This window comes from Trachurus trachurus (genome assembly GCF_905171665.1).
Source record: "Trachurus trachurus genome assembly, chromosome: 9".
NCBI lineage: Eukaryota > Metazoa > Chordata > Actinopteri > Carangiformes > Carangidae > Trachurus > Trachurus trachurus.
The window spans coordinates 23,608,283-23,849,577 of NC_139895.1; the positions used below are offsets into that span (position 1 = coordinate 23,608,283).

General features: G+C 41.8%; 14 protein-coding genes and 1 long non-coding RNA gene across 20 annotated transcripts; 8 read left to right on the forward strand and 7 right to left on the reverse strand.

Moving 5' to 3' along the window:
* Positions 1-323: 323 nt before the first annotated feature.
* On the forward strand, positions 324-21,553 carry pip5k1bb (phosphatidylinositol-4-phosphate 5-kinase, type I, beta b; the record flags this gene model as incomplete). Its single annotated transcript, XM_083979516.1, has 13 exons — positions 324-392; positions 1,009-1,139; positions 3,785-3,902; positions 6,533-6,685; positions 7,690-7,989; positions 14,957-15,159; positions 15,648-15,731; positions 16,550-16,598; positions 16,745-16,829; positions 17,830-17,988; positions 19,220-19,346; positions 21,173-21,296; positions 21,391-21,553. 13 exons carry the CDS (start codon positions 324-326, stop codon positions 21,391-21,393), a joined length of 1,605 nt encoding a protein of 534 aa, XP_083835642.1. The 3' UTR covers positions 21,394-21,553.
* Positions 21,554-22,829: 1,276 nt separating this feature from the next.
* LOC310990909 (ceramide transfer protein-like) lies at positions 22,830-43,433 on the reverse strand. Of its 5 annotated transcripts, none has more exons than XM_083978462.1 (18): positions 42,718-43,433; positions 42,359-42,493; positions 39,711-39,827; positions 33,418-33,525; positions 33,039-33,177; positions 32,023-32,109; positions 31,720-31,877; positions 29,767-29,859; positions 29,497-29,583; positions 29,259-29,351; positions 28,856-28,933; positions 27,999-28,094; positions 27,224-27,356; positions 27,050-27,120; positions 26,828-26,956; positions 26,457-26,586; positions 24,736-24,873; positions 22,830-24,540 (listed from the first exon to the last, which is right to left on the reverse strand). In XM_083978462.1, exons 1-17 carry the CDS (start codon positions 42,805-42,807, stop codon positions 24,746-24,748), a joined length of 1,872 nt encoding a protein of 623 aa, XP_083834588.1. In that variant the 5' UTR covers positions 42,808-43,433; the 3' UTR covers positions 22,830-24,540; positions 24,736-24,745. The 5 variants fall into 5 exon arrangements, with proteins under 5 accessions (XP_083834588.1, XP_083834590.1, XP_083834587.1 ...); XM_083978464.1 differs by having other exon boundaries at positions 29,337-29,351; positions 32,023-32,112; XM_083978461.1 differs by having other exon boundaries at positions 32,023-32,112.
* Positions 43,434-44,476: 1,043 nt separating this feature from the next.
* On the forward strand, positions 44,477-50,751 carry polk (polymerase (DNA directed) kappa). Its single transcript, XM_083979325.1, has 14 exons — positions 44,477-44,823; positions 45,185-45,304; positions 45,414-45,566; positions 45,869-46,000; positions 46,091-46,250; positions 46,387-46,599; positions 46,921-47,045; positions 47,267-47,433; positions 47,518-47,550; positions 47,670-47,766; positions 48,516-48,687; positions 48,840-49,859; positions 50,433-50,481; positions 50,615-50,751. The coding sequence occupies exons 1-14, from the start codon at positions 44,695-44,697 to the stop codon at positions 50,694-50,696; spliced, it is 2,652 nt and encodes an 883-aa protein (XP_083835451.1). The 5' UTR covers positions 44,477-44,694; the 3' UTR covers positions 50,697-50,751.
* Positions 50,752-51,948: 1,197 nt separating this feature from the next.
* Positions 51,949-56,484, forward strand: ankdd1b (ankyrin repeat and death domain containing 1B). Its single transcript, XM_083979324.1, has 15 exons — positions 51,949-52,121; positions 52,289-52,389; positions 52,496-52,594; positions 52,704-52,802; positions 53,124-53,228; positions 53,345-53,446; positions 53,615-53,713; positions 54,194-54,292; positions 54,432-54,530; positions 54,730-54,828; positions 54,937-55,035; positions 55,262-55,357; positions 55,748-55,949; positions 56,145-56,276; positions 56,400-56,484. Exons 1-15 carry the CDS (start codon positions 51,950-51,952, stop codon positions 56,453-56,455), a joined length of 1,659 nt encoding a protein of 552 aa, XP_083835450.1. The 5' UTR covers position 51,949; the 3' UTR covers positions 56,456-56,484.
* A 459-nt stretch (positions 56,485-56,943) lies between these two features.
* Positions 56,944-65,922, reverse strand: poc5 (POC5 centriolar protein homolog (Chlamydomonas); the record flags this gene model as incomplete). Its single annotated transcript, XM_083979323.1, has 12 exons — positions 56,944-57,117; positions 57,220-57,390; positions 57,537-57,638; positions 57,982-58,118; positions 60,516-60,699; positions 61,197-61,376; positions 62,046-62,150; positions 62,422-62,598; positions 63,976-64,175; positions 64,336-64,443; positions 65,130-65,283; positions 65,839-65,922. 12 exons carry the CDS (start codon positions 65,920-65,922, stop codon positions 56,983-56,985), a joined length of 1,737 nt encoding a protein of 578 aa, XP_083835449.1. The 3' UTR covers positions 56,944-56,982.
* Positions 65,923-78,648: 12,726 nt separating this feature from the next.
* sv2ca (synaptic vesicle glycoprotein 2Ca) lies at positions 78,649-98,800 on the forward strand (the record flags this gene model as incomplete). Its single annotated transcript, XM_083978806.1, has 12 exons — positions 78,649-79,246; positions 88,574-88,754; positions 89,915-90,066; positions 95,347-95,480; positions 95,939-96,028; positions 96,451-96,561; positions 96,652-96,740; positions 97,177-97,341; positions 97,670-97,803; positions 97,913-98,119; positions 98,352-98,511; positions 98,617-98,800. 12 exons carry the CDS (start codon positions 78,649-78,651, stop codon positions 98,798-98,800), a joined length of 2,205 nt encoding a protein of 734 aa, XP_083834932.1.
* Positions 98,801-102,701: 3,901 nt separating this feature from the next.
* Positions 102,702-138,913, forward strand: iqgap2 (IQ motif containing GTPase activating protein 2). Of its 2 annotated transcripts, XM_083978715.1 has the most exons (39): positions 102,702-103,040; positions 107,015-107,114; positions 111,838-111,994; positions 112,541-112,618; positions 113,738-113,814; positions 116,576-116,643; positions 117,006-117,119; positions 117,269-117,447; positions 118,232-118,319; positions 118,504-118,667; positions 119,229-119,316; positions 119,584-119,747; positions 119,904-120,064; positions 120,539-120,663; positions 120,850-121,013; positions 123,934-123,960; positions 124,294-124,384; positions 129,249-129,416; positions 129,505-129,647; positions 129,833-130,003; positions 130,153-130,236; positions 130,449-130,520; positions 130,615-130,684; positions 131,013-131,221; positions 131,382-131,534; positions 131,675-131,838; positions 132,067-132,291; positions 132,478-132,618; positions 133,460-133,544; positions 133,695-133,927; positions 134,487-134,619; positions 135,434-135,536; positions 135,624-135,765; positions 136,397-136,484; positions 136,622-136,834; positions 136,921-137,081; positions 137,215-137,358; positions 137,788-137,896; positions 138,200-138,913. In XM_083978715.1, exons 1-39 carry the CDS (start codon positions 102,995-102,997, stop codon positions 138,311-138,313), a joined length of 5,016 nt encoding a protein of 1,671 aa, XP_083834841.1. In that variant the 5' UTR covers positions 102,702-102,994; the 3' UTR covers positions 138,314-138,913. The 2 variants fall into 2 exon arrangements, with proteins under 2 accessions (XP_083834841.1, XP_083834842.1); XM_083978716.1 differs by lacking the exon at positions 123,934-123,960.
* f2rl2 (coagulation factor II (thrombin) receptor-like 2) lies at positions 121,036-124,287 on the reverse strand. Its single transcript, XM_083978717.1, has 2 exons — positions 122,931-124,287; positions 121,036-122,612 (listed from the first exon to the last, which is right to left on the reverse strand). The coding sequence occupies exons 1-2, from the start codon at positions 122,992-122,994 to the stop codon at positions 121,546-121,548; spliced, it is 1,131 nt and encodes a 376-aa protein (XP_083834843.1). The 5' UTR covers positions 122,995-124,287; the 3' UTR covers positions 121,036-121,545.
* Positions 138,914-139,135: 222 nt separating the features above from the next.
* f2r (coagulation factor II (thrombin) receptor) lies at positions 139,136-142,313 on the forward strand. Its single transcript, XM_083978867.1, has 2 exons — positions 139,136-139,236; positions 140,075-142,313. Exons 1-2 carry the CDS (start codon positions 139,167-139,169, stop codon positions 141,301-141,303), a joined length of 1,299 nt encoding a protein of 432 aa, XP_083834993.1. The 5' UTR covers positions 139,136-139,166; the 3' UTR covers positions 141,304-142,313.
* Positions 141,806-142,527, reverse strand: LOC310991234. Its single transcript, XR_014595609.1, has 4 exons — positions 142,473-142,527; positions 142,250-142,360; positions 142,073-142,174; positions 141,806-141,895 (listed from the first exon to the last, which is right to left on the reverse strand). It is a non-coding gene; the product is annotated as an uncharacterized lncRNA (long non-coding RNA).
* Positions 142,528-143,688: 1,161 nt separating this feature from the next.
* On the reverse strand, positions 143,689-145,670 carry LOC310991550 (uncharacterized protein). The gene is made up of 6 exons (XM_083979296.1): positions 145,481-145,670; positions 145,003-145,145; positions 144,773-144,840; positions 144,413-144,541; positions 144,149-144,244; positions 143,689-144,057 (listed from the first exon to the last, which is right to left on the reverse strand). Exons 1-6 carry the CDS (start codon positions 145,589-145,591, stop codon positions 143,966-143,968), a joined length of 639 nt encoding a protein of 212 aa, XP_083835422.1. The 5' UTR covers positions 145,592-145,670; the 3' UTR covers positions 143,689-143,965.
* Positions 145,671-147,277: 1,607 nt separating this feature from the next.
* Positions 147,278-148,792, reverse strand: LOC310992046 (uncharacterized protein). The gene is made up of 6 exons (XM_083980012.1): positions 148,631-148,792; positions 148,139-148,281; positions 147,964-148,028; positions 147,756-147,893; positions 147,561-147,659; positions 147,278-147,480 (listed from the first exon to the last, which is right to left on the reverse strand). The coding sequence occupies exons 1-6, from the start codon at positions 148,733-148,735 to the stop codon at positions 147,425-147,427; spliced, it is 606 nt and encodes a 201-aa protein (XP_083836138.1). The 5' UTR covers positions 148,736-148,792; the 3' UTR covers positions 147,278-147,424.
* A 2,859-nt stretch (positions 148,793-151,651) lies between these two features.
* On the reverse strand, positions 151,652-157,072 carry LOC310991733 (single-stranded DNA-binding protein 2). The gene is made up of 13 exons (XM_083979619.1): positions 157,000-157,072; positions 155,513-155,572; positions 155,325-155,391; positions 154,989-155,059; positions 154,825-154,892; positions 154,087-154,135; positions 153,970-154,005; positions 153,809-153,863; positions 153,652-153,722; positions 153,453-153,531; positions 153,283-153,311; positions 153,090-153,188; positions 151,652-151,921 (listed from the first exon to the last, which is right to left on the reverse strand). Exons 1-13 carry the CDS (start codon positions 157,033-157,035, stop codon positions 151,892-151,894), a joined length of 750 nt encoding a protein of 249 aa, XP_083835745.1. The 5' UTR covers positions 157,036-157,072; the 3' UTR covers positions 151,652-151,891.
* A 71,998-nt stretch (positions 157,073-229,070) lies between these two features.
* LOC310992041 (arrestin domain-containing protein 3-like) lies at positions 229,071-232,121 on the forward strand. Its single transcript, XM_083980005.1, has 6 exons — positions 229,071-229,232; positions 229,316-229,385; positions 229,615-229,762; positions 230,265-230,367; positions 230,463-230,758; positions 230,896-232,121. Exons 1-6 carry the CDS (start codon positions 229,109-229,111, stop codon positions 230,974-230,976), a joined length of 822 nt encoding a protein of 273 aa, XP_083836131.1. The 5' UTR covers positions 229,071-229,108; the 3' UTR covers positions 230,977-232,121.
* Positions 232,122-233,244: 1,123 nt separating this feature from the next.
* On the forward strand, positions 233,245-236,588 carry LOC310991850 (arrestin domain-containing protein 3-like; the record flags this gene model as incomplete). The annotated part of the gene is made up of 6 exons (XM_083979781.1): positions 233,245-233,356; positions 233,444-233,507; positions 234,740-234,887; positions 235,529-235,631; positions 235,744-236,009; positions 236,176-236,588. The coding sequence occupies 6 exons, from the start codon at positions 233,245-233,247 to the stop codon at positions 236,272-236,274; spliced, it is 792 nt and encodes a 263-aa protein (XP_083835907.1). The 3' UTR covers positions 236,275-236,588.
* Between the last annotated feature and the right edge of the window lie 4,707 nt (positions 236,589-241,295).

Below are 241,295 nucleotides of genomic sequence, written 5' to 3' on the forward strand. Positions count from 1 at the left end.
GCAGCAGCAAAGCCTATATGCGTGTGTTTATGTCCTGAATTTCTGTTCCTATTGTATAACACTAACTCTTTGTGTGCCTGTTCTCTTGCACAGGGTCCCCTGACAGATCCATACCCCCCTGATGATTGCACAACCTGACGATCAAGAGATGTCGCCCTGATTGCTGTTTGTCAGGCACGGCTTTTAGTCAAGCAAGGCAGGTTTATGGTCCTGACTTCTCAGCATATTTGGTTTTATTGTAGGCTATGAAAGAAGTTACAACAATCTTTAAACGTTCTTACTGTCAGTTTGTTCTTTATGGCTTTACTTTGTGTGTCTTTCAGATGTCAACCACAACAGAAAATGGGATGGGAGGGCTTCGGAACACAAGCAGAGAGAAAACATATAAGAAGGTAAAAAAAAAGACTCATACAAAACTGCTCATACAAGAGCCTCACTGTGTGTGGTTTTATTTCACTTTTATGACGATTGTGAACATGTTTCCATTAACATTTATTTTGGAAAGCCTCTATTTAGAGCCAACAAATCCAAAAGGCCTTCTCCTGTGAGTCACATGAGTCCTTGTAAATGTCCTTCTACAGCACATAATGTCCTGCCCTCTGCAAGGGCCCGCTGCCAGAGATCAGTCAAGTGCTGGTCATACTTGTTTTTTTTTAATACACTTTAGACGTCACTGCACATGGCAGCATTTCTTAACATGCTACCATTACAAGACTCTCCACAGAAGCTACAGGTTGGGACTAAAAATTGGACAAAGGTGTTTTTGTGGTGGCAGTGAGAGTATGTTTGTGTCTGAGCTTTTAATAGTTAGGCTATGTGCATTTGGAAATTATACTATAAAATTGTACCGTACAGGAAATGCTTTATTGATTTTGAAGAGATGGAACTTCATGGTAGCCATTCTCAGGACTTTTTACAAGTTAAATACTGAATTAATTAAGGACAGCAAGTGACAGTGCTGCAAGAACAACCAGACTGATGTGATGTTTTTTTTATTTTCCCATCTAGACCACGTCATCGGCCCTGAAGGGGTCCATTCAGCTTGGCATAGGCTACACAGTGGGCAACCTCACCTCCAAGCCTGACAGAGATGTGCTTATGCAAGACTTCTATGTGGTGGAGAGCGTCTTTCTTCCCAGGTCAGTGCTGCAAATAGTCAACAGACACAAACTCATACTAACGCAGACAGCTTCCATACACAGTGAGACGGCGTCCATGATGTATACGTCTTGGGAAGCACTCATTCAATGTGTTAGTTTGCACATAATAACAGCCAAGACTTTCATATAAACTCAGTGTTAGTAGTCTCCAAGAGCCAGTGAATCACAGAGCTGCTTCATGTGTAGGTGGTGGCGGGCTAACACTTTACTTACAACAATTTCCTGACTCTGCAAAGTCAGTGAATGGAAAGCGGCTTAAGACTTTGCTCGTCTGCCCGTTCAAATATTATATGTCTGGGTCTTGTATTAAAAATGTTAAAATCTATTATTACTCGTGCTGAATGGAAACTGCAGTCCGGGGACATCCAGTCCAAACTAATTATGCCGCTATAACAAACTGCCGCCGTCATCATTTGTCCGTAAAGTGAATTCTGCTTGTCTCAGTCATGATGCAGGGATAAAACTATTCTGGTGGATTATCCAGCCAAGAACTGTGAAATCAGCTTACTGTGTGTCTCTTACTGCCACAGTGCAAAACATACGTCAGTGTGCGGCCCCACCATCATCTCGGGCTGTCTTCGCAATTACATCACCAGCTTAAAGAAACGCTTTATATAATCCAGAGCAAGCCCAGGAATTCTTTGAAAGTGTGACTCATGTGTTCACACATACCTTATAGCACGCAGATGTCGCTCAGACACGTCACATACCATACCTATAATAAGCCAATGTATGTAAATGTCACACTGTGTTTCTGGCAAGATAGTGTATTAGTTTTAAGGACTAGTTCAGTTGGGATTTTCTGTTTTAATAAATTTATGTTATTCATTGTTTCATTTTCTGATAAATATTATATTACTGTAACTAGTTGATCCTGCCTGTGGCCAAATACACAGATAAGGCAGAGAACAAATAAGAGATCAGGAAGAGAATTAGAGTTCCTACCAGGAAATGCTTTGTGGTTTACCTTTCAGATGCTGCAGCAGGATATGTAAACTCAGTGTGGTTTATGCAAACCTGGGCTTGGCGCACACATTGACCCTTTACCGTCTTGCTCCTCAGCAACAGCCCAAACATTCAGCTGCTATTATTGTTGGTTTTAGCCCTAGTGACGAGTTAAAAAAAGGAAAACCCTGCTGTACTTTTGCTGAGTCAGTGAGGATTGTTGCATCATCCTCAATATACACAAAATGTCAAACACTTTTCACATAATGGTGAAATAAAATGAAAGTTATTGTCATCTGTGCGGGTGGCTTTTCACTGTGAGAGGCGACTAGCAAAAAAAAAGAAAAGAAAATGCTACAAATTGCACAAGACACAACAAACAAAACATGGAGAGAAAATGGGTGTTTTATGTCTGTATCTATCATAAGCATTCCCTTTTTATTATTTTCTTTCTCCAAGTGTTCTGTTCTGTAACAGCACACAAACACAAGCCACTCTTTTTCTTTTCACTGACAGAGTATCCTTAGAGAGTGGCTGAGTGATGGAGACAGCTCTCAGATGCTCTTATTGCCTCCCTCCATCTCACCACTCTTCCCCCTCTTCTTTCTCTAGATGTTGCTTCTCTCTGGGGTTCCCACTGTTGTTTGTCCTGTCAGTCTAGTTTTGGATGGCTGGAGATGTCGCAGATGCCTTCGACTCCCACACAAACACAGTTTCTTAAGGCAGACGCACACACAGGTTCCCTGTTTAGAAACATTTCCAGGTGCTGCAAGTTGTTAATTATCATGTTTCCATGCGAGGCGTAACTTACCTTTACACAACTGTCAGTCACTGATAACAGATAATTGTAATTGTTGTTGCCCTCACAGAGCAGTCAGATTTCATTGTAGAGTAATCACAGGTGTAGTGTTACACATCAGCGGCGACTAACTGCCCTGACACAAAACAACAACACAGTAGCCTTGTTACCCAGAAAACCATCCAAGTTCTCATACTATTAACAGATTTAGAGGTGTCCTGGAAAACAAAAACCTTTATTAACCTACTTCTTGTAGCTTTAGGGTCAGTGGGATTGATTGCATCGAGAGTTTATTTGATGAAAAGATTCGATAGCTGACTCACTCTAACCTCGTCAGGCGTGCTTACTCCAGTGTCATAATTTTTCAGTGGGGCATGTATTAGGCTGGCTGCAGAACAGGGCTGGTCTTTGTTGAAGCCTATTAATGTGTCACAGTTCAGTCAGGACAACAAAAAAATTAGGTTATTTTGTGTTTTCACCTTTTTGCAATGCCCTTTCTCCAGGGCTCATGTGTTGTTTGGTATTGTTTAGCCTCAGTAATCAGAGACATCTTAAGTCTCCAGGGGAGGAACTCACTATGCAGGCCAGTGTTTTTGTGACAATGCTGGTGACTCTGAGGCTCCCATTGATGACTTCACTGAGGCAATGGGTGGAGCACATTTTAGGACCTACCGATACTCTAAACAGGACTCAACTGTCAATAGATACCAAAACAAGGATGTGGTGTTAGGGTACACTTTCCCCCTGCTGTCGATGACAACAACACAGTTATGTTTTACTTATAAGGAAGGTTTATCCTTCCTTATATTTGTGTGATTACTTCATCTAATGTACCAATGTATGTTTTTGTTTCCTGGTGGTTATTCATCACACAAACCAGCGAGGGAAGCAACCTGACTCCAGCTCATCACTATCCCGACTTCCGCTTCAAGACCTATGCCCCGCTGGCCTTCCGCTACTTCAGGGATTTGTTTGGCATCAAACCAGATGACTACCTGGTAAGGCCAATTTGTAGATTTTGGGTCTTGACCTTCAAAGAAATATTTGGCATTTTACTTTAATTTTACAGCGACTTCCAGATTGTCCCTGGCCAAAAAACGGGCCGTACATACAGTAACCCCTCACCTCCTTGGACTTTAGAGGTGCTGGTAACTTGATTTTGTTGGCATCAGACTGCCCATTCTCACCTGTCCTTTAAGCTAAAAGGCCAGTATTTATAGCTTCATGCTGCATTGAGGAAAGGACTCTTTGGCATCAATCTAAATGCAAGAAAGTGAAGAAACACATTTTCCAAAATGTGATGCTATTGCTTTAAGCAGTTTTATTCATCGGTGCCACTCAAACAACACATGAAACGTCATTTTAAACCTCTTTGGTGTAAGTGTAAATATTACATGGTGAACCTCACACTACTTCTGCTCAGTATTTGTCATTATGAACACCCAAGCGTTATTTTCCCACTGTCCAGAAATAGAAATATGATCATTGGTGTCATTAAGAAGATGCAGAGGCCTGTGGGTTGTCTTTCTCTTGAATTTCCTCCCATCGACTGAATGCTATAGTTTTCCACCTTAGTAGATACTTAATCAAGACGGGATCTTACGTGTGGTTTTTTTTGAGTAGTGGGCGGGTAATGCCACGCACCATCTGTGCAGCAGAAAGATGGGATGGGAGTGTGAAGCCAAGGCACAACATCGGGGCCGTGGCGATATCGGAAGTAATGACTGAGCTAACGGAGCGTGGCCTCATTACGACGGCTTTAACCAGCTCCCAGTGGTGAAGGAAATCAGCAGTTGATTCTGTGATTTCCCAGAGGAGTCAAAGACGCAAACGCTCACAGTGACAGAGAGAGAAACTCTGAGGCAGCAACATGTTAGAGGAGATTCTAACAGGGCCATTTTAATAACTAATTTATTTTGTTTTTATTTCTGTGAAAATACTCTGACTGCACCCTTGGATGTAATAATACTCACAATGCCTTTTAAAACCCCTTTCAAAAGCCTTTATTTACATGCCACATGCTGTCCTGTTTGCTAATTTGATTTGCCGCTCACCAGAGTATACCATGTTGCCATATTCATCCATGTCCTACACTTATGCTTCTTGCTTGGAACAGAAATTAGATTTTGCGTAATCTTGCCCTTGAAAAACCCCACCAGCTGCATTCTTGTTCTTGAATGCCGAATTTGTTTTCTGTTTAAGTGAAAGACAAAGGGCTCTGGAGGAGATGGAGACTAAATGTAACTTCAAAGCAAAAAGAGGGAGGATGGCAGAAGGCACAGAAGCTTAGAGTGTGCTCATGATTGATGTCCTTGAGGTGATGATGAATTCATTCAGACAGAGTGCACACAGCAATCTAATTAAAAGGGAGTTAACACACACACACACATGCACGCGCACACACACACGCACAATTTCCCAAATGCAGATGCAAGAAACTGCTGAAAGTATCACTGCTGGTAAGTCGATGCAACTGCAGATGGTCATCAGTGGAAGAGTCTCTGGAGATGAAGAGTGGATGCCTCCAGTGTTCCTCCTCTCCTCTGAACATGTTGCTCTCATAACACTCTGATTAACATCTAACGCTGTAGCCTGCTGCTCTCTCTCTCGCACGTTGATTGCCATGTTGTGATGAAGGCACAAGCTGTAATCGCTCCTATTACCCTTAGCCGCTGTGAAGCAGAACTGGCACTTCTACAATTAATGGACATGTGTTTGTCTAACAATAAACCAGATGCCGACAGAGACCTGATTTCTTTCACTGACGTGCCAGTAAAACGTGTATGGCAGCATGCGAACAGCCATGTACGTCTTTGCAACTAAAGAAAACCACGGCCTTCCAGTTTTAGGGAAAGCCTTACTCTGTTACAACATCACAAAGCCAGGCCTATAAAGAACTGTTTTTCCCATTTTGTTGTGTTAGAGCTTTACTGGCCTGCAGAAAAAACACGGCCTCCCTCCCTCGCCCCAGGATGAATTGGGACACTGAATGTGAGCCAGGTCGTATTGCCAGACATCAGTGTCTGACCTCACTACTCCTGTTCTGGTTGAATGGAGGCAAATCCCTGCAGCCAGGTTACAAGATCTTGAACAAAGTCTTTGCCAGGAACGCATTAACGTATTTGGGTCAGAAACTAGGTGTTGGTGTCCGTCTGACCCCGATGTTTCACTAATTGACTGTGCAAATTAGCAGTGGGTTTGTGGTCAATTGATTGAGCACATTCATTTAAGAATACAGTGTGTTCACCTGTATAGAACTACACACAGCAGATCCCATTGTCTCCCAAAGTGTGGAGGCTATCATAGCAAACAAATGGCTGTAATGTTATGATGTACATATTTTAGCCACATGGTGTATGAAACCCTTAAAACTGAAAACAAGTAGTGGTATCGAAACCTGGTACATCACAGGACTTACTGTAAATAGCAAAAGGCAGTTTTTCTTCTTTCAGCACTAAACAAACAAAACATGTCTCTGGTGGAGCATCTTTGTTTCATCATAGTTTCCATGAAAACGTCAACTGGTCTTTTCTTTTTTTTCTGTTATGCTGTTTATTTGTTTAGAGCTGTTTTCAATTAGTTTAATGTGAAATGTTAAGCTGGTTTGTTTGTGTTTTTCCTTCCTCAGTACTCCCTTGTAAATGAGCCTTTGATTGAGCTGGCCAACCCGGGCGCCAGCGGCTCTCTCTTCTACCTAACCAGCGATGACGAGTTCATCATTAAAACCGTCCAGCACAAAGAGGCCAAGTTTCTCCAGAGATTGCTACCTGGATACTATATGGTGAGATAACTGAATATGGCTTCATGAGGTCTGAAATCCTTTTAGTGTTATAACTCAACGGATCAACTATCAGATGCTTAAGTGACATTCATGAAGTGCAGTGAACATTTTCATTAGCTTCAGCTGTAAGGCACGATGGCATTGATGTGCCTCAGTCAAGTAAATGCTGCTAACACATTTATCCTCAAAAAGATATTACATTCATCAGGTAATGACTATATAGGGACTAAAGTCCCAATGATATTACGAATAGGTCTCTGAAGAGCGATTTGGGATCTCACTGGGCTACCCCACCACTCACTGCCTGACTCCACTTTACTTCTTGGTAATCCAAAAATAGGCAAAGAGGTTGGTGGAGCCTAGACTTCAGTGCATTGTATAATAACTGTAGCAAGCATTTCAAGCATTTGTCCTCATTAGCATAATAAGCACAGCTGGGCATCTGGGCATTATGCTTGAAGGCCAACAAAAGGCGAAAGTTTTCACTGGCTAATTAGCTACTTGAAAAGCTAAGAGAGCAGTCCTGCTATGGTGATCGCAATAGCTATAGCCTACCATTAACCTGCTAATTAGTGCTAAAATATGAATAAAATCATACTAGATTTTTATTTAGCACAAAAACAGGAGCACAGACGGCACCAACACAACTGTGAGTGAGGTCACGTTCAGTAACTCAAATTAACTGAGGTGTCAGACAGCTAGTGGCTACACACTGAGCAGCTAGCCGTGCTGTCAGTTATAAATACCTTCATAACATTTAAATGATGATTCATATTTAAAAAATCTGCATGAAAAGGGGACACATGATGGTCTATGGGGACAGATTCACTTTTCGAGCCAGGCAAGTCATTGCTCCAAGAATTTTTGGCACTTCCATGTCATTTCTAAATTTAGCCATCAACAAATTAGGAGCCAAACATTTTTCTCACATCTCCCTATTTTAAGTATTAAGAAGTGAAACAATTATCCTGCTGTGTGACACTATATTCTCTTTATATTCGCAGAACTTAAACCAGAATCCACGCACGCTGCTTCCTAAGTTTTACGGCTTATACTGCATCCAGTCTGGAGGCATCAACATTCGACTGGTGGTGATGAACAATGTCTTGCCTCGCTCTGTCAAGATGCACTACAAATATGACCTGAAGGGATCCACCTACAAGAGACGGGCATCCAGGAAAGAGAGAGAAAAAAACTGTCCCACCTACAAAGATCTGGACTTTCAGGACATGCACGAGGAAGGGCTTTACTTTGACGCGGAGACGTACAACAACCTAATGAAGACTCTACAGAGGGACTGTCGGGTAGGTGGCCTCGGCTGTGTGTGTGTGTGTGTGCATGACGGGTGTGGTGATCCTGTGTATGTGTGCTTAGTGTCGTCCCTGTCTGTCATAGAAATTGCAAAGTCATACCAGAGCAGGAAGATCACTATCATTCCTTAAAGACAGGCTGTGAGACAAATGAGGAAGTCTTGGGTCTTTTTTTTTTTCCATCATCAAAATACTTTCCTTAAAAAGGCTATGCATGTTGAATTTGCATGCCTTCATTCCTTTTCTAAAACATTTTGACCTGTGTGCAGCCAAGCCCCTGATGGACAGTAACGTTGTGTACCATAGGCTACGAAAGCAGAGAGCAGATTGTGCTCAACCTGGGAATTGAGCTGCTGACGGGACGTCTTTGACCTCTAATTTTTGTAACCAATTATGGAAGCTTGAACATCAGCTCTACATTGAGTTCTAGTTCAGGACAAAATATTTGAAGGGCACAAATTGTTTTAATCGGATAAAATATTTTGAAAAGACTGTAAAGTTTGAAAAGTGTTTGTGTCTCCACTGTGTGTCCAGTCGAAGCTCTCAGTTTGCCCCAGGCTCTGTTCTCCCTTCTCGTTGCTGCTATGTCTCACGACATGACAGCTCTCCAAATATGATTAAGACATGATCCTGGTAGTGAGAGACCTTGATCCAAAGATAGTCTTCCAGTTTAAAGGCTTTCATTCTTCTCTATTTTCATACTGAGGCTGAGAGACAGACAACAGTACTCAGTTAGATTAGGGAATAAAGCATTTATTATCCTATTGTCTATCTGCATTGCATTAGTGTTTGAACAAATGTTTTTGAAAACAGCTTGGACATTTAAGGACCATGTGCAAGAAATTTTCATATTATGCCAACATGTTTGCAAACCACAGTTGTAAAGAAGGAACAAGCCTCCTCCAGGCTATAGAAGAAACAGAAGAGCTGAATCGCTGATTTCCTTGTTCTCTGCCTCTAAAAAAAAAAAAAAAATCAGCAGCCCAGATACTGTGTCTAGACTTTCATTATCATGTTTTAGTTCCTGTATCATATAGGCCCATGCTCTCCCTAGATGGTTCACTGTAGAACCATTGATAATGGATACCAGATAAAAAAAAAATGAAAATATTATTCTAGTTGGAAGAAAAATGTCCTTTTGTTTTAAACATAAAATGATAGTAAATGTTAATATGCAATCTTGGAAGGATATGAGAAGACCCATAGGATCCAGTTCTGGCTTACGCATATCAGCCTACTGTCCTGAAATAGAATAGCCTACCGGTATCTTAAAAGTGTAGCCATGCTGTACTTCACACTTATGATACATACGTCTCTTCATGTAGCCTACTGCTTAGTAACCAAACTGTTTTTTATCACGGTGCACATTTGATTTTAGTTAACCTTAACTGATATGTCCAGTTGAGAAACGTTCAAAGCATTGAAATACTGAAGAGAGACAGGTGATTAACTGAATTTTCACAGTGTGCAGTGACCTACCCTGTTCTCTCAAGACAACTTGACTACTGGGCTTTTGGGTGATGACAATACGGCTTTCAGACACTGGTTTGAAGTGTTTTATCCTCACAGTGGCTGACTAATGATGGGAGCTTTAAACCCGGTGTGTTGTAATCCCATTTGTTCTGCTTGACATACAGTAGCTGCGCACACACACATGCAGTACACACACCTACACACAATACCTCCAAGGCGTAGGCTATGCCCTGATATTCAACCTGGAATCAGACCTGGATGTTACTGTAATGTGGATTAGACAATTCCTACCCAGGTTTCTGTCGGGCCGGGCCTGGCCAACCTCCCCGGCCCGGAAAACCTGGCATCATTCAACCAATAATTTAACGACTTCCATTATTACACGAGCCTCATCTTAAGTGTTTCAGTTTTTAGTGTGTGGGAATAGAAAAAGCTTGACCATATGGTGATTGATGGCGTATGGAGCACAGTTAGCGGTAATGAAGAGTGTGATGCTCTGCGTATATTTAGTTCTCTTCTCTTCTCTTCTCTTCTCTTCTCTTCTCTTCTCTTCTCTTCTCTTCTCTTCTCTTCTCTTCTCTTCTCTTCTCTTCTCTTCTCTTCTCTTCTCTTCTCTTCTCTTCTCTTCTCCTGTGCAAACAGGTGTGAACAACTGTTGCTAAGTCAAACAGTATCTTGATACCCAACTCTTGAACAAACATGGGTCTTTGTTAAAAAACAAACATACTTCAAGTGATCCCCTCGGGTTATGTCCCTTCCCATCATCATTAACCAATCTGCTGACATTCCCAGTGTCCTCTTGTTTTCTTTTTAATGTTTTCCTAAGAAGATTGCAGCCAGAATGACATCCTCCTGTCTTGCTAAGTCAGTGCTTCCTTAATGTTTAACCTGGCAGGACACACACATATTTACAACCCTACCTTAAACAGAATACACTGACTACATATTATGTGTGCATGTACAGCCCTCTGTGTGTGCTCACTGGATGTATAAAGTATACTATGGTGTGTATGTACAGTACTGTATAGTGTTAAACAGCTAACAGCATCTGTCAGGGACTCTGTGCTGCTGTGTAGTTTGTTATTGTTGTGGCTTCCTGCATTCACCTCCTGAGCGGGAAGCAAAGTGCTCCTCTAAGCAGAATCTCCATCCATTTCCATGAGTAAGCAGCTAACCCCGTCACCCCAGGAGAGGCTGCAGACCAAAACACAGAGGAGGGGTCGGCAGAAGCCAAGCAACAGGGGGTGAGGGATGCAAAGGGAGCAAGGAAGTGGAGGGGAATAGTTGTCCTGTGAAAGTACATGTCCCAAGGCCTCTGAAAAATACATTTCTGCTATTTTTCCAGAGAACCGTGCAACGTGATTTCCATTTCACAGTAATGCGGGAGGGAGGTCAGGGTTGATTTGAGAGGATTAGGAGTATGTACTGTATGTGAGAGGATCAGATCTTTCCATGTTGGACACTTGTAGAGAAATACAGGGGTATGGTCTCCATTTTAAGTCTCCTCTCTCCATTACTCTGCGGCTCCACTGATACTCCCCAAATGCCAAAACAACACAAGGCATTAATAATTCATATTGAACTCTACTGAGTGAGACAGAGAGGGTTTATTGTGGACTGAGTGAGTTGCCGGTTTGGTGCTGGCTGTTTGTGATCCGAGCAGCGTCATGGCCATGTTGAATGAGTGTGACAGCAGCCGTCTGTAAGACAAACACAATGAGGATAGTGATGCTGATGATGTCAAGCTGTTGAGGCAGTTTTGTTCACAGCACATGTTTTTTTTTTTTTTTTTACTTTTTATTGTGAAATACAAGACAAACAACATGGTGGACATACATCGATGTACATACAAAGTGCGAACAAGGTGTGTGTGTATGTGTGTGTGTTTAATTCAGGTATAATATATAATATAAATGGTGGTCATAACAGTAGTGATAGCAGTAATAAAGAAATAAATAGTAATATCAGTCATAATAATAATAATAAAATTAATTTTAACAGTTGTTACAGCACATGTTTGACAGCAGAATCTTCTTCATGTCAGGGACGACGACCCAGAGAAAGTGACATGAAGACACTCTCGGAGCGCAGTTAAGGTGGAAATCCTTTCAGATATGGACAAGAGCAGAAATGATAAGACTCTGACAATGCATGCGCACTGCTTGGCAGGAGGACAATAATGTGCTTGCGTAGCAACTGGTGTAGCCAATCATAAACAACCATTTACTGTATAGTTCGCCCTCTTCACCGCCACGTGATCCCGTGATAACAATGGCTTCTCTCACTCTCAGCTTGCAGAAGACCAAGGCTGTGACCTTGTTGAAGTTGAAAGTCAGCAAAGCTTGAACAGTATCCTCAAGCACATTCACACTACCCTACACTGTATTTACCGCAAGCCAGTCTTATTTTCTTTAGGATAAATCTACTGATTATTTGATGCACAAAATAGCAGCTTGTACTGAAAAATGTCCATCATAATTTTCCATGGCCCTTGGTGATGTAGTGTCTTGTTCTGTCCCATCAATTGGTAAAGAGATATTCAATTTACTGTCAGAGAAGTGTAACATAAATGTGAATGTGCACATCTTAGATCACAATATGCAAATTAAATGTGTTATCCTTGGGTTTCAATTTTATTAGGCGCCTGTGTACAATCTAATGTAATATAACACATTAGCCTACTGCTTTGTGAAGCTTAATGATTATGTTACTGTGTCACGGAGAGAGAAATCAGGAAAGCGGGTTTTGAATTGTTTTTAAATGACATTATTATAGCTATTACAAGACAGGGGTTTTATTTGGAACTGATTTTACCAGGAAAATGGCAAAATCTAGAAATGCAGCGGAACCATTTGTCATCAATCAAAGTCTATTTGCGTTAACAAGTCTGAACAAATGACAAAATTAGAAGCCACATGTCTGTAATCTAATTTGTTGTGTCATGGGTAACAGGTTGTACTCGTGAATTATAGAGGCGTACTTTAGAAACATCCCCGTGATGGTGACAGGACTCAGAGTCAGTGGACGAGTATCAAAGCTTCAGCTGCTCCAGAGTTTAAGAGGCTCCGTTTGTGTATTTCCAGCGCACAGACTCATACTTAAGAAAGCTTGCAGTGTATTAGTGTCACACCAGCAAGCACTATGGGGAAATCGACAGCCCTGCTGGCACAGAGATAGACAGGAGGAGTGGAGTGTTACAGGGAGGAATATATAAACTAAAAAAACAGGAATCAGAGATTTGTTGAAGATCAGAGGCTGCTGTGACAAAGCTTTCTTCCTACAGGAGTGTTAGGATTAGTCTTTCCCATTCACTGGAAGAAAATGAGCTGTTTTTGAAATGGGAACAGAGGGCAGGTTGCCCACGGGAGAGACCCAAACATTTGGCTGTTACACCTTTAAGGATCAGTTATATTTTTTTCACTGCACTGATATTTTTCTGTACTTGTACATATAAACAGCATTTTTTTTCAGAATCCAGAGAAAACCTTTAGCACACAAAGAAACAACCATAGCTGTTTTCTTTCTGTTGTGACGGTTTGATTGTTTGCTCGGGGAAAGCCGGGGCCAGGACACACAGTAATGGCCTTCTGTAGGCAGCCTGGTTTGCGTGGCTCTGTTCAAAATGGCTGCTGTTTGAATAGGCTGGGGGAGTTCGAGCGAAGGGATGCAAATCGTTGATATGGAACTGGCAAAGCTCAGACAAAAGCCCCACTGTTTGTTTGAGTCAGTCATTAAGTCTGTTTTGTGTTTGTGTGTTTGCATGCGCACATGTGAATGAACATTTGACTTTATGCATCAGTGGTGTCTCTAACAAGGAGGAATGTCTTTTTGATTATGCGTTGAAAATGAGTTATCTAGAGATAGATGAGGGAGAGTTTTAGATCATCTTCAAAACACCATTGGTCTCACAGTCTTTAGAGAGACAGGCCGGTTTTCTCTGGATACTGGGTCACGGCTCGCTGTGATTATATCACAGGCTTGTTCCCGGGCAGTCTATGAATGTGTTATTTATGAATTGTAAATTGAAAAATCTTAGACTATGAGGATAGAATTTGTTTTAAAAAAATTTTTAGTTATAAGATAAGCCTGGCTACCTGAGCCTGACCCTGGTCCTGTTCCCGCCTCTCTCTCTCCGCCCTTGTCTCGTCACAACACTGCTCTGCTTGAGGAGACCAGGAGACATGAAGTCGCAGCGTCTGTGGGAAAGTGGGCGAAAGGCTCCTCAGTCGGGTCAATGTGTAACACTTGGCTCACTGTGGAGAAACACCTTGTTTATTTAGCTCAAACCTGGTTTAAACAGAGATTTCCTTTTGCTTGCTTTCTGGGTTTTGAGTCTCTGAACCGTTCTGGGTCATGAAGGTGTTTTGGGTGGGGGAAAAAAAACATGTCTTTGAAAACACTTGATAGTGGCATTACGTTAACCATCGGGGAGTTGAAAGTGAAGGATCCACTCCAGGAAATGACCCTCTCCGATGTTCAAACAGCTCACAGAAAATGTGAAATGTCCTGTTTGGGCTCAGTGGAATCACCAAACTTTTCTCGTAAAATCTGCCTTTGAATGAATGAATGAATGTTTATTTTCGAACATGTATAAAAAAAAAAGTATGTAACTATTTGTACATACAATAGAAAGAAAAAAAAATAGAGCCAAGACATAACAAAACACCGCACATTGTTCAAAAAAGGAGTGGGAAGAAGTACAAAACTTTTTTAATTTCCCACCCCTTATTAAAGCAGAAGTAAGTGGTCCGGTCGTTTTCGCTAATGCTGTGTTCCAGGCAGGCTTTTGAAATCGTAAATTACAGCTTCAAGTCACAACTTACGACTTTGTAGCGTTTCAGGCAACCCACTCGTGTTTTTCCGACCTGTTTTACCGGTGAAAGTCACTATAACGGCCACTCGTAACTTCCGACCGGTGAACTCGTACCAGATCGAACTGGTACCACTTCACGGTCGGAAAAATACGAGTTTCCTTGAACGCACCATAACAGTCCTCGTCCCTACGTCGCCACATTCACGGCGTCCCTTGGCTGCACACACAGCCCTGCATGCCGTTCTCTCTCCTCATTGGATAAAAACTGTAGGATACGATAAATGTTTTCTCTTCGGCTCAGAGCAGAGCAGAGGGACTGAGAGACCCGTGTTTCAGTCCAAACACTCTATGTAAGTGATTGCTGTCGGAAGATATAACTATTTAAGACTTATATTAACACAAATATATCACTTACTTCTGCTTTAACTATTCTTCAGTTTGTAACTACACAGATATCCTTATAACTACATAATATACCTATATAAATATATAGGCTACCATATATACACTTCATAAATATCTATATATAAGTACAAAAATAAAAATATACTGCATACATATCCTTATAAATATATATAAAAACTATCTCCATAAATAAATATATACCATATATACCATACTAAGTTAGTTACAATATAACAATCAACACTATTCTTCCTTTCTTTGGACTTGTAGGTGTTGGAGAGTTTTAAGATCATGGACTACAGTCTTCTGCTGGGGGTGCACGTCCTGGACCAGAGCCAGAGGGAGGGGGGCGAGTCGGGCCAGGCGGGGGGCGACGGCAGGAGGCCGGTGGCTCAGAGGGTCCTCTACTCCACGGCCATGGAGTCCATCCAGGGAGACGGCAAGGCAGCTGAAGCCCTCACCACAGACGACACGTGAGTCAGCTCAGCGGGCAGAAAGCACACACACACACACACACACACACACACACACACACACACACACACACACACACACACACACACACACACACACACACACACACACACACACACACACACACACACACACAGACACATTATGTACACGTATTTGGGCAGGCACACTCTGCCTTTGTCCGTCTCTTAATCTCCACCTTTTCTCTCACAGTTACACAACTGTGCTCATACCTCGCACAGGACACTCACACACTGGCTCACACTCACTCAGGCTCTCGTATAACCATAGCTACACAAATACAAACACAGCCACTGTTCTGCATATTTAAGGCGATACGGACAAATGTAAATACTGTAAGTGCCTCTTTTACAAACACTTGTGAAAGTGCAGAGGCATATTGCCTTTATTTGAGCAGCGTTTCAAGCACCGCAGAAGAAGAACAGAACGACTGTCTGACTGCTGCTGTGTTTTATCTCCGCTGTAGGATGGGTGGCATCCCTGCCAAAACACACAAAGAAGAAAAGCTGCTCATCTTCCTGGGCATCATAGATATTCTACAGTCTTACAGGTACTGGTCTTTAGATTATACAAACCTGCTGACAGACCTTCTGCCATCTTATTTCTCATACTGGGATCTTCTTAAAACTTAAAATGACCTGTGTGGACGAAACACATGTCTATCTGTCTGTATGAGATGTAATGTCTCATCAATAATCAGTGAGGATGAGAATGAGGCGGTGAACGCCGTAGTACCATATGACAGAATAGTGCATTTCTCCCTGAGTAACTACCCACACTATGACAAGACCTTTTAATGTTGAATTATCACCCTGCACTGATGGAGAGTGCTACAAGCCTCTTTACCACAGACCTCAAAGGACTCGAGACGTTTTTTCGCTGTCCAACAGGATTTAAAGGGACACGGCAGTCAGTCTTCTTTATTTATCACATTGATTTTCTTTGTCCTGGCAGCGAGCAGTGAGGCGGGAGGAGGAGGCCTTTTGGCTGAACGGCTTTTCAAACTTGTGGAAATTTAAAAGTGTCACATAAATCTTGACCTGTTTTGTGCCGGGTATCAAATGCACATAGTGTGTGAGGTGGAATCAGGCCAGAGAGGAAGGATGAATGGGCTCAATTTGTCTCCATTGATCTTGCCTTATTTCTCTTAGCTTGCCTCAGTCAGAGGTACAGTAGACCTTAAAGGGTAAAAACCTTACGTAACTTCAAGCTATTTTGTATTTTCTGCTAAAATTCTAGACAGTAACCATAACCTTGCACCAAGAGGGAACGAGGAAGCGTCTCAGGTTTGATCACATATGAAGGGGAAGTTGTTGTGTAAGCGGATATTTGTGTGACAAGGCTTCCTCTTATTTTGTTTCTCCCCAGATTCATTAAAAAGTTGGAACACTCTTGGAAAGCCCTGGTGTACGATGGTGTAAGTTGATAGTTTGCTCAAATCTGACACTGCTACTTTTATGAATGAGCCTCTTGTTCGGACAAACACACACACACACACACACACTGTCTCTCTCTTTCTACCGACTAATAAAGGTTTGTTTTTGTTTTTCTGCACGTCTCCAGGACTCTGTCTCGGTGCACCGGCCTGGATTTTACGCCAGCCGCTTCCTCAAGTTCATGAGCACACGGGTCTTCAGGAAGACTCAGCGTAAGTCTGCAGGTTGATGATGGTCACATGATACAGGTCAATGGGAAGTGGAATGCAGGAAATTCTGACATGATAGGGAGAGTGAGTTTGTGGGCTGTTTTTAGTGTCTGTTACTGGGCATTTAGTGTCTTGAATAGGTGGCTGTATCAGGCACATGATCCATTGTGTGCACATATCTTAGCTCTGATTCAATTTTAGGTTCAAATATCAGACTTTTAATCCTTTTAAATGAAGGACTTTGTGTTGGTTATGTGTGGACAATAATGTGGTTATGTCATACAAAACAGTCTGTTATGTGGCAATAAAAAAAAGAAACCTCAACAAAGAAAAGCACAAAATGTCCACTTATACACCACTGAGCTGCTTAAACAAGTTAAGGTCAATAAACCACTTTAGTCCAATAAAGATATTGATTGATGACATCGATTCCCCATTTTAATGTCTGTGTAAACTGATTTCAGCCATCACAGCCTGATTCATCCTCACAATATCTTTAAACCATTTGTTTCTCTCTGTGGCTGTAGGTAAAGGCAGGAAGCTGTAAGAACTTAGCATGAATGTCAAATATAGTAACAAATGTTATGTAACCACGCAGGAACCCCCCCTCTCTTGTGGAAATTAGGATGGCCGTGGCAATTATTTGTGGATTTAGCCATGCTATTTGCCATCGCCAAGTCCCATCGGAGGAAGATGACAGGAAAGGATTTCATTTCATGCCCTGCTTGGGAGGCAGAACAGAGAGGAGGGGGGGTGGGACTTGTGTAGCCGTCATTGTGCATTTTGCACAGTTTAATAACTTTACTGCTAATTTTGGAGGCAAAGCGTCGCAGTTTTATTGTGTGTGAACATCGCTTCAGTTGGGAATCCTCCATCTACTCCAATTATCTCCTCCTCTTACGTATTCTGCCGCCGCTTCCCTGAACCTTGAATCTCTCTCTCTCTCTCTCTCTCTCTCTTTCCTTTTCTCTCCCTGACTCATGTCCTCCGTTTGGCTCTGCAGCACTTCGATTCTCCCCTTCAAAGAGGACTCGCACTTCCATCCCAGCTCTGAAGTCGTCCTCTCAGGAGATCCTTTCATCGCAGGCAGATGAGAGGAATGAGGAGGACAGGAGGGACAGGCTGGGAGGAGCCCGCAGCCTCGCCAGTCTGGACGGACAAGGTACATGAAACAACATTTTCTAGGAGGAAAACCTTCCTTGAGAAGCATTTTAGTTGCACAGTGAACCAATTTTCCCATACTGTTTGTAAGACAAAAGACAACTTTCAAGGTTGTTCACGGAAGCGTTTGAATAATTTATAAGATTGTTTGACACCTAAAACCTAAACGATTTTACTGTAACACCATCTCTAATCGAGCATTCCCCTCCCATTCATCTCATGGTTTTTGCTGCGTTTTAAAGCTTTTCAGAAACACTCGAGGCCCATAAACAGCCACTTGCCTTCGGCCATAAAAATGTTGTCCTCTCAGCACTGCACCAAGGGAAGAAGCTGTCACTGACTGATACAGTGCTCGGCCTTAATGGAAAGAAAACAGAAGCTACCTTGTTATTAGCATCAGTGTGTATCCATGGGGCATATGTAATAACAGAGATGTGGGTTTACGGTGTGCGTTATCCTCACCTCCTCTCTCACTCTCTCTCGTGATCACAATCTGACTCCGATGCAAGAAGTGTGCCTGAATGTGGAGTTTGTGTCGGCGAGTTCAGCACAGCAGAGTCTGGCCTTTGTGTTTGACATGATGAAGGAGTATGAGAGTATGAGCCAACGCTGCTCCGGAGGAAAGGAGGATGTGTGCGTGGGTGTGGAGCACAAAGACTGAGTCATGTGTCCACTCTCTCTTTATGACCAGCATCTGTGTTGCTACAGACCAATTAGGATTGTTGCACTTCCTAAATTAGTCTCCGAAAGGTCAGAGGAAATTTGCTTTACTCCAGGGTGTGAAGTGGAAACTGGAAAATGTACTATATATCACTTTTATTTGAGCCTTTTAAAATGAACTCTCATGTTCTGTCCTGTCTCAGCCATGAGGATTTTTTAAAAACCACAATAGAATATCAACGATGACTTCATCATCATCATTTGATCCAATAATCAATACTAGCTAGCCTATATGAAGCCGAAGTGATCACATTGATTGACTAATGGGGCATTTAGGGTCCTCTAAGGAATCATGACTGTGGGTGTTGGTTTACTCAGACTGCATAAAAAGACTTGGTCTCATCTTTGCTTGGCCTTGGAGACTATGAATTTATAAGAAAGAATAAAAAAGAAATTAAAAAAGGGGAAAGCTGTGTCACAATCTGGAAGCATGGATTTTGAAAGATGTTGAAATTCACCAGGCAGATGGAAAGATCATTCACACGTGTCTTGTACATATGTTTTCTCCGCAGCTGTGTTTGGTTCATACCTGCGTCCAGACCTGGTCCCCGCCAACCCGTTGTTCTACGAGGGCTCCTCCATGGGAACCATCTCCACCTCCTCCATCTTTGTCAATGTGGACAACCAGACAGAGGAGAGGTACGGCATCTTTGCTACTGGTTTCCTCCTGTATCCCGACACTGAGGTTGTTTAGCAGCGTTATGTACACAGTGTGGCCTTGAAGGACGGGAAGGAAGGAAGGCATGCAAATTGGCCACGCCCCGACACATTCACTCACACACACACACCCACACCCACGCTGTTGTTTCCCATCTGCTGACGTCACATGGTCTTTTATTGGTGACGTGGGCCGTGGAGCAGGTGACTCAACTCGCTTGACAACATGTCAACAACATCCTCCATGTGTAGTCTACAGTACAGTGACGTGTCGGTGGCTACAGTTTTATCACGGTTATTTATAAAACGCGGAAGAAGGACTGCTCTAGAAGTTACACAAATCTTTCCAGAGTTGATCATCTTTCGCCTGTCCTCCTGTCCGGCAGTGTCAGGTTCTGCTTGCTTTCTTCGGCTCCGTTGTGCGACCTGTCCGGTCTTGTCCCCTCACCAGTCACCTGCTGCTGCCCTGACATTGTTCTGTCAACTGCTATCATCAATATTTAAGCAGTGGCTTTGACACAATCTTGTGCTCTGTGCCGTTACGCTGTAGAAAGACTGCAAGAGGTGAGGGCTAGTGGGGCAGTGGGGACTGTATAACCATCAAGAGTAATTCCTGTCCTGACAGCTGCTCTGTCATTTTCACCAATAACACCTCGTGTTGTGATGTTTGAGGGAAGGATTGCTCTAAAATAAAACAATTCTCCCACTCTCCACCTGTCTTTCACTTGACTTTGAACAGTGAAAGTGCTCAGTCACAAGGGTCAAGGGAGTAAACACACATTCCTGAATTTATCAGGGAGTCACCTGATGTATATATATACACAGACAACAGCTCTCAGCGCCCCCTGGTGGCTCAACCTCAGCTGTGAACCAAACAGAGTAGCACCATGTCTTATTATGTCTCCTTAAAGCTACATTTAAAGCCATACATTTACCAGCCATGGCAGCATGCGTGTGTATGGACAGATATCATTACTGCAATTTCTTACTATCCTTAGTATTGTTATTATTATGTTGTCCATGATTAACTATCTTGTATTTTTTTTATAACTGTACAGCACTTTGGTCGACTGAGGTTGTTTTTTAAAATGTGCTTTATAAATAAACTATGACTTGACTTGACAATAAGGACAAAACTGTAAGGTATGCCGGCATGAAACATTACAGGTCTGTTGAGATTAAAGTAGGACAATGAGAGGCTTGGTACTAATTATCCATACAGTAACTTAGTAATGACTTCTGAGTGCTCATGTAATAAGGAAGTAATGTAAGTAATGACTGACTACTCGTGCGTCAGGTGACAGTTTCTATTGGCTGCATAGTTGCATGTTGTGTCTTGGTGGATGATAGCCATTCATCCATTTGATAGTTCAGTTAACCTTTTCTTCGTTTCCCAGAAACAGAACTACGAGCTTGTTAAGCAATTCTTCCCCTGAACCGAAAATGAAATTGTAATATCAGTTTTGTAATTTCCTAGAGTGTGTAAAGCTTTGACTACTAGATGTTGTGTGATTTTTTTTGTTGTTCTGACTTGGCAAGTCTTGAAGAAGATTCTGTTTGGTGTGGTACTGTGATCAGTCTCAGCTGAGAAACTGGCAGGTTTCACATCCTGTTCACAGTCACTTCATCTCTTTAGCCTCTTTGATTTCACAGTTTCTATAAAACCCGATGTTGTATTTCTGGACAGCATGGGTTTCATCACTTTCTCCAGAAGTGTTTATACAGCTGCGTTACGTTCACCCGGATAGTAAACTCTCTCGCACTGTCTACTGCGCAGCTTCATCTGAAAATATCTCTTTCTGTTCCAGAGATGACGTTGCATCCAGCTCCACGTTTACCCTGGAGGACAGCGCTATATGTCTCACTTCTGAGCAGAGCACCATGGATGTGGACATAGACCGCGATGACGGATCTGTACTTGATGTCTATTTGGTGAGGCTTTGGTTATCTGCGTTTATGCATGTGAAGTTCACTTTAGGATAACCGGCTTGAGCTGAATGAATATTCTTGTCTCTCCTCTCTGCAGTGAAAAGAGCAGCTTTACAACCTTCATTTCCTCCTGCCAATCATAAGACAATCGTCGCACTCCATTGGACAGGCCCCCGTCAGGCCTTTAACTCCACTTCCAGTGCCGCTAGATCCATGTTGCCACTTGTATTGCCAAGACATAAAAAGACTTGAGACTCTCCACTGGTTGAAGGACTAAAAGAAGACACAAACAAAAGTCACAGTGATGGATGGTCATCTGCAAGGAGCCATGTGACATCATGTAATGTGATGAGCATCGGGCTGAACTGACTGTCGCTTTTTTAGAGCATGCGTCCATGCAGTGCCATTAAGTTTTATATATGTATCCTGTTTTCATGACCTACACAAGGATCCAAACATTTACTACAAAAACACACAAGGACAGGCTAGATAAGTCCTACATTTCTTTAAATGTTGTTTTTTTCTTCTTCTGAAGACCACAAAGAAATGAAACACACTTTCAAAGCTTGCAACTGCAGTAGTTGCTGATCAGATGAGAAATGTTTACAGTGAAGTAAAGATGGCATCCATGTCCCCGATGAAGGGGGACGGGCCAGTGTCACACAGAGGACACAAGCCAGCTTGTAGCCACAGCCAACACAGACAAGGAAAGACTCACATGAGTTGATGCTAAAACTACCAAGGCCAAACACAGACTGCGACATGGTTAATGTGGCCAGCCCCTTTCCTAACCCGTTTCCTGACACGGACCTGAAGCCCCGGCCGAGGGCGGCTGGAAGAAGATGAGAGAAAAGACAGTTACTAGCTCTTGGATGAAGCGGAACAGAGTGGAGTGACAGTGCACTCCCTCTTGAAAAGGCACTTTTGACATTCGTTATAACTGCAAGAAATATTTTTCTCTGAGGACGTCGCTTATGTGGGTGGGCTACCTGACATGAGCACAGATTTCGATGTGTGAATATGCACTTTTATTTTTTTCCTCCTCTTTCTACTCTACAAATGCACACCTCTGTAAGTCATTGATACTACATGTACAGAGACATTGAAGGAACTTTGTAGATCATTTTTGATGTGGAGCTACTAGTTTTGTGAGGTTTGCGTCACGACTGAAGATGCTTTTACTCAGGATATCCTTTGATACTGAATAAGTGTGTCCTCTTCAAGAAGTTATGAGACACGCATCCTACACTTAGAAGCCGTCTGATACCTCTTCTTCAAGACCATATCCAACTATAAATGTTGAATTCCACGATCACACGTCAGTTGAGACTTAATTTATGTAAATCTCAATATTTTACCATTTGCTGAAAAAAAAACTTTAATCGCTGAATGTAAAGACAATGCATATTTATATATAGAAGAGACTCATATAAATAAACTGCTAAAAACTCAAGTGTCTACCTGTGTTTACCACCCGAAGCTGTATGACATCACTGCTGTGTACCTATGCATCATTAATCACAAAACACACCTGACTCTGTTGTGTAACAATTTTAATTTACAGAACATTGTCAAATTGCATTACATTTAGTGCAAATAATAACACTTCTGATGTACAACTTAGAAATATACAAAGTGTGTAGATTACTGACAAAATATCAAAATTAAAAACACTAAATGCATTCTTCAGCTGACATTGCTCATAGATCTAGCTCTTGTAATCATCAGCAAAAACAATTATCCCGATCCTTCCTGACCTCTGACCTCTTAGACTGAAGGTCTGATGGTTACATTTTTAAGCATGCAGATCCACTGATTGCAAAACTCCCAACTTTTGATGGCATTTAACACAATCTAGAGTAAATATAAATCTTGAGGTAAGATGATGTGAAATGCTGAACCCCCCCTCCCCTCCCTTCTCCCTCCCTCCCTCCCCCAGCTTCATTTCTGTGTTGATAAATGCACATCTGGTGGCTGTACAGTAGAGAAAGCCAGGATGGGTTATTTTTAGGGTTCACCCTGGTGTCTAAGGCATTCTGGGGGTAGTTGATCAGTCAAAGGGCGGGAGGCCACTGCACTGTAGTGTGGCGTGTTGAAATGTAATGTTACGAGGATGACTGAGAATGTAGGGAGTGAATGACGTCCAGCTCAGCATTTGACAACTTTATCTTATCCTGCTGAGTGGCAGCAGAACTTATTTACAATTCAATCTCGTGGCCGGACAGATGTTCTTCTCATCAGGGACTGAAAATAGTGAGGGAAACGAGAGGGTGTGCGAAATGTATCCATCTCTCAGCGAGAGAAAGGATCGATTATCAGTCACTACAGCTGGTCATTAGGAAACATGTCACTAACTGTGCATGACGTGAAGATTCAAGACGGACACGCACTGACATTAGACATTAGACCATACAGACCACAGTCAACTGCATCCCTAATCCAATTATTATCAGTTTGACTATGAGAAAAAATATTGTTGAACATGAGTTAATTCGACTCTTCATCTCCCACTTTGGGTTTCCTTGGCCCATTACAGTCATCAAATTCAAGCGTTTTAACAGTCAATTCACATTTCTCACATTGGTAAACTAACTGAAAACTTAGTCTGTTTTCTCTGTACAATACATTGTGTCCATGGTGCTCTCCAAAAGCTACTTTATAACAATCTAGAAATATAAAGATTTCAAAGCTTTAGGCTCTGACCCTCCATCAAACTGCAGAGAAGTCATCACTAGAGGGACAGGAGAAGGCAAGAAAGAGGAGACACTGTACCACACCTCATCAATGCTTTTCCTGTCAATTATCTACTGTCCTCACTCATGGTAGTTACTTTAGCAGCAGCGAAACAAGTAGCTGTAATACTAGTGATTAAAGCAAACCCCCCAAAAAAGTCAAGAAGTATGTAATCATAAGAAATGTACAAAACAATTTACAAAAAAAGCAAATAATCGTTAACAACAATTCAAAAACCACTTAGGAAACTCTTGAATTTACATACAAATGTACCCATGACCAACAGATGGTGTTAAGCCATTATAATGTGGCTGGGATGAGAACTACTGATGGATTAAAGCTGTAAAACCCGTCTCCTCTACAAGCAGGTGCACTGTGGATGATATGGTCTCCTGCCTGTTGTAGTCTCAAAACACCTTCGAATTGTCAAGTGAATGGGTCGTGTAGTCATCGACAGCCTGTTCAACAATGAACTATGTAGTCTCTCCAGTGGGCGACTAGGCCCTACGCACACCTGAAACAACAAAGTCACAAGATTTAAAGTCAATGCATCAGAGATGAACATAACAGCTATCACTCCAGGCTCAGAGTGACAGATCAGCAGCAGCTCAGCGATATCTCCATCCACAGTGTAAGCAGCAGCGCTCAAATCCAGTGCTTCGGTTGCTTTCTCACTTCTTAAACAAGATGTGTTTGAGTTCCTGCTTACCTCTTTGTGTTCAGAAGAGGATGGGCTTCCCAGCAGTTTTCTCCTGGACGTAGGAGGTGAAGCGTTTGAGGAACTTGGGATATTCTCTCTTGGCCACAGCTCTGAGGACTGAGGCTGGAGCCCAACCTCCTGGGTTTACTGCAGCCACACAGAGGAAACATTATCAGCAGACTGTACATTGTGTGTTAACTCATGATAAAACTATTAAGTCATAGCCCCAGATTCAGTGCACAGACTGTGGCCTAGGGGGCCCTCTAGTGGGAAAAAGAGGGGTAAACTTCTCTAACAATAGACCGGTTTGGGATTCCTCCTGCAATGCAAAGTCACAATCTCCTTAAAGGCACACACACACACACACACACACACACACACACACACACACACACACACACACACACACACACACACACACACACACACACACACACACACACACACACACACACACACACACACACACACACACACACACACACACACACACACACACACACACACACACACACACACACACACACACAGACTGCATCCGCTGTCTGCTAGCAGCTGTACAGAACAATTAGCAGAACCACTGGCTGATGAAAGGATGTTATGAATTAACAAGGGAAATCTGTAAATTGTTCGTGTTTAGGTGGATGTGACAGTTGAACTGCTTTATTTGGCTAAAATGAACAAAATATATACGTATATTCTCTTTAATAGCTTGCCAGTGCATTAGCCTGAATCCAATAGTTTAAAATTATATAATCAATGATTTCATTCATTTCTCCTCAGTAATCTTTCAGTGTTTTTTTATACCGGTATTCATATGGACTGTCTATAGCAGGGGTGGGGAACGTCCGGCCCATTTCAACTGGCCCGCAATGCAATACTTATATTTTCATACATGCATATATGAATAAATAAAAAAATCAGGAAAAAATATATCGCCAGCCATTAGTTTTCTGAGAGAAACAGACGGCTATGTCCTATGTCCGAGTCAAGGTCAGGGTCAGTGAATACAGCATGTGATGTACGTGTCATTGCATTGGGCCGGAGTGATTGACACATGACAAGTGATGCATCATGGCGACTGTCAAGAAAAGGAAGGTGGTCTGGGTGGACGCAGAATGCCGCGTATTCCAGGAAAAATGGACAAATGACTTTTTCTTTGTTGAAGTGAAAGGCAAGCCAGTGTGCCTAGTTTGTGGCGAGGCGCTGGCGGTGATGAAAAAGGCAAATGTCGAGCGCCATTACAGCTCGAAACATGCTGAACTCGACGATTTGAGAGGACAAATGTGTTCGGATAAAATGAACGCTCTTCGTCGGAGTTTGGGTGCTCAACAAGCAGCTTTCACACGACCACAGACTGACAGAGAGAATATTACGCGAGCAAGTTTTGTGGTGAGTGAATTAATAGCCACGAAGCTGAAACCTCATGCTGAAGGAGAGTTCGTGAAGGAGTACCTTGTAGCCGCTGCAGAGCTGCTCGCGCCCGACAAAGTGAAATTATTTCAAAGCGACAGCAGCTATAGACTTTTTTTTGTCTTTTTTTTTCATCCCTAGTTATGTGTTCATAATAGGACTTTATAAAAATTGAAATGGCCCTTGATATGAACCCCTGGTCTAATGACTACAATCCCTATGGCACTTTTAGGTAGATTACAGTTAGATTGATGATGATAGGATTACTTTGTTTTGCTGGCTCCCACCCTCGCCTGGGGTATTAAACACTGACTTACCATTGGCAACGTAGGTTATCTTACAAAGGATGTTGTCTCTGCTGATCTCTTTGTCACCCTCTGGCGGGCTGACCAGCGTTTGGCAGATCATGGCAACATTGATTTTGGCACGAACACACCGGTTTGTGGGCTGAAAGTAAAACAAAAACATAAAATATAAATAATCCCCAAGCTGCCACAAATCTCCCTGTAGCAGATTTGACAGGGGCGAACTATCCTTTCATCCTTTTACCCTCAGAATGGGAGCTATACACAAAGTGTTGTTTGACTGAAGGGTATGTGTAGCAACATGGTGTAATGAATCCTAATCTAATCACAGTGTGTAAATAAAGGACCGAGCAGGACGACCAAGTGTAATGTTGTCATCTTACAAGGGCATTGTTGTGGTCCACAGAAAAGTTGCAGACCAGCCACGTGTCAGGATCATTTTCATTTGTTGCCATGATCTTCCTGATGGCCGACAAATAGAGGACATCTCTCTGAGAGGCGGGCCACACTCTCTGAAACACAACCAGAGGCATTCGTCAAACTGGCAGGTCAACCTACTGGTCAAATGTGAAAAGATGTTTAAAACCAGCATGAGGTCAATTTACCTTGTGTGTCTGGTAAACAATGACGGCGTTATCGGAGAGCTTTTCCACCACGTTGAAATTTTCAATGGTGGCTGAGGGAGGACGAGTTCAGTCAGTTCATGACAGTAACAACAGAGACAATTAAACAGCACTGGTTTGACATTGCCTTCAGAACTTCAGAAATAGTGGACTCACTCTCCCAGTCCATTCGGACGTCTGTGTCCCAGAAGTAGTGGCAGACCTCGTGTCCCGTCACCCCCTTCACAGAATGTGTAGCTTTGAGAGGATCCAGGACGATACCGTTCTCCTCCACCTCCCTCCTGTACACCTGTTCCACACAGTGCAGACAGTGAGAAACACAGGTACTTAAAATACCCCAAGCATCAAACATCACCGCTCTCTTTTCATCCGCTCAAAACAGCCCTATTCAGAACGGCTGGTTTCAGAGACTGTCACTTTAAATGCAAATGAACCGCTGCTTGCCCCACCCCACCCACTCTACTGGCACCAGGTAGGAGCGGGGTTATGCAAATTCGAAAGCTAGTTCACTGGAAGACATCTGAGGGAACAGCTCATAAATCCACATGGATTTTAACCTAGGGAGCCTGCACATTACAGATTTTTTTTGTCAATTCTCGCAGTTTGGGGGCTGACAGGCAAGACAAACACCCAAACATATGTTAAAGAGCCTTCAAAAAGTGATATTTCCATAATATGTCCCCTTTAATGCTACCAATGACTGACAGCTGTTCAAACAGTAAACAGAGGCTTAATGGTTTATTCAAGTACTGATAACTCATTTTTAAGATAATTTTTTCATTGTCACATGATTACTTTAAGCTAATACATTTTCCCTTTCTTTGTTTTTTAAAAAAGCAACTGTGTATTGATACATCAAAGAGTATTTAAATATTCACAGCTTTCAAACAGGGAAAATGATTCATAAGCAGCCGCTCTCCTCTAGACTCACCTTCATCTCTCCTTCTTCTATTACCAGCTGCCAGTTGGCATCTCCACCCACATCCTGAAGAGAGTAGGTCATATGATTCTGCACCATCTCCTCCACCTGAGAGAAAGACAGACATTGATTAAATTCATGTTTGTCAGTGTCTTTCTGTTATTTACCTAAGTCAAGGAGTCTCTCATGCTTTGAAACTGGATGAAACTGGATGCAGCTCAGGGAGAAGTGGACCACATCGCATCCGGCGTGATCCGCTCAAGTTTAATGATTTACAGTCTAGAGAAGTCTGCACATCTGTGTACCTGCAGATATTTCATTACAGAGGTTTGATACCATCATCCGAGGCAAACAAAGAAAAAAATATTTCTCTTTCAGAATCTTAGGAATTCCTTAAGCAAATTTATTAGCCACTGAGCAGCAAGTAAGTAAATATTTAACACATGATCCTGCTTGCAGGTGTTATTCAACATCCCAATAATGCCTAAAGAAAACAGTGTGTAGACGGTCTTGATTCATGCCTGTGCATGCTGTGGAGGACTGTGTGAAGTGAGGACTAGATTGTAACCATGCAGCATGGGACTTTTAAGTGGAAAAAGGGCAGCTGTTGTGCGATGAAGACAAACTGTTTGTCACTCCAGGAATCTCAATTTGTCTTGTTGAATTTCTTTGTCCTAGTGCATCATGTAATATTATAATAACAATGAGTTTGATGTAGAAATCTATTGAAACACATGGAAAATGTATGTGAAATCCTAAAGACAGTGGTTAGTAGACATTGTCCATCTATCTGCTCATAGTGTCTGACTGTGGTGAAAAGCAGTAGGCGTTTGCAGATAAAGTTGCCCTCTGTCAACCTCATACAGTACCTGAGCGCTGAATCTGTGCACATCATCCAAAGCACTGAGGAGCTCAGTGGAAGACAGGGAAGAAGAATGGCTACGGAGCTGTACCGCAGACAGAGCATTCAGAAAAGGGAGAGAGGTAAGGAACAAAACTGAAAAAGGTGCCACCCAAGCAGACCAAAGCACACAATCAACCTGCCCAAGTAGCATTTCATTTCAGGATATTATTTAAGCTCTGGAAATATGGCAAGAAGCACAAACTGATTTGCTGAAAGTTTTGAGAAAAAAAAAACCAAAAAGCTTTACAGACAGGTCACACAGGTTGTAAGAAAGAGTTTTAGAAAAGAGGAGCAACTTGCACCCTTAAATTAAGTAAGATAGAAACACAGTTGTACAAGAAAGGGATTATGGGGAATGTGTTGAGCACCTTGTTGGCCAATCTGTGTGTGCCGATGGTGGAGTAGGCGTCTCCAGATGTGACTGAGGAAGACTGAGATATCCTAACCTTCTCTGACTGGCACTGAGGGACACAGAGAAGAAGACAGAGTAGATGGTAAATAGAGAACAAAAAGGCAGTGAGGAATAAGAAACTTTCAATATTCCTTCAACATTAAATGTATGGTTGAACTGTGCAGGACAGTTTTATTGTGCAGTTTTCATCCCACCTGCTCTTCTATCTTGTCTTGTCTGTCCAGTGCTGCCTCCACCGCATCAAAGAACTCATCCTCATTGATCAGACTGTTTGGCCCCTCCTGTTGAGATGAAACAACGCATAACAACACTGTAAGAATTATGACAATACTGAGGGAACAGCCCGAGTGATTAAACTGATTAAAATGCACATGTAAGGAGTCATTGGATGAATTCAAGAAAATATCCTCCTGTGGTTTATCAAGCAGGTTCTGCTCCATTAGGGTTTGTCTAGTTCATCTTGCCTCATAGTCCGGGCCTCCGTAGTGTGACTTTTTCTTCAGTTCATGCATCGCAGACTTGTAGGCATCTTCTACCCTCCTCCTCTTCTCCAACTCCTGCACACACACACACGGAAAAGTGTAGTACAGTTATGATAAGAGTTTACAAAAAAAAGTAAAAAATAAAAAGAAATAAAGGAGAGAAGAGAGGTCTGCATGTCACAAACAGTTTGGCAAACCCACTACATCAACACTGTGTACGCACTCAAACAGGTTTTACCTAATGTCTCATTCCCTGCCAGAGGCAAAACAACACACCTCCCACAAATGAACCACAAGTACAATAGAGAACTTCAGTTCAGTTCAAAACCTACTGTATTCATTATCTATGACTGAAAAGCAAAGGAAACCCAACAAACCAGCCTGAGCATTTTGTCTCTTCATGTGAGCAAATGAATCAAGAAAAATTTGCAGAGAAGACTTCACTTTGTTCACATTTCAGACGGAGTTTATCCACACTGGTGTAAGAGAAAGCAAGTGAACTTAAGTAAATATGAGTAAAAGTATACAGTAATACAAATCAATTGTGCTCTCCATAGAACACTGAAAGGAAAGAGGTGTGGACATACAATACTTCCCAGATTAAATAAATAGGAAGTGATCTTGCCGTCAGCTGTGTGTAACAGACAGTGACCTACTGTAAAGAAACGGCTGCCCGTCTGTAATGGTATCCACTTCTGTGTCTGGCATGTGAGCAGCTCCGTCCTCCTTTGTAGCGAGGGTTTCCATAAATTACGCCATGAAGTCCGAGTAGTCATTTTCTAACTAACTTTCTGTCCAGGTCCGGTTGTGTCTCGGTCCTTTTAAGTGTGTGCTCTGAAACTATCTCTATTCCCCTATACCACATTGGCAACTTAACTTAACACACATAACCACACACAGATAAGAGTGAGGTAGTTTCACTTCAAGCTGACTGAGAGAGCTAGCCGGCTTTTGTAAGTTTTAGGGTTGGGCAGCCCGCCTTTGCACACAAAGAAAAAAATGGTAAGAAACTGGTTTGACAACATCAGCTGACCAGGGTGCATGTGCAACTCTACAGAGCTGAGATCTACAGAGTGCTCTCTAGATACAATAAAAAGCTATGGATGGTAAAAAAAAAGGTGTTGTGGGAATTCCAATAACTCAAAGTGGTTGAAGCCCATTATTACCAACAGGTGCATTTATGCCTCTGGCAGGAAAGTCTGCCAGCTGGTTCTATACCGGTTAATATGAGATTCGATGAAGCTGTTTTATATGATCACCTCTGAAACAGCTGAACCCAGTAATAAACTTGTTTTCAGTCATCTGAAAAAGTGCGGACTGAACACTGATTTTTGACCAGCTTTTGAGTTGAACAAGGAACTACTGTGAAATACCTTGCTACAGAAACATTTCATGAAGTCTAGATAACATTTCCCACAAAAAATATACCGAGACTACAACAACAACAAATCTGCTACTGTTGAGTTACCAAATAAATATGCCCATATAAATGTGGAATAAATAAAGACTGACAACTGTTACGTGTTCCACAACCTAACCTGAGAGTTTAAGAATAGGGACTAGAAGCAGATTTAAATACATCCCAAGGAATGCCTAATCTTGTCATTAATAGAGATGTATATTTTGTAAAGCATAAACAGTATATTCCCCATCAACATGACTGTTCTCGTAGACTACAAAGATGACTTGACGACGTGGCTAGCAGAATATTGCACCACATGCTCGTCACCTGAGGGACAGAGGCCAAAACATCAACTCTTGGTCACAAGGACAAACTCCTCAAAACAACGCAGGGTGACAATTAGTTTCTTAGCCTGTGTCGCTTAACATGCAGCTAGCACGCCCACTCAGGAAGACGACTATTATTCACGTGACACTTCACGCTCTGAGGGCGCTATTTATTTTGTTCACTGTGCGCAGAGTGCAGGAGCAGACCTTGTCCAGTCTTTTCTGCCAGCTGTCCTCACGTTTGACCATCAGCTCGATGCAGTGGGACAAGGTAGAGAGGATCCCTGCTGTCGTGGCCTTGAAGGTGATGGCCTCCCCCTTGAAGTCGATCCCGTTGATCCCTTTGGGGCTGGCAGGGGGAAACACTGGTGCAGGCACAAACATGAAAAGACTGTTCAGAGCTGCCTCGTGACTTTCTTCTAACTTTTCACATTTTAAATGAATCAGTAATTATGTGTTTTTTCACACATATCTGCAAATGAAGTGAAGAATGTGACAGTATAAACTCACATTTCTCTTTGCTGCCATTGTTGTTGTGATTATATTCACCGGCGTCAGGTCTTGTAGTGGTAGGAAAGTCATCTTCGTCCTCCTCGACTTCTGGTAAGAAAACAGCAGAAGCTTTAGATCTGTCTACTATCCTATAACCACAATACAAAATGGCATTAATTAAACCTGTACATACAGCTAAGACTATAACATTTAACATTTCAAAACATACATACTGTACATTTTAGATTTAGAAAGGACCATATCATTTATTTACTCATCAATTGAGTCATATCCTCCCTTAGTGCTGTGGTAAGATTTATGCAATTTAAGGCCACAATTTTGCAATTCACTTTCTAGATCCTGGAACCCGAAGAAGTGTATTACTCACTGCAGACTAGGATCTTAAGTTGTCAGTGAAACAGGCTGAAAAAATTCTGGCGGCAGAAATGTTCTCTGTCTGCCAAACAATTCCTGAGAAATGCAGATTTTTAATGTGAAACTGTCGAAATTTTTACTGGATTTAATCACAGGGTCTGTTGGTTTTGGAGAGGAGGAGACCTCTGCAGATAATTTGGCTCCCAGTAAAAAGCTCCTGATCAACACAGAGGAAATCCTAACTGCAGTGATGGTGAAGAAAATGACACATGACACATGTCAGACTATTTTTGAGGTGGTGACTTTTGTGATTATTTTAACTGAGAGACTCCTTGCAGCATAAAATTATATTGTGTGCTTAGATCAAAGCTACTGCCTCAAGACTAAACAACTCACAGAGTGCCTTGATTCTCAAAGTGTATTTCTAACCACTCGCCATCAATTCTCATACGACATGAACCAAGTGAAAAAAACATTCCCATCTCTTTCCATAGCCAGTAAATATCAAGACTAATTTATCCTCAAACATGTCAACACTACTCTATATCAGATTTGTTTGCATCAAGCAGGGCCCATTTAAAACAAATCTAGATCCATTTAAACTAAATATTTGACAATGATATGAGAAGCATTAAAAGTGTATTTATACTACATGTTACCTCGGTCTCTCTGAAATTCATCTTTGGAGACAACATCAGCACAGGAGTCAAAGTATTTCTGCAGGGTGTCTACTTGTCTGCACAGAATGTCTCGAAAGGTTTCCATTTCTGCAAGCTTCTCACGCAACCTGTGCCCCTTCTGTGCAGAGAGGAAGAGAAGTGCAGAGATGCAAACAGCAGGAAAAGAAAATTGGTCAATTGGTCTCTTGTCAGAGAAAAGAGTCATTTCTGTTTTGTTATTTCAACCATAAGCAAAGGTGATTATATATTATATATAAAAACAACAACACCGACACAACACAGATACTATATAGCCGGCATGATTTATAATATCATCTTTCAACTCAATCAATAAACTGTGACCATGCTTTGTGTTTACCTTGAAGGAGGACGTGGACGTGGCAGACAAGGCACTGGCTGCGGAGGTGAGGGACAACATGGAACCATGACGCCTCAGGCTGGTTTCTGAACCATAACCAGACTCGGCCTGTAATCCAGACAAGAGACAAAGGGACAGAATGGAGGAATGAGTGGGTATGATGAAGATGGGAAGAGACAGAGGAAAACAGAGAGTGTGTGGAGGAAGAACAGTGGAGCAGAGTTCTGTGAGTGCATAAAAGAAACATTAAACAACCACCATTAAAAAATGTCTGTTGCTCATCAAACTAGACAATGAGACGGAGAAAAGTGGGGATCGATTCTAGCAGTCAGCTGCACTGAGTAACGCTGAGCTGCACCAGAGCAAGGGCCTACACCTACACAAACAGTCTGTCGACACACTTTCAATTCAACAGACCTGATACTAGGTGGTTGAGGAACAGTGGAAATAAATTACACTGTATCCCAGAGTGAACCAGTCTGAGCTGGACTGAGACTTTCTGGGGTTACACAGCCATAAAATGTCCTGTCTCACACATATAACGTAGATAAATGAATGGGCATTGAGGAGTGGCAGTGTGGCAGCATTTGCCAACTTATATTAAGTCGGACCTCCCGCCGCCCAAAAATAAAATTTTGTCCCACATGCAGCTGTTACATGTTATCATCTACGTTAAAGGGAGAGCGCCAGTCCCACTCATAATTCTGGTGTTATGTTTTATGAGTCTGGATTTATTTGCCTGGGTGTCATGTTTAATTTTCCTGCTGATTATTTAATTGCCTTTCATCTGTTGTTACTCATGACTCAGACGGTTTGCTAATCTTGTTGTTAGTTTGCAATGCAGAAGTACGGTGAGCAAACGGAAGAGGGAGGTGATCAGTGTGGGAGGGAGCATGGTGCATACTGTTTAAGGGAGGTCATCTTAAAGACGACTCCATGTTTCCTCTTCCAGAGTATGTTTACATTCATACAAAACTGTGATATTAAGATTTAAAGAACACATTTAAGCATTAACATAGATTAAAAAAACACTGCCAATCACACAGTACTTCAGTGGGTTTAGTTGAAAATCTGAAATAAAGGCAATCTGTGAAATAAATGCAATCAGTAGAGATTCAGTTCCAAAACCAAAGTCAAGTCATATTTCACTATAATCAGCTACTATCCTTATCAGATAAAAGATAGGAAGTGGAAGCGAATGGCAATGAATACCCCATACAAGAGATTTATATTCAACAATACGACAACTCCAGCCTCAAAATGGACCCAACTCATTCTAAACAATAATTAAACATTTACAATATTAACAAAGTTAGAATCACAGGCATCACTAAAGGGACACTACAGCTAATAGTCTGTTGCGTTTTCTCATACAAAGATTGATTATTGAAGTAGATATTTGCCACTGGAAGCCAAAAGTCAAGTCAGTTGAAAAACAAGGTACTAGTTTTTATCCGGCTGGGCTGTAACTGGCCCGTCACAATCCTGCAAAAAGGAAAGCAAGTGGCAGAGCTGAGTGCCAAGAGTGTTCATTTAAAATATTGGAAGTCAGTGACATTTGACACTATGACTTGTGGTCGGGAAAATACTTAGCTCAACAAATATTGTTTTGATTACCCACGCTGCCACAGGAATTTACTTCTTAACTGCTTATTTGTTTTTTGGCTTGTATTTGTACAACACTCAGGTTTCAACTAAATTGGTGTGACACAGACATGTGTCCCTATAATAAGACATTTAACAAACATCGACTTGTTGACCTTTTGACACGATTAACAATTCGGAGACATGACAATGACAGCTGTAGTTACAGTAAATAAAAAATGTTGGCCCAAAAGTGGTGTTGCTGACTATCTTGCAACTCCGTCAGGATTGGATTGGCTTTAGTTTATTTCATGTAGTGCAGACTGCTGAAAACAGAATGACTGTATTGATAGTTTAGATAGACCAAGAGGCAAAGCAAAGCAGCGCAAAGAATCGATGAAGCTCAATCTGAGAGAGTCGCCTATATGCACCTGGTCAGCTGCATGATACAACCATGCAAACTGAACAACACCCACTCATACAAAACATGTGAAATGGCATCTTGTGCCCACAGCTTTGTGATGAGTGTAGAATAACTGACCATAGCAACCACCAATGAGTAGCTCTACACATCCAAACACACTGCTGTTTAGGGAATTACTTCTCATTAAAAATGCTGCTAGTCCAGCACACACCCATGCAGCCTAAGCTAAGCTTCATTTATAAAACATAGTGGCATGCAGTAGAATACAATGCTAAAGATAGCATACCAGCAATATTAATGTGGAAAAACTGCATGCACGTGCACAGAGAATAAGTATTTTATTCACTGTAAGGAATAATTATTCATGTCACTACACTGGCATACTGATGAAATACAAGTACTTCAGTGTGAGTGACAGTGAGAAAGCAGCATGCCAACATGCTATAAGCCCACCATTTGGCCATTCCGGCAGCCAAAGCAGAGCAGGACGCTGCTGCAGTCCCGGCAGCTTGCTGCCCCCAACATGGCCCAGACGCTCCCCCAACACTCCCAATGTTTAAGGCTTAAATCCAGTGTCCCAGTTCCCCTGGACACACCTCACTAACAAACAAAAGGGAAGAGGAGGTGGTGGAGAGGAGAAGAGACGCTACACTGGCCCAGCTTAGCTAATCACTTATAGAAAGAAGTGATGAGAGAAAGAAGGAAAGAAGGAAGAGAAAAAGTAGTTAATGGCTCCGTAGAGGACAGAGGAGAGGCAGATGCTAGACGCTCCATGATGAAGAAGAAGAAGAGATGGACTGAGCCAAGAGGAAGGGTCTTGTAATTCCTCGGGCAGATCGAAGTGGGTCTGCTCTCAGTCGTTTCCTCTGCAGACACACATGTGCGCTCAGAGACACTCATCTACATGCACTCCTGCTGTTCTGCAATATGTGTCAACAGACCACACACCCTGATATGTGAAACCTTTTCATCTTGTTGTTCCCTTTGTCCGGAACCCATTACTGAGCGAGCAACCGCGCCTGAGCGTGTCTGCATGGAGGAAAGAGATCGAGAGACGGGTAGAAATGAAGGATGCATGTCTGTATGCATTAGAGAGAGAGAGAGAAAGAAAGAGACTATGGCTGTCTGGAGCTGTTTGTGTGATAAACCACTGAAGTACAAAAGGGTGGGCGAGTGAAGCAGCCTACTGTATATTATGACAGAGAGAAGGAACAGAGAGATAGAGATAGAGAGAGAGAGAGAGTGGGAGGAAGGGAACAACATTTGTCTGGGGCTTTTGCTTGACTTCCATCTACCTCACTGTCCCTTCTCCTTTCATTCCTTCTTATTACAATATGCTGACATGCCCTTGTGAAATCTGATCTGGTCCAGCAGGGTTCAGGCTGCAGCAACATCCAGCCTGACCAAGCGGTGTCAAAACTACAGATAGGTGCAGGGGGTTTTCCCCACTCCCCTCTGATATCACCCCCTCTGAATCTGACTGAATGGAACAGTCCTCTCTGTTGTGAGCAATGTGTACCTCTTGATTTTTTGTTGCTGTGAGAACAAGCGATTAAAAAAAAAAATCATTATTCATCAGGAGCTGCACTTAATGTCCCAGAATTTAGCACGATGTCCCTCCACCAACACAAACACACCAACGCGTTATAAACACAATGGGCTTGCACAACAACTGCTTACCTTTCCTCAACAATAACTGCCTAGTTTTGTAAAATGGGCAAATGATGGTGGTTTGTATTTACAAAGTGTAACATAAGAAACACTTAAATGCTGCAATGGTGACTTGTTTAACCCACGTTTAACCACATTTTTATCGTTTTGAAACCAAGACAAACCCTCAAATAGTTTCTTGCAACATTTCAAAAAATGTTTAGTTGGTTCATTCTAAAAGGTTATACGTTGTCCCAGTTTCTACTTGAGTCAACTGTCCAGGGCTTTAAAAGAGACAGAAAGTTAAACTATAAGCGTCACTTAATGCTTTAGGGAGAAAGCTTAAGATTTAATTACTTGTAACAATTCAAAATATATTATTTTTCATGACAGTTATGTTGGGAAGCTGCTGTATGTATCAGGGCTCCAGACTCACAGTGACCCCTGACTTAAAATTTTAGGAGTGCAAGCAAAAAATTTAGGGGCACACATTGTAAATCGTAAATTCCTTTTCATTCATGATCCTCACACACATTGGCCTGACAACTGTTAATAGATAGACAGATATACTTTATTGATCTCAAGCTGGAAAATGACAGATTTCAGATATTTTGAGTCGCCACTTCCACATTTCACCAGTGATAAAATAAATAAATAAAATAAATACTGGTTGCACATGTGCAAGTAGATGAAAAATGTACTTGCACTGTCTCAATTTTAATTTTAATTTTAAAATGCCCCCATTTAGCGGCAGTCTGGAGCCCTGTGTATGAATGTGTATTACACCTATTCTTTTGTAATCAGATTTCCAGCACTGGAAATGGACGTGAAAACGATATTGTACATCTTATTTATCAATATCTGTAGAATAACTAAAAATAGACACAGTCCTGAGGTGGGCTACACTGGTTCATTCATTTTGGAGCGTCCAACCTCTGACGCAACGTCTACTATCTGCATACAAGTACTGTAGTGAACACTGGATGGTGCAAGTCCCTGTGTGTCCAGCTGGGAGCAGTGCTGACACACTCACCTACAGCAATGCTGCAGGTGGTGCAGCAATTTAGTCCAGTGAGGTTACTGAAGGCCACAGTCCAGACATAACCCTGAAATACTCTCACACTGTTGTTAATGGGCGAGAGACCTGCAGTCACTCACACAAAGTCGACATGCCAACACCCAGTGGCTCTGCGGAAACCATCCATGGCACCGTTTTTGCAGAGAAGTGGGGCTAATGAGAGTTCACAGGACAGTGATTATTTTCTCAAGCATGGTGTGTTTTCTGTGGTCTCCCAGCTACAATTTTAATGTGGCAAACAAGTGAGAAGACAAATTATTAATTTACATAACTAAAATCACTTGTGCAGCGACAACACAGACCTTTTTCTTTTTTCTCTCTCTCACATTTCATACAACACTACAATGATTGGTATTACTCAGGTTTATTGCCTGTACTGTAGAAATACATTTGTAACACTGTGTAACCAAGTCAATAAAAACTAAGAAAGAAAGATAAGAAAAGAGAGAAAAATAAGACTGAACTGATGGTTAACTATCTTATAGTACAAACTACATATACACATATACAAATACAAACCAAACAACTAATTTAGTTGACTACGTCTAGATGCATCATCTAGTAATGGATGCAATAATGGTTTTACAGAATTATCGTATGACAGAACACAGTTTTTCTTTGAAAGAATTAACTACAGTAAAACAGAGTGTTCTGTTTTATATGCACATTGTGGTGTTGTGGAAAAACACCACAACTTTGTTTGTTATAAAGTTACAAAACCCATCTGGCCTGCCTTATCTCAACATGTTTAAGACATGTGATCTTTGTGTAATAATGTTTGCAGCAACCAAAGAGCATTACAGACCTCAGCCTAATGAACTCCTGACTGAATGGCTCGCTTAAGCAGTGACTAATAGTCACCAACACACTGCACACATAAACCACCTAAATACAACCTTTCACACACTAACAATATGAACCACAACCATGACAACATACTCAGTCTACTTCACAACTCTTAAATTAACTAGATGTCCTGGCAGAATGAGCAGCTGCCTGGTATCTGATGACAGGGGATACCCCCACCTCAACACCTCACTCCTCAGATTCCTCACATTCCCAGGGTAAATGGCCCTGTGTGCGTTCGTGAATGTGTGTCCGAATCTCTGTCCAGCCACACCCAGCTCACCGAACAAAACAGATAACACCCAGTCTGTTCCATAAATCGTGCCGACCCAAAACTGAACCCAAATACCTGAAATAGGTGAATAATGCAGCAAAACAACACTTACAGCAGGCGATTAGCCAAGCAAGCCAAAAAAGGAATACAATATTTATCACAGCCTATGGGACTGACACCATATGACAAAGGAAGATGTTTTTAAATTCTTGACAAACACCAAGCAAATGATAAAAATTTAAAAATAAAAAACAGTGGAAACTACAGGGACTGGTTTCAAGCATCCAGGCTGTAATGCAGCTGACTTTCTTGCAGTTTGGGCAAAATTCCTCTGAATCACAACAAAGTCTGTCTGAGAAGCAAGCCAACATGTTAAAAGGAGCCAGGAGGATCCACAAAATCTCTGTTGAAGAAAAAGAGAAAGATGTGCTACTCACCTTGTGCAGCTCTATCGACTCAATCCACTGGAGTCTGTGCTCAGGATCTTCAGCCCTGAGGTACCAAACACTGTCATTCACGCTGATGTCAAAACGACACTCGTCAAACTCATGAGGCTGCACAGAAAGAAGAGAGGGCTCATGAATAATCATCAGGCAGAGAGTGCATGAGTCATGTCAGGAAATACCATCACCAAATCCAAATGTCTTTATTTGAATAGCAAAATGCAAACATTCTCTGAAACAATTTTCCCTTAATCAATAAATATCACTCAGGAAAAGGGGAGAAAAATTCTGTTATGACACTTCTACATGTCATCTGTCTGTTTCTGACACTGGCTGACTATTTGTGTGACACATTCTGGACACACATGGATTCAATCAAGTCACAGAACGCCTCAGCCACACACAATAAACAGGAATTTTAATTAGAAACTGATGCATTTTGTCTCGAGCCACAATCCTACACAGCCGCAACAGAGCTGTGCAAAAACACAGATATTCTTCCAACGTGCCTCTGTCTGATCCTGGGTCACCGTGACCTTTCCTTCCACTATTGGGCCAAATCTTTCAGCTATTTCACTCCCCCGTTCTACAGTGCACCCCACCCAGCTCCACCTACTGACCTGCACCCAAAACACGTGCACCCAAGAATTTCCCCCGTTTCCTCCGTGACTGGAATTTAAACCCCTGCACTCAGCTGTGGCGAGATCTGCTTTGCAAAGGTTTCTATTGAGAAATAAGACACAGGTGACTTGAATATCCCCCGAGTCTTTCTCCTCGGTAGCGACGAGACTACAGCTGCTCTGTCAGCTGACATAACCTCATGTTGCCTAAGTTCAATTAGATTTGCAGAATGACACTCATGTGCTGCCACTGACAACGGCAACATACACTCCAGCTCTGAAAACAAACTGTCAGCCTGAATAACTTTATGCAACATTGTCTCAACAGTTTAACACTGGTATCAAATTCTACAAGTTGTTTATCTGGAATGCTGAAAGGGGTGAGTGCTTTTCTCTTGTCCTGACTTTTCCATTGCAGTGAGATAACCTTACTGCAGTCTCTCCTCCCTCCCTCCCATACAGGTGTAACATCAAAAATGCCCAACAGTTTCAAAATTTCACTATAAGGAAGGTATGCAGTGGTAACCTCAAGTGTACCCAGCCATGATGCCATTACTGGTTAGAGGAAACCAGTCTATCTTACTGTGCTGTATCAGACACGGCCCATAAACCTCCGCTTTACAATCCAATTTATACCTCCTTCATTCTGCCTGGAACATTTTCTTTCCCCTTGCGTAAGCACTACTGTCCATGCTGTCCTGGCTCTTTCCCTTGTATAGAACTGTGGCATTTTCAGTATAAGGATGAGGGCTAATCAGTAAAACACTGACAGTCCGAGTTTATAAAAAGAGACATTTAACACTTAGTTTTTTTCTTCTGTGAGCAGTCTTTACCCTGGTAGGTCTGCAGTGCTTACCGATTTGCATTTGAAAGAAAACACTACCTCACACAATAAATAGAAATACCTACTATTATTATTCACTCAAGGGTGCTCTGTATAAAGTAACAGGAAACACTAGTGCTGAGATGCAATAAGAGTCTGAGATAGCGGATCTTCGGAACGATAGGAATTACAACAGGAATTTTCAGACAGTAACATTTCCTGCAGATTTTGCCTCTGTGCAAGGAGGACAGTCTGGTGTCTGCAACTCCACAATATGCAACAGACTGATGTTAGGCAAGAAGAGAAGCAGAGGCATGTTTCTGCATTCCTGACTCCCCAGACCAGGCTCCTTAGACAGCACTGGCTTTTGATTTTTAGAAAGAAGACAGAGGCAGTAACAAGTGGCTGTGTGGGTCATATTAGTCTAATCATGAGTGAGCTTGAGTAATTAAACTGTGTACACTCCAAGTTAGGCACCTATAACAAAATTACACAACACTATGAATGGCGTGTGGAGTCCCATTCAGATCTGCACAAACACAGTAATGCTTGCTCAAATGACTACTTTGACTAAGTTTTCCTGTTACTGTTTTTTAATCCAGGGTTAAGTCATATAATCCCTATTGCACAAATCACAGTGAGACCATTTGTTTGGCCTCTGTACTTGGTGGCGGTATGCTCAGAGAGACCAGTGAATATTTAACCAGGGTGTGGGATTTCAGCTTATCTCACCAACAAAACGGGAGGCCTGCATAGGGAGGAACAGGCCCAATCTCTACAGTATATGGTTATTAGCTTACATTTTAACTGTAGGAATGCCTAAATTCAGGTAGTCTGTGCAGTAGGTGCCACGAAGCAGGAGGAGCCATGATGGGAGTGTGCTCCAATGACTGCTGGGAGCCTTTGTCTGCTAAAATACAAGTCTGAATCTGAACCTGCTATCTTAGTAATGGCCTCATTACTTGTTAATCTTTACTGTTTTATCTATGAACAACACGGATTGAAGGAATACAAGTCCAAGTAGATGCTGGTTACATGAAGACAAAATCAAAACATTGCCACTTCCTCAACAGTTAGTTTCACTCAGAGATCCTCATTCAGTAAAAATGTGACCAGGTCCTGCGCTCACGGTGCCATCTACCTGTGCATTAGACTGCAGGGGAGAAATGTCCCTTCCTGCTGTCAGAGTAAATACGTACCGTGATGACAGCCTTGCTGAGGCACAGAGACCCCCTGCAGCCGTACTCCCGTTCATCCTGGGACTTGTAGTAGCTCAGAGTGTTGTTTTTCAACACGACCCATCGGTCCTGCCATCCGTGTATGTAATTTGTCCACTGTTAACACACACAAGAGACACAAGACAGGTTAGTTGCACTCTGCGGTAAACAGATCCTGAGGCAAAGTAAGTGATGATGTACCTGCAGGAATGAACCCAGCTGTCCTAACACATTATAAATGTCCGCCTGGGTTTCAGACTAATGCTATGTTACTAAAACACCCGAGCTAGAAGTTGTTTCTGCATCATAAACCACTGTGACATTCACGGTAATTCACTTACTTTGCTCAAAACGCCTCCGTGCTCCACCAGCTGCCCAGATTCCGGGTCCACATCCTCATCCGAGCCGGACGATGAACTTTTCTCGGACATTTAAATCCAAGGTTGGAAGAAAGATAAACTTGACTCTGATTTTTATGGACAGAGCCACGTAGTTATCAGTTCAAAACGCGTCGCTGTCCAACCTGCTGACAGCTTCTTCAACTTAGCCTAACCCCCCACCCCCCACCCCCCAACGAAATAACGTTAATTGGGCATTAACTGAGCAAGCAAAAAACATCGGCTGGATAGCGTTAACGTAATTTATCTAAAGTCGTTTCCCGAGATAGCTTGTTTTTTCTAGAGCTAGTTTAGAGGTGACAGCTGAGTCTGAACTTCTCGGGTTTTTGCGGGCTTTGTTTTGAAACTGACGTCGAATACCAATGAGACTAAGCTAGTTAGCGTTAGCTGTCAAACGACGCAACCAGCTAGCGTTAACTTAACCAGCAAACTTGTGACCGCTCTCGTTGTAGCTCTCGTAGCCGCAGTCGGTAAGAGTGAGCGACAAAAGGAGGCCTTAATGTTAACGCTGTGCCTGAACTCCAGTCTGCAAAACGACGAGAGACGAGCTGCACCACCGCTGCTGCTGCTGCTGCTGCTGCTGTTGTAGTTCCGCAGTTAAGTTAGCCCGTAGCTGAGGACTGACTAGCTTGTCTTCATTCAGGTCCGGTGGGCTTGGAGCGGGGAGGAGGGGAGGGGAGGGGGGAGCTGTGGCCACGCTTTACTGTGTACGTACAGAGACTGACGTCAAGCTGCACACAGGTACAACCAAACCGGAAGTTAGATACATGTACCTTCAAATTAAAAGCTTCACTTTGTCATGTCGGGACTGCAGTGCAACCATAAACCGTGACAAAAATTTAATTATATAGAAGAGCAATATGTTTTCTTACTGCGGAGATATGAATATGCATGTTATAGTCATTTTTCTATGTAATATATGCCACGTAACATTTACTTTGAAAGAACACATGCCGGAACATCTCATTTCAGTTTTGGTAACTTAACTTAAATTTTCAAAGCGGATGAAATACTATGAATGCTTTGCTGCAGAAACAAAATTTTATTAAATATATCTATGAGTGAAGTGATCAGTTGGCCTAGTTTTACTCCGTAGACAAGCTGGCTGTGTGGCTGCTATAGAGTCCAAGCTCGACATGTTTCAGACTGTGCCACAGTAATTTGTGCTTGGTTATCTTTCAGAAGATCTCTTTGAGTGTCCTGTGTACTTTGGACATAATGAAATGATGACGCCTCAGTCCTGAGTTCACTGAGATAAGTTATGCTTCATATCAAAAGGAAACCTTGTAAGGGTCACGAGGGTAAAATGACATAATATAGTATAGGTGATTTTTTTTGTAACATTTATTTTTCTGAACTGATGATGATGAAGAACTGCAAAAATATTTTAATAATTTTTGTTTTACATTGTTTTCTGGAACTACACAACTGTGATGCCCCTCCACTATGATCTGGAGACATTTTTTGGTTTATGTTTGAAAGGGATTTTTTTTTTTTAAGTGATCTAGTAAAAGTTTCCATTAATGGTGCTTTGTGCCAATTCAGTCGCACAAAACGTCCTTTAATGTTATATTAAAAAGTGTATTTCAGGAGGTAAACAAACAATGGTAAATCAACAGAACCCGCCTCTTCCGGTGATGACGAGGCTACGCGGAAGTGCCGCTAAAGTCGTCACCGGTTTCAAAACATGTAGGGGCAATGATCATATATCTATGAACATGATCGTTAGACAGCTGAGAGATTCAATGTGGTCGTTCTCGCTTTCGTGTTATTTTTCTCGATTTTGCTCGAAGAGGCGCACATATGATGGGAAACGAATCTGTGATATCTTACAGCTTCATCAGATAACTTTGGAAAGCTGAGGTCGTTGGATATCACTGCCATAAAACGACTGTTCTCTCATCATCAAGGGTCTTCAGGATGGAGGATGGGGTTGCGGACACGAAAGGAGAGGGCTTCCTCTCCAGAATGGCTCTCAATGACAACAAAGCCGGCATGGAGGGTCTTGACAGGGACAAGATTAACAAGATCATCATGGAGTCATCCAAGGTGCACTCAAACTACTCACTGGCACTTTACTTATGGCCTACTAGTTCCTACAAGGAATTCATAATTTACATAATCCTAGTCATACAAACAAGTGGTCTCTTCTGTGTCTGGATGATGTGGATGGGTCACCTTTGTAACCAGAAAGGCTCTTATCAAAGAGATGTGTAGAAAAGTGCAAATTTGGCTTCAGAGTGCTGTATGTGGACAGTATGAAATGTGTCCATTTCAACAGACTGTGTCCAGCCTTGTGTGAAAGACCCATGTCCCCGGTGTAATAAAAAAAATCGTGCTATTGTAGCTTTTCATTATATCTGTGCTACAGAATCTGTAACTCTCAGTTGTCCTTGTCTTCGCCCTGCAGGGATCAAGGTTTTATGAGAATGAGCTGAAGAGAGAGCAGCAGGTGAACCAGCGCATTGAGAAAATGATGCTACAAAAGGCTCAGATCACAGAGCAGCAGTTGAAAAAAGCACAAGCTCAGGTAATAGAGATTATGGGCTTTGCTGTGTAAAGTTGGTGTCACATATGCTGTGCTGTCTAATGAAAAGCTGGATTTCAGCCTATTATGCTGACCAAATCTCTCTGTTTAGGTGGAGAAGATGGCCTCAGCACTGGAGGGTAGTCGCAATCTAAGCCGTGTAATTGTGCATGTGGACATGGACGCTTTCTACGCTGCTGTGGAGATGAGAGACTGTCCTGAGCTGAAGGACAAACCCATGGCTGTAGGATCTATGAGCATGTTGGTGAGTTATAGAATATAGGAAAAAAATATGTACATAATAAGTACTAATAATTGTAATAGGAAACGATTTGATACAAAGTACAACAGTGTGTTTTCAGCAATACCACATTTTATCATGTAATAAGTAGAATTCAGTCATATTTTAAGTAATATTTGCTTTTAATATTTACTTTTTACTTTTAAATTGGAGATTATGGATATTTAAACCAGTGGCAACATTATATCGATGTCAAATGTGCATTTTGTATGTGATATTCAGATTGCCTGAGTTATGTACAAGTGTTCTCACTCTTACTTTTTCAGTCAACTTCTAACTACCATGCCAGGAAGTATGGGGTTCGAGCCGCCATGCCTGGCTTCATTGCAAAGAAACTCTGCCCCAACTTAGTCATTGTTCCAACTAACTTTGACAAATACAGAGCTGTGAGCGAAGAGGTAATAGCAATGCCAAAACACAAAAGACATGCAGCTTTGAAGCGGCTTCTCACTTCAACTGGTGGTCATCAATTTTTATCTCTTCATTAGATCCGGGAAATCTTTGCAGACTATGACCCTCATTTCCAGCCAATGAGCCTGGATGAAGCATTTCTGGATTTTACAGACCACCTGGTTCACAGGCAGAGTTGGCCGGAGTCTGCTCGTACACATCACTTTCGCGCCAGCAGCAGCAGCAGCACTGCTACAGGCAGGACTTAATCATATGGGAATATAGAATACGTTTATGGTGGATTCTGTGTGGTTTTTATAACTTTGACAACATACCATAAAATACACCAGTAATTCGTCTGATTATTGTGTGAAATCTTTTCTTTTCTGTAAAGGTGAAGAGCAGACTGAGCTCTCCCAAGAGGCGCTGCCAGAGGTGAAAGACCTCTCTCCGGTCCTGTTTGAGGACAGCCCAAGCTCCTCACCCTGCCTGTCGGGCTCTGGTGGTGGCGGTGGCGCTTTTGAGGCGTTTGGGACGACGGTTGAGGAGGCTGTGAGAGAGATGCGCTTCCGCATTGAGCAGAAGACCATGCTGACTGCCAGTGCAGGTGAGGGGAAAACTACTGTGAATAATGATGTAATAATGATATTGTTTGTTGTTTTGCTTTTTCATTTGTTCCACATGGGATTATAACATCTACTCAAATTAGGGTTTCTTTGCCCTCCCTCACAATGTCTGTACTGTACTGAATAAAAGGTACATTTAGGCAACTCTACTTTACTCACTGTCATTTACAATTTACAATGCAGTAACATGAAATCTCTGCAATACCATATCTAGTTGTTAAACATTATGCATTTGTGTATTTACCAGCTGTTTATTAACATACATAATTTTCATTCATTTCAATTATTACTCACACTTCTAGGAATTGCCCCGAACATGATGCTTGCCAAGGTGTGCAGTGACAAGAACAAGCCCAACGGCCAGTACAGACTCCCCTCCACCAGAGAGGCAGTCATGGACTTCGTCCAGAATCTTCCAGTTCGCAAAGTAGAGTACACATTGCTCAGACTAAAACATAAACAGAGCCTTTTGCCATTGCTGTTGAATAATTACGGAAAGCTGTTAAGAGTGTAATCATGAGTTGTTGTTTTATTAAAGGCTGGTAGGTGTGGTGTGAAGTGACAAATGATGTGCTGCAGACACATGGTTGAAGGAAAATCTATCCAAATATTTAAGACCAGTGAAAAGGTTTTTGTGTATCCCTCCAGGTTTCTGGCATAGGGAAGGTGAGTGAGAAGATGCTAAACGCCCTGGGCATCAGCAGCTGTTCTCATCTTGGTCAGAAGATGGCACTGCTGGCATTGTTGTTCTCTGAGGCATCCTGGCATCATTTCATGCAGGTCTCCCTGGGTCTGGGCGCCACACATATACCAAGGTGAAGTCTGCTTAGTAAAACTCAGCACAAACTCAGTTGATTGAAAAAGAAGAGACACCACTCACAGGCTTTGCTTTCATACAGGCATGAAGACCGAAAAAGCATGAGCACAGAAAGGTTGGTTTTCACGGGGCATAAATAGACATTGACATTGATTTTTCACTTCTGACTGAATTGATTCTTTTTGGGTCCCTCCTCTTCACTCTAACTCATTTTGTGCCATTTTATATCTATAGGACATTTAAAGAACTGAGTAAAGCTGAGGAACAGTTTTCCTTATGCAGGGAGCTGTGTGAAGACTTAGCGGAGGACATGAAGAAAGAAGATCTGAAGGTACTTGTATGTCAGAGTTGGTTTATTTTATGCATGAAATGCATATTTTCTGCACAAGTGGGTTAGAATGAGACAATTTTTTGGCCCAAAAAATACGACAATTCGATGTGAGACAGTCATGGTTACATCAGCCATGCATGTGGTTTTATTCTGTTGCTGCAGCAGACTGTGCTCAGCTGGATCTTGCCTTAGAGGTCTAAAAGACTGTTGCAGAGAAATAACAAAAGCAAACAAGCCCAGGGAACCTTTGAAAAGAAATGGACACAAAATGGGCTTGGAGTCCTCGGTAAGAAAAAGAAAAAAGGAATGTCATCTTATTCTAGTCCACCCTAGAATCACAATGACTCCAAACCAAATCTTGTACAATTACCTCAACCTGTTCATTCCTTTTCCAATCGATAGCGAAAGCACGACCATCACCCCCCTGCTTGGGTCCCGATGTGGCCTTGATAGCAGGAGGAAATGGAAGGCCATTAAGGAGACAGCAGGGGCTACTATCAGCCTTGGAAATGTCTCCCTGGGAGATGATCACATTACTGTGAAGGCGCTTTGTGGCATGTTACAAAATGCATTCTGACAAATCAATTAGTGATATGACAGATTATACAGGTTTACACTGCTTCTATTTATATGTCTCTTCCATACAAACTATCAGTTATGTTAGTAATTAAGAGGTTGTTGTGGGAGAAAAAAACAGCAGAAATGATCTTAACTGTTTTTCCAAATGTATTTTCTTCCTTTTCATGAAGGGTAAAACGGTAACACTGAAGCTTAAGAACGTGAACTTTGAGGTGAAAACCAGGGCTCTGACGCTGCCGTGTGCTGTTGCTACAGTGGATGAGATCTTTGCTGTTGCTAAGGACCTGCTGAAAACGGAAATAGAAAATGAAAGCCCCCAGCCACTCAGACTGAGGCTCATGGGTAATTAGATTGAGCAATGTAACTGACATATCAATTAATATAACTAGCTTGAAATAAATCTAAATGATCTGTGTCACACTGCATGTGGATAATAACACAGTTGGCATTAATTTTTGCAGTTTTCTCCGGATAATTTGTTTTTGTGCTCGTAGGTGTTCGAATTTCTGCTTTTGTCAGCTCGGATGATAAAAAGCCCCTGCAGAGGAGCATCGTTGGCTTTCTTCAGCCAGGCAAGACAGATTCCAGTGCCTCTGTCCAAGGAATGCATCCAAAACCTGCAAAAGAGCATCTGTCCAACCACTCTGTCCAGAGTCTTCCCCCAGTGCAGAAGTGCCAGAAACAGGTGGAATTTCCCTGGCGGAGCAAGCAGAGGGGGTTAGAGGGAGGACAGATGGGTGAGGGACCCCAACAGTCTTTCTTCCAAATGGCCCATGCTAAAAGATTGCAACTCCAGGCAGCAAGTTCAAGCGCACAAGAGGAAGGACAAATTGAGACTGTTTTTGAGATTACTTCGACAGATTCTGATACTGAAAAAGGAGTGGAGTCCCCGACAAAAGTGCACATGCCTCAAACAGCCTCAGACTGGGCAGAAAACGACTTTGTTGAGGCCCATGCATCCACATCAGGCTGTGATGGCGCGGTGTCAGAGAGCCTCACCTGTCCCGTGTGTTTCAGGCGGGTGGAGACGACCGATCTGAACGTCTTCAATAGACATATAGACCAGTGTCTTAGTGAGTGTCCAACAAAGCCAAATCAAAGCACAGATTCTGAATCCGAGTCAGATTTAGACTCAGAGAATGATCATAAAGATCGTAAAGTGCTGGAAAAATGGAGAGAGGAGTGTGAGGCTGAGGAGGAGGAGGAGGCAAAGAACAGTGAAGAGCTGGAGCCGAACAGAGTCGATCCTCAATGCGTGAAAAACGACTCTGCTCACATGGTCTTGTTGATCAGTAGTGACAACGAAACCGTGACCTCTCAACAGCCCCAGCCCTGCGATGATAAAGGCCCTGTCCTCATCTGCCCAGTGTGTCAGCTGACCCAGGACACCGATGACCTCACTGTCTTTAACCACCACGTCGACCTCTGCCTGAACCAGGAGGTCCTGCATGAGCTGGGGGGACAGACATCATCTCACATAAATCCACCTCCAGTTACAAATAGCAAGGCCACAGGTGAGAGTGTGGATCAACTGAGACTTCCTCACCCAACACATTCTGTGCTCTTTTCTTTTTTTCTTTATGCTACATCATCAATTCAGCATTTAGTTTAGCTGTATATCAGTGTTTTCAGCATGGGTCTTAAGTCTCTTAATGTACAGTACTGTATACGTTTCTGCTGGCCACAGATACAGTCCTTGTTCAAACGTCTATGAGATGTGAGCTTACAGGAGGAATGTCTGATTGGGAGACATGCGTCTGTGACCTATGACCTTGTTATTTACTGACAGTGACATTGTGTGAGAAGTCTGTATCAATTCCTACAGAGAAAAGAAATCTCATTTCACCCCATGGGGCTCTCTTTGCCCTGGTCTTGGAAATGGCTAAATCACTTTCTCACCTATTCATTTCCTACAATGAACTGCACCCTGGTTTCCTCTTAAACAATCCTGCCACAGAAATTGCACTCTTTATATCCCAGGAGAGGTGCCGCAATTGCGTACCTCCACAGTAGATGCCTTTTTTTTTTGTCGGAGAAGAGATAAAAATTGAGTTGTTTTTTTCCCGTCCATTTGTCCCTGTTCACAGATAGAGACCATCTCCTGCCAAGGCAAACAAGCAAAGGCAAAAGCAAAAGGTGAGGATGCTCTAACACATATTGTTCCAGTACAAAACAGTGACTTGGTCTCTATATATACCGTGTGTTGTAGGTTAAGTGGAATGACAAAACTGTTTTTTTTTTTTTTTTGTGTTGATTTCACAAATTTTAGAAAGGACTCGCCTTCCTCTCCTCCTCCGAAGAGAGCTAAAGGCTTGGGCCCTCGCAACACCATCGACAGGTTCTTCAGGTGACAGTCATGCACACGTCCTTGTCTGGAGCACCAACTGTAGGACCGTTCTCGACAGGAAATTAACCACAGATAACTTGAGTATCTTGGTTTTTCTGAGCAGGGTTTGGTCAAGCTGTAGATTCTACATACGTTCAGTGTCTTCACAATCATTGCATATCAAAGCCATATTTAGTATTCCTCAAAAAGCTGTAATTATAAAAAAAAGATTGCTGATATTAGGTAAGCAATAAGCACTATAAGCAGTTGCACTGTTATGCCTTTATATATACGTTTTTTTTTATTTGTCACATGCACAAGGAAAGATGATGAATACCAATTCAGATTAAAAATGACCTTTTGTCTGTCAGTGCCAGTTTCAGGCAGTTTTCTTATTTTTGTTGAAGATAAGCCTCTGCTTTCTGTTATAATGTATGATAAACTGAACATTAGAATATTTATTAAAATCTGCCTTCTAGTGTGATTTCTAATTTATCTTCACAATATTCAATTCAGATATTTAATTTCCAGGTCTATTTATTTAATCTCTCTGTGATAATTACAGATGTTGAATAATGAAGATAAGAGAATCCTTCTATCAATAAATCAAAGTTGCAATAAATTACAATTTTACTGTTGTATTATTTTGCATTCATAGAGATACCGTCTGTTTTCGATTAACCTAATTTATCTTAGCCAAAACTTTACTTCAGAAGCAGCCGAGCACAGTGGTGCATCAGGTTTTGTGAACTGCTGAGAAGAAGAAGAAGAAGAGTGTAACGAGTCAGACCTCCCTGAACAAACAAGTTAAACTACTTTTAGAGTCTTATGTTAATCTTTTGTAAATATTCCACTGTGTTCATAGAAAATACAGTAAAAAAAAAAACACTTGGTGTAACATCTTCATGTCACTGTGAAGTGAATAGAAATGAAGCTGCACTGTTGCCACCTGCCACTCACGTAACACAGGTTGCAGTGTGGCATGTTGAGTGTTCTCTGGTAGGTTATCAGCAGTCTCTCAAGGGTGTGAGCAAGTAAAGCAAACATGGGTCGGCCCTCCAGCAATTAGGAAACCAGTAGGAGTGTGTCTCCATTTCAAGTTTTGCTGTTGGCTGTGTGAAGACAGGAACTCTAGGTGAAACAGCCTTTTCAGCTTTTGTGCGATCTGTTTATTTTCAGTTGTACAGGCATTTTGTTTGGTTTGTGTTCTGTGTATACACTCTCTACTGCTTGTTACATGTTAACCGAGCCCACCTCAGTTCCACTAAGAGCTTCACAATGGCGAGAAGAGCTTTGGCTTTGAGAGAGATGATCAAGAAGCATCGTCCGAAGAAGGAGAATCTGGACCCTCGAAAGTGGCTGACAGAGGAGACCGCGAGGGGCTTTGCTGACTTTATAACCAACAAGCACTCGGAAGACACGGACAACAGCTTTGACAACAAAGAGATGTGTGAGTACACAAGGAAAAGAAAATGAGAAAGCCTGAAAAATAAAACGACTGTGGCCGCAAGACAAAATGTTCTGCTATTATTAAACTTGGTCCATGCTATTATGTATAGTATAGTAATATATATTGATAGTGACATGTAAAAGTTTCCTGCCTGTTGTGTTATGTAGTGCTTGATGCAGAGAAGCAGTTTATAGAGGCAGCTAAGAGGAATGACGTGGAAACCATGAAGACACTTGGAAAAGGGCTGAATGCCAATGCAAAGAATGTGGTGGGTCTAAAAACACAAGCTCTCACATTACACAGCATTGTACTGAATAAAGTCACACAGACTCATCTCTAAGATTCCAGAGAAACCTACTGATTGTTTGTTTTAGCATAACAGGACTGCCCTCCACTATGCAGTTGCTGGCAAAAACCAAGAGGCCGTCCAGCTTCTTCTACAGCGCAGGGTCAAAGTGGACCAGAGAGACAACGTGAGAGTGTTTGATACAGCTACATCTGAAGACTTGAGCCCCAGACAATAGCTTACACAATAGTTTTCAAGTAATCACAACTTTCCATTTTGTGTTCTGTGGCTGACAGTATGGTGTGACACCCATTCATTTGGCTGCCTGGTTTGGCAGTTTGGAGATCCTGAAATTATTAGTGCAGGCCGGGGCTGAACACAAGGTTGAGAACGAGGTAAAGACGCAAAGAGCATTGTTCTGCTGTTTCTCTTTTACTGACAGAGAGAAACACATAGACATTAGTGTCATTTTGTCTTCAACAAACACAAAAAAATTCTCCTCCTCAGGCACTTGTTGATTCATTTTCATTATCCTGGATTATCCTGGGTTTTAAATCTACCATTGCATGCTCATCCTGTTACAAACCTCTGGGCAGACACACTTTTTCTTGTTACATAATACTTTTAATTTGTCCAGTGCAAACCAAGTTAAACTCATAGTGCTTGATTCAACAGAAAATGTTTTCTAAATTATAACTTGTTTTTCTCTTCATCAGGAAGGACTGAACATTATGCACTGCACTGCTATCAACAACCACACTGAAATTTTCGAGTATATTATTAATGACCTACAGATGAAAGAACTAGACAAAGATGACCAGGTATAAACTCACACTTTTTTTTTTTTTAGAAAGTTAATGTATTATTCTCTTATTTAGAAAAGCTCAAGTGAATATAATGTGCTTGTTCCAAATAAGTGGTTGTTATTATTTTTCAGTCAGGGCACCGTGCTTTTGCATTGGCAGCCAAGCATGGGTGTGTGGAAATGTTAGAGATGCTGATGGAGCCGTACAAAATGGCAACTATGAAACCCAACCAGGTGTGTAATATGGACTTATTTGTGTGTTTCTGGTGCACCTTTTTTGCAGTATATGGCTGATTATGCTCACATGCGCCCGAGTGTGTCGTCTCTGTGTCACACCTGCAAGCGAGCTCAAAGTCAAACACTTCTTTGATGCCAGTTGTTTCCCTCCCTCCCTTCTGTCAGAGAGGAGACACGCCCCTGCACTTAGCTGCCAGGAACGGCCACTTGGATGCCGTCCAACTGCTGCTGCAGAGCTTTGATACTCGGGATGAAGTCAATATGGTAGACAATCAGTGGAAACATCCTCTCTATATCACGCTTTGCTTTGTAACTGTGTGTGCTCAGTGGCTAATCCACTGCTGGACGGTGGCCCCATTTGGGATTAATTAAGACGTATCAAACATGTACTGGTTACAAAGGTAAACAATGTTCTAGCTTGAACTGATACTTCCGGCCACAGATTGTGCTGACTAGGACAGGTGATTCATGACATGATGAATGTAATCTATGTTAAGATGGCAATCGTTACCTGTTTTTAAATAATAATCATAAAAAAGTAACTTTTTAGAGAGTGGTATAAAATCATATAGCTTATCCAGATTTCTTGTGTAAAAATGGTTCCTTGATTTATGAATTCTTGTTAATTTTGTGAGCACCATAAACCTTTTTAAAATGTGGTATGTCTGTGAAGAATATTCTTCTTCTTCTTGTGGTTATCCAGCACCACTACTATATTTTACTGAGAGGTGCTCTGGGTTGCAGGATGGTGAGACGGCGGTGTACCAGGCTGCAGACAACGGACAGGAAGAATGTGTTCTGGCCCTGCTGGAGGCTGGCTGTGACCCCAACATCCTCACAGTGGTACAATAACAATACAACACTAGGCTGACTCACAAATGAATCTCTGGTAGTGTCATGCTGTTAATGATACTACTGTATAGGATCAAATGTATTAGGGCTGTTAATCTTAGTTTATAATGCTGAACTCCCTCTCTTGTAGGCCAAATGCAGCGCTCTCCATCCAGTTTCAGAAAGAGGAGACACATTTCTTGTCCAGATCCTTTTAGAGTTCAAAGCCTGCCCTGACTTTCAGAATCAGGTAAGCACACAAGCTAGGTGGCAGTAGCACACTCTGTCAGTAAAGTTTTCTTGCAACACAGCTCACAGACACTGTGCTGTGCTGCTGATGTGCTATCTAGACACAAATCATTATAATTTTACATATTTTCTAAATTATGAGTTCACTTTTTGGAGCTCATGTTTTTTTTTTCTGTCATTCATGCCGTTTTTTCATGCAGCACCTAGAGGCTCCTCTCCATCTGGCAGTGAAGAACAGTCACATCCCTGTCATCCATTCTCTACTGGACGCTGGCTGCAACATTAATGTCACTGATAAGGTATAACCTCCCTACAAACACAGTAAAACAAGGTGTCTGCCCATATGCATGAACATTAAAGTAGTGAGTGTAAGCTTTACTGAGCTGTCCTGTGCTATGAACTGTCAGAGATCCCAGACTGCTATGCATCTTGCTGCAGAGCTGGCCAGGATAGAAGTTGTGGAGATGCTTCTTAAAGCTGGGCTGGATCTGACACTCCGGGACAGGGTAAGAATTCGAAAAACCCAAATTTCTGGAGTAAAGTAGAAGTGCAAGGTAAAATTTTGCTCTTGTATGTGTACACTGGCTATCTCATAGTCACTTTGCATGATGAATCCACGACATAACAGCAGCATGGTACACTGAATCTGTATGAGGAAAATAAAAAAATATATCTGATACCTTAGATTTCTAATTATAGTGGATTTTGTTGTACATGTTAAATTTGGAGTAGCAGGGGAAGACAGCTCTTGGTACGGCTGCCAGAGCGGACGAGGTGATTATTGTGGACATGATCATCAAAGCAGAGAGATACTACGCCTGGAGGAGGGTGAGAAATTGTGAAATAATACTTGTAACTTTTAGCCTTTTCATGTGTGGCATAATCCATTCTTGAAGCCTTGAAATCAAAAGCATTCATCACAGACCACTAATTTCCTAACATCACATTCTAGATGAGCCCAGCCACCTCTAATAGCATTGAGGCATCCATGCTAAAAAAAAAAAAAAAAACCTCACAACTAGGAATATTTGACAGCCAATTTACCACCAATTTAATTAAGGATACATCAGATTCCCTTCTTGATTTTCAAAACGTTTAACTGTGGCATTCATATTGCTAATCATGCATGTGAGTGTCTTTCCAATAATCCCTTCCCCTGTGCTCTCCGAGGCTAGTGGCCTTTATCAATCTGCTAACATGATTTAATTGCCCTTTCAGGCCAACCCTGAGTGTAATGAGAGTGTCCACAGCGAATATCCGCTCACGTTTAAACTCGACCACCGCTTTGAGACCAGGCAGCTCCGCTCCATGGCCTGGCACCTGGCGTACAAGCTCCTGAAACCAGGAGACTGGAAGAGACTGGCAGAACACTGGAACTTCGCTAAGGACCAGATGTCGGCCATCGAGGAGCAGTGGACAGGTGCAACACCTCACAGTGACCACACAGGCATTTGACTGCAACTCTTGGAAATAGTATAGCATAAGCCTCTTGGAGCCAAAATGTTAGAGATTAAAATCCTTGATTTTTTTTATCTTCCTGTGCACAGGTGCGCTTTAAGTTATTTATACTAGGGGAAATGTTTTCCCTGCTCTACAGTGCTGTGTTTGTCCACAGGTCAGCACAGCTACCAAGAGCATGGGAACAGGATGCTGCTGATCTGGCTCCATGGGGAGGAGTTGGCTCAGAGGAGCCCTGCAAAAGAAATCTACCAGGGCCTAATCGTCACAGGGAACAGGAAAGCTGCAGGTACTGTACACTCAGCAAAACTTTTTTCTACTGCAAAATAAACACAATGAGGGATCTTGGAACATTTAGCTGTGGGATGTTTGCCAAAGTTTTATTAGAAAAAATTCTTCATTTGTCTTACAGATAAGATTCGGATGGAGGCGGAGAGTGCCAGCAGCAAGAGCTGCAGCATTTCATGAAGATAAACACTGCAACACATGGACTGACACGGTTAACTCCATGTTTACATTATTAACTACTGATATGTACAGAAAGTTAGCAGTAAAACAATTCATTTTTGAAAACAAATTTGTGCATCAAATCATTAACATATGGCTTTGGTTCACTAAAGTAAACAACTTGGTGCTGTTGGATGGTTGGTCTCAATATAAATCATCAGGAGCACAAATTATTTAAAATATGTGGTTTTACACATTCACAGATTTTTTTTCGTAGAAATAAATATCCATTTCATTCTTAACTGTCCGACTGATAGTTAAATAATAAATAAAAGCATTTACATGTGCAGGTCTAAACACCTGTGTCTACTTTCCTGAGAGAGAAATCTTATTGCTCAGGAGACTGTGCATTCCACATTCATGACAGGAAGCTGAAGATGGCGATAAAATGAAACTAAGACCAGGGTAATTACTCATAGGATTGTTGCATAGGCTTTGTTGAATCTAGACTACGTGAGCAAGATTTTCTGAAAGGTGTGTGTGTGTGGTCAGTCAACTACTTTAATGGAGTGTACGTGGCACGTGCTGGTGTGTGTTTTGGAAGAGCCTCTGCCCCCGGTGGAGCTCTGTGCTTGTTGGGAGGAACGAGGATATTTAGCAGCCGTGGCCTGACCGATGGTGAGCTGAGAGAATGAGAGAGAAACAAAGGGAAATGTTTATGTTCTTTGTCAGCCTCACAGGATTTAGGGCGTACACATAATAAAACATAGACAGCAGTTCCATACCTGTGTAACAGGATGATGGCGCTCAACTATCACAGAGCTCATGGGAGGAGCCACACCCAACACCTGGAGGTTGCTGCGGGTAGCCTTCCCCACGTCAGAGCGAGCTGTGACACGAGCCGTTACAGTCTTTGAGGGTTTTTGTTGACTGGCTGTGACGGCGCGACCACCGACCTGAAACAATTAGCACTCATGTATAATTGTGATGTAGCAGAGACTTTCTTATCTGATGATATAACAGCTCTCATAGTTACACATAGCTGTTCTGGAGGTGGACAGAGGCCCTTGAACCAAAGCATATCTACATGTGTTATGCTAACCTGTTTGTTGGAACTCGCAATGCCTCCAAGTGGGAGTGAGCTGTGCACCATTGTAGTGGGAGGAAGTACTTCTGCCCTAGACATGGAGGCACCAGAGCCCACCTGAGGAAAAAGGAGTCAGTGCAAACAGGAACAGGAGTGTATTTAGAGGAAGTGAGAGCAGAGTTCACAGTGCAGCAAATAAAAACAGATTTACTCAAGAATACTACTATACACACTTATCTTCAGTTGCATGAATTTAAAGATACATGTTAAGCTCATAGAAGGAAACATCATGGATAAAATGCCAGCACATTCTACATTTAAATTCAGGGACTTTTTGTATGACAAAATAGATCATGATTAGATATTTGACAAGCAACCGGACTATGGCATGGGAGAACTCCAACTCAACTCTTGAAATGCATGTGTTGCCTGTTTCCATTAAACATTGTCAGGGTCTCACCACATCCTCTGCTTCACTGTGGGAGGGAGGGTCTTGGTGGTCAAAGGGGAGTGGGCTGAACCGTGAGGAGGAGATGGGATATGGTTGAAGTTGACCCATTGTAGCAGAGCCAGACTCCTCCTGGGGAGCCAGAGGATCTATCGGGAAAAAAAGGAAAAAGAAGAGTCATACTCTTGCACAATTCTTTCTTGATACATAGGGCCCTAATTTCTTGGCGCAACTCACGGGGGCGCAGCGAAGCGAGCCCTGACGCAGCTGGCGCAGTGGCATTTTCCTCCAGTGCAACAAGGTGCGCAGCGGATTCGGTAAATTGGCAGACTGCTGTGCGCTGAGATGGGAGTGGTGGCGCAGCAGGGGGAGGTGTCGACAGATTCGCCGTGGCGCAGTGACAATTTGTTGCCGATAGACCGCGCGGAGAGTGCGCCGAAAGCTCGCCAGCTCCAACCTGGTCTAATGTCAGCGCAAGGCGAAGCGCAGCCAGCGCAGTGGCAATTTGACTGCCCAGCGCGCAGTGCAGACACGTCACCAAGACCTCACAGGCAGATTTCCACAGTTCCAGGCACATTTAAATGCAATTAATAATAATAATAATAATAATCATCATCACAATAACCCCTATTTATTGTATCTGAATCAGCACATACACCTATATCTATATAGATTGTCCCGTCACACTGATGACCATCAAAGGCTTGCGTAATGGAAACTCAGCCTGACTGAATTAACACAGATGAAACCAGGGAGGGACTGAGACAGCCGTGGATGTCCCAAGAGCAGGTGTTGACACTACACACTGTGCCGTTGCAGATGATCAGCTATTTATTTATTTATTTACTTATTGATTTATTAGGGGCCAGCGCCCCATCGTCACGCGACCATAACAAATACAACTGAAAACAAATAAACTATCATCTCTCACAGCAAACCACAATCAGCCTCGGCACCATAGTGAGCAGATATTCACATCTCCCATCTCAGGTAAATTCTAAAGAAAAAAGAAAAAGAGAGACGCTCCGCGATGCCTCGTTACGCACAGCTGTGTTTATGTTGTGATCTGTGCACACGTGTTTAAATATAGGTTACTAAATATGAGTGTCTTTATTAATGGAAAAGGGGTGTGTGTGTTTTGTTTTTTGTTTTTTTTTACTGGGCAACAGCTCTCAATCTGTCAGAGCAAACATCATAACCTCCTCCCTCCCAGACTACTTTTGCACCATCAGCCCGTGAGGTCTGTTCGCGTGACCGGACACTGCCAGCTTGGACTCACACCCCTTTTCCATTAATAAAGACATATTTAGTAACCTATATTTAAACACGTGTGCACAAACAGCTGTGCGTAATGGATGCATCGCGGAGCGTCTCTCTTTTTCTTTTTTCTTTAGAATTTACCTGAGATGGATATGTTAATATCTGCTCACTATGAGCACTATGCCAGGCTGATTGTGGTTTGCTGTGAGATATGATAGTTTATTTGTTTTCAGTTTTATTTGTTATGGTCGCGTGACGATGCGGCTCAATAAATCAATAAGTAAATACATAAATATAGCAGATAATCGTGTAGTGTCAACACAGCAGTAATCCATCCTCATCTTTCATCTGTGCAGCCTTTGATGTGTCATAAGTGTGACGGGACAATCGATAATAGATGTACTGTCTATGCTGTAATCTGTAGGTGCTGATTCAAATCTTCTCTTCCACGGTGAAATCAAACGTCCGCCTTGCGCGCGCGGCGGATTTAAAGGCGAGGAGAGGAGCTCATTTGATTGGTGAAGATCTGACTCGGCTGTGTCAAACCCACTCCACGCCTTCTCTCCTCCCTCTATGCCATTTGCGCCGGTGGGAGGGAAGTAGGCGGGATGCGCTCCGCTGCGTCTCGAAGCAAAATCGCAATCTGCTCCTGGCCACTCCCCGTTGGCGAAGCGAAGGCGAGGCGCAGGCCTGATCCGCTCCGCCTGCACCTAGTTCACGAAATTAGAGCCCAAAATATTAATAGTATTTTTTTTTAATGAATGTATAACAGAAACAAGCCACTCTGCTTTGGTAAATTAAAAAAGGTTTCTAATCATTAATAATTCTTAACTATAAAAATAGGCTAGATATCACCTGATATCAATCTATTTTTAAAGCAATCCAGTAAATCCTTTGACGCCACATCAAGGTTATAACCTGTGAGAAGTGCCCCTTGCCAGCTCATCCTCTGACTCACCACTCCATTAGATGAGTCAGTGAATGACTTCAAGAAAAGAACACAGACCCACATCCACTCCACTCATTCATAAATCTACACACCTGTCAATAGCACAAGGCTGCACTCTATTGGAGAAATGGTGTGACTGTGCTTTTTTTTGTCTGTTAGCTTCTGTCTTGATAGCTGCGTTGAATCAATACGGCACAGTGACAAGGTTGACAATACCTTTATGGTTTGCTGTACAAAGTCTTTTCGTGTAGTGATGGGGCTTGGGGTGTCGAGCTCTTGTGTTCAAAAAGATGGATATTCTCTAACAATAGATTTGTGTAGTCTTTGTGTTACTGACCGAGCTGTTCATGAACCGGAGCTTCCTCTGACCGTCCCTCCGTAGTGTTAAACATGCTGAGAGCCTCCATGTTGAGAGCACATACACCCCTCATGAAGGCTTTCTTCATAGATTCCTCATAGCGTTCCCGCTCCAGTCGTAGTCTCTGAATCTCTGCCTGAGCCTTCTCTATAGCCTCGCAGTGCTGTGGAGACAGAAAGAAAGCATCAGTCATTTATCAGTTTATATAATACTGACAACACCTCCTGGTGGAGCTTAGTTTCTGGCTTTGAATCTTCAGCCTTTGTGTTGCATCCTTGATATACACAGATAACACCACAAGTAACACCCTTATCCATAATTAAACTTTTTCTCTATATTTTTCAATAGATTTTACAGTATAAACTATTAAACAAGTATAATGTGGCAGTTCAAATTGCATGTATTCATTACAAGGCATCGAGTAAACCTGCAAATAAATACATGTAGCTATATAAGAAACTAATATTATCATTGTGACTAGTCGTGCTTTTCACTGGTTCTGACTCAGCTCTGCTGTAAATGTACAACAGAGTGCTTTGATACCTGTGGTAAAACACATTGACTGAAGCAGTTTTAAAGAGGTATCTCCTGCAGTTAATGCGCTGACTTCAGTATAAATTAAGCAATGCAGCAACATACACACACTATGCATTTATTTACCTCTGCCAGCTTGGCCTCATACTCCGTAGACAGGTTTGCACAGACTTCTTCAGCCCTTGCACGGCAAGCCCGCTCCACCTTGATCTTCCAGTGTTTCTGGACCAGAGAGTGCCAGCCTAACCACACCTTCTTCTTCAGCGTCAGATTGTAGTGTTGCCGCGCTAACTGAGCAGAATGAGCCTGGCAGGGAACCACAAGAGAATGAAAACAATCACCAGGAAATAATTACACCCACGATTCATTCTTGTGCAGATGTGGATACATTTCCTCAACTTGTACTTCCTGTGTCATGGTTTAGAAAAAAAAAATGTTATTCACTTGAAAGAAATGGCATTTATAGCTATGTTTAAAAGTGTACGTATATATAAAAAACCTCTTAATGGCATTTTCTGCTCTTTTTGGTTTGATATGCAGTTAGGTATGAAATGGGACACATCATCAGGCCAGATGTGTGATGTTTTTGTCCAACAAGCATGTCGTCTGTACAAAAAAGAAAAGAAAAAGATTGTCATCTTTCTATAACTATATGCAGTACCTGCTTTTTGACACCTCTCAAAAATGGAGTTAATAAAAAAATATATATATATTTTTTTCATTTCAATTTCATGTTGCATGACAGTTGTTTTTCCTTCTGAGTCAGATGACTAAACTAGGAAGCACCTGTACATTTTCTTGGTGTAGGAGGAGAAAAAGCAGATAAGTTTGGGTTATGCAAGATGCAAAGCTTTAAAGCTTTAAATCATACCGAAGACAAACAATAAACACCCATGAAGACGCTCGCCCCCACTGTAAATATCACCACAAATACTTCTAAGACCTGTGGGAGACACCACAACATCATCAGTGTACCTCTTCTTTGGCCTCAGTATGTTGGAGTCTCCAGTGGGTGAAGGCCTTCATCTTTTCAAGCTTTTCTTTTTGTCTATCCAACACCTGGCTCAGGTTCACTATCACCTGAGGGAGGACACCGCACACAACAAGCTTGAGAGTCCAACAGCAGACATGGTGTCCCGCATCTTTTTCTTTCAAATGCTAAATGTGCATAAGCAAGTGAGCGAAAGATGAAAGGTATTTGTCTAACACACAGATCGAGCCCAACCGGTCCTGCATTAAAACTTCACAACAATGGAAATGACTGGAAATAAAGCACAAGTATATTTGAATTAATCAAACCTCCCACATTATGTACTGCAAAAAAAAAGCAAAGAAATATATATGTAGTTACCTCATCTTTTCTGTGGTTGGACGTCTCATAGGTGTGTAGGAGCCCCTTTAGGCTGTCTAGCTCTGACTTCAGGCCAGCTGTCTGGGCGTCATACCTCTCTTTCTCTTTCTTCATCTCCAGCTTGTGCTGCTCCACAAAGGCCACTTTCCACTTCCGCAGCTCCACCAGCACATTGGACTAATTAGGGAATAGAAGATGGGACTTATGTTGTGGGCTTTTTTGCCGCAGTTTGGTAAACATGGACAAATGTACACACGCTGGAAGCTGCTGTTAAATTGGATAAACAGATGTGCCAGAGCGTTTGTCACTGACAGCAGGAGCAAACTCTGACCCTGGCAAATTGAATCTCTTATTTTACTGGAATTATTTTTTGCACATTATCCAACAATGGCTTTGCTTGGATTTTATTTACAGGTCTGATGTGCATTTATATTTTTTTTTAGGAAGCAAACCTCTGGTAGATTCAGTGGTCTAAGACAATCTTCCACACGTGGGCACCGCAAGAACCGCAAAATCTCTACGGGTTAAAAATAACCATCATCGACGAATGTAAACATGTTTGTCTTGTACAGAAGATAAAACACCAAATTATCTTCCTGCAACCAGTTTGCAGGAAGATCGACATACTCGACTACTCAATGGTCTTCTCTACTGCCTTTACCAGGTCAAAACTCCACTCTTTTATCTGCACTGCTTAGCAGGTGATTGGCTGTCATCTGCCCTCCATGAATGAGCTGTACAACATCAGGAGAAAAGGGCAGGAAGGACAAACCCATGAAGCCACTCACCTCCTCCAAAATCACTCCTCTGGGAGACACAATTAAAAGGTCACTAGTTTCACGAAGAGTAGAGCTGTCATCCAATTCAGAGAGACTCAAATAGTTTCATTCCCTTTAAAAGTTTTGATCCCTTTTCTCACCACCATCTACCTATGTGCTATTGAATCCATCTCAATCTAACTTTCTAATTAAATGAATTTGGAAAGTGTCAATATAAACCCAATATGCTGATTTAATTGGCTCATACATTTACCCATTTCTATAATTACAAATAATCTGAGATATGGAGAGTCAGTTAGAAAAACATTGAGTGAACCTTTTACACACGTTTCTTCTTTTTAGGTTTCTATAAATGAAACTCTATAAGAGTAAATTATATATGCCAGAAAAAGCATAATTTCATATTTTGCTTTCTAGACTGCTCTACAAAATGTCATTAATGCTCTGTTGACATTATAAAGATTTAAAAACTTGTGAAAAACTCTGAATAAGATCACAATAAATATTTTCACAGTAAATGAGCATCATTGAAATTTAACAATAACAAACCTGCCAGTTCTGCCTTCTTTCACTGTGAACTCATCAAACTCAAACCACATCACTACTGTTATGCACTTCATGTACAGCATGTTATAGAAGTAACTATCCAGCTATGACCCTTATATATAGCCACACACACAAACAAACAATTATTTATGATCAGCTCTCAAGCAGAGAGCAAATAAGAGCCAATCACACTGATCAATTAACATACAGACTAAGGAACCAGGCCAACCTTTAGATTGTTGCTCCATGTGTCCAGGATATTCTCCATCTTGCTTATCTTCCTCTCTGAAATAAACATTTCTGTCACAGCAGACTCGAGGGGGTCTGGACTGTTTGGCCTGGACCTTGCAAACGCTGTCTGCAACCTGTCTGAGGGAGCGTCTGAGAGCGCTGACATCCTGCCAGATGACCGACCTGCCACCTCTTCAGCTGGTAGGCAAAAGAAAAAAACAAGACAGAACGTCACTTGAAAATGAAGCAGCACTGCAACTGGGTTGTCTTTTGTCTTGCAATTTCTAAGCTTGCTTGAAATCAAAAGAAATTAATATATAATTAGATTTTGTTTCTTTCTCATTTTAACTAATTTTACCATGAGAGGGTCTTAGGTGTATGCTGGGCTCAACAATCAAGGGGGAAGGCTGTGGTGATCTTGCAGTCCTGCTAGAATGCCTCCCATCTTTAGTTTCAGTGGCTGTATCTGACAGAAGACAGGAGAAATGAAGGAGGGAAGTCAGCAAGAGAGCACAGTGTTAAATACTGAAGATAAAAAGACATGGAATTTGTAAATAAGTAAACTTAAAAGTGTTTTGGGAAACAAAGGACACAAGAACAGAAAAGGTGAGGGTGAGAATGCTGAATAAGCCAACCATGGTCCTCATCCAGGAATGCATTTATGTCAATATCTTAATTAAATACTGCAGGGGGAAGAGAAGGAGAAGAGCCTGCACTCTAAAGAGCAGTACGGGCAGAGTGCCAGGAGATCATTACCAATCAGCCCGTCTGCTTTCTACATCCCTGTGCACTACTCCATGACAGTTAAAGCACTAAACCTCCGATGAGAGCTGCAGCTGGAGCTAGACCTAGGGGGGGAAACTGATAGACTGCTTAAGATGTGGGCATCGTAGGGAAAATAGATAGGGGCTACAATCTGACAGACTGATATCATATGCATCTTGACTAGGCTGGTTTACAAGCAGAATATATGAGGCTGATAAACAGACACTGCGGTGTTTTTTTCATGTTGTGATGCCAAATCCTTTTTGACAGCTGATCATTTGATGGGGGCAGTGTCTGGAAGGGCTCAAGTTGTGTTTCTGTCAGAAAGGCTTAGTGAAATGTGTGGGTATGAATGTTGCCTGCATATGAGAGAGGAACCCCTGATACCTGCTGGGCGCTGTGATTTTGTGTCATCTTTTCCCTGGGAACGCCGACCCTCTGCACACAGATGTGAGGTGCTCAGCCGATGCAAGTAAGCACTGGTGAGCGTGTCGAGCTTAGGAGTGACCACAGCATAGCGGAGAAGCTCCTCATACTCATCCTGTTGATCCACAGACAGTAGAAAAATACAGATATCTACAATATATAGGTTTGTTTTACATTTTCACTGTTTATTGTTGTAGCCGTCGTTCCTAATTGGTTACAATACCCATCATCACCATCTTTAATTCTGACAAGCAAAGATGTTAAATACATCTTTACAGTGGGATCTATCATAGTGAGCCACACATGCAACTCAACAGGGATTTTAACAAGGTCCAAGTGTAGACATTATCTAAATCACCTATTATGAAGTGAAAACTATAGTGAATGTTAAAATTATTATCCAAACCACCTGATGAAAGCATTAACTTGTCAAACCATTATCTGCCCTAAACTTCAATTCATTTGTCATATGTGAAATAATCAGGCATTTAGTTTTATAGCGCAATGGGCAATTCTGATAGACAGTTCAGGGGTGTTTACCTTGTTCGTCATCCAGACGAGAACAGATATGTTTGTTTGATTGCATGTGTTACTCACCCTGAATGACCGTGTTCCCATACATGAGGGATGGAAAATTGAACATATGGCCGGTGAGTTTCTTTTTAATTACCTGAAGGTCAGAGGACACAGAGCTGCCTTGATCTGAGTCCTTCGGCAGAACAGGGCTGGTTGGCTCTTCTTCTTCTGAGGACATCTAGGTGGATGGAAAGGTGATAGTTAAATTAAACTAAGTTATCAACAGCATGAGCTAAACATGTCAGGTCACAGATAGTGACACATATGACACGTGCTGTCCAGTGTTGTATTTATTGTATGCTTTTTATATTAACACTGAATATTTGTGTCTTCTTTGGATGATTAGCCTAACACATAGTAACTTTCATCAAGAGCATACAATACAACAGATAGAATATTTTGGACAAGGTAACAGTTAGTTTGGAAGCATTTTTAGGTAATGAGTAGAATATAAAAGAGAGACCAAACTACAAACTACTACGGGATAAAATGAAGGTTATAAATCAGAGGGTAAGTTAACTCCCAAGTGTTCATTTTATAACATAACGTTACAGTTTCTGTCTCTTATATCTTCAGAATGACACATCACACAGCAGAAAGACCATCCAGTAGTAACTTGTTAACGACTGTCATTTCTCATTCAGTTCATTGTGGCGACAAGTGATAACTGTTTTACAGCTAACATCAAATCTCTGCGGAAAAATAAAAAGCAAAACACAAGTTTCCTTCGTGGACGCCGGGTCCGGAAACCGGACAAACTGGTGCGAATATTTAGCGCAGTTTCGCAGCATCTGCTAAGATACAACGAAGCTGCATTCAGTAGTTTTTACCTGTTCTGTGTATATAAATCTGTAAACACAGGCTGCCACACTTCTCCGTTTCACCAAGTACTCGTCAGTTGGAAAACGCTTGCCTTGCCGTTTCAAACCAGTCGACCTGCCTACAAGAAGCTCTCTGGTTGGCTGCTTTTTCTAATCTTGTCTGCTATGTCGTCTCTGATTGGGTGGAATGTTTCCATGAGAACGGTAAACGGAACCACTCTAAAGCTCACCAGATGCTCCCACACTACAGTCGGAGGGGGAAAAAACAAAACAAAAACACTGGTCTGCACAATTACTTTCTTGTGATTTCGACAAATCGACTCGTTTGCTTCACACTTTGTTTTAACAGCTTGTAGCAGCACAGCTTAGTAGCTAAGTATCATAATCATCTTCAGCTGAGAGAGTCACATGGGAATGACTAATGGTGGCCTGAGTGTGTGGCCTGACAGCACAGGATAAGCTAACTGCTATCCTGAGACATTACCATAACTTCTACATATTAGGCTCCTTAAGCCTGAGAATTATCATTTAAATTATTCCAGCTTTACATATTTACATATCACTCTACCAAAGGGAACAATGTCAGTTTATAATTTGTTAATCTCTTTGAAATAACAACAAAGGACACTGTCGGCTTCTGTGACTGTCAAATCACAGCCTAGTGCCCCTTTAAAGGGTGCTATGGTTATGGCACAGGGATTAGCTGATAGAGTAAATAATCAAGTAAGGGAACTTACCCGTGAGAGGAAAGTGTAAGTCCTTGGTGAATACCACCACCCTGTGAACTTTCCTGTGGCCATTTCTCTGTTGCTCACTAGGGCAACTACAGAGCACAGTGGTTCACAATAAATTACAGCATTGCCCTAACCCCCTGCGGACCTAGTGCTTAACAGTATTAAGACACATATGTGGGTTAGGCCTACCGGCTTGGCAGTCCCAGCCATGGACAGATTCCAAAGGGAAGAGACATATGGTCTCCCTCAGCCATGCAGAGCTGCAAGGAGTACTGCGGCCTCCTCGCCACCTGGCTGTGTGTGCTGTGAATACTTTGCTGCCCGAAGGTGTCCTGTCAGCTCCGGCTGACTCTGAAAAGAGAGAATGTACGATTGTGACATCATTTGTGACAAACTCCAAAAACAGCTGATCACAAAGCGTTGAGGTCCGTCTGTGGAATCAAGGATTAAATCTGATACATCTCATGTTCAGTATTTTGTATTTTAGAAATAAACTGAACGATTGCAAAGCAAAGCCTGGCACAGACAACCCTCAACACACACACACATTTTTATGATAACATGTCTTGACAGTTGACGCGGGCTATGATTTTGAACCAGAATTGTGAGGCACAGAGGATAATCCTTGCTGCTCTGTGGGGAGTGGAGGTTTCCTGTTGAATGACAGGAGGCTGTAGCTCACATTACTTATTACCATTTCAGAGCAGACGATTCACATGTTTTGAAAGGTTTTTGGTGATGTGTTCATCACAATTTCTCTTTCAGGGTGATTTTTTGTCATTCCAACTGGGCTTGCTTGGTACACTTCTATTTCATGATGCCATATTGATGTTGAACTGCAAATTTCATTTGCCTGTCTGCCTTTGTAAACTGTTTTAACAAGAACATGTTAGGAAAAGGCAACTGTAGCATTGTGGTGGGGGTGTATTTGTCTTACTGGCAACAATTTAATAGCATAATGCACAACAGCAACAACAACTGTTAATCTGGTATAGTGCCCAGTGTGCCCCTGTGGGGTACGTGTGTGTTCTTTTTGTCTTTATGACTGTACTATTAAATGTATCCTACACTGGCACTGAGAGCTATAGCCTACTTTGAATTTGCGTATTTGTACGTATTTTCTTAAGGACCACTGTGGGGACCTCTTAATTGCCCTGTGTGGTATTAAATTGAGTTGCATTATAATCTCTCAGTCAGAATAAACCTAATCCATGTGATCTTAATTAACACAAACCAGTTATTGGCATTGGTTAGGTCTGTATTTTTACTGACCTGAGAACAATATGAATGAAACAATAAACAGTAACTTGAGTTTAAGATACAGACAGGATTCCATTCTGTACCAACACTGTATAATGTTTTCTCTTTGTTGCAGACAAAGTATGCTACTGTTGATAGTGGTTAGATTAGTGCCTCAAACCTTTCTTTAGATCCCTTTTGTAAATTTCACCTTCCTCTCAGCAAAAGAAATGCACCTGGGCTTGTGGGCTGAAATGGGATTCAGCTCACATTCTTCTCTCATAGCCTGTTCAATCTGTTCCAGCACAATAATCAGAATCCATTTGACTTTCTTCCCCCTGGTATTTTAGCTCAGCGACGTTAGACTATTCAGAACCTTGCAATGATAGACAGAGCAGAAATTAAGAAATAATGTTCTGTGCTTATACAGATTGACTTTTCCTCACAGTGCCCTTACATTTTTACACTGCGTGTTGCTTTTGGCAGATTCTTTTTTTTTTTTTTACAAAGGGATAATCTCCTAATCTCTCGTTTATATAATTTGCATTTTTACTGTAAACCTGCAGATTATAAACTCGGTGTAAAATTGTTTCTGCCATTGATCGATTTTCAGTCAGACGTACTTACAGAGACAGCCATAACTCCTGAAGACAACAACTAATGTGCTATCATCAATCGTAATGTTATCAACCCATTTTTCTCACATACGAGACAATGATGACCTCTCACCGAACACAATGTTGCCAGAACTCATCTTGGAGTCTTTCATAGCGGCCTGCTGTTTTCAAATTAGTTTTCATTACATTTTGATGGACCAGGACGTCCCCCTTGGGCCTCTCTAATCCATCACATCTCTCTATCAGTGACACCAGTGTCTTTTTGTTTTTCTTTCAGAGGACTTGGGTACAGAATTCAACCGTGTGCTTATCAACACATGGCTTCACTGATCAGCCTCAGATAACATAGCACTAACAAGCAGGTGAGACAAGACAAACCAGCACAATTTCAAGCATTATTATGTAACATATCCATGCTCCATGGCTCTTGCTGAGTCCAGCTCAAAGTGGCCAGCCACATGATTACAGAAGAGCAGTGGAGGCTGAGAGCAAAGACAGAGACTAAATCAGTTAGCCCAAGCCTCTATCTCCAAAAGGCACCAACAATTACCATCAGTGTCCACATCTGTTTGTTATAATCTGGATGAAGATAAGAAGCAGACAGTTCTTCCGGTCTACCTCCACCTCTATATACATTTCTTCAGGAAAGCTGGCACTGCAGGCATTACACCCATTTTAGATGTCAGGGGAGTATGATACATATGAAAACAGGAATTTAATACAATGTGTGGGAACATGCAGTGTTTGTTTATTCACACACTGCATAATGTCCACGCGACACAATTCCAGTGATTTCATATTTGGTAGATTAGTACCATAAATGTACATACATTATGTCTTGCATATTAAGTGCATGTATATGTGCATATATCAATGTAACATGTTAGTATTTAAGTTTTACATATCACAATACATAATTCATATGGATGAAGATGAGAGGGTTACTTACACTGAATGGTCTGAATTGCCAGGCCAGCAGGATTATATGGGACTCCAACACTGTCACTTTCTTACTACCGTACCTACGTATAACTATAACCAATATTATCTTTACTACATGTGGCAGGGGAATTTATTACTTTGACAGCCATTCTGTGTACATGTCAGAATCCAATCAGCAAGCTCTGGATAATATGGAAATTCCTTGTATTTCCCCTGTAATAAAAATACACTGAGATGCTGAGCATTTTTCTTGCTTGTGTGCATGCTGATGGGCCAAAGAGAAGAGAATACACCTTACAAAAGAAGAGGGGGAGAACGCGCCAGCATGTGCAGTGGCTCTGTGTGTGTGTGTGTGTGTGTGTGTGTGTGTGTGTGTGTGTGTGTGTGTGTGTGTGTGTGTGTGTGTGTGTGTGTGTGTGTGTGTGTGTGTGTGTGTGTGTGTGTGTGTGTGTGTGTGTGTGTGTGTGTGTGTGTTTGGGTCATTCTACTGTCCTGTACATTAAGCTAAGTGCTCCTCAGCTCTCCAGCAGTAGTAAATGGAGTCTTATGGCTTGAGGGGGGGTTTGTCTTCCAACTCTGAATCAAAGGCAGAGTGTGTCCCAAGCCTCAGGTCACTGCTTCTATGAATCATCAAATTCAGAGAAAAAAGATAGATGCCGTTTTTTGTTTGTTTGTGAGTTTATGGGTGCCCTTGCACGGTTTTTGTGTGGTGTGTGTTTTTGTGCGCACTGTATGCATCATTTACAATCCTGTTCAGTATCCTTTGTGAGGAATATGATGCACAAGCGTCAGAGCCATGAGTTGGTGGTTAAACCCAGTGAGCAAATGCACAACCAGGCTTCACTATGTACTGTATTCCTACTTTAACATGTTTTAACCAGGAACAATTGAGACATAGTTTCTGTAAAAGTGAGAATAAGGAATCGGATGGACGGGCTGTATTACATCAAAGAGCTTGCTCATACTCATTTCTGCTGTGGACTGGGTCTCATTGGTAGTTGCTGGTATAGTTTGCAGGATTTAACGATGTGAATACTGAAAGGCTTGAATGTCCCTGTGCTTGCATCAGTCTGTCATCTCCCGTTTCCCCCTCCCTCCCATTCTCCAGGAACCACTCGCGGGTTTTCAGAGGCGTTAGGATCTGACATAGCATGCATACAGGCAGTCACTGTCTCACACTTCATCTAAAGAGCCTACTTATCTCAAAGAGCCTGCGTTAGGTTATGCAATTATTGTAACAGGATTGTATAATCTTTGTGTGGTGTTCGTTATTACTCCCCCTGTGATCATCATTGGCAGGCATAAGAGGAATCAACGTGTGCTATTGTGTTTAAATTGCATCTGAGCATCAAGGTTTACTTACTACACAGGCTTGTCAAATGAAGCTGAGTGGAGTGTTAATGAGGGTAAAACATGCTGTAAACGAGAGACAAATTATTTCTTTAACATAGTATCTGAACCATAAATGTGAAGCCTAAGCTCTGCCATGACAAATATAATACTATAAATAAAAACACAGTATGTAACCAGTATAGCCATTGAAGCACTTCTCTCTGCTTGTGTAAAATAAGCAGGAACAGCACTTTAAATGTAGTTTCATCAGATGTGGTGTTGTTAGGCTATTGTACATGCACAGGCTGAGTTTTGATACCAAAAGATTACCTATGATGTGGGACAATGCATGGTGTACGGTCAAGTCTAAAATCCTACTTTTGTCATTTGTCTTTTCATCAAATGCTGGGACAGAGTGAGACCATATAAGTTCCATTACCAAGTGTCTCCTGTGATCAGGTCCATGAAGCACTGGGGACCCTCGCTCATGGGTGTCAGAAGAGAGACTGTCTCTTCTCCACAGACTTTTAAATTTTGTATTATTTATGCTATAATTTGCCTGTCTGTTGGGGTTCAAGAGTACTGTAGATCCTGTTCTCATTTACGGTCCATTATCTTAATTTGATGCCTCTGTCATTCCTACTGATCTATAAGTGGGCCTATAACAGGAAGTCAAATGGAGGCAGTTAATGCAGACCAGTGGAGGGATGCTCAAAGTCAGTACAAGCACAAGATTGTGATTTTTGTTCTAGTGATATGAAACACTGGATTATGTTGTATTCGTGCCAAATGTGTATTGACTCTGGCAGTGTGTCAAGTTTTAAGTCCTTGGAAGAACTTGACTCCTAAAGCATCACGATTGAATTCAAGGCTTGTGATTTATTATGTTATTTCTAATGGCCTTGTTATGTTGTGCTGTATATTGCACGTTTTTCTCCTTCTCGTTCAAAGTCCCAAACACCGTTTACTTCATCATTTATTATTCATGAGCGATCCAACTTGTTGACGGACTCGGAATTCTGTACAGAAAACATGTAAATGTGCGTCTGGGAAGTGACGAAAGCGCACGACGCAAAGTGCGATCATCTGTGTGCAGCTTTCACCGAGACGCGCAGGTGTGGGTCAGCACCACGGACAGAGACGAGTCGTTGAGATGCGCTGTGCGGCTCCACAGTGGACTCTCTGCATAAACAAGGTGAGCTCACAGACAGTTTGTGAAGGTGGTGGAAAACTGATGAGTGAATCGCAACAAAAGAGAAGAATTCAAATGTAAAAACCAACCCTCCAAGTGACCTGCAAAAAAGTCCAAAACGTTCACAAACAGAATTTCTTTTTCTTTTTAAGAATGCCCAAACGTTAAAGTTTTGCTCTCTTGCATAGGCTGATCAGAAAGCCCATTTATTATTATGGTTGTGGTTATTTATCATGGTTGAACTACTCTCCAGTTCTGATAGTCATTGTTCACGTTGCCCAGCAGTGGTAGTGGTCTGCGGTACAAGTGAACGGAGACTCACCGACTCCTCTTGTCTGTTTTGCATTCATGCGTTGCAGTGTTGCGCGTCATTCAGTCACCTAACTAGATTGTTCCATCAGACGGAATTACCCGCATCACTCGGTGAAATACAATTATTGATTACTCCCCCCACCTCCCCCCCAACCACCACCACCACCACCACCACCACAACCACACACCACTCCCCCCTCGCGTCCCCCCCAACCCCTCCCTCCTACCACCATCACTCTCTTTCCCTCTCTCCTTTCCTGAAGTGCTGCAGCGAGAGGACCGCATCGGGGGAGAGGAGGAAAAAAAAAAAAGCTTTGTCGTGCGCTGGCAAATTACCTCTGATCCTTTTCTACAACAACAAAGCCAACAAGATCTTGTGTTTTTCTCTCTTTTATCTGTTTTCCAGTCTGGTGCAATGGGTAACCATCAGCTCAGTTCACTCTTGTCGCCATAAATGACGGTAAGTGATGACTTTTGTTTTTTGTATTTTCTTGAAAACATGCTGACTGAGTTACAAAAAAACAGTGTATTCTGTTTCACTCTATAATCATCTGTGCTGGGGTTTACAAGTGATGTGGCTGAAGTTTCTCGCATCTTTTCGCTGATGCCTCATTATTTATTCATAAGTTTGTACATCATTTGTTAAAAGTTTGGATTGATTCTTGCAGTGTTTTTCTCTGAGCAAAGAGAAATTATGACAATAACCTGAAAGAAGGATTCAAAAATAAGAAACCATATAATGTAGTAAGTTTAATATATTTTTCTCTGTGGGATTCATTCATTCATTCATAACACAATTACATGATGGTATGTGCAGCTTGGGGTAAAATGTTTAGGCTACTTCAAGCCACATGAATAAGGTCTGTTTGTGAATTTGCTTATCTGAAATGTGGCTGGTAAGCTATAGATGGGTTGTATGGGTTTTGGTCAGCAGCATGTGTTTTTTTTAGTGGAATACTTGTCCTTGGCATGAGTAGAGTTTTGGATTGTTGGCTGCGGACTGTGCATGCTGTAGTAGTGCAATCCAGCCACCTGCCCTGGGGCACTTAAAGCACTCTGCACTGCCGCCAAAAAGAGGAGAGGATGCAGGAGCAGGCAACTGACTCAACCGTGAACTGCACCTCAAGAGGCAGTGAGCGATTGACAGGCACACAGCCGGTGAACTGGAAATCTGTGGCAAAGTGCTTTGTTTGCAATGTGAAGGCTGCTGTAGTAGTCCTGCTGCGTGAGCGCTGAGGGCCTCCATCAGAGAATAAGTGTGAGATGAGGTGAAGTGATCGCAGGTTGCACAATTCATTCCTTTGGCCCCACTTATCATTGATTTCAAGTTGATGTAGATTTTTTTTTCCTGCCATGGTAAACAAGAATCTCATTGTGATTCAGAACACCCCTCCTCTGCATTCAATAACAGCTCCTTCAAGCAGCCACACTGACCTGTAATTTTGTTAGTTAAAGTGATGCAGCATCACACAAGCTATTTTAAGTGGTTAACATTTTCTATGCCAGTGTTTCATATAGGTGAATGGAAGGAAGGACTCTGTAAGTGGAGAAAGGCTTACAAAAAGATTGTGTCTCTGTGTAGTGTTGATATTGCACATCATTTTAGGTGTAAGTCAAAATCAGTGGTTTGTATCAGCTTTAATATTACCCTTGACATTTGTGTGTCTGCCAGAGTGACAGAAAATTATAAACCTTGTGAAAGGAACTGACCTGTAAATTTGACTAACTTTGTTAATTTTAAGCATAAACAACCAGAATGAGCAATTAATTGTTAGAAAAAAACACACCCAACAACAACAACAACACCATCATCCCTTGCCAAATCAGTGTTATTATGTAACCGCAACACAAAAATTGTGTTTTGACAGGTGTATATATATATACTGTGTATTTACATATATCATCACAGCCTGCTGCATATCTTTTGTGTTTTAAACATATCTTATGGAAACACTGAATTGTGACAGCATTGAGGTCTGGCAGGGCAGAAAGACAAGGCTGTAATGTTTACCAAGAAGATCAAACAGACATCAGCCTGATGCAAAGAGAAAAATGGAGCAACTCCTCTTCAGTGTGGGATGGGAATTTTTTTTATTTTTTTTATTTTATCGATAACTCCAAAAACTTGTTTCTTAGTTTCTGTGCAAATTTATGAGCAATTTATGAATGAAATGGAGCCATATTCTGTGCACACACAGGCCAGCCACCACTTCTTCTGTTATTAATAATACTTCTACCGTAAGCCCCCCACTCAGACAGTAATGGCATCAGTGTTTGATGAAATCTCCTAACGGAAGACGTCCTGGGCGGGTTGGGCCTCTGCCTTCCAGATGAGGTCATGGGCTCTCCGTATTGATGGGATTACATGCGGCTCTGCCCACTTAGAGATTGGACCTGCTCTTTCTGATGCTAATAGAACAAACCAGCCGCCGAGCCACTGTGCTTGTCTGTGCATGTCTTTGAAAGGGCAGGACGGTGACACGTCAAACCAAACCGAGACGGACAGCATTTGTGATTTTGTGATCCAGAGGACATAAACTCTCTCAATGTTGTGCATGGTATTTAAAAATAAGCACAGAAGGTAGGAAACTACCGCAAAGGTGCATTTATTGTAAGATTTAATAACAATAGTGAGAGTCTTTAAAAAAAGAGTGGGTCACCTTAAGTGTTTTGCATGATTAATTTTTTTTTTGGACTGTGTAAGAGCCAATGTCTGGACTACCGGACTGCACTTTGCCAAAAGTAAAAAAAAAAAAGGCACTATTGATTTTCCTTCAAATTCCCATGAAAAACATTAAGTATTTGTCTCCTCCAGCAGTTGTGGGTTAAGCAGCCAGAAATTCTAGGAGCAGGATTGATTTTTTCTTGCCTATTCTAACAACCTGCGTGCCCGTACACCACCAGTCTATTTGGTGACTGCTGGACAACAGCAGTGCTGACATCAATCCTTTTGATGACTTTTGCCGCTTGCAGGAAACCCTTACTGCATCATTGTAGTTCTTTGGACTAATACTGTATATTAGGCCACTATTATCACCATTCACATACATGTGATATTGCATTTTTTTCTTTTTTCTGTCAAAATGCTGATTACTTTAATGATCCATGATAAGCAATGAAAGAGTGAAAATGGACAGAGCTACTAATTCACACACTCCAGATATTTGCTTTAATTTTTTTTTTTTTACTTTTCCCTATTGCTTGCCCTGAGTTGGATATGTGGCTAAAACTCTTGTAACTCTAATGCCTTCATCTGTCTTTATGTTCATGCAAGAGGAGATTTGGGGCCAAGTGATAGCCGACCCAGTGTTTTTTCAGTATTTAAAAGAGGTTGAAGGAAAGCAGGGCCATTATCCATCATGGAGACAGAGGGTATTTGCCAGAGCAAGGCCTATTTTCAGCCGTCCTCACATGGTTCACAGCAACAGTACACACACTATGAACTCTGTTTATAACCAATTATAGAGTACAGCTATACTGAGGGTTCAGTATGGATGAAGCTTCTTCATATTCCAATGCTTTCCCTCATCACTATGTTGGTTTATTATCAAAAATTGGTCACTTGTACACAGGTGCAATAGAAAACAATCTATCAGTATGAATATTTACAACAAGGGATGTGCTGACTGACATTGAGGCCTTGGAGACCACGATAGGTTGGAAAAGGGACTGCTGACGTGGTCTGTAAATGCAGGTTATTATTATTATTAAAAAAAAAAAAAATCTTTTTTGACAACTAGGCATCAGTGGAAGCAATAAATACTGAAATGGGAACTTGAAAATGAATAAAGAAATAGGGAAGATACAAAAAGAAAGTCTTGGTGGTTCGAATATGATTGCTCTTATTGCTTGGGTTGTCTGTGCTGTCGGGGTCTTGTCAGCTGTGGTCAGGTGGGGTCGTCGTCTGTGTGCTTGGGTGTCGTCTGAGCCTCATCACCACTGACAGCGAGCCTCAACACACACTCCATTTATTTTCTGACAGGCAGGCTCCACGAGGATGCTTCTCCTTTTTGCGGGTGTGTGTGCGAGTATGTGCATGCTTGTTGAAAGTAAAAAAAAAAGAAGAAAAAAGACACACGATCCTAAAACAATACATGGCATCAGTTCAGTGACACCCCTCGAACTCTGGTATGCCGCTGGCAGTTCGCTTGTCTACTGAGGAATTCAGAATATAAAAACATCTTGAATGTTTACTGTGTACCTCGACAGTGATTCAGGCGACAGTTGCTTTGAGACAAAAGAAACAAACAGATTGCTGAATAGCTGCTGTAGCTTCAGTATGAATCACCCCTGAGAACATCTGAGGCGCCACCCGTGTCAGTGTAGGTATTACAACATTATCGGCCCATGTGTAAAGGAGCGTGCTCATAACCACAGAAGTCATCCAATGAGCCAAAGGGGATTAGTGGAGTCACCTTGAATCAGCAGTGTCATTTTACCCAGTAAAATGGCATTATGGGAGCTGGAGCTGGCCCTGTGATTTGTGTCCTCCTGACAAGGCTTCAGTGTTCATTAGCGGATGTGGCGAGCAGCTCCTAGACACATGGGAAGCACACACACTTGACAGCTATGAGTGACCACACACATACACACACACCGAGACAGTGGGCAGCTCTGACCATCCTAGTGTAAATCCCATTTTATCTAGAAATGTTTCATAATTATCATTATTTTGTATTAATTTGATAATAGTTGTGAGTCTGTGCTAAGACACATTATGAAATAAAGAGGCTGGAGGGGAGGCAGTGTGATGATGAACTGTGGATCACAGTTTGAACACTTGCATGAAATCATGTTGCATCATTCAGTGTTGGGCTCGGGGATGAGGGGGGGGGGTCTCCCTCCCGTCAGCGTCGGTCTGCCAAGATGGGAAAGGGTTTCCCCATCCATGCTGCCATGTGCACACTCACGCACTGCATGTTTGAGTGTGTGTCCCTGTATTGTAGTGTGTCTGAGTTTGCGTTTTTCTGTGGGTCCACACGTGACCATTTCTTCTTTCCTCCTCTCTTTGCACGGATTAAATATGACAGTGCCGTTCTGGTTGGATCGTCACTCCCATTATAATAAACCAGCTCTTTATTGGGGGCAAATTGATTTTGAGCAGAGCCTTGTTTATTACCTTCTGTTCCTCGGAGCTGATCATGAGTCAGCAGATTCAGCATCTCCGTTTAAAATGCTCATCTCTTCAAAACTATGGCCGAGTCATGAAATATAAAACAAGGAGAGCGCCCCTAGAAATTGAATGTTCATTTTGAATAAAAACTGAAAGCTATACTGCCAAAGCCCTTTTCTTCACATCACTCCGGATGATTAAAAGGCCTGGGAGAATGGCAAGTGAATGATTAAAGAGGGTATGTGCTGTCAGTGTGATGTCACCTGCTAGTCTGGGATAGTTACGAATGTAGCAGGGGAGACATGAGTTACAGGCACTATCTGATGATCATCTCTCTCTCTCTTCCTCTTTCTCCCTCTTTTTTTTATCTGTCTGTCTCTTACCCTTCCCCAATCTCTTTCAGCCCGGCCGATGATTGCCACAGCCATTGTGGGTTATCTCCTGTGGTGACTTCAGACTCAAGTTTCCTTCCCTGCTGCATCTTGAGACCCACTGATCTCACCATTCGTTCCCATCCTCCCATCACCTCGCCACTCTTCCCTCTTCTCTGCTACTTCAAAGTATCCTTTCAAACCCCCTGAAGACCAACCAGTGGAGCCAGAATGGAGGACACTTACAATAACAGGACTTCTTTGGTTAAGGGGGCCAAGGACATGGTCAAGGAGGCCAAGCGGCATGCAACAAAGAAAGTCAACAAGGCGGTGGACCGCGCTACGGATGAGTACTCGTCCCAACGCAACTACAGCCGATTCCAGGATGAGGAGGATGGAGATGAGGATTTCTACCGGAACCCCCCAAGGCAGGATGGAGAGGGCTACCGTGACAACGAGGATTGCTCCAGCGATGCCACAGAGGGCCACGACGACGAGGACGAGATCTACGAGGGCGAGTACCAGGGGATCCCCTCGGCGGGAGATAGCAAGCATAAGGAGGGCCAGGTGGCGCTGGGGCAGCCGATGTCCGACGCCACAAGGGACCGAAAGGAGCTGGAGCAGGAGAGACAGGCCGACGAGGAGGAGCTGGCCCAGCAGTACGAGCTGATCATCCAGGAGTGTGGCCACGGGAGGTTCCAGTGGCAGCTGTTCCTGGTACTTGGGCTGGCGCTCATGTCAGATGGGGTGGAGGTGTTCGTGGTGGGCTTTGTGCTGCCCAGCGCAGAGACAGACATGTGCGTGCCCAACTCCAGCTCGGGATGGCTAGGTAAGAGACCCCTTGTGTGTGTTCAACTGTGTGTGAGTGACGTTTCTACTGTACAATACCATGCAAGAACTTTTAATACTTCAGTTCATGTTTACCAGGAAGGTAATGCAGAAATGTAGCTTTGCCTGTGTTTGGTGCTGCTTCCATTCTAGCTCCACATGATCTGACCACATTATTTAATCAGTGGGATGGATAACTAAACAGGATGAGCTGACAAACATCAGTGTATGATTTTTAACAGTTGTATTAATGCATGTGTTTGGCTTAGCAGGGGAGTAACCTAATAAAATAACTTTATTTCTCTGGTGGTCTGGCCACCCTTTAATGTAGAGGTGTAATTGTCATGCATCATACTGACTATTACCTATGCTGTGAGAGGAGACACACATATAGGTTATAACTTTAAGGAGGTAATTTTAGTGTACATACAAATTTTGTCACTTTCCTCGAGTAAAAGGCCACACTTCCTCCTGTGGGGTATTGCTTGACAGAAAAGACAAAAGAATAGTTCTGTGTCTTTGCGTTGTACGTGTCACTTTATCCTATAGTTGTGTTTCACATGGATGAGGGGTTTCGGTCCACTGGTCTCCGAATCAGGATTAAGAGTGTAGCTAGTATTCCCTGTGTGCTCTGCGTGTTGAGCAGGAGTCCCAGCAGGGCCCGTGGCTGCAGGTGTATAATCCATCACCACAGAGCTGTGTACAGGGGGCTGACTCACTGTGTCTGTGCCAGAGTGGCGAGGACATTAAATCAGGCACAGAGCCCGTAGATACTAACTGCCACAGAGAGACATGACAATACATCAACTGTACTGCATCATCTGATGCAAAATGGATACGGCAAGGCCTCTTTGAGTCTGAAAGTTTTGACAAAGTTTAAAGAATTTGGATTAGAGTTGGTGAACGTGTGAAATAATAAACACAACACAACCTGCCAGATGTAAAATCTCTCTACACCATAATTTTAATTTGAGTTACAATACAGTATGTAGTATACGTACGATTGTCTATTTAACTATGTCACATTTGAAAGAAATTCAAAAATCATTGCTTTATTGCATCTATGTGATACTAAATTCATCGAATGCTGAGATTGGAAGCGTAAATATCATTTGGACACGATGAAACAGTTAATAGTTGTGGGCAGTCACTATTGAATCCCCACAAGATGTTGTCTACCAAGCAACTTCGTTTTTCTGTCTATTTCCAAGTATCCATGTAAACCCGTCTCCTCTCTGACCAAGCAAAGTCCCGCAGGCATTCATGCTCTACGCTCTGCTTCTCCTTGTTCGTGACTCCCTCACCCAGCATCCCTCCCTCTCACCCTCCATTCTATGTGCCGCTCTTTTCTTCTCCCATCCTCCCCCATTCTCCTTTCCTTTCCTACTGATTGCCCCAAGGCTCCTCCCTGTTGAGGTGAACTTGATTGGTGTTTTTGTGTGTGTGTGTGTGTGTGTGTGTGTGTGTGTGTGTGTGTGTGTGTGTGTGCATGTCTGAGCATAGCCTACATGATTACTATGACCTTGCTGCTATCCATTTGGAGTTTTCTAGAGTAATTACATTTAACTACAGCCAACGAAATGAGGTGAGTGGATGTTTTACAGGTGCCATGGTAATATTTTACTGCCTTAAAGTGCAGAAATAAAACCACAGCCAGGTAAACCTGTGAATACCTTTGATTAGGGTGGTCTCGATTTTCACGTGATTTTCACGTATAACCTTTATTTAACCGTGCAGGTTCACATTTTGCGATGACAGCCTTACAATAAGATGTCCTCTTCATGGTGGTCTGGTGGTGGCGATAAAGAATAGCCTTCAGGAGTCACAGACCACAGACCACCCACCTTGAGATGCAGAAACAGTTTGAGCAGTGTTACCTGCAGCTTGGTTTTATGTTCAATTTACTGCACTGGGCAGAATCCGTACGTGGAAAGTCGGTGAGAGGTCACGTCCATGTCACTGCAGCGCCCATGGCTCCCACTGGTTGGTTGTTGCCACAGGTTACAATCAACTTTCTGCTGCAACCTGGCTATTTCTTAAAAATCATCTACTGCATCGATCGATCTTCCTTGTAGTTATTCCATAGATGTACTACTTAATACTCAGGCCAGTATCTCCTAATGCACTGATGCTTTAGTGAGTGATTAAATCTAAATGTAAATAGAGTTGGGGGTTGGGGTTACAAGAAATACGTAGGCTTTCTATAAGGGATCCATGAGCAGATAAACTTAATTTCCTCAGATAAGAAAAGCGTTATTTCTTGGCCAATGTATAGGCTACATGTTTCCTTTTGTCCATTTGTATGAGCAGGTGCATAACAAAGACTTGGACCTCGGAGACATCATCAAGTATTAATTCAAAGTCCAATTTAAGCTGAAACAATATAGTTTCATAGTTTCCACAGATGGTATTTTGATTATTTGTAATAGTCAGACTAATTTTTTGTGAGAAAAGGGTGTGGGCTCTCACTAAAAAGTTGGTGGTCTTACTGCATATCACTGTTTAATGGAAAGCTCAGTAACACTTCCAAAATAAGGCACTTGGATTTACAGTATTGATTAGGTTACTATATAGCACTACGAATTCTTGCCAGACCAGTTTTCTGTGAGTAACCAGATGTTTAAGAGGAGGCATGAGTCTGCTGATACAGCCACTGTGGAACAGGATATTCTTGAGGTGAATATCCTGAAACCCCCTACAAAACAAATAGTTTCGAAACAAATATATTTTCCCCCAGAAAAAGTACTCAAGAAATAATTCCTTACTTTCTTAAAGATATTTTCTCAACCCTTTAGAGTCTGAAAACATTTTAATTACGGTGTCTAACAATGAGCTTTGGATATTTGGTTAGTTTTACCTAAGCTGGACTCCCAGTTGCATTGTGCAGCTCCATTAACCATATTACAGGCAGAGACAGACACAAGCTGCATGGACTGAGTGTAATGGAATGGGATGGGATGGGTGACTAAAATGCTGATTAGATTACTGAATTCAATTTGGTCCCACAAGTATCTAGATCTTGCAGGAATCCTTAACGCTACATGAGAATGACGGACAGAGAGTTGGGGGTAGGTGTAGGAGGCGGTGGCTTGCTGTAAACACTTTACAAAAGAGTAGAAGAAGTGGGAAGGAAAGAAGCAGGAGGGAAGATGAATGCTGTGCAAACGCAATACGTGTGATGAACAGGGGAAAAAAAGAGGAGGAGGACCAACTTTGAAGCAGAAAGATTGCCAAGTTAGAGAGGAGTAATGGGGAGAGAGGTGTGGGTGGATGGGATCAGAGAGGTGGAAGATTGGTGGTATTCAGCACACCAACAATGTGAGGGAGAGGCTTAGCTATCATCTCAGACAATGGGAACACATCACCCTATCATTACTTATTTGTTCTCTTAGGCTGTCTTTTCCCTGCTGAAACTCCCCTCATTTCTCCCTCTGATTCTCTCAACTTGTCTCTCATCGTTTTCATTTACAGCCACCTCTCCTTCCCCACCATCAATACGTCCCCTTCCCTTCTCGCTTCCGCTCTACTTTCTCCATCTTCCTCTTCTTTTTTCCATCCTCACTTCCCTGTCTTCTGATTGCTCGTACCTCTTTTCTTTCTTTGGTTTTGCTTTCTTTGTGTCCCAGCTTCACCCGCCATCTCCTGTCAAAGCTCCATCTCCACGTTACTTCTCTCTTTTGTCTATTTTTTTGTTTCCTATCGTTCTTCCTTCTTTCTTTCTCCCTGTCTGTATGAGCCAGCTGGCAGGCTATGGCGATGTGGGGCTGCGTGGTCCAGGGGCAGTTGAGCGTGGCTAAACTGCAGTAAGATCGCAGCGTCACTGCAGAGATTACACTACTTGAGTAGTGCAGCTCCACATTGTGTGGGAAGAGGAAGATGGGGGAGTGTGTGACGGGACTGAGTGTGTATGTGTGTGCATTTGAGCACGCATATGGACCAAACCTGCTGCCACCAGCAATATCAGCCACAAGTAAACCATGTCTAACAGCTCACACTTATCAGAGCTTCATGGCATGGCTGTATTTCATGCGATTTATCCACACTCTTTAATGTAATGAAGGTTGGATCATTACTGGTGCTGAGTGAGTCATTTTAAACCCTGCACTCTCAGCCCTACAATAGGCTACTTTCATATAGATTTCATTGAAATCCTGCCCCCACTGAAATGACTTATAAATATGACAAAAAGCTTCAATCTCTTTTTCTGTGGAGGTGGCAGAGGACGGAGGCATGAATCCGATCAAACTGACACGATGTAGTACAAATGTGATTACACGCTGCTCAGTGTAAAAGGAGCTGATGACAGTGGAGCAAAGAAGACTAAGGCAAATAAATGAGAGGGGAAAGCAGGGAGGACGAGGTGTGAAGAGGGGAGAAAGGGAAAATGAGAAGTGAGCCAAGAAATTGGAAAGCAATAGGAGAGGATGCAAGCTGAGAGACGGAGAGATGGAGTAAAGAAAGGGGTGAGGAGAGGTGAGGGAAAAAAGGAGAGAGGGGACGAGATAAGTTGCAATGAGACGAATGAGAAGATTTTCAAACACAGACAGGTAGCACGGTATAGACGTAGAGTGCACCAGACATGTTCTTGTATGATAGTATCAATGAATAAAACACGAACAGTTTTTCTTTTTTCTTTGTGCGCGACGCTCAAACAGTTTGCACCGCTAAGAGCGAAGAGCATCAAAGCATGAAATCAGAGAAGAGGTCGTGATGCAGCTCAGCGCTCCCACGGCTCTCAGGGGGCTCCTCAGGATGTGACAGGACAGAAAACACTGCACCCGGGCCTTCCCTTTCCTCCCCTCTTCACTCTCTTTCTCTCACCCCATCCAGCAATTAACCCAACTCTCTTCCCTCATTACCTTTCTCTGTCTGTTGTCAACCCGAAACCCCCCCCCCCCCCCTCATTGCCTTTGCTCTTTCTTCTGCTGCTCACATATTTCATCTGCTTGCATTTGTGCTTTCTCCTGCATAAATTTTCATTTTTTATCTCCCCCCCCCTTCATCCTCAGTTCCTCAGTGGCCAGTTCAGCCTCACCAGAAAAGATTAAATGTATTTGAAATATTTCAATCTATGAATTAGATTTACTCTTGTGTGTGTGTACTGTATATGTGTGTGTTATGTTACTCTCCATATCTTTGCCTAAAAGATCAACTCCTTGAAATTCTTCTTGTCTTTTAGAGTAGTGCCTGTGATTTTGCTGAATATTTACCATTCCTGGAGATGTGTTTTGACATCTCAACAGTGTCATGGGGCAAAACCTTTTGCTTCTGCCTGAGAGGTCTCCTGACACACTGTCATTTTCTGATGGTGCTCAGAGTCTATATGGGTCATCAAGTCTAAGAGTTCACACTCTTACGGTGAGACACGTGCGTGCATCAGCCAGCATCTGCTACGTCACTCCTCTGAATGAAACCAAGCCTTTACATTTCACACTTACTGAAGGTTGAGTTGCAAATTCCAGTCTTGAAATAAGTGTGAAGTGTATTGATTGTACCCCTCCTCTTAGTTTGCAGGCCTGAGAAAGGATAGCTCGACTGAATCAATGACAGGGCAGTAGTGGGTGAAAGAAAAGGGTTTCATTAATTAAAATACTCTCGCTGAGGCTCTTGCTGTCCAGCCTGGTCATTTCCAATGTGTTCAGAATTGACAGATTGACTGAAGCCACAGCATCAGTTTAATGAAATGTTGCAAAATTTCATGAGTGATATGTGTTTTACTGGTATGGTGAAGTGAACTGCAAAACAGAACCAGCTTTAGGGGATCATGATAATTCCCATTATTTATATAATTGATCTATTGCATTTTGAGAAGAATAAAAACATGATTACATAACCCCAACCCCAGTAAAAAATTTGAAGATTATATATCAACCTTTAAAACACTGCATAGTGTGAGCAGGATCCATGGGAAGACCTTTCAATTCAGAATTCAAATTCAAATCTAACATTGAAGACGAGAGCAGTTTTAGTCAAAACCATGGGATGTTATATTCCATCACCAGTGGATGTGGATGGTGTGTTACCTTTAAAAAGACAGAAAATCCTATTTAAAAACGTTTAACTGAGACACCCCACCCACCCACATGTTACTGTCACTGTAGTTCTACCTACATGTGAGTAAGCTCTTTCATTTGAAAATACTCATCATTGGTTTTTAAAGAGCTTTGTATCTTGAGAAAAACATGTCAGTAATCTAACGAGCAGATTGTGGGGAGCCATTTGTTGCTTCGGAGTAAATTATTATGGTAAGTGCTTGGTTGGAGTCCAAATGCCATATAATATGCAACTGTTTCACACTGATGCTGCACTGAATGTGGAGCGTGACTCATAAACAAATTAGAAATGAGGCAAAGAAGACAAGGTGATGTTGGAATATGTGCAGTAATTCTCTAACATGACAGGTTAATGCTACGCAAACCACTCTTTGGTCTTCTGGTGGTGAGACAGACCTCATAATGTTAAGGGATGTCTGTGCTATTTTCGGATGCACACTACTTTCCTGTTTCCTGGTGCAGGCACTGCTGACATCATGCTCTCCGAGATGCCGCGCAGCAAGTTGGACAGAGCATCAATAAATTCATTACGTAATTGACTGTCCTGTGAGGGATGTTCTCATTAGTCAAAGTTTTATTGCTTTTTTTTTTTTTTAAAGGGGATAAATATAGGAAGAATTGCAGGCTCTGTTTTTGCCAGTGTTTCTAAAAACCTAAAACCAAAATAGAAAAAAACGACAAGGAAAGAAAAGAAAAGAAAAGAAAAAGAAAAAACAGTTTAGTGTTTGTATGAAAAGTTGATTGCAGAAACAAAACGAAAGGGCCTCTGGATGTTTGGATGAATGACATTAAAATGCGAGGCCAGTGGGGGTTTGCCCGTGCACCGTGTTTCTAGCCTCTCCTTAATGAAGCAAATGTGAACTGTGCGTATATAGACTGAAGACTTCCTTTAATTTAGAATTGAATTTATGGTTCCTTCGGGCGAGTATCTAGATGGCTGCCAAATGTGACAGATAGCTTGGTTCTAACCTCTGAAGCGAGAGAGTCAAACAGATAACTGCTCACAGCAGAGGGGAAGAGACCTGACTGCAGACATTACAGGAAGGAAACGCATCTTGCTATTAAGATTATTGTAATGGGATGATCAGAGTGTCCCCACTGCTTAGTTACATCAGCCTAAAGCCTACATGACTGCCACGTTCACATCCACTTCTTTTTGTGTGGACTGCAAATATCCTCTCAGGTTCATGTGCATATATCTGGATATAGACGAAGACAAAACATCATTGTAATATCAGTAAGTAAACTATTCAGTATTTTAGCTTGGAGCAGAAATCTCAAAGAAGATTCAAAATATTGAGTTGCCAGTTGTACCACACCAGGTTGTCTGTACATGCAGGCTGCTAACCACACAAAGCCAGATGTGGACCAAAGCAGTGACAATAGGCTCCTTCTCCTGAGCAGATTCATGATGATCAGAGGGAGAAATCAATGCTGTTTTGTTGGTGCATTGATTTCATTTGTGATGAGAGAGATCTGAGCAGCACAGAGGGCCCTTTGGTGAAGTCGCCCTGTATAACTGTTCACATTTGTCTCCTCATTGATCAGGACCTGTTTTCAGTCAGTGTATTCAGTCAGTGTCAATGATGGAGTGAGTGTATCACTGGGCTTGAGGATTTTCTAGGTCTCATGGTTCATTTTTATCAGTCAATTTTTGGGATCCAGTCAGATTAGTAGGAATAATGTGGCTTTAGTTTAGAGAGATTAGCTCCAATATATAACTTTGGGAAGTGTGTGTGTGTCTGTGTCTTAACTATAAAATATTTTCAGTGATAGCAGCATTTGCATCTACTAGCAATTTAATCTATTTTTACTTTTTAGAACAGCACAAGCATCTATAAATGTAGCACATCCATATCGTAACTTCCAATTCACTGATGGACGTTCAGCAATAATAGAGGCACAAGCTTGATGGCTCCATATTTTTAATTTGACACTTGGCCATTTTTCAGCAGAGGCACATTTGGAGGACACCATTTCTAAAAAAGCTTCTTGGCTGAGAGTGTGTTGGATGACTTTGACTACTTGGACTCAGACATTCACTTAAGCAAGTTATATTCTATAGTAAATGCTGATATAAGAGAGAAAAAAAAGCAAACCTTTGAAGATCAAGTGTCATATTTGGGTTAGCGTTAGGGATGTACAGTATATTCATCATATTTGCTTTTGAACAAAGCATAATTATTCTTTGGCTGAGATACATTGTTTGAGTGGTTGGCAGCAGGTAACTTTCACTCATTACATTAACATGCTAAAGCAGATCTAATCAATATTCTTACATTAACCCCGGACCATGCTGTATGTCTTGTTATCACATTGAATTTTGGCCAGTCTTCACAGCTTCCCACATCTCATTGGAATCATGGTTAGCAAATAGCTGTCAAACACAATGGAGCTAACAGGCCATGCAGGTATTTCATTCAGAGGTTGGTGGAGACCAAAAGCAGAGATACAAGTTTGCCTTATCAACTATTTCAAGCACCTGGGGCGGTGCGTGGCGCAGCGGTTAAAGCGGCCGCCCCATGTAGAGGCTATAGTCCTCAACGCAGGCGTCCCCGGTTCGAATCCCGTGTCGGGCAGACATTTCCTGCATGTCATTCCCCCTCTCTGCCTCCCCCTTTCCTGTCTATCTCACAATGTGCTATCCAATAAAGGCAAAAAGACCAAAAAATATACTTTAAAAAAAGCACCTATAGTGACTCAGAAATACTGTTGCAGGTTTAAAACACTAACAATCGATAAAGTCTATCCATCTGCTGGTTATGTCACATATCTGAGGCTACACCCTGGAACAGGCTGCCTAGTCTGTCACAGGATCGACGTATAGAGACAAACAAGCTCACACATTCACTTTGACATCTACATACAGTCAACAATCAACCTAATGTTGTGACTTTGGAGGACTGTGGGAGGAAGCAAGAGGACCCAGAGAAAACCCACACAGGCACAGGGAGAATGAGCAAACTCCACTCAGAGAGGGTCCAGTCCAAATCTAAAGCAAATCTAACCCAAAACCTTCTTGCTGAGACAATGCTAACCACTGCAATATTGTGCTGCCTGAATGATAGTAATAATGACAATGATGATGTTAATGGTAATGCTGTTCCTAAAGTGGATGTGTGTGTGTGGGTGTGATAAGTATTACAAATAACATTACATATAAATACTAAGTAATAAATGCAGGAATGTAGAGATAGGATGTGATGCACTTTATATTAAGGCAAAAAAAAAAGAAAGAAAATAAAATCAGGCCCCTCTCTCTCTTTTCCTTCCAGGCAGTGTTGTTTACTTGGGGATGATGGTGGGGGCACTCTTCTGGGGAGGGATGTCTGACAAAGTGGGCCGCAGACAGTGCCTCCTCATTTGCATGTCCACGAATGGCTTCTTCGCCTTCCTGTCATCTTTTGTCCAGGGATACGGCTTATTCCTCCTTTGCCGTCTCGTCGCAGGCTTCGGGTGAGTCTGATACAGTGGGGGTCAGTCTGGGGCCGCTGAGGACGGGGAGCTGTCGGTATAAATGATCTGTGAAAGCCCAATCAAATGGTCTACCTCAAAATCAAAAAGTCAAAAAGGATGGCAACTATATCTGAATGTTTATGTTCAAAATCTAAGTGTACACCAGGCCTATATCAGTGACGGTAAAGAATTCATCTCTATGGGGCAAAATATATTTGAGGGGTGTTTTTCTGTAGGCATGTCTTTATCCCTCCTAATTAATACTCCCTTCTTTGGCTTCCACTAAATAATTGTCAGAGTAGATAAAAAAGAAGCTGAAAGCAATTTCCTTTAATGATAACTTGAAGCTTGTTTTTCTCTCTCACTGCTCCTCAAAAAGTTTCTAGATTCTGGCTCTTTCATCATAGAAGATTTACTACATCCATCTGTCAAGTTTCCTTTCCAGCTAAATGAATGTAATTGTCCCCTGCTTTTAGATTAGAGAGCAGTAAGAGCTATCCACATACGGTGTCATAGCCAGTGATATCTTCACTGCATAAGGGAAACATCTTGAAATCTTAAAGTCTCTTAAAAATAACCAGAGTGTGTGAAAACGAAAAACTCTACCAGATGGTGTGTCATCCTCTTGTGACAAAGGAACATGGTGTACACTGTGATTTATTGTGTCCTCTTCTTTGGCAGTGTAACTGTTTCTTTAAGAGCTAATTTAGTAATTGCGGCTCCATCATTCTCCCCAGAGACCTTCAGAGTAATTGAAAAAGCTTTCTAAACTGCTAGTGCGACCTGTGCCACTGAAACACGAGGAACTGGCACTAAAATGTTTGTTTTTTGTATCGCATTTCAGGGGGGGGGGGGACAACTGCTTATCCGTGCTTTTTTTTTTACTCACTTTGTCTCCTTTGTAGTCTCTGTAATGACCTTAGAATCAGTCACATTTTTTAAAATGGAAAACAGTCCAAAAAACACTTTGTAAAACAAAACAAAAACAGATCAGAAACTAAAGGAAGGCAAAGCATGTACAGTACAGTAAAAGTCAAATCATAAATGCAGCTGCTGTATGTGAGAATGTAAACCATAAAGATTAAGCAGGTTCAGTTTCTGCCCTGCTTTCGTCTCTCCATAACTCCCACTCACTTTCCCATTCTCTGTGGTTCTTGCAGGATAGGAGGTGCCGTGCCCATCGTTTTCTCCTTCTTTGCAGAGGTGCTGTCCAGGGAGAAGAGAGGAGAGCACCTCAGCTGGCTGTGTATGTTCTGGATGATTGGAGAAATCTATGCATCGGCTATGGCCTGGGCCATTATACCACACTATGGTAAGTTTGCCGGTTAGAAAATGATGTGACATACTGTACACCACCTGGAAATGGCACTAAGTTTGAGATGTGCATTTTAGTAAAAGAACTAATCCAAAAAAAAAGTTGTGTCTCATGAAAGCTCAGGTCAGGAGTGGATGTAACAATACTGATGAGATGTTTGCCAATGTGACTTCGTCCTAAGCTCCTGACTGCAGGCTACGAAAGTATAAGGTTTCCCCAATGGCTGTAGGTTTAAGTGCCAGTTTTCCCTGCCACAAGAATCAATCACTTAATAGCTCTGAGTGGCTGTGGGCTGGAAGAGGCAGAGGTTAAGAGATTAACGTATGCATGGATCTCACGGTGCAGACACATGCTGAGAGGGTTAGGGTGATTTATGACAACACTACATTAGAGATCAGCTGGACTCATCAAGAAAGGAAACAAAAAATAGGGAATGAGATGAGATTCTTCCTCTCCTTTTTTCCTACTCCCTCTTTTTTCCCCAACCTGCTTTCCTCTTCTTTTACAGCCTCCTCTCTCCTCCTGTTTTGTACTCTCCCCATCTCTCTTCCTAACTCTGTCCTTCCTTTTATTACCTCTCCTCTCTCTCCATTCTCTGTCTCTGCAGAGTGTTCTTGATCAAGCATAATTAGGTTTTTCTCCTTGCTCTAATGGGACAAAGCTACAGCTAGAGGTGATTTATGGCCAGACCATGCTTTAGCCAACCTGTGACGTCATTGAGAAAGTGACAGTGTGTGTGTGTGTGTGTGTGTGTGTGTGTGTGTGTTTCTTGCTGTAAGTGCCATGGATGATGTTTTACTAGGCTGCAGCCACATACAGGTCTTCTTCAAGGGAAATTGAAGGCAATAACATCTGACACTGTAAGAGGTCATTCAAGTTAACACACACACACACAGAAAATCAAGGAGTTTACGATAAATGGCTTACACATGACTCAAGGAGATGTATTCAGACATGCGCAAATGCACACAGTTCTTACGATCTGCTCACATGGATGTGCGAAAGCACAGAGGGGAAGGACTCGCAAAACCGTCTGAAACCAGAATGAGTCTTCATGAAGAAACGCTGCTGTCAGATCTGCTGATATCGTACTGAAGGGATGGTAGTGGCCTCACTTTGCTCTTATTCTCTCAGACACTCACTACCACTCTGCCTCTCTTTCCCTGAAAGGGAACTACGTGTCTTGCATATATACTCCAACCCTCACCTCTGGTTTTTATGTTTTCCCCTAAAGTGCAGCAGTGGATTAAACCAACGGCACTACGATGAATATGCCCCCTGCACAGATACCTTTGTCTTTGAACGAAAACATCAGTGACAGGTTATGACACAAGCCTTGGTTTGTGTATTTGATACACTATCATGCATCCTATTTATCTTCTCTACTTACTGACTTCTAATGTCTTCCCGAAGCTCCCCTGCCAGACTCACAGCTGGAGGTCTTCCTGGCACAGATCCTGATGGGAGAGTTTAAGGGGTTTACTTTATTGCTAAGCAAAGCCCACTGGTAGTCGAGCACCATCATTAGATGTTTTAAAGTTTAACCCCCCCACCCACACACCACCAACCATCTATCTATCTATCTATCTATCTATCTATCTATCTATCTATCTATCTATCTATCTATCTATCTATCTATCTATCTATCTATCTATCTATCTATCTATCTATCTATCTATCTATCTATCTATCTATCTATCTATCTATCTATCTATCTAGTATCAAGACCTGGGAGTACTGTATTACTGCTGACTCAGTCATCCATAGACTTAGTCAATTATGTACATAATCCTTGTAATGAGATTTCCTGTGACATGGGCGAAACACTAACCCTGTGGGGCAGGAAGCCACGCTACATATCTGAAGAAAAGGCAATCACTACTGAACAACTCCTTCCCTTTCTCCCTCTCTCTGTTACTCTGTCTCTTTCTGTCTTGTTCGCTCTTCATTTCTCTCCCTCACTCTGAGTCACTCCAGACGCACACACACACACACACGCACGCACACACATACAAGCAGAAAGAGAGAGAGAATGACAGGGAGATAAATAAAGGGACTCAGAGAAAGCAGGAATACACATAGGCGGGACGTCGTCTGCGAAAAGTCATTACTCCTGCTGCCCAACAAAGGACACTATGAGAATGAAACTTCTTCTTCTTCTAATGTATATTGTCTATGTTGTTACTTAGCACAAAAGCAGAACTTTAAAGTGGCCAATGAAAACATTACTGTAAATGTGGTCTATTTATCTTGCACATTGTAATATATTCTGTACATCAAACAATGTGCTTGTTTAGAGATAAAGTACAGATTTTTTGGTCTTTTAGATTATTTGATTTTGTATTTCATTTATCTGTTTTATTTCTTTTCTGCTCTCTACCGACACATTCTCATCTCCCTGGTCTCTATTGGGGTGCATGTATTATATCACTTCTGACAGACGCCCACCCTCCTTTGAAAATAGTTGTTTTTAGCTCTTGATATGCATTGCTATCAAAGCTGGATTTTAATATGCTGTGAGATTAATACCAAGCAGCGTTTATCTGGCATAACCATTAGTGTTAACCCCCTCCCTCCCCGCTCTCTGACTCCTCTCCTACGCCTGTTGATGAATAATGGTGCTATTCCCTTTGGAGCAGCATCTCCATGAGGCACGATCTGTCGAGAGACGTGGGAGGTCACGACTGACACGGCAAACCCCTCTCTGTGCTTCCTCCCAAAATTTCTAAAAAAATCAGTCAGTGAGAGTACAAATGCAGAGCTGCATGTAGAGCACCTTGTATATTTGTAATTTCATCCGGGCCGGTCCTCGCATTACTGTATTTGTATAGTGCCACTTAAAATACATCACAACCATGCCTCTCTGTGACTTTTGCACACTGCAGAACAATCAGCTATTGTACATAAAAATATAGCATCAAAAGTCCCATATTTGGGAGAGCAGCATTACTTTAACAATAATTTAATCACCTTTTAAGATTTGCTGCTGAACATACCAGTATCCAGTCTACTTGTGCTGTGTAGTGACACATTTTTGTTACAGAGAATGAAATAACCACAAATTATTATGTAATTGTGTGTTTGTACAAGTTGTCACCAGTTTGAAACCTTTTATTGTAGGATGTCAACTTCCAAAAGATATCTCTAGGAAATTTTAAATTGAATGCAACTGGACTTGGTTACAAATAACCAAGTCTAGTTGCATTCAATTTAAAATTTCCTTGAGATAACTATGACCTGGACAAATGAGAATATTCACAGGCTTATATCTGTTCTCATTTCTCCACTCAAATGGTTTAGAAAGTGCTTAGAAAAAACATGCAAATTTTCAAAGGGAAAAGGCAAATATATAATGTATAGCTTTCACTCTATGTTTGTGTATTTTCTTGTGTGCTTGTGTGGGTGGTAATATGGCATTATGGCATTATGCTAGTAATGTCAGTGTTATCTGCATGTGGTTTCCCGTTATTAATTTCCTTGCTTTTTTCCCCCCTTGTTTTTGATGTGTGAATGTGTGGGCATGTGTGTACGTTCCCCTTTTGAATGAGTCTACATGTGTGTGTGGTGTGTGCGTGTGTGTGTGTGTGTGTGCATGTTACAATGATTAATGAGTCTGGGTGAGTGCCTGTGGGCTGAGATCAGGTGCAACAAGATTTAACTTAGCAGAAAACACTCAATTCATTCCCTACACATTCAATTAACCCGTCCCTGTGCACTTCTCTCCGCTTCCCCTGCAGAGCCATTCATCTCGTAGCTCACACTTCACTCTGCTCGGGCCGTGGAGCACTTGTTTTTAAATGCCATCTTTTATTTGCAGCCGCTTTGTACTCGCAGTATAATATTCACGCATAACATTTAGAATCACCCTCTGAGATCAAATGGCACAGTCCCTTCTCTGATAAGGACGTGCAACACCACATTCTACACTAGTCTATTATTATTTAAGCTCTGCTTCTTCAAAGCGTTGCTTCAAGACTTATTAAGTAATCATATTTACTTTTATCACTCCCCTGTGAGTTGAAGATTGGCTAAACAGCCACTTGCTGAGTGCATAATTCATCAGTGAATTATACGGGCTCTTGGAGGTAAAAAAGGAAGTGCCATCATATGTTAAATGTCAATTAGCAGCATTTGTGTGGGTAAAAAATCATACCACTTTGATTTGCGAGCTTTTATACTAACATGAGACATTTACTAGAGTCTCTGAAGACACCAAAGCATCTTTTCTCATCTCTAACTCCAACTCCAACTCATGGCAATGTGCTGAACTCAGATAAGCTACAAAAAAGAAAAACAAGAAGAAACCACTATAAATTAAATAAACATGGCTGACATTTATACTATGATGTCTATAATGTTGTCCACAGTTGCTGTGCATGTTCGCACTGGTTATCTTTTGTGTGTTTGCTTTGACATAATCAAATGATGTAATTTGATGTAAAGTGAAACATCTTGTTTGACATGGAAATACCCACAGAATATATGACAGCTGCTGTAGTGATTGTACTGGTTTAATTCAAATAGTGGCACTGGCTACCATCAGAGAACTTTATGGGAGTCTCTCTGGTGTAGCAGCTATAAAAAAAAATAACAATGGACCACATAACCACTTGTATGTGAGATGAGTCACTACTTGTAGTGACAAACCCACAGGGAATTATTATTATTATTATTACCACCAGACTCTGCAGCTCCTACTCAGCTCTGCTCAGCTTTATAGCATGTTACATCTTATCATTTTGGTTTTATGGCTGGAAGCTTCACTGTTTTGGTTCACTCCCACTCCTCCATTGTGTAACCTTTGTGGGAACATTTACCAGGTTAAGATGCAGGTACCACCCTCAGCAGCTGGTGGAGACAAAAACAACTCTAAAAGGATTCTTCACTGGACTCGAAGGTCACCAGGTGACCGGAAATATGATTGTGAAATGAAAGCAGTTGGGTTTTTTTTAATATCTGCTGGTTGTGTAAATTCTCAACTGTTGTGTCCACCATAGTCACACTATCCAGTGATAGTTGTATCTATTTCTTGTTCCACTCCCCCCATGTGAACAAAAAAAAGGAAAAAGAAGAAGACCATAATTCTGATTCAAGTCTTGTTTTGTCTACTCTCTAGGTTGATATAGTGATCACTTTAATTTTGTTTCTGGATTCTTTTAATCTCATGTGAACAATTTTAACCTCAGTGTATATTTAAAAGCCTTCATTTTTTGTTCTGTCTATCATCCATCTTCATCTGATGTGATTGTCTCTGCTGTCGTGCACCATTGTTTACAGGTTGGAGCTTCAGTATGGGCTCGGCGTACCAGTTTCACAGTTGGCGGGTGTTTGTGGTCGTCTGTGCCCTGCCCTGTGTGTGTGCTGTGGTGGCTCTTACCTTCATGCCCGAAAGCCCCAGATTCTACCTTGAGGTAAACAGTTTTGAAAATACAGTTGTGTCTTTGGGAAATGCTGCGTCATGGCGCTGTGTCATTGCCACGGACTGTCCGTGATTATTAATTTTGCACTGAGCATCCTCAGACAGAAACACAAGGCAAATTGAGAGCATTTGGATATTTTACAACCACGCCTGACCAACATTATGGGACTCATCCCAGAACAGGCCTTTATATGTAACTGTGAAATGGAGGCTTAGAGATCTGTGACAGTAGGGTTTTCTGCTGTAGGATAATTACCCTTTGAAGTAAAGTGACTCACTGTTGTCGTGACTCTCATCATTTTTGGTCCATCGTGGAGAAATCAAAGGCACATATTCATGTGCAGAATACACAAGCGTGGCTGTGAGACTTTTAATGTCTCTGAGTAAGTGAGACCGGTGCTGATTCCATGAATTTATCCCTCTCCCTCACCTCACTTTTACTCCTGTCAGGTGGGAAAGCATGATGAAGGCTGGATGATCCTCAAACAGATACACGACACCAACATGAGAGCGCGTGGGCAACCGGAGAAAGTCTTCACTGTGAGTGTTTGTTTCTGTCTTTGGCTGGGTTTCCTGACGCTTTAAGGAAGCAAAGAGGCTTATTTCCTGCCACCGCTGGGACAGGTTTTAATGCTTTCACTGTGCAGGATCACATCTGAATTATGAAGGTTCTGAAAGCTGTTTTGTGTCATTCAGGCTTATGTGCTGCGTGAGCTGCACTTTGGGAAAGCCTCTTAGTCAACACATGTTTCTTGAATTGATCATGTACTGTAGCACACACTGTTTATATTCATTCTTTCATAAGTTATCACTTATGGTTGTGCTTTCACTGAAAATAATCACACGCAAAGTAGTGAAAAATCATGATGCTGCATAATCACAGTTGTGTCAGGAAATCACACTGATTGTGCTATACTGTAAATATTATAATTTCCCATATTTTCCCACTAATTATTTTGCAGGTAAACAGGATCAGGATCCCTAAACAGCTGGATGAACTGGTCGAGATGGAAGCACAATCTGGCAACCCAGTTTCCAAGGTTTTCTTTAGGATAAAGGCTGAAACGCATGGGGTAACTATTTGTCAGCCATTTTTTTGTCCAGAGCCTCAACTGCAACTTTGTGAATGCATGAAGTGTAATACCTTTCTTGTCTCTACTTAGATCTATATAAATCTTATGAAGTGCTTCAACTACCCGATGAGAGAAAACATGATACGCCTGGCCATCGTGTGGTTCACGCTCTCATTCGGGTGAGTTTCTCTTTGATGTCACCTGTGTCACAGAAAAATCAAACAGCTTTAATTTCTTTGGTCAGAAAATAGCAATAGGCAGCTGGGTTTGCGGCCACATTGCATTTCTGTCATCTTGATCTCTCTGCTGTGCAGAAGTTGCATGGTCTCAAAATCAATCACAGTCTGTGGATCAATACTGTTCCATTGGTGTCTTGGTAGGAGCAGAGACAGGGGGGAAAGCAGTCAGAGAGAGGGGGGGGGGGGGGGGGGGGGGGCAGGCTGAAAACACTTGAGAATCCAACAACAACCACATGCTGTCTGTCTGACTCTCCACATGTGACTTACGACACATTAAAGAGTGTATCTGGGAATATTCTTTTTGTCAGATTACTAAAATAAGGATTAATTTGGTTGGTCTTGACACCCTGTTATCCCTGTATCATTGTGGTTGCAGGTATTACGGCTTGTCCGTCTGGTTTCCTGATGTCATCAAACACCTTCAGGCTGACGAGTATGCCTCCAAAGTGATGATACACAGCAATGAACGCATCGAAGACTTCACCTTCAACTTCACCCTGGAGAACCAGATACACAAAAATGGTCTCTTCATTAATGACCGGTACGTCAGTTTATTAGCAGGATTAATGAAAGTGAAATCATTTGGATTGTTGTTTAGTACTTACAATTAATGAACATAGCTTTTCAATACAAAGGGAGATCTGGGGTATGAGATGGCTGAGCTACAGCCAGGTTTATAAGACTCTGTTGCAACTGCACTGTGAGGGAATATTATTTTCTTTTTCTTTTTCTATGTTATATGTTTACATGTGTGTTGAAAGATTATCTCCTAAATGTAATACGGACTGTGAAAACAAATTTCCCCTTGGGGACAATAAAGAATGAATCCAAATCTGAATAATAAAAGTTAAATGTAACTGTTTCCTCAGATTCATCAATATGAAGCTGAGGTCTGTCACCTTCATTGACTCCACTTTTCGTAACTGCTACTTTGATGATGTGACGTCGGTGGGCTCCTCCTTCCGTAACTGTACTTTCATTGATGCATTCTTCCACAACACAGGTGAGACCAGGCTTAAGGATGAACAATAGTCTGCTCAAACTCACAGACAACATGTGACAGGTGATCACCTATGTGATATTTTTCGTTTTTCTTGATTTTTTTTGGGCAGATATCGATGATTCCAAGTTGATAGCTGGCACAGAGGTGGTCAACAGCACATTCACCCACAACAAGACAGGGTGCCAGATGACATTCGATGATGACTACAGTGCCTACTGGGTCTACTTCATTAACTTCCTTGGGACCCTGGCTGTTCTGCCCGGCAACATTGTGTCCGCCCTGCTCATGGACAAAATTGGGCGTCTGTCCATGTTAAGTAAGAAAAGGGCACAGGGGTGGGGGTTCATACTGTATTTGCGTGTGCACTTGAGTAATTGGTTTTTACACTGACACCGTTGGATGCTGAAATGATTCATGCTTTGGATGTGGCATTGACTGTGAAAGGCAATTTATATAAGCCCTTATAAATTACTTGAACATTAGCCAAATGAATGTCACCCGCAATAACGCTTGTTCCTTCACTCTCTTCATATTTGTATGTGAATCAGGTGGCTCCATGGTGCTTTCAGGCATCAGCTGTTTCTTCCTGTGGTTTGGCACCACTGAGTCCATGATGATTTTCATGTTGTGCCTTTACAACGGCCTGAGCATCTCTGCCTGGAACTCCCTGGATGTGGTCACTACTGAGTCATTCCCTACTGTCAGGAGGTAAGCAATGATACCGATACTATTCATGTCTGCATGGACTTTTTTTATTTTTTTTATAAAAACATTCCGGTAAATAAACATTTCATTCTCTCTCTCTCTCCACAGAGGAACTGGCTTTGGGTTCTGCAACGCTCTGTGTAAGCTGGCTGCAGTCATGGGAAACCTGATTTTTGGTTCTCTTGTTAGCATCACCAAGGCCATCCCCATACTGATGGCCTCGTCTGTGCTCGTTGGTGGAGGATTGGTTGTACTGCGGTTGCCTGACACCAAATCAAATGTCCTCATGTAACATGAGTGTGGCATTCATCGGCTGGGATAAAACCTGGATAAAAACTGGGTGATTCTGAGAGGATGCCCAGGGATTGTTGGGTAAGCAATGCAAATTGCTTGGTTCGTTCTTACTTTAACACTTGTTATCCCATTTCACAAATGTACCTTACAGTAAGTAAGTCCAGATAGCAACCCTTCTTTTTATTATGTGTTTGACTTTTATCATACAAGTCAAGCTCTTTAGTTTCCATGTAAGTCAATAATTAGCTTAGTGATTTTGTGAATGTGCCGTCTGGAGATTTCACATGGCTGGGCTGGCAGTTTGCGCGGGTTTTGGCACTGAGACTTTGGTGGAGTTTTGTTTAGTGACTGGTTGCACCTTCCAGCTGGCGCCCATAACCTTTGCAGAGTCACTGCATGGTTAAAGCTCGAGGCTTTTGATATTGATACTGTCTTATTAAGACAAGCCAGATGGAGGGAAAAGTGAAAAACAAGCTGTAATGAGCACAGTCTACCTGCTGTTTGACAACGTAGGGAATAGATGATCAGACAGAGCGGACACACGACACAGCTGTATGACAGCTGGCTTGCCCACAGGACCCACATACACTGGGCATGTTGTGGAGAGTGTGCAGAAAGTCAATATAGATACTTCATGCGCAAATACAGACTGACACTCACTCACATATACCTACATGTTACATCATTATGTACACACAATACTGTATTTTGCTCAACATGACATTTGCTCAGACATGTGCAACCTTTTCAAAGTTGATCCTCGTACGACACCAAGCCCTTTGCATTACCTACCCAGCTAAGAATCAAAAAGGCCATAATGGAAAACTGTATTTTCCTGTACCAACAATTGTATCCTTGTATGCTGAATCCGAGGATGTTCATTTTATTTTCTGCTGTGTTATTGTGGAAGTTGAAATGATGAAATATTAATTTTATCCAAATGTTGTTCGTTCGGTTCCCCTTCCACGTGTGTATTATTGTACAAAGGCTTTCTGATGAGCCGTCCTTCTGATACTCATTAGCTTTGTGTTGGATCTTGCTTGTGGCAGTGACATTGATAATAAGATGTCGTGCTGCTTCCTTTTAAATATACTGAATGGCCTTTTTTAAATGTGCCTCTCCTTAACTGGAGCAGTCTGCCCATAGTTATATAGTGTCCCAAGGTTATAAGGAACAGACAGAAAGTGAATAGGAAGTGCATAGATAAAATAATCATGGTGTTTTTGTGAATATATGTGAAATATGTGGCCAAAACCATATTTTATTAAGGTGTGGATTTATTTTTGGTATAAACCTCATCTCTTTTGTTAGACATGCCTATTCTAATGAAACTTGTTTCTGTTGGATAAGCCTGCCTTGAAAACCAAACTTAAATAGCTGAAAAGGCAACAATAAGTCATAACATGAATATGTCATGTTTGACTACAAAGCAACGTGAGTAAATGAATCAGGGCAAATAGTGTCATCCATAATTTAAAAAAAATAAGGTCCCTAAGGAAACTTTTTGACTTACCTTATTTTCAGTCATCTTGGAGAAAAAATGTCTGAAATTATGCTTGTGAAACAAGAGTTGTGAAGCAAATTTAAGCTCTGTCTTCAATTTATCATCTACTACATCTGCTTTTGCCATAATCTCAAACTTGAAAACATAGCTACCTTGTATCCTATATCCTGTCTTTCAACATGGAAACCTCAATGCATAATTGCTGAAGATAATGATATTAAAACTAAAAGATAAAAATTATAGTACCTATTTAAAATCATATTGCTCTAAACTCTAAAAATTCACAACTTCATTGACAATTTTCATATATGACATTTGTCACTTTTCATATTTATGTGTATTATTTATGAAAAATGACAATATATTTATACATGACAAGACAACAAATCAGTTGCTTACAGTCTTGTTTAATTTGTGTTTGTGGATTGTGTTTTCTGTGGCTAACTGCTTGTGTTCCCCCGCTTTTCTCTGCATTTGTGGTATCTGTGATTGCAGCATAGAGGTAGTTTGCCCTTGCACTGCAGTTGGCTTTTTCAAGGCTACTCAAAAAAACAAGAAGGGAAAAAAACGAAAAAGAGGCTTCCAAAGTGGTACTCTATATGTGCATCCATTTCCATAAACCAACATTTTTCTCATATTTTGACCAATCAGTTTGAAATACATAACAAAGTGTGCTGCTATTGTGCAACAGATAATTTTGACAACGTGAGTTAATATTTTTGAAACAAAAGTATGACGTACAGATTCTAAATGCACTGATATCAAAAGCAATGACTTTTGCCCAGTGCCACTGACTGCTATCAGTAGCAACAATAAGAGATTCAGGTTCTGGTTCTGGTTCAAACTGTGATCAGAGGCAGATCCACCTGTTGTGTTATACTGGGCAGAAATTAGGCCTATATTACTGTACTTGTCATGTTTGAGGTATTTGGGTCATTGGTTATATGTACTATATTTATGTGTGTCTGTGTGTGTGTGCATGTATGTGTAGAAGAGAGAGAAGCTGTGTGTGTGGGCCTGTGTATGGGTGCATGAGTGTAAATATTATGTACATATCAAAGCTGATATTGATGGAGTTCTGGGTTAAATGTGTATAAACTCCCTGATCGACTCACATGTCTCCTGCTCTGTCTAAGCGATAGGTCCATCTACTGTATCTCTGTTGTACATCTCTGTGTCCTTGGCTCTAAGTCTTTATTCACCTGCTACTCTGTGTGTGTGTGTGTGTGTGTGTGTGTGTGTGTGTGTGTGTGTGTGTGTGTGTGTGTGTGTGTGTGTGTGTGTGTGTGTGTGTGTGCGCGTGCGTGTGTGCGCGTGCGTGTGTGTGTTCACCAACTTGCATGTATGTAAGAAAACTTCTGTTATTTTGTGGTGAATTTTTTGTTATTACTGTAAACCCCTCTGGCAGAAAACGATGGCAATATTAAGATTTTTGTTGGGGAAAAATGTGAATGTATCACTCTTGTAAGTTCTGTTCATCCATTTTATGGAGGTAAACACATGTATGTGGAGAATAAAGTTATGTATATTATTGTCAAGGGCCTGCCAGCCATAGGATGATTGGGCTGTATGTTCAGAGGTCCCTAAGTGTGAAAATATGTGAAGAAATATTTGCCAAATGATGCTCTATCAATAATGTTTAAAACTGCAAAGACGGGGAGTGCAGACTGTGCTGCTTTTGAACATATATTCAATAAAGGTTATGTTCTCTAGCAAATGTATTTGTGCTTTTTCCCCACAATATTTATGTCAAACCCTGAATAAAATGTACATCCTTTACATTACTGCTCTTACCTATATAAATTCATGTTAAAAAAAAAGAAAAGAAAAAAGAAAAGGCTTTACACACTCCTAGGGAGAAATTACTCACAGACTGCATGCCTTTCCTCTGACTCCTTTAATAACAGCCCCAAAGTAATACTGCCACTTAGTGGCCGAATTTAACCATTGACAAAATACATGTTGACATTTTATTTAAAGTTTACATTCATGTTAACAGGATTTATAACTTGAACTCCATAGAATATATTATGTAAATGAAATGTATCTACATACAACATAATAGGCTACTTGGGATGGACATTTAGGCCTATCATAAGAAGATATTATAATTATTGTGAAGATGTGAATAAACTGAATTAAATGTAGCCTAGCCTACACAAATACGATTTTAAAAGCCTACAATGAACATAATGACAGCGCAGCTACAGTGTGATATAGTAGGCCTACCCTACTGTAGTGGGGTGATGGCATTTAACCTTTTTTCCCAGCTGGCAGTGAATGCAGCGGTGGTAGGTGGTGTGGGGGGGTCACCTTTTTGACCAGCAGGTGGTGCAAGGTGCTCAAATCTCCATCTCCTGCCCCGTCAATCATGTCATTTCAGAGAGTAGCAGGGGCCAGATAACACGACCAGGGAGCACTGTTCAGGAGTCAAGCCTGAGGAGCTCACAGCATGGGGGTTGTCTGCCGAAAGTGACATTTGGGATTTCATGTAACTCCTGAGGACGGCTGTCTGCCTTTTTCTTTTTACAAACTCCGTCAGTTATCCACACCGGTTGTTTAATTGACACCAGTATCTGCTGAGACAGAGCCGCGGCACGTTGGTGACTGGCGGCTGCAACGTTAGCTCAAGGCTGAAGTTATTTCCAGTTCAGACGAGTTCACAGGTGGAGGAGGAAACGGGGCAGGATGTACCATGAAGAGACCTCATCTTTACAAAAGCCACGCTATGGAAGTAAGTAGCTACTTTTGTTTTCGTGACGGTTTGAAATGCAACATTGTGCGTGTGTTGCTCGGTTGTGGATGGAAACAAGTTAACGTCGGGCGCCGGTGTAGAGATGTTTGATGGACGACAGGTGGTTCACCTGCAGCTGAACTCACTGAGCAGCAGCATACCTTCACTAGGTGTACTTATTTATCACTGGGAATATGGAAAAACTGACCGTGCACAAGTCAAAGAAAGAGGTGAATGAAAGTGGACAAACTTGGCAGTCAGTGGCAGAGGTTTGTGGCTGAAGCACGTACACACTGGTGATTAAATTCAAGCTATAAAAGTGCTAAGTTCATGGTCCAGGGTGTTGACGATTAGAGGATCTGTTAACTGTCCTTAATTTTAACCCCTAGATGTCTTGAATTGTAGTTTCCCTTCTAAGTGCCCCCAGACGTAAAACAGCCCCCCCCCCCACACCCCTATCTACAGTATTTATTTAATGGTGGCGGTGAGCATATCAGCATGTCTACACATTTGGCATTTTCTCATAGGTTAACCATTAACTTGGGGTTTTTGCTGTTGTTGAGAAATCTATAACAGACCTGTGTGATTTAACTGTAATACAAATAAACACATCTTTTCAAATCTGGAAAAACGCTTACCTAAGGGTATGTAGCAGGAGGTATGTTGTCACTTACTAACACGTGGAAAGTGTAGCCTACCTATAGCTTTGTGAGATAATGCCAATCACACGTATGTTATCAGTGGAGCCTCCTCCTCTGACTTGATCCTATTGACGGTCAATGAAAGGCAATGATCAAATCTTGACCAACTCTTGTTGTGCCTACAGGCCACCATAGCTTATTCTGTGTTTATAAGTACATTTTTACTTGCAAAGATGGTCGTGATGTCTTGTTTCCCAATCCCCCCCCCCCAAAAAAAGGTCAGGTGGAATAACCCTGCAGCTAAACAAAAGCATGAGTCACAAACATACAGCCTGCACCTCAGGTCCAGTGGTCCTACCACATACAAAGTCAACAAACCCATCCTGAGGGTTAAATATAACACTCTGTGCAAGAGTGCAGACAGATTCTTCCAGGAAGTGTGAAGTGAGTCAGCAGAGGTAGTGTGTAATGGCTGCACTGGGGCTGTTCTGTTGCTGAGATAAGTGTTCATACAGATTTGCATCCATGTCAGCTGCACAGCTGGGCCGTTGATCTACGGTTCGATGACTGAATACTGTGCTGTCGAAAGTTTTTTTTTTTCCTTTTTTCTGAGCTCTTCTTCTTTTAGGAACCCCACACCAGTGCTAGATGGGGCATCCCCTTCCTCTTAAAACAGCCTATAGCTTCTTTGTGGCCATGAGATGTTGGAAACATTCTTTTGAGATTCTGGTCCATGTTGACATTATTGCATCATCATGAAGTTTCTGCAGATTTGACAGCTGCACAGTTTCGCTGTGAAACTCCCGTTCTACCACATCCCAAAGGTGCCTTACTGGATTCAGATCTGGTGACCGAGGAGGCCACTGAAGTACAGTGAAGTCATTGTTTTAGTTCATGAAACCAGTTTCATATGACATTTGCTTTGCGACATGTTGGCTCATCGTGCTGGAAATAGCAAATAGAAGATGATAAATAATTTTTAGTCATAAAATGATGCACGTGGTTAGCTAAGCATATTCAGATGAGCTGTCTCATTTAAACCATGATCATCTCCATGAAGGAGCCAATACCACAACCACCAGCTGGGACTGTTCACATTAGGCTGGCTGAGTGCATTTCTTCATCAACAGAAGTCCAGATCCATCAGACTAGGCTCATCCAGTCTTGGTGAACTGGTGTCCACTTTAGCTGCAGTGGCCCATCCACCTCAAGGTTGGAAATGATGTGCACTCTGAGATTATATTCTGCACTCTACTGCTGTAAAGAGTGGTTATCTGAGTTACCTTGCCATTGTCCCCTGACCTCTGCCACCAACAACACATCTGTCCTCAGAGCAGCATCTCACTGGATGTTTGTTGCTTTGAGTACCACCAGTAAAACACACTGTGCAAAAGTCCCAGGAGGAAAATAGTTTCAGAAATATACAGTATAAACCAACCCATCAGGTTTTAGCACTCAGTCACGCCATAGTCAAAGCCAAAGTCACCTTTTCCCCATTCTGATGTTTGATGTGAATATCAACTTCGACCTCTGACCTGCATCTGCATGATTTTATATTGCACTACTGCCAAGTGAATGACTGTCTGCATGAATAGCTGAATAGGCAGAAGCACAGGTGTTTCTACTAAAAGTGTGTGGTGAATGCAAGTGTCTAGCCTGGGTCTCCCCTCACGGTGACTACCACACACTAATTTGGCAGTTTAGTAGGAATGGCCAGCTGAAAACTAAGGCAGCCTAATCATTATTTACATACACATTATTTTGTCCATCCCATTTGAGAGTTGCTTCAGTAACAGACATGCCTAATGCTGTGCAGTTCAGTAGTGCTGCATCTTCCAAAACAATAATAGAGATACAGTAAGTCGACACGACAATGGAAAATTTTCAATAAAAATGGACCATCAAAACATTCATGAAGGAGAATTTATTGAAGGACTGTTGCATTAGACTGCACTAGTTTTAGCTAAGTGTGCCTAATACTGTAACCTGCCAACTGGATGTATATCAACTCAGGCCCCTATTGAGACCCAGTGAACGGATGTCTATGCAGGTGGCGGCTGAAAAGGCAGAGTGTACTGCAGAGTGCTTGAGAGGTTTAAAGCCCCATAGAGACTTTATTGAATAGAATGAACTTGAACATCCCACAGGAAATTTTTTTTGGACTCTGAAGAATTTGCAGACATGAAATGCTAGACACTACAGCGCTAGTAACTTGAGCACAGGACAGAATTACAAATCTACAGCTTCAATGGATTTGAATATGATGAACAATTTAATTGGCTTAATTTAAATTGCTGATTGTTTCCTCCTCTTGGGCACTGGGACTACATTGTTTATGCTTATCAATCAACAGGTTCAACCAGTTTAACCTGGCATCACTAGAGGCAGTTATATTGATGATGTCACATGGACAAAGGATCAACTCGCTCTGGTGTGTGTTTACTTGAGGTCGGACACAACAAAAAACAAAAACCCAGTTCCTAGTCAAACTCTGTGTGCTTGGTCCAGATGGAGAAAGCGCTCTCCTTACTGAGCTCCCAGGCCTGAGACTCTGTCTCTTCACTCAGCCAGAAATAAGGAGATTTGATTGGATTATGGTGGGGTAAGAAGTGTTGGGGGGAGGAGATCTCACTAAGCTGCAGGTAAAGGTCAACGTCTCTCTCAGCAGAAGTCACATCAAGTCGGACACCCCACTAAGGCCACTTTGACATGGCTATTTAATTTCCTTCATAAAGGGCCCTGGTGAATTTCAGAGGGTAAACTCCTAAAATTAGAATAAACCACCTTTATTGAGAAATAACCCCTTATTTTACATGTTTTTGGTACGTACTGTATGTGCATTTTCTGGATAAGACCAAAGTGCGATAGAGCACCAGCATCATTCTTGTCGATGTTGCTCCCTGAAGTCCTGTAATAAACATCAGCAAAATAATTTCAGTTTGCCTCAGCTTATACTGTGCTTTTGGTGTCCTTTGTTTGATATTGCCTTTTGTATGAAAAACTCTGTCCTGTTAAAGATAACCGACTGTAAGAAAATACAAAACTAATTGTGAATGACTCATAAAAGGTTGTATTGATCTGACCCCTGCACTGGTTGTTGTACTTGCTGTAACTCTGTATTAATGCTTATTTACTTTCTGTTGATGAAATATCCAAGCAAATCTACTGTATAATTAAAAAGATGCCGATTTTTATTTCCACACATTGTGGACATCTGCAATATTGTGACATACATCACAGTCAGGAAATGTACTTATTTGATCATAAAGGTTTTAGCTATTTACTATAATAATATTTATTAATAAAAAGAGTTGTTGGTTTTTTTTTTTGCAGCCATTCAGGATGATGAGAGGTTGTCAGCGGAAGAGATGGATGAGAGGAGACGACAGAATATCGCATATGAGTATCTGTGTCACCTGGAGGAGGCCAAACGGTAAGACAGGAGGAGCTGACAGAAGGTGGGAGGGAGGGGCGAAGGGAGGAAATGTGAAGAGGAGCTTAATGGCACATGCTGACTCAAGCCAACCACTTTCCTTTCTGTTTGCTTTTGTCACATCTCAGAGCTCATAGTTATTACACTGAGTGTGAACCTGAGTACCTGTGTTAAGGTGTATTACAACTCTGTGTTGAATCAACAGTGTTATGCAAATATTTAAAACAGCAGGGAGTGGTTGAACAATTAAGTAGATGGGAAGAAAGGGAGAGGGGTTATAATAGATAAAAGGAGTGAAGCAGTGTGATGAAATAATGTTTGCAGTAGCATGGAGCTGTAACGAGGTGACAGAGCTGTGAGCATACACAGAAAGTGTGTGATTAAAACAGGGGAGGTGCTGACTCGGTGGAAAGAGGTGCACTCTTTCCACCACGCCCTTAACCTCTTTGATTGTCAAAATAATAAGATAAAAAACCTGAAACTACAGTTTGTTGATAGTTTTCTAAGTACCACTTTTGATTCTATAGGTTGCTGCTCTGATTTCTCCAAAAAAATCCTTTTGGTTTTCAAAAGTAAGTTATTCTGAAGACAGCATCAACTTTAAGACTTTTTTTCTTGTGAGACTGAGCAAAAGCTAAAACTAAACCACTTCCTGTCTTGTCTTCTTTATGATGGCATCCATCTGAACAGGAAGGAACAGGAAGTGTGATCATGCCTCTTTTAACACACTGATTTTTTTTTTTGTGACAACTCCCACCCTGCTACAAAGACAATCATTTCTAAGATGGTTTATTTATCCCCTGGTCCACTGTAGCGTGCTGTAGTAGTTTAGTGGTGATTCAACAGTCAGGCCATGAGTGTGGGCAGCATCATTTACACCAGCGTTTCCTCACAGATTACTGTCTGATAGCTAAACGTGCACTTTGACTGTTCCAATAACCTACATTATCTAATTATGTCAGAAGGATAATAAGGGTCCACAAGGGCAGGTGGGCTAGACTAAGCATAGATTCAGGCATTGATCATAATTGGGCCACACCTAGATGTTGACACTTTTTCTGTTTCTTTCTTTCTTTTTTTTTTAAAATGTGAGCTACAAAGTGACAGTTTAGGGAACAGGCGTTTTAGTAACACTTTTAACCACAGAGCGACCACTACTGTATAATACTCTCACACACATTTTTCCCACACATACACATTTCCTAGCTTTCTGTTATTCCATCCCAGTGTCACTGACTTCCTCTCACTCCTGTTAATTGTGCAGTGGAGCCTCTATTCTGGGAAGGGTGTCAAACTAGATTAGGATTAAGACAAGGCCTCTAGGGCAGCCGGCCGTCAGCCACAGAGAGCGTGGGATTAGGCTCTGCTCTCTGGGGTCAGGAGTCAGCAGTCACTGAAACAAGGCAACCGCAATGAAGCAAGCCTTTGAGCACACCTGGGTGTGATCTATAAGGAAATTAATCAAGCACATACTATGTTGTTTGTTCATTGTTCATTCTTTGTTAAACTTGTAGATGTCATACAGTTTTGGGCTGAAATCTGACAATTTAAGTACAGAATGTAGCCAGACCCTGAAAATTAAGAAATCTAGCACTGCTTTCTTTTTAAATTCGTATTCCTCCTCTAACATGTCTAAATGAAACCAACAGAAATAAGAGACAGACTATTGGAACAAATCAATATTTTTAACAATGTGATCCCCATCACGTATGTAGAGCCTCAGGCCAGTTACTTTTTGAACAAAGTCATCCGTCTGAAAGTGCTACCTTTTACTACACACTTGTGGTTCAGCACCAACCACCAGCTTCAACAATATTGCCCTCATTGACAGCATGTGCAAGTGACAGTCTGACACCTGAAAAAAGGCTGTCAAGTTACTTCCAGTGCCACTTCATGTACAGTAGAATCAATCCAGAGTCTTTCTTACTTGCTGATTAGCTGCTGCTATATAGTAGCACATAAAAATCAGAAATCTTCACACAATAGATTGCCCACATGCTGTTCAAAGTCCCCAACGTTTTTAACTTTGTTTTGTCAGTTGATAAACACACACACACACACACACACACACACACACACACACACACACACACACACACACACACACACACACACACACACACACACACACACACACACACAGTAGCAAGACTTTGAACTCTCATTGAAGAGTAAACAGTTGATGGTTTACATTTGTAGCTCTGGAAGGGGACCATTTTGTATTTTCGTTGATGCATTTTCACTCTCAAGTCATGTAGAGCTTTTTTTTTGTCATAGAATGAACATTTCCAATTTTTTAGACACACCCTACCCCACCACATGCACTCTTTACGCACACACAGGCACACACTCAAACTCATGACCAGCATGACTAAGCTAAGTGACGCAAGAAGTAAACTCGGTTTAGACGCTGCAGCTCAAAGCAAGAGAGTGTAGTTTACTAATAACGTGTTGAGATGTGACAGACTATGTCCTAGAGTCCAGAAGGCTGTGCTTTGTTTGGCGCGGTGGGGTCACAGATTAGACAATGACAGGAAGGCCTGCTTCAGAGAGTTGTAAACAAGGCTACTAGCCTGTCCTGCTTCAGGAGACACATGCTCCCCACATTGTTTTAAGTGCAGGAAGTGAAGTTTCACAGGAGAGCTCTGTTACCCACGCAGGATGTTCCTTTCGACGATGTTTTCATGTTCCTGACAACTTCTTATTTATTTGTTTTTAAACTGGATGACCTTTCTGTCAGTAATCATTTGCATTTGGTCTACATCAAAGTATCACTTCACCTGTGGTTCAATGTTCATTTTCCTGGATTTTGATCCACATCATTACTTTGACTTGGTTTGCAGAGAGATAGAGACTAGAGAGCTGTGTTTCATAGCCATTCAGTGCTAAATGGGAATTTCCTGACAGGAGATGAAGTGTGGTTGTTGAAGGTTGACTGATCTTTATATTGATGTAACAACAGCATCTGCTTGATACAAGCCCAAAGGTGCCCGCATAACGTCCGTACAGGTCCGATTTGAAAGGGAGCATGTGCCTGCCTGGTAATCCTAACTATGCATTGGGGGGACAAAATCGCCCTAAAATTGTTATTGTTTGTCATAAAACCAACTCCCAGTCTTTGGTAGATCCTGGAGAGGCATGTAATAATTTCTTCATCCTTTACCCTAACCCTGAGCTTTATTTGCAAAATGGTCCATTCGGGGAGAATTATATAGCCTATTGAAGAATCTTGTTGTTATATTAACCCACCTGAAATAAAATGCAGTGGCTATCTGTTCTCTCCATTGTATAAAACACTCCAGTATGGCAGAGGTCTTCTTCTTGCATAATCCACAGCATCAGGTGACATAATTGGTTACACAGATGCTTATTTCGCAAGATGCAAAACCTACACACCTGACTGGGTTTGTATTAACAGCGCATGTGGTGTGGTGTGTTGTGTTTGTCCTATACTGTATGTGCTGACACACATTTTGGTCGACTGGATCTGGTATAATTAACCCAAACAAGGAGTCTGTGGGCAGGAGCACTTTATTGCTTTAAGGCTGACAGAGGGCAGGCGTTACTGTTATGGTTGAAACTTTTAAATGAAACATAAGCAAGCTTGATCGCGGTGCTGTGTTTTTGTTTTAATGAGATGAACCTGTAGGATGATGAGCAACAGGATAGCAACTTGCCTTTTTTTTTAGTGTGGGACCCGTCAGGACAGAGGTTTAACCATTGTAATAAATATGGTGTCACTTCCAGGCAGAAAGATAATGTGTAACAGATTTTCAGACCGCGATGATTCACTGTGCTCACAAATCATTCACCAGGTCATAGGAATGGATTTTCCCCTAATATCTCTGGGAATAGTCTGGAAGAGACTCCTGCTATGAAGCCACTACTCATCCAGGGAAATGACATCAGTTTGAAAGATGGCCAACATTGTTTTAAACATAAACCCGAATATCAGCTTTTACTTTTTCAAATGTCACCGTGCTCACTCCCCATGATTCACTTTTACTCATGATCACTCACTTTTGTACTTTTTGCAAGTTATCAAATTAAACTCAAGGTTAATTGAAGATGTAACAGATTATCTTGCTCACCGTTACTTCTTGACCTCAAATTGTCCACATGAAAAAAACAACTAAGACTGTCCAAAGTTCAGACTGCAGATCTGTCCACAGCCCCCTTCCCAAAGCATGCTGGGCACAGTGTGGGTGTTGCCTGTAACAATGCCCAGTTCTCTCGGGTCAACAGGCTACTTTGTTGCTCTGTTTAACCAGAAACCTTTCAGTTAATTATAGCAGCAAAGACACTGGTGTGTATCGGGTGAATATTGTACATCTTTAGTTGTGTTGCCTCGTGCCTCAAGCCAAGGCTAAGAACTCAGGGCGCAGGCCGGGTAAACAGATGTTGATGTTTGTTTATATCCTGAATGATGCCATAACATTTCTTCATGGTTAGAGAGATGTTAGAATTAATTGAGTGCAGCATTTAAATGCTCTGGGGATTTCTCAGGGAATTACATCAGTTTCTTTGGCAAGCAACTTTACTTTCCTAATGAGGAATATGAGGAAAGCCATGGAAATCCTTGCTTAGACTTTAGTTAATCATTTATTTAGAAATTATTATGACTTTTTCAAAAGCAGTTTTCTCCCAAGCTCAGCTCATTTGCAAGTGATGAATAGTAGAAAACCATCTGCCTGGTCTGAGGTCAGTATTTGTATACTTTCAGGTGGATGGAGGCCTGCCTAGAGGAGGACTTGCCCCCTACCACAGAACTGGAAGAGGGACTGAGGAATGGCGTCTACCTTGGCAAATTGGCCAATTTTTTTGCCCCCAAAATGGTGTCTGAGAAGAGGATATATGACAGAGATCAGACCCGTTACAAGGTAAATATCCTTCCTTTTGCCTGTAAATTGTTTCCATCTTCCTTCCTTCGATAACGTCATAGTTGTACTACGTTTGCATTCTTCATCAGCTTGCATCATAGCAGGCAGGAAGGCTGTTTCCATATCTTTCAGGGACTTCCTGTCAGCCAGGAAGGGGAGAAACGTGGCAACTGAGTGTTAAGGCCTTACTGTAACATGCAGCTGTGCTAATAAAGTATGAAAATAGCCTGAATGTGTCTTTTTTTCTCTTTGATAAATTTAAAACAAGCCTTATCAGACTGCTTGATGCCATGACAATATTTATAAAATTATATAATAAGTAAGTGTAAAGCTATCCGTGGGCCAGATCAGCTTTGGCAAGTGTTTAAGATTATTGATGATTCACTTGTTTTTTCTGCAATGCAACTGGATGTATGTTTTATATGACAACCCTTTTACTGTATAATGTTTACTATTAAGTGCAACAGGCATTTTTTTTAACTATGTCTTTGCAATTCATCATAAATATTTGGCTATGGTTTTCTCCTCTCCAATTTTCATCTCCAGAGTACAGGGCTGCACTTCAGACACACGGACAACACTGTGCAGTGGCTCAGAGCTATGGAGTCAGTGGGCCTCCCAAAGGTAAGGGGGTTACACAGTCATCTATAACACATACACACTGCCACTCCCTGTTTGACAAACATAGGCTATACAGTGTAGAGACCCTCTGGAGTGCGTTATCACAGGTTTTGTTACAGTATCTCACTTGTAGATGAAGTCATAAACAGTTGATATTTTGTGAGGCCATTTGCTAAGTTAAAAAATATCCCCACTGCATCACTGTGACTCATGGTTTATGATGGATCAACCCGTGCACTTCTGAAATCCAAGAACAGGACTTGCCAAGGAATAGTGCTGTCATCAACTCAGTGGCATGTAATGTCAGCAATACCAATCAATTATTCATGATTACAAAAGATCTGACTTGTTTTAGAAGAAGAAGGAACACTCTCTAAGACTTGTTTGTTTCAGCTTGCCAAATCGTCTATTTGCTACAGATTTTAATTGGTCAACTTTGGAAGAAAGATATCTATTTGATACATAAGGCTTTGTGTAAGATGATGCTTCTTTCTGATTGTTTTACACCTCAGTGTTGTAGCAGCTGTTACCCAAACCCATGTGGTATGAAGGGAAATAGTTGCATATTATCCAGAGAGATTCCATTCAAATGATGTTTTCCCCAAGAACTTATTGAACTGGGAGGCACTCTCTTTTTGGCTTGGTACAGAAGAAATTAGGAACTAAGATTTGTACCTGCAGTATGACTAAGATGGAGCAGAGTACATCTATCAAGAAGACTCCAAAACCAAGCTAGGGTGTATATGTCTTCTGACATTTGTAGAAACAACTTTGACTCTAACATTGGGCAGAATCAATCCAGCGACAATGCTTTTTCTGTTGCACAATCCCTTGTTTTTGAGATTATGTAAATACTGTATGTGCAAAATGCCTGTTTGGGAATTTGTCATGAGATGAAGCGCACCAAGATTGGTCCTGCAAGACATTGCACTGTTACTATCATTGTGAAGCTTGTCCTCTTTTACACAAAATGTTAGAGATTGGTGGACATTACTATGTTTTATCATTTATTTTTTAAGGACTTTTGTGTTAGGCAGTGCTCCTGTTCAGTTGCAGCAGAATAAAGAGTGTCACGATAAAAAAAAAAGAGTGACTAATGTCTTTTGCGGTTTCTACTTTCAGATATTCTATCCTGAAACAACAGATGTCTATGATCGCAAAAACATGCCCAAGGTGGTATACTGCATACACGCACTGAGGTGAGGCTAAAATGATAAAAGGATTCCAACAACATGGTGATTTTTCACTGAACTCACTTAATGTGTTTCTCTCTTCTGGCAGCACTGTTACTCATCCATCTCCAAAATCTTTTGTTTGCACAACAGCAGGGTAACAAGTCGCTTGTATTCAGAACGGAGGTAGTGAGCACTCACCCTGAATCTCAAAAAAGGAGAAAAAAACTCTCATGTGGAGGTGCACGGCCAAGGCAAACAAGAAGAGAAGAGAAAACCAGCACCCTCCAATCAGCTCCTTTTAACTTTTTATTGTAGGACAGGCAGGCAGGACAGACGTTTCGACCGAAGTCTTTTTCAATGTAAGACTTACATTGAAAAAGACTTCGGTCGAAACGTCTGTCCTGCCTGCCTGTCCTACAATAAAAAGTTAAAAGGAGCTGATTGGAGGGTGCTGGTTTTCTCTTCTCTAACAAGTCGCTTGTCCCAGAAGGTGCCACACCTGACTATCAAGTGTGACTTCTGAGGAAAAACTGAAAGCCAGTCTTTAAAGACCTTAAAACCAAGTGTCTTGTAGCTGGAATAAAACCATGTGCTGTTTGGCAGATTAGATCCAGCAAGGATTGCATTTGCCTGTTAATGTTGATTTATTCATGTGCAGCTGTAGTCTGTTTATACTCCTGTCACTGACAGATTACACACTGTCAAATTCAGATTAATTTCCTTTCACTCAATACTTCTATCTGAAGCCACGCCTTCACCTTTCCGTGGACGTAAGTGAAGACACCCAACACGCATTGCCAAAGCTACATTTCCACCCATCGGACTGGAGTGTGGCTTTTCCATGAACGTACTCTGATCGCGCACGTGAGAGGAGGGAGAGAGGGAGAGAGACGGCAGCTTGATTGGGCGTAGGCAGAACTAGACATGAAGGCATCTGATTGGTTTTTCCTTTTCGGAGCAAAAAGCATTGATTGGTCAGAGTTTTGTCAGTCCTGCAGCGGCCACGGAGGTCTGATTATTTTCGTTCCTTTTTCTGAATACATAATGTATTGACTACTCTCAGGATAGAGGGACCGTTTCACCCAGTATAACAAAATGTGTTTCTGAACAACATGATTACCAACCATACAGTAACTTTAAAGTTTCAGTAGAATGACAAATAACTTCTCACATAAAGATATTTGTATACTCTCTGGAGAGGAATGGCCTATCTATGTGTTCACCAAGTTCAACCTTTCATGTATATGTCAAGAGGAGAACTAGTACTTTGTAAGTGATATGAAACAGGAACTGGAAACTGTTATCCCTTCTCGTGTAAGGCAGTGAGAAATACAGATCCTTCATGATTTGCGTCAAGTAGGTCAAGGTTACGTTATACAGTACTGTGCATTTAGTTAAGCTTTCAGGTCCTCGAGTGCATGTTTGCTCAAATAATTATGGACTGTAGGAATGATATTCAGCCTTTTCATTGTCTGCTTTTTGACACTTTGATGAGCATGGCCATGCTAAAGACACTGCTTTAGCAGCAAACCCCTATTCAGCATGTAACCACAAGCTATCTGGCAAATCAGATGTGGTGTTCATTGCTCTGATCTTTACTTACAGCCCTGGTACAGGGGGTAAATTCTTTGTCAGTTTCAGGTTTGTGGAAAATGTTTTTGGAAACAGTGGTCTCATTGTAACATGGGTGGCTCCAGCAGTATAACTTTAGGTCATTGCCTTTTCAGTTGAGATGACTTTGAGCATACTGGAGTCATTTTTATCTATCTGACCCGTTAGCGAGCCAAACACACACTTAGGGAGTGGTTATGTGAGCTACTTGGATTGTTTTCTTTGTTGTAGTTTTTTGTTCAGGTCCTAGGAGAATTGGTTTCCCTTTCCTCCTTATGCACACACGTGCTCTTCCTTCCTGTGAATCCAGCTCAAGTCCCACAAGACCTAGTGAATACTTTGCTTCCCTGGGTACAAACACATATGCAGACATGACGGCAAATCAGCAGATGCTCAATTGAAAGGGAACATGATATAATAGGGAAAAGCCATAGCTCACAAGTTCATTTTAAAGCACTTGTTCTGACATGTGGCTGGGACGTAGGGCTTGGTTTGTTGTTTAAAAATTCAAGAGGAAAACATCTAAAGCAAGGGGAATCTACCATCTGTAGAGAGCTAGTTGCTCCAAGCGTGTCAGCTGGTTGTCTGTCTGTAACCCCTGTGGCGAGTAATCAGCCACCTTCATTAACCCCAGTCAGCTGTTGCTGTGTTTGTATCTCAGACAAAATCAGCTGCCTGCAAAACATTAGCCTTTGTATAAGCAGAGTTTAGATAGCCGTACAAAGCTCCTTGTGTCCCAAGGACAGAGTGCGTTTCGTGTTTACACACACACTCCGACCAAAGGGTAGGATAACTAACTAATGTAACTGCTCCTTTCAAAGCAGCGGTGATGCCCGACCTGCCTGCCTTAAATATCTATAATTCATTACCACTTATCAGGTACCCGTGGGAAGATGAAAGTTTTATGAAGTTTCCAGCCACCTGCTTGTTGAGGTTGTTCAGCGGTAGACTGAGCCGGCTGGCTGCTAATTGTAATCTGAGCAAACACTACCCCCATGTGGTATAAGTGTAACATTACAGGAGGGTAATCATAACAATCAAAATCTTGCGGAGCAAATAAAAATGAAATCCAGTTTTAGTTTGATGATGTAAGACTTCTAAGCTGCAGAGTGTTTCGAGCTTCTAACTTGTTCCTTATTTTATGAATCCTAAACCCTGTTTGTCTCTTTTTCAGCTTGTACTTGTATAAATTGGGCATCGCACCACAGATTCAGGACTTGCTGGGGAAAGTTGCCTTTACAGGTAACATCTCTTGAAATCATTATATAATTGTAGCGCCAAAGCAAAAACACATTTTGAAAGGCAAAAGAAGCAATGACGTTTTTATTGCCTTTTAAAATAAAGGATAAATGTTGCTGCAGGATATTTGACATTGTGTTCATTTCAAGAGAATCCTCCTTGTGTGGGAGGCAACCTTGATTTTAATTGCCAGTCTTTTTGGGATTTGATTTAGAAAATTTGAATGTATAATATCATGTACTCTCATGCAGTCAACTGAGAAACTGTTAAAGAAAGATAAGTTCTGTTACACGCAGTACATTTTAGCATAATGTCACACTCTGTCACCACTTTTTCCCTGCCAATAATATATGTCTCATTTTCAGAGGAAGAGATCAGTAATATGAGGAGCGAGTTGGAGAAGTATGGCATTCAGATGCCAACTTTCAGTAAGATTGGAGGTATCCTGGCCAATGAGCTCTCAGTGGATGAAGCTGCCTGTAAGTCCCGACCTTTGTAATTGACCTTTTGGTTAATGGTTTTGACTGAAACCGCGGAGGATGAAGAGATTAACATATGCCACAGTTGGCTAATTTTGAGTTGTTTCCTTGGCCAGTACTAAAAGGTTCACATCCTCTGTCATATTTAGTGCACGCTGCTGTGATTGCCATCAATGAGGCTGTTGACAGAGGTCAGGCGTCTGTGACGATGGGAGCCCTGAACAATCCTAACGCAATGCTGAAGAACATACAGGAATGTCTGGCCCAAGACTACCAGCACACGCTGAGCAAGGCTAAGGCTCATAAGCAGGATCAGTCCTCTGGGAGGGTGAGTGGCTGAACAAACACCTCTAAAGTTTAAGTCTCATTTTAATTTCTATAATTAAAGGTAATTAAATTATTTTTGACTTTTCCTATACTTTGATTAACTTCTTTGTGACTCTGTGTCTGTCTGTTTGAGTTACATAAGTGTCATTTAAGCAAGTACCATTCATAAAAATATATAAAAAAGAAAAGAAAAACGTCCATCACAATAGAAACATTTCGATTAAAGCTACTATGTGTTCTTAGCCTCCACATTCAACTCAGGTTGAGAATTAAGTTGCAAAATGTGGTTTAAGGGTGTATGCAGACCACCAGAACTTTCAATATTGCTATGTAAATACGTCCACTGAACTGAAATAAATACAAAGTAGAAAAATGCAAATGATTTGAGACTCATAATGAGTAATCTTCAAACCAAGTTTAAGGAATGCAGAAAATGTAGACATGTACTGATAACCGCTCTAACTGAAAAGGACGGAGGTCTGAAAGGGATTGCCTGCACTGGCTCACTCCCTCTTGCCTTGCCAGCACATTCCAGCGGCTGCAGTGTCAGCTGTACTTCACCAAACGCTAACCCTCCTCTCATCTGGCATCTTGCTCCCTATTCTCTTAACAATACTGTGAAAGCTGGAGCCATCCATTTAGCCTGAACAGCTAAAACATCATTTGTAAAAAAAAAGCAAGCTCTTTAGTATGAATGGGGACAAATTTTGCCATCAAGTACAAATTAAATTTGCCATATGAAACAAATCTAATAAATGCATTTCTCTTTATTTCCTGTCCCTTAGCGCTCTTCAGTTGCCACTGAAGAAAGAGATGTTTATGAGGAGTTCCTGACACAGCAGGAGATCCAGGGCTGCCTTGACTTAGTTAACAGTAAGGACTTTGTGTTTTCTTTATCATAACACTGCCAACATCATGAAAACAGAAAAAGAAATCTGTGTATAGTGTTGATACACATGATCATGAGAAAATTACATAAAATTTCAGTTTCCTAGCTTATCTAAACACGTAGAAGATGTATTGTCCCTCAGTGATATCTGTCTTTCTGTGTCTCCAGTCCAGGCAGCAGTGAGGCAGGTGAATGAAGCAGTGTCAGCCCAGGACGAAGCTGCACTCTTGACTGCACTTAGGCTTGAAGCGCTTGCCCTGCTGGGTGTTCAGGACTCAAACAGCCGCTGGTACCTGGAACATTTTACCACCTACTGCCAACATAAATCTAAGGTATACTTACTCTGAGCTTATTTGCTCTGTTGTTGCTAACTCGGGCCCTCAGGAGCCAGAGCACCTCTGTTCTCTTGTTAAGCTGTCAGTTAATTACATTTATTTGCAGTTGTTGGATGCATTAAGTAAATGAGCCCTTATTAGATGGTGAAAATTAAATAAAATAGTTCTTGGGGTTCCCCTGGGCCTGTCTTGGAAATTACTGTGTTGTCAACTTACAAGCCATGTAAACAAATTAGGCATACTGTATTTCTGTGGAAACGTAGAAATGCTTACAGATCTTTTTTCGTATCTTTTCTAAAAACAGAGACTCCACTTGGGTACACAGCAGATTTAGTGTAGACATTGATGCAGGACTACTGCTGCTGGTAGTAAACACAGTGTTATAAAATATGATTTTATCCTCAGAGAATAAAGAGCAAATCAGCCACTGCATCTTCAGATGAAACGGACAGCCCCAGATACTTTGTCCTCTATGGCTCTGCATTACTGTAAAACAAACTGCTTAACCATGAAAGCTTAGTGGAGTCTCTCTAGTGTACTCTAATCTTTGTGCTGCAGGATGAAGGGAGGGCTGTGGTGGTGGACAAAGAGGAGATTCAGCGAGTTGTCAGCTCTTGCAATGACTTTGCTGAGGCTGAGAAACGAAGTAAGCATCTCTTGTTATTAACCACAGATGTGTATTATCAGTAAATTCATTCCCACTAGCTAGTTTTTCAACAATCACAAAATACAGTATGTAATGTCTTATCTACTATGAATATTTAATCGTAGGTTTTCAAAGTTTTTGCAATGTGTCATGGTATTGCAGGTTAAAGCATAGTTTTCATACTGAGATGCCTTTGGGAAATAAAGGTCAGATTAATGCAACATATCTGTGACTCACTGACTGAAATTGATTTTTTACTTGGATCAGAACTAGATGCAGTTGCTGCGATCAACACCGCCATTCGCCTTGGCAATGCAATGGAGACAGTGGAACAGCTGACAAACCCTGAGGCCCAACTGCCGATCGTCTACCAAACTGCTGCCAACCTCTATCAGGCAGAACTGTTCAGTTTGCAGCTGCAAAGCGGGCGGGTGAGTATTCACCTGGACCCAGATGCTTGTACAGTTACAGTATGTGTCTGTGCTAGACATGCAGTGGGGGTCCAAAAGTCTGGCATCACGAAGGGAAACATATATTGGAGTCAAATATTAGTTCATGAGTGTAATCCAGATCTTTATGTTTATTAGTCTGGCCTGAGCCACGAGGAGCTGAGTGTGGCTGTGGAGATGCTGTCAGCTGTAGCGGTACTGAACGAGGTTCTGGACACCAAGGACCCACAGGCTGTGATTGAGCAACTGACAGACTCTCCGCTGGGCTTCACCAATATGGACCAAGACAACCTCAACAGGTAAGATGGCTGCAGGACTTCTGACAGGCAAAAATGTATCAGTGACATCTGTACTAGCAAGAAGTCCTAGTTGTATCTGGCCCACAGGGCAGCAGGTTTGTGACTGCTGGTTCTCGGTTCTCTTTTGGTAAACATTTGCCTGACTTTGTCCTTGAGCAAGACAACAGACTTCAGGGTCTTATTGCTCTGCAGTCTTGTTTGTGAATACCGGTGATAATCCTTCTCTTGTCTGGTTATTGTATTAAATGCATGTATTTTTATCTGTTTTTTTTCTGTTGTTAAATTATGGCGATATGGTTTTACGAAAAACTAATTTTATTCCAAGATTAAATTACAACAGAAACGTCTTTTGGTTGTAAGTCACTCCACTTCAGATCTCTCCACTGTAACATCGTCAACACTACGTTGGGCTACTGAATATGACTCATTTAATGTCACAAAACTGTTGACGCTTGCCCTGGCACTCTCCCTCAGGTATGCTGACACACTCATCAAACAGCGAACTGAGGCTCTCACCAATGGCCAGGAGTTTCTCACCTGGAATGATGTTCAGAAGTGCATCGACACAGTCAACATTCAAGTCCATGAAGAACATGAACGTGAGAAAGTCTTGCAAACCTTTTAATTATACTGTAGTATTTTCCTTGTTCTTTGTTAGCAATACACTAGCCAGTTTGGATACTTGGAAAAGTGTTATTTTATATGTAGCTGTGCAATGAAAAAAATCATAAACACACAATAAATTAAATGATCAGGTTCCAAATGTGTCTTGTCCTTGCCTCCAGGTATCATCGCCATCGCTGAGATCAATGAGGCTCTTAACTCACGTGATCATCAGCAGACGCTTGCTGCACTGCTCCTCCCCACAGCCAAGCTGACTGGTGTGAACCCCGCCACAGCCAAACACTACCATGATGTCCTGCAACATACCAAGGAACTTCTCTGCCAGGTAATTGGATTCTGTTGTTTAATTTAATCCAGGTTGACTTCACCTCCCACATCCCAAATATGCAAAAATGATTAAACTGAATAAACCAGAGTTGTAGCCACATACAGTACTATGACCTCTTCATTTGTTAACAGGTTTATTGGAATTGACAAGCAGCCTGTCATCACTGCCATTACTTTTTATTTTATATTACATTGTTATGAAGCTGAATTGTAACTGTAATGTACAGTACATATTTTACATGTTTGAATTGCAGTTGCAGTAAATATCTATATTAATCACTGACAAAGCAAAATAGAGGATACATTAGCTGTCAACATGCTGTGATCCAGAGTTATTTTTTACAAAGTGTACATGAAGGACTTGGATTGTTTCTGGTACTATGCAAAGACTGCTTGTTGTCGACCTAACAAGTTGTGGTATTCCCCTGTCTCTATTTCCATCCTCGTTCCTTGTGCTTCCCCGCTGTGTCCTAACAATGGTCCAGCTGGAATGTTTTTTGTTTTTTTGTCTTTTGGACACACATCCAGTCTTATGCCGTAACTGTTGGCCTCTGAGGTTTCTCACGGAGAGAAATGAATTGTAGGTCTGAAGTTGCCGTCTTGGACACAAGCAAACACAGGAAGGGATCCAGACAGCTGTGGAAGCAGCAGAGACACACCGCTACTCTGTAGTATCCATACAGTCTGTCGTCCCCACTGGAAAACAAACGGATGTAGTGGGTGATATGCAGGATGCCACTAGGCAAGAAACACACTACAAAGATGACAAAGACCAGCGTACTGACCCTGATGAACGGTCTCCAGTCACAACCAGACTGCCTAAGGTGGTACACCACTACCACATGGGCAAAGATACAAATCAGGAATGGCACAATGAAGCCCAGACAAACCAGCATCAGTCTGTATAGCACCAATGGGGAATGTGATTTTTCTTCTAGGGGAAGCACATCATGGCAGGTGGTGACTCCCAGCTGGGTCACCTGGTAGGTCTGCATAACTAGCAGCTCAGGCACAATAGCAGCCCCAAATAGGGACCATACAACCAGGCAGGTCCCCATTGCCAGGCCAGTCTTAGTCATCTGTCTGTACAAAAACGGTCTGACCACAGCCAGGTAGCGCTGCAGACTGATGCACGCTATAGTCTGAGCTGAACAGTAAACATTGCCGTAAAACAGTGCTGTGATAAGCCGGCAGGAGATTTCCCCAAATATCCAGTTGTTTCCATTGAAGTGATAGTGAACCCGGAGTGCCAGAGAAAGCAGAAGCAACAGGTCGGACAAGGCCAGGTTCAAGTAGAGAATTACTGTGGACATGGACTTTTCTCTGAGTCTGACTCTGAGGAAGCCCAAGATGTAGGCGTTGGAGGGGATTCCCACCAGCATGGCCAGGATGTATGATGAAGGTATGACCCAGGTGCTGAGGGTCCCTGTGATGTAAGCTGTCACCGGGTCCTCTGGGTTGACAATGAGCCGCGGGTTTGTGCTGGGACGGTGCAGAGCTGGCAGCTGGTTTGTGTGATTATGTTTGTACAGCCTCCCTTTGAAGGTTTTTGGTATCGCACCAGTTGAAATACCGTTTTTGGTCCTGGTTGCATTTCCTGTAATGGGCAAAAAAACAACCTTAGTTTTATGGTAAAAATACATTTCAAACTACAGTACAGCACATAAAAACCTAAAAAGGAAAATGTGGTTGGTTAATCATGTTGTCTGTTGTTGACTAGAGTTCTGTTGTTAAGTTTTAATTAGGAGACTTAGATCATATTATCAAGTACATTTATTTAAACAAAACATTCAGGAACTTTACTGTGGGGAAATAGTCTTTAAGTAGTTGGTGTGTACCACAGTTACTTAAAAAAAAAAGTCCAAATACAGATGTGGCATTTAGCTGAATTAGTCAAAGTATTGAATGCACTCACCATCATGTTGAATAGTCTGCACTGCCATGAGACAAATGAGTAATCCTGGCACAAGGTCTGCCATACCTCTCTTTAGTCTGTAGTCCCGAGTCTTCAATTTTTTCTTGTGAGTATCCCTCTCAGTGTTGTTGCTTTTCACTTGATGCAGAAGTCCGCCACCGGTGAAATTTGCAGTTAAGCATCTTTACGGTGCAACAGTAGAGCTGATATAATGGTGTGCGCTCAGGCTTGGCTGTCCCGCTTGTGTGTGTTGGATGCCTGTCTGTCTGTTCGGTGCTGTGAGCATATTTCCTGTTGAGGCTTGAAAAAGTGAATGGCCTTTCTCCCTGCGTCAGTGACTGCCCACTGACTCACTGGGGTGGGAGGACACTGTTTACTGCTTTATGAACAGCTCAACAAATTACTTATTGGGTAACAGCAACAAGTGCAATCTTACGTACGGCATGGACTGGAGGAATCACTAGTCTGATGGACCTTTTTGATATTGGAAGATTTTGTATCTTCATGAAATATGTTACTCATGACTGTATTACTTGATGATGAGTAAATTGTTTTTCCTGGTTGGTCCCATATTGTGTGTAGATGTTTCTCTGGTTTGTAGATGTTTCTCTGGTTTGTTGCATAAATAATGAAGAAACACAATAATGAAGAAATTGTCTTTTACAATGGCCAAGAATAAAAAATAACTAAAAAAAGAGCCATAAGGGACGGCTGGGATTCGGTCGGATATAAATAAAGGAGTTTCTCAGCCTGCTCAGTGTTTTGGTGATGACTTCCATCCTGTTGGCCTTTCGCCCTCAGGCCCCAGCAGAGCTTTGTGGTGGTACTGTAGTTAAAGAGCGAACAGAAAATTAGGCTGAGTAAACATCCATTCTGCTTGTTGTGATGTTACATGTTGGAGTTGGATTTTTGTATGAAGTGGCTGTTTGAGTGGATATGGTACTGTATGTCTTACCATACCTACAAATAACAATTCCCTATAATATGTTTTCCTTTTCCTTAGATCTTACCTCTGGACACAGGGGAAACGGTACTGCCCTCTATCTGCTGTTGCTTTATTAGCACCAGCTTGTGTAGCGTTGATAATCAGTGTCGCTCTGACGTGCTGCTGCTGTAGAACTAAACGCTGCATATACAAATATCTACAATCCTAACTTGATGAATTTCCTACAGGAATTTCTAACCTTGACATTGAATGTTTCGACTAAAATTTCTTCAAACGATTTTTAATCTGATCAAGTTAGTATTGTGCAATTATGCATGAACAATCCCTTGTGTGTCTAAAGCATAGTTTAGTTTTTCTCTTAAAATAAAAACGTGAGAGAAATAACTCTTTTGCTTGTACTTTTTCCTCTGACTGCAGAGCTGTGGAGATGAGTCTGCAGTTCTTTGGCTGGACCAAATCCAAGAGGCCTTACTCTCAGCCAACCAGGATGAAGAGGAGGCTCTCATGTGTATGTGCCCCGAGTTGAAATTCACTCATCCACTTCTTCACCACTTTACATAATAGTAGATTCAGGCCCAGTTAGTTCCTTGCAATTATAAGCACACAGAATACAATATTGTCATTGTGTAGAGGATGCGCATTAGTTTCGGATCACCACACAACTCTGACTTGGCGGGTTCATTACTGTTCTAAATTAATACTAGTTCATTTCAGTAATCATGGTACTGTGTTTTGTGATTATACAATAGAAAATCTGACATTATATGTACAATGATAGCGGCATTCTTGTTGTATTACTCAGGCAGATGTACAGAATCTGCTTCTGTTCCCACAGATGTTTCATCTCTTTTTTTTTTTTTTTTTTTTTCACTTTATTACAGTAAATAAAATCCATATCATACATACACACACATATACAGAACAGGCAGAGACAGGCCTAAGTCCGTCTCTCTCTCAGACCAACGCCCATCAAAGTAGAGACAAATAAAACAAAGGTGTTATAGACCCAGAGATGTGCAGTGATCACACCCAACATGCAACTGTAGACGTTCTCTCTTTTGTTTTCTTCCTTTTGGTAATAAAACATCCCATAGGAAACATCCACAATTGCCAACAAACAGACATACAAATAAACAGACAAGCAAACAAAACAAACAAATAAACAAACAAAAAAAAAAAAAGAAAAACAACCACATCATTCTTCTAAATCTTGATCACCCCTACCTCACCCACCCCCTCACCCACCCCCCACCCCCCCAAGAAAAAAAAAACAAAGACACAAAACATAATATAAACAACCCACCCCCACCCAAAACCCCTACCCAGAATATAATAGAAAGAAGAAGAAAAGAGAAAGATAGAAAGTAAAAATAAAGCCCTCCAACCCTTCCCCTTCCCCTCAGTTCCTTCCCACCTCCACGTGACCCTCCTCTGCTGCAAGAAAAAAAAGAAAAAAAAGAAAAAGAAAAAGGGAAAGACATATGCATCTACAATATGGTCTTAACTAATTGTAGAGCATCTTTCCTGATTTGAATGGCCTTTCCACTAGACTTACTTACTCTGGCCACTGACAGCTCCATAGCCAGTATTTCCACCAGCGACTGGATCCACTGTGGTATAGATAGACTATGTGGTGGCTTCCATCTAACTGCCACCATCCTTTTTGCCACAGTGGATGCTGACAGCCAAACTTGTCTCTGTGCTGGACTCAGTTGTAGATCTGAGTCGTCCCCCAGAAGCATACTTTGTGGTCTACAGTTAATTTCTAGCTGGAAGAGTTCAGAGAGAGACCCTGTTACTTCTCTCCAGAAGGTATAGACAGCTGGGCATTCCCACATGACATGTAGGAATGTCCCTGTTTGGTTTAGATTACATAAAGTACAATTAGGAGTTGTAACTATTTTCATCTTATAGCGCCTCTTAGGTGTTAGGTATGTTCTAAAAATAATATTTATGTTTATTAATTTATTATTTAAATTTTGGGAAGTTTGTCTCGTATTCCTCCATACATTGGCCCAATTTATTGGTGGTTCTGGACAGTCAATATTCCATGCTGTTGTTACTGTTAGCGATGGTTGAGTTTGCTCTATAATTGAACTGTACATAGCAGATATACGTCCCTTATTCAGTGCCTGTACTTTCCTAATGAGGGATATTACTGGATGCGGTATAAGGTGCTGATCCTTCTCGAGTTTTGAATTTAAAACTGAGCGTAGCTGTAAATATAAGTAAAAGGTGTTAGGGGATATGTTATATGTTTCTCTTAAATCTTGAAAGCTTCTAATGCCATCTTCACTCATGATGTCTCCCAGAGTGTGTATTCCTGCTCTTCGCCACTCCTGTGAGACAAAGTGTTTACCGCCAGATTTCAATAGATCATTATGGAATAAAGGTGTATTAGTGTGCCATTTTGATTTCCATTTAAACATACTTTCTATCCTCCTTAAGTTTTCAATTGCACTGGTTATGATTTGTCCATATTTTTGTTTACATTTTTTAATAGAGAGGTTTGTTAATAAGACGTCCTGTAATTGCGCTGGGGCCACCAAGCTCCTTTCGATATTAATCCAGGCATTTGACTTATTATCATCAAACCAGTTTACCACCGGGCAGAGCGCAATTGCGTGGAAGTACAGTTTTAAGTTAGGTACTGACAAACCCCCCAGTTCCTTCTTTCTTTGTAAATTAGTTAATTTAATCTTTGCTCGTCTGCCTTTCCACAAGAAACGTGTGATCATGGCCCGTATATCATTCCAGTATCTAGGTGGTGGTGGCACAGGTAACATTTGACTGCAAAAATTGATTCTGGGGAGTACGTTCATTTTTATTATGGAAATTCTACCTGGCAGAAAGATCGGCAAATTCTGCCATCTGTCTAGATCTGCTTTAATCTTATTCAAAGTACCGCTATAGTTCTTCAGAATTGTTTTTTGTAGTGATGCGAATACATTAATTCCCAAATATCTAAATTGTGAGACCACTGTGATGTCGATATTAGAATAATCATTGCCTCTATTTTGATGTAGTGGTAATATGACAGATTTTGTCCAATTTATTTTATAACTCGATACCTGACTGTATTGCTTAAATATAGTAAGAATATGTTGTAGTGAGTGCTGTACATCTGAAAAATATAAAAGAACATCATCTGCAAAGAGGCTTATGTGATGTTGAGTGGGCCCTATCTGTATTGGTTTGATATTTGATGATAATCTAATTGATTGTGCTAAGGGTTCCAATGACAGAATGAAAAGCATTGCTGATATTGGGTCCCCTTGTCGGCTGCTCCTACTTATCTCAAAGGGAAATGAGCGTTCATTACCAGTTACCACGCAAGCTGTGGGTTTCATATATAGAGTTTTAAGCATCTTTATGAAACCATTGCCTATACCCATATGTTTCAGAACTGACCATAAAAAAGACCACTCTAAACGGTCGAAAGCTTTGTCGGCATCCACCGATAAGATAGCTGATGGTGGGATATCGCTAGAGGCGTCAAGTACATGTAGTAGCCGTCTTAAGTTATCTGAGGCTAAACGCCCTTTAACAAAACCACTTTGGTCTGAGTGGATAAGTTTTGGCATATATTTTTCTAATCGGCACGCAAGTGATTTAGAGAAAAGTTTAACATCTGCATTTAGCAGGGATATGGGGCGGTAGTTGTTACATATAGATGGATCCTTATCTTTCTTCAAGATTAGAGTTATGATGGCTGTATTTACATCTCTACCGAACGATCCTCTTTGTATTGCAGTATTGAACATTTCTAGCATCAGTGGTCCTAAGATGTGCCAGAATTTCAAATAGACTTCCGGTTGGATGCCATCACTACCGGGTGACTTACCTTTATTCATTCTAATTAAAGCTTGTCTAAGTTCCTCCAGAGTGAAGGGCGCCCCCAGCGCTGTAGACTCCTCATTTGTCAAAGTTGTCAGGTTTAATTTATCCAAGTAAATATCCTTATCTAAGTCAGTAGAGTTGTCATCCGATGTATACAGTTCTTTATAAAAAACAGAGAACCTATGATTAATTAACTCTGGGTCTGTTATTATATCCCCCGTTTCTGAAACAATGGATGTTATATTTGTGACATGGGTATCTGATTTTAATTTGTTCGCTAAAATGCGACTTGGACGCTCCCCATGTATATATTTGTTCACGTTAGTTCTATGTATCTTAGTTTCAGCCATTTGTGTTAGTAATAGGTTCAACTCCATTTTTGTTTTTACGAGGGATTTTGCCATTTCTTCTGTATAATTTGTTTGTTGATAGAACTCCATCTTCGATATTGATTTCTCTAAATCATTTATTTTTCTTAGGTTGTTTTTTTTCATCTGTGATGTAAAAGTTTGCGCATTAATTCTAATGAATCCTTTTATCGCATCCCATAGATACCTAACATCTTTCAGCGTTGATTGTTTATTGATCATTATAAATTCAACTATTTCCTTTTCAAATTGTTTACAGAAGTCCTCATTCTCTAGAAAGGTAAGGTTAAAGCGCCATCTAATGGGGGTTCTTGGTCGGTCTGTCAGTGACAACTGGCATATATAGGCGTGGTGGTCAGTCATAGTCATATGTTTTATTTGAATACTTTGGACTAATGGCATGAGTTGTTCAGATATTAATACGAAATCTATCCTTGAGTAGGATTTATGTCTATTAGAAAAAAAGGTATATTCCTTTGATTTTGGGTTTCGTACTCTCCAGACATCTTTCAGATTGAAGTCTAATAATAAGAGAGTTAATGCCCTGGTAGACTGCCTGTTGGAGCATGAACCACTTGATTTATCTAACCTTTCATCTAATATGCTATTCATGTCTGTGCCCACTACTAATTTGTATTCAGACAGTTCTGCTAATACCTTATTGACTTGACTGAAGAAAAGACCCTCATATTTATTTGGTGCGTAGATGTTAACAAAAGCTATTTTCACTCTATTGTACAGGCACTTAATAAAGGCCACCCTACCATAGTCATCTCCTCCTTTCTCAGTAATAGTCATCTGAAGTGTTTTTCGTACTAAAATTATAACACCTTTAGTTTTATTTGGCGCTGATGAAAAAGCACTCACCTTGTACATATGATTTTCCAATTTATATATGTCGTTCTTGAGAAGATGTTTCATCTCTGAACTGCTTTGTCTTCTGGCAGTTCAGTCTTGTGCTGGTTTATGGCTGTCTGACATGGAAGTTATGAAATTCAGACTATGCACCCCAAGTTACATAAACACCATCATTGTGCCATTTGCCATTATTTCTAAATAACTACATTGCTTGGTCCCTTAACTTAACTTGTATTTCTTGTTTTGCACTTTCTGTGCTTTTCTCATGTTTGACTATTTTTGGTTCAATTTTGTTTACTTGACCAGTGGCTGGAGCAGTAGCTGATATTAACAGGAAGGTTGCTGAGGGCGACTCCCAGAATACCCTGAAGGCTTTGCAGACTCCCAGTGCAGGACTGAAGGCAGTGCTCCCAGAATGTGCTGACATATACCAGGCTGAACTGGTGCAGAGGCAAACTGACTGTGCTACTCAAGGTAACTGTGTTCAAGAGACCACACCTTTTTACTGAGTTGGTCTATAAAATGTTGAGTGTTAAGGAGTGTTTTTTTTTCTTTACTACAGGCGACACTGATAGTGTGTGGGTAAAACATTGCATCAAAGACAGATATGACTACTACTATAACGTGGAAACAGGACAGGGCACCTGGGAAGAGCCTGAAGATTTTCAACACAATTGCAGCCATCTTGGTAAAGAGGAAATCCAGGTACATAATGTTGTGATCACACTTGATATTGACTCAAAGTGTTCAAAACCCTTTTACTCTGCATGCTTTATTGTGTTGTAGACATGAATCTACCCTCAATAAAACATAATAACAAAGCAAAAATTATAAAAATAAAATACTTTCTGAAGTAGTACTGTGTTCTTATGATTTTCCCCACCTCTCAGACTGTTGTCAGCTGCGTGACTGCAGAATATAACCGGGAACAGTTATGGTTGGCCAACGAATCCTTCGTGACCCAGCTTCAGGCGAGGATCAGAGGTTACCTAGTCAGGAAAAAGCACGCCCAAAGAATGGAGTATCTACGCCAACAAGAACCACATGTTGTCCAATTGCAGGTAGTGTATGGCTTCATTGTGAATAGTGACATGTCAGAAATCAACTTGATACTGACTGTACTGTATGTTTACATCATTTGTGCTATTGATTTAAACACACAACCCTCAGTTTGCTTTCCATATTTATGATAATATTATTTTCCCTGCAGGCATGCTGGAAGGGTTACAAACAAAGGAAACTGTACAAAGACAGGATCACTTTGCTTCAGAAAAATGTTTCTTCAGTTGTCAAGGTGATAAATCTATTAAACAATCTCTTACTGAGTGAAAAAACAACCGTAAAGCTCTGATCCCTTTCTTGTAAATGTCTCTGAAGATCATCGGCCACAAAGTAAAATAAATGTAGCTGGGAGCCGTTAACACATACTGAATAAATTTGCATGTCTGTGATATTAAAAATGTTGCTCGAAATCAAAGCTCTGACATTAAACCCTGATCGTTTTAGATCCAGTCCTTTGTGAAGATGTGGAAAGCCAAACATAAATACAACAAGAGGTTGCAGTTCTTCAAAGATCATGTGAGTGTCACTTCAGTCAGTCGACATTACTGAGCAGCATCCTTTGGTTTTGTGTGTTTCGTGTAAATAACGGAAAATTGTAATGTGTTTTTAGGAAAAAGAAATTGTGAAAATCCAGGCTTTTCTAAAGGCCAACAAAGCCAGAGATGACTACAGAACTCTAAGTAAGTTAAAAAGGCATCTTACCCTTTGAAGCAGCTGATAAAATATCATTATTGTGATGTGAGACAAAAAAAAAATCAGCAATTTTGATAAGTATCATACTGCAACTGGTCCTGTTTTTCATCTGTGTAAATGAGTGTCTTTTTAAATGCATAATTTCTTTTGGATACATGTATGTGATATTGGAGGATTATTGTGTTTATTGCCCAACACCAAACAAAAGCAATACTTAACTGGGCACAAAAAAAAACATTATGTATGTACTATATGTACATGTATCAAGACTTGTGACCAGTGCTTTTGCTAACTTTGTTCTGTGCCAAATCGTAGCTGGGGCCAAGGACCCTCCTCTGTCAGTGGTGCGCAAGTTTGTTCACCTGCTGGAGCAGAGTCCTCTGGATCTTCAAGAAGAGCAGGACGTGACGCGGCTCAGGGAAGAAGTGGTCACCAAGATCCGTTCCAATCAGCAGATGGAGAAAGACCTGAACCTGATGGACATTAAGATTGGACTGCTGGTGAAGAACAGGATCACTCTACAGGTTCACAACCCTTACTTTCATGTGTACAAGGGAAAAACATAATTTTAAGTCGGTTGATATCATTAATTTGGAAATGTTTCTGCCTCCAAATATTAATCTGTACTTATATCTGACCTTGTCCAGTTAAGCATCTTAATGATGTGCTTGTTTCTTTGAAAAGGATGTTGTGTCCCATAGTAAGAAAATGAAGAACAAGAAAAATAAAGCAAGTAAAGAGGACTTGACCGGAGGAGACCGACTGGGTATCAAGGGCCTAAACAAAGGCAAAAGGAGGAAACTGGAGGCCTACCAACATCTCTTTTACCTGCTACAGGTATTATAAAAATCTGTTTAACCCATCTCACCTACTGAAGCTTAAAGTACAGTGTATATCTATCAGATTTAAACAGTCTGATAAAATGCCTGTCCAGGTACCGACACATTCTTAATGCTCGTCTTTTCTTTCCATTTTAGACCATTCCCTCCTACCTGGCCAAGCTGATCTTCCAGATGCCCCAAAACAAGTCCACTAAGTTTATGGACACCGTTATCTTCACCTTGTACAACTACGCCTCCAACCAGAGGGAGGAGTACCTGCTGCTCAAACTCTTCAAAACTGCTCTGGAGGAGGAGATCAAGTGAGAACCGCTACTTTGAAACATGTCCATTGTAGCAGGTTTAAGCTGTGCAGCTATTGTAGTGATATAATGGTTAAAATTCACTCTGATTGCATCAGTGAGATGACATCAAATTCTGAAAGATAATAACTTGGCGCACCCTGAATACATGTTCAACACATTTTGTTTGGTTTGGTTGTTATGGTGGACACTGCTGATCTACTGCACCGTCTTCTCCATTTACCTCAGCTCTAAAGTGGATCAGATCCAGGACATAGTGACAGGGAACCCAACAGTCATCAAGATGGTGGTGAGCTTCAACAGAGGTGCACGGGGCCACAACACACTCCGGCAGCTTCTGGCCCCTGTGGTCAAAGACATCATTGAAGACAAGAGTTTAGGCATCAACACCAACCCCGTGGATGTGTACAAAGCCTGGGTGAACCAGCTGGAGACAGCTACTGGGGAGGCCAGGTAGGTGTCAGTGGCATGAATCCAACAATGAGGTCGACCTTCCAACTGGAGCATTGTTATGAAATTCTAACACACTTGATACAGAAAGTATAAATATAATAAAGTTGTGTTGGATGTATTTTTCTGGAAGCCATTTTCATGTTTTTCTACACATTTGAGTGTTTGCTGACTGTCGTCTTCCCTCAGCAAGCTGCCTTATGAAGTGACTCCCGAGCAGGCCATGTCACATGAAGAAGTACGCAACAGACTGGAGGCATCCAGTCTGACACTACGGTCTGCGACAGATAAGGTCTTGAACTCCATTGTGTCTTCACTGGATAATATCCCGTAAGTTTGGCGATCTGTTCAATGTCAACAGTGGCACAGATTGGTCAGCATGATTTTGACTCTCTAGTGCCATTTTCTCCTTTTTATAAGCAGAAGTGTAAGAAAGAATAAATTAGATAATGCCTTTATCATTCAAAGTGGCCATGGCCGTGGCCTTCACTCCTGCTCTGTTATTCATGAACGGACAAAATAACACAAACATCACATTTTGAGGCGATGATTTGAGGGGGTTGTTGTGTTGTGCTGAGCAGCATTATACTTTATTTTAAGCTGTCCATGTTACTTTGTCCACCTTTTACATAATAACCTCAACGTAAATTAATGAGAGCAGTGTAACTAAAATAGAGTCAGACAGGAAATGGTTGTTTGCTTTGTCATTTCATGTAACACTCATTCTGGTTGCTTAAGTTTGAGCTTCATGTCAGGACATGGTCATTAGTAGATAAGCATCGCTATGGTGCAAGCAGTTGTCGGCTGAAGAAGAAGAAAAACAGGACTATCCTTTAGGCAAATTGAGCCACACACAAGTCTTGTGTGATTAGAACATAGTTTTTTTTCATTCTTTAATGAAAACAGGTCACTAAATATTATCTATGAAATATCTTATTTATACCACTAGATGGTGATGTTAGATTATGCTCATAGCAAAGAATGGCACAAAAGTAGAAATACTGCATGTCTAAAGGGACCCAGTAATACTTGCTACCATTACGCAAGTATTATTGCTTCATATAAATCATCTAAACCCTGTAATTAGTCGATTTTAATTATTTGTCATTTTACATCGATGCATGTTGTCTTGTGTTTGATGTCCTGTCATTGCCTTTTGTTTTGCATGTAGTTATGGCATGAGATACATAGCAAAAGTTCTGAAGAACAGCCTTCATGAAAAGTTTCCAGATGCCTCAGAAGATGAAGTGATGAAGGTAGAAGCCCCTAAAAACATCAACTTTTTTTCCCACTCTTGCCATATTTTCCCTTCTACTCACTTAATAACTGTGAGCGTACTGGCATGAGAACATGCTTCTTTTTACAAATATTTTTTTTATGATGCTATCTCTTTTTTTCCATGGAAGATTGTAGGAAACCTGCTGTACTACCGCTACATGAACCCAGCCATCGTGGCCCCCGATGGCTTCGACATCATCGACGTGTCAGCAGGAGGGCAGCTTCATCTAGACCAGCGTCGTAACCTGGGATCTGTGGCAAAGATGCTCCAGCATGCTGCCGCCAATAAGCTGTTTGAGGGGGAGAATGCACATATGACGCCGATGAACAACTACATATCTCAGACCTATGAGAAGTTTAAGTAAGAGAGTAGAAATGAATATTGACAGAAATAATGATTGAATATGTGTATCTGGAACTTAATGTGCTGTAGAAACTTTGATTTGCCTGGCAATATATTTTGCTCAGAGCAGAACTACATGACAATTTAATTATATCCAATGGTGTCCATGCTTCAAGCCAACATAAAGGAGAAAACACATGGGGATGTTCCTTCCAGTAAAAGCAAACCCCACTGATAAACATGTTTTGCTTGGAGCGTGAGAGTCAGGTTAAGCTGACATGGTGGAAGGAGTGACAGAGGAGGAAACTACCTTATCAGTATTTGAGACAAGTGTTGAACTGAACTTGAGACGGACTTGTACAAACTGACAAAAAGAGGAGGCTGGACCAGAATATGTGTACTTAGCTGCAGCACATGACAAAAGTGTCTAACTCTGTAACATTACTGGAAATCAACTTAAGTATTATAAGTATATAATCATTACTTAACATTACTATCATTAGCACACAAAGAAAGAGAAAGTTTCTGTTTGTCTAAACACATTTTACCTCTAACCTCTGATATTCTTCTCTACCAGGCTATTTTTCCAGTCGGCATGTGATGTCCCAGAACCTGAGGAGAAGTTTAATATTGATGAATACTCAGACATGGTGACCTTGAGCAAGCCTGTCATCTACATCTCAATAGAGGAGATCATCAACACGCACTCGGTAAACCCAGGCAAAATAAGTCTGACAATATGTCCTCTATCTATAATATCATTTACAGTATGACGTAGGATGTCAATCAGATATGTTGCATGTTTTTCTCGACTGATGTTATTTTAATGTAGTTGTTCAAAGCTCATGCACATATCAACTTATGGCCTTTACATAATCATAAAAGGTCTCAGTTCTCAGCCCCCATCGTCTGATGTTAACAAACAATTAAACATGCTCCCAGTGTGTTACTGTAGTATGATTGTTTTTCTTAACCCAACATCTCAAGCAAATCTGAAAAGTCAAAATACAAATAGATGTATAGGTTCTCCCTTATACAGCTTCACTTCCACCAATTGCGGCCACATGTGGTCACATTTTGCCCGTATTTTTAGTGTATGTTCTCAACTCTTGTTCCCTCTCACATCCTTTTTTTATCACTTGCTATTCACACAGCCACTGAACTTTCTTTACATCATCATCCTGTTTCCTTTCTTTATAATTCCACACCACTTCCTTAGAAAGGGGATAGTGGTGGCATCAGCCGCCTAAAGCCATCTGCGCCCATTTATCATCAGTTTCACTCTGCACTTCCCAACTTGGGGAACAATGGAGATGATGGGGAATGAGCAGATGCTCTCCCATTTCCTGTCTGTTTGTTTAATATGGGAAGAAAAACATAGATGAGATCAAATGGGGGCATGATGCATTTTACACACGCATTACATTATATACATAGACATAAAGTATATATGCACATAAATAATGTAAATGTAAAAGTATTAAAGCTCTTCTTCTAAGACTAATCACATCTGTGTCTGTTCAGCTGCTTTTAGAACATCTGGAGGCCATCTCTCCGGACCACAATGACTTGTTGCATGAGCTGCTGCAGGACCTGGGAGACGTCCCAGATGTGGAGTCGTTGCTCGGTACTGTCAAACAGGCTTTTATTCATATTAAACACTAGTTGGCCATAGTGCATTTCTCCTTTTACACACTGTGCTGTCTTATTTCAGGTGAAGGAGCTGTAGACCCTAACGACTCAAACAGAGAGAGTGCTCTTAGCCAGCTGGCAAAGACAGAAATCTCCCTCACTCTCACCAGCAAGTTTGAGCTGCTGGAAGGGGATGACAAGGACCTGAAGACGCTCATGACAAAGTAAGTTCATTATTGACATACAGAATTCTTACAGGATGAGAATTTAATTTAACTACAGTACATAATTTCAATCCAAGTTAAACACCACTTTTACGTATATTTAAACTCAATACTCATGATAACCTTTGCTTAAAGTGTTGCATAGAGTTTGGGACTACTATGAATGCTGAGTGATGCACTTTACTCATGCAGTCTGTGCTTCTTTTGGCTATCACTCAGTAACGTGTCTTTGTTGTCTTTCCTGCCCTTCTATCGTTTTCCTGTCCAAAAAGGAAGGGGTTTGGTGGTCAGCGTTATCTTGCCTATAAACATGTATCCGTCTTCATCAGTGTCTTAAAAGAGACAGAGCTGCTCTCGTCATTATTTTCTTTGCACGTACATTTCAAAAGAAGGGAGAATGTGAAATCAGTATGTCCATGAGTTGATACAGTGGGATTCAGAAGTCCTAGACTGTTACATATGTGTATGTGTCAAATGTCAAATAAATTGCAATTTTATAATGTGCTGAGGCCATGTGCAGAGACACGGGATTAGGGTAATCAGAAATATAAGTGAAAAAGAAAAAACTAAACAAAACAACAAAAAAATGGCTCATGCAGATTGTCTTTTTCTGTCTGTGTCTGTGTGTCAGGACAAAAAAGCTAATAGTGGATGTGATTCGGATTCAACCTGGAGAAACTTTGCCAGAGATCCTTGAGTCCCAGGCTACTGCACCACAGGTGACATTTTCTTTTCTGTTGTTTTCTTCTGCCATGTACCCAACAGCCTCTCTCAGAGGAATATGCAATAAAGGTTTGGTCTCTGTTTGCAGTTGTTCATTTATTTGTGCAATTCTAATATGACTTCACTTCTGAAGGAGTTGGAGCATACAAAGATTGTCGAACGCCGTGCAGTTCAGGATGCCCAGACTCCAGAGGGTCTGAAGAGCAGCCCGGCATTACTGGAGGACAGCCAGCTGCCTCTGGAGCAGAAGAAGAGGAAGATCCAGAGGAACCTCCGTAACCTGGAGCAGGCCGGCCTCGCCACTGCTGCGAACAAATACCAGGACCTCATCAACGACATATCAAAGGTTCATAAGCCACTCTGGCCTCCACCACTAACTTGTTTGCACTGTCAAGTCTGTTCAGCTTCTAAACCAAACACTGTAATTGACAGGACATTCGCTACCAAAGACGCTACAGACAGAGGAGGAAGGCCGAGCTAGTGAAGCTCCAGCAGACGCTGACGGCACTCAACTCAAAAGCAGCCTTCTACCAAGACCAGATGAATTATTATGATACCTACATCAAGACCTGCCTGGATAACCTCAACCGGAAGTGGGTTGGACCTTTATTTAGCAAACTGTGTTGGGAATGAACAATTGATCTCCATTTGTTTGTATGTGATGTTTAATCTTCCTGAAATTTATGTGGATATCATATAATATATTACTGTGCTTTGTACATTCAGGAATTCACGCAGATCCATAAAAGTGGACAGCAAAGGCGAGGATAAGGGCAGTAAGAAGTGGAAGCCACAGTCTCTGAAGTACACTGCAGCCAGGCTGCATGAGAAGGGAGTCATCCTGGAAATTGAAGGACTTCAGACAAACCAGTGAGTTAAGAGAATAGTATTTTTGTGTTAAGAGTACACATGCCCGTTAAAAAGTATTGGGACTGAAACTTTTGTTTCAATTATACAGTATATGTGTTGTGTGCTAACATTTTTCTTCTCATGCCCTGATTCCACTTTAGCTCTCAAGACAGTTACCATGCTCTCCTGGGTTAAAATGTGGAACAGTTGCAGATGACTAATGATGATAATGTAGAAAATCTGTAGTTCAGCTGAACGTTTAACGACCGCACATTAATCAAATCTGTCAAAACAGGGAAAAGATGTGCTAAGGAGATTCAGTGCTGATTTGGAGTTCCCCCGAAAACTGTGGAAATGCCAGAACCTATAAATGATGGTCATGTTTTCCCCAGTGTGCTGTGTTGTCACTTTTTTTGTTAATCCCATATTATTGTCTCTTTCATGTCTAAGGTTCAAAAATGTCATGTTTGACATTTCACCTGCTGAGGAAGTTGGGGACTTTGAGGTGAAGGCTAAGTTTATGGGAGTCGAGATGGAAAAAGTCCAGCTTCATTTCCAGGTAAACACATCCCAAAGCAGCTCACCAGTCAACACTAAAACCTGATGACGGATGGTTAAATGTGCTGTTCCCGTCATTGGACTACTAATGGGAAATGTGTTGGAAATAACGGAAATATTTTCCCACTGAAACGCACTTGTCAAAATGAACCTGTGTGTTATTTTAATTTTTTTTTTTATTATGACTAGAAACTTAAATGATTTATCTAGTGATCAAATTTACTTCCCTGTGTCATTCATCATTATTTATTTTGTGTAAAAACCTCCTAAATTTGAGTTTCTCTCATTGTATTTTTGTGTCCAGGACCTCCTTCAGCTGCAGTACGAAGGTGTTGCCGTCATGAAGATGTTCGACAAAGCCAAAGTGAACGTCAATTTGCTAATTTTCCTCCTAAACAAGAAATTCTATGGAAAATGAGAAAGTTAAGAGGAAGGAGGAAGAAGGTTTAGAAGCAGAGGATCAAACAGATTGTGCCTTCTGACAGTGCTGAGTTTGATGATCAAAATTAATTTTGTCAGAAAACAGTCAGTGGTTCAGGACTGTGTTTTTGTTTCATCTGATTATAATTTGATGGATCACGCCGAAATGGAAATGAGATATTCAATTAAAGCTATCCGTCCTGTGCTTTTCCATGTGGTGATTGTAAATGTAATGTATTTTAAGAATGACATTGTAATTATATTCATGTTTTGTATGTAAAAGATAGTAGAAAACACACTTGTTGGTTCCTCTTTTGCTGAAGAAACTTTAAGGGTTTGATGGACATTTGAAAAGAAGCAGCATGATCAGTTCCCAAATGGATTAGTGGAGCAACTCTGCAGGCAGCCTGCATGGCAACATGACATACTGTAGTTTACCAGTGCCTTTTTAATTAAAGAGTTTAAAGGAATATGTTTTAATTAATAAAACATTCAAAACTTTTAAAAGCCGCAACTGATGTATTTTTAATGTATTATCAGATTATAAGTGATTTCTAATGCTTGAAAAATGTGCATAATAAATGACATACCGTATGCCCCAAAACCATTTAACATTTTTCACCCTCAGTTTTACCATAATCTGTCTCTTCCATGTTGTCAACAAAGACGCTGAGGGAAAATATGAAGTAAGATGACTGTAATGTCACTACACTGTTTTAGGGGAGGAGATGATGTGCAGTGAGGGAGAGGCGGGTCCACACTCAACTGTAATAACGGGTTTGAAGTTGGCAGAAAAAACACTGTTGCCTCTCTTCTTCAGCAGGCTTTATCAGAGGAAATACAGTAAAGCCATGGGTCATCTGTTAGCAGGGTTGCTAGTATTGTTTTCTCTCCAGAGCTCAGCACTTGCCTCCAAAAATGGTAAGTTGGTTTCTTAACCAAAAACTTTTAACACTGTGATAGTTCATATCAGATTATTAGATACATTACTGTAATAGAAATATGTTGTACAGTGCTATCGTGCACCTAATGCAAGATAAGTGACACTGAGTATATTTGCATCAAAAGTGTCATTTCAAATTAATATGGCAGTTGTTTTAGCAGTATGAGGCTGTAGCCCATAATTCACTTTATGACAGACTATAGTTAATATTGTATATTGCTGGCTGGAGTTTAGTAGAAACTGGGGCCATAATTTGTTTAAAGACAAATGATCAATCATTTGTAATTCTGCCCAAATCTGTTTTGACCACATAGCCTACAGCAGATCATTATAATTAAGTGTGCGTAAGTAAATCCAGATTAGATGTTTTTTGTACTTTACTTTGGTAGGCTATATCAATTTTGTGCTATCTAATACATTCAGTCCACAAATAGTTGATGTCAAAATTAGGCTACATCTGTACAGGATAGGATTTTACCCACAAAAAATCAGCACCACTTAGATATTAAGATGCTGCTTATGTGGCTGAGCAATAAAACAATAACACAATAATCAACCATTTGTATTCCATTTTGTTGATCATATGTTTAGTCATACTTAGCTAAGTAATGTGTTGTTATTATTTTACATAAAATAGTTTTAGAACTCAAATACTCACAAGGTCAGTCATCATAGATGTGAACTATAAAAACAAGCTTATCTCTTAAATATTGCTGAAAATAAGATGATTATTACTAAAATACATCCAGTTTGTAACATCTAACTTTCTCACTTATTTCTGGATTTATGTAAAGATTTTGTTCTGTCTCTTGAAAGACTCAGAGCTGCTGCCTCGGACTTTCTCCGGTCACTTTGTATTGGTCACTGATGAGCCTGTGGACTACGTGGATCTGTCTGTGTTGGACTCTATGAGGGACGACGGAGGGTCCGGCTCCGGCTCAGAGCAGGAGCCGGTGAAAAGACACGGCCACCACGGTCCACACCGTCAACCCCAGAAGCACTTTATTGTCTCAGAGGAGGCTAAAGGTTTCCTCCAGGGTCGCCTGGCAACAAGCTTTGTCCCGACCGTTTACACCCTTGTCTTCATCATCAGTGTGCCCCTCAACCTCGTCGCTATGGTGATGTTTGTGCATCACATCCGTCCCAGGAAGCCAGCAGTGATCTACATGCTGAACCTGGCCTGCGCTGACCTCCTGTTTGGCCTGCTCCTTCCCTTCAAGATCGCCTACCACTACCATGGCAACGACTGGATCTATGGCTCCTTCATGTGCCGAGTGGTCACAGCAGCCTTCTACTGCAACATGTACTGCTCCGTCCTGCTCATGACGTGCATCAGCATCGACCGTTTCCTGGCTGTGGTTTACCCCATGAACTCGCTGACGTGGCGCAGCCCTCAAACAGCCTCGGCCGTGTGCGCTGCCATGTGGCTGCTGGCGCTGGGCGGAGTGTCCCCGCTGCTGGCCTCGGGACAGACCATGTATCTGTCAGAGCTGGGCATCACCACCTGCCATGATGTGCAGGATGTGGAAAAACTACAAGCTTACTATCTTTACTTCTTCCCCATCTACTCTTCCATCTTCTTCTTCATCCCGCTCATCTTCACCACAGTGTGCTATGTGCGTATCATCCAGGCTCTGGCAGCTGCCAACGTGGAGAACCGCTCCAGGAAGACCCGGGCCGTGGTGATGGCTGTGATGGTGCTGATGGTGTTTGTGGTCTGCTTCACTCCCACCAACATCATCCTGATGGTTCACTATGTTCAGCTGTTCCACAAGTCCAGTGACAGCTCCTACCAGGCGTACCTGCTCTCCATGTGTCTAGGCAGCCTCAGCTGCTGTCTGGATCCCGTCCTCTATTACTTTGGCTCCTCTCAGTGCCAGAAGCAGGTGGCGGCACTGTTCAGATGTAAGCAGCTGGCTCGGGCAGAGAGCAGCTCAGAGACACAAAGCACGAGGACCAGTGGACGGACGGACAGCAGCAGGTTATGCAAGATGGAGAGCGATCAGACCGGCCTGGGGACTCATTACAGCCGGCTGGTGGCTTAAGTGCACAGACATGAGTCTGAGAGACTGCAAACTTACACATACAGTACACACAGTATGATACTTAGATTTGTATATGAAACTTTACTAAGGACATGCGTGGGTTGGATGAAAAGAAATAAGACAAATCTGTAACTGTTTATTGTTTATTTTCACTTATTGGCTTATTTGATGCATCGTTGTTTACATTTAGAGCCAGTTCACTTCTTGTTGTTTTCTTGAAATCATAAAATATATCCACCAGCATGACACCATGTGGATATATTAAATCAACCTCACAGCCAGCAAAGCAAAAGCATGTCTCTTCTGATTTTGTTTCATATCCTTCTTTTCAATAAATCATAAGAATCAAACAGTTAATTGTAATATTAATATAGGTTTTCATCAATGAATATATAAGATCGTTAATCACTTGTACTGGCATTGGTGGAGCCCAAAAAAATGTGTGTAAATATCAAAGTTTGTGCTAAAGGAAATATAATTAAATCAGAACCAAACTACTACATTATATATATTTTGCTTAATACAAAAGCTGCTTTATCTTTTGTCTTTTTCTTTTATTGTTGCTCACTCTCTTTGTCGTCTGGACACAGCTCTGAAACACAGGAGAACAAAGGAAAGATCATCAGTGAGAGAGGAGCAGGTCAGGATTAAATATTGCATTTCAATACAACGTCTCCACCTTGTGGAAACTTGTGTAATATATCGTGTGCAGTGAAGATAAAGAAGAAAATGGTTGAGAAAACAAACTGGTCACTGACAAGTTACTGACCTGTTTCACCATCGTAGCTGTGGAAGTTGTCCGGGAAGTTCAGACACCCAACTTGCTTCTTGAAAATTTCAACATTTTTGGGGTCTATTTTTCCTGTCCTTGCTGAAAGAAGAGGATTTTTTTTTAAATGGGTATTTTAAAGCTCAGTTCAGATGTGTTGACAAGACCAGGACTTACTGAACTGCAGGATGTATCTGCCAGTGACATCCCCATTACGAAAGGTGTCTGTCCACAGCAAGCAGTCAGAGCAAGTCTGTAGGATGTGTCCTTTGTGCTCTGACAGATTTTCTTTAAAGGCAAAGTAACTGATCATTATACAACATCTGATGTCGTGGATGTATTTGTGATGAGTCTAAAGATAAATCTCTGCCTTACATTTGTCTGACTGTGGTTCACTTACTGCGAAATGTGGTGGCAATTCCTGAGATTGTTGCGTTCACCTCCCCTGAGATACACCGATCACTTAGAAAAACATGGAGACGTTATGAAAGAACTTTGTTTTCACAAGCTTAAACACCCACATGCCCTTAAACAGGTAAAACCTTTTTTCTCATGTACTCTTACAAACTATTTTTCCACCAATGATTTTACTTGATTAACTTACAAGCAGTAATCTCCCCATCGTAATGTCACAGTCTGACTGTCTGAGGTGCCAGACAAGTCGATCCAGGAGCTTTTTAGAGACTCCAGTGCCATGTGGTACTGCTTGGGGTCACCAGCACCCATTGCATACACCCATTTTCCAAACACCTGTATGCAAGCATTTAAGGTTTATGTATCCATAATCCAAATAATCAATGTGCTTATTCATAATCAGTTTTTGTACGCTTCCATTTTTGGAATGAATTAGAAAAAGCATCACAGCAGGACAACTAACCTGTTTGACGTCCTCTGGCATAAAAGGTTTGACCAGGTCCTTGCAGTCAGGTGCAGATGCAGCAGCGAGGGAGGTGAGAGCCAACAGAAACACAACAGCAGGCAGAGCCATGGTCACAGAGGGACGAGGACTGATACTGAGAGAGAGAGAGAGCTGCACTGCAGATGATGTTGCTGAACCTGCAACAGAAAAGTTTTCCCTCTGGGGTTTCCAAAAAAAAAAGGGAAAAAAAAGTTGTATGGGGCAAGAGGGAGGTTTCTACATGCTCAAATGCACTGGTGAAGGTTATTTAATGACCATGTGGAGCCATGCAGATTTCTTTTATTCAGCACAGAATGACCTGCTCAACAGTCTTCTGTTGCCCGTGCTGCTGCCCCCAAATGAACCCAGGCAACGTGCCACGGCTCGTCTTGGACAGATGAGATGTTTAAAAAAAAAAAGAGGACCTGAATCTTTTCATCAGTCGAACGAGGGTTGTTTCTCTGCGGGGCTGTGTGGACTCCTCGTGGCAACAGTTTAAAGGTTTGACGTCTTCTTTCTCCCCCTAACAGTGATGTTACCCAACAACAGTCTTTGTTGAAGTTCCTGGGAACAGCGGGGCATTTTAGAAGAGCTGTGTCCATTTTAATAAAGCTTATAATGTTGACATATGGATCAGTAGAGTGTTTGGCAACTTTTTTTGAATGTGAGAAAGGATGAGGGAAAAGTTGGAGCAAAAATAAATGAGTGGGAGACAGTACAGAGGAACACCAAGAGCTGTTTTTATTCACCACACACAACCAGTGGGAACATAGTGGAGGCATTAAAGCAGACATTTGAGTGGTTTTATAAACTTAACTACAAGATCTAACATAATGCGACACCACCAGGCTGACAACAACTTGATGTCTAATCAAAAAACGATCTCATAACACAGGACTACATCAGTGCACAAGCAGCATCTTATTAGAGCGCTATTCATACATGTTAAGATGGATTTGTTTGCAGGCTTTTCACACGGCTGCAACATCTCTTCTTTAATTTGTAGCAGGCTCAGTAGGAGTTTGATCATTCTCTGTGTTCTCTTCAGCAGCTGAAGAAGAGGGCTCCCTCTCATCTGGACACAGATCTGAAACCAGAGACAGTCATAGATTCAAAATGAATTATCCGACAATAGGATTTGGTGGCAGAGAGATGCAGAGCTGAAAATGAAGACTGACCGCTGCCTGCAAAGTGGTACTCTGGGAGGAACTTAAGACACTCGGCCTGCTTCTTGAAGGTCTCTAATTCAGATGGCTCCAGACTGCCGGTCCGTGCTTTGAAGGAAGAGAAATAAAACAGGAGGGTGAAATGGTGAGGCAATGTGGGAACTGAGGGGGAAAGATAGTGGATTTTAAAATTGCTTTATAACTTAAAAATCTGCATGGAAAAAAAGAAGAATAAAAAAAAACATAATAATCTAATAACTATGGCTACTAACTTACTAAAAAGAAACAGATATCGTCCCTTTGTCTTGCTGTTCGGGAGGTGGGTGGTGTCTTCAGACAGGAGGCAGTCAGGACAGGTCTCATAGTACTTCCCATCATGATATGAAGTATGACCATGGATGTTAACTGTGGAAGAAATATCAAAACTATTTTCATACTGTATTTCCACAATAGCTGAAGAAAATTAACCAAAACAACCAAAAAAATTCATATGTTTGTAAAGTTGTGTGGCTGTTTTCTGATGAAATTCACCCTGTAATGTGCTGTGACTGCATGTATCACCCACATATCACACAGCTCGTGAGTGGTGAGTCTGAGTGATAACAAAAAACACTGTGAATGTTACAAGATACATACAAGTGGTGTGCGTGGTCATTCCTGTGACGGTGGCATTAGCCACACCCTGCAGACATTTGTCATCAGTTCTGTAATGAGAAGAAATAAAATAAAATAAAATGAAATAAATAACCACCATCCACTTTTCACTGCATTCTTCACTGTTAACTGTGATCTGAGGATCAACATAACAATATGATATACAGCACATAGTTGTGTGACCAGTCATTTGCACTCAGCAGTGTCCTTACATGCGGTCGGCCCAGTAGATGGTGATGGCTCCATTTTCTGAGGAAGCTGATATTTCCACCCAGGAGCTGTTCACTGTAACCAAGTCGTGCCTCAGGCTGGGCTCATCCCACGACCCCACATGAAGCACCCACTTCCCATAGATCTGACAACCACAAAGTATGATATGATATGATGTAATATAATAATAGAATCAACTTTCTTCTGAGATTTTTAATGATTTTTTTTTTTTTTTAACAATTATGTTACTAATGTGCATTTTCGATCCACATCAATTGCATATGCTTGAACTTTGCTGATGTTAAGACTTCAACATATGGATAATGGATGTTTTTTTAAGACATCTTGTCATAACATGTTCTTAGTCACTCGGCATCTAAAAATTAACACCAAAACAAAGCTCAGCTATTCAGGCACTGCACTGCAGCACAGAAACTCCTGGGCGGCCAATAAATGATACAAATGATTGCTGATACTCACAGGGCTGTGGCTGTCCAGTACCAGAGGCTTCACCAGCTCTTTACAATCCGGTTCAGATGCGGCACCCAGGGAGGTGAGAGCCAGCAGAGCTATAACCAGCTGTGCAGCCATGGCTCGAGACAGCAGGCAGCCAGAGAGCAACACCAATGTCAGGGATCCTGCCAGCTCCAGTCTCCTCTGGGGAAATGTGGGCTGGACCCAACACACACATACTCTCTCTCTCTCTCAAACACACACACACACACACACACACACACACACACACGCACGCACGCACGCACGCACGCACGCACACACACACACACACCTCTTCTCCTGGTGGGAAGGAGCAGTTCACTTGTCCACCACATCCAGTGTGTCCTATTTACCCTTTTACATAACAGCCATCTGGCAGAGAGTGAAAACAAGACCTTTGAATTTTTCAATATGTGAACACCCCCTGCACAGAGTCACACACACACGCACACACAAACAAACACACACACACACACACACACACACACACACACACACACACACACACACACACACACACACACACACACACACACACACACACACACACACACACACACACACAGGCTGCAAAACATGTAACAAATATTTTGCCAAGCTTCTTTTATTCTGTATAATATATCACACATGAGAAAGAAACTGCCATCTTTACTGTGGAGGTAACGTTTATGTTTCCTCAGACCATATATATGCTTATGTAACATGTACCCTGAGTTGTGTTTTTGTGAAGGGAGCAAAACATTAATGATAATCTTGTAATACTGCACAATCATGCACCTGCCACTCATCCAACATTGTGCCCTCTCACACTAAAATTAACAAAAGCAGATCTGATCAGCTGATCTGCTCCATTTCAAATATTATTATGTGAAGGTCAGTCAAACACAACAACAATCACCATCATCGTAATAAATGTGTGTTTGCACAGTGCTAGTTGCCAGCGCTGGGGAATAAATAATCATGTTTTATTGCCAATTGTGTCTCATATTATCCAGGGTGTCTGTGCCTCTCCACTAGATATTGTAAAGGCAGGTTATGTAAGTCATAAATCAGCTCTCAATGGATGTGCACTGACATGGACTGTGTTATGTAACACGTACAGTAAGCACCCTATTCAAATGTCATATTTTAGTTTCACTTAACTAATTTTGTGCTGTAAATGCTTTGGGATAAATACCAGAATTAGATCCCCAGACAGAGAGAGAGAGAGAGAGAGAGAGAGAGATGTGAACCTGAGGAACTTTAGCAAAGCACGTTGCTTGATTCTTTGAGGATCTAAAAAGCCACATTGTTCTCGGCTTTCAGGAGAATCACCAAGGGGTTTCACTCCAGCAGAAATTTCTCACAGTCATTTGGAACTGTTGCTCTCCATCCTTCATGGGGCCCTCGGACAAGCAGTCAACATGAAGCATAGCCCTGCTTTAGTATTTCCCTCTTTGACTCCCCTTTTGTTGTCATGTAGACTGCCTCTAACTGTTGCTCTGTGTCTTGGCAGAAATCATTGGAGGCTCAACAGAAGTTACAGAGTAGTTTAGGCCAGAAAGAACATAGAGACTGCATTCAGTTCAAAACAGTGGCAGGATACCACATGACGACAAGAACAAAACCTTTTTTTCATGATTTCTGAATAAAGAGTCGATGTGAAACTTTAATCACTTTCACTTTAATACAACATAAGAATCAATATTAGCTGTAAGTGAGTAGTGGTTTGTTTTTTCTTTTCTTTTCTTTTCTTTGTTTTACAAAATGGAGACAAAAAAACAAAACAAGTAATACAGACTGTCTGTTGATGCACATGAAACTCTGCAGGATTTTGTCCTATTCACATCTGTTAGAACATCAGTGATACATACAAAGTGTGGTTACAGTAGAAATTAAACTGCAATCTCAGGATTTGGGGTTCGCGTTGGGTGACAATATGCGTCTTCTCTATTGTCCGTCTTCCTTTTTAGCTTGGGCAGGTTCCTTCTTGTCAGGGCACAGGTCTGAAACAGAGGTAGGAAATGAAGTTGATGAGGGTCTCAATACATTACCAACACTGTTTACTATTGTCACAGCATCTCACCCGTGTCATTTCCAAAGAAGAACTCTGCTGAGAAGTTGAGGCATGCTGCCTGTTTCTTGACAACTTCAAAGTGAGACTCATCAACCCTCCCAGTCTTTGCTGAAGGACAGGACATAACAGACCATGTGTGAGTGCTAAAGCTCTGAGGTTTGGGATTTGTTTTTAGCATGCATGTGGAGAGAACTATGAACTCACTGAAGAGGTAAAGGTTTCTCCCAGTTTTGGTTGTCCCATCACTCTCCGTTGCCACAGTGGTGTCTACCCAGAGGACACACCCAGGGCAGGCCAGCATGTACTTCCCAAGAGTGTCATAGACGGTGGAGTTGAAGTTAACTGTTAAATGCAAAGCAAAGTTCAGGAACCATTCAAGCACAGACAGTAATATGCACCGTAATGTACTTACATACGGCTTTGGTGGCGTTTGCTGAGAAGGTGAAGTTAATACTTCCATAGTGACAATTCCCATCCCTTGAATTAAGAAAAAAACAAACAAGAGAACTGGAGTAAATCACAACTCTTACATTAAGCACTGGACCATACAGGTATCAAAACATTTAATATTCAGAATAATGAGTTACATTTTATCTGCCCAGCTCAGGGCCATATCCTCACTATCAGGTATGGGTGAGATTTCCATCCTGGAGCTGGTGAGTGAGTTAAGAGTCTTCTGAAAGTCTGCGTTGTCTGATACTCCAGCATGAAGAATCCATTTCCCAGGGAGCTAGAAACAGATGTGCAAAATTGAAAGCCATATTACAAACCCACAAATAAAATCTCTTTTAACCCCCTATATTTTTTTGTAGTTTCTTTGAGATAAAAAAAAAAAGAAAACCAAAAATTCAAACATCATTAAACATTACTTTAAAATACTGACCATTTATTGAAATATGACATATTGGAAATTATCTTCATAGGAAATGATTTACAGTGACCTGCTAGGTGCACCTGCATCCATAATTCATATTATCCTCCTTGTTGCTCTAACACAAACTTATTTTTATTATTTAAATCATGTAGAATAAAGAAAACTGGATTTTACCTTACACATGTCAATTCTGAGAACAACGTACCTGGGTTTGATCCTCCATAGGTTTAATCAGCTCCTCGCAGCCTGGATCAGAGGCAGCGGTCAGAGAGGAGAGAGCCAGCAAGGCTAAACAAAACTGAACAGACATGATGAGATTGTGATAACACCCAGAGGGATACAACAGCAACAGCAGTACTACTGTACTCCAGCAGGAACACTGGCATGAGGACGAACACAAAGGATGTTACATTTATATACTGTAGGGAGGAGAGAGAGAGAGAGAGAGAGAGAAGAGGAGTGAGTGTGCGTGTGTATGGGTGGGAGAGGTGGGGGTCTGAAATTGGACGCCTGGAAATGCTGGTATTATGTAATAAATAGTTCAAATGGATCTTTGCAGAAACCAGAACATGTTTTCTTGCTGCTGTGAGAGAAAGGCCATTCCTTACAGTACTTCTTTATCGTGCAGACGACAGGGATGAATATTTCAAATGTGCTAAAGGTTTATTGCAAGTGTTTGTGTGTATGAAAGAGACTTTTTCTAATGTTATCTCTCTTTGTATGCAACAGTAATGCTGTGGTGTTTGTGGTTTTGCCAGGGGCTCACTCACATTCCCTCCTAGTGTCTTGTTTGGGGTGCACAGATGAATTATTCTTTCTGTGGGTTAGTCTCGTTGTGCCTTTGATTGTGCTATGACTTTGAGGCCAGAAAGAAGGATGGAGAAAGAGAGGTACTCACATATCAACAGATTAGTCTGAAATGTACATGTTATATAACCTACAAGAGTAAGAACTACAGTCACTATGCTGTTTATGTCTTTTCTATAGAACTATGAAGTGGTACAGTAGTTGGCCCTTGGATTAACACCTTACACCCCTGTTTCTATTTACTAAATAAGAACCAATAGATAGCTCTGTCAGGTATCAGCACCATTGAAGTTCGCTAAACATTTGCTTATTCCTTTCAGAAACCAGAGAGTAAAAACAGGTTATCTTTGTGGGATTGTGACTGCGTTCAGATCCATATACTCACAAATGAAAAGAGTTGACACTTTGACTAAGGGAAGAGAAGCTTTATACCAGCATATTCAAAACTCATGAAATACTTCTCTGTATTTACAAAAACATAATACAAGAATAAAAAAGAGAAAAATTAACACATCACAAATGGAGTCCCACATACTGCCACAAAACAGAAAACATGATCCGATTTACAAATGCATCTTCTTGTAACTTCCACTCATGGCTTCGATCTGACAAAAAACACAAAGTAAAAATCTCTGTTCAGTTGTGATGGTGCATCATCAGTCCATCGCTCCCTTTTGTAATAATTCTCTCCAGATTTATCTTTAAATAATAACAATAATATCAAATACACATACAAGACAGAGGAGCTACATTTGTGAGCTGTACACTTTGCAGTAAAGGGAGGGGAAAGGAGAATGTTCATACTGTAGGCATGTTGATCTTTTATACATGATGATAATACATCTAGGGCAGTGAAAAAAGTCAAAACATTGATTAAAAACAAGCTTATTTTAGCTTTCTGTACCAACCGACCTTCTCTTTCGCACTGAGATCACAGTTTATCCAAGGACAATAAAGTACGAGTGACCAAAGTGGCCTTATAAGCTTGTGTCTCACTGTTTAACATCAATGCAGTTTGCTTGTCTTTTGAGTTCTCTCTCACTTTAACATTTTATGCCCAGTAAACTGTTACGTAACTCGATGAACCATTTGGATCCAGGTTGTAAGAACAATACGTGAGTTCTAGCTATCTGACCCCTTGTGAAATCACATCTTTATGTAAGAGAAATCAATCCTGTTTTGCTGCCCCCATGTTAAACTTTGTCCTGTGGTTGCGCAGTGAGCAGAATGTAAAATCTTCAATAAGGACTCTTGGTTTACCACTGCGGTCTGAATTGCAACAAAGGCCTGCTCAAAGCTGAAAGATGACTTACTCATAGAAAAGGGGAGCAGACTTTCAGTCCGTACAGTGCTATTACTGTAGATATCAACCTCTGTGTAAACAATCTTCCCCAGTGTTATCACTGTTCACTGCTCTCTCCAATTCAATTACAATCTAGGGCTGATATGATCTGACCTAAAGGGAGACTATGTCACTTTTGAAAGGAGAAATGACAAATTCTTTGGTTTACAATGGAAAGTTGAATTCATAAATAATTAAATGTACCATTGCTCAATTCAATAGATTCGTTTTTTTTTTTTTTGCATCTAAAGGCTAACTTGGTCTGGTCTGACCTGTAGCTTTTGGTTGCGACATGTTAGCTAGCGTCACAAACTTCTTATGCTCAATAATGGAAATTACTAAGCCACTTCACAGACCTCACAAGTCCTTCGCAGTTTTTTTCATTATACTCTTATTGTCAATTGTAGGAATTGGGGCTGCGGTTCAAAAGTTACCTTATGTTATTTAATTTAACAATTAAGTATGTTGAGCCTTTTGTAAATATGGTTAAAGTCTGAACAAAGAACTGATTTTGATATAAACTTCTGATGGTGAGGCAGGGTGAGAGTAATTTTCCACATTTCTGAGTGTGTGATGAAAAAAAAAACTTCTTTGACCCAGAGTATAAAACATAAAACACAATGTAATTTGTTAAAGACTTAGACAACCACAAGAGTTTAAAAGACTTTACAAATATATGTACAAGCCTAAATTAAAACCTCATGGTAATATGATTGTGATGTCTCTCTAATTCTCTTCGAAAAAAGTAAATTGTCAGTTCAAGGCAAAAGATGTTCCATGTGACAACCACTTAGATAAATTTTTTTTTTTAAACCATCGGTCAAAACATGTCTTCATCGCTTTAAAACCCTGGAAATTTAAACTTTAGAATAAATAGGATACTGGCCGTTCGTTTTTGGACATGAACTCCGTGACAAGACGCAAAAACATGTGTCTGCCACTGGAGTGTGTGCACAGTCTCATACACACAGTATGCAAATATACAAAGAGTTCTCCTGTTTTTTCAATTTGGTTCCTTTGTACAGTCTCATAGTTGGAGAGGAAGAACTGATGAATGTAGCGGAGTCACCACTTAAAACGGGAGAAGAAACAGGAGAGAAGAGACGTGGACAGAAACCATGGAGGGGTGGGTGGGAGAGGGGCTGGGGTGGGGCGAGAGGGAAGTAGGAGGACTGAGCCTGGGGGCAACTGTCCTGATTAGGTAGGTGGTGGTGGAGGAAGAGTCACTGGCCTGGTTGACATCACATCCAGTCTCTCTGCTTTTTCAGCAATCCACACCAGCTTACGGAGCTACTGACCGACCAGCTTCCCAAGTCTTCACACGCTCATCGTCATGTTTGGAGAATACTGCAGGGAGTGGATGGGGAGACACTGTTACCATGTATTTATGAGAGAGAGAGAGAGAGAATCCTGAATTTAGTCATATAATCTCAATCAACATTGGCACTTGAAACCCTCTCATATGTTCAAGACATAGTTCAACTATTTTTTCCATTTCTTTGTGAGAATAAGATAGGGACGTTGTTACAACTCACTGAATGTTCATTTTTTTTTATATTAAGTATATTTTGTGGGGCTTTCTTGCCTTTAATGGACAGGACAGTTGAGAGAGGGTCAGGAAAACTCCCACTTCAAAGAAATAAGTAAGAGAATCACAAGATTCCACCTGCTAACACCAGAGGGGAAAATGTCAGTCCTGCTAGGAGAAGGGACAGCAGCTCCTCTGGCAGCCAGGTACAGTATGTGTCTGCTTGCCACAACCTGAGGGACTCTTTAGCATCTTGACTTGCACCATTGTTTGTACCTGATTGTACTGGATTCTATTGTAATGTGGTTTGTGTGTAGTGTTGTTTGTTTGTTGTTGAGTGTTGAAATATGTAATACTGTATATATATTTCAAATATTGAAATGCCTAATATTGTATATATTTGTATATGTTGAAATGTTTCATATTGTATATTTGTTGTATTGAGATGTCTTTGTGAGTGGTTTGTGCAGTGCTTTGGCAACGGCGGGTTTCTGTTCATGCCAATAAAGCTGTTTGAATTGAATTGAATTGACAGGAAATGGGAGGCAGAGAGGGGGGGAATGACACGCAGGGTAGGGCCGCTCGATGCAGGATTCAAACCGGGGTCACCTGCAGTATAGCCTCAACTGAGCCTAACACTGTCCCCTCACTAAAGCCAAAACAAACAACTGCTGGAGACAGAAACGAAATCTGCCTACTGGCACGTATAAAGCTCTTAAGTATTTGTTTTAGTGTGGTTGTCAAGCAACCATTGCAAAACCACGGTTCTCATCCAAGAGATTTGGACAGAACACCTGTAAGAGCACAGCTTGCTGTTTTTAACTTAATTATGATTAATTATCAATAAACAAATGACATATTGAGATAATGCTATTTAGTGTTTGTCGCCGTCACTGGATAGAGCCAGACTATACCGTTTCCTACAGTTCCCAGTACTGTATTTAGTAGGTAGTAGGTTAGCTTATTTGACCAGCATCCAACACTCACACTTTCATTCTGAAAAGGGTTAAGGAAGTTTCCTCCCATCTCTCCATCCTCCCTGGGGGTCCCTGGCTGGTTACTCATACTTAGGTTACCAGGAGAGTTCTGTCCAAAGGCAATTAAAACACAGATTAATGGTCAGACAAAAAAACATTGGGTACAAACTGCAGGATCAAAGTGAGTAAATAGCTTCTCTTACTTTAGGGAGACTGTCCATATCACCTGACCCTGAGAGAGGGAATAAAATATCCATCACCATCCAAATTACCATTATCATAGTATTACTTGTTTTGCATCAGTTCAGGGAAAAGAACCACAACCAGAGATTGTTTTGTTAATGCAGCACCTACAAGCAACATGTTCCTGTACCTAATGATCCATTCATGTGATGAGGCTCCATTCCAGCCATTCCCCCTAATGGACCATCGCCGCCTGCACCCATAGGGAACTGAGGAGAACATACAGAAGAGGCCATGATAGAGGAGGTTTACCTTCATAAAAACACAGCATAAAAGTAGCAATACTTTTTGACATTATAGAGCTGATGGAGAGAAAAAAAAGTTCTCACATTTGGTCGGCTTCCACCTGGAGGGACTGTGTTTATCATTGTGTACATGTTGTCACCGGAGTTGGTTGAATCTGACATAACAAATGGAGGAATGATAAAAGAGTAAAGAGCAAATCAAATGTATACAGGTGAATGCAGATGTGTACACAGAGCTTACCTGCAGGACTTGGCATTATTGGGGTCCCAGGTGGCCCTCCGCCTCCTGGAGGTCCCTGAAATTACAGTTTCACCCTCCATGAGATTCATTCATGAACTAATGAATAACAGCCTGTAGAGCTGGATTACAGAACAGTTGAAACTTAAACATACTATACATACCACATAACTTCCTGGAGAAGCAGAGGAGTAGGGGGTCTACGAAAATAGAAGGAAATCATGAAAGAAAAGAAATATTCTGTTGGACTCTCTGTGGGGTTTCTTAGTTACAGCCCTTACCGAATTGGAGTTTGGAGGGTTTGGCCAGGGTCTGCCCCCACCAGGTCCCCTGGAACACACACACACACACACACACACACACACACACACACACACACACACACACACACACACACACACACACACACACACACACACACACACACACACACACACACACACACACACACACACACACACTTTAGTTTTTCCTGCTTTTGGCAAGCCTCTTTGTTTCCAATTCATTTGTGTAGAGTTGGCAACAACAAAGTCTTCCATTGCCAGAGAGAGGTGATGGGAACAACAGCATCAACAAAAACATGTACATTAAAACAAAATAGAGGAGAACAGACCTCTATAAACCAAATCAAATCATAGACTTATAATTAACAGCTTGTCCTTCTGACTACCTGTTGAGAGAGAAAAGAGGGGAAAAAGTGGACCTTCTCCCTTTTTTTTTAACTCATGTACACAAGGACCCTTGTGCTACTCACTTTGTATGCCTCTCTCTCTCTCCCTCCCTCTCTTGATATGTGTGTTTTCAACTTAGGTAACTTCTGGGGACTCATTGCAGACAATAGACACGTTAATTTAGCGTTGGCCTGTCCAACTGCGAACAAAAGCTGTGTCCCAATTTGAAAAATTGAGAATTTTTGGGTCAGTGGTTCAGGTTAGTTGATTTAATATCAACAAAAGTGACAAAGGCAAATGTGTGTGTGCTTGCTTGTGAAATTACATTGTGCTGATGATAGCACTTACATGTTCATGCCAGGCATCCCAGGACCAACCAGGGCATTCAGGGGTGGTCTCATTCCACCTCCGTAGCTCTAAAAACACAAACAAGCCTTTAGCTCCGTCTATGAAAGGGTAACAATCAGAGCAAATTTTTGTAAATATGAATTTTGAATGATCTGGTTCCATACCTGGGGCCCCAGCGGTACCATGCCTCTGGGTGGAGTCATTCGCTGCATTGGTCCCCCCATATTTGGATGTCCTGTAACACAGAAAAACAGTCAAACTACAATCAGTAATCAGTTTGATTTCTTTCTTGCAGACCAGTGTATTTAGGGTTCAGGAGAAGTTTGACTTCAAAATTCCCACAATGTACTGTTATGCTGAGGAGCAGCTTCACAGGCTTTGCAGTGTTTTATCAAATAGTTTTGAGATGAAGAGAAACTGCTTATTGGTTTAAAAGATGAATTTGGAGATACTAGTCTTTAATAAACTAGGTGCAGTGTATTTGTGTTGTATATCTGTACCTTGCTGCCGTGTGGGGTCCATTCCACTTGGTAACATTGGCTGGCTCCCTGGGACTCCTCCAAGTCCCTAGAGGGAAAAAGGATCCATCCCTAGCATTGTCATCATCACCTCACAGATACAATCCTTTTTTTTTTTTTTACTGTCAACACTTCCGTTTGCTGCCTGCAGGTGTCAGTGTGGCTCTTACCTGATTGGGTAATCTGAGGGGTGGTCTGGGTCCTCCGGGGTACCGAGGTGACATAAATGGCTGAAAAACAAACAAACATACTGTCCTGGGTCACCATGCCAGGTGACAAACTACACTCTTTCTTTCATCTTCCCCCCCATCCTACCCTTAACTGTTTCACAGAAACAGAAGTGCTGTACAAGCTGCACAATGGAGCATTGTGGGAAATTTTTTTGTTCATTCTCCAAAACAGGAAACCAAACCAAAAAACTACTATGACTTCTGTTGAGCTTTGGGTTCATTTTTCCTTTAACAACGATTCCATGACAGCAGCGTGGGGATGTCGACCGCATTTTCATTGGATTGCATTTATGGAAAAAGAATGAGGGAATAAAGGATGAGGTTAGTTAATAATGATGCCAGTGTATTTGTTAACTGTGGAATTTGGCAGCATGTGTGTCAAGCACTTTTGCAGCTGTGAGTGGGTTTTCACTTGTCCTCACCACAGACAGTAGCAATCCTGTCGCTATGTCTGCTGAACTAATGCGCTGTGGTGACAGTGTGAGACAATCTGCACTGCTGGAGAGGCAATACTTCAACGTGCCACTAGAGGGCAATGGTCCCCTTGTTTTGATCAGGGCCCTCTCTCCCCCTCCTTTTCTGCCCCATCTCCCAGCTGTAGACCCACTGAAGGAAAGCAGATGCAGAATTTTAGGTCTATTTGATTGCTGTAATGATTTGAGAATTAATAACTGTGATAACTGAGTTCTTTCTTTTGTTTTTGTTTTGGATAAATACATGCAGCGACGACACATAGACAGAAATTTGTAAGTCGGTGAATTGATAAACTCATAAATTGTCTCTGTGAGTCGATAAATGAAATGTTTTAAGCCGGATGTGTAAAAATCTGTGCATATATATTTAGCTAAGAACAAAATTCAGCTCCAACATCTCTTATCTGGTCCATATGCAAGTCATTTTCTGAAACCTGAATGAAAGAATTGGCAATTTGGTAATTGTAAGCATTTGTCTTGACAAGACCTCGTCTTCAAAGAGCACTTGATCTTCAGACGGAGCTGGAAAAGGCTGTTTTGAGCTTTTTGAAAGAGCTGAGAAATGCCTATGAAGGCTATTGATCTGTGTGTCAGATGTGAGCGTCTGAGTTTGACTAATAATGACGGCCAATCAATGAACGGCTGGCAGAGTCCTTCTGATGGAGAGCAGAGATGATGAGGGACGAAGGTGCAGGTCTATGTTTTTGTCTCAGAGATTTCTCACATTCTTCTGTCTCTGTTTGGGGAAACATAGTGGTGCACCTACAGTACACAGTGACACACACAGACTATACACATACGTAGAGGTAGTACTGTATACCGTAAAGTTTGAGTATTCAAGTAAGACATGTGGCCTGGGATAAACAGCAGGCCACAATTTACCAAGTGGCCCTTCAATATAAGACTAAAGACACGAATCCTCACTTTCTGTGTGTAAATGTGAGGGCTGTATACCTGAAAGAATCCAGGGGGGACTGGTCCCACTGGCATGCCCTCTCCAGGGGGAAGGTTCCCAAGGACCGGGCTGGGGGCTGCTGCAGCACTCTGGAGGAAACACACATAAAAAGAGATCAACACCCACAGTTCAAACTCATCCACAAAAACCACCAGCTCTTGTGCAGTTTTGTACTTTTAGTCCAAGCTGCAACATCTGAGGATGAAAAATCAAGCCAACATGGAAGCACCAGGAACTGCACTTCTTTGAGTGGCCGCTTGATGGCAATATCCATAGACTCCAAAGTTAAAACTAGCAACTTTACAGCACATATAAACCATATTTACAACCTTGTACAACAAAGAGTTTCCTCCTTTGTGACAACTGTGTAGAGGGGACATTTTTACATAACCGATTTGTTTAAATTTCATCAAAGCATCAAAACTCTGTGTAACTGAGGGCGCTGTTTTGAGTGCAGGCGACATGCAACAAAGTCACCCGTTTTTGTCTTGTAGCTGAGAGTTTGGTGGAATCAGAGTCAGGTAAATGCTGTAGGGTTGACAACACTGAGTCTCAGATCCGCTCCTCGGAAACCTGTGGGTCCATTTTTATTTACAGTCTGCAGTTCAGTCAATTCCTGAACAAATTTTAGGGACATAACCCTTTAAATGTTTATGACACATTGTCACAGAGGAACTTAACCGACGTAATACAAAAGTTAAACACATCAACCAGTGATAGAATCAGTAACAACAATTGTGATTACATATTGTAACACTGCAGTATGTTTTTATAACAGAGATCTGAATAGCCCACCAACGCTGCTTTGTTAACACCTACAGCACAAACTCTCTATTGAACTCGCCACCCTTGAAACAATGCAGAGTAATAAAAAACTAAACCAAATATCCAATCCGAGGGTCTTCCCCCATCTCTCTCCCGCTGTCTCTCCCTCGGTGGGATATTTCCTGTTCCTGCAGATGCCTTGCCATGCTGGCACAGGTTTATTTTTATACCTTGTGTTTTTTGTTGTGCTTGTCCCAGACGGGCGGCGCTGACACATTTCAGCACTGCCTCTGTCTGCTTCCTGTGGCATTGTACTCCTGACTAACCCGGAGTTACCACCCAGCCCCGGTCTCTTCCTCATCCTCATTAGGAGTAAAGAGCAGACAACATGCAGTGTGGGAGAGTGTATATCCATATATATGATAATGTGTGAACAGTGAGCACATAAAGCCAGCTCGCCTGTGTCTCTGTGTATTTTTTTGTTTTATTTTATTCTTTTTTTTCCCCTCCAGAATCTGCCCACTCTCTGTTCTATTTCTCTGATCTCTCGTCTCGCTTTCTCTCCCTCTCTGAAGGCATCGGGCTGGGTGTAAAGAGCTCCAGTGAAATTCACCCACAGTCTCTGAAGTTTCCGCCAGCTGACTTTTTAGGTCAGACAGGAACAAGGTTTAATCAGAGCTGAGATAAAAGCGGACTGACGACACTCCTGTATCCTCCTCTGCTCCACCCCACCACCCTCGCTATTCCTTCACTCCCCCTCTCCCTCCTTCATATCTCCCAATTGCAAATCTTAAAACAGGGAACAGGATGCTGTGCAGCTTTTTGACTCCATATTCTGCCGCAAACACAATCTGTATTTGTCTCAGCAGATGAACGTACAGATGGACACAGATGGATATTGTATCTCCATGGTTCAGTGGTGAGAGACTGGATTTGGTGTGTGTGTGTGCGTGGACAACATCATGCATAGCATCAAGTGCTATAATTTTGTGAGTTTTTTCCCCCTTTCTTTCCCTCTTCCTTCTCACACTCTGGATTACCCAGAATGCCTTCTCTCCCTGGTAGCCTGGAGGTCTGCTGAGTTTGCCTTCATGCAGAGAGAGAGAGAGAGAGAGAGGCAGAGAGAGAGAGAGAGAGAGGGAAGAAAAGAAGAGAAAGGAGGACAAAGCAGAGATTATGAGTGTGTGCGCGTGTGTGTGTGTGTGTGTGTGTGCATGTGGCAGTGAGTGTGTGAACGCTTTAAATGTTTGTTTGTGTGGGAAAAGGAGAACTGGGGGGAGGGAAATCTACCTGACCTGCTGACAAAGCAGCATTTTCCAAATACAGCAACAAGAAAAAATAAATAAATAAATAAGTAAACACGGCATGCCAGGATATCTCCCAGCCCCGAAACCATGCAGCACCACGCTCCATATACAGAAAACAAAAACAACTCTGGTGGAAGCTGCGCTAACTCCTCCGGTACCGACAGCTCCTCTTCATTATGACGAGTCAGATTGACTCAGATGACGTTAGAAAACCAATATGAATCTCACACACTGGAAATCTTTATTCCCACTTTGTTTTCAACGCACCTCTAAGTTGGAGGAGCCATATAGTTTGTATAACCATGTTTGTGTCAATGTTCTATAGTAGGCTACAACTCTGTGACCTGATTTGTCATTAGCTGCTCAATCTAGTACAAAGACTGTAGATGGACCGGCTCTGTGTGATGGTGACCATGATGACCAAACCCACCACTCAGCAGCTGTAAAGCTACCCACAACAATCCAGCCATCCAATGCAGCCGCTCTTAAATATTTGACCTAGACCGATAATTTGTTACGCTACCACTGGCAAGGGTACTGCAACCTTGCTGTCATGGTGACAATTACAAATGCACAGACGTGGATAAAAGAAGAAATGCTGACTACTGACACAGTAGAGATCAAAGGTGTTCAAGTTAATGTCGTGACGTTTGGTCGACTCATCCACCAACTCAACATCCTGCTCTGGAAACGCAGATAGTTCTGGCTAACTTCCTGTTTTGTTCACAATTAAAGAGAAACTAAGCAGCATTTGTATCTTAACTATGCTGCATTTTGACCTTAATTAAACAGCTTTAGAGTAATTGTGATGGTTTAATAAATGGCTTAACTTATTACGAGGGAGAATGGAGGCTCTCTGCCTTCCACGTGCGACGTGCGTGTCACTTATTACAGTACATCTCTTGGCTGAAAAACAACTTTGCAGGATCGGGGCCGCCGTCCCAATGTCCCAACGCGTCACAAACGTGTCCTGTAACCCATAACCTCTTGTTTATGACAGATTAAACTACACAAATATACACATGGTATATGATATATAACGTTATCTACCGCTCTATTGATTGATTTTCCGCCTTCTTCACTGTAAACAAATGCACATCGCCAGGACGAGGGTTACCAAAACAGTAGAAAAGCGACTGAACTTGCATAGTTCCTCTTTAATACAGTCATCACTTAGGGCCACAGGTCATAATAAGCTGTTTGTAAACAACAGACTACAACAGAAGACAGTCTTGTTAAAGGTCCCTGTCCCATTTCTTCAAATGTTAATATTAACTTCAATATTACATCCTTACATTGAGGAACCCTTTCAGCTCCCATATTGACTTGACAGAATATAGGAATCACTCTAAAACAGAATGTAAGTTGTAATTTAATAAAGATGCTGTGCTAGCAGCTACACACTAAGACACACTGGCCGAAAGCTGTGTTTTACTCGAGAACAAGGAAAGGATATACTGTATATAGGCGGCCCAATTGGACTAATGGGAATGATAACAATGAGCGGTCATCCACAGAACTGGAGGCAAACAGTCGATAAAACTTAAAGATTTTTACACTCATAACACAAGACTGTGAGAGTTGGCAATAATTTAAGAAAATACTAATGTCTCTCTCAGTTACACTAATTGCCTTTATCAGCTGGCTTGTGGGTGATTATAGAGGATGATTTGAACCACATTTCACGTTTATTCCATTGGTAACGACTTACTCAGACTGCTGATAAGGGTTAAACTAAACATGCTGATGCGCTACGGTCCTCCACTGTGCTGTCGAGCGGTTACACAGTCAATCCGGGCTGCTGATAACTGTGAGATTGCAGGGCTTCACCTGATGTAATATAAACCACATCAATGTGGTGCAATTAGCTCATATTAGCCGCAGCAGCGTGGTGACCAGGAAGTTAATGTACTCTGAATTCGACTCTGTAAATTCCTGTTAGGTTCTGTTTAAATACTGATTCACAGCCAAGCTCAACATAGTCCAGCACTTAACCTCTGTAAACATGAAGAGCACACAGAGTGTTACACACTGTTAATGAGTCTATCATTTACACTTCTCACAGAGCAGTGTTTACACTTTCCTGACAAGGTGGGGAGGAGAGGAGCAACGAGATACTGAGCTGCTGGCTTTACACATTAGCGCGTTGGGCCATAGTGCACTGTATGTTATGGTGTGGTGTGAATGAAACTGTCAACAGAACAGCAACTTGCGTAATGGGACTTGGCACATTTCTGACTGAGTTCAGCTAAAACGCATTGCGCTTGACCCGACGGAGTTGAGATCAAGTTGCGAGACCCAGATTATCTCACAATTTATTCCTAATTCCTCAACTGGTAGAAAAAAAAGGTGATGACGTACAGTATTAACCCTACATCTAATAGAATACAGCATTTAAAAGAAAACCACTCCTTCTAATCTCAGCCAATCCCCTCCAAATGGTCTGACCTCTGTCTTTACGCCAGCTTCTTCCTGTCACCCCTTCATCTGCTGGCTTCTTCTCCAGCTCTGTTGTCTTTACTTGACTGCCATCTCAGAAATAACTAATCCAGTCATACCAATCGTAAGCAAGACATCGATTCATTCGTCTGTCCATACATCGACCCCCCAATTACATTAAGCCTTTTGATTTCATGAGTCACTTGGAAGATTAGCTATTTGTGTGTCGCTGGTTGTATTATGTGATCCCTAAATTTGTAGTCACTGGAGTTGGAACTGAAAGGTGTTTGTGATGAAACCTGAGGCGTTGAATGGCCGCTGCACGTCCTCTGATGAACACCTGCTTCTCCTGGTAAACTCATTTGTTGCATAAATTATTCAAAGCACCACCCTCCAAGGAGAAGGCTACAATATACCACACATACACAAGACGTACCGTACATTACTACACACACACACTACAACATCACTGAATGCAACCCTCCATAAAGATAAAAATCATGTTAAAAGACGGTAAAAAAAAGTAGATTTTGAAATCCAGGATTTTTCCAAAACAGGTACAAACAAGAAACTCTTCTCTGCCCTTCTGCCATCACACTGCTACAGACAAGGCAATGACGCACTTTACCGAGATACAGTACAACTACGTTGCTTTATCTTATCAAGCATCCTCTGCTTTATACAGTACGACTGTGTAATAAGCGCTGGAGGGAGAACTGGCTGATTAAAAAAACAAAACATGAACAACACATTTCATGTGAAAAAGTAAAAACATGCTGAAAAGCAGCAGACAGAGAATTAAACCACACTTCACTACTTTGCAACCTAATCAGACTTTCTCCATACTACATTTACACTACACTAATCCCATCAGACTAAAAGGCTCAGTAATACTTAATGAGATGAGAAGCAAATTCTTTTGTTCCTATATGTTTACCGATAGTGTTCCCTGCTTGGTTGTGTGTGTGTGTGCAATGCATGCATGTGTGTGTAAGAATGTGGGGAGTAATTTTCATTCAATACTTCAGAGACTGAGAGACCCTCAGAGATGCGTGAGTAGAATCTCAAAAGGCTGTCTGTGTCTAACTCCTCTCTCTCTCTCTCTCTCTCTCTCTCTCTCTCGCTGTCTGTTTATGTCTCTCTCTCTCTCTCTCTCTCTCTCTCTTTCTCTCTCTCTCTCTCTCTCTCTCTCAACTGGACTGTCTCAACCTGCATCGGTCACTGTCTGCTTCCTCCACTTCTCCTTCTCTCTCGGGCACACTTGATGTCAGTCTTCTATATTTTTGTTACCGTTGAGAAATCTTATGAGAACACAAGAAACAGCAATGAATTGATCCTAAAAACAAACATCGACTGTGTTATCAAATGCCTGATGTGAGTGTGACTTAATCTTCCACTGCGCACCGAAAACTTATTAGATACACATGAATGAGCCACATCGTTGCACCTGGTGACATGTTCCTTCATTACAATGAACACGGGCGATGTAATTTATTTTCAGTCAATCCAACATATACACTGTCCTGCTGCAGTAAATAGAGCCAAATGTGTATTCATCTGCAGGCTGCAAACAGTCCCAAACAAATACATCATGAACTGCTGGTGCTGAAAAGTTGGAAAACTGCAGAGCCCAGATGTTTCAGGAAATTAGCCTTTTTAAGAAATGAAACTTTGCAATTGTTATCAATATTCAAATATTTGCATTTATCAATGGGCTTGTCTTGGAATATTGGTAACACTTTACTTGAAGGTGTCGTCATAAGAGTGACATGACACAGTTATGAACGTGTCATAAACACTATGTCAATGTCGTAACGTTGTCATTAAGTGTCATTCGGTTTTTGTAAGGTTAGGGTTAGGGTTAGGGTTAACCGAATGACACTTAATGAGATATTCCTGTTCCGACATTTATGAACTTCAGGTACATTGTCAACTATTTCCATTGGGTCAAGGTTTAAATTTCTTTCGGTGTTCATCTGCAGTGGAAAATGACAGCAAGGATAGAACAGTAGGAGACGATGAAGACAGAGACGTCAAAATTACAGCTTGATGTGAAAGTTGGTAAATCCCTTCTGTCTGCAGAGAGCTGGTAAGTCGGGGGGAAGTGGCGGGGTTTTTGGACGGGCTACCACTGAGTGTCAAGGCCACCCGCTTAACAGGATCTACAAATGACACACCACACAGGAAGGAACTCCATTCCTCCTCCTCCCTCTCCCTCTTTCCTCCTCCCTCCATCCTCACAAATGCCATTAGTCCACTTCCTGAACAAGGGGGGGCAAGTGGGTGGGGGAAGAAGAGATGCAAACAGTCTGGATGACACACACACACATACACCAAAAAAAAAGAAGATTGATTTCTACATTAGTGTATACAGACTAAAAGTTCAGTGTCAGTCACTGTCCAAGGCACAACTACTATATCTAAAGGTTTTAACCAAGAGGAAAGTAAGATAGAACAAGTCTGTTTTAACAGAGCAGATATGGCAGTGGGTGTGCTCTGCCTTCGACCATGTATTATTCACAGTCTCCTGTGGTGACCAGAGACGGATCAACAAGCTCCACCATCCAATCCCGAGCCCGACTCACTTTTCAATTTCAAGGCAGGTAGGCTTAAAATCTGCCTCCGGCGTTCAAAGCTCCCTTCTTGACCAATATGTGCCATACTGTATGCTACACCAGTAAAACACAGAAATGGGAGGAAAAGTGTTTTCTCCATGTACTTCATTCCAGATCTCTGCTGTGTAGTATAGCAACAACAAAATACTATCATATGAGTAACCAGTAGTTGTATGTGTCAGCATAACTACAGTATGGGACAAATCCAGGTTGTTTTGGCTGATGTTCCAGTTTGATCCAGCCTGGGTTTGTTTTTGTAGTTCTGGTAACTTTTTGTTTTGGTCATTTTAATACTGTATTCTCAAAATTAGGATTTAGTGAATGTATTTGTTATTGTCTCACAAGTTAAAACCAAAATTGAATAAATCCACGAAGAAAGTCATGTAAGAAATCGCCCCTACTAGGCCTGCACCATATCACCAAAATGTGCGATGACACTGTTCAACACTGCGATGAGGATATGACTTGCGATAAATGAGCAAATATTCAGGTGTGCATATCAACAATACAGTTCCTGTGTCTTTCTGCTTTAATAGGCAGCCTGTTAACCGAAACAAAAATAAAAATATAGATTAATGCTAAACTTTTATTTGCAGAGTTCTAAGTCTTTGTCCACACTTTAATTTAAACTGGCATTTTAAAATGAAAATCTCCATCCAGATGATCATTGTAGCTCAATATCAAAAATAACCCTAAGATATGTGCAAACAAATGTCCATCACAACCTTTCATCTACACTGAGCATGCTTCTGCTGGTGTAAAAAGGGCACAGTGAGGGGTCTACTCTGCATTTGGTTGCTTAGTTACGATAAATGTAAAAAGCAATGATGAAAGGTAAAACCAGAGATTCCTTTGTTTAGGTCAACAACAAAGTGGAACTGTAGTCAACATTTCCAGAGCAGGAACAGAATCAAAAGGTTATCTGACTGGAGCGGCCACCAACTTCAACCTGCACCTTGTCCTCCACTCTCAAGTGTTCACCTCCTCCACCCACCACATCTTCATCACCATCAACTCCATCCTCCTTATCCCATACAAGAAAATCCCCACCAGCGCATTCCCCGGTGTAACATTACAGGTGATTACCAGGTAAAGTGGCAACACAACACTAATCTATGTGGCCTCCCTGGGTGATTACAGGTGGGCGATATCAGCTCCGCATGGGGTGACAGTGAGGAGTGGGGGTGGGGGCGCCGGCTGTATTTCCTTTATCACTGATGTCATTATCGACCCTTGTAAACATCTCTGAGGCTGCGAGGAGCCGTATAATATGTGAGGTGAAGCCGCGGGCCAATGCACTGTCAGATACACACACAGAGCTGAAAATGATAGTTGCTTTGGTGCAGGAGACACACTTCTCCCACCACTATCGCACTTGGTTCAACGACACTTTGGGGAGATAAGGGAGATGGACTGAACCCAGAGAGGAAAGGCTAAGAGAGAGAGACGGAGGGAGATTTAAAACCACGGCTGGAAATGAGGAGGAGAACACTGCATGTCATGATATTTTCTATCTTTGCATCTATGGATTTAAAAATAGAATCTCACATCCACATACTGTACTTTGTGATCTTCACAACGCCACAAAGTCTGATGTACAGTATCAGAGAACAGATTGGAAATTGTCAAAAGTGTGTTGATACAAGGACTCATCAGTCAAGTCCCTTCGGGTGTCTCTTCTCTTCTTGCGGTCTTGCTGGTGCTGGACAGCCAGACACAGGAGACGGCACAAGATAAGGACATGGGTGTCTACAACAGCAGAAATACACGGGGGTTAGTTGGGGTCAAAGAGATAACTTGCTGGTTTGATCGTGTCAGCATTCTGGCTTTGCCCTCCTGGTCTCCCTCTGTAGTTCTGCCGCCACTTCTACGGTTCAATCTCTGGATCAGTCTCTATAATCCCTTTCACATACAACCTGTAAGGTTACTGCTGTGTGGAGTGGAACAGCATTTCTCTAACTTTCCACTCAGGTGGGTCAGGGAAGACTGGATATTTACAAACACACTGTGAGTCCAAACTACAACATCGCAGCCCAGTCTCTTCAAAAAAAAAGAACTCCAAAACCTGTTATTACTCTCAAAGATTTGTGGGTGAAAGCTCAGAGAGACAACATATGCTCCTGACTAAGCCACTTATTTTCATAATCAATAATAATAATATCTGCAGTCAAACTAGAAATTACTCTCCCATATCCTCCAGCTTTGTTAGAGCTTGTTCTCATTCTTGCACTCTCTTGTCTTCCCCTGCCCTCAGTTAACCTCTCCCCTGCACTCTGCACTCACGCCTTCATCTCTGCCCCTGCCCGCTGCAGAGCGGCAAGGCGTGCGTATGTCAACATCACATAAACACTCCACCTCGGCATGTCCAAACACGCATGTGACATGACTCAGCGTAACAGGCCAGCGGAAAACACATTCCTCTGAGACCAGGGGGCTGAACGCAACAGGCCAGCGAGAAAGGAAGGAAGATGATAAGAGACATAGAGAGGGATGTAGAAAGACAGAGAGTGGGCACAGAGATAGACAGAGGGAATGAAGAGGAGAGGAAAACTGCTGATGTGAAAGAGTGAGGAGGAAGAAGTGCAGAGAGAGAGGAGGAGAAGCAGGGCAGGGAAAAAAAGGGGAGTGATAGTAATGTCTTTTCCAGAGAAAGTCGGGGAGGTAGTGTATGAGCAGCCACCGCTCAACACTCAAATCTCCCTTGTTTTTCTTCAAATTGTTGGAGATCGTGACAGTCGTTTCCATCTCTGCTCAGCCTATGGAAATTCCTGCTCTTTTTCTCCCTTCAGTCGTTCTCCACTCAGCTTGCTCTTCATTGCCATGGCAATGATGTTACAGTGAGTCACCTCCACATCTCCCTCCTCCTCAACACCGCCGAGAAGGAACATGGGGATGCATGAGAGAGAGACACAGACACAGAGAGAGAGAGAGAGGGGGGGGAGAGAAGGAGGGAGCGCTCTGTTTCCCTGGAAACAGACTGGGGGTCTCCCCAACCCCCATTGGTTCTCAACTGGTTGGAGTCAGCTTGTTACCCACAATGCTTGGAGCCAACAGAGTCTCTGTTTCTAGGTTGTCTCTGTCCTCTCTGTTTTGCTGTCTCTTCATATACACACACACAGAGATGCACTCACAGGTACTGGTCAGAATCCAGGTTTGCATTTCACACCACTGAATCATGCCTCCTCACTCAGGTTTGTCTTCTCCAATCCATCATCAGATAATAAAACATCAGTCTTCCACAGGATCTTTCAGAGTTGTTGCTGTTATAACTGCAGTCAGGAATGGCTGAATCTGCAGACAAATGTGATTTGTGTCCTCTCCTGACAAATAAAAGTACTGTTCAAACATTACACGCCTGAGGGGGGAAAATGAAATATTGTAAGGAACTAACTAATAATCAGTATATAATTTGTTCCAGTAAGAGGTGAAATTATCTTCAAAAGATTTGATACAGCTGGTGGTAATTGTAGCAATGTGTAACAAAGCTTGGAAAAACAAAGTTATAGCTGGTTCAGTTCAGGCTGGAGAAGTTTCACTACGATTTGAATTGATGGAGCTTGTTAGCAGGAGGCAGCTCTGCCTGAGGAGACGACTTGAGGAAAAAAAATAAAGGAAGTTGGACTGTTGACGTGGAATATTTATTTTATTTGATCTGGACTTTGAAGAGCGGATTACTTTATTTAGACTTTATAAAATGATTTTAAAAACTGGCAAGAATCCTTCCAATGTGACAATGTCATGTGAAAGAGACACAGCAACAACAACAACAACAACAAAAAACATTGATTATACCTGTTAGATCACCGGAACAATAATTAGATAATCTTGTGGACGCAAGAGCTAAATGGAAAGAGTCTGTTCTCTGGGGAGGATAAATGTGATCAGTGAATTTCATGGCAATCTGCCCGTTACGTTTTATTATTTCCCGGATACATGTGGGAATTCTAGCAAGAAAAGGTCGACACATACTGCCATCCTTGCACTGCTAGAAAGAAATGAAACATTAATAATTAACCATTCCAACATTACAGCACTTTCTACTGCAACTTTAATGGCAACTGCTGTGCGTTATTGGGTTATTAAGGTTGCGGAACATCAGTACTAATAAAAAAAATAAAACAAAAAAACAACCAGAGTGAATCAGGGGTAAAGACTCTTTATATGAATAAAACTGTCCTTGCACAAAAGAAAAATTAGAGAACCCTCCCCCCAAAAAACATGTCCATGGTCAGAATGAATAAATGGTTGTCCTTCTGTTTAGTTTTACAGCCCACATGCACAGTGCACAATACATGTTTCTCACTGCAGACAGACGCCGTTTTCAGTTAAACCCACGGTCACCACACCTTCCTGTCCTTCAGCCTCACTCAGGCAGCACAGTACATTATGTGTGCACTCGTGTTTCCACAGATATTAAACACCGAGAGTGCATCGGGACGCAAATGAATAAAGCAGCCCTGTATTATTACTTTTTTTTTTTTTTTTTTTTTTTTTTTACAAATGCATGAATCCTTAATAAAGACAGAGGGTGTGTGTGCTGCTGTTAAATTGAGCGGCATGGGTACATTTCCATGCAGGAGTGAGACAGTATGAATGTAAGATCTGGCAGCATCAGGCGGAGCGTTTTTATCAAAGGGGGTTGCTCTTGGCACTGCCTCTTGATCTCTTCTTCCCCTCTAACTGCTGTGTGCCTGCTATCTCCCACACTGATGCCACACAATGATACAACACTCCCTGTGCCAAAATACTGCAACACTACTGCCTATTTAATGTTTGCTGCTCACTCTCTAGTTTGGCCCTACAGAGGCCACTGATGCTAAATTTTATTTGCAGTTTTACCAATATACAAAATTTCCCCAAGTAATACAATCTAAAAAACAAACAAACTGTGGTTCTCAACCTGGGAAAGTATCCCTACATACTGTAAATCTGAGGGGTTTAACGAGAGCATTACAGGGACAGGACAGATAAAGTATACACCGCTGCAGTACAATACAACTTTCCTCTCTGGTGAAATTCTGGACCCTTCACCCTCGGAAAATAAAACAACATGAACAGACTATCACCCTGTACTAGAAATGCTCAAAACTTGTGTGTCCACTCCACACTTTGGCCAAAACATGTGAAATGTAACATGCTGAAATTCAAATCAAAGTGACGGTGGCCTCCGAGGACAAACACATTCGCAAACTAACCATTAACTGAAAACAATAACTTTGAGCGATCAATACTATCGGTTATTTTCTTAAACACTCATGCAACTTCCACTTGTGCCTTCAGTCATATTTCGCAGCAAAAAGTTACACAGGAGGACTTACAGTATGTGCCAGTTTTTAAAAAAATTAAAAAAGGACAGCTGCAACGCCGGTTCACCTGTAGCTCCACAGAGGAGCTGTCAGAGGAGCCTCTGCAGGTACTCTCTCTTTAGCCTGGTGTTTGGCTGCACTTTGTATGAAAACAGTTCAACATTGGAAGATCTAGCTGCCAACGCTGCTCAGCTGTAGCACCATGTGTGTGTGTGTGTTTTATAACGGCAAAAAAAACAAACAAACAAAAAAAAAACCATCGTCGATCTTCCTCCAATAGAGGATCAGGTTGCTGATCAGCACAAGACTAGTGACAGACACAAAATAGAGTGTTTGAACCAAGTTTGTCCCCTTTCGGCTACCGTATTCAAAGATGGCGATGCAACATGGCAGCCTTGGTTGGGTGCACCACCACCTATGTAGAGAAAGCTTTCATTTGTATGCGATTGTGATTAGACTTCGGTAAATACGTATTTATGAAATCAATATTTGATTTTTGCAAATAAAAAGCCAAATAAGTTACGCACTCTACCTTTAAGTGTCAGTTACAGATGCTGATACAGTTTACACATGCATTCAAGGTGCAGAGCGTCAGGCTTTCTTGGCCACTGACATCTAATGAATTGAAACGTTATCACATAATGTTAGTTGGACTTTTGTAAGGGGTCATTGTAGCACACACATTCCCTGAATTTTTGGGATATTTATTGGTAGAGATATTCTCCAGCTACTCTGTCTCGCTGTCTGTCTGAATTCCTGAAGTTTTTCAAATTGAATGCTCAGCCGTGGCCGTCTCCTCCCTGTGGGGTTGCATGTCTGGCATATATGTCCCTCTCTGTCCCTGTCCCTTTAATATTTAGTCCATTTGTCCTCTTATGGACTTAATAGCAGTTATGTTTTCCTCTATCGCTCATTCACACAGTGATGAGACACACGTGAGGCTCAAAGCTGGATCACAATGTGATAATGGTAACTGTACAGCGTTACAAAAGTTTTTCACTACCACCACCAACATTTCAGCTCCAGGCAGTATCCACTTAAAAATACAAAAACAAAAATGATGTGAAGCCAGGACTTGCTTCAGTTAAAAAGCACATCCTTATCTGGAGGCTGCACAGCACGACCAGTACTACTGTCGGACACTGATAATCTCCAGAAATCAGGAGTCAGGTATCGCTCACTGTGGAGTTTTTTTTTTGTTTTTTTTTGCATCAGTTCTCCCAAACTCTCCAAATTTTTCTAACTCGTCAGCCCTTTTGGCAACAGTCTGCCTCCGCGACTCGACACAAATTGTCTCTTCCAGAACTTGCAAAAATAATTCACTGAGGGAATTTGAACCTCATGCACCAATGCACTTAACACTATTTATTTGGAGACATTTGTATTTCAATTAAATTGACCGTTTTTCACTGCAGCAAACATTTTAAAGGGTCTAAATGTCATTATGTAGTTGAGGAAATGCTGTTAATATGCTCAATATTGTTTCCACAGACCTTACAAGCAGTTTTCATGCTGCTTGATTTTTTTTCTCGCTCCACTTTCATTCGCTCATATTTTGTTAAGTGATCACAGAAATTTATTTGGACAAAAAGTTTGCAGCCAGTACAGAAAACACTCTATTTTTCCATCAGAAATCTGTTACGACCATACATCTCAGACACTGCAAAAATATGTCTGTTTTATGAACACTTTATAATGCACATCAATATGTATATAATATTAGGACAAGCCTGAAATGATGCATGGTTTAGTGTCTTATTCCTCAAAGACAGCAGCAGCTGACTTTAGTCTCTAATAAGGCCATTTCCGGGTCAAGCATAAGAATTTAAAAATAACTTGTTTTTATGACTCCATGGCCTCTTGCAAATGGAAACTGCTCATTTACTATCGAGAACACAATTTACAAAGCACTTAACAGAACTGTAAATGGCCTTTCTGATGCCTGAAACGCCCTGTCTGAGGATGGAAATCAATAACATTGCATCTCACTTTGTTCATCAGTCTCTTCTTTTCCCTTTAACATTAGATTACTGTATTAATGTTCTTGAAGACCATTCTCAGATCTAGTAATGTGATGGACGCATACAGAACACAACCTCATACAAAAGCATCTTGCACATGTAAACAGACTCGACAGAGAAACACAGCGAAGCTGCAGCAGGTAGTTCAAACTGGGATAATCGTGCAAATCGAGTCAAAAAGCCTCGTCACAATCCCATCAATTATCAAAGGGAGAAAGGGACACAAAGATGATGTGAATGAGCTCCTACGTCTCCCCAGCATTAATTAGGACTTCGCTCCGTAATTAGCTATCTGAAAATAATTACCATCAAAATGTCTGATTAAAATCTCCATCAGTCTCAAAGTCAGGAGTCTGAAAGAGAGGCGCCAGCCTCAAATTAAGGCGTGCTACTTTTTCCAACCAAGTCCACCGCAGTTGTCCCCTCATTTTGTTTTAATTGAGTGGCAGATAGTACCTCTGATTGGATCTGCGAAGCAGTGCAGCGTTGCAACAGTTGATTGAAAGTGACCTTGGTCTAATTACAATTGGTCTAATTATAATTCTCTGATTACATCCCTGCAGGAAATGTAAGAATAAGACGTTGCTGGTGGCCTCTGCTAATGATGTTAAGATATATTCTGAATGATTTTTGAATTGAATTGATTCTGATCAGATAGGGAGACAGAAGATACTGTTGTTGTCACCTGAAGAACAATTACATTTAATGACTGTGAATCAGTTTTATTTATTTCGCTGAGACGTGTCTCAGACAAATGAATCAGATAGAAGTGTCTGCCTTTCTCTTTTACTCCCGTCTTCTCTCTGTCCACCTTCCTCCTCCCCGTTCTGTCTGCCTCCCTCTCAGGTCTGAGGTCGCGCTGCCCTCCAGCTCCCTTCCTCTGAGCCAGGATGACATCATCCCATATAACTGCCTCGTTCTCAGAGTGCCTATTCATCACCCTGATCATCATCGCCAGCATCAGCAGCATCACCTGCGTGTGCACACACACCCACACCCACACACACACACACACACACACACGCATTGCATATGCATGCCAGCACACACACCTATGGCAGGAGGATAAAAGAGAAGAGAGCCCCAACAGTTCTGCAGGATTGCAAACTGAAAGGAAAGAGGGAGAGAAATGCAGGGAGGGAGAGAGGGAGGAGAGGACGGACAATCCTGCTGGGGTAGGCAGAAACCCCTGACCTGTGCTCTTCCAACAATACATCTCAATAAACCACAGTACAGACAAAACTGATGAGTCAGACTTCAGGCTACTGAGGGAAAACAACAACATAAAAAGCAGGAGAGACAAGAAGAACCTCCCCACCCACTCGTCCACCCACGCACCCACCAAACCCCGTCTTACAAACTCTACCTCGCTACTTCCCGTGAGGAGAGCTACACTTCCTGTCTCTTTTAGTCAACAGTTAATCTGAAACTCCATGTGCTCTGGCACAGCTCACTGTATTCCGGCATGACTGAATCAACCCTTGATGTTTGGGAATTACAGCAGTAAAGTGGAGCCACACTGAGAAAACACAACAATAAACAATGTTTCCACCGCATGGGCCGCTCTCTGCTTGCCCAGTCTGCTCTACAGTGTAGTGAGCTCACAATACTTCAGCCAGACATGTGTGTGTGTGTGTGTGCGTACGTGCAGCTTTTCAGAGCTGCTGTTCTTTGGTCGAACACAAAAAGCAGGTAGTTAATCACGTACTTTGAATGTCACAACAAGAGTTCAATTAAACACCACTGCAGATAAAGGATCCAAAACAAGATTAAAGCAGTTTGCGAGGATGTAAAGACAAGTTGCAGCCGTATCGTAATCATCGTGTTGTGGGATTAGCTGTGATTAGATGTGATGAAGGTTGGTCTCAACTTCATGGTCTAAAGGTGCAAAACAATTGGCACCTGTTCTTCTGATGCCCCTAAAACCCCCTGTCATTTAACCACTGTAATGATAAAGAGAAAAACAGCAAGTCACTCTCTGTGAATGTTGACATTCATATTGCTGTCTGCACCGTCTGGTAGGTATAATGCTTCAGACTGTATAATGTAAACAAACCACAGGGAAGTCGGAGGCAGACAGACACTGACTGGAGTGTTGTGAGTCTTACTGTCATTTAAGTATTTCATAACCAGTTTGTACATGTTTCCTCATCTATGATCTCAGCTGCTCTTAACGCCATGGAGACACACAAAAACTCGATATCAAATAAATAAAATGTCATTCAGAAATCAAAAATTGTATAAGTACAGTTAAAAAATTGTGAAATAAGTTCAGTGCTATGAAATTTTTATTTTATCTTCCTTTTACAGTTCAGGTTCAAAGGTTTTTACCCTTTCTACCGTTTTTACTTCAAGATGTGCCATTTCTTTTAAAGTCATATTTTCCCGTATTTTTCTTCATTTTCATTTGTCATCAAACCAGAGATACACTATGTGTCTCAGCTGTACGCATGAAAAACTCAAATGACCTGCACTTTGGATGTCAATATCAGATTTTCACTACACTGATTATCATGGCCAAAAGAATTCAGTGGTGTAACATAATCACAACATCTCAAACCAAAAAACGTTAACTCATAATAATAATAATGATAATAATAATAATAATAATAATAATAATAATAATAATGATGCTTTCAGCGAAATTCATCAGTAACTTCTGCATATCGTTAACACAATGTCGATATTTCATTGCTCTCTCGGCTCTCGTCAGTACCAGAATATCGAAACACACTCTGTTAGTAGGAAAAGAAGCTGATGAAATGCAGTTGACTTTTTCAAGGTTATAAGTTATATTTGTTGTATATGGTTAGTATTTATTTCATAATGTCATATCAATTTATTTCAATATTGAACACTTTGGGTTTCTATGTGTTACTATATCTTTCAGAGAGCGCCATCGTTCTGGAGGAAGCAAGGGAAAGCTATTTCAGGGAAAACTCACGTAGTCATGAAAGGCCTTGGCCTCGCTGGAGTGTTCACATGTGTCTCTTCTCTCTGGAGCTGCACAGTACAGGTCCCAGAAAACACTACAGCAAACAGAGAGAGAGGAGAATCACGACCAGGGAGAAAACACCAAAGCCTGACGGATGAAACTAATAGTCCTTGCTAGTGGCAGCGGAATCCTGCATCAAGACAATAAGCGTGATTGTGTTATCAATATTGCAATAGATGACTTTAGGTGTTTTAGCGGGTTACTATTTGTAAACAGAAAACTGGAGGGAGAGCTTTTGGGAACAATTAATGAGATGATGACAAATAAAAGCAGGAGGAAAAGGAGGCAGGAGGATCATTTTCTTCAATAATGTCAGAGACGGCAAAACAGTATGAAGACGAATGCAACCTGAATCATTACACAACACAGAGACACTCACCACCACCATGAGTGGAGGAACCCCGGAGGTTCTCCTAATGTGATGTTCTTTTCCCATCGGATCTACACAGACGGAGAGAGAGAGAGAGAGAGAGAGAGGGGGCGAGAGAATGAGATGCTCAGAAATGTATTGAGTATTAAAACATGCCCGACATCTGAATTACCTGCTTTACAAGATTGAAGAGGTTGCAAGGGAATTCCTATAACACATGCCTTTATGTAATTATATTATGATTCTCATGCCATGGATTCATATAAGTGGATAAGTGTGTGCCTGAAAGCCCATCTATTCAAGTACGTGAGAATGTATGTGTGCAAGTGTGTGAGTCAGGAAGGTGTCGAGAGCGTGAGGTCAGAGACATGTACGAGCCTGAGGAGCCCAATCAGACCTTTGTACAACCCATACACCCTTCACTCTGCTGCTCAGCCACACTGTGCATTTCATTCACTACTTCCTACTTCCTGCCCCTTCCCTGTAACACTGTCTATCCTGTATTCCTACATTTTAATTTTTTTCTTTAAAGTTAATATTAAAGTTTTCTTTCTTTCACACCTGTTAAATCATAACTTTTGTGACACTGATATGAGATTGTCTGGTCAGGACTCAGAACAGGTTTCTCTAGTTTCGGATTTCTCCACATGTTGAAACCATGACATGAAATAAAAAATATAAAAAGCAATGTAACCTCCAAGGCTAGGAGCATGTATACACTACTCTACGGGGCTGTACTGTGTGTGTGAGTGGCAGTTTTATCCTGGGTGTTTTAAGAACTCCTCTACCCTGATCCTCATTGGACTTCACATACGACCTGCCCAAACTCTTCATCTGAAACCGTCATAGTCTCTTTTTCTTGTGGCATTAAAAGGAAACATCTGGAGGTGCAGCAGCAGCGGCAGCAGTAAGCAGTGAGCTCAGAATTTGCTCAACCATCTGACGAGCACTTGGGTTGAAGCGCTCCGTCGGTTTAACACCTTGGTCAAGGTCAGTGGCGAACACGGGCGCTGACATCACCCACAGTAGGAACGATTTATGTTTGCACACGGTGTCACGGTCCGTGCAGCTGCTGTGGGCAGCAGTCAGACTGCTACTATCAGACTATGATGGTATTGTTTAGTCTGCCGCTCCACTCTATACACACACTTACATCATCTCTGTCGCTCAGAGTTTTCAAGTGATCTCATGTTCATCTTTTTAATTTCCCTCGCTGACATGTTTCATATGGGTATAAAAGAAGCGAGACTATTGTACCACCTGCTCTAACTGGCTGTGTGAACAAGCGCTAAAATAACAGGAAAAACTGAATCACTGCACTTTCAATCAGACTGTCCTGACCTCAGCTGCAGATCAGACACAGTGACTTTTAGAAGGAATGTCTTGCTTTGAAGTTTCTTTTTTTTTTTTTTTGCTGGGAGAATCACAAAAAAGGCCTCTTTTTTGTTTATCCCACATGCTTTCGCTCTAAGTTAACAGTGCTACAGTGAAGACATCAGTTAACTTGAAACATTATGGGCAGTCGGCAATTTCCATACACACCATGACAAAGATGGATTTTCCTCCCTCGTCATCGCTCAAGAGGTACAAAAGACGCGGAATGGGCATGACATCCCTCGTTTCTCACATTTAATTGGCTGCAGCTCAGTCCAAACACGATTGCAGTCGGTTCAGGTCAGGACACTTTTGAGTGTGCTTTTTTTTTTTTTTTGATCCCCCCTCTTCATCTGGAAAGCGTCAAAAAAAGAAAAAAAAAAAAAAAGCACTGACTGCGCCCACATATCCTGTCTTCTTGTGGTCTGCACTGCCGGGAGGTTCATTCATTTACCTACATCATGCTACGGCGAGATGCCTTCAGTATGATTACTGGCAGATGTGGGCTGTGTGTTGCAGGGGTCGCTCTCACTGCACAGAGGAGTGAGATTTACTCATTGCTTTCATACAGTTTTACAAATATTGACTGTCCTTGTGCCTCCTCGTGTCTTCTGTCAAGGTTTAAATGCATTTTTTGTCATCGCCGTTCGAGGCGTCAGTTTAGTTTGACAGCTCCTTGTTGCCTGCTCTTCTGATCCATCTTTCTGAGTGTTAGGTATTTACGTACAGGTCTCCAGGTCTGATTCCTGACTCGTCTTTCTAGGCTCTCCCTGCCTGAGGATACGCTGTAAACAGATGTGGATGATAAAAAAGTGCATAACAGGCCTTTTAAGCCATGTTTTTGCTCCAACCCCACTCTTCCAGCAAGAGCCACATTACGGCGTAATGCTTAGCCTGTGCGCGTGTATGTACTGTATGGGTGCGTAATGTGTGCACGTGTATTGTATACAAGCAGCTCTGTTTATACTTGTTGCACTCTTAGCTAATGCGTTCCCACACTTGAACATGACACCGCCTATCCTTTTCATCTCTCACATCTGCGGAAGAGAGAGCGAGCAGTGTGGCAGAGAGGAAAGGGTGTCAGAGACAGAGACAGAGAGGTGCGTGCATGTGTGCGTGTGTGCACGCGCGCATGTGCACAAACGCACACTAAGTCAGAGTGATGAGAATCGCTGCCAGCTGATGATGTAACCTTTTCCAACCCCCCACCCCCCCTCTCTTTGTTCTCCTCTTCCTCTGGCCGATGTACAACAAGCCTCCAGCCACTGTCTTCTACATTGTAATTTATCGTCATTTATGGCGAAGCAGCGGAATCAACTGACCTCATTTTCACCCCGTCACCTTTTTACCTCTGCAGTATTAAAGTAGAGACAAGCCTACATCTCAGAGAAGGGAACTGGAGAGAAAGATCGAGAAGAGAGGGAAGAGCCCATAAAGAGAGAAAGCAGGAGAATAAAAGAGGAGGAAATAATGGTGATTAAAAGAGATGGACAGATGTCAGCTCCGGGCTGAGCTCGTGTCGTAACTCTCCCTGTGCTGCTGCCCACTGAGTCCCACTGAAGCTAACAACGATGTGAAGAAGCCATGTTTGCTGCTGCTAACCTGTTGGCTCTGCACAGCGAGGGCCAGGCTAATTCAATTAGTTGCTACACTTAACTGGACACATTGCATGAGGGTCAGACCTCCACACAGAAACTAGCAGACCTGTGTTTTCCCGACACACAAACAGATACAGCGTGAGTGACTTACCTCTGAGAGAAAGGTCTGTGCTGACTTCTGTGCTCCTACATGCAGCAGGTACTCGTAAACATACAGAGCTAACCTGTGCAGAAACATAAAGAAGACAGTGGGAGGAAGTGGGTTAGTGTTTCATTAAGATCCAGACTGTCAACAGCAGATGTTAGGACGGTGAAAAACAGATCTGAAGTGGAGGCAAACATGTACAATAACAGACAGAGTTGACAGTAGGCGGCCTTGTTTTACAAGACAGACAAAATTAAGCACTTGAAATCGCCACATTCACCTTCCATACCATCCACCAATTAGATGTTAAAGACTTTCTTACTTTGAATGTAAGTAAGGCCAGAAATCAAATGCTTTAGACAACTACCCTCCACTTTTAAGGTATGTCCGTTCTAAGAAGAGAGTTTCTCCCCAGGATTGCCTAAAAATAATAGACGCAGGAGCCGATGCATGGATGCAAATTGCCGAGCGGCTCCGGGATGCAGTGATGTGCAGTGATGTGTCAGGGCATGACGGTCCGTCACAAATCTCTCCAGAAACGGGGGTAAAGAAGGACGCACAGCGGCTTTGGAGCGCTAATCATCTCCTGAATGCCAAACAACAGGCGGGGCAACCTTTTAAGACATCTGAAATTCAGCCAATGTTATGCTTAATCTAAAACCCACCTGTTTGAAGAACAAACAGCGTGGTGAAGCTTGGTTGGGACTACACTGTGAAACACCTCACCCCTGTGCCTCGGGGCTCTCCACAGACTTCCTCCCATGGCTTTGATCGCAGTAAGAATTAATTACAGGCTTGATTTGTTAATCAATTCTCCTCCCAGTGTGTCTGCGCTGGGTCTAACAGCAACTTAGAGAGGAAGGGGGGCTGATGATCTGCTGGTCTATAACTACAAGATAAACACTGATCCACAGGAGATCAATAGCAGATCACACCGACTCCACAAATGGGGCCCTGTAGATTTGGACAGAGTCCAGTCTAGCGGTGTTTAGTCACTGCGCCAGGCTACAAGAGTTTTTATAGGTTTAGAAGAGGAGCACATGAATGAACATGTTGGCCTATAGTATATTTGTGCCTCAATCTCATATCACCTCTAAAAATCAGTATTGATCAGGTTGAATGCTAGAAAATCCCTGAGATGTTCTGTATGTATAGCCATAACATGCCCAATGACAAGTTAGTGTAATGGGACAAGTTTGTAAATGTTTCATATTTCCATGATGAGCTCTTGATGACACAATAGGATCTGTTTTTCTAGTCTGAGCAAACACAAGAAAATGTGTTTACAATTAAATACAACAAAGGAAAAAAGTCACAATGTCATAGGTATGCAGATGTAACTACATACCTACATTATGTATTTTTGGTATTCATGCTTGCAAAATTAAATCACACAATTAGTTCACTCTCAAATTAATTGCAGAATTATTTTCACTTCAGTGACAAATAGATTTAACTGACAAATGTATGTGATGTGGACACAGGTAACGGAAGCTGAAGCATGATGCAGCAGAAGCTTTGACCTGGAGCTCATGTGTTTGTCTGTACATGTTGATGATTGTATACCGTCATGCGTGAAAGATGGTCACACCGGGACAGCAGCTGTCCCAGAACAGACCCCCCCCCCCCCCCGCTGAAAGGTGCTACATGGCTGCAGTAGCCGATCCAGACTCCTCTTACATCCAGGTAAAAATAAACTCCCCAGACAGCCCTGTCTGCCTGTCTGAAGATGATGGACTGCACACCTTTCGGCTTTGCACAAAGGTACTCTGCCCCCCCTCCAGGCACCACCCCATCCCCATCCCCAACCACCCCCCCACCCCCCCGCCATCCCTCTCTTCCATTTCCATCTCTCTTCTTCATCGCTTTCGTCTTCAGTCTACCTCGCTCACTTTCTCTCCTTCTCTCTCTCTCTCTCTCTGTGCCTTTTCCGTCTTGCTCTGCTTTCCTCTTGCCCTCTTTTTGGTAAGAGGCCATGTTTGTTTAATGATGGAAGGATGAAGGGAACCTCTTCCACTCTCTCTCCTTCCCTCCTTCTCTCTCTCCCTCCCTCCTCCCCCCTGTGGCCTGGCAGTAATGTTTAACCAAAGAGACAGAGACAGAACGTTTCACAGGGACAAGGTTAACGGAACAATGAGAGGCTTGACAAAACTCTTGACACCTCGACAACTGAACATGAATAAAAGATGCTCTCGTTTTTTTTTTCCCAGGCACTGTACAACGCCGAACACTTCCAGAAACAAACTTGCTCAGTCGCTCATTTCTGCATGGTTTTCCCGTCAACCTGTTTAAATCTGTCGACACCCCTGTGAACCCTCAGGCCAGCCACAGCAGCATCAGATGGAGATAGATATAGCCGCATATTATCGCTGAAAGATCTCGTGTTTCTCTGGTGAACACATTCCCAGCGATGACGCGGAGCCCCGGCGGCTGTGTGAACAAATTCATTGGATCAGTGGGAATAAATAAAAGAAGTGAAAGCTTGCCCTCAACATGCATTGGCCTGTATCCAGTCAGCTGTGTGTTACTTACCACACACAACAAGCACAGCCTCACTTGGTCGCTGCCTTTGAGGCGGACTGAAAGGTTTGACCTATGATTGATTTCACAGGAGCTCCAAGATGTGACCTTTGGCCCCCGATGGAGAGAAAAGGTTGAAGGAAGTGAGGAGACCATAGAAAAGTGGGCAGATAAGGGCATCAGTGGGGAGAGAGGTGATTCAATAAAAGAAAGAAAAACAGCAGGAGGGTATCAGAGGTGAGTAGGCTAATGCAAGTTTTGAAGAAGGGATGAAAAGGGAAGGGAAAATGAAGGATGTTTTGATCCATTCACTGCTCCTGACCTTAAACACAACGGTTTAAATGCACCGATGCTAAGAAATACACACATGAATCACACTTTTCTCTCCCTTTCCCCCTTTTTCTCTCTCTCTCTCTTCCTTAACACTCACCAACAGTAGGCAGAGTTGGAATAGGACTGATAAGCAGACAGCAGAGCAGCAGATGAAGGCACTTTGTTAGCATTCAGTGTATCTATTGAACTTTAACTCAAAACTACTAATTTCCTCAAAGACGAGTGATAGGCTTTGAAAACACTAAACCCCCCTCGTACCGCTCTCTCATTGTTCAGTTACCACTTGTTCAGCCGAGCCTCCCCGCTGATAAAAGGCGCCCAACTATGTGGAACTCATCTGACTGACAGAGTCAAAATACAGAGCGGAGATAAGGGGTGAGGATTAGAGGACGGGGGACTGTTCAAGGTTAGAAATCCTCTAAATTTCACACATTAAAGTGAAAGCATTAAAAAAGACTCTCTTTGTCATTAAATAAACTGTCATTTTAAATAATCTCCGCATTAGCATTTGAGGTAAAAAAGAAAAAAAGGAGAGAGCTCAAAGTCAGGCAGCCAATGCATTTATAATGTTTTTGAGTCCGCATTAGGTCATCCACATTAAAGCTCTTTTGGTGTTTGCCCTTGCTGTCGGACACACACCAGTAAATTGAAGACATTTTTTATTTCCAGCCTGTCCGCCCGGGCAATTTGTGTTGTAAATAAGAACCACTTTACATTAATCACACCTGCAACCGGGATGATTGAAGAGATCAGGTGGCTCTCATTTTGCTTCCTCAGCCTGTGTCTTAAACAGGGATAGTTCACCCAAAATTCAAATTATCTACTCACCCTCATGCCGACTAAGGGCTGGGAGAAGTTTCAGAGTCCTCCGTGCCTTCTCGGAGTTACAGGGGGGCTCCGTGCAGCACTGCATGTCCATATGACAGTTGCGAATGGAGCTCACTTTTCTTCGTCCAAAAAGACACACCAAAAAACATCCAAATACCTCCATAGTGCTCGTCTGTAACGTCCCTCTTGTATTGAAGCCCCAACATGTGAAATTGTTCTGAAAAAAAATTAAATAAGTATAGGTTTTAAGCTTGTTTGTAGCGGAAGCTCCCAGTGTTGCTCTGCCGGAATCTCGTGCGATTTGCGGAGCCGTGAACTGGGTGTCAATGCAAATCGCGCGAGATTTGGACGAACCAGGAAGCGCAGTGCTGGGAGCTTCCGCTACAAACAAGCTTAAAACATATACTTATTTAATTTTTTTCGGAACAATTTCTCATGTTGGGGCTTCAATACAAGAGGGACATTACAGACGAGCACTATGGAGGTATTTGGATGTTTTTTTGGTGTATCTTTTTGGACGAAGAAAAGTGAGCTCCGTTCGCAACCGTCATATGGACATGCAGTGCTGCACGGAGCCCCCCTGTAACTCAGAGAAGGCACGGAGGACTCTGAAACTTCTCCCAGCCCTTAGTCGACATGAGGGTGAGTAGATAATGAGTGAAATTAGAATTTGGGGTGAACTATCCCTTTAAGATGTGTGGTAGTGGTGGTGGGTGGGTGGCATGGCGGGGCAGGTGAGGCAGAGAGGTGAACTTTAAGATCCTCACCTGACCCCCGTTTCTCCTTCAAATTCAAGTGGTTTTGTCTTCTGTTGAGTCACATTTAATTAAATTCACATCTGAAGCCGACCCTGATTCCTGTCTGCTCCTGTAAAATCTGCACACGAGCAGACAGCCAGCGCGCTTGAACAGTCAGAGACCGAGCTTAGCTTGATGAAGCCAGCGGGCAGAAACAGTGACCGGCTCTCCTGTGTTGCCTTTGTTACTGAGCCGTACAGACGGAAGGAGGAGGAGTGCAGAGCGGGGAGAGAGTCTCGCTCGCAGCTCAACCACAACCTCAGCTTAAAGCGAAACACGTGAACCTGTTTTCACCAGATCAGCATTTAGTAAGAGACCAGTAGATCATTGCTAATCAATTTTACTGCCATGGCGATCAAAGTCTGGCAGAGTTTCAATTCACGACAGACAATAGCTTCAGTGATAGGATTTGCCTGTTATAGATTAGCTCCAGATTATTTCACCGTTGTTAAAGATGAAATGGAAAAGTGATTATACTTCTGATTTGAATCAGCACGCTAATTGACATATTTACAAGACTTGCTACTACGCTGACACAGCCTAACAACACACAGTTCACCAGGAAAAATCTAATCAAATGTTAAATATGTGAAAAGAGTAAGTAAATTACTGCCAGTAAACATGCCAAACCTGCAGTGATGCGCAGTTACAATACAGTTAGTTAGTTGTTAGTTGTATACAGGATTTCCTTCAAATATCATCAAATGATGCAGTTCACAGTGATTTGTATTTGATAGCTGCACATGTTTTTCTATAAAATAAACAAACAATGAATCCAAAGTAGAGACACTGGTGTCTCATCCCCTGCCCCCCCTCCCAGGAGGATGCCATAAATTTGCCTTCTTTGCCAAAATTAAATTCTGGTGTTGGGTGTGGGCAGCGGCAGGAAATCGACTCTACCCACAGAAAACTATGAACACAATCTGTCTCCTAAACAGCATTTAGAGAGCAGTGTGGTCATAGAAGGGCACCTCATCCCCTCCGATACTCTGCAAGTGTACGCTGATCGGAGTACGCTGCCTGTTTATTTTACTGTTGTCTGATCAGATGAATTCAGGTTACCTATTTTCTGCTAGTTGAAGGCAGTGGTAGAAATTGTAAACACATATTCTCCATACCACTGAAAGATCTCATGTTTCTGTGGTGAATGTGCAGCACTGATGTTTGTCCTCAGAATGCATTGGCCTGTGTCCAGTGTACTAACAAACAGTTAGCATTCAGTTGGTGCCGTGCTTCTGGCCATGAATGCAACTCCTTTAGCTCTATTCAAGGTATCTGAGTGGAATATCTGGCTTCATTGTTCTACTAGCTACTTGCTAATAAATAACCAGATGTGGGGCGGTGCGTGGCGCAGTGGTTAAGGCGGCCGCCCCATGTAGAGGCTACAGTCCTCAACGCAGGCATCCCCGGTTCAAATCCCGCGTCGGGCAGACCTTTCCTGCATTTCATTCCCCCTCTCTCTGTCTCCCCCTTTCCTGTCTATCTCACTGTCTATCAAATAAAGGCAAAAATGCCAAAAAATATACTTGAAAAAAATAAAATAAAACAACCAGATGTGATATGATATTGATAGTAATTAAAAATATAAATAAAATTACAAAGATAAATAAAAAAACAAGATCAAACTCTGTGATCAGGTTTAGTTAGAGTCTGGAATTGTAACATCTTAGGTTGAACACAGGTTGAGCAACTGTTCAGGGTATGTATACACACACTTTCTACAGCTTTATGACACATTATATTCTCCTGTTTTGGTTAAATCTGACAAGTGATTTCTGAGGTATAACTCCCTGATAGAAAAATAAATGAAAGAAAAATATCAAAACAAGAAAAAAAAAAAACAGCCAGAGCCTCAAACATACCCACCCAGCCTGTTCCTTCCCCCTCATTTCTACTGTGGATGAAAATTACAGAAGGAGAGAGAAAATGAGAGAAAGAGCTGGGATGGGGTGACAGGAGTGTAGCAGACAGGGATGAAAGGTTCTGGTGAAGAGAGGAGACTGAAGAAGGGGGATTAGATGCAGAAAAAAGGCAGATGGGGAGGATGGAGGTGATGGGTGCTGGCGGATGAGCTCCGAGATAAATACTGGTGAGATCTGTAAACTTTCATATTCTAATGTTGAGGATTCTCAGCGCGAGCGGTGTCTTCGGTTAGCCAGGCACCCTGCTGTGACCTCCTTCTGCAAATTAACACAAAACCCCGCAACAAAAACAGACTAGACTCCGTTCCTTACACTCTGTAAGAGAAAAAATTAAATGACTACATGCTGTGTTGAAAACATAACATACATGACAGAGCGCCTCAGAGTATGGACTGGAATTCATTATGTTTTTCATAAATGAATTTCAATGAGCTCTGGGTGAGAGGTAATAACAATGGAGAAGTAATCCTCGATTGAACTAAGTCACAGTCAGGAAGTTGAAATATTGTAATTATCTCCTGGATATGCTTACCTACTACAAAAGACTAAATTATGGTCTTAAATCTCTGCTGTGTGTGTTCACAGCAAAGAATAATGTTAGTAATAGTGACACTGTGAAGTATCTACTGAGAGCTATAGTGTCTTTGAACCACTTTGCTTTCAAGCAAATGGAATACTTTACAGAATAATAAAGCAATACGAAGAAATGAAGTCAGCCCTTTAAATTTCCCATGGATGAAAAAGCTGCAGCGTCTCACCATGAATTAGGCCTGCAGGAAACTCCAGTTTGGTGAAACTCATAATGTTTACAGCACCACTTTCAATGCTGTATTTTTATTACCTCTGCTGAGGAGGGTTTGTTTTCACCCGTGTCTCTTTGTTGGTTTGTTTGTTTGTTTGTCAGAAGGATTACGAAAGAAAAAGAAAAGAGAAGAAAAAAACAAACAAACAAACACTGAACCGCTTTACACCAAACTTGGTGGTGGGATGGGGAACTGGCTGTAGAAGAACCTATTAAATTTCAGGGGCTGTGGATCATTTACTATGAATTTGATTTTTTCCCCCCTCCTCTGAAGTCTGGTGCATGTTGTTTGACATTGGCTTCGGCGGAGGTATGTGCTCTGCTGAGTATGTTCTGGTTTGTTTGTTTGTCAGCGGGATTTAGTTCTGAACCGATTCACACCAATCTGGGTGAAGGGATGGAGCATAGGATGAACCAATTAAAGTTTGCTGCAAGTCTTTCCTAGAAATTACAGCATACTGTACTGCTTTTTTCCCGTCAGTTTCTTAGGAAACAGTGTGGTAAAATAAAAAAAATCTAGTTGCTTTGTACAAATTGGTGCGGATCCAGGTGATAATCCCAATCCGACAGATGTGTAGGATTGTTTGGCCTTGGTGGAGCTATGTGCTCCCGCTGAATGCCATGTTATTCATCAGACATCTCATTAAGTTTTTAGCTGGTGTAGCTGATCATCTACTTGTGCCTCTTTGCTAAAGCAGCTTGTTTGAAAAATGTCATGATATTTTCAGGCTTCTCTCTTTACTGCATCGCAACATTTTGCAGCATACTGTATATGACTGATGCAATAGAGGCACTGTCAACAGTAACCACAAACACAGAGGCAGCTTCCTTGTTCAAAACGGAGCCGTACTAAATTGAGCCACAGCGAACAACATGCATCAGCTTTGTTCAGGGTCAGTCATCATAACAAGACAGTGAGGGAGGTTACACAAAAAACAGATTGTTGTTCTCTACACTCTGAATTTGTTTGAGATTTATGAAGCTGAATCTTTCTTTTTGTTATTTTTTTTAATGTGGCCTAATAATTTAGTGGTTTTCATATTTACCAATGCAGATGCATCCGCAATTAGTGTATATGACTGATATGTTGGCCTGGCTGCGCAGCTGTATTGTTTTACTTACTATGCAACTTTTCGGTCCACTGATGTCCCTCTGTGGAGCAATAAAAGCTCTGAACTGAACCCCCCTTTTACAAAAAAAACCACAATGAGCCTGGCTCTCTTGTATGAGGCAGTGGTAAAGACCTGTTGCTCATATGCTTGCTCACTGACCACACTGCCCTATCATGATATCACACCTCACCACAGAGCTGCAGGCCACAAGCGCGACACAAATCACAGACCCTCGTCTTTGACCCGGAGGTGGGATCGTCTGTATTATCGTTGTCATCAGGCCTGGTCTGCACCGAAGCCAAGCTGCCTCTAACTCGCCAAATGGAGCCTCCAAAAAGCCCACCATCAGACACGGCCCACCTGTGGATGAGGAGCGTTGGCAGCTTGGGCCCCGGACAACTCTGGCGAAAATAGAGAAGGACCCCGGCACGAAAGAGAGCTCAACGATCAAACTGTGCTGCCCCTGCTGAGGACAACCCTGTGTGTGACAGCCAAACACTTTCCCTGATTAATCAAGCCCAGCAGCGGGGCTTTATGTGCCATTAAGAGCCTTGCAAAATGACTTCACTTCATTCATTAAAGTGGAGCATCCTCTGCGGGTAGAGCGGCTCTGCTTGCCAGACTGACAGACAAGTGAAAGCTGGGAGAGGGACGGTGGTGGGGCAGCGATGAGGGTGGCGGGGGCACTGAGGCAAGATAAACAATGACAAATATAGAGCCATTACAATGCTGAATAATTCATCTTATATGAAGGGCTTCAGGAAAACAACAACAACCCAAACAACTATGAGGATTATAAAGCCTTTACACAGTGAGCAGCATCTTCAAAACAGGGCCATTTATGCACACACCTTGTAGTGACAGGATCATGGCTAAATCACTTGACATGGTAAAACAGGTTCCAGTGGACTAATCCGTGATGCATTTTCATTAGGCAAAACTATAGTTTAAATGAATCTGTGCAGGGGAGCTATGTGCGAGTGGATTAATTGTTTGAAAGCGTGTTAGCTGCCTACAGTGGCTGCTTTGTTTGAGCTATTATTTTACCTCTTCTACTAGCAGACAGTTCACATATTCACAAATGAGGACGCTCACAGTCAAGTTCAGACACACAGTTAGAGAGAGGCAAAGAGGAAAAGCCGCTAAAGAGAGGGAGAGTGTGTGGAACGCAAAGGCAATGATACACATTGGCAGCACTAAGGGAAGGACAAAGATGGGTAATTTACCAGTCAACAAAGAGATAAAGATGTAGAGATGGAGGAGAAAGATTAGCAGCAACAAGAGCAACAAGGGAACTGGAGGGGTAGGGAGGGAGAGAAAGAGCAAAAGAAGAAATGGAAAAGAAAGGGATAGAGAGAGATGGAGAGAGTCAGAGAGGAGGGAGAGAGTAAATGATTAATGAAAGAAGCTGGGAAGTGCAGTGAGGGGAGGTCAGGAAGGAACAGAAGAGGAGTGATGCTGCAGCCTGTGAAAAAAGCTAAAGAGGACAACATTATGAACATGCCTGCTGCTGTCACACATGCACCTTTATCAGAGAGGATCCGATTAGGCCGACACATCCCCTTAGTACAAGATTTGCACTGGCAGAACTGAACCCAACTTGCACAGTAAATAAGATAGTTTCTCCCGTTTTCATTTATTAAGATAAAAAGATGGTTGTTAGCCAACAGTGGGCCATTATACGACCTGCATTCTGATGAAGATTATATTTGTAGATGCAAATATGTAGATCGATAGATAATTAAGGTGATTTAACTTAAATGTGATAAGACACAGACACACAAGGCTTCCATTAGACTCCCTAAACTTCTTAGGATATCTCCAGTCAAATGCATGCCTTCAATTAATTCCCAACTGGCATGAGCTGTGGCTCTATCGCTGGCTGCTCGCTGATGTATTTCTAATTGGTATTTTTGCTGATGGTCACAAGTTAAATCTATATTCTCCATTACCCTTCCACGGCATCCCCTGGGGTCTCGCTAATGGCTCCTGCTAAAGGCAGAGCACTTGAATAGAAATACTCATATAGAGTACATTGTCTACTAGCTGACTGGCAGTTACAGGTTCAGTGGCGCGGTTTGGAGTTGAAGAGGAGCAGTGAAAAGTTCACTCCATGCTTTGAAGATTAACAAAAACGTGTGTCATAATCCCACATAGAAAAACAACCCCCGAGGAGAGACATGGTCAAATAAGCCGCTGTTTTATCTGCTCGTGTCCCTTGTTACGTCTCCGCTGAGATGGTCTCACGCGCTGCTTTGTTGAGCAAATGTTTGTCGTAGCCTTTATCGGTCTCACTTCCACGACACATAGTGGAGCCCTCAGTGGAGCTTTGGCCGGGTGACAGGCTTGAATGCTCCAACACCAGCTTGGCAAAGAGCGGGCTGGCGAAAAAACAGCCGGGGTGAACGGCGCTGGCTGATTTCAGAATGTGTGAGAGGCTGACCAGCAGCACAAATGAAATCTCTGTGACATTATGCAGGTGGCTGATAAATGCTGTCGCATGAGTTAAAGGCACTTAAGGGACAACGATGTTGACACACAGCATTACACCGTCTGTTCTGCAATCAGCCGACAGAAACACTGAGAGGGAAGGGTTCTCATATTTGCCACATAATAAAAAGGAGGTAAAGCTGTACTTGTGGTTGTAAATAGTGAAGTAGCTCTCACCACATTCCTCCCGTGAAGTGGAATTCACCAGGAGAAAGATGAAATGTCATGCGTTAAAGTATAAGTCAAAAGAATGAAGCTCATATCCTGACAGAGAGGAAGAGTCCTGCATTCTTTGGCTCACCTCAGAGTAGACCTTGTGTTTATCTTTCATTAACTAGAGATCCCAGAATCCTCTCCTACCCCTCCCCACCCTTGGGACAGTCCAGTACAAGGTGAAAATAGATGCTGCAAACCCTAGCACTTGAAAGACAAATATTAAAAACAACAAAGACTATAACACTTGAGTGGGAAACGATTCACATGCACAATGTTTGGTCAGATGTGAACATAACAGAGAATAAATGACTAGCAAATTATAATGTATAAACAAAAATCAGTCAACCTTCTGATGCACTACAATGTTGCATGGGACCAATACACTGTTCTGGTGCTTGATGAGAGAGGAGAATGAACATGAACTTAAACTTTGGCCAAACGGCAAGGCAAAGACTGATAACAGCCATCTTATCCAGATACTGTAACCACAAGCCCAACTGTTGTTGTTGCAAATCTCCACCCTGCGATGTAAGTGCAGCACACACTGTGCTTCCCAAGAGGCTACACCCAGAAGTGATCGTCAAATTTGTGGAGTATGAAAATGAGTGAACAGATAGGACAGAAAGTAAACTAAATTATGTGTAAGGCTATGAACATTCAATGTTTTCCAGCCTTATTCAGTTTGTACTGAGATGCATCAGTCCCAGGCACTCAATTGGTGTTGACACTAGTCAGACCTAGGATCATTAAATTCAGCTGTTTAGTCTTGGAATAAAAAAAATCATGAAGCCTTAAGAACAATAAATGTAATTGTGTTAAAGCAGGAATATCAATAGAGATAACTGATGAAAATAACTGACGGGAGCTGGAGTTAGCCTACAGCCTCATGTGTCATTAAACTTTGAACAATCACCTCCAGAAAAACCACTGCCTGTATTGGATCAGCACTTTAAGTCCAAATTTGCATTTTAGCATGAGAAAGGATCTCTAAGCTGTTTTGTATAACTACAAGGGCCATGAACTGTCTTAGGGGCCGAGAGACATTTCACAGTTTACAATAGTTCCAGCTCCAGACTATTTTTCATTACACTTTTCTAGGCACCTACTGTACAGCCACAGTGCTCATTTACAGCTTTTCTCTTCTTAGTTGTAGTTGACATCACTGAGGCAAAGTGTAAGCTACGCCTTTGCGGTGGCACACCAGTATTGATAAGTTCATCACTTTCCTTTGTGTTTGTGTATCAGTGAAAGCACTGACTGTGAGTTCAGTGGGTGGCACGTACCAGACTGTACTGACTGTGCGGTGGCAGCTCTGGCAGGATACAACCCCCCCCCTCCTTGCGTCTTGAAAACAGCAGCATTAGTGCAGCTGCAATTAAGACTTGAACAGACAATACAATAAAAAAGGAAGCACCCCCCGCCTGATACACGCACAATCAGACAAAGTGAAACAGTTCTTGTTCTGTCATCTGAGCAGCGAGTCGTCTTTCTCACAGTGCAGACAACAATACCCAGGGCTAAGATAACAGGAAATGCCAGCTTATCAGAGAGAGGGAGAAACAGAGAGAGATGGTGAGAGAGCATGATGGGTAAGCTCACTGTTTACCAACACGCTAATTGCACAAAAATCCTGTTGTGTCCTTTTATGAAAAAAAAAAATCTGCCATTTACCCATAGGTTGCAGCCGGCAAGATATTTCTACAACTGAAATGTGTTTGCATAACGTGTAAAGTGGATAAAATAAATAAAAGCACAGGCAAATCCATCACTTTCTTAATTTGAGTTCCATTTCATTGGCTTTGATTTGTTTAGATTGAGTCGCCTCTCGTGGGGAGTTTGTTTAATTTCACAGCTGAAAGAACACCAATGATTTTTAGGAGTGTTTTCCTTGTTCAACTTTCTCTACAAGCTATTATAGTAAATCTTGAATGCAACACAGCCATAAAGCCCAGAATATTAAACTGCTGTTTACAGAGAGAACTTAGATTTTGATGACAACACTTAGTGATCATACAGAGTTAATTACTGTATTCTTTTAAAGTCTGTTTTTACAGCTTCTCAGGAAAAGGAGAGTTCAAAGGGTTGTGAGTGTACAGCACCGAGTAGTAACAAACATAAAACCTCCAACTCATATGCACCGTCCCCAAAATAAGACATTATATGGCTGAAGGGCTGCGCTCAATTTCTGTCACTGACGGTTGACTAAAAAATGCACATATCCTGAGGAATGTTATGAATTCACCTTATTGACAGAAATTGGTGCAGCCCTTCAGCCCTCTCCACAGGATGTCTCTTTAACAAGACCTCAGACCTACAAAGATGTTGCTGTGCACAATTTTATTCAGTAGAAAAAAAAATTATTTGAGCTCATCCTCCCCTCTTGACATAAACATGGTGGTGTTAAGGTGTTTCTGGCTGCCATGTCCTAACCAAGACGTGCCGACGCTCCCCAGCTGTACAGTATGCAGGACATGGAACGTGATAGTCTGGGACCTGCTCCTCTCTTCTGCCGGCTCCTCCGGACCGTCCAGCGGCACAACGTCATTGTCCGGCTCGGCTCGCACAATGCAACATTCCACAATCTGCAGCAACTCCCAACAAAACCAGAGGGAGAAAGAGACGACCGGGAGGACTGCGCTGCTCTAATCTTATAGGATTAGAATTCCTTTCTACAGGGCTCTAATAGGCCTCTATTCTTTTGAACAACAAAGCTTCGAGATGAGATAAAAAAAACTGATACAGATGAAGGCAATCTGGAGCAATTTGGAGAAGAATGTGAGGCTATTAAGGCCTGCACAGAGGCTCTGGAGGAATAAGTATAAATAAATGACTAACCATTTAGAGAAATATATCTTGCTGCAACATGAAGTTGTATAAATTAGCAGTAAAATTTATGCGACGAGATGTCTGTGAATGAATAATATCATTTAATATAAAAGAATATATTTAGAGAAGAAGAAAAAAATGTACCAGTTGTTCAGATTCTTACACTGGAGTCTCATGGTTGCCCCGCTCTGCACCTGCTTCTCTACGGTTGAAAAATGGCATTAAGTAGACCTTAAAAAGTCAAGAACTCTATGTCAGCAATTTAGATCCTAAGTGAGGGGATATACTGCCTTGCATTCAGAGGGGAGAAAATGTCATTGTGGACTTTATAAGGATCAGACGGCCTACACGTGGTCGTGTAAGACAGTATATGTGGAGTATTAAAGTGAAGAACTCGCACTTCACAAAACAGACCGGGGACAATTGAGAGTGAGACACAGAGGGGTGGTGGGCTATGCAGAGAGAAGGCACAGTAAAAGAAATGCGTGTTTATGTGTGCGGGAGAGAGAGGGATACAGAGAGAAAGTGTCTGAAGCAGTTCCTAAGCCTGGCCGTCACGCATGCTTAACCTTGCGCTAGCGCCTGTGCGATGCAGCTTGCATATCAATGATGGAGGAATATCAGCAGAGAGGCCTCCGACCAACCTCCACTACACTCGGCAGACAGGGGGGGCACAGCAGCATCCGCAGTTACACCATGGTACTTGCAATAGTGGTGCAAGTTACACTGGTTGAGCACAAGAGCAGACGGCGGCACACTGTAAAAGCAAGAGCGACATGGCACACACACTCTCCGATGCAAATTGGGGAAATGGTAACAAATAGAAAGAGATGGGACAGGTGATCTGAATAAAATGTGATGCTAAATTAATTAGGACGAGCTAAAAAGCTGGGCTTCAAGTGTAAAAGCACTCTACAGCTGAGCCTATAGACAGTAAGTGTTGTTTCCTCCAACAGCATTTACATTTGTGCTGGAGCTCTCAGGTTACAGGAAACGCTTTGAGGGAGAGTGTCCCTACTGTGCTGTGGTTTGGAGCAAAGCTGTGCATATTTGGTGTCACCAGGGGCAACAACAACAAAAAAAACTTCCTGACAAAACCACAAATGCTACCACTAACAACAAGGAGGACGATGCCTGACAGCATGGATTGTAGTTTCCAGTCATGGTCAGCAAAGCATACTACGAAATACCAGCCCCCCCCCACCCCGCCGCCCCCTGCTCCGTGTCTCATACTCATCCATAGTGCACTGATCTGAATCCTCCACCCCCGAAGTGTCAGCATCTCAATCCCAAAGACAAACCTCATGTACTGTAACTACTGAAGAGAAGAGAAGAGAAGAGAAGAGAAGAGAAGAGAAGAGAAGAGAAGAGAAGAGAAGAGAAGAGAAGAGAAGAGAAGAGAAGAGAAAGATATGATGTGTTGGTGTGTTTAATTAAAACAGAGGCATTCAGGGACACCCATGGGGTCCTAAGGGACCAGCGCTGGGTGATAAACTCACTCATCCGTACCCTCCATCTTTTGAGAGGAGTGATAAAAAGACTTTCAGGATGCTGTGCCCTCTCCTCCTCTCTTCCCCTCCTTTCCCACACGCTATCTGATGCCGACGGAGGCCTTTTGTCACATCGATCCCTCCCAAGGACCCCAAGGCGTCCTGTGAGGGTGCCTTCTACAGGGTCCTCTCTGTTGATTGACACATCACCCCCCCCACCCCCTTTTTTTTTTTTTGCCTCCGTCGATCTGAAGCCGTCTCCCCATCCCACCCCACTCCACCCCCTTGCCTCACACAGCTCAATAAGAGGCTGCTGCTTTGATAGCAGTTCTGTGGCAAGTTACATCTCTGGCAGCGGGGATAAGAGAGAGACTAGGAGGGATGCCAGCAGATAAAAGAGGACTTTTAACAGCCTCTATGTGTTTAGCAGGTTAAAAAATGTTTTCTATCAGAGCCTTGTCAAAACTGTCATCATCACTTTTTTTGAAGACAGCTGTATATACCCAGCCAAAAAAAAAAAAGGAAAAGAAAAGAAGAAGAAAGAAATCAAAGCCCCATTTCTTCTCTGGTTTTCTTGTAATCCCAGACTGATGCTAATCTAAACTGCTGTGAGGATTAAATACATTGGCAGCAGTTTTAAGTCAATATCTTTCACTGACCGTCAGCGTTGGTGAATGACAACAATGGAGAGTGGTGACAGATCTGAGGATTTTCGCACTTGTTCACAAGTGTCCCACGAGAGCCGGGGAGGCTATTAGCTGTATAATGATCGCTGGTTGTTGTAGTTCACATTCACACAGGCAGCATGACAGACAGATGGAGGTTGATTGTGAGAGATGAAACATATGGGGAAAGTGCTGTAAGCAGACAGCTCAGATGGGCTTACAGATTTAGACATGCAGTGTGATCTCTATTGACCCAAAGCAGCAAAAAGTGGATAGACACGCACACACACACACACACACACACACACACACACACACACGATAGCCATCATCACTTTCATATTGTTGTCTGCTGACTGAAACAAGGAAGACCACTGTGACCACTATACATGGATCATGTGTAGGAGTTTTGGGGGGGGGGTTCCTCATTGGGGCTTTCCACTCCATCACTGGATGTGAGCCAACAGAATCAGTTGTGTCCACTTACCAGTGTAAATGATCCACAGTGAGAGTGAGGTGTGTGTGCAGAATGCAGAGGTTGGGCATGCTGCCATTATGGAGCAGTAGACCATGAGTTCCTGACCTTGTCTGACCTGGACACACAACTCCTTCCTTTTCCGCTCTGATCTTTCTTTCATTCAGTCCTCATTTTTTATTCCCATTTTTTAACCTCTCAACTGTTTTAACTTGTCGAATTTTAGATTTAGCTTCCCACACCTCCTCCTGCTCAAAGCTTATTTTCTACACTCAGCCTCGTTTTAATCACCATGTTGACCAGCAACATATGTTTATCCTTCTGGCTACATTCTTTTGTTCATGCTCTGACAAATGATTTTCCTTTCCCCTTTTCCTCTAATGAGTGTGCCTCTGTCATTTCTCAAGGACAATGAGATGTAGTAACAAAAAACTCATCAGTTTCATTCATCAGGTGGCAGCTGGCATGGACAAAATCAGACTCCCTGCCCGCTCCACACAAGGCATTGTGAGCATACAGTATGTGTCTATGTGTGTAAAAGAGAGTGTGTGGGTCTGTGTGTGTGATACTGCTCTATTTTTATTGTAGTTCTCCTGTAATGTGACTCACTGTCAGAGCCAGAGTGGCAGCCTGAATTGCTTCTGTCGGATAAACACTCCCAGCATGCATTGCTTTGCCTCAGTCTGCGCAATGCTGCATTGGCAGCCTCCTGGCAGGATTCTGAGGTGTCTAGGTTCAGAAGTAGCTGTGTGTGTGTGCGCGCGCGTGTGTGTGTGTAGAATGATGATCCTTACAGCACCAGAAATGCTTAAGTCTGCACCAGACAGACGGCTGCCACCTGCACTGCATGCCGAACCTCACTTTTGCTAAATGGTAGTTGGACTGTTTGTGTTTATTAATATCACGAGTCCAGAAGATAAAACGCGGGTTGCACTTTCTAGGAAAAGGTAACCAACAACCAACATGCGCTGTACGAGTCTGAGATATAAAATGGAGAGTCTGATAAAGGATTTTAGGCTTTAAGATTTGAGTTTGGTTCACGATAAACTAGATGCAGAGAAAAGAAGAAAAAAAAGGAATGTGTACTATGTGCTGCAATGCAACTCACTGAGGACCACAATCCCAGAACTATGTGGAATGTGTCCTCTAACTGCCAGTGACTGAAACCTACACTCGTTGAACAACTGCAGTACACAGTCAGTGGTCGTGTAGTGTCACTCCGAATCAAAATCAAGTGCAGACCGTAACACTGGTACAGCCAGAGAGAGAGAGGGAGGAGAGAGCTGAACGCTGCTGCCGTCTGAGAGCCTTCACTAAAAGACACATACAAGACCATGTCTGATTTGATAACACAGATGCATGTTTTATGTATAGACACTTAAAAAAATAAAAAAATTAAAATCTGGATTTTAATGACGCCATCAAATTTTACACACATATTGTTGATTTTTCGGCTGCAGGCACTGCTGTGCTGTTCACATAGTCATCTTCTTTTAGAAGTCCCTTTTCCAAATGGCCCTTTCCTCCAACAGTGTGCGACTAGACCAATCTTCTACTGAAGAAACAGTCCTATAACCAAAACTATTGTCAGCTTTGTCGGGGACATTATTTCTGGATGGACATGTTTCTGTCCAAATGTCATTTTCAGATCTCTGAGCACCACGTTGCCGCTGCTATATTTCCAGAGGTGATAAACTCATCCAACTGGAACTAGCTGGTATAGGCCTGATACTGAAACTGAGACGATGAGTCTACTCGTGTAGTTGTATGATTTGGCAAGACCGAACCTTTAAAGTATCTTTTTCTACCTCATATGTTTCTCTTTATCTGCATATCCCCGTCTGTGAAGGACACATTAAATAAAGGAAATCAATAAGTGATAGCAGCTTTAGTTAGATCTTCATGAAATGTGTTTCTAATATTTTGTGCAGGCAAGGTTTGCTAAAATCTATGATGTAAAGGACATACAGTTGTAAATGGGCCACACTGTAATGATTTAATCAACATTATGGACAAAAATCTTCATTGCAAGGCCTAATTTACTGTTTTTTCAAAATACAATTTAAAGCCTTGAACATTAGCTGATGTGCAAAGCAATAGCCGCTAATCAAAGAGTGTGGACAGTGGACACAGAGACGGCAAGTGTCCACACAGTTTCTCATTACAGAGGAAATGAGGCATCCTTTATTTGTTTGGTAGATTCTGTTTACAGTATTTAATGTGGAATCTTTGAGGGAAAAAAAAGAAAAAAGTAGTAATACATTTTGTGATTCTCCTGAAGCAAGATTTTATCGTGCTATTTTACATTTTATCTTCAAGTGTGCAAACTGCAAAACCACCAGATAAACATTTTAGCAATATGTGGTACGTTAACTACTGCTGAGGCAAAAACGCATGTTCCCGAAATGCATACGTAGCAAGGACACACCACACCACCAATCAGATGCTTATCGCACTCACACACACGCAAACACAGACACACCAGGGAATGAAGCTGCATAGAGGTAGGTCAGCTGCATTTAGAGCGTCTCCACATCTACATGGGCGAGACGCCAGCGCTCTGTGTCTGCGGGGGTCCATTCTGAGGTCAATACTACAAGACTGTAAACTAATGATCCAGCAAATTCCCTCAGTCCTGCTCTCTCCCCTCCTTCTTCCTCCCCTGAATCTGTTGTTGCCCTCTTGTCTCTCCCGCTCTCTGATCCCCCGCTGCGCTGCAGAAATGAGAAACAACTGAAGCCACGGCAGTGCTGGGCCCGCTCTGCTTCTCTGATACACACTGCTGATAAACAAGGCTGCTTGTTAAGAGACAAATGAAACTCTGCCGTGCTTGATTTTTTTGCCTTTCGCTGCCTTTTCATCTGGTGTTTTCTTGACACCCAGTCCTTTTCTTTTTGTCGTAGCCTTGGCAGTAACACGCAGTGGAACATCATCCCTGCCACAAAAATGTAAACAACACTGATAACAAAATGATCGGCAACAACACGGATGTGTAAATTAAGCGAGATATAAGTGAGACGTTTGGTGTCTGCAGGAAAGAACTCGCTTGTTTTAATCAAATAGAGCAAAAAGACATGTATGTGGGTGACTGTCAATTTTAACAAAAAAGACTACCGGTAATCTCCAATATAATCAGAAGATATTGCTTCAGATGGCTCATTTATAATAAAAAAAAAACTGCATATATTTGTAGCTGAAATGTTCAACAGCACGCAAAGTATTATTTCAACCACACAAAGTCACATGTCCATGTATGTTCAACCTCCTCTACATCTGTGAACATACAGGTCTTCACATTTGAACACTGTAGAGGTAGAGCTTCCTTCAGAGACAGTGGGTAATCCACTTATAGGCCATGTTAACACAGCGCATCTGAAGATGTGAACTCAGGCCTCTTCATCACAGGTGAACTGAGCTGCTCTGTAAATTGTCAGGGGACCAATGAACTTACTTCACTTCTACTTCTCGAGTGTGTTTCCATCAAAAAGCTTATCGCTTACATGCTGCTGCTTACGCACACGCCTGCATGTGTTTACACTGTATCTTCCAGGCCTGAAGGAAGCTTTTACATCTCTGCCTCCGTCAGTGCACGTGATAAGGCAGAGATAAAGCCACAGTGCTCGGTCCTATCCCTTTCATATCGATTGGGGATAAAGAATGGGGCTCAAGGGACGGAGTTGAACGCTCGATCACTCTGTTGACAAACAACGAGTGAACTGGATTCAAAAGACACAATAAATGAGCTGCAGTAGCAGGGAGCAGAGGTGAGATTATTAATCCAGTCTTTTATGGACAGATTCCCAGGGACAAATCATCTTACACGACTCTCACAGGTGGCAACAAATGAAAAATACAAGTTCAACACAATGCAGGGTAACTTTATCACTGTCTAGTCATGTCGTACAATCCTCTCCCTCTCCGGCATCCCTTTATCAGTTGGAGGTTCCTAACCAAGAGAAGCAAACCAACCATAAATGTTTTTGTCTGCTCACAGTCAAAGGCAGACCATCAGCAACATGCATGCTCCTCCGTCCCAGCAGGGGCTGATCTGTGACCCCTGCTCACTGACCGTCTGACCCAGAGCGCCCAAAAGGTAGTGAGCAGCTATGCCTTGTTAAATTCAACCGAGCATGAGCTTTACCTTAAAGCACCTGATGTAAAACAGGATCTGTCTACACCTCGTTTCAGAACATCTGGACTTTAGTGTCAGCATTACAGCAGTGTTGAAAGCTGCTAGCGCTTAATTAAACAGATAATGGCTTTGAGTTTGTGTTTTTTTTCAGTTCATATTTAACAACCTGGCTGTAGTAATTATTATGTCATTGTCCTAACCTGTCTACCTCCAAAACTGTCTTAATTCTACACAGCAAAACCTCCTGACTGATAAGGACAAAAAAAAAAAAAACTAATTAGTTCCACTCTTGGGTCAAACTCTTGTTCTCTGCTCATGAACCCTGTCAGTGGGCAGTCAACACAGCCACGACGAGCACTAAGCATTAAAAACCGCGTAGTCCACTATCTTTGCATGCTATGTAAAACAGAAATTATCTATGGCCAATTACTAAATTATTTTAAAAAATAAGAAGGAAAGGGAAAAAAAAACTGATAAAGACTGTTCATTCTTTGCACAAAATGTGTAGACACGGGCTGTCTGCTGCCTGTCACAGACCTCATGTGCTGAGGCGGAGAGGAGAGCGGACTCGGGGAGCGTGGCGGTGAGACGGGCTGCAGGAGGAAAAGCGACACCGCGATCGGTCAAACGCGTGGACTGGTGCCGCTTCCACAGCCTCCTCGCAGCCACAAACCGACACCAATGTCGCTCCGCGTGTTTACAAAGCCGCTGCGCTGTTACCGAGTTAAACACACGTGAGGAGCCACAGGCACAACACACACACGCACACACACACACACAAAAAACACGAAGCAAAAAATGACAGCAAACTGAACCAGCTTGAAATTAAATGAAACAAGACAACAAGCAGAAAAACGCTATAATGGATGATGTTACTGGATTCGGGATGTTAAAAACCTGAAATTAACCAGTGGCGCGGAAACTACGTGTTCAATTCTCTTGACAGCAAAAACCAAGTGCAAAAATACTCCTTGCTGACAAAATGTCTATATTTCTTCAAATAAATGAAGCAGTCAACTTTCCAAGGCTTGCAGAGCGCTGAGCAGAGAGCCCCATGCCGCTGAGTGTGGCGCCGTGTGCCCTCCCCTACCGCAGCTCCGTGTGTGACTGCCCCCGGCCGCTCGTCAACTTCCCTCACAGCCGCGGTTTCCTCCCCCATAAATAAAACTTACTTTTCTCTGGCTTGGCTGTCGGACGGCACGTTGCTACTCTTGCCTTTGGCGTACATGCTTGCAGAGAGCTCCGATTGTCACGCACCTGTCAACCCATCACAACCTCCCTGGGCACAGCCCCGTCACCATGGTGACACAAGCGGCGTCGGCTCCCATTGGATGTCCCGCTGTTCGGGACCGCCCGCTTGCCATGGCAACCGCCAGTAAGTGACAGCTACCTGGCCACGCCCCTCTCCGGATAGCCCCACCCACCCGTCTCTCTCTCTCCCTCTCTCTCTCTGCTCCCTCTGCTTTCTCAGACTGTCTGTCTGAAATCAGTCTGTCTGTCTGTCAGTGTCTCTCCCATCTCTTCCCTGATTGGAAAGGCTATGCTGACATGCAGACAGACTGACACACACACACACACACACACACACACACACACACACACACACACACACATATACATACACACACGCACATATACACGCACATCCGCACTCCCTCCCTCTATTCTCCTCTCTCTCAGTCTAAGGGGGGATTTGAAACCGTCCAACCAGGATTTTAAACAACTGGCTTTGGCTGTTCCTTTTATAGACAATCACACCCTCTTCCGACGCGCACACAGCGCACTGCGCAAACAACTCTCGCAAATACGAACTGCATTTGCATTCATGTTTATTTACATCGGTGTTAAGATATCCAAACATGTGCGAAGCACAGCATGTTGGAAAACGGAGGGCCTGTAAACAACATAGGCAGCACGCGCAAGGGAGGAGAGGGTGGACTGACTGTGGGAAGATGTGGGCACATGTGGCCATGTGTTTGGGAAACACAGAGATGCTAAATGCAGAGTGGAGGGGCAGCATGGAGATAGCCAGCTAGAAAGTGTGAATGATGACCTGTTGGTGTAACTGAGAAACATCTGAGTGGAAATCCTCCACAGGCCTTCTTCCACTGTTTGAATCCATGTGCTGATGCAGGTTTGGTACATTTACAGTCCTGCTCGACAAAAACAAACTAGAGGTCAGGCTGACTGTAGGAACACATCGTCTTTTCCTTGTTTGTGGATATGCAGCAGGGAACAAGAAGTGCTACGTCATGCTGCTGTCCAGTCTGGCAGCAAACAGAGAGGAGGGTTCACTCCACTGTCACGATGTACTTATCGCAAATCCACTGAGAGAAAGAGCACAAGAGAAAAGAGATGCACCACAGCTTGGTGCCATACGGGAACTGACACACACTCCACACTGTCGTACAAAACCGCTCATTCCCAGACAGTAGTAAGCTTCAGAGATACACAGTGTGTGTGTGTGTGTGTGTCTGTGTGTGTGTGTGTGTGTGCTAAGGGCATAGCACAGGGGCAGCAGTGTTTACGCTTACGCAATGCTCCCGCGATGTGACCCAGTTGGAATGGATGCACATGCACGCTGCTTCATTCTCTCCCCCTTCTCTCTCTCTCTGTCTCTCTTTCCTCCATGTCCTCACTTGTTCATCTCTCTCTCTCTCTCTCTTTCTCTCTCTCCTCATGTGCCAAATGAACCTCCTTCCCCCCGGAGAGAGGCAGAGGTTCTATTTCAGACAAGCAGAACTTTTGGTTTTGGGATGAGTCCCTCGGGGTCGATCACCATGACAACCACTCGCAGGCGATAACCATGTGTTCCAGAGGATGGAGGAGGAGGATGAGGAGAAGGAGGAGGAGGAAGGATGAGAAAAGAGAAGGCGAGGAAGAGAGTGAGTCGGAGAGAGAATTTAAAGGTTAATAGGTCATGTTATGTCAAATCTGATTATCTCATCAATGATGTGATCTGATCGGCCTCACCTGTTTGCTATAGATAGATAGATAGATAGATAGATAGATAGATAGATAGATAGATAGATAGATAGATAGATAGATAGATAGATAGATAGATAGATAGATAGATAGATAGATAGATAGATAGATAGATAGATAGATAGATAGATAGATACATACTAGAGGAGTAGTGAGAGGAGGAGGTACTGTACAGATCACTGACTAGCCCACTCTCTATTATACTGAGCTGACCTCTGTTAACAACATGGTGCTCCAATCCTCACAGAGGTAATGAACATTTAGCCTCTGCTGACTTTGGAGATTAACTCCTCTTCCCCTCTTTCTGCATTGTTCTTCCCCCCTCTGTATTACTTCAGTACCTTTTTTTATTGCATGTGTGCAGATTTGTTTTTGAAACCAAATTTCATCACGCTGCCTTGGGATGACAAGGTGGAAAACGTGCTGGTGAATTATACTACAGAACATTTTCCTGCTGGCAATCCAGTGAGCTTTGCTACAATGCTGATGAACAGTTGATAATTTAATTCAATTATCAAGAAAAAATGATCAACGTTTGCAATTTTCCCTTCCAATTTTCTGCTGCTCTCTATGTGTCACAGCAAACGATTGACTGTAGAATATGTGACAGCCACTTTCATTGTTTTCTGACACCGACAGATTAACTGACAGTGAATTTAAACACACAACTTACAGCCCTAAGTGCAACTGCTATCAACTTTAATAAAATTCACACAAATTCAGTGAATTCAGTTGTGTGAGTTTTTTTATAAGGGTCATTTAACTAATGTAATATATAACATGAAGGGATAAAATATCACACTGCATGGTTTACTAATGCCGCTTTTCCACTAGCCCTGGTATCTGGGACCAGGTACTATTTTAGTACCGCCTCAGCCCTGGTTCCAAGCGAGCCGAAGTGATACTAAAACGTGACGTCAGCCGACTGCCTTCCACTGATTGGGCAGAGCGTCGTCACTGGAAGAGTTGCGAGCACGACGTCCGACATGAGAATCAAACCCGGAAATTTCAAAAACACAGCGACCACTGATCTGTACCGATACTCTTCACCCGAGTTTAATGATGCTATGGTCCGTAATCAAGGAACAGACAAGTGAGTTTGGAGCTGACGAGAGGATCGAAAAAAGAGAGAGAGACAATGCAACCCCGCGATTGCCCCTGCAACGCCCCGCCCCCGCTGGCTGAGGAGGAACTAGAGAAGCTGTAATGGAAAAGCACCTTTACCGAGTTGTGCCGTGCTGTGCTGTGACTGTGTAGCGGAAAAGCGCCACATTTTCCTTTAATGTGTTTCCTTTGTTCTTTCCCCTTGCACTCTTCCTCACTGTTTCAACTTCCTGTCCTCTTCAGGAGGTTGCAGGTGAGGTTGCAGGTGGAACAAGGTGTGATGGCCTCTGTTCTGCAACAGGGGACCGCAGTCTGAGTTGCTCACCAAAAGAAGGAAAGCAGTACAGAAGTGGAGTTAATGATGTGAAACTTGTCTTACAGACTGATAAACTTGCCGGCAGTTAAGCTGACTGATGGACTGGCTGGCTCGTTGACCAACTGGCTGACTGACTGATGAATCGACTGACTAACAGGTTTCCTAACGGACCGGGTGCCTGGGAGGCAGGCAGTGCAGGCTGAAGGCTTTAGATATACTCCATCATGGAGCACTCAGCTCCTTCCCCATTGACTGTGGCCCAGTGGAGTCTGAGGGCCTGTGGCGACATTGAAAACTAGACCCCAGCATGTTAACACTGCATCACCGAAAAGCACAATCACAGTCACGCGAACACACGATCTTATCTTGAAAGTGACAGAGGGACAGAAAAGTGAGGATGTGACAATAGAGACACGTCATCCCATTTGCTTTTTCAAATCACATGTGACATTTGCCGGCAATTTGTCCTTTAGAATGATGATACCATCCGACTGCTTTCCTCCAGCTTCACCTGTTCATGTTATACAGTGTATATCATCCTCCTGTGATTCATTTCAGTCTCTCTCTCATGAGCCTTTGTGGCTTGAAATTAACACAGACTAGAGGTCCAAGTGAAATAGCAGAACAAGACAAAGTGAAACATCTGGTTATAGAGTACTCTAAGAAGGGGTCCTGAAACCTGGAAATGAGTTAGCATGTACTCTTGTCCTGAAATCAATGGATTTTTATCTTGTTTTTTATTTCTGATATGTTGTAATGTCTTGACACTTTTACATCTCTCAAGTAGCTGATAAGACTTTAGAGGTTGGCAAGGACATATCGCCAAAATCAACACAAAATTTGATCTTCTCACCAGTCTGCTTTAACAGCCTTGTTGTGTTCATACTCTTGAAACTTGTTCTAACTTTGTCTGGAGAAAGGGTTCTGCAATAATCCAAAAGTCAATGTAAAAATGAGTGCTGTCAAAGTTAACATGTTAATTTTGGCCATTAATTTTAAACATTTAACGTAATAAACAGAGTTTTGTTTACTTCCGGTGGCGGCTGACCCATAACCTTTGGTGACATGAGCAGGCAAACTGGTGTAGCCCACCAGCTATAACGCAGATTTTCGTCACTTTATTAAGTTTTTATATTTTTTCATGCGAGTAATTAACCGTTTAGATATGTATATGTTTGTTGCCTTGTGGAATGTTCTGCAAAGCACACGAAATGTGTTATATAAATCAAGCTTGCTTGCAATATAGGCGGTTAGTTTATCCAAATGACGCCTGTTTGGAAGTTTGCTGTGGTCGGCTGGTCAACCTGCCGGGGTAAGAAAGAGATCCGATTAATTTACCCGCAAGTCTTTAGAGGTTTACCGCCAGCTGGTTTAATTCTTTTTAAGAGATAAATATTGGTCTCATGGTTTGTTTAGTTGTTGATTAGTTTGTTTGTGTGAAAAGCAAAGCTTTGTGTGAACTGGACTGTGGAGCAGCGCTGCCTCGGGGCTCTGTATGTACAGAAATCACCACATTTACATCAATAAATTAATGTTTTACAATGAAACGATTGGTCAACATTAAATTTAGTTTACAGAGGGAAATTCAGTGTGATGTGCTTGTTATATTGTGCACGTCTGTGGCGCACAACTCCGTAAAGTGTTCCGTTCACGCCAGCGTGGTAGGAAATTTAGTGACAAATTTGTACTTCACAGGAGAGAAACTGTGTTCAAAGTTTAAAGAAAGCCAATTAGTCTTTGAATTTAAATATACTTTCTTTGTGTTTTATTCTACATTAATTTGATGATTTAACATAAATAAATATTTGTTATAAGCTTAAGTCTTAAGTGGACAAATGCAATTAATTCATTGATAAATTAATCGTGATTAATCACAGAAAATTGTGCGATTCATTTGTTTATTCTTTTTAATCGATTGACAGCCCTAGTAAAAATCCCATTGCAGTTCTGTTAATAGGACGATGCTAATTTCCAGGGTGGCCTATACAAAAATGCACCATCAATAGCACCCTAAAAGCCTCTGCTGAATTGTTAAAGTAAAGGTTCTGTAATCATAAATCATATTAATCCATTGTTGCATCAGTGTGTAGGATTTCCAAGCTGAGCATCATGGACAAGAGAAAGTGAGATGATTTATGTGAGAGTTTTATTTGTCAGACACATGGGGAGTCCAAGTCTGACAACTTGCAGTGTTTACAATAACACATCCACTAACACTTCTATGTTAGTCACTGCCAATTGTGAGCTAACAACACAGCATAAAGAAATAAAAGATCAACTACACTAATTGATTTGATATGTCTGCCAGTCTGAGCCTGGGACTGATTGAGGCTCAAACATGTGGCTCAGTCTCTCTCATGTTTCATTAACCATCTTCATACACGCACTAGCCTACTCCATCACCGGTCACCAAGACCATGTCAGTACACAGAGAGAGTTTGCACATCAGCCATCTTTCTGTCTTTCTTTCTTTCTTTCTGTTCACCCACCATGTCCCTCCTCTCTGTTTTTATTGTTTCTCAGCACTAAGCCATCTGTCTGAGGTAATCTATCCAGGCTGTCTGGCCAATAGACTCTCAGGACTGTCACCTAAAAAAAACGAGCCAAAATGTTCACTTATGGTTAACATGCAATTGCTGTGAAATGCTGTGTGAAAAAAAAAATGCATCCAACAACAATCACACTTATTCTTTGTTTTTCTTCTTTATCTCACTTTCTTTGACACTTCAGTCGCACACTTTCATATACAGTCAGCTGCACACACACACACACAAACACAAACAAATGATAGATTTGCCCCTCTCCAGCTTTACAACAACCGCTTTGGCATTTTGGCAAACAGCCTTTGTTTACTGAGCCTGTCGATGGGCTATGTAATCGTATATTTCCACAGAGAGTGTCTGTAAGCAAGGACGCTAATTAGCAAACGATTAAGCTCTCACACAAAAGAGGTTCTTGAGATTAATTGACGCTGAAGTTTACAAAAGCTTGTGGCTCGGTAAATAATTTAGGATGAACAATAGTACACCTTGTCTCACTGTGTTTTTGTTTTCCGCTAAAAAATTGCAAGTGTCGCGATGAAGGGTTGATCACTGTTCAACACTGGTTGTCTAAGGTGGACAGTGGAGAGGTGTACGGGACATACTGTCGGCATGGTGACATTTCTTTTCTATGTGCTTCATTTTCTGATGTTGAGTCTAAATGAAATCAAAGGACATAAAGCTGTTGCCTTTGAGCTGCATGCAGTGTAAAATATGGGAAACACTCCAGTAAATGTGTAAATGTTCTTGTTCACACATGCAGCATTATGTAACTACAGTACCTGAAAAGATTAGAACCATGTCTGTTATGCCCTTCCTCGAAAACCACCAGAAGAAGCTGTTTTACAGTCTTGTCAGCCCTACAAGTGTCACACACACACACACAGACACTAGGGGAACAGCTACATCACACACTCACGCCATATGGACAGTCGAGGAGGAATCGCAACTACAGTACAAATGTGTGCATGCCGGCTGAGACGTGAGCATAGACACACAAATGCAACGCCCGCCCGGGAGTACAGAAATATAAATCCCTGGTTCCAGTCTCCTCTGGGCCAGGGGTGTCTTGAAATTGCTTGCTCCAAACAACATTTGCTGTTCCCTTCTCCTCCTCCTCCTCCTCCTCCTCCTCCTCCTCCTCCTCCTCCTCCTCCTCCTCCTCCTCCTCCTCCTCCTCCTCCTCCTCCTCCTCCTCCTCCTCCTCCTCCTCCTCCTCCTCCTCCTCCTCCTCTTCCTCTTCCTCCTTCTCCCTGCTGATGAAGACTCTCTCTCAGCTGAGAGAGCTTTGTTAATGGTGGAAAAAGTTACAAATCCCACCCTGAAAAAAGTTAGGAATTGCTTTCATAAGCACAATGAAACATCCAGCATGGCCAAATAAACAAACAAACAAATTGCCTCTGGGCATAATTTGATTAGCAGTCTAAAAAAAAAAAGGCAACTTAACAAACTGGTTTCACAGTTTATCTAACAGGAATCAACATGGATACTGCAGCCATAAGATCACCCAGGCTGGGCAGTGAAATAAACTTGGCAATCAAGGGGAAAAAAAATGTTTGCTTTCAATAGTTGATGCAACCGGGAAGCAAGAGCTGAAAACATCCTAATAAGCATGTCTAGAAACACCCTACGTCTTGCTGATTTAACAGACATCTGAAGTTAAGCAGTCCTGAAAAATTTGAGCCCTGCTGTGCCTACTCTTCTGTCCTGATGCTAGTTGACTCAAAGGATTAATGCATGTTTGCAAAATAGCCTGTCAGATCGTTGCGGGGGACTCAACCAGTCCAGTACGTGTTTAACTTGAACTGTGATTCCAAATGCAAGGGTGTGTGTGTGTGTGTGTACGGTGTGCATTTGTTTTCAGTCAGTGGTTATCAAATTCTAGTCAATATAAACAACCACAGTAACAGTGTCCTGTCATCTGTGGTGTAGAAAAGTTCAAAATAGGCAGAGCAAAAAAAAAAAAAAAAAGGACATCCAAAAATACATTCTATGCATGTGACTCTGGTACAATCACATTTGTTTCTGATTTCGCAGAACGATGATGCAGTGTTTCAGAGATAAAAGAGACACAAACAGAAACAGAGACAGAAGAAATTGAATTTATGCGCATGAGAGAAGCGCATACCGTGTATTTGCTAGCCCATTTTACAGAGTATGATGCTGATTCTTAGAGCAATTAGGCAGCTGTTAAATGGTTTATTACTAAAACAGCCTCTGGCATTTTAACTCAACAGATGTTAAGAAATTGTACAGATGATATCACTTTATTATGATGACTGAGCAGTATGCTATGATGGCCGCTATACATTGTACGAGACATGATGTTAATGGTTATGATGCAGATAAATATAAACCCTACAGCCAGTGTAATCACTGCTAAATCGTGGTACTGGGGGGTTCAAATAGTCACCGTTTGTCATGGTGAACGGTGGATACCTTAGGTGGCAGAGAATTCTACTATCATGATTAGGTAATGAAATATAGACTTTCCTTATGTATTGTCGATTTCATCGCTTCATTTAATTACACAGGTGAGATGAAACAGCATTTCATCCTGGGACTACCAAGAGAAAAAGTGCAGTTGAGCCGGGGCTTGAAAACTCCATCACAATTAGATATATGCACAGCCTTTTTCTAAATTCTGAGCAGGTTTTCCATCGGTGAAATTCCTGATGATCTGAGCTGGGCTGAGCGTGCGCTGGGTGCTGATGTGACTAAAAGAACACTCCAGCAGCAGAGCGCCTTTTGGGCTGTCGCAAAGGACTCTGGGTAATAAGGCTGCAGATGAGTGCGCTGCGACCCAAAAAACAAAATGGGAGAGTGGGGATTGGATGAGTGTGTGTGTGTGTGTGTATATGTGCCTGTTTTTGTGCATTTTGTGTGCGTGTGTGTGTGTGAAAAAGAAACAACACCTCTTGTACTGCCAGCCAAAAGCACACTCTCAGATCTGCAATACTGAGATGACCCCAAGACAGACTTCTCCAAAGAGTACAACATGCTTCAGTGAAAGAACAGACAGACAGAACTGTGGGTACTCTTCACTCACACACACACACTCACAGCTTTGTACTATTGGCTGCATTAACACTTAAAGAGCCAGTGGTAACATTTCTTGAGCTGTACTATTTTTTACTCTTTGAATCACTAGGTTTGCTCTAATCATGTATATTATTATCTATTCTTTTGGGAGCATTTTAGATCAAATATTTTCATAATAAAGCTATTAAAGATGCTCCATCAGTATTTTTATATCAACAATGAATCAAAAGAAGGTGAAGCCTAAAGGTTAAGCAACCAAGACTTGTCACCTGACGCTGCACTTGAAAATGTTCACATTCTTCAACTCACAGTTTTTGTCTTCTCACCTGCAACTTATTAATTTTACTTCACTGTCACCATATCATTTCAAAAAGGCACCTGTATGTTAAATGACCAATAAAGAGTCAAGTGCCAATATGCATAGCATTGAACATCATCGGTGAGAGTATGTCTTTGTTGTGCCACTTGACAGATCAATGTCATGGTTTGGAAGATTATTTTGAGGGGCACAATGACGCAGAAAGTGGACATAGGACTTACCCAAGCTCTTACTGTGTCTGAACATTAAAGCAGAAGTAAGCGTAATGTTTAAGTCTTAAATAGTTCTATCTTCCGACAGCAATCACTTATATAGAGTGTTTGGTCTGAAACACGGGTCTGTCAGTCACTCTGCTCTGCTGTAAGCCGAGGAGAAAACTTTCCTTGTATCCTACAACCTTTATCCAATGAGGAGAGAGAACGGCATAAAGGGGCGGTCCTCTCTGTGTGTGCAGCCAAGGGATGCGTGTGAATGTGGTGACGTAGGGACTAGGGCGGGGACTGCTAACTCCATCGGCTGACAAGAAGTTAGCCAAAACCACCGGATCGCTTACTTCTGCTTTAAACCCTGGCCTATATGAAGATTTTGGAGGTTATTGTAGCATATTTCAATTAATTTTAATTACATAGGGTTTTGTTTTTAGAAAAATGGCATTCTGGGAAACATCCCTTCATGCTCAGTATCCCTGTATTGTCGTCTGTTGCCATGTTACTTTGGATTCTATACCTACACATTGGGTCTTCTATATGAAACTGCAAAAGTAAAAGTTACAGCTTTGTGTGCATAGGTATTTTTCTCCGACATATTTTTGCAAACATGTGTTCGATCTCTTTTTTTATTATGTTGTTTTCACATCTGAGCCAGAGCAGCTTGACAATGCTAAGACTGCAACTTAGGCTACGTTTACACGGAAACGATCTGAACAGAAAACGTGGCGTTGCCTTCTCACTTTTTATTTTGCATTTAGACGAGCGTTTTTGGGGTGGAGATCGGTGTGCATGCAGTGACGCAAAAGTTTGTGGAATCCAACATGTTTGTTGTTATTTTCCTGTGCTGGCGCATGCATGTGATGGAAACGCAGAGCAAACTTTTGCGTTTTCACCCTTTATATGGGGACGCAACAGTGGAGCGTTTTTTTTTTTATATATATATATATATACTGTATATATTTTTATATTTTTTTTTGCCTTTAATGGACAGGATAGTTCAGAGAGAGACAGGAAATGGGAGGCAGAGAGGGGGAATGACACGCAGGATAGGGCCGCTCGGTGCAGGATTCGAACCGGGGTTGCCTGCAGTGAGGACTATAGCCTCAACACATGGGGCGCGAGCAAGCGTTGTCGTGTAAATTCCTTGGATTCATCACATGCATGCAAATTAGGAATGCACATTTTGAATTTTTTTCTGACCGATAACCGACGCTCATTAACCGATAATTAACCGTTAACCGATAAGATTACAACGCTCGCTCAAGTTGCCGTTAAATACACACGTGCACTCCGACAGCTGATCAGCGTGACATCCACTGTGCTCTGTCTCAGCTGATCGCGCTCATATGGAGGTTAGATCGTCCAATGTTGAACTAAGTGCAGCCAAACCAGACTGAAGAGAGAGGGACAGCAGAGCTCCTCTGTGGAGCTGCAGGTGAACAGGCTGGAGAGCAGCAACATCCTCTTTTTTTTTTCCAGCGCCGTTGTTACAGGTGATGCACATGATATCTATGTCCGTGTAGCTACATTTATTGTCTGATCTTCCTTCACGGGGGCTGCCCTGCACATACTTTCAGTCCTCCTGTGTAACTTTTTGCTGGGAGATTTGACTGAAAGCACGTGGAAGTCTGCACGTGTCTACACGCCCCCATGAGTTGACGACATAAGGAGCTAAAAAAATTTTTACCGATTATTTACCGAGTATTAATCGGTCAAAGTTCTTGTTACCGGTTAAACGGTTAATCATGTGCATCCCTAATGCAAACCTATTACCTTTAACGCCATTAAAAAAATGGAGGGAACTTTTCCAAGTGTATTTTACAGTTTTACTTGTACTTAATGTGATTATAACAGTAGCAGCAGTGTGGCCCTTTCTTGACAATGTTCTCACTCTAAGACTCTTGGGACAGAGGCTGCACACTGACTGGGATGGAGAGGCTCTAACCTGTGTTAAAGTGTTCTCCATCTGGATATACCTCTCAGCCACTCCCCTTCTCTGAGCCTTGATGATGGATGGTCCTGCATCAAGGTCAAGACAGAGGTTGTGTGCCCATATTAACTACCCTCTTCTACTGATAGACTGTCAGACCCTGTGCGTCTGGAAGCCTCCCACTGGCCCTGGTGTAAACAACTGCAGCAACAGTGGCTGTGGGGTGAGAGACAGGAGGAGGAGTCCTAAACATACATCATGTGGACTAAATATACGTATATTCCCGGCAGTTTCCTAGAGAAAAAAAAAAAAGGCATTTTCATTTCATATTACAACATATCCTTTACAGTGTTTTAGTGCCGCATAATGTGATCAAGCTGCAGGAAATGAGAACAAGTTGAGTCAGGACTACGGCGGTTTAAGTGATGGCGTCTCTGTCTTCACTGAGTCATAAAGTGGAGTTAAGGGGGGAGATCAACTGGCTTTTATTTCAAGGTTCTGGACTCTGACCGGAAGATTTCTTTTTTGAAACAGCAAGACAGCTCAAAGAAAATATTGGACCAAACTTTGTAATTCTCTATAATTCTTCAGTCATGTTGCTTTGAGTGACCATTATGATGGTTTAAAGCATGATGCTGCATATTTCTAGCACGTTTGCACATGCATATCTCAGGCGTGTGTCTGTTGGTGTGTAGGGAATACACATACACACACACACATCAGATTTTATGTAACCATTCAGTGCAGTCCGGGAGGATTTCCCAATTTTTACTTTTTGCACAAAACACTGTTTTGCCCAACTACTGCTTTGTGTGGACATTTTGCATTGAGGCAGATTCATGCAGCCAGCAGGAGCAAGTGACGTCTAAACGTTCTGCTGCCAGGGGTAAATGATGTCATGTTAAAGACAAAGATGAAGCCTCAGAACATGATTAGATCCTCTCCTCTTTGAGATCCACAAATGGAAATATTTATTTTTTACAAATGTCCTAAAAGCTTGCATGACATTAACTTGAAAGGCCCATCTTCCACACAGAATCCCGCTTTTCCGGACATTTAGGCTAAAATGGGCAATTAGAATATTTGCGGGAAAGATGCATAATCGAAACTAAGAGTTAAAAGTTACGTACGAAGCATTTGAAATATTTCACTGATAGAGAAAAAAACAACAACATGTTTAAGTCATACAATTATTATTTTTTTAAAACTTCATTTCATGAATGCTTATCAGCCATTATCAAATCCAGACCTGTCTCACAGCATCAATTATTCTCTATACGAATCAAAAAATGGGAGTGCGACGTTTGCTCTATATGGACAAAATATGTGCCACAGACACAGACAGGGGTGCTGAATTAAATATTTTCTTCAAGGCCTACAGCACAGCCAGGTGAATAAGAAGTGCGGTCTGGCTTTGCCTGTAGAGCACCTGTGTCTTCATGCTCCACTGCCTGCTTTAAAAGAAAGAGTGTTGCTCTGTTCCTCGCCGAGGTCTTTGGAAGGTGAACGGTAATTGCTGAGGGAGGATTTAGCCTGACGATGGAACAAAGCACCTCTTTTGTTTAACTGAGGTAACTCTTATACTCTGAGAACAGGAGCGCTACTTTAGATGTAAACTTTAGACATGAATATGGTATCTGAGCTCTTGTGTTAGTGTGTTGGGGTGTCTGTGTGTTAACCACAGGGAGAGACAGATGGAGGATGATTTGTAGGCTGCATTACGAGACTCCACACTGTTCCTGACTCATTAGCTGTAGTATTGGCCCTGTGGTAATGACATCATAGTGGCAGTATTAGCTTTTAAAGTCTGACCGCAGAGCAAGTAAACTGTGATGGCCTTTTAAAATGGGATTCTTTCGCTCTGACTTCATCATGTGGTAAACTTTTCAGGAAACCCCAAACAGGTCCATTGTTTGAGTCATAAATAAAAGTTATTGGATGGACAAACTGTCTCTGGATTAAGACAGACATTGATTTAGACAGACTCTCTCACACAGTAGGCAGGTTTCTTATGACATGACATGACATTTACCCTCTGCTCCTGTGCTTTGAAAAGAGAAACTCACTGTTTTTTTTTTCCTTTTACACATAATATTCTATAAACATCAGGATGCATGACAATTGCGAAGAGACTGCACATGATCTTTTCCTGGAACTAAATGAACATGTCTGATCAGTGAGAGGCTGACAAACAGCTTGGCTCTGCCTGGTTACCGGGTCTTTCAACACCCCTCCAGAGGCTCCTCAGCCCTGACCGGCATTGTTTGTGGAGAAGAAAGCTATCAGAGGATCTACACAAGATTAGGGTTGCCAACTGTTCCCTCTGTGGCTTCCTGTTTTGCCGCAGGAATTCTTTTGGCGGGTGAAAAAAAAGTACATAACTGCACAAATCTGACAAGTTAACCCCTTCCTCTCAACATAGCCTTATTTGAAGTCTCACATATTTGTATATTATGTCGTATCACTTTAATTTGCATAGCAATAAGGGGTTTTTTTCTGCACAGAGAGATTACAGTATGTTGGTTAAAGGAGTAATCCAGTAAATTAAAGTGATAGTTCACCCAAAATTGAATTTTCCGCCCTCGACTAAGGGCTGGGAGAAGTTTCAGAGTTATCCGTGGCTTCTCTGAGTTACAGGGGGACTCGGCGTAGCTTCCGCTACAAACAAGCTTGAAATATAGACTTATTTAATCTTTTTCGGGACAATTTCGCATAATGGACATGCACTGCTACGCCGAGACCCCCTGTAACTCAGAGAAGCCACGGATATCTCTGAAACTTCTCCCAGCCCTTAGTCGACATGAGGGTGAGTAGATAATGAGTGAAATTTCAATTTTGGGTGAACTATCCCTTTAAGAAATGCACTTTTTGACCTCTCTGTGTTCTTGTCTATGAAATAAGCAGATCAATACCACTCTCATGTGTATGAAGCTGTCAGCTGGTTAGCTTAGCTTCGCATAAAAATTGTATAGAGGGAGAAACAGCTAGCCTGGCTCCATCTAAAAACGTGCCCGCTTCTAAAAAACCCACAAACTGGTATGCCATATCTTGTTGTAGTGCACCTGTCCATGAAATAGCCCATGTCATGAAATCCCTAAGATTTTTTTCTTAGCACTTTTGCAGGCTTTGTTTTGTTTTACAGTTTCTAGTCTTTGTGCTAAGCTGCGATAAGCAAAGATGTGGTATCCACCTTCCTATCTACTGTAGCTGCTGTATTCAAGAAAGCTATAGTTCATTACCTATATATCATATTTCTTTAAATGTTATTTATTAAGAAAAAGTTGCAAAATAGCATCGATTGTGTGACACTTCACATGTTGTGTTAATTCAACCAACAGGGTCTGATCTCTTTCAAATCCATCTAGTCTATTTTTCTCTCTCTTCCCACAACCATTTTCCTGCAGCGCACTCATTCTCCTGCTTTTTCTTGTCTTTTCCTTTTATCCATCATCTTTCCCTGTCACTCCTTTCAGCCCTCCTTCACTTTCCCTCCTCGTTCTCACCCTCCCACACCTCCTTGCTCTTCTCCTTTCCCTCCATCTAAATTGCAAATGGCAGCAGTGCCGACTGCCAGAGGAGCTCCTCAATGTCATTAGAGCTGACCCTGTGGATTAACTAGAGGAGAGAGGCGGTGTGTAGAAACTACAGATCAATAACACGGCTTATCCTCTGGGTTCTTTTACTTCACTTTGGATTTAGATCTGACTAACTGCCACTAGTCCACTCTATTCCTGCACAACAAACAATAGGAGTTGTAACGTGGAAAAAAAAAAAAATAAAGGTCAAAATAGAAATCGTTACACAGAAATGGAAGAGTGATTAAAGAGGTAAAATCATGCCAGAGAAAACAAAGTAATTTCAAGTAATTACTCAGTTGGAGCTCACACGAGAAATGGACAAGAAACTTTGCTGATGAGGGAAACATGTTGCACACAGCAGCTGCCTGATTATGAGGAGATGATTAGGGTGTTACAGAGATTCAGACAGGACAACGTCAGAGGAAGTATCATATTTCCAAGTCTGTAAAGGTGTATTTGAGATAAAGTCACACAACTTAAGGCTGGAGTAAGAAATCAGCCTATAGACCAAAGAAAATAAAGCCTTAATAGATGTACAGTAAGTCAACTGTGCGGGGCTAAACACCATCTGATCACAATACCAGCTCCTGTCCTGCGGTTCATCCAATTAACAATGTGATGTGATATCTCTGAGATAAAGAGATGGATGGAGAGATAGATGTGTGTATGTGTGCAGCAGCCGTCATACTGTGTGTGGTTGGTTTACCGAGTTGGCAGGCCGAGTCAAGTCACTGAGCTCAACTAAACCTGATAGGTGCCCTTATCAGAGCCAGCTAAAGTCAGAGCCCATTATAACAGGTTGTGTGTGTGAGTTCACTCACCTGCACACACACACACGCACACACACCATTGTGACCAACATACGGCATCAAAAGATCAGGTTGCCAACTGCCAAGACTCTTAAACTTGAAAGCAGATTGTGCCCAGTTCTCATCTGCATCAGTTTTGCACATTTACAACAACCAGCCACCTTTTCCAAAACCGAGCTACTCAAACATTATGTCACAGAAGCCAATGTTCCCTCAGCACAAAAGAAAATCACTACAGAACGCGATGAAATCAACATGAGGCTCGGGATTCTGAGTCAAATATCTGTTATTTGGTTGGAGCACAGGTAAATAAGTAAAGAGGCAAAGGGATTTTTTTTTTTTATCACACAATGATCTTATTTCATACTTCACCCTTTTTGATGTATAAAAGTGAATGAAAGCTACAGAAAAAAAGGGGTTGATGTGATAGCTCATATCCATTAGCTAAACTTTCCAGGAGTGTTACGAGTAATCCTTAAAAACATCAGAGCAGCCCTGATGCAAAACAGCTGGGATCCTGATTTCATGTGAATGCCACTTTGCACGAGTTGCTATCAGGGCCTCCAGCACCACTGCAACAATAAATTCTTTCCACTGTTTATACGACTGAATGTTAAGTCTTAGAGCGGCTAATGGACTAAGTCTTAATAGCAGAGATGATTAAAGTTTGTTGATCGAAGCGATTTCTGCTTTTCATCTCTTCCTGTGTCAAAATGAGGTTGAGGCACTATATTGAGATTCTGAGTTAAATATCACCAACTTTGTTGTCAAACACATAAACACTTAGAAAAATAGAAAATTAACCATTAACAAGGAATGGGAGTATGACAAAGCTTTGGCTTCCAGATTTTTCTTCTAAACCTTTTTTCCTGCTGTAGCCTAAGTGTTTGATCGACTATTAATTTACTGACAATGCATAGGTCCACAATTTTCGGTATGTTTCCGTGATGACCAAAATCTTGATAGCTGCCAGATAATCTAGTATAGTTAGAGATGCATTGCTTCTTTACATCTGTGACAACTCAGGCACAATCTAACTAGTAATTTGTCCAAGTCCTACTAGGCTACCAACCCAAGAAAATCTGATAGTGGAGACACTGCCGGTGGGTCTGTTCCCTTCTCAAACAGAACAAGACAGCGTATGAAATGATCTGCGATCAAGTTCACTTGTGCCTGCAGCTATTAGGCTATATGCCTTGTACTGACAGTTTTAATGGGTCTTTATATGCGTTTTATGGCTGTATTGTGTATCATAACCCCATCAAAGGGCAGTTAAACCACTTGTTATCAAAACATAAGACATTATGTTTAAAATGCCACTGTGCAGTTTATTCCTAGAGCAGTTCTGAAAAGACTGAACTGTATCTTAAGGAAATATGACATTTAGGTTTGTAATGTCATGTTAAGTTGTCAGTAAGTCCTGTACAGTCATGGCTTGTTCTGTTTGATCAACATTGAGCATCACAGTCAAGTCTTGAGTGCCATCTAGTGGTTTAATTAAATTGGGCCACATGGCGAACCGTGGCCCCAGACTCCAGCAGGCCTTCAACAGGACAATGGAACCACATGTGACAGTAAACAAACAGACAAAGCAATAAAAACAATGGCCAAAGCCCTATGTCACATGGATCTTCAGCACATTAAAGGTTTTTCAGTATGAGAGTTTCCATTTCAAATTGACCCATGCCCATCATAAATTCAAACATTAAGCCACAAAATTGAAGAAAGGTCAATCTAAAAGCCACTCACAATGCTATGACCAGTACAGTTAACAACCAGCAACTTGTGCCCATGAATAAGTCAACAAAGACATTCTGCTTCCTCGCTGCAGGTGAAGCAAAGTTGTAGTTTCTATTCATCTATTTTCAGAAACATCTTCAACCAAATAAAGGCCTACTACAGAGGTCTTACCAAACTTTGCTTGCGGAAAATTATCGCGAGACCTCCCCCCTCTGCCACAGTGGAGCTGTGTAGCTACTACAAACCCAGGAGAGGAGGATTTATTCAGGTGTAAAAAGTCTAGAGGTTGTTGCCACGTTTGTGTTAAGAAACCCGGTCTGTCGGGATGTCCTGGGGGAGAAGAGTATGTTGAGCGCATGTTGAATAGATGATGTTGTGGTCGTGTGTGATGCTGACCTGGTGGTGGTGGGTTGGACAGGTGGAAGCTGAGCTGCGGGAGGACGGCAGCTGTGTGTTGGAGAACCGCCGTCAGTAAACTGGACATGAATGCGGGCACAGTCCGGCCAAACAGCCGATGAATCCACACTGTTGACGGCGAAAGAGAGTTTGGAGCAGCCGCCAGGTGAGGAGCAGCCATCTTGAAATGCTCTTGGTAGCTCTCTTGCTAGCTTGTTAGATGATGATGATCGACCTTTCAAGATAACTGTGCAGCCTAAGTTTTTCTATCTTCTGAAATAGTAACGGAGTTCCAATAAACCCAGAAACTACACAGTCTTCTTCAATTGTTTCCGCAATTTCTCTTAGTTGCTCTACTTTTTCCCCCGTTAGGTCTTGTTTCTTCTTGCTCACTCACCCACTGACAACTTTCAGACTAACTTCATCCATGCCGATTTTAGTATTCGTGAAAACCCTGAAGATGCCGCCGGGAACTAATTTTGCTGCAACCCTTTAACGAAATATGACTTGCTGTCTTGATATCAAATTCATGTGACATCCACTTGAATCATAGCCTGACAAGTCAGACTATATCATTATAATGTAGTGTACCTACGGAGCAATATATTTGCTGCCGATAGGGTGCGTCTAGATTTCTAGGCTACTTGAGTCACCCAGATCAGAGCGATTTACTGTTATCTATCGCTCTGAGATGCCATCAGAAGAAAAATTGTGATTGGTCCATTGTATTAACCCATTGTTTGCCAAGAAAAGTCTACAACAATAATCTAGAAATTATTATTTCAGTAGGTAGCCTAAAAACTAACAAAAATGAATTAAAATAAAATACTTTAGCCTAAACATTCTTTCAATATTTTTTCTTGGGCCTTCACCTAAGGGCAATTTTAGATAAATGTTAGGCTAAATGTTAAGTTTAACAGAACAAAACGATTCACTATATTTTCACTATAGCCTGCTGTTATCGCTATTTCTTCTCTTGCAGGGTAGTCATTTGGAGGAGTGACCAAAATGTGGGCAAAAACATTTTAAACCAAAGAAAACAATGCAAAATGTAAAAAGTACATAGGCTATGTCTGCAAAGCAACACGGGTGAAACATTAATCATGGTACAGTAATATCAGAGAATTTCTAATATTGAGAAGAAGACAATGCAGATACAAGCTTTCATACAAAAACATTATAAAGTGTACATAAATTCAAAGTCTTTATAGCTTTCATGTTGATGGATTTTTTAATAGACTTAATGTATTGTAATATTGAGGAGAAGTGCCACTCTCGTCCAACTTCCGGGTTTTCGGTACACGTCTCTGTCCATGTGGGGGCGCTCGCAGGCGAGTGCAGAATGAATGGGAGTCAATGGGGATACACCCCTAAAAATCCACTTTTCTCTGGAAATAATTTTTTGTCAAGTAATTTGAATATTATTATCAAAAGGGGGAAGCAATAAAATGCACTTGGCTGAATATTGGATTTTTTAAGTTCACTCTTCTGTTCTAAAAAGCTCTTCAAAAAACATGATGACGTCACAGACAAGAGACTGCTTTACGGTAATTTCTGAGTCACCTCAGAGCACGATGACAGCCCGTCCAGCCCGTCTACGGAACCGCGGACCGTAACCATGTTATATAATATAACATACTAAAAAATTAAAAAAAAAACATTTAATGCAGACGATCGGTTCATTGTAAAACATTTATTTATTTATGTAAATGTGGTGGACGTAGGCTACAGAGCACCCAGGCAGCACTGCTCTCTGTCCAATACACACATGAAGCTTCACTTTACATTCAAACAATAAACTAATGCTACTGCTACAATTGTTAGATTTCATCAATGAGACCAACATTTATCTCCTAAAAAGAATTTAACCAGCCGGTGGTAAACCTCTAAAAACTTACGGGTAAGTTAATTAGCGACCGTTTTCTTCGCTGGGATCGACGACAGAGGTAGGCCGACCGAGCACGTCAGCAGCCCGGCTGCTGCTGCTGTGATGTCCCGGTCATTGCTCCACAGGTGGAGCTTCACTTCTCCGAAAACATCGGAGCAGACTTCTTAACAGCCGTCATTTGGATAAACTGACCGCATATTGGGGGACTAAACGGTTACTTTCTCGCTTGAAAAAATATTAAAAGTTAATAAAGTGCATAATAACAGCGTTACAGAAGGAAATAAAACAGCTTTTCGCCCGTTTTACAGCTATTGTGTCATCAGGTGGGATCTCTGGTCGTAAATAGTCGTCACTGACCAATCAGCATTCATTAGCAGAATGCTAGCGTTTTATGGGCAACAACAGCCCGACCTGTAGGAAATCGAAAGGACAAAACTCCTCAACAATTTCACTTTTAACCTATAATCCATATTGATCTTGCAGAAAATACAACAATATTTGCGATTTTTTGACTATTACCAGGTGAAAGGGACAAATTTAGCCTTCTAGCTCCATAGGGCCCCATTCATTCTGCACTCGCCCGCGAGCACTCCTAGTGGAATTCTGGTGGAACTGCAACCAAGTTCGATACAATGGGGCTTATGGAGAGTGGCAAGGCTCGTCAATAGACTGGCTCTGGTAATATCTGCTTCAGTAAACTTCACCACTATCATTATAAGCACTAACGTATTACTGTATTAAGCGTACTACACTACTTACTTAAAAATGCATAAGTTTTGAGTAAATGTATAGGCTCATTCAACGTTCTTTTCTCCTTTATCATGTCCTTTAGATATTCATTTAGTAGGTCTACGCAATATGGACAAAAATATATTATAGCCTATTATATAACACAATATTTCTGATTACAGTATAGGCCTACTAGTCTAGTACGAAGAGGGGGGTATCATGCACCCCCCGGAAATATACTTCTAACCAATGTTTCTAGATTGGAAAAAATGTGTAGAAAATGATGAGCTATGTTAAAAAGTTGTCAGAATGTCCCATGTATCATTTTTATGCAAATTAGTGCCGCCATTATCGAAATAACCTAATTTCACTATATCTCAGCCAATATTGCAGATATCTGAACAAATAAGGTGTCTAGACCCATGTTTTGGGGGTCAGAGATCATAATAAAACTATTCATAAAGTGATCACATGTTGGTGGCATGCTAGTAAGCCAACCTAACCCTTTTACCAATTACAAGACGCCAATATTGGAGATACCAAATAAGGTGTCTAGACAGAGGTTGTTGTGTGTTTAACCAAGGTTTATTTGGATCAAACATCATAATAGAACTCTTCTTGATGTGACCACTCTTCTCTTTCCCATGCCAGATAAACAGTCAAGTAAATGGTTCTCCACTATGCATCACTCATCATCGTTTTCACTGAAATCATCAGAGTTAAACTCATCCTCTCCTTCCTCTTTCTCCTCCTCTTCCTGTTCATGCTCTCCAGTGTCATGGGGATCAACCAGTGAAGTTGGTAGGATAGGACCACAGGACCACACCGGTTTCAACACTCCTTCATCAGTCTTCATCCATCCCTGCCCCTCATCATAGGGTTTTGGTTTTTCCAGAATAGGTTCATCAGCTAGTACAAGGCAACACGGTAGTTCACACGTCGGGCATGTGGCTTCAGAGCAGAGTGGCATGGAGGAAGGCGAACCAGGTCAACCTTAGACTTGCAAGTGAGTTTCTTGTCCTCCCCCACCATGTTGCGTAGCAACTCGGCACGGACAACATCCACTGAAGACATCAGACATCAGACAGGTGAATTGCTCCAACTGCCTCAGCATCTCAGGCTTGACACTCTAGCAGTCACTGAGTTGACTGAATACGTGAAATTGGGGATTCTTCTTCAAGGGCCCCACCTTCCGGGGCGTCGAATGGCGCAGTGGGTTAAGCAGGCGCCCCATATATTGAGGCTATAGTCCTCGTGCAGGCGGCCCCGGTTTGAATCCCGCATCGGACAGCCCTTTCCTGCGTGTCATTCCCCCTCTCTCTGCCTCCCTATTTCCAGTCTCTCTCAACTGTACTGTCAAATAAAGGCATGAAAAAGACAAAAAAATATACTTGGCAGTGGTACAGTCTTCACCACTGAACACATAGAACCCAAGAAGAGTGGTGCGGTAGTCTTCTCCCAGGGATTCTGCAAGCTCAGAGATGTTGAGAAGTTGTTGGGTTAAAGAAGCTTCCTGGATCTTCACACTGTAGGGGTCTGATGAAGTCAGCTTTAGCAGCCTTGCCCACAGCTTCTGCTCGTACTGTAACACGTCCATCTCAACATCAATGGGGACAGATGCACCGGAAGCCAGGCAGTAGTAGTATTGCAGAATCCCTGGGAGAAGACAACCGCGCAACTCTTCTTGGGTTCTATGTGTTCAGTAGAGAAGACTGTACCAGTGCCATCAAAGGGAGAAGGAAGGTGGGGCCCTTGAAGAAGAATCCCAGGTTTCACATATCCAGTCAACTCAGTGACTGCTAGAGTGTCAAGCCTGAGTGAGTTGTGAGTCTTGTTGTCTGTGCCAAGTTGCTACTCAACATGGTGGGGGAGGACAAGAAACTCACTTGCAAGTCTAAGGTTGACCTGGCTGGCCTTCCTCCATGCCACTCTGCTCTGAAGCCACATGCCCGACGTGTGAACTACCGCGTCGCCTTGTACAAGCGAGCTGATGAACCTATTCTGGAAAAACCAAAACCCTATGATGAGGGGCAGGGATGGATGAAGACTGATGAAGGAGTGTTGAAACCGGTGTGGTCCTGTGGTCCTATCCTACCAACTTCACTGGTTGATCCCCATGACACTGGAGAGCATGAACAGGAAGAGGAGGAGAAAGAGGAAGGAGAGGATGAGTTTAACTCTGATGATTTCAGTGAAAACGATGATGAGTGATGCATAGTGGAGAACCATTTACTTGACTGTTTATCTGGCATGGGAAAGAGAGGAGTGGTCACATCAAGAAGAGTCCTATTGTGATGTTTGATCCAAATAAACCTTGGTTAAACACACAACAACCTCTGTCTAGACACCTTATTTGGTATCTCCAACATTGGCGTCTTGTAATTGGTAAAAGGGTTAGGTTGGCTTACTAGCATGCCACCAACATGTGATCACTTTATGAATAGTTTTATTATGATCTCTGACCCTCAAAACATGGGTCTAGACACCTTATTTGTTCAGATATCTGCAATATTGGCTGAGATATAGTGAAATTAGGTTATTTCGATAATGGCGGCACTAATTTGCATAAAAATGATACATGGGACATTCTGACAACTTTTTAACATAGCTCATCATTTTCTACACATGTTTTCCAATCTAGAAACATTGGTTAGAAGTATATTTCCGGGGGGTGCATGATACCCCCCTCTTCCTACTAGACTATACTGTGAGAAAATTTACAAAAACTGTTATCACAATGAGAATACACTACCAGTCAAAAGTTTAGGAAACACCCTGATTTTTCCAGTTTTTTTAAATTATTTTTATTGAAAATAATGCAGTTTAATCATAAGACTGTAAAAAGAATGGACGTAGCACCCGTGACATCACCCATTGGTTTGGGGGAGTCTGTTTTGTGCCGCTACTACGGGGGTTTGAACCGCGCCATGTTGGATTCTACTTGCCATATTTGGAGAGGTGCGGCCGTTGGGGAGAACCCGCCCACTGGCCTCGAAGCAGCGGTCTCCGGACCTGTCACTCAACGTTTCCGCGCCCTAATTGGCCAGAACTTTTAACCTAATAATAGTAAAACGGTAGAGTTTTTTTTTTAAATTCACCCTCCTCAGAGTGTGTGCGGGGGTAGAAACTATCGGTTGAGACCAAAAAAATAAAATGTACCAGGCTGTAAATATGTTTTTATGTAATATGTTGTAAAATCGGCTATTTTAACATAGCTCTCTTCTGGGAGCAACTCCCAGCGACAGCCGAGGGGATTGCAGTTTTTTGAACGCGGAGTTTAATGTCTCAGTACTCTGAATGAAATGAAATCATGGAACAAATGAACAATTGAAGTTAAAAAATAAATCATGGAATCAGATGGTGTAGTTTGAAGCAGAAGTGAGTGGTCCGGTCGTTTTCGCTAATGCTGCGTTCCAGGCAGGCTTTTGAAATCGTAAATTACAGCTTCAAGTCACAACTTACGACTTTGTAGCGTTTCAGGCAACCCACTCGTGTTTTTCCGACCTGTTTTACCGGTGAAAGTCACTATAACGGCCACTCGTAACTTCTGACCGGTGAACTCGTACCAGATCGAACTGGTACCACTTCACGGTCGGAAAAATACGAGTTTCCTTGAACGCACCATAACAGTCCTCGTCGCTACGTCGCTACGTCACCACATTCACGGCGTTCCTTGGCTGCACACACAGCCCTGCATGCCGTTCTCTCTCCTCATTGGATAAAAACTGTAGGATACGATAAATGTTTTCTCTTCGGCTCAGAGCAGAGCAGAGGGACTGAGAGACCCGTGTTTCAGTCCAAACACTCTATGTAAGTGATTGCTGTCAGAAGATATAACTATTTAAGACTTATATTAACACAAATATATCACTCACTTCTGCTTTAACTATTGGGTCACCAAAATCTATATTTTAACAGCATACTGTACATTGAAATGTCTCCTTTAATACAGTCTAAAAAACATTAATTAAATTTGATATTTTTATGAGAAATTATATTGTTTTTTCAGTTGACACCACCTATTTTGTCATGTCCCTCATGGCCTTCAATGAAAGTATACTTATATACCAAATCAAACTATTAAAAAAGTCCATACATTTTGATATTAACCTAAACATCTACTTGTAGACAATTATTCATTATTTAGTTCTGTACCTGAGTAGGCTAACCCCTCAACCCTGTCACACAAATGATTATCCCCCCATAAAAACAATGGAATGATCCATATGAGCATGTACATCAGGAAATGACATCACTGAAGTCTTTTGGACAACAGGACAACAGAAACAGGCAACTGGCTTCCTTCTTTTACTTTATTTTGATCTTAAATTTTGTGATATTGTGGTTGTCAAACTCAATGACTCAACACTGTCACATGAAAAAAAGATAGAAAACTATTACTTACACACACAAAAATTATGCTATAGGTACTATGCTGATTCGTGTTTTGTTTTTCAACGCTTTGTGCCCTTTTACAACTGTGTGCTGATTAGAGTTAGTGGTACATTCCATCTGTTTTCCTAAAGGGGGCAGCAGCATACTGTATAGAGCAACCACCTGTATCTATGTTTTGTCTTTGTACAGTATCGTCCCTCCACCTCCAAACCCCCGCATCAGCATGCCACAATCGTCCATCAACTGTCTGTACCACTGATCTGTGCAGGAGAGGCCATCCCAGCTGACACAGAGCGAGGGCTGCACCACCTGGACAGGTCACCAGTCTGTCATAGGACTGGCTAACAACGCACACACACTCACATTCATATCAACTGGCAATTTAGAGTCTGTAGAGAGCAAACCAGAGTAGACAGAGAGAGAGAGAACCCACAAAGTTCATACACATGAGCAAACTCCAACCAAAAATGTCCCAGGCCTGGGAATCCAACCTACTGTAAAATGTCAATTTAAAGCTAAACTAAACACATAGTTGTGTGATCTGAAGTCAACAACCTGAGCAAATAGAAAGTACCAGAGGTATCACTGTCAAATGTGTCTCTGATTCTGGAGGTCTTCTGATTCAACACTCTACCAACCAACACTCGTTATTGGTAAAATAGTCCACATAAACCTGCAGACGTGTTTAGGGTCATAACCTGTTGAAAAACAAATCATGGCCCCACTAAGTGCAAACCAACTAGATTTCCACTGATTTAATGTCCATTCCTTGTGTTTCTTGGCCCAAGCTATTTTTCTCAGCAGTGGTTTCTGTGAAGGCCTATGTTGTTTTACTTTTTGTTGTTGTTTAAATAAATGTAAGCAATTTTATTGACAGACTTTATTTTGATGTAGTTAAAGGTGTACAGAAAAGAAAATTGAATTTAAGCCCACTCTGGGTCATAAAATTAGTGTAATAACTCATCTATCAGACGATGTAGCCCAAACTTTGTGCAAAATTCTATTTTTGAGTAAATCCGGGATGAAAGTGTGTTTTTTTTTTTCTCCGCATTGGATAATGCAGGCGCACGGATTATACGTCAGCCTGTACACGATTCACCAGCCACTGATATTGGATCCGTTATCCGTCATTCAAACGTCTGAGACACGCACACACACACGGAGCTCGGTCTCGCCCCAAGCTTTGAATATCCCACCCGCTCGATAACGACCAATCAAATTCGTTTTCCTTACTCGGGTAAACTCGTGTTGCAGCTCGTGACAACTCGGCGCGACAAACAGGACAAACAGGACAAACAGGACAAACAGCCATTTCTGTACACCTTTAAGTAGGTCTACATTTAAGTTTATCTTAAAAGCATTTGTGAGACTTTTATTGTGAAAGGAAATATAACGGATGTTTGGTGATGATGTTTAGCATCTTTTCTTTGGTTCGGGGGTTCGGGTTAGGGTGGACTCATGGATGTATTTTATCCATGGGTGGGCTGCACTAGTTCTGGCAAGTGAGCTATACCGTGTTATATTTCATTACCGTACGGGCGTGTACAACTACAATTAGGCTGACTATGTTTCAGGAGACCTTCAAGAATTTCAACGTAAATGTCAACGCTTTAAATGACAGGAATACTTTCTCCAGAGGCGATCCAGTAACTGGACATGTGTCCTTCGACCTAACGAAAGAGACAAAGATCACTTCGATATCGATGCATGTGAAAGGAGAGGTCGAGGAACTTGAGAACGCAACGGCGAAAGTATCCCACAAACAAAGTGGAGCTCTTCGACTTAAAGCATGTCCTCGTGCAAGCCAACAGCAGTATGTACCCGTTGAATTTGTTTGGATGCAACAACTATTATTATCAACACATTGTCAACCTAACTATTGTCTTTTTCTCACAGCTACCGACAACTCTGTGACACTACAGCCCGGCGCACACGTTACCGTTTTCGAGTCAGCTGCCTGAGGGGTGGGTACGAGCTGCTTTCTCCATTCTTTTTTCGTCAGGGGGGTCACGTGGATTTCCAGAAAACAAACACATAAAGCAGCTGTCATAAATTCTATGGAGAAACAAATGCAGCAGATTAAACCAAAATGTTTGTTTGGAATGTTTGTGTTAAAGCAGAAGTAAGCGATCCGGTCGTTTTGGCTAACTTCTTGTCAGCCGATGGAGTTAGCAGTCCCCACCCTCGTCATGGATCTATAGAGTGCCGAAGCGGAAGCAGGAAGTAATGGCCCCATGGGTCCTCAATTCAAAAAAAGACTCCATAGAAATGAACGAGACTGCAAGATTTATTTCGTGATCCGTTTGAAATAATATATATATATAATAAAATTCGGAAGAATCCGTAACCAGAAAGACTACAAGTCGCGTAGGTGACATCACACACCAAATGCCGCCCTTTCCCGTGTCAGTTGGTGACGTATTTTTTGTGGGACACAGATCTGTAGTCCGTAGAGCGTCGTCACACAAAATACATTCTTCTGTTGCCGTTTTACTATAAACTGCTGATTTCTCGGCATGAAACGTGATGTTTTAAACAGGTAGAGGACATATTTTTTGTCATGGCACAATTCAAACGGATCACGAAATAAATCTTGGAGTCTCGTTCATTTCTATGGAGCCTTTTTTCGAATTGAGGTCCCATGGGGCCGTTACTTCCTGCTTCCGCTTCGGCACTCTATTGGTCCTCGTCCCTACGTCACCACATTCACGTACATCCCTTGGCTGCACACACAGCCCTTTATGCCGTTCTCTCTCCTCATTGGATAAAGGTTGTAGGTTGTAAGGTTGTATTTAAGACTTATATTAACACAAATATTCCGCTTACTTCTGCTTTAATATAAGTCTTAAATAGTCATATCTTCCGACGGCAATCACTTATATATTGTGTTTGGTCTGAAACACGGGTCTGTCAGTCACTCTGCTCTGCTGTAAGCCGAGGAGAAAACTTTCCTTGTATCCTACAACCTTTATCCAATGAGGAGAGAGAACGGCATAAAGGGGCGGTCCTCTCTGTGTGTGCAGCCAAGGGATGTGCGTGAATGTGGTGACGTAGGGACGAGGGCGGGGACTGCTAACTCCATCGGCTGACAAGAAGTTAGCCAAAACAACCGGATCGCTTACTTCTGCTTTAATGCAGACATTTTAATATTTTTGTTCAAGATGAGTGCCTTGTGAGTGGTACTTTCGCTTTTTTTTTTTTTTCTAATTTATGTTGTTTCGAAAATTTGAATTAGTACTTGAAAGTATTTGAAATACATTATTTTGAGGGGAGGAGCAAGAAGCACATGATTTATAGAGATTTATTCAGAGGCCTGACAGGTTCACTCATGTTAGCACTTGTTGCAGTGGACCTTTGTCAAAACGCAGTCGTTAACATGGTCATATGTATAAAAGCAGCACACAGAGAAGCAGACTGTGACTCAGATGAACTTGGTATACCTATGTGTTTTAAAACACGCTTTGATCTGCTGAAGGATAAAAATATAATGTAGGAACATGTTCTCATTGTATAGCCTACACCTTATAGTGCTTAATGTACAAGTGCCTCCTCGGTATATTAATTACAAGCCAAACGGCACAAAGTTTGCTTTGTAGAAACTGCCTTAAAACAACAAATTACTATCAGACACACTGCCATACAGTTCTTAGTGTGTGTCTATTTTCTTTATCTATGTAGCCTACTGTCAATCTTGGATTATTGCAGATGTTTACAGGACATTCATCCAGTTTCACCAGTTGACCAAGTTAACTGAAATGTGAGGGGAGGAATGTTACAGTTTGAATATTATTAACACTTAACAACACCATTTAAAAATGTATCAGGATCATGCATTGATGTACTCTACGTGTCATTAGAAAAGTAATTTGACAAAGTAATCTTAAATATGTTTGACTTCTATCACGTCTTCTAACTCTAAACTAATTAAACTGTGTAGAGAGGTTTAGCTCTATAACCTGACTTGATTAGAGGTTTGGGTGCATTAAGGGTCAAAGTGCTCCAGGTGATGATGATGAAGATGATAATAATGATGGAGATGAAGACAAAGATCTGCTACTTGACTGACTCCACCAGATTCCTCTTGGCTTCCTACAGCACAGAAAACACTGATGTAATCTTTTTAGCCTTATTATGGAGCAATGCCAACACCATCATCTTAATTTCCTTGATGAGAGCAGTCTCCTCTTTGTTATTCCGCTGGTTCTCACCCCAAGAAAACCAGTGTGCTGATATTCACTAACCTGGGACGTCTGGCTGAGAGCAGCAATTGTGAGACTTTTATTGTGAAAGGAAATATAACGGATGTTTAGCATCTTGTCTTTGTTCGGGTTCGGGTGGAGTTCTGGCAAGCGAGCTATAGGCTGTTACCGTGTTATATTTCATTATTCACAAAGTCCTTCTCAATATTAGAACGTGTACCGTACGGGCGTGTACAAAATTAGGCAAACTATGTTTGAGGAGATCTTCAAGAATTTCAACATAAATGTCAACGCTTTAAATGACAGGAATACTTTCTCCAGCGGCGATCCAGTAAGGACATGTGTCCTTCGACCTAACGAAAGAGACAAAGATCAATTCGATATCGATGCATGTGAAAGGAGAGGTCAATCTCCAGTGGAAGGGCTATACGGGGAACTTGGAACGGCGAAAGTATCACACAGCCAAAGTGGACTTCTTCGACTTAGAGCATGTCCTCGTGCAAGCCAGCAGTATGTACCTGTTGAATTTGTTTGGATGCAACAACTATTATTATCAACACATTGTCAACCTAACTGTGGTCTTTTTCTCACAGCTACCGACGATTCTGTGACACTACAGCCCGGCGCACACATGTTCCCGTTTTCGAGTCGGCTGCCTGAGGGGTGGGTACGAGCTGCTTTCTCCATTCTTTTTTCATCTGGGGGGTCACGTGGTTTTCCAGAAACCAAACACATAAAGTAGCTGTCATAAATTCTATGGAGAAACAAATGCAGCAGATTAAACCAAAATGTGTAAATAACGTTAATGCCTGAATTTGATGCATTTTCATCTGAATGTTTTTCTCTTTGTTTGTTTCCACCTTTTATTTTGAATGGATTTGCATCAACGCAGAAGCTTCCCATCCCCCTTCAATGGACATTATGGTCAAATAGTCTATTACATAATTGCGGGCATCAAGCGGCCTTGGCATATGAAGAAGGAGTTTGAGATAGGGCTGAACTATGTAAACCGCATTATTATGGACCAGCCTGAGCTGCAGGTAGGTAATGCATGACTGGATGATGTAACTCACCAAGGATGTCCAGGGTAAATACAAAGAAGCATCTCTGCCAAAGTTCCTGCTACAGGTTTTCTCTACTTTATATTGTGAGCTTTAACAGCAACAATATAAAGGTGTTTGCTTAAACTTGATTAAATCGGCATATATTAGATACCTCAAACCAATAATAACACAAGTTGTAACTTAGTAGTCCAGCAGCGAGTTCACTATAGAAAATAAATGAAACTGAATGTACGAAAAATTTACATCACTGCCCCACTGTGCAAATTTACAATTTAAAAAGCAGGAAATGTATAGGCTACAGTATTTTTTTTTTTTTTTTTCTAAAGGTCGTGAGAAGATTAGAAACGTTATTTAAAGGTGCAGTTTGATTTAAGTTTGTGGGTGAATGTACATGTATTGTGTTTTTCAGCACAGTAGATAAAATCTGTTGATCAGTGCTTCACCTCTGTAAATCTGTCAACTCGTCTCTTCTGTACAGGCTCCTCTCTCAGGCTCCAACGAAATGACAGTGTGCACTCTGTTTTGCTCCTCCTATCCTGTCTCACTGAAAGCCAGTACAGAGAAGAAAGCCTTCATTCTTGGTACTGTTACCATCCACCCATCGTTTTTTCTGATATGCATGATAATGAAGTTATCAAAAATTGTCCTCCTGTCACTGTGTCTGTTCTTCCTCCAGGTGAAACTGTAAAAATAACCTTCATGGTTAATAATGGGTCACCTCGTACAATTACTCCAAATGTGATGCTGCAGCAGACACAGGTCTACAAAATCCCCAACAACATTTCCAACAGGCAGGTTCGCAAGACTTTAGAGTCAGTGAGGCAGGTTCGCGAGACTTTAGAGTCAGTGACTGGACAGCCTATCAGCGCTTACACCTCTGACGAGCACACTGAGATCATGCTCACTATTCCCTCATCTGCAGTGGTCTCCATCTCTAACTGCGAGAACCTGACGGTTCAGTATGAAATTAAGGTTGGTACTAATGGAAGCCGGATACTGGAAGATATGATTCATTTGTTTGTGATCCAGTTTGACTGCAAAAATAAAAATCAATTATGGACTCCTTGAATTTAACATTTGTTCATGTTCATTTCTTGTGTCTCCTGCAGGTGAGCCTCAGTGGGTGGGGTGTCCCCGGCCTTGCAGTTGTGTTTCCAATCGTTCTGTGTGAGCCTCCACCTCATTTATGAGTACATATAGAGGAAGGACTCGCCAGGATCCATTTCCTTGGTCTGGTGTCCACTTCTTTTACCTGTTGGGTCAAATTAACTAACTCCTTGGAGTTGTGAAGTTGCCATTTCAGTTTATTTGCGTTGTTGTTGTTGTTGTTGTTGGGAGCGCCTTATGCTATTTCTCAGGATTTTTTACTCAACCCTAACCTGGGATGACTTCTGCCTTTTAACAGGTCAAGGACATGACTGTTTTGACAACCAAATTTTGTGATTTATTTATATTTTTTAAGATGCCTACTTTTCCTAGTTTGACAAACATATGTTTCAAATGTATGGTGCTAATGAAATGTGGCATTGAAAGCAGCATCTGAATATAATATATGTTGTTCTGAAAACTTTATCGTCAGGAAGTGACGAAGGCTCTCAGCCAAAACGCATCAAAGCGTCTTTTTTTACTATATTTGGCCCTTAATGCAGACATTTTAATATTTTTATTTAAGATGAGTGCCTTGGCACTCTCTTTTTTTCAAAATGTATGTTGTTTCGAAAATTTGAATTAGTACTTGAAAGTATTTGAAATACATTATTTTGAGGGGAGGAGCAAGAAGCCTGACAGGTTCACTAATGTTCGCGCTTATTGCAGTGATCATATCTGTTTTATTTGTTAGGATCCCCATTAGCTGCGCTCTAGAACGCCGCTAGTCTTCCTGGGGTCGCCGCTAGTCTTCCCGGGGTCAAATCTAATGTAGAAATTAAATGTATTGTCAGCTTCTACAGTATATACAGCATAGTGCCTCACTTATATAGGAACTGACTCTACAGTATATGAATTACAAGCCAAACAGTGCAACAAGTTTGCTTTGTGGAAACTGCCTTAAAACAACATACAACCATCAGACACAACTGAAACATGAGGGTAGGGATGTTACAGTTTGAATATTATTACCACTTAATACCATTTAAAATGTGCTATGATCATGCATTGATGTACTATAGGCTACATGTCATTAGAAAAGTCACATGAAACATGTTATATTAAATATGAACGTTTTTATTGTTTCATCTCACAGTTGTTTTATGGTATTTAACTGGTATAAAGTGTTCCATGTTTTAGTGCAATATTGCAAAATAATTTATTGTATTCATGAAGCACTTTACCTACATACAGTAATTGGTAAAAAAAAAAGAAAAGAAAAGTGGTAGATATTATGGCATGCCGTTCAGGAAATTAATATTTGAATATGGAATGAACCATATTGAATTAAACTCTGAATATATTGAGTGAACTTTTGAATATATTGAATGAAACTCTGAATATATGGAATGAACCTTGAATATGTGGAATGAACTCTGATTAAATGAAACTCAACTCACTAATAGATTATTCCTTTTTGGGCTATCAATTGTGTTTTTAAATATTTTTTTGTGCATGTTCAGTTGATAACTTGATCTCTATTTACCTATACATGAATAAAGGTTCAATACAAATCTAAAATACATGTCATGTTAAAAGTTAACATGCAATAAATGCAGTAAAAAAAAAAGAAGCAATTATAATGATCTCGTGAATTTGATCATGGTTAGTGGGTCTGAGAAAAAACACCAAAATAGCTGAACAATGTAGTCCTTCACAAAGGAGGCATTGATTTGGACAAGAAACAGTAATCCTAATTTCATACAAGAAAGTTCAATAAAATAGCGTGAGCATATGTAGCCAATTGTTGCACCATTAAGTGTTATTAAACAATGTTTGAAGAGCAGACAACTTGAATAGCTTTTCATGGACTTTGCTTTTATGTCCTGCACTCTTCTCATATTGCACATTCACTAATTGTGAGTGACCACACACAGCAGAAGGAAGTGTCTCAAGTCCTGCAGACCCAGGACCGCAGCCCTCCGGCTCCGCCTTAAATATGGGCTGGGCCCTGGTACATTCTGCGCCTGCGCTGTCTGTAAAGCAGTTTTGTTGACGAAAACTGAGCCAACGTTCCTCAAAGGAGGATAGTAGTTTTGCTGTTGCCACTCTTAAGTGTCTTTTATCGTAGCTCATCGTTTATTTGGCTTGGCGGTGAGTGTGCGTTGCGCGCGTGTTTTTGTTGTTGTTTTTACTTAACTAGGTTTTAACGATGTTTCAGGAGACCTTCAAGAATTTCAATATACATTTCAACGCTTTAAATGAGAAGAATACCGTCTCCAGTGGCGATCTAATAACTGGACATGTGACCTTCGACCTCTCGAAAGATACAAAGATAACTTATATATCAACGCATCTGAAAGGAGAGGTCCATGTCCACTGGACCACCGGCGGAGGGGGATCAAGGAAAAGGAGGAGACAGCGGAGGGTTCACAGAACTGCAGCTCTTCGATTTAAAAGCCGTCCTCATGCAAAGCAACAACAGTATGCCCTATATTTGTTCGGATGCAACATTGACAATCATCAGCAATAAAAGTCATGGTGAACCTAACTATTGTCTTTCTCTCACAGCTACCGACGTGACAATTCAGCCTGGCACGCATATGTATCCGTTTTCATGTCAGCTGCCGGTGGGGTGGGTATGAGCTGCTTTATCCATTCTTGTGTCCATTCTCAACTCAGATGTGTGTTTATAGGCTTTTATCTGATCTGAATGCATTATCATCGAGCTTTTGCAGAACTTTGTGTGTATTTTTTGTTTTTTCTCTCATGCTTCAAGATCTCTTTGTTTCTTCATTTTTAAAGCAGATATCAGCTTCACGGCCGTTTCGGCTAATGCTGCGTTCAAGGCAGGCTTTTGAAACCGTAAGTTACAGCTTCAAGTCACAACTACGACTTGGTAGCGTTCCAGGTAACCCCTAGCTCGTGTTTTTACCATCCTGTTGTCTGTGAAAGTTCCCTATAACGGCCACTCGTAACTTCCGACCCGTGAACTCGTACCAGATCGAACTGGTATGACTTCACAGGAAGGAAAAACACAAAGTACGAGTTTCTTTGAACGCACCATGAGTTAGCAGCCCCCGCCCTTGTCAGGCATCAATTGGTCCTCGTGCTACGTCACCATATTCACGCGCATCCCTTGGCTGCACACACAGCCCTTCATGCCGTTCTCTCTCCTCATTGGATAACACTTGTATCCCACAAGGAAAATTTTCTCCTTGGGTTACAGCAGAGCAGAGTGACGGAGAGACTCGTGTTTAGGCTGAAATACTTCATGTAAGTGATTGCTGACGGAAAATAGGACTATTTAGGACTTATATTAACAAAAACATTCCACTGATATCTGCTTTAAGTGGTCCGGTCGTTTTCGCTAATGCTGCGTTCCAGGCAGGCTTTTGAAATCGTAAATTACAGCTTCAAGTCACAACTTACGACTTTGTAGCGTTCCAGGCAACCCACTCGTGTTTTTCCGACCTTCTTTACCGGTGAAAGTCACTATAACGGCCACTCGTAACTTCCGACCGGTGAACTCGTACCAGATCGAACTGGTACGACTTCACGGTCGGAAAAATACGAGTTTCCTTGAACGCACCATAACAGTCCTCGTCCCTACGTCGCCACATTCACGGCGTCCCTTGGCTGCACACACAACCCTGCATGCCGTTCTCTCTCCTCATTGGATAAAAACTGTAGGATACGATAAATGTTTTCTCCTCGGCTCAGAGCAGAGCAGAGGGACTGACAGACCCGTGTTTCAGACCAAACACTCTATGTAAGTGATTGCTGTCGGAAGATATAACTATTTAAGACTTATATTAACACAAATATATCACTTACTTCTGCTTTAATTGTTTTGTATCAATGCAGAGACTTCCCATCCTCCTTCTGCGGAGTTCATGGAAAAATACTTTACAATATGACAGTGGGCATCAAGAGGCCATGGCATATGAAGAAGGAATTTGAGACGGTGCTGAATTTTGTGCACCACATTAATATGAACCAGCCAGAGCTGCAGGTGAGTGATGTATGACTTGATAATATAACTCACCCAGGACCTTCAGGGCAACTAGCAGCTCTGCCAACCTTCCTTGTCCCTCCCACGTTTAGGCTACTTTATATCGTGACCTTTCCCAGCAAGAAAATTATGGGTGTGACTGCTTTCATTAACAAAAGCTCTCTGCAGTTATGTGTCTCAGTGCTTGTTTTTACTTGACCACTTTGATGTGTGATGTAACAATAAAACTGAACCGAGGTTTGAGAACTTAGAATTAGACTGAAGGTCATAATTATGCACTACTTCAGTCCTGTTCTAAGTAAAATATCCCTAATTGGTAGAAATACAATCCGAGTCGTAACGCCATACACTAATTCCAGGGAGGATTTGAGTGAGCTCACTATGGTGAAAAGAAATGAAACTGAATATGTATGAAATATTCTTTAAATGTGTTCATAATTTGTGCTCTTGCTTCACTGTGTAATTCACAATTAAAATGGTGGAGGTATAAAAGCAGCCAATACAAAACTAAATGGTGGTGAGAACATTAGAAACTTTGTTTATGGTGGCATTTTATAGGTGCAGTTAAAGCTCACTGGTGCATATTGTATCATGTTGTTAACACAGTGGATCAAATCTGTTGATTTTTCTCTCCTGTACAGGCTCCTCTCGCAGGCTCCAACCTGACGACAGTGTGTTCTCTATTTTGTACCTCCAATACTCTCTCAATGACAGCCAGAACAGAGAAGAAAGCTTTCATTCCTGGTATAAAAGCAGCCATCCATCCATCCATCCATCCTTGCTTTCTCAAGAAATAACCATTTGCATGAAGCAATCAAAGGTTGTCCTCCTGACACTACGTCTGTTCTTCCTCCAGGTGAAACTGTGAAAGTAATCTGCAAGTTTAGCAACGGGACAACTCGTACAGTTACTCCGAAGGTGAAGCTGCAGCAGAAGCAGAAATACTCTCTCACCAACAGTGCTGCCAAGAGTAACTGTTCCAAGATTCTGGAGTCAACGACTGGACAGCCCATCAGCGCTCACACCTCTGACGTGTACACTGAGCTCATGCTCACTATTCCCTCATCTGCAGCACTCTCCATCTCTAACTGCAGCATCCTGGTGGTTGAATATGTAATTGAGGTTGGTAGTACTAAGGAAAGCCTTATACTGGGAGATATAGTTAATTTGTTTGTGATCCACTGTGACTGCTACTTTAAGGTGGAAACAACTTATTTAGGAACACATTTTAATTATTGACTCTGTGAGTTTCACATCTGTTTATGTTCATTTCTTGTGTCTCCTGCAGGTGAGCCTCGGTGGATGGTGTGTCCCCGATCTTTCAGTTCTATTTCCCATCATACTGTGTGAGCCCGCTCTACAAATCTATCCCCAACCTCATTTGTGAGTACATATAGAAGGAGGGCTCACCTGGATTTATTTCCTCCTCCCTCTCTCTCCCTCACAACTTGGTCGTGTGTCACAATGTGACTCCACTTACTTTACCTGTTGATTCAAATGAACTACACTCCTTGGAGTTGTGCTGTTGCAACTTCATTTTATTTGCACTGTTGTTGTTGGGAGAGCGTTGTGCTATTTCTCAGGATTTTTGACCCAACCCAATCAGGGATGACTTCTGCCTTTTTATAAAAAAACATTGTCTGGCTGCAAAACCTATTTTTATGGTGTTATTTTGTTTGTTTTTAAAAGTTGCCTCTTTTCCAATTTGTTATGGTAATGAAACGTTGGCATTGAAAGCAGAATCTGGATATTATTGTTTTGAAAAAAAAAAAATTAGTATTTCAAGGTATTTGAAAAAGTCTTTTGAGGGCAGAATCTGAATCAGGTGACAGCTTCACTCACGTTAGCACTTGTTGCAGTGTACCTATGCCAAAAAATCATAATTAACATGAACCTAGTGTAGTCCCATGTAAGAAAAGCAGCACAGAGAGAAGCAGACTGTGGCTCAGATGAACTTGGTATGTGTTTCTGTTAGACCTTAAAGCAGAAGTAAGCAATCCGGTCGTTTTGGCTAACTTCTTGTCAGCCGATGGAGTTAGCAGTCCCCGTCCTCGTCCCTACGTCACCACATTCATGCGCATCCCTTGGCTGCACACACAGAGAGGACCACCCCTTTATGCCGTTCTCTCTCCTCATTGGATAAAGGTTGTAGGATACAAGGAAAGTTTTCTCCTCGGCTTACAGCAGAGCAGAGTGACTGACAGACCCGTGTTTCGGACCAAACACTCTATACAAGTGATTGCTGTCGGAAGATATAACTATTTACTTATATTAACACAAACATTCCGCTTACTTCTGCTTTAAATAAAGAAACAGACGGGAAAAAAAGAGGTTGAGGCACTATATTGAGATTCTGAGTTAAATATCACCAACTTTCTTGTCAAACACATAAACACTTAGAAAAATAGAAAATGAACCATTAACAAGGAATGGGAGTATGACAAAGCTTTGGCTTCCAGATTTTTCTTCTAAACCTTTTTTCCTGCTGTAAGTGTTTGACCGACTTTTAATTTACTGACAATGCATAGGTTCGGTATGTTTCAGTGATGACCAAATTCTTGATTTTGTGATAGCTGCCAGAGGGCAAATCTAGTAGCTATAGTTAGCGATGCATTGCCTCTTTACATCTGTGACAACTCAGGCACAATCTCTAACTAGTCATTTGTCCATGTCCTACTACCAACCCAAGACACTGCCGGTGGGTCTGTTCCCTTCTCAAACAGAACAAGACAGCAGGTGTGAAATGATCTGCGATCAAGTTCACTTGTGCCTGGAGCTATTAGGCTACATGCCTTGTACTGACAGCTTTAATGGGTCTTTATATGCGTTTTATGGCTGTATTGTGTATCATAACCCCATCAAAGGGCAGTTAGGTAAACCACTTGTTATCAAAGCATAAGACATTATGTTTAAAATGCCACTCTGCAGTTTATTCCTATAGAGCAGCTCTGAAATGACTGAACTGTATCTTAAGGAAATATGACATTTAGGTTTGTAATGTCATGTTAAGTTGTCAGTAAGTCGTGTACAGTCATGGCTTGTTCTTTTTGATCAACATTGAGCATCACAGTCAAGTCTTGAGTGCCATCTAGTGGTTTAATTAAATTGGGCCATAAGGCGAATCGTGGCCCCAGACTCCAGCAGGCCTTCAACAGGACAATGGAACCACATGTGACAGTAAACAAACAGACAAAGCAAAAAAAATAAATAAAAACAATGGCCAAAGCCATATGTCACATGGAGGTTCAGCACATTAAGGGTTTTCAGTATGAGATTTTCCATTTCAAATTGACCCATGCCCCTGAACACTAATACCCAGAAAGGTCAATCTAAAAACCACTCAATGCTATGACCACAGTTAACAACCAGCAACTTGTGCCCATGAATAAGTTAACAAAGACATTCTGCTTCCTCGCTGCAGGTGAAGCAAAGTTGTAGTTTCTATTAATCTAGTCTCTAATTTCAGAAACATCTTCAACCAAATACAGTAAAGGCCTACTACAGAGGTCTGATCAAACTTTGCTTGCGGAAAATTATCGCGAGACCTCCGCCCTCTGCCAGAGTGGAGCTGCGTAAACAAACCTGATACAAACCCAGGAGAGGAGGATGTATTCAGGTGTAGATGACATGTTGTGGTCGTGTCTGATGCTGACCTGGTGGTGGTGGTGGTGGGCTGCACAGGTGGAAGCTGAGCTGCAGGAGGACGGCAGCAGCTGTGTGTTGGAGAACCACCGTCAGTAAACTGGACATGAATGCGGGCACAGTCCGGCCAAACAGCCGATGAATCCACAATGTTGACGGCGAAAGAGAGTTTGGACAGGAGCAGCCCCCAGGTGAGGGGCAGCCATCTTGAAATGCTCTTGGTAGCTCTCTTGCTAGCTGATGATGGTCGACCTTTCAAGATAACTGTGTAGCCAAAGTTTTTCTATCAGAGTTCCAATAAACCCAGAAACTACACAGTCTTCTTCAATTGTTTCCACAATTTCTCTTAATTGCTCTACTTTTTTCCCCCGTTAGGTCTTGTTTCTTCTTGCTCACTGACACTCACCCACTGACAACTTTCAGAGTAACTTAGCTAACGTTAACTTACATCCATGCCGATTTTAATATTCGTGAATACCCTGAAGATGCCGCCGGGAACTAATTTTGCTGCAACCCTTTAACGAAATATGACTTGCTGTCTTGATATCAAATTCATGTGACATCCACTTGAATCATAGCATGACAAGTCAGACTATATCATTATAATGTACCTACGGAGCAAATATATTTGCTGCCGATAGGGTGCGTCTAGATTTCTAGGCTACTTGAATCACCCAGATCAGAGCGATTTACTGTTATCTATCGCTCTGACTCTCTGACCCAGATGCCATCAGAAGAAAAAATGTGATTGGTCCATTGTATTAACCCATTGTTTGCCAAGAAAAGTCTACAACAATAATCTAGAAATTATTATTTCAGTAGGTAGCCTAAAAACTAACAAACATGAATTAAAATAAAATACTTTATTAGTAGCCTAAACATTCTTTCAATTTTTTTTATATTAAATGTTAGGCTAAATGACAGAACAAAACGATTCACTATATTATCGCTATAGTCATTTGGAGGAGTGACCATAAAGAAAATGTGGGCAAAAACATTTTAAACCAAAGAAAACATGCAAAATGTAAAGTCTGCAAAGCAACGTGTGAAACATTAATCATGGTACAGTAATATCTGCTTCAGTAAACTTGGATGAGGTGCTTTGGGAGTCACCACTATCATTATAAGCTTAACGTATACTTAAGCGTACTACACTACTTACTTAAAAATGCGTAAGTTTTGAGTAAATGTATAGGCTCATTCAACATGTTCTTTTCTCCTTTATCATGTCCTTTAGATATTCATTCAGTAGGTCTACGCAATATGGACAAAAATATATTATAACCTAACACAATATTTCTGATGACCTTAATCTATAGGCCTACTGTGAGAAAATTTACAAAAATTGTATCACAATGAGAATACACTACCAGTCAAAAGTTTAGGAAACACCCTGATTTTTCCATTTTTAAAAAAATTATTTTTATTGAAAATAATGCAGTTTAATGTCTCAGTACTCTGAATGAAATGAAATTGTGGAACAAATGATGGAGTAGTTTAACTATTGAGTCACCAAAATCTATATTTTAACAGCATATACTAGACATCCTTTAATACAGTCTAAAAAACATTAATTAAATTTGATCTTTTTATGAGAAATTATATTGTTTTTTCAGTTGACACCACCTATTTTGTCATGTCATTGTCATTTTCAACGCTTTGTGCCCTTTTACAACTGTGTGCTGATTAGAGTTATGGTACATTCCATCTGTTTTCCTAAAGGGGGCAGCAGCATACTGTATCGAGCAACCACCTGTATCTATGTTTTGTCTTTGTACAGTATCGTCCCTCCACCTCCAAACCCCCACATCAGCATGCCACAATCGTCCATCAACTGTCTGTACCACTGATCTGTGCAGGAGAGGCCATCCCAGCTGACACAGAGCGAGGGCTGCACCACCTGGACAGGTCACTAGTCTGTCATAGGACTGGCTAACAACGCACACACACTCACATTCATATCAACTGGCAATTTAGAGTCTGTAGAGAGCAAACCAGAGTAGACGGAGAGAGAGAGAACCCACAAAGTTCATACACATGAGCAAACTCCAACCAAAAATGTCCCAGGCCTGGGAATCCAACCTACTGTAAAATGTCAAGTTAAAGCTAAACTAAACACATTTGTGTGATCTGAAGTCAACAACCTGAGCAAATAGAAGGGGCGGGGACTGCTAACTCCATCGGCTGTCAAGAAGTTAGCCAAAACGACCGGACTGCTTACTTCTTACTTCTTTTTTTCAAATTTATGTTGTTTCGAAAATTTGAATTAGTACTTGAAAGCATTTGAAATACATTATTTTGAGGGGAGGAGCAAGAAGCACATGATTTATAGAGATTTATTCAGAGGCCTGACAGGTTCACTCATGTTAGCACTTGTTGCAGTGGACCTTTGTCAAAATGCAGTCGTTAACATGGTCATATGTAAGAAAAGCAGCACATAGAGAAGCAGACTGTGGCTCAGATGGACTTGGTATACGTGTTTTACAACACGCGTTGATCTGCAAATGCAGTACAAGTGCCTCCTCGGTATATTAATTACAAGCCAAACGGCACAAAGTTTGCTTTGTAGAAACTGCCTTAAAACAACAAATTACTATCAGACACACTGCCATACAGTTCTTAGTGTGTGTCTATTTTCTTTATCTATGTAGCCTACTGTCAATCTTGGATTATTGCAGATGTTTACAGGACATTCATCCAGTTTCACCAGTTGACCAAGTTAACTGAAATGTGAGGGGAGGAATGTTACAGTTTGAATATTATTAA

Bases quoted from the DNA above. Each gene is read 5' to 3' on its own strand.
- LOC310991550 (XM_083979296.1), bottom strand. From the start codon at position 145,591: ATGGCTGCACAGCTGGTTATAGCTCTGCTGGCTCTCACCTCCCTGGGT. The intron at 145,146-145,480 runs GTGAGTATCAGC...TGTGGTTGTCAG, and splicing joins TACTGGACAGCCACAGCCCT to ATCTATGGGAAGTGGGTGCT. The intron at 144,058-144,148 runs GTCAGTCTTCAT...CTCTGGTTTCAG, and splicing joins GTACCACTTTGCAGGCAGCG to ATCTGTGTCCAGATGAGAGG.
- LOC310990909 (XM_083978461.1), bottom strand. From the start codon at position 42,807: ATGTCCGAGAAAAGTTCATCGTCCGGCTCGGATGAGGATGTGGACCCG. The intron at 29,860-31,719 runs GTCTGCTCCTGC...GTGTGTGTGCAG, and splicing joins GGCAGAAAAGACTGGACAAG to GAGTTGGAGAAGAGGAGGAG. The intron at 26,587-26,827 runs GTAAGATGACAA...TTTTACTTTCAG, and splicing joins TGGACCACAACAATGCCCTT to CCCACAAACCGGTGTGTTCG.
- f2rl2 (XM_083978717.1), bottom strand. From the start codon at position 122,994: ATGGCAGACCTTGTGCCAGGATTACTCATTTGTCTCATGGCAGTGCAG. The intron at 122,613-122,930 runs GTGAGTGCATTC...TGCCCATTACAG, and splicing joins GCAGACTATTCAACATGATG to GAAATGCAACCAGGACCAAA.
- LOC310992046 (XM_083980012.1), bottom strand. From the start codon at position 148,735: ATGTCTGTTCAGTTTTGTTTAGCCTTGCTGGCTCTCTCCTCTCTGACC. The intron at 147,894-147,963 runs GTAAGTACATTA...TGCATTTAACAG, and splicing joins AAACGCCACCAAAGCCGTAT to TTAACTTCAACTCCACCGTC. The intron at 147,660-147,755 runs GTGAGTTCATAG...CCTGTCCTTCAG, and splicing joins GAGAAACCTTTACCTCTTCA to CAAAGACTGGGAGGGTTGAT.
- iqgap2 (XM_083978715.1), top strand. From the start codon at position 102,995: ATGTACCATGAAGAGACCTCATCTTTACAAAAGCCACGCTATGGAA. The intron at 117,120-117,268 runs GTAAGTCCCGAC...TGTCATATTTAG, and splicing joins CTCAGTGGATGAAGCTGCCT to TGCACGCTGCTGTGATTGCC. The intron at 134,620-135,433 runs GTAAACCCAGGC...GTGTCTGTTCAG, and splicing joins AGATCATCAACACGCACTCG to CTGCTTTTAGAACATCTGGA.
- LOC310991733 (XM_083979619.1), bottom strand. From the start codon at position 157,035: ATGCCAGTGGGACCAGTCCCCCCTGGATTCTTTCAG. The intron at 153,723-153,808 runs GTAAGCTCTGTG...TTGTTATGTCAG, and splicing joins AATAATGCCAAGTCCTGCAG to ATTCAACCAACTCCGGTGAC. The intron at 153,189-153,282 runs GTAAGAGAAGCT...GCCTTTGGACAG, and splicing joins ATATGGACAGTCTCCCTAAA to AACTCTCCTGGTAACCTAAG.
- polk (XM_083979325.1), top strand. From the start codon at position 44,695: ATGGAGGATGGGGTTGCGGACACGAAAGGAGAGGGCTTCCTCTCCAGA. The intron at 48,688-48,839 runs GTAATTAGATTG...TTGTGCTCGTAG, and splicing joins ACTCAGACTGAGGCTCATGG to GTGTTCGAATTTCTGCTTTT. The intron at 49,860-50,432 runs GTGAGAGTGTGG...CCCTGTTCACAG, and splicing joins TACAAATAGCAAGGCCACAG to ATAGAGACCATCTCCTGCCA.
- LOC310992041 (XM_083980005.1), top strand. From the start codon at position 229,109: ATGCATGTGAAAGGAGAGGTCAATCTCCAGTGGAAGGGCTATACGGGG. The intron at 229,763-230,264 runs GTAGGTAATGCA...TCTTCTGTACAG, and splicing joins TGGACCAGCCTGAGCTGCAG to GCTCCTCTCTCAGGCTCCAA. The intron at 230,368-230,462 runs GTACTGTTACCA...TTCTTCCTCCAG, and splicing joins GAAGAAAGCCTTCATTCTTG to GTGAAACTGTAAAAATAACC.
- f2r (XM_083978867.1), top strand. From the start codon at position 139,167: ATGGGTCATCTGTTAGCAGGGTTGCTAGTATTGTTTTCTCTCCAGAGC. The intron at 139,237-140,074 runs GTAAGTTGGTTT...GTCTCTTGAAAG, and splicing joins AGCACTTGCCTCCAAAAATG to ACTCAGAGCTGCTGCCTCGG.
- ankdd1b (XM_083979324.1), top strand. From the start codon at position 51,950: ATGGCGAGAAGAGCTTTGGCTTTGAGAGAGATGATCAAGAAGCATCGT. The intron at 52,803-53,123 runs GTAAAGACGCAA...TCTCTTCATCAG, and splicing joins AACACAAGGTTGAGAACGAG to GAAGGACTGAACATTATGCA. The intron at 55,950-56,144 runs GTGCAACACCTC...GTTTGTCCACAG, and splicing joins CATCGAGGAGCAGTGGACAG to GTCAGCACAGCTACCAAGAG.